The sequence below is a fragment of the Anas platyrhynchos genome, chromosome 14, assembly GCF_047663525.1.
Source record: "Anas platyrhynchos isolate ZD024472 breed Pekin duck chromosome 14, IASCAAS_PekinDuck_T2T, whole genome shotgun sequence".
NCBI classification, from domain to species: domain Eukaryota; kingdom Metazoa; phylum Chordata; class Aves; order Anseriformes; family Anatidae; genus Anas; species Anas platyrhynchos.
In genome coordinates, this window is record NC_092600.1 from 4,814,153 (window position 1) to 5,073,874 (window position 259,722).

At 43.5% G+C, this 259,722-nt stretch overlaps 4 protein-coding genes and 5 long non-coding RNA genes across 22 annotated transcripts; 2 read left to right on the top strand and 7 right to left on the bottom strand.

Moving 5' to 3' along the window:
* Positions 1 to 555: 555 nt before the first annotated feature.
* Positions 556 to 11,400, bottom strand: CLK4 (CDC like kinase 4). The gene is made up of 14 exons (XM_027468434.3): positions 11,259 to 11,400; positions 9,442 to 9,501; positions 8,659 to 8,816; positions 7,369 to 7,594; positions 6,083 to 6,173; positions 5,602 to 5,668; positions 3,832 to 3,948; positions 3,576 to 3,742; positions 3,379 to 3,473; positions 2,184 to 2,313; positions 1,775 to 1,857; positions 1,287 to 1,366; positions 994 to 1,081; positions 556 to 913 (listed from the first exon to the last, which is right to left on the bottom strand). Exons 2-14 carry the CDS (start codon positions 9,493 to 9,495, stop codon positions 776 to 778), a joined length of 1,494 nt encoding a protein of 497 aa, XP_027324235.1. The 5' UTR covers positions 9,496 to 9,501; positions 11,259 to 11,400; the 3' UTR covers positions 556 to 775.
* A 4,044-nt stretch (positions 11,401 to 15,444) lies between these two features.
* On the bottom strand, positions 15,445 to 90,037 carry RASGEF1C (RasGEF domain family member 1C). 4 transcript variants are annotated; one of them, XM_072044667.1, is made up of 15 exons: positions 89,900 to 90,009; positions 88,345 to 88,624; positions 45,942 to 46,124; positions 44,198 to 44,320; positions 41,499 to 41,636; positions 36,089 to 36,301; positions 34,952 to 35,026; positions 31,838 to 31,933; positions 30,658 to 30,760; positions 30,477 to 30,556; positions 29,913 to 30,008; positions 26,543 to 26,638; positions 24,987 to 25,110; positions 23,016 to 23,088; positions 15,445 to 22,623 (listed from the first exon to the last, which is right to left on the bottom strand). In XM_072044667.1, the coding sequence occupies exons 3-15, from the start codon at positions 46,116 to 46,118 to the stop codon at positions 22,599 to 22,601; spliced, it is 1,419 nt and encodes a 472-aa protein (XP_071900768.1). In that variant the 5' UTR covers positions 46,119 to 46,124; positions 88,345 to 88,624; positions 89,900 to 90,009; the 3' UTR covers positions 15,445 to 22,598. The 4 variants fall into 4 exon arrangements, with proteins under 4 accessions (XP_071900768.1, XP_027324234.1, XP_027324233.1 ...); XM_027468433.3 differs by lacking the exon at positions 88,345 to 88,624 and having other exon boundaries at positions 89,900 to 90,037; XM_027468432.3 differs by lacking the exons at positions 88,345 to 88,624; positions 89,900 to 90,009 and adding an exon at positions 87,801 to 88,016.
* A 183-nt stretch (positions 90,038 to 90,220) lies between these two features.
* Positions 90,221 to 94,105, top strand: LOC140003653 (uncharacterized). Its single transcript, XR_011812658.1, has 2 exons — positions 90,221 to 91,385; positions 92,125 to 94,105. It is a non-coding gene; the product is annotated as an uncharacterized lncRNA (long non-coding RNA).
* Positions 94,106 to 97,291: 3,186 nt separating this feature from the next.
* LOC119718343 (uncharacterized) lies at positions 97,292 to 136,279 on the bottom strand. The gene is made up of 2 exons (XR_011812657.1): positions 135,522 to 136,279; positions 97,292 to 98,957 (listed from the first exon to the last, which is right to left on the bottom strand). It is a non-coding gene; the product is annotated as an uncharacterized lncRNA (long non-coding RNA).
* On the bottom strand, positions 110,691 to 132,586 carry LOC119718342 (uncharacterized). 2 transcript variants are annotated; one of them, XR_005269340.2, is made up of 3 exons: positions 132,163 to 132,517; positions 118,597 to 119,271; positions 110,691 to 118,479 (listed from the first exon to the last, which is right to left on the bottom strand). It is a non-coding gene; the product is annotated as an uncharacterized lncRNA (long non-coding RNA). The 2 variants fall into 2 exon arrangements; XR_005269338.2 differs by having other exon boundaries at positions 110,691 to 119,271; positions 132,163 to 132,586.
* A 3,641-nt stretch (positions 136,280 to 139,920) lies between the features above and the next one.
* Positions 139,921 to 163,018, bottom strand: LOC106019040 (uncharacterized). The gene is made up of 3 exons (XR_003500550.3): positions 162,900 to 163,018; positions 148,175 to 148,246; positions 139,921 to 140,452 (listed from the first exon to the last, which is right to left on the bottom strand). It is a non-coding gene; the product is annotated as an uncharacterized lncRNA (long non-coding RNA).
* Positions 163,019 to 172,930: 9,912 nt separating this feature from the next.
* Positions 172,931 to 197,302, top strand: LOC106019038 (uncharacterized). 4 transcript variants are annotated; one of them, XR_011812645.1, is made up of 4 exons: positions 172,944 to 175,280; positions 176,795 to 177,523; positions 187,011 to 187,131; positions 193,954 to 197,302. It is a non-coding gene; the product is annotated as an uncharacterized lncRNA (long non-coding RNA). The 4 variants fall into 4 exon arrangements; XR_005269324.2 differs by lacking the exons at positions 187,011 to 187,131; positions 193,954 to 197,302 and having other exon boundaries at positions 172,948 to 173,483; positions 174,623 to 175,280; positions 176,795 to 178,949; XR_005269327.2 differs by lacking the exon at positions 187,011 to 187,131 and having other exon boundaries at positions 174,359 to 175,280.
* On the bottom strand, positions 178,418 to 205,934 carry MAPK9 (mitogen-activated protein kinase 9). Of its 5 annotated transcripts, none has more exons than XM_072044639.1 (12): positions 205,765 to 205,934; positions 201,669 to 201,843; positions 197,172 to 197,301; positions 196,408 to 196,466; positions 195,590 to 195,728; positions 194,251 to 194,416; positions 193,238 to 193,309; positions 188,658 to 188,840; positions 187,846 to 187,970; positions 187,334 to 187,397; positions 186,363 to 186,434; positions 178,418 to 185,574 (listed from the first exon to the last, which is right to left on the bottom strand). In XM_072044639.1, the coding sequence occupies exons 2-12, from the start codon at positions 201,788 to 201,790 to the stop codon at positions 185,558 to 185,560; spliced, it is 1,149 nt and encodes a 382-aa protein (XP_071900740.1). In that variant the 5' UTR covers positions 201,791 to 201,843; positions 205,765 to 205,934; the 3' UTR covers positions 178,418 to 185,557. The 5 variants fall into 5 exon arrangements, with proteins under 5 accessions (XP_071900740.1, XP_027323943.1, XP_027323944.1 ...); XM_027468142.3 differs by having other exon boundaries at positions 178,418 to 185,569; positions 205,765 to 205,933; XM_027468143.3 differs by lacking the exon at positions 193,238 to 193,309 and adding an exon at positions 192,931 to 193,002 and having other exon boundaries at positions 178,418 to 185,497; positions 205,765 to 205,932.
* Positions 205,935 to 207,397: 1,463 nt separating this feature from the next.
* Positions 207,398 to 234,321, bottom strand: GFPT2 (glutamine-fructose-6-phosphate transaminase 2). 3 transcript variants are annotated; one of them, XM_038186528.2, is made up of 19 exons: positions 234,294 to 234,321; positions 219,969 to 220,076; positions 219,224 to 219,322; positions 218,400 to 218,525; positions 217,780 to 217,838; positions 217,157 to 217,291; positions 215,583 to 215,644; positions 213,910 to 213,989; positions 213,471 to 213,588; positions 212,586 to 212,749; positions 212,389 to 212,484; positions 212,187 to 212,284; positions 211,768 to 211,888; positions 211,342 to 211,499; positions 211,091 to 211,205; positions 210,368 to 210,495; positions 209,504 to 209,671; positions 208,937 to 209,098; positions 207,398 to 208,287 (listed from the first exon to the last, which is right to left on the bottom strand). In XM_038186528.2, exons 1-19 carry the CDS (start codon positions 234,304 to 234,306, stop codon positions 208,243 to 208,245), a joined length of 2,055 nt encoding a protein of 684 aa, XP_038042456.1. In that variant the 5' UTR covers positions 234,307 to 234,321; the 3' UTR covers positions 207,398 to 208,242. The 3 variants fall into 3 exon arrangements, with proteins under 3 accessions (XP_038042456.1, XP_038042457.1, XP_038042455.1); XM_038186529.2 differs by lacking the exon at positions 234,294 to 234,321 and adding an exon at positions 224,787 to 224,986; XM_038186527.2 differs by lacking the exon at positions 234,294 to 234,321 and adding an exon at positions 220,690 to 220,720.
* Positions 234,322 to 259,722: the final 25,401 nt, after the last annotated feature.

Sequence of the window (259,722 nt, forward strand, 5' to 3'; positions counted from 1 at the left end):
GGCTTATCTTGTTACTACTGCAAGAGAAAGGCTTAAATGCACCACAACCATTTCTCTGCCTTTTTTCTTTTTTCCAGGGACAGTACAGTCCTTCAAAGAAAAAAAAAAAAGCTAGCATTTCTGTGATAAGTGAATTAAAACAGTACTGAAAATATGAAATGCTACTTTCCATCCTTACCTATAAATTTACCTGGAAATATTTACCACTAAGAATACCAGACGAGTTTCCAGTCTCTAACTAGACTCCTTTTAAAAGAGCAACATACGCTGTTTAAAAGGAAGTTTTGGGAAGAAGGGACCCACAAGAGGTTATCTACTTAGATTTTAAGCTCCCATCTTCAATCATGCTTCCAAATACTAGAAAAAGCTATTATATACCATATTCTTTGGTAAGCATAGCCCTTGAAATCTTGGGTCTAACATTTAAAGAAAGCTAGCCAAAAATGTTTCATACTTCAAAAACTTGGTTAGCTAGTGCACAGACTACTCATCCCAAAAGTCAAATGATTAACTAACCCTACCTAAAGGAAGAAAATTAAGTTTCAAAGAGAAAACTATTTTCAAAAATGAAAATTACTTTATTTTTCACTTTGATATCCATAATCAAGACTACAACTGTTCAACAAGATAAACATGACAGTTATACAAAACATATGTAAATATTTACAGACTTAACTGTACAAAATAATTTAAAGTTTACAAAAGTTTCATGCAACCTCTGTTGACTGACACAGTCTAGGAAATCTCCTTGGAGAAGTGTAAAAGATCTTTGAATTTATTTTTTTAATGGTTCAAAAAAAGGATGCTGCAAAGCTTCATCAAGAGTAATTCTTTTGGCTGGATCATATTCTAGCATCCTGCGAACAAGGTCAAACAGACTTTGATGATCTGTGTCTTGGCAATGCATGAATTCCTGAAATGAGAAAAAAAAAGTATTTGAGAGATCTTTCACAATTACAAATCTAATACAATAATCAAAATCCTCAGTCTTACCTTTAAAGGCTTACAGCGTCGCCTGACGTATCTACCTGCAGAGCTGTGTTCATCCCAGTCCAGTTGGTCATGGTGAAAATAGTGTTTTCTGCATGACAAGAAAAATGATTTTAAGATAGTTGAGACTATTTAATTCAGCTAAAGCTGACAATTTCTTACAACAGACTAGCAGGTAACAAGCCTGGAAGTCTTTCTTCATTTTCAGAAGCTCACAACTAACAATGGAACCTTTAAAATTCCTTTTATAATAGAAATATTATAAAGGCAACTTACTCCTTTTATATTGTACTTACCTGGATTTTTTGATCATGTGAGCTGGTAGAGGCCCTAGTATTCTTTCCATCATTGCCAAGTGTTCTTTACTATCATGTGTCTGTGTGGAAAAAAAGCAATGAGCACACTCAGATTTTTCTACGCTCCGCCACTTGATAACACCACTCATCTATTAACAATATGCTTGACAGGGCATCACCATATTATCTTTAGACACCACGCGAAGTTTTGTATGAGTATGTTTACTTTATTCCTGATTTCAGCAGCACACTCAAACTCTAGACATGTTTCATTAGCCAAGAAGCTACAGTAGGTATCTTAAATAGTCTGAGGGAGATGTCCACACCATCATATTTTCATATATGCATGCTGCCTTTACAACCTCATCTCTGCAATACTTGAAACTTGTCAGGTTATGCCTTTCAAACTAATGGATAGGTAGATATTATTAAAAGATCAAAGTCAGAAGTCTGTAACAAAAACATTTGATTTAAATTCACATACACACCTGAAAAACTGTAAACCCCAGGTAATACTCAATTAGAATACATCCAATACTCCAAACATCACAAGGCTGCGACCATCCCAGTGCTGCAAAACAGGCGAAGTTGGTTTACTTTTTAATATATTCTCAAACCCTGTCATCCACAAAGGATATCCACAGTTTTCATGCTGATGCCTATTTCCCTCCCTCCATACCTCTTCCCAAACTTTGGTTGTTAAAGAGGGAAAGGAAAGTGTTTGGACTTGTGTTCTTACAATATTTCTTTTACCCCTTACTCTCAAAAAATTTAACAGCACCATCTGTAAGAGATGACTGAATTGTTAGAACCATGAGCAACCACTCCAGTTTACAAAATAAAGACATCTGAATGAACTGTAATAAGCTGTCAGAAGGTCTGAAAGTCTCTACTGACCTAAGATAACCTCAGGAGCTCTGTAATGTCTTGTAGACACTAATGTGCTGTGATGTTCATCATCAAAAGTTGCACTTCCAAAATCAACAACTTTTATGTCTGTGTTTTTTAAAGTGCGTTCATCTCGCTTCTGTAAGAGAATGCCATTTGTTAGTATTTTTAAAAGCATGCTTAGGTAAAAGATACCACATTACCAGTCGAAATCATCTTTCAAGTTCCAGTTAACCATCATGCTAAAGATTAAACCTATGTAACAAAACACTCCTTTGCAATACATTGATTCCTTTTCAGCCCCAGCTCCAAGGAAGAAGAGCAGAGCACATAAAGCAATTTAATCTGAATACTCAAAGACAGGTGAATATCTAAAGCCCTGTCCACAGTAAGAGTTCCTTTTCTCTTTAGGTAACTAACTGAAGTTACTGTTGAGGTTAACAGTCTTGCTTTTTGCTATCCATTGGTACATTTGTATAATTCTATATAATTTTTCATTTATATAATTTTAGCTCTTGAAAGCGAATTAGTAAATAAAAACAAGCCTCATGCATAAACTAGTTGTACTGATGCCCATACTGCTTTTCTGTTTCTAGGAAGCTTCTGAACTTTGAAAAAAGAGCACCAGAATAGTTTTTTTTTTTCTTCTCATAGTACAGCCAAGTTCTCATCCTAACATTGCATGTCTTAAGTGTTTTCTTGAGGACTGATCAAGAACAGTCCTATTCTCAGCCCATGCCAATTATCAATGTCACATGTTGATCACAAAGGGAATTCATCTTGGCTACTAAGCCTGCGGAGCCAAGGGCTGCTACATGGCCTTCAGGGTAATCAAATAGAAAGCAAGACCTGACATACTTCTCAAAACTTACAGATACTTTAAAGAAAGGGATTCAAACAGCTCATTAAAGAAAAATGAAGGAAAGAAATCTTGCCAAATTTAAAGCCATTAACATAATGCTTCCTATTAATGCCAGAACTTCATTAAACAGCAAAGAATTTAGCTAATGATCAGATGAAACACTTCAGTTTGAATTGGAGCAATGTTACCAGCTTAGCAGAAATCCAACACGTCTCAAAGGACACAAGAAATCTAGGAAACAACTCTGATTATCACTTGACCTTTTTATGTGTAGAAAGACTACTTTTTAAGAAGAGCTCAGATGAAGAAGTTCAGTGCTGAGAGGAAAAACGAAAAACTTACCATTTTTGCATTGTACTTCACTATGTAATCAGACTCCACAAACAAGATATTTTCAGGCTTTAAATCGGTATGAGTTAATTTATTGTGATGTAAAACTACAAGGAAAAAAGGAAGAAAATCCATAATTAATACTCTGATTTCCTAAAGGGAAAAAGAATATAGAAACATATTTGACAAAAGTATTGAGATTTACTTACAGTTTATAGACTGGCAGATTTGATAAGCCATGTTTCTAATGTCATTAATATGAAATGGCAGAAAGCTGTTTTCCTTAATAAAATCATATGTGCTAAGTCCCAGCAGCTCAAAAACAATGCAAACATGGCCATGATGATCAAACCATTCCAGCATCTGAACACAGCGGCTTGAAAGAGAAATATATAAACACATGAAAACTCAATTTATTGAACCTTTTGCCAAGTCCTTAGCGTGCCATTCCCCTTTTACACTTACAAAGTGCTGCTTGGATCCATGGTGTTTAAGTGTTCCAATACCTGTATTTCTGAACGGGCTGCTTCCCGGTATCTACCAACATTTTTCACAATTTTAACTGCTACATGCATTCCTCTCCTTCAAAAGAAAGAAAAGTACCACAAATTGAATCAATACTGTGAAATATCTACAGTCCCGAAGCATTCTGATTTTGATACAGTGAACGCAGATAAAGGTCACAGAGAATTTTGAGTTGGATTAGGGGAATGTGACTTAAGGACATTGCAAAGAAAAAATCAGTATAAAAACGTTTCTGGTCAAGTTCATATACCCACAGCATATGCTACATAACCTACTTCTCAGTCTTATTATCTCATTTAAGGGAGAACAAGCATCAGGAATCTACCTGAAAGATGACTCAAAAACAACAAAGCTCTCATTTGAAAAACATACTACAAAAATTTATCAGATTTCTGCAACTTGAGTAACTTCTGGCTCTTTTTCAGTGCTCCTATGGAATCAGGGGAAGTAAGTAATTTATTTTAATATCTGAACATTTTGTACTAGTGAAGACAGACCTGCACTCAGTGTAACATTCAAACGCTAATGCTATTACTTAAATGAAACAGATACACATAGGCCATTCTATCCTATTCACTAATGGACAATTTTTAATTGTCTCTGTAGAGTTAGATTCTAATGACTTAAGAACGCTGTCTGCCTTTACAACATGACCTCAAGCTCCTGAACAGTCTTAATTTGTGAAATGACCGAATACACCAAAGCCTTAGGAAACAAACTACAACTGCTTCTTTATACTGAAGTGCAGATATAAAACATACGGTTGATATAACTTGAATCTGGGTTTTATTAATTGTTTAAATGTCTCAGAATACACAAGTTGTAGAAATACACCAATTTCTTCTTCTCCACTGAGGATGCCATCACACTGAAGTTACCATGCTATCAAAAAAGCATGACTCGATTACTGCGCATGCAGAGAAAGCTGAAAGGATTAAGCCTGATTATGAAGACTGAAGGAAAGAAATTTACAGCTTGAGCAGTTCCAAGCAGTTGCTTTCCACTAAGAATCAAAACTATATTCTCAGCATCTCACTGCATCATCCTCAGTCTCTTAATTCGTTTCCATACTCTCCGAACACCTGCACATCCTCTAGTTACGGCAACAGTGGTTGTAGAACCAGCCGAAAACCATAATGAAGGAACACAGTTCGTCCCTTTTTTAAAAGGGCAGATGATATCTACTTAGATAGATATATTCCTAATTCGGAGTTTATTCCATGTGCTTATACAACTTCTATAGAATATACAAAGGTTTATTTTTGAAAGGAATCCTCTCTAGGCAGATGTTTCCCAAGACAAATGTGGTCAAGGAAGTTTAACGATAAAGACAGATTCTCAAAATCTAAGAGAAAAAGTAGCCAAAAATATTTCTCTGTATACCATCTTGCATAAAGTTATAACATGCAAGGGCCTTTCACAGAGGAAAAGGAGAAACAAAAGAACATTTATAGAATTGAAAGCAATGACTGAAGAACCTTAAAAATGATCAGGGAACAATACTGTTTCCATCCAAAAAACCTTTAAAAATTTTCAACCAGAAGTCACCTGAAAAGGTAACTCAGATCAAAATAAAACCAGTTCTTTTTTTAAATATACTGCAACACTATCTGAACCACAACTTACTTTCTTTTGAAGAAAAGATTCTAGAACTTTCATTTCTGAGCTAAACAGCATTGTTTGTCACGAGATGTACTTACTGACACTTACATATCATGATCTATACACTCCACTACTTTTCCAAAAGCTCCTTCTCCTAAAGTCGCAACGATTTCATCTAAAAAGAACAAACACAAGTTAGAATTATGCAACAACTTAACCAAGAATGAATATTACTAATGTAGATTTAAAAATGTGCCATTACAAAAGCATAATTACTTTAAATCTCAGCATCTGAATGTGTTATTTATTGGACAGTTGTCATGAAAACAGTTAGCCAAAAAAACAAAAACAAAAAACTATCTCTTGTTCTAATCTCAAGATTCAAGTTCATTTACTACTTGGAACTTTTTGAACACAGTACTTAAATTCTACAGAAAAGAAGATATGCAAAAAAAAAATAAAACAAAAAAGCACAAAAAAAACAAAAAAAGAGCAATGAAGATTTCTTTAGCCCCCCTCCTCTGACATACTATTCTAAACAGATTTTTTGCTGAAAAGTTTTTAAGAAGTGTTGAAAAATGTTCTATACATCTTGCTCTTAGAACGTCTCCACTTTCACAGATCAGGTGACCCTCCTCATCATCCTCTACACTCCTGGATCTTTTCCTTCGGTGACTCTTCTGGAAACGGCACCAAGATCGTCCAGCCAATCAATATATCAGAGTGAATTCAGGGCAGAATACGCAATTCATTCAGCGGGGAGATATTCAGGCATTCAGTTACGCACCAGGCCACGAACAGTTGGCAGGAGCAATTTCAAATTCAGTCCCCAGAAATTCACAGGGCACAGTTTATGTTACAGAAGAAAAACATGGCAAGGAACAGATTTTCAGATAAATACTTAAAGTGATAAGGCAACAGAAAAAAAAACAACACAATTTTGACTCTCAAACAGTGGCTTAATTGAAGACAGATTAAGACTGCAACGTCACTATTTCTAATACTTTGCTATCAAACAGCAAAAAGCAGTTATTTATTTATATAGCTAAGCTTACAGTCAGGTGAAACGTTACTCTTTAAAACGTACAATTTTTGTCATCTAAATATTATCAGCTATCAAGTAATTTTACTTCCCTCATGTAAGGAGAGTGAAGAAAAATTACTCTCAAGCCCTTGATCTGCATTGCATAGTCTAATACAATTTGCCATTTCTATTGCAGAAATGTGATTGAAATACTTGGACCTGAAGATTTATCAGTAGGCATCACGCCAACAATGAGAAATTCACACAGCATGCCTTCAGAGAAGGCAAGCAGCAAGCTTATCCCACCTTCAGTAAGACATTAGCTGCCACTGGTCAGGCACATGACTTATCAAAATTTTCTGAAATCAGGCGTAGAATTGTGCAGCTTCTTCTGATCAATTTACCAGACATGCATGTTTCATACCCCCCGTTACATTAAAAAAGTACATTACTTCAATTATTTTTATTAATAGGATGGATGGCATCTCACAGCCTACTTGAAAAACAAGTAGTTCACTATGCTCTAAGACTGAAGTGATAACTGCACTGCAAAACAGCTCAGTTACCTGTCTTCACTTTCAAGATAACATTTTTCAGATTAATCCCCAGCGATCTAGCTGCTGGCCACCTAAATGCCCAGTGTGTAACTGGTGCTGATAATCCCCCCAATATCCTGATCCAAAACCTCAACTGAGAACATATTCATATGCTCACAATTGGATTCAATTACAAATCCTTTATTAATAAAGTATTTCCCCAAAGTACTGTGACCAGGAATTGAAGTTCTAGCACTTGCTTAAGAAGTCTATTACCACTAATTCATTAATAATAAAGTTAAAAATTACTCATACCGAATGTGATTGGTGACTGGAGCAATGATGTCTCTTATGCTTCCTTTTATGACTACTTTTCCTGCTCCGACCAGAGGATTTGCTATAGTGATGATGGTGACTCTTTTCATAGTCTCTGTGATAATGCCTGTGGTCATATACTTCACAGAAGTCATTTCTGTATTCCTCAACATATCTCCGGTCATGATGGTCTCTTTCATTTATGGCTCTATCGTCCAAATAATGACTGAAAATATATTTTAAGTGAATGTTCTCCACTTCAAAAACTTGAGGTTCCAACAAGATAAGTGATTGAGCTGAGTTACAGAGTTACACAGTATCTGTCTTTACAACAAGAAAGTTTTCTAATCAACTCCCTCCTCAAAAGAAGTGGAGCTTTTCTCATTACTTTATTGGGATCTAATGACATTGTCAGTCCAAAATACATAGCCATCCACAGGAACAATATATCATCAGTCCACAGTTTGCACAGTAATAAAGAAATTCGGCCTCAAAAAGTAGAGAGACTTCCTAAATATACCAAGCAACTCAAATACAATTTCCGAAGACACAATATCAAATGCTCTTAATACAGTAATAATCCTTCTACGGTTTCAAAGCTCAAAACATTTAAAAAAAATAAAACCTGGAGATTCTGAGGTAAGCAGCATTGATCTTAGTACTCTACCCTGAACATTAAATACTTCAGGAAGTATCTGGATCAAGGATCTTCTCTGCCCAGAAAAAAAATAAATTAAGAAAGCTGCAGAGGCAAAGAGCCCCCATATTGCTGTACACCTACCCCTTCCAGCATTTTATAAGCATGAGTATGAGCTCTTAAAAGAGTTCCATGGGATCTTCTTCTCAAGGGAAAAACAGAAAAACACATCCTTCCAGTGAAAGCAGTGTGGGAGAAAAAGCAAACCACCTCCAAATTAGTAAGAGAAATCTAACTCATACTTACCACTGCATTAAATGACTAAACAAACCTTCTCTTCCCCTCCTTCTGCTCACATTAAGTAAACAAACAGACATACTTTTCACTTGAAATTTAATATTGAATATATTCAATGCCAACACTTAACTGATGACAGAGAAACAAACTAGTAAGCATTCACTGTTTTTATTAAAGAACTTCTATTTAGTGATTCGGGTACTGTGTTAACAAAACCAACTACCTCTTCAGCTTGTCTTAAGTGAGTCAAACTTAAAAGACTCACCAGCTCTGGGCATTTAAAACCTCATATCCTGAAAGTCTGTTTATTTTAGGCACATTAAGAAATTATCACTACACGATTCAGAGTCTTGTACCTTTCCGAAACGTGATTTGGCTTATAGTGCTTGCTTTCTTGTCCACTACTGTGGGACCTTTTCCTGCGTTTACGGCTGCTGCTGTGCTTTCTTTGATCCCAGCTCCTTCTATCATCCCACTCAGGGCAATGAGATTGTTTTGAGTGCCGCATCTTCCACTAAACAAACAGAAACAAAAACACAACAAAAAAAAAACACATAAAAGACAGAAGTGTTACACTGGGATTTGTAGTTTTAAGTCAGATCTAGAAAGAACCATTTCCTCAATCCTCTTTCCTTAGTTTTGCCCATGCACTACTTTGTTTTTGGGTGAGCAGAGTTACCAACACTGTTACAAAACACAATTCAGGATTAAATAGGCCAGCTCATCTTCACTAATAGCTTCAAACATGTTATTAAAGTCTGTTTTAAATAAACTCTCAGGTGACTAAAGAGAACCATTTCCTTAAATAGCCTCCCATGGGGAGGGGCCTTAATCTTCAAATATTCTCTCTGAAAAAATCACAGATTTGGTTCTTTACATTGTACACAAATTACTACATGAAAACCAAGTATGTCCAACTAGCCTAAAACCTCTCTCACAAACCTCTTTACAAATCACTATTAAACAGAGATGTTTAATTTTCTATTTTTTTTTTAAGTTGTAGCGACAATCACACAAACATTGATAACTTAATAATATAATTGCAGTCCTATAAACCAAACCACTATTTTTGAGGTCTGTTAGCACACGAGTAAGCAGTTGTTTTACAATACAGCTGATTTGCCAAAGACAAAACCCACCAGCTCCTGTTGCTGGACGTTATATGCAGGAATTCTGTGTTCAAACAGGTACATGCACAACTGAAAAAGAAAGCAAAACACAGCTGTAGGATTAGGAACATATCAAAAGCAACCACAGTCATCCTTTAGCAGAAAAATTAAAAACAAGAAAAATCTTATATATCTGTTTCAGCGTATTCTAAAGAATTAACTACGAAAGGACAAGAAAGATTTCCATTGCATTTGTTGACAGGAAGAAAAGTAGTTTAGAAAGAAATATAGCACTAAAAAATAGTGATATATCGCTGTGCAAATTGACACAGAGCAACAATGGTTGCCTCCACACCAACTAGGGGCATGAAGAAGGGGACTTTTAGAGCAAGTGAATGCTCACGTAAATGGCAGGCTTCTTCTGAAAAAGAAGTTTTCTGACAAGTCAGCAGTTCACAAATTAATGCCTATATCAGTATGTTCTCTTTTTTTCTTTTTACAGTAATCTGTTTTAAACTCTGCAAAAATACGTGACTGGTGCAACCTTTGAATCAGTCACGATGCAAGTTGCCTAAAAATCTTTCTCATTTACCATGCATTAGTAAGAAATAAAAATACTAATGCATAAGGACCAATCATCGATCCTAAAGAAACAAGATAAAATCTGTTACTCCTGCATCTACAGGCCTGATTTTCTTATCTTCTTACCTAATTCAGCAGCCATTTTTCTCTATTTTCGACCTACACAACTCAAGTTACGAAACACACCCGATTTCAGTTATGGCACTTCCGAGGTGAGAAGTGCTCTGTGCCCCACGCCCTACTCACTAATAGGTGAATTCAGGATCTCACCTATGACCCCTCCCCAGTTTGCCAGAAAGCAGCCTGAAAGAAAGCCCTGTAATGGATAAATAAATACCTTAATAAAAGCCCCGTGAAAGAATGCTGCAGAGGGAGGTTTTGGGGTGGAAAAATAACCACAGAAACCTCGAGAAAAAGGTTTGGTTGAAGATTAACTGCTACTTAACTACACTTTAGTGCTCAGAGAATGAGCAAAATCTAGACAGAATTTGCATGTTCTTGGCTAAAGGAGCCAAGCAAATGCAAACTGGCAAGTAATTGTTAGAAAATCGATCTGTGCGAGACCCAAAACGGCCAAAACCCATTTTACCGTAGGATCCATCTTAGATTTAAAAAAAATAAAAAAAAATGCCCTTCCTCTAAATTTCTGCTGAGGCGCCTCAGTTACGTAACGCCGCCAGCCGCCTTCCCCACACGCGGCCCTGCGCAGCGCCAGGCCCGGGGCAGCTCGAGGGCCGCCCTCGCCCCCGCGCCGTGCCACAGGGCTCCCTAGGGCCCCCCCCCCCACACAAGAATAAAATAAAAATAATAAATAATAATTAAAAAAAAACGCCCAGGGAAGGCCGCAGCGGCCCTGCGGCGAGCTGCACACGCAGCACTTTTTAAAATGCAGCTGGCAGGCGGCGCAGGGCAAAGGCCTCGCTGCGCCAGCACCGAGCCCGCCGGGCCTGGGAACAGGGGGGGGGAACGGGCAGGCCCCCAGCAGCCGCCCCCTGCCCCTGCCCAGCTCCAGCCGCCACCCCCAGCCCCCTCCCGGCCGGGGGAGGTCAGGCTCGGCCCCGCCGCTCCCCCCGGGCAGGCCCCGGCCCCCTCAGCCCCCTCAGCCGCCTCAGCCGCCCGTACCCGCGCGGCCCCGGCCCCCTCAGGGCCCCGCTGCCCCCTCAGCCCCTCAGGCAGCCGCTGCGCCCCGCGGCCTCCCCCCGCTTGGAGCAGAGAGGGGCAGGAGGGAGAAGGAGCCCCCGGTGGGGAAGGAGCCCGCCGCTTACCGCTGAGCACCGAGGCGAGCGAGCCCCGCGGCCGCCCTGCGCGCCCCAACAAAATGGCGGCCGCCGCCCCGCGCCCCGCAGCTCCTTCCTCCTCCTCCTCCTCCTCCTCCTCCTCCTCCTCCTCCTCGCCCCGCCCACCTCCGGCGGCGCCGTGCGCGGTGACGTCACGCGGCCGCACAACGGCTCGGCCCCGCCCCCTGCGGCGCCCAGGGGCAGAGCGCGGGGGGCGCTGAGGGGACTGAGGGGAAGGGGGGGGGGGGCCCTGAGGGGGCCCTGGGGAAGGTCCCGGGCACGGTCCCGGCTGGGAGCTCCGAAGCAGCTCCGTCAGATGGCACTGAACAGAGGAATTGCTGCTGACACACCGCAGCACTGAGCGAGCCGTGTGTGTGCAGTGAGCCCCCAAAGCGCTTGGTACCGAAAGGGAGAGGCACCTTTGGTTTTGTGCTCCTAAAACTTCCATTAAAGTTCTCCCGCCAGCGAGTGTAAAATAAGCATTTAAACCTGCTTTTCACTACATTGAAAAACACATTTCTCTTTTTTTAAGATGAGAAAGTAACATACAGAGCGTTGATGGCCATTTGGTTTCCCTCAGTTTTTAAAAGCCCTCGTTACCTCACGGCCCTCACCGTTCCTCAGCGTGGCCTTGGTGCCCCTGGTTTGCTATTTTACCGTGTAAGTGAGCGGCCATTACTTACAAAGACAGCACCAACATCTGCAAAACATCTTCCCAACATCCACCGATACGTCCCTGCCTTAGCCATGCTCTCAGAGCACAAGCAACATGAGGGAGATGAGGAGGGACGAAGCAAAGCACACGGCGAGACAGCGGGCACATGGCAGGGGACCCGCGTGCAGGAGCACTGCACACACCGAGGGCTCTGCACCCGCTCCCTGCCCATCCCACAGCTCCCTGCCACGGGGGCGATGTCTCGGGGGTGACCAGGACAACCTCAAGGGAGTGCTACCGTGGGAAGGCTGGTGGCAAACCAGTGCCCCGTGTCGCTGGCAGGGCAGATGAGATGGGATGTGACAGAAGCACGTTGTCTGCCTTCCTTACCGCCTCTTCCAGAGTCTCACTTCTGCTGTTTTTGTCTTGCCACGTAAATACACAACAGGCACTCCTACAGGGTACCGCAGCTCAGAGACGGTTTGGGGAAGTCCCACTTATTGGGACAGAATAGGTTGTAGCTGAAGGGAGTAGCAGAAATAACCGTACCTTGAAAGGTAGGAAACACTTGGTGCTAGGGCTTTGTGGTTCTCGCCTGTTAGGAAAAATGATTTTCAGACTGAAAAGGGGGTGGAAACAACTATTGTTCAGTATGAAAATGCGGTGAATGGGAGCTGGTTAAAAGTTACCGTTTTAAGTTAAAGGTATTTGGCTGATGACTGAAGGAGGAATAAATCTGTCAGAAGCTAAGAATAATTAGCTTTTTATTATGAACCTTTCTGAAGAAGAAAAGGGGTGTATAAAGGTCATACCTTCTTCACATCAGGCATACATGAAGTAAATGAAAGAAATTTCACACTGAAGCAAAAGCCTTACAACAGATTTTATAGAAAGTATTCTTCGTGTTACAAAGCAGACTTTCAAATACTGCTCTCTTTGTGCTGAACGGAGTCAGTGCTTTCAGAAACACCTGCACAGATATTCCAAAGAAAAGCGGCCTTGAAAGCAGTCAATTTTCCTTCCTGTTCAGGAGGTGGCAGTGGAGACCCAGCAGCAGAGAGCCCTCAGGCTGCTGGAATTGAGGTGGCATCGCTGGGAAGGACGGGATCGGGAGAAGTTTCCTGGCCGTGCCCAGGTTCTGTGGTGCAAAAAAAGCACAACAAAGCACCAGCTGCTCTAGGATGGGAATGCGCTAACAGTGAAAAATCAAATGAGAGGAATTTAATCTTTATAGCAATGGGAAGGAAACCCTTTTGAGTGCATTTATAGCTACTTCTGTTGCCAACTCATGTGGTATTTACTTTGGTTTATAAGAGGTATTTCCTTTTTTAATTAGACTCCACAATGCCAAATGTATGCACAACTTGAGCGAGTGACACACAACACAAGCATGTTTTCGCTCACTCTGTACAACAGAATACATTACGTTTCAGTGTTATTGTCCTGGCGGGGGACATTTGTGCATGTATGAAAAACTACATTCAAAACATTTGCTTCCAAAATGCAATATTGTGTTGGTTGCTCTTTCCAGTTCTTTACAGCGGTAGGTGATCCATCCTCACAGCAGCCATTTGCGAGATGCGAAGCTCATCTACTTCTCTCGTTGTTTGGATACAAAATTTAATATGAGCTGACTGCCTTGCCCAAAGCCCCAGAAAGAGGCGCAATGGCAGAGCCAGAAATTCCTGGCCTTGACTACTTCCAGTGCTGGACTTGCTTTCTCTTAATTAAAGATGCACTGGTTTTGTTATCCTCCCTCTGGTTAGTGTCAGAGGCTGGCTGATTATTACTTGTGCTTTGCCTTTAGTTGTTTATGGATTTCTGCAGTTCCAGGGTTTGTTTTTTATAGTGATGGAGGGAATATCATAGAACTCGACTGGGTGGTAGCAGCTGTAGGGGCTCAGGGACAGTAATGACAGTAATGACTCTGTTTAGGAGAGTCTGAACAATGGGGATGGAAAAAGCAATCAGGAGCCTTTCTAAGATATGTTGGGAAAAAAAAAAAAAGTGTTATTCATTTCACAAAGCACTATAACTAATGATCGAGCAAGGAGGCGTCCCAGATTGTTGTGGTGTGTGTAAATTCAACAGAGAATAGGAACTGGAAAACACAAATAGGAAATGGAAAAATGCAAACATTCAGCCACAGCAAATTAAGGTCTGGGCTCGGGGACACATTTCTCTTATTAATGAGTTACTGGAGATTTTCTTGGGAAAGCAGTGGCCCAGAAACTTTGTGTGAGCACGTGCACTTGTGTTCATTCCCAAGCGCATTGTGAAAAGTCACGGCTGAACGATGGGATTGCTCCCTCTGAGCTGTGGTAAGGGGCAGGCTGGAATTGCCTGCACCGCCGGCAGCATGTTCATGGCCGTATCAACACGTTAAGGGCAATCCAAGTGCTGTGCCTTAAATGCCTGGCAGGTTGCCACTCAGGCAAGGTGTTTGTTCTGTGGTGTTTTTCCTGATTTTAGCTTCTGACTATGTGGTGTGCCTGCCCTGATGGGGTCCCCATGGGCTGAGCTGACCCGATCCAGTCCCTTTTATTGCGAGGCTCATGGACGGCTGCAGGTTCAGCTTCTCACCCTCTGCTTGTGGCAGAGCTGAGTCTTCCGAGCACTGCAATGCTTTAGCCTAACAAAGCCTAGACAGGGGGCTTCCCACTGGGAAGCCTCAGTAAGATACAGGTTACAGGACACTCAGCAGAGGACATAGTCCTTTTTGCCAAGAAGCCTGCCACCGTACGAGCAAGGTGCTGAGAACGGGGGCTGCTCATGGCACTTCTGCAGGCTCTGGAGCCCCTGGTAGTGCTTACACAGACCTGCAGCCCTCCCTCGTGTCACAGCACAGAACCAGGCTGTGCTGAATAAAAGCAACACACAGAAGCAATGTAATGCAGACACTTTTTTTTTTTTTTTTTTTTTTTTTTAAATCAAGGAAACTCCACCACTTATACCTACGCAAGAGTTTCACCTCTGAGCCTCTTTATATAAAGAATTTTTAGCTACTTGATGCATGGATGTGTCCTACTGCACATGCTTACTGAAATGGGTCCTTCACCCCATTAAAAGCTCTCAAATTACTGCAATACTAATAAATAATAGAGCATGTTTAAACATCAGCTGTACCACAGAACTTTATAGGAACAGACTAAAAATACTCAGGCTGAGGCTCAGCTTTTTGCCTCTCATTACAATACTTTGAGCCTGTAACTATTTGGGAAAATACTTTATAATGAGAAATAAGAGCAATTGTCTCTTTTCCTGGTAGTGTACAGTGCAGTGCAATCTTCTGAATGTATGAGGATGGAAAGAGAAGCAGTAGAGTAGAAATGAGGAAAAGCAGAAACTACAGGTACTTTTATTTCCACATGCATATTCATGAACTGCTGAGTTGAGTCAGGGGTATCTTTGTATTTTTGGTTTTTCAAAGCAACCAGAGTTTCTTTCCAGCCTATACTGTAATTTAGAGCTGTTGAAATCTCTACGAGAAATAAAGCTGAAAAACAAAATACACACAGCTGAGCCAATTTTTCTTTTTTATTATTCTAATTTGACACTCACATTACAAAATTTAGAAACCATAGACAGTTCAGGCAAACTGTTAAAACACAGTATAAATTAGGGGGGTTTAATATATAAATTCTATACATAGGTAAGTTAGCTTGAACATGACTGACAAAAGGATTTCAGAACAATCTTACCACAACTGTATAAAAAGGCATGGAAGTAGGATGGGCACTATAATCATGAACGCGGGTTAAGACATTTTCCACAACAGCTATAAAGCGTAACAATGACCATGCTATCCTGGCGGTGTTCATGTGGGGTACAGTATGCATATTACCATTAACATTTTGCAAGATCTATGTACAGTCACGAAATTATAACAGCCACTTTCCAGTAACTTTTACTGTTTTCTGCCTGCGCAATTAATAAAGTGGTGATATTTGTTTTGAGGACTTCTAACAAATCTACATGGGTTTAGTATTATGGAGGGTAGGGGGATTTCGATTTGACCCAAAAATGCTGATCATAACATGAAATAGCTTAATTTAAAGGAAAAGGTACAGGAAAAGCGGAGCCCCTCACTACTATTGCTCCCACAATCATTATCTACCAGTCTTTTAATCCATATTTCTTTTATTTCCTAGCTTATTCTCATTTAAAAATAAAATAATTTATTGTCCATTTTTCTAAGCACAATTGTAAAACGGAGTTATAACAGATGAAATGTAAGACTAGAATTTGGGTGTCAATATGGGGTAATTTTGGAATGCACACGCTTCCCAGGTGACTGCGGACACATCGCTCCATCTTTGAATTCCTCATTCTGAATATCAGGACAATTCTGCTTACTCATTTTTACCCTGTGTGTTTAGGTCTGTGAATAAATGTTTTGGAATAGCGTGTTCCTGGGTTATAGGTTTAAGATAACTGGTAATGTCACATTTCACAGAACTTGGTAAAAGCGAAAAAAAATACTAAAATCTGATTTCTCACCTTTATATACCAATGAATACTTGCTTAGAGTCACCAGTTCGGGAACCCAGCAGCTAATTTATTTCCCACCTGCATGGCATACTAGCAGTTTTATTTCTTTTTACAGACTGACTCCTAAGGGAAGTACTTACACGTTTGTAAGACTCGTATCTTGAAACACTTAAAATTTAATAGCTGTGTGCTTGTATCGCTCAGGAAGAGTTAGGAGGATTCTGCTGGAACTATTCCTTCCAGTTCAAGGTGAGGACATACTGTAAGTGATAACCCAGCCCGGGCTGTTTTGGAAGTACAGATCATGTCAAGTGTCTAGACTCTAGTCTCTGTTTTCTCAACTCTTCAAACTCCCTTTTTGACTCATGGGCCAAACACCAGGAAAGCGTCATATGCTCAGTTATCCCCAAAAGCCTGGAATTCTAGAAGCACAATTAAACGATGAAAGCAGTGACAGAGTACTGACCAGTTACAGTTCACTGAGGAAGTTGCATTTTCTCTGAAAGGTAGCTGGAAGTTACTGGTCAGAAGTCCATTAAATAGGTTGTGCACATATTAGAAGGAAATTTACTGTACAGATATTTAACTTACAGGACTTGTGAGCTCTGAACTCTAAGTCTTCTGGATTCACGAAGGGCTGGGAATGTTGCTGCACTGCAGTATTTGTCTGGGCTAGCACTTTTAGTGCCAGGGAAGAAGGGAGAAGGACTCCCAACGTGACAGCTCTGGCGTATGACTGCAGAGCCCCTGTATGGCAGAGAACTAGAAAAATATTGGTACGGCATTTTGCAGAAGCTGTTGATAGAGCAAAATACCACTTCTGTGGAAGGAAAGGTATCAGAGGGAGAGGTGGCATTCTAAGCCACCCTGAATTTACAGCGTTACAGTCTGAGGCTGGCCACAGTGCAAGGCAGGGGATCTAGCCAAGAGTTAACTCGTACTTTTTTCTGTAACTCAGGTTATCGCCAGAGTTTCAGTGTCTTGCACCTGTGCAGAATGTAGGAAATGCCACCCCTACAAGCTATTAACTTCTAACACACATCTTGCATAGTATAAAAATGCAGAATGTGATGCCTTCTATGTGCATTAACTTAATGTATTTGATAATTTCTGCATATCTGAAAATATGCAAAAAGAATTGTAAAATAAATAAGTACAAAACAGATTAGCTTCCAGATCTGTAGCTTCCAGATCTGTTTCATTAAAAAGGGTGACTTGCTTGCTGCCTCCCTGATCAGCTCAGGGACTGGATCTCTACAGAGCAGCTAACACTGGCTGCAGGGAAAGGGACCCACTGCAAGGCAACGTGCTTTCTTTCCAACATACCCAATGTGAAAACACAAATATGGGAGCAGCTTGCTGTGTGTATCATTTTTTCACTGGATTCTCTCCTGCTTTGGACTGCCCAGCTGCCATTGATATTAAGAGGAATAGCACATGCACAGGTGTCATTTTCCACTCTGCTGCCATGCTGTGAAATATAAAAGTTAACAACCATCAAGGTATTGCTCATAATTCTTATGTACTTATTTTACCATGCTGCTTAGATCTTAAAAATTCTGTCAACTAAATAACAGATTCTCCATTGTTTCAAGTCCTCCAGAGGAACCTCTTTTAGTTTAAAGAATTTTCTTGTAATTATTCTGTTGGACAGAGAGGGAAGTATGTTTTGCCTCAGGTGAACTTCCAAGAATTTCTTACCTTTCAAAAGCATCAGAAACCTAAGGGTGCAGGCTCAGATATGGATGTGCACGACAGCTTTGTACAGGAACATCTGATCACTGCTGCATCCACCGGTTGGTGTATGTGCTGCCAGACAGACGCCAGCTGGATCTGCACTGCTCCCTTGCCACAATTCAGTAATGCCCTGCACCAACTACCGAGGTAATTTCACTTAACAATGTTTTTTTTAAAAACAAAACAAAACAAAACAAAACAAAAAAAGCCTTTGGCCCACAGTTGAGCCTCTGAGTAGTGCCAAAGGAGCTTTTCCATGTTTCCTTGTCACTTCCTAATCCTATTCTGCAGTTACAACAAAAGAAATTATGTTGACAATCAAAGGGGTTTTAATTTCCAAAGAAAGACACTCCTGAGACAGTAGTGCTGATTTCTACCACTTTAAAAGAAAAAAAAAAAGATTTCTTAAAAGCCAGAAGGCCAAATTTTGCTCTCTGATGAGATAATTCACTGGATCAAATTCAGTCCTTGAATTTGCTGTTGAAACTACAACAATGTCAAAGCAAACTTTTGCCAAGGCTGGATTTTCACCCTGTTAAGTGCACCTGCCCATCTGAGATTTGCAGTTGGCTCAAATGAAAGGCCGAGCACTACACCAGTTGCCAATGCAATTTGATCCCTATACATAACTTTAAACAGTGTACTTGCAGGACTGCTCCAAAACCCACCAAAATCAATGGGAATTTTTCCTCTGACACATCCCCGTGCTGGGTTTGGTCTCCCTCTCTGAAGCAGTCACTGTTAGGCCAGATACCATTAACTGCATAACATTTTTAGACTGATATGCATAACCATCTTTTCTACTAAAACATTTTCTTTTTGATAACTCCAACTACAGCTTCATTAACCTGAACTCCATTCTGAACTGGATTTGCAGTGCTCATGTGCTTTAAAAAAAGGTGCATAAACTATTGCAACACAGCATGATAAAGTAACGAGGGTATCAGTAAGGGACTGGCTTGATTTTAAGGGGGTGATTATCTTATCGCTACTGACCACATCATAAAAAACCTTCAAGCTGAGAAAAGTCTCTCTACACTTGAACTGCTTTTTATTTGAAATGCCACAGTAACTTGTCTTGATGTTAGTCTAATGACTACATGCCTTACGGTGGCCTAGTGTTTGGCATTAAGTGACACCACTCTTTTTTTAAATCATGGTAAGAGCTCTCCACATGTTTCTAGCAAGGATACATAAGTATGAGATCTGTTTTTTCTCATTTTGTATTTCACATAATGCTAGTATTTTTTTCTGAAATAAATCCATTCCCCAAATTGTCATCCTTTTTTTTTTTTTTTTTTTTTTTTCCCAGTTGTATTCAGGCTTTGTAATGCCTGTTGGTGAAGCAGAGCTCTGACCACACCACCCTGCTGTCTGGAGCTGTACTCCCGAGTCAGGCCAAGTATAAGGCACGAATGCAACCGAAGCTGTAACTTAACTCTTGAAAATCAATTTAAATCAATAGGATTTTGGCCACAGAGCTATGTGAAGGCAAGCCACGATTCCTCAAGTCTATTTTGAAAGTATTGCCGTCTCATTTTAAGTTGTTGTGTACTCTCACCTCCAAGTTATCTGCAAGGTGCAGTCAGCATTTCTGGAGATCACATGCTATGGATCAATGTACCATGCACCTCTATCAAGCAGTAATTGCTTCAGTATTCACCAAGAGATGAGGATGTTTAGCACCTCTAAGAAAAAAAGTGTGTGACTACATAAAGATTTAAAGATGATCTGGTGCTTCTGAAAGCCCCACTAAGCCCTTAATACCTCCCTAAATCTGACTTCTGTGCTTCCATTTTAAGCACTGAGGTTTGAAAGTTTTGGACTATGAATTTGTTTAGCTTGCAACATCGATAAACTTTATGAGACCAAATTTTAACTCATTCTTATAAAATTGCCTGATTGCAGGAAGGTACCCCAAAATGTAAAATATTATCAAGAACAATCACATTTTGATTAATCTCCTGGGTGTTAATACCTCAGCTGTACCAGCCTCAATGGGATCATTAGAAAAGGAGTGAGCATTTGCACTTTAAGAAACAATTCTTAAGGAAGGGCCAATCCACCTGTGGGGGGTTTCAGATGACTGAAAAAACCCATTCCATCATGAAGTCACACTGTGCCTACTAAAAAGATTCAGACATCACAAAAAAAAAAAAAAGCCCATTTAGCAAACACTTATGAGCATTAGCATTGTTGCAGGTACATTTGTGGTTATTGCTCTGGATTTGTTTGGAATTAAACAGGATTTTAGTGGCATCACTCTGGAAATGGTTCTGCTTGAAGGAATGGCTGTGTGCGTACATTTCTCTGTATAGCTCTCAGCTCATGTACAAAAATTAACAAACAGCTTATCAACAGTGTCACCAGAAGCATTGCTCCCTGGCTGGAATGATGCTGTACTAATCTTACGCTTAGTTCTTCCATACACAGCTTGAGTATTGACATGACATTTTCCCCTGATACGTTGCCCCTACATGAACTCATGTGCTGATAGATAAACGAAAAGGAGAATTGGATTTCTGCCTCGAGCCCCTCCGTGCACAAATCTGGATGAAACTGTCCTGCTCACTTTGACTGCTCATCTCACAAAACTGCAAGAGTGGATTCCAGGTTGCCACGGTCCAGACTGCACAGGTTTTCACAGATCAAAACCCAACACAAGAACAGCACTGTAAACACTACCAAGCTTTAGTATGTCACGTAGAACATGTCTCAGGCCACCGTACCCCAGATCAGCTTAATTTTCTGGGTTGCCCTCAAACAATAGCTCACCAATACCCCTCACATTTCAACAATTCACTCATGCATGGGTAACTTTTGTGAGGCTTGGCAGTGAGCAGGAACAGTTCCACCTTTCTGGCTAAATGCAGAGCCAGGTTTTACGATTAGCCTCATTTTTCCAAACCCTACAGTCATTTTGGAATCACTCTAAATTGAAATAAAGCAGTTAATGATTTCAAAGCAAATGATATGTTCTGCCATTGTAGATGGAGAAAGACTGGAAAATCTGAAAGGCCAGTATCAAATCAGTAATAAAACAAAATTCAATATCACATGGCATTTAGGTTTCATCAAAGCTTTTTGAGGTCTGTTTTGGGGCAGGTGGAACAGTCCCTTCACATACAAACAAGTAGTCTACTGTTAGGGCTTAGTTTTGAATCTAATATCCATACAGTTCATTATCATTTATTGATAATATATGAGCACCATGATCATTGTACCAGTTAGAAGAGAAGCCACAGTCTCTATTATCTGTAAGGACGTGGTGGATATGGTTTAGACCCTAAAAACCAAGTAAGATAAAAATGGTTATCTGTTAATGAATGACAAATTTTGTACTTTAGTTCATTCATTCCAGTCTGAAAACCTTTGTCTTTTTAAAGCATACCATATAGTTCCCACTTCTGAGCAATTACTTCCCCCTTCCCATCCTCTTAGCATCATGTTGCAAAACAAACAGTACTGTATTAATTGGAACCTGATAGATTTTTTTCAAATGCTAATGTCGTATCTTTTCTTGTAAGTGTGATAAAGCCCTCTAATGGATGCATCTCACCATGAACAAAATTAGGGAGAACACTACATACATTAAATAGAGGTAAGTTGAGCCCAGAGTAATTTGCTTCTTCAGTTCAGCTTGGGGGAGAGGTGGTATTTAAGGAACACCGTCTACACTGTATGCCCTCCGCAGATCTGCCGAGATTCACAGTAAGAAAAACAACAGTGGTGGGAAGAGTAACTAAGCAATAGCCATACTTCAGATCATTCTCTGTAAAAATTCATAGGATGTGTCCAACTCTCCCATGCCGATGTGATTGATCTGTATGTGACATACATGTGTACGTATGAGCGAGTGATGGCATTTTCATCCACTGGAAGCTTATACCTGTTGCAGTCAGTGCTTTGTTCAACAAGGCTGGGGGACTGCTAATGTAAGATTAAGTTCTTCTTTCTTCATTCAGCAATGAACCAGATTGCTGCTGTGTCAGTTTAATTTTATAATCCTCAGAGGGTTTAAAGAGCTGCTATCTGAAGCACCTGCTTCTGAAATAGGCGTGTCTATTTTTATTTTTACATTTCCATTCTCTTTTGCAGTACCATGGTTCTCCATGCTCCTGTTTTTCTTCTGTTTTCCTTCAGAGGCAAAGGTTACAGTGATCCTGACGCAGTTTGGGCACAGCCACAAATGGTCTGTCCTTCCTTTATCTCTCTCATAGTTAGAAAAGCGTCCATGTGCACAGTTCTGTTGATTTCAGTGGATGAATCCAGTTCATCCAGCATGTTAGGCAGTCAAAAAAAAAAACAAAACCAAAAACAAAACAACAACAAAAAAACTCAAACAAAGTAAATTGTCTACATCCCAAACAGGCATCTTTGGAATCAGTAGTGCAAAATGTTTGCGGATTTCTTTTCTTTGACCTACTGCAATAATCTCTTAATCTTCAAGTCTTTCCTAAAATAGTGGATCTGCAAATTTAAAACATAAGAACAATGAAAAAATAGTAAATATAAATGTGGTGGTTTTTTTGATTGTTTTACATCACTCTCTTCAGATTCTCATTTACATCAAACCATTTACCATCACTTATAAATCTCTTACAAATAAGAGATGTAAACTGTAGGAAGATTACAGGTACAGCACTGTATAAACACACAAGTGGAAGATACCCTTTAAACGGGGGATAATATGAGATTAAGTTTAGTTTTTATCAGCACAGACCCAGCTCTGTAAATTAGTCATAAATGGAAAAGACCTCCAACAGAGGTCACGCTTTAAATGCCAGCACTTTACAGGCTTTGACTATCAGTGCAGCATTTTGGAGGTACTTCAGAATTGAGCTGATACAGTGAGTGGTTACCTTAAGGATTTCCATCTGTCTTTTTCAGTCTGGTTTTCTGGACTTTCACTTTCATAGGAAGCCAGATACAAACCTGTAAAAGGTAAAAAACGGTATTTCAACTGCAACAGGAACTCCCGCTCTTCATGGTCTATCATGTATCTGGAAATCAGTATGACACTGGAGTTTAGCTCACATTTTTACCTTTGGAAATCAGTTAATTTTGATGGAACCATAAAGGAGCCCAGAGTTAAAATATGTTAGCATGACATTCTTATAACAACACTAAAGAGTTAAATGGTCTCCAGTTTTGAATAAAGAGATCTGGGCCTATTCATCACAGTGCTGCTACCAAAGTGTTATATAAACATTTAAAAAGAGAATTGAGAGTGAAGCAAGCACACTTTTAAAATTAAGGCTTTTCCCATTACTTAACACAACTTAATCTTCCTCGATCTTTTTAAAGCTTAAGAGAACATGATATCTTAACTGGATACAAAACAGCCCCAAGATAAGAATGAGTTACAGAAACCAGAGAAGCAGCACAGTAGAAGAAAATAAACAGGTCTTTTTTTTTTTTTTTTTTGGTGGTGCATTGATGTCTCACTGTCTTCACACTTTTTTTTTTAAAGTAGGCTATGATGTGTGTTCACATGCATGTCCTCATTTCACTCTTTAGCGATGCTTTACTCTTTAATGCAGGAACCACCTCAGTATTCAGACTTGTGTTACAATTCAAGCACATTTTAATACTCAAGGGTTGGCCCACTATTCCTCCACACCATGACAAGCACAGTCCAGCTGTACCTCACATGCCAGGGTTGCATCTATCTGATACATTCTCCCATTTTTTACTCAGGGTGAATCTTTCCACCCAGCACTTCCTCCTGGCTAACAGGGGAGGCCTGCTGTGGCTTCTACAAAGGGCATCTCCTGAAGTGTAGGAACATGGCAGAGGATATGGGAGAGAAAATCTGCAAGCAATTAGTGGCTTGAGGTCACTTTTTTTCAGTCTACCAGCCCCAAAACTGTACTTTTAAACACCACTTCTGAGATACCCTTGACTTTCACTTTGTGTCCCTTCAGAGCCCAAATATGGAACAAATGCCTCATTTTACTGCATTAATTATTCAATTTTGGTAGTCATTTTTCTTAGCACTTAGGCAGGATTTTTGAGGGACTATTTTGACATTTTTAACTATGAAATAAAAGCTGTCTGGTCTGATTAACCTGGATCAGTACAGAAAACTGCCTACAGAATCGAGAAAAAATAAACCCAGTGCCAGTATGGCTTATGGGAACATAGCTATAGATGACTTCTGTGCGTGACAATGTACAAGAAGCAACTGACATGACCCAATATGAAGTGGCACAGCCCATTGTGCTGGACACCAAATTGAAAGAAACAAAGAAAAGACAGATAGGACTAAAAAGACAACCAAAGACATAATTTCAGACCAGCCTTTTCATAGCTACAGCTTAAATTAATTACTAGAAAGGATTTTTCTTAAAAATTCTTTTTTGTAGATAATATATTTCTTTGCTGTAGTGAAGGAGGTCAGTGGGACTACCACAGCCCCAAGCTGTGCTCGCTAAAGAAATGCCAGCGTTGGTTTGCAGAAGAGATTAGTCCTGGCTCCATCAATCACAGAATGAGTTTGGCTAAGGGACAGCTGACATTCACAGCAGTCCATGACATGGGTTTGTGGCCATTTTCTTGATTACAAAAATAGGACCAGCATGGCAACTTCCTAGACAGCGCCTCACAGAGAAGCTATGGACTAGAGAAAAGCAATCAGGCAGCAGCTTTACAGGGTAGATGGTTTTATCTGCAAAAGCATGTTGATAGTTTGGGGATAATACACAAGCTGTGTGACAGAAAAGCTAGGAAAGAACCGGTCAGTAAGAGAGATCTCCAGAGCACGAATCAGGTTGTTAATTAGTAGTGATGAAGAGACGTATTTTCAGTGATTAGAGATTGTATTGTCTTACCATCTTCAGTAAAAATGGGAGCAGTATGCAGGTAGTGGATTATGTTAGCGTCTTGTTCAAAGGGACATTCCACTTGTTTCCATGTTATAAATTCTCCTACTTGCTTAGCCAGTTCCAGAAATTTCTGTGAAGATAAAACCATTCCATTCAGGTACAGTACCATTATCCCACTAAGTAACCACATCCAAGCAGAAGACCAGGATCCAGGATCCCTCGTGCCAACCACAAGGACTTTGGGTAGACCTGTGCGGTGTCAAGAGTTGGACTTGATGATCCTTAAGGGTCCCTTCCAACTCAGGATATTCTATGATTCTATGATTCTATGACATGAGGAGAAAGGAGCCTTGTGTCTTTTAGATGGGTGCATTTTCACCATTTGTTTACAGGGGAAAGAGGGAGGAAAGGGTGTGCTGCATTTCTTCTTACATAAGTGAAAATGTATCCAGGAACAAAGCTGGGGTTATACTTACTTAAGAACAGAGGGCATAAACTTTGATGAAATGGGAGGGAACAGAATTATACACATCACATGAAGTGGAATGACTCCAATCCCTCACAACTCTTTAGGCCTTCCAACAGTAAATGTACATGGCAAAAATATTCTGATATAATTTAAGGGGATGCCAGGCTTTATCTTATGCATTACTCACTATCTCACAATGGGAATGGCTGAAAGAGAAATTTAATGCAACTGATCAAAGAGGTGCCGAAGAAATGATTTACAAAGAATCTGAGGGCTGGAGAACCATTTTCTCATTGACATGGGTCAGTTCTTTCAAAAGCATTTCATCTGTTCCCCCCCCCCACCAGATTACATGATCACAGCAATTGCAAGGCACAGCACAACGTAAACACCCGAGTGCCTGCACACAGCCACTAGCAACACGTTGCACCACCATAAAACCACCCTCTCTGGCATAGGATATATTAGTACCTAGTGCTGGGGCTGCGGGGGAATATCCTACTTCTGTTGATAGAAATTCTTCAGGGTAAGACTTACAGGCAGGAGATAACACGTTCTAATCCTTACATCAATAGCACGATATTTAACTCATGAACACAGTGACTCTGTACTCTATATGTAATTCTGCCTGTATTCTAATCTTTCCGTAATGACCACAGTTAGTTTGTCTTACTCTGCCAAGTCTCTTTATCGAAGTGAGACAGGGCTAAGAAGGCAGATACAATTTAGTAAAAAGTGTTTTATACTGATTTGTCAAAGCATGCGTGTAAGGCAAATACAGCTTTCCTTGTTTGCTGAAAAAGTCCTCTTCCCCTCCAAGTCATGTGTATAATCATGTACGCTGCTGACACGGCATTTCTAGCAGCCAACCCACATGAAGCAAGTCAGAATAATCTGTTTGTCATGTTTGTATAAAATATATACATTATTGCTTTTAGAAAACATTCTGAGCTTGGTTTAACCTTCAAGCAGTCATTTGAGATTGTCCCTTTTGGCACACTCAGTCTTTGTTGGTCTGCACTGAAATTGCAGGCGAGCAGTCTTACATAGTGCTGTCAGAATGGGAAAGATAAAAACAGTTTTCAGATCTTACTTCAAAGTTGACGTGTCCATTTGGAAGGCGATTAGCACATCCTTCATTCAAAAAATAAATGTCTTTGATCAATAGGCTGAAGAAGGGGATCACAATCTGTGAAAAGAAATGGCATAACTATTATCTTTCCACTTCAGTATTTTCTCTGCATGAAATGAGAACTCAGCCAGGAGAGAGGAGAAAAAAAGTATTAACTTTTCAGTGTTTTGTGCACCTATAAAGCAGCAGAGTGACAGGCAAGCAAAAGGGCAGGATGGTATAGAGACACCTTCAGTCATCAGGAGAAAGAACGCTGAAGTGAGTGTGAACTGAAAACAAAGTGCACCGAGCACAATACCATGACTAAGAAAATACTAATAACCCAGTTTATTATCTCTTGGTACATCACAGCATCATTGTCTGAACCAGCCTAAGGTAAGGAACGCAATTCAGCCTATGGTTTGTTTTCTACCAAAAACTATGATACTCACTGTCCAGGATGGCAGTGGTCGTATAAAGCCAAAAGAGACACAGAGAGCTGGAGCCAGGCACTGATCTCCGGCTAGGAATTACTGCCAGCCTCTGCCTACATACTTGTTTTCAGACAGATACAAGCTTGTTCTGCCTGCTCCACACTGCCTGGGAGCTAGGTCACCATCATTAATGGTACTGAACGTAAACTAAAAGCCTTGCTGAGAAGGAAGGTATATTAACGTGGGCTCAGTGCCATGCTAATACAGTTACAGAGCCACCAGCCAGCTCAGAGCGTGGGCAGTTTGTTCTCATCTGCATCCAAAACGCAGCAAAGACATTCCCTGGGATACCAGTTCTCCACTCATCTCCAGAGGATTTGTATCTTTTGGTCACCATTTATTTCCCCAATAAAAATATGCCACCCTGCATGTTTTGCCTTCCGAGTTTCTGTAGTAAAAACAACAGAAGTGGATAGAGTTACACTTTAACGTTGGCTTCAATCCAGGCACTTTGCTAGCATAAAATCTGGGTTAGTGCCAGAAACTCTGATTTCACTCCCTTTTGATTCCCCCCAGCGCATCAAACCCACCCACACGCCGAAGGGCAGTTGCCTCCTGCAGGAAGAAGCAAGCTGATGAGATCAGACGTGTTCTTGCTCCGCAGCATCGCATGGCAGCGACGCACGGCACGGCGCTGTACACGCTCCCAGCATTTCAAAGCCGATCAGAAACCCAGCATTAGCACTGAGCACTGGGTTTCCCAGTGGACTGCCTTATTTTGGAGATGGAACAGGTCAGCTAAAACCAGGCTTAGTTCCTGACGAGCACAGTGCTCTGAATGCTGCACGAGGCACCAGCCCTCCTTCGTTAGTGGTGCTCTTCTCACCCTGCACTCTGGCAGGTTTCCTTCTGCCTCTGTATCACATCTCCTGCTTTTGAGAGCCGCCTTCCCGTGTTTTTTTACAAGCCTGCTTCTGAACAAGTACAGGGAGTTGTAACTACACCATTTACACCCTAAGGAAAGGGCTGGATTACAACAGTCCGGACTGAGCTCAGGGGATCCTCCATGGGTATCCTGAGATCTTCTCCTACAGCCTGTGCTGCAGGCTCACGCCAGCACCCTGAGGATCACGATGGAGTGGATGATGTATTTCTCAAGCAGGTGGACTGAGGCCCGAAGTCTCCATGTGTGTTTCTGTGGTGCCCAACTGCTGAGGAGAGGGGCAGAGGGGACTGCGACCTCAAACTGTTATAAGCACAGCTCAATTAGAGGAAAAATATTTTCTTCAATGAGAGCACTTTGCTACAAGCTTACTACAAAAGAAGGTAACATCTTTGATCGAAAAAGGGATTGTGTTCTTTCAATTTTACTCAAAGTCATTAAAAGGAGTAACTAATAATCTGGTTTACAATAGGCAACACAATTCCTTAATTCCTACAGCATGAATGACACGACCTTCTCTGTCTGGCACTGTAAAATACCCAGCATGAGCAACCACCAAGTCATGTGCTTGATCATTTGAACTAATGTTATGTACACAAGAGAAATAGAATATAGGCTTCTTCTTATGTAAAATAGCTTCCTTTCAATTTAATAATCTCTCTGTCCTCCATCCTAACTTCCTAGGGGGAGAGATATGGCAGAGACTGCGAACTTCCACAGGAAATTAAATCAAACAATAAAGCAGCTGGCTTGAATATATATCATGGTTGCAGTAGAACGAAACTCCAAAGAGATCTGACTGATGGGTCCTTGCTGTGTTCTGGGAGAGTTAAAAGAATTTTCTGCTGCTCACAAATATCCACAGCCATTGTCTCCTCCTTGCATACAGAAGTGCTTTTCAGAACAACTCAGCATACTCCCTTTGCAGCTGAGTCAGCCTGCGACCAGCTGCTGATCTCATTTCACCATAAATGCTGCAAGATTCCATTAGCTTCAGCAGATTTACATCAAATTTGCAGGGACGTGAGATCAGCATCTAGCCTGGCTCCTCTAGTGAAAGAATATTCAATTCTGCCTTATGCTTGTTCACGCAGTATCCACCTTAGCCACGCTTTGTGCAGAGGTTACCCATTTATTACTATGTGCAATTGCAATGTTAAACACAAACACTCCTTCATAAAAATAAATAAGAGAACTGAATGGAGAAAGAAGAAAATGAACAAGATGCACACTGAGGCCCAAACCAGCAGGATTATGCACTAACATCTCATCAATCTGATCTTTTGCAGTATCAGTGATGTCTCAGAAAGCTATATATCTGCCACTAACACTGATGGCTCAAATCTTGCTCAGCAAGATGGCATCAACAACCAAATGAAATGAAAACTCACAAATAGAGAATTTCACCCCAAATTTCCTACAATGGCTTCAGACCAGACTTTTTTTTTTGCATGACTTGCAGTAGGTCATCTTTCTGTAATATAAATGGAGAACTAGCTTATCATCTCTGAGTGCTGTGCTTTGTTCTCTAATCATACACTTACAGTAAGGGCTTGTCTGCACAGAGAAGGTGGCTGGCACAGTTGCAACAAAGTGCAGCTCCACCTGGGCCTGCCAAGCTCATGCTCCATACCAAAACAGAAGTCATTTTAATCTGGAATACCCATTCCACCCGGTTTATCATTCTACACAATATGAATTTTTAAGAGATACAGAGATGCTCGCAATGAAGTCCTCCCTACTGCATGTCCTGCCCTTCCCAGCTCCCTGAGAGCAAGTCCACAAAAGCCCCACGATCCATTGCAGACTCCTTTCAGCTGCTGACTTAAATTTTTGGTTGAGCTTAGCAGTGTGCAAGCTTTGCACTGGTGCCCCATGGAAGAGAGGAGAGCACTTGCATCAAGTGTCTCAGTCACGCTCTCAGCAGCAATGCACACCAACCATTTGGAGGTGAATGGGATGTGGTCACACCTACCTTTTCCCTGTTGCTGTGTGCAGTGAGGGATCTGTGAGCAGCCCCCCGCAGTGCAGTTCTGTAGTTATAGAAGTTACCAGTAGGGTCCATCTGGTGCTAGATACACAAAAGACAACACATTGGTTAGAACACAACCTGCATCCTCTGAAGGCAGCTTTGCCTTTAGTTGTACCAAATCGTAAACAGAGTCTAGCCTACATCTTCAAAAATCCACATGCACACAAAACCCGTGAACCACAGATACAATGAGAGCTCTGCAGGCACAGATCATGACTGTAACTAAGATTTTTTCTATTAATAACTTTCTGAGCTTTTATTTGAAGACTAAGGACTGCAAATTTTATATATGCCAAATCCTAGTATTCTCCATACAAAAGCCAACCACCCTGCATAAACTGTTCGAATAGGTGGTTAAAAAACATGCCCTCTAATTACTGTTTATTGGAAGCCTAACTCCTAAAAAACAGTAAAGACTCTAACTACTGTTTATTGGAATGGGAAAATTCACAAAAACAAAGAATCCGAAACACAATTCAAGCAGCATGCCTTTATTTATTCATTTACCTCAAGAATGAAGAATTTGGCTGTTTTCACTTTTGACCAAGTCTTCTTTAACCTGGAAACTGGGCTCATGTTCATTCCAGCTGTGAGGGAGAAAGCGTAAAAGAAAAGCCATGGATGAGAGTCAGGCTTCGCCTTTATTTGTTACAGCCCGTGGTGACATCTGGTTAGGAGCTGTACTTACAAATGATTGCCATCAGTGAATTAAAATTCCCTATGTTAAAGCACTCTCGGGCAACATCAATGAAGAATTCAATGACTTGTGCTCGCTGTTTCTTTTTTGCAGGCTGCAAATTAAAATAAAGATTTATAATAAGCACATGCAGAATTGGAGGGCATCTCAGGTAATCATCCCACACATAGCAGGGTCCATGCTACTTAAACTACCTGCTGCTATCAGCCACTGGCCCCAATTCTATTCCAGCAACCCAGTGGATGCCGGTGACTGGCAGTGTCCAAAAATCAAAGTTTTCATTGCGATGACCCAGAAGGACTTCATGGCAGCACCCAGGCTTGCCTCAGTGTCTTAGTGATGGAGCAGGCATCCCAAACAGCCCAGAAGCAGTGCTCCCTGCTGGCCTCCCTGAAGTCAGTGGGCACATCACTGTTGACTTTCCTACGGCAGGATTTCACACCCGTCTGACACAGCACCTTTCTCCCAGAAAGGCTTTGTTTCCCTGCATTAATCTCTTTCCCCTGTTCTGGGCCTTTCAGCAAGACGGGCAGGCCTAATGGAACCTTGCATTTTAATCCACATTGCAACTGGGCTGGAATCACCCCACCTTTCAAAGAAGATCTTAAGACGACAACGCTGTCAAATCACAAGCTATGGAGGCTGTTTATCCTGTTACTATTCCCCCCTTCAAAGGGGAAAACATTAATTTCATTTTGATGGAGTCAATCTAAACAAACTAAAACCACTACCAAGTGAAAAAAAACAAAACACAGCAGTCACAGCTACAGCAATGGGCAGCAGGACAAAGCACCACGCGATGGGAATTCACATGCACAACAGAGCTTCAGGATGACAGCTAACAAATACTGCTCCGCTAGAATCTTTTCCAGCAGAAATCTCAGAGGATAATTCAAGGCATTTTTTCCTCTCTTTTTCCCTGCAGGGTTCATTATTCCACACTGTGCTCCTACTACATCAATAGAAAGCGTATCCCCAGTGTGCTGCCAGCTCTGTTTTGCAATATGCTTGTCATTTATCAGGTTGTTTCTGTGAATGCAGCACTGCTAAAACTTACTGTCAGACGCTTAGCTAGGTCATAAGAAATAAATCCCCAGGTTTCCTTATTAATGTGCTACCTTAAAGCGGTACCTCGAGCAGCAGTAAAGCACGCCACATCTGTTCCACTTACCATGCAGATTTCCGTTGCTACAAGATAGCAGAGTCTGTTGAACCATTTCACGTAGGCCTCAAGGTTACTGGTCTTCTTCTGCTCACTGAAACAAGGCTGGGGAGCAAAAAGCACAGGAAGACTTGTAATTGCATTTCAGATACCTGCCCGACTGCTAAGCTACATCCTACACAAAGCAATCACTCGACCTGATCACTCAGGCACCGAGAAGACAGCGTTAAGGGCTCCTTGGAGAAAGGCAGCGGGTGGGTGGGTGCTGTGTGGAAGCACGGGGTCCAGACCCCTGTGTCACTCCACGCAGTTCAGAGCAGTGCCTGGAAAACATCCCCGATCTGCCTGCTCACCAACGCAGCCTGCGCTGACCCTTGCTTGCTATTACCAGCCAGCAGGCAGCAACAACACCACGCAGAGAAGGTAAAACGAGCACCATTTTCCACAGCCACCCGGTTTGTGCCTTTGATTCCAGCACTTCCCTCGCTTCAGTGAACACCATCACCCACGGCTCTTTTTTAAAGTTCCCCGTAATTCAGGGAAGTGAACAAGCAGTGAGCAAAAGAAAAAACACCGCTAGTTACTTCTTTATGGGAAAAATATTTCTCTTATTCTCTCGAGTATTCAGGGTAATAGGCTGTGCAGTGCCCCAGCTCTGTCTTGCTGGCTGCTCTGGAACAGGTCACGTACATGCAAGACACACTTCTTCAATAAGAGCCATGACAAGAAGCACTTTTAGGAAGTTTTATATAAATTCCCGCAGCTAATAAGGGGCTGTGGGAGCAGATACTTGACTGAACTCCTGCAGCTACTTTGATATCAGCAGATAATTTGACTTCAGCGGAGTGTCAGGGTAGCTCACCCAGCCTGAAGATGCTGCTTGGGGTTGTAAGAATTTTAAGAACTCCTTTTCCCAGCCCTAAATTCTGAGACTGTCCATCGAGGACACACTGCTCTCTAGAGTTCACATCATTTACCTGAACATTCGTCAGCATCCACTAGAGGGTATCAGAGAATACTGAATTTTTGTTTGCCACAGATGATCATTTCCCAGAGCTGCCATAAATACATGCCACCAAGAAGAAAATCACAACGCAAAAACACAGCTCCACGAACGTCAGTGGGACTACCCATGTTATGTAAGTTAAACAAGCACCTAAAACCCCTTAAGAAATAGGCCTCAGTGTGATTTACATTACATTAAGATTCTTCCAATCAAGGTAATTCAAAGAAGGACAATATTTACCTGCAATTCTGTATGCAGGCATTTTTGGAAGCAGAAATCACAGTACCATACTAGGGGCAAATCTTAACAAGCCTGAAATTCCTACCCCCTTTATGAGTAGACTATACATACAATAAAATATATATACATATTAAAAGCATCTCAGCAGTAAACATTGGCAAGCAGCACGTGAATATCAAACAAAAAGAAAACCCAAAGCAGCTCCAGCCTATCCACAGCAGTTGCTTTTATTGCACTCTGTGGTATTTCTTGCTCCCAAGGAAAAAAAAAAAAGTATACAAAACCTAGTTTTTGTTCTGAATGTGATGTTTCCATCACAACACTGCTGTCCCGTGCCAGGTCACAAGAACGATAGCTAATGCCACAAAACTTGTGTAAAATGCATACATTTGAAGCTGAAGGAGACAGCTTTTTAAAGGTTAAGATTTATAAACGGCAACAATATTTAGCACCTCCCTAGCATCCTCCATCTGCAGCTCTCAACGTGCTTGACAAACATTCATAAATGAAACCTTTTGAAGCCTTCACACAAGAAGGCAATGCAGTGATGCATCCCTGCTTCGAGCTCTTCTTTTCTCCCTCAATGTGCACTATGTCACAGGACTGGCACTGGGCAGCACCCCAGCGTTCAGTTTTGCATTTGAAGAACATGCGTAACTGTCAAATTTGTTTAGAAAAATCTTGTCACGGTCTATTGAGATGTTTTGCTTGGATTTCCCATCCCACCGCTACTTTCAGGCTCTCCACCTCCCATTCTAATCCTACCTGTCCACCTTAGTTGATGTTTCCTTATTACTCAGTATCACTCTGTGCTGCCACCACATTAGAAATTCTAGATACAGCTACAGCCGTTGTGCACACACCTCCTTATTGCTGAACATTTCCTTCTTCTTCTTAGCATCCCTTCCCCTCTATGGCTTGACAGAATTTGACTTCATTTACTGCCACCTCCCTCCCATTCTTCCAAACTTCACTCAGATTCAGCGCCCCCGTATGATCCCTTTCATTTTTCTCTCCTTTCCCTCAATCTCCATAACCCCAGTGAGAGAAGGACAGAGCCCAAGGCTTCACTTTTTGTCTGTCTGTGCCTCCCTGCCTTCACAAGTACAAGCTATGCTGGTGCTCTTTGGGCAACACTACAAAGAGCAGTCTCCCTGTTTCTAGTGATAAATTCTGCCACTGATATATGACCTCAGTGGGAGCCTGTGCATGGGTCTGGTTCTGGGGAAGTATTTTCCACCCTCCTTCTTTCCTGGCAGCACGTGAAATCTCAGACTCCCACTCTCCAGCCAGAAAGTCTCTTCCCGTGCTGAGGCACTCACTGAAACACTGCTTCAAACCCCACTGGAATCAGCGGGAAGACTCCGACTGGCTTCCAACAACTTAGGAGGAAGCCCTGACCACGCGCTCCGTTCCCTGCAGAGCTTTGGGTTCCAAGCTATTGTGTGCAGGGAGCAGAGGCTGTTGATTCATGACGCACTGACTCACTGCTGTGGTGTCTGGGCACACGCCGTGCACATTACCTCATGTCCAGAGTCTTTACGCCTCTAACACCAGCAGCAGACACCCCCTGGTTCTGCACAGCTACAGGCCCTCTGCCCTGGCCAAAGCAGGTTAGGAGGAGAAGCCAGGGGTCAGAATTTCAGCAAGGAGGCCAGTCTCTGGCTGGGACGTATTCTCACAAGGAAGGAATGACAACGACCTGCCAGCAAGAGATCTACCACCAGGTCCCATCCTTGCAGTCAGCTCTGCCAGCTGGCCTGGCCCTGGCTGATATACGTCCCAGGCCCTGCTTTTATGGATTGGTTCAGCTCACATCAGTTCACTCAGAACAAACAGTTATTGCAGGAAATACTTCGTATGTGGACAAGTCATACCTTAGTGCCATCCAGAGGGTCTTTATGTACAAATGCCTGCACAAACTCCTCGGGTCCAATGTGACTTAGCCTTTCCTATTAGAGGGGAAAATGAGAGAGACAGAAGAAATAAGAAAGCATCCCAGTCTTCTGTTTCTCTTGGTAAAACATTCCCATTATCTGTAAGTTTTGAATGATGTTGCTGAACTGGTAGACAGCCAACTAGCACAAGACATTAAAATTCATAAGAACAATTAGAGTTATTTCAGCAGAAAGAGGAAGATGAGAATAAACATGTCTCATTACTGAGAAGCCACAGCAAAAAAGCAAAAAAAAAACAACACATTTTCAGTAGGTCACAGGTCACAAAGTATTTTAGTGGAGATATTTTGGAATTCATACAACCTAATCTTAGGACACTCAAAAACCATTAAAATCAATCAGGGAATTATTAAAACATCTGAAGATCTGCAGAGGGCAGCAATAATGTTTTATGTTCTTCCGTGAGCACCCAGGGAGGACCTGAACCTGGGAGAAAGGTGTGCAGCACAGCACTCTGGCCAAGATCTTGGTGCTGCGATTGTTGCATTTACCATCAGAAGTCTGTTGGAGAGTGAACTGCAGTCTGAGGAGGAAACAGCAGGACTTTGTGTGGAAGTGGGGAGCATTTTTGGTATTTGCACACCCTTGGATGTCTGTGCACAGAGTAACAAAGGGAAGAATGAAAAAAAAGGTATCAGGCAACTCAGATTTTTTATGTATCTGTAGGAATGGATTTGAATTGTTAACATTTCTTCCAAATTAATAAAATGGCTTATGATCAGCCATTTCAGTAACACCTTCAGGTTTTAGGGCTAAAAGCGAGTACCTTACAGAAGGGGGAACCTCTTGACCTTCCTGGGACTAAGACTTGTTTAATGAATAAGCAAGCTGAAAAGGTAAAGTGACGTGCCCCAAGATGCACAGGAACACTCTGATATACATTTGCTTCCCAAGCATCTCTTAACCTATCAAACCCTGCCTCCTGCTGCAGTGATGATACAGCACGGGATGTGCTGCAGCAGTGCGGACATTTTTTGGTTGTGTCTGGAATACTTAGCAGCTGATGGCTTAAAATAATATCTCTGCCTGCAGAAGTTGGAAACCATTCCTACGTACCAGCTCCACATGTGTCAGCTGCTGAGCCAGAGTGTAAGGGTCACTGCAGACGCTCAGGATCTCTCTCTGAATTGATGGTGGTTTACTTTTAAAGGCAACCAGCTTATCAGAGACAGCAGCACTGATCTTGACAATCCCTTCTTGCCCGTGGCTGAGGGTTGCAAGCTTCTGATTCAGGGTCTGCAAAAGCTGATTCATCTTTTTCCAGTAGGCCTGGAGAGACAGGGAGAGAAAGGAACGTAAACCACTCACAGCATTTGACCAAGGTGTGTTTTTAAGCTGAATTTTGCCTTCTGCAAAATCCTCCTAAGCCAGCAACAGGTTACCCGAATAATCGGTTGGCTTAATTACAGCTCTGTGCTCCGGGCTGCAGCAACAGACTGCAGCCTAGAGAAGAGGCGAGCAGGGCTGGTGGGCTGGGCTGGCACCAACACTCACACATTGCTGCCAACACCAGTGCTGCTGGGATCAGAGAAGTAATGCTGCAACAGGAGTTATTCCAGCTTTCTGGAGCACAGCAGCATTTGGTACCCATCCTTTATGTCAGCAACATGTTGGCTGAAAACTACCTGTAAATAGTTCCCGGTCAACTCTAACTTATTGGGACTAAGAAATGTTTTCAAATCTATTCTCTCCAGCATTTTGAGCCGAGAGCAGCAGAAGCACGCTGTTACTTGCTACCCAGCTGAAGTGGTCTGAGCACCGCATAGCTTTGAGTATTTAATATCCAAAATGTTAATTGCTACTGAAGGAAGCTCATATCGTATTCCAGGCACGGCCACGTGCTCAGCGGGATGATCATTACCAAGTTGTGCAGGTTGCTCTCAGAGCTGGAGCAGCTCTTTACAAAAAAAAAGAGTGGAGCTGCTGGCCATGGAGGATGGGCACAAAGAAATTCAATTCTTCATGACTGACATACGCAGACATTATAAAGATGAGAGAAATGGTAGATGGGCTCTGAAGACAAGGATTAATTGTAAAAGTCCTTGGGCTAAAGCTTCACATGGAGCAGAGGATATATCGTACTGAGGTGTTCCTCTGCAGGAAGAACTGCCTCATTTGCTTTCCCAGCCAGAGAAGTAGCACCAGGCAGTGGTGCGATGGGTGCTCGCTGACTTTCTGAGGGCACAGTCACTTGGGGCAGTAGTTTTCAGGCTGGCCTGTTATCAGCTGCTCCCCCAGCACAAAGCTGCACAGTGGAGACATTCTCTGGCTGCTCACGTGTGGAACACCTCCTCTCCCTTCATCCCAGCAGATTTCAGTGATGTCAAGTTGCCAGTAACATCAGTTTGTAAAATGCCAGTGTGAAACCAGAGCTGGCACACAGCCCTCTCGTGTTACATCTGTACTGTGCAGCAGATGTACACCTTGGCACCCTCCATGCAGTTTTTATTGTCACAACAGGGACTTGGCCCACGTGTGCCTTCCCGTGGAGGCCAACACACACCTGTGCCACGGCCAGGCTGCACGCAGCCCAAGTGCATGCTTGGGAAGTAGTCCTGAATCCCATGGATCAGAAACAGCCTTTGTCTTCTCCAGGCTTCTGTAGACTGCAGGTAGTCTTCAGTTTTTGGCACTGACTAGTACCAAAGTAGCAGAAACTGGAGGCAGTATTCTCCTTGCTGACACAGGATCCCACCTGCCCACTGGAAGCAGTGTCCCCATAACATGCTTACTTCTGCCCTGTTCCCATTAAGGTCTCAGGCTGGAAGCCCTCAGAACATCCCAAGTGCTTCAACTTCTGTGCAATGCTTTGTAATGTGTACACAGTTCTAGCAGGAGGTTTCACATTGCTGAGGTACCTCTCATTTCATGCAAGGAAGATGTTCTTTTGAGTCAGGCTGGAGAACAGCCAGAGAAGCAGTTTGTAGTCAGGTTATTTTGCGAACCAGAGCTGCTAAGTCCAAAACGAAGCAAGTACCTAGAAGGCAGGAGGGACTCATCTTCAAGAACATCAACACAGGTTTCATTCAGAAGCAAATCACAGAGGAGGAGTGAAAATCGAGTGAGGAAGATGTAAAATAAATAATTGAAATAGTTTTTAGAAAATAAAAAACATCTTTCACTTTTTATCTGTTCCTGATATACACCAGCTCCACGGAAAAGAGACTTCTGGTCTTCTTCATGTAAGTCCTGGCTCAAGCAGATGGTCACTCGTTTGATTTGCAAAGACCATTCTGGGCCTGAACTACTGAATGCCATCAAAACATTTCTGCAGCTTACATCCAGGTATGTTTGCCAAACTCAGAATAGCCTACCAAGGTCTATGAATAGAAGATTATTTTTAGTAGAAAATCTAGTAGTGACGTATTTTGACATTTTGTGAACATGTTTTGAAAACATGGAAATTAATCTCTGAAACCAAACTTTTCTAGAGAGTATAAAGCATTCGGCTAAAGAAAAAAAAAAAAAAAAAAAAAGCTGAAAACCAACTTTGCTTTCCAAAAGGAGTTTGGATGAGAAATCTTTGCTCAGCCATGTCTGTGCAGTATCAGTCTTCACTGTTTGGATGAAAAGCCAAAAAGCAGCAGAATTCGTTGAAAGACATGAATATTTAGCAAGTCTTTCAATACACCATCATCAAGAGATCTAGTTTCATCTAGCATCATAGGGAACACAGCACAAAAAAATTGATATAGGCAACAATAGACAAAGATTTGGGTAAGCCAACCAGATAACATAATGAAATAAGAGTTAGTGGACATAAAAAAGATTATTCATAGAAGAGAGCTCTTGAGAGACTCACCCAGAAACCTTTTCCTGTATTAGGGAAGAAATAAATAAATAAAATTAAAAACTGCTTTTGCCCTTTTAAAAGTATTTCCTGCCTCCTTTAAACTATGTTCGGTAGGTGAAAACAACATTGTTCATTACCTTCAACATGCTGATAATTACCTTGCCACCAAGTGACCCCCCTTGAACAGGAGCGGCGTGTGGGACTCTGTCAACCTATTTCACTTCATTGCCACATTAACAGTCAAAAGAAGCCTGCTACTGTTTAATATTTAAAGAAAATGTTTCATTCTTTACTGGGAAAGTTACTCTGAAGATGGCAGGCCTCAGCAGGTGGCTTAGGAGCTCAAATTTTAATTAAAATTTCCAACTCTAAATGCAAATCACAGCACTTAGTAAGAAATGCTTCTCAGCATGGACACCTTCCTAAGCACATCACGGAGCCTCTGGACGACACAAAGGACAGAAGCACACACTGCGGGGGAAAATCCTGCATTAACCTACATGGACTAGATGACCTCACAAATCTTTCAATCTTTAATTTCTCTCATCCGCCATGGGAACAACTTTTTTTTCCAAACAACTAATGGGCACCACCACTCTTTCGTGCTGCCCCTTAAAAAAAAAAGAAATTTGCATCTGCAGGATACGAGCTGTTCCTTAAATTAATTATTGATTTCGCTCAGGCATAATTACTTGCAATTATAGTTCCTAGTAGTATTTGAAAAACAATGATTTGAACCTAATCCAGTCTGAGGCCCCCCAGAGCACCCAAGAACGTCATTGCTCATCTGTGCATGCTCCAAAGCAAAGGTGCACAGCATCTGCCCAGGTTAGGCAAATAAATTACTGCTTTGTATGCAGAAGGTTGATTTGTACCATTTACTTCTCTTTACCGGGGCAGGTACTTAGCACAAAGCAGCTGCCTTTTAAAACGGTTTTCTCCACACCCGTTAAATCCCTGCTGTCTGCCCCGTTGGCTGGTTGCTTCTTTCCAGTACATGTAGACATGATGTTGGTAAGTCTGTACAGTTCAGATGCTGGTGCCTTTCTTGGCGGTTGGCAGGAGCAAGCTCATTGCTTGTTTCCCTTGAAGAAGAATTTTGACTCTCAGCTCAATGGATTTGGGTCCCTTCTGGGAGCCCTTTTTGTTTCCTTCACCTCCAGAGAAGTGTCACACAACTTCCCCTTCCCACCCCATCTCTCCCGCAGGCTGGTCCAGCCGAGCTGTGCCAGCCGAGAGCCGCCCAAAAGTGCCAGCTGTGATGCCAGCCCAGCCCAAGAGCAGCTGTTTCCATTTCTCTTGTTTCATGTGGGTAGGAGGGCTCAATTTAATTTCTGTTTTGCTGCAACTCCACTGATTTTTTCTCTTTTTCTCTCCACCCTCCCTCTCTTGCCCTAATGGGCATCGTGCCTCTTGTTACACTGAGTTGCACACATCTGTGGCCTGACCCTGGTGCTGGAGGGGGACCGAGTCCTTCCACATCCCATGGTTAACCTAGAAGTAATTAGAAACTCTCTATGCGCTATTTACTCTTATCCTTGTTATTTTCATGGACTTTGCGGTACTTTTAATGTTTCTGAATTAATTTACGGAGTTCACCCACCTGAATTTGGAAGCAGGCCTCACAGATGTGCTGTTGACTGTGTCCTGCTCTGCCACACGCAGCTCATGTAATTGAACACCAAGACCACGTAACTATATAGGCTGATTTTCTGCCCAGAGGGCAATAAACTGCTGTCTTCTGCCACTTTTATACACCCAGAGAAGCTACATGCCCATAACCATTTTTATTTTTGTTAAAGGTAGGAACTGTCCCTTGCAATCTCGCTGTATCAGCAAAACAGACAGGATTCAACAGGAGCTACATTTTGGCCCACAGATATATGGACTTTGATGGGGATCCCAGTGGCATTGTCTGCCGTTCTGTGACTGTCTGCCTTCCGTCCGGGTGCCAGCTTTACCATATCAACCAGCTCAAGCACAGGGCCTGTGAACTCCTTCACGCAGGACAGAAGTGTGCAAATTGAACCCTTGTTAGATTCACTAATGAAAAAGATGAGAAAATGCAAAGATTGTTTCAAGACAGTTACCAGATTGAAGACATGTAAGGTAAGGAATGAAAAATGGTTCTACTTTCACAACCACTCACTTAGAGATAGGAAGCCTTTCAGGCACCTTTAAGCAACTTATCATCTTTTTTTAGTTCCATACTGTCAATTGATGATGAGATGCTTGTTCCACTCCACCATCACTAAATTAAACATCCTGAAGTGCTCCCTAAGCCATTGCTTGGGCAGGATGGTCATGATATTTCACTCCTCTGCTAGGCTATAATTTGGGAGATCACACCTCTGTTGCTATTTGAATTCTAAGCACCACTTTCAGTCTATGCTATCTATCAGATCTCCCGTCTGTAAATGAGGAATATGCAGTAGATGAGTCCCATTGATTACTCTGATGTTTCCCTGTGTTACTACCAAAGGAGTACCTACACCAAGAGATGTGGCTTTCAGGGAAGCTACTACAGGTTTTAACCACTAGAGGAGAACAAAACCGTGAGAGTTCCAAGGCAGAGTTCCTAGAAAAGTGGCAAACATCAGGAGGAAAAGGAAGAACCATGTGGGAAAATGAACCGAACTCTTCCACACAGTGTCACAAGTCAGCCGTCCTCACCTCATCACATGGGGCTATCCTGTGAATCATGTCTTTCAGATGGCCGATCATCCGCTCTTCCTGAAAGTCATACGGGAATGTTTCTGTCCACTCTGTCAGCAACTGTAAGATTTTGGGTCCGAATTTTCTGATTCGTGCCTGAAATGGAAACCAGAATGATGCACAGGGATTGAAATGGGTTTATTCTTTAAAGTCCCAGCAAATACATATCTTACCGAATGTGGGGCCAGATTTTCAAAGAAGACACTTAGAGTTGCACCTGCAAAATCTGCACACATGCAAACTAATGGCATGTTGCACAAATGACACATTTTGGCATGCAAATATACCAGGACTTAGATGCATGCGCAACAACCTGGTTTACATGCAGATTTAAGTATTCTGCACATGCAATTGGCCACTTTGTAGTTGGCTGGACATTTTGTGGGTGCAACCTTTGTACCTTTTTTGAAACCAACTGGCCTTTTGGTTGATTTGAACCATGTGTTCTTCTCCTTTGAACTTACAGCCCTCTTATGCTTTCATCCTTTCCCGAAAAAATTGATTATCATGTATCTCTTGCCCAACAAAGTGGTGAGTCTTTTGCTTCTTTCCTTTCTGTGAGGATGAAAAAACTGCTTAGTGACCGGTGGCATATGTAATATGAGGAAGAACAGCCCTTAGTAACTTTACCTGGACTACTGACAACGTTGTGCTCTTCCCACATGAGCTCAAGGTCATGACAGGATAAGGACACCCACTAACAGAACACACAGCTGGTGCCCACTGCTTTGGGTGTAGATTTATCTGAGGATGCAGCAGCAGAATAGTCGGGATGATACAGAACAAGGAGGGAAATATGGGGAACAGCACAATTGGTGCCTTAGCATTATCTCAACAGACTGCCAGTGCAGCTGCTTCCAAAGCTTTCATCCTCCATTATCCAAGAACATGGGAAAAGGAAATTGCGTTAAACAACAAACTGCATTTTTATTTACAGAAAACACAGACCCAAACAAACAGCCTTCTTTTGCATCTTACGTACTGTAGCTAAAGTGTACCCTGTAATCAGGAAAAATTATACTCTAGAGCTCCCTGCTTTTCAACCAAGGTGGTTGAAACGCGTATTTCAGCTTTCCACCAACAACAGGTTTCAATGAACCACATCTCTAAAAATAACTGCTGTCAGCTAGCATTAAGCTCATGCTCAAAGACCAGCAGGTGGCTGCTAAAGGGAAAGCTTTATTGGAAACTACAAAGGTCTGGGGAGACATTTGCTCCAGCTGTATAAACTGCTATTACGAGTGGAAGGAGAGGACGTGGTACAAGTCAGAGGACATGGCTCAGGGGATGGGAGGTCACTGATGTGCAGTTTCAAAGTCAGCCCCACTCTCAGTAACACAAAATCAGCTGTCCCACCAACTGTGCATTACTACAGGAACATCCAAAATGCAGATTCACTTTAGACAGATTTGAGATCATAATAAGATCATGTTTCTCATATTTTGCAAGGTTTAATAAGCAGCAAAACTTTGGAATGCTCACATTTTTAATCCTCCTAAATTTGCATCTGGCATAGCATCAGAGAACAGAATCCATCATACCTCAGAAAAACTGTTCTGCATGCTGCACCTCACACAGGTATTTCCAACTCACATTGTATGTGCAACCTAAATGCCGGACTTCTATGCAGTCTGGCTGATTGTACCGTGCAGTGAAGGCATAGCTCCTGCTCCTCATGCAACCAGTTGCTCAGGTTTTCACAGGCCAAAAGAAGCACGCACACTCAGATGTTGGTGATTGAACACTGATGCCAAAAACATCGTGTTTCAAAGCTGGGAAAGCTAATCCTGAAAATCATGCCAGAATTTTGGGTTCTTTTTTTGGAAAATTGCAACTGGTGCGTGTTCTTCTCCTCTCCACTGCACTCAAGATTCATCTCCTGCTCCAGGTAGCGTACCGGAGAGGTCCTCCATCATGCACTGAGACTCTCAATGCGATCCAGTGGGATCCAGCTGTATCACAGTGCCTGTGGGACTGCCAGAAAATGCAAGCGTGTTGGTAAACACTGTACTGGTCTGCAGAGTCGCTAGGGCAAAACAGGAGGAGCAGTGACGCACTAACAGCTTGGATTTGCTCATTCTGTCAGCTTGTCACAGCCTCAGTACTGCTTCAGCTCGCTCCTGGTGTGCCAGACAGCGCCGCTCTGCAGCACGGCTGTGCAGACAATCTGTCAGTGCTGGCAGCGGGAGGTTAGTGGGTAGCTGCACGCTGGTACGTGGCGTTCACAGTGACAGGTAAGGCCAAAGGGAACTGTTACATACTGTACCAGAAGCACGAAATAAAAAGGTCAGATGCATTAAGTAAAAATGGGAGAGGGAGCAGTGTGCCGCCACCTGCAATTGACAGTGTGTGAGGTTTATGTCCTACCTCCTGGCATCCTGCAGGCTTCAAAGCCTTAAAGAAGTTAGGAAGGAAAGTCACCTGGGAAGGCTGAGACAGTGGGAAAGGAAAATTAGAAGATCTGAAGTGATTAGTGGCTGGAGCGCTGCTCTGGGACATGGGTACTAAGATGCCTCAGTGTCAGGATCTCAACAACAACTGTCACACTTAGGAAAAAGTTTCATTCAATCCAAAGGGAGGCAAAGCCACAAACCAGAGCCCCAGAACTCTGTCTGTTGAAAATGCCTCACATTCTTCTGATGTAACGATGGACTAACCTTGTCCAGCACGGGGTCATCCAGCCGCTGCTGCTCAATGCACTTGTGACAAACTCGGGACAAAAGCTCATGGGGTTCGATGAAGAGTCTGGAACTCAGCAGGAATGTAAAGATGTAGGCTTTCTGTGGAAGAAAGTCAAGCACACCTGCTGTAAGCCAGCCACTCAGTGGGTAATATTAGTCATAAAAGCCCTGAACTCCATGGTTTTATTCCCACTGGCACAGACAGAACAGAGCTGTGTGTCTAAAAGCCATCGATTCCTGGCCCCTACAAACAGAATTGGTTGCAGTGGGCACAGGAGGCAGCGGTAGCTCCTACCTCCACAGCATCCATGTCCAAACTTTGCTTGCCCAAACCCTGTGCAAAGGTGCAACGAAGACTGTGTGTAGGTTTCTCTACAGGAGCTGGCCCAGGTATTGGAGACAGCACCACCAGGAATGCACAGAGACCACTGGAAGCTGATCGTGTAAACTCAGGCATCCCAGTGCTGTACTGGGCTGCGAGCTCAGAAACCCCTACATGAATCACATTTGGTTACTGCCCTGAAGGTCTCACTCTGCCTCCTTCAGGGAACATTTCATTTATTCTCCCAACTCCCCAAAATACATTTCTACCAGCTAAACTACACCACATGCAGCCTCACATCTGTAAACCTGAAGGAAGCAGGCCTGTTGGATAAATCCTTGGATTATTTAAAGCATTTCTGCAGTGAAATTAAAATATACGCATGGATCCTCAGTCATTTGCTTCCCAACCCGCCCTGGTGCCTGGATTATCTTCTTTCCCCCAGACCTCGCCATGCTCCTGAGCAGCGGGTGCAGTATTTCCTATCACACATTCCTTAATGAAAATCTCACAGACTAATCTGGCCATTACCTATTTTTATTGCCTTTCTGTTCTTTTTTAATTAACATGTTTCTTTATTACTTATTTTTAGCTGATCAGAAACGGAGCTGCGGGTAATTTAAAACACGCTGTCTGCTCTGCATTGATAACTTTAGGAATTCTCTGAACTGCCCAGAAGTCAATGCTGCTCCGGTGCTTTGAAACACAAGCCTTTCCGCAGAGACGTATTAGTACTTGAAAGTCTTCCAGTAAAATTCTGTGATGAATTCCACTGAGTATGTGCAAAATCCAGTGAAGTCAATGGCTTTCAGGACCATAAACCTGCTCACAGTTCAAATCCTCACACTGCTGATGGAGAAACATTGAATATTCACTGATGGAGAGAGGATTATGGTCCGGATCCTGCTGTCCAGTGACTGCAAAGTCGCTGTGATCATAACCCCAGGTAAATTAAGAAGCCACCAGAAGCAGCGTTTCTGTTCTCACTGAGGGACTGTTTCGTACCTGCAGTGAAACCTGGATGACTTCAGCAGCTCCTGAAATTCAGCTAATTTAATGCCAGTTCGGGTTTGAAGTTTTTTGCTTCAGTCTTCATCTAAATCTCCCTGGGATGCTCTGCTATTTTTGCAGTGCTCCTACCGATAAATCACTAATTCATCATCGCCACAGCTTCTCCCCCTGCCCTGTTCTCTCACTTACAGGCAGCATCAACTTTGGGATCTACTTTTTCATGGAAACAAATGCAGAACAGTAAAACAGCATTTAAAGCAATTCATTTACATACCCAGCCTTTACATAAACCCTCTTAATTCAAAATTGAAGACATTTGCACTTTTGCATAAAGCACAGTCCCAATTCATCAAAAATAAACTGTTTATTGTACTGTGAATGGCTTACTTCAGGGTAGTAATCAGTGGTAGGTATGAGATGCTGGATTAGAGCATCCAGAGATGCTGAGGTAAGGTTTCCATCCTGGAAGATCAGTCCTCCTTGTTCATCTTCTTTTGCAGTATGTAGATGAGGGCTGAAGCTACATGGGGTAAACATACTGGTAGAAGTCAGCGTTTGGGGCATGCCTTCCTGCAACAGAGAAAAGCTCACATCAGGCAAAGACCCTTCAGGTTCACCGACACAGCTGTCTTCAGGTTGGTTTGAAAACCAGAAGCTAATAATGAGAGCTTCCTTTTCACATTCACTCTTCATTATATCATCTTTTAGAGTTGTCATTGGCAGATCACACCTGCAATGGGAAATACACAGGAAAATGTTTTGATTTACACCTTTGGATTTAGGATGAGAGGGAGAGAAAAGGGGGTGCCAGCCTGGGTTTGGCTCAGGAAGAGCCTTGTGAAATGCTCCGTGGCTCCTATGGGACAGGAGAGCCATCAGAGTGAGCAAGTGATAGCAGCAGGAGCAGAAATCAAATGCAGGAGGATGGAAAAATAGAAAGCGTTGGAGAAACAGAGAATGTGGGAGTTGATAAAGGGATTAAAGGGCAAAGAAGAGAGGAACAAGGAAGAGGAAGAAGGCAGACACCTGCACTGTTTTTGGAGCCTGAAGCTAGTCAGCCCCAGATCTATACTTAGGTACTAAGTATATGCTTCAGAAAGATCCTGAGCAGCCATCAGCTTCACTAGAGCTGCAGAGTCCTCAGCACCTTTGAAAACGAGGCCAGGCAAACTCATAGCACGTAGCCCAGTTTCAAGCTCCCTGTATGTCAGTTCTCTGGGCTGTCCGGGTTGCATTCTGGGCTCTACCTCAATTTTGTGGTTTACAATCAGCTTTAAGCGTTTCTTCTGTTCAGCAAAGTAGTTTTTTGTTTCTGAGTTGGTGCAGGGAGAGGACAGATTTTGCCCTGAGGGCTTTAAAGCATCTCCAGCTGTCTCTGAAATGCCCCCCCAAAGCTCTGCTCTCGGCTAGAGGCTGGGCTGCAGGACAGGGGCTGGGACAAGGACAGCGTGCACTCACTCCCAGGTCAGCAAATGCATCATCCAGAACAAGGTTCTTTGAACACACAAACCCCCTGTGACCTGACGATTGGCTTCAAAATTTGATTTAACTCGACAAGAGGGAGGATGGGAAAGAGATGACAAAAGGGAGGAGTCCTTGAGCCAACCTCTGCTCCCCTGAGCGGCTACAAAACATCTCCCAGGACTGCAGCTCTCCCTCCTAAGCATAACCTCTGCCTGCTGGAAGAGCAGGATCTGCACCCCATGGCCTGCAGGGCCAGCATCCACCTCCCACGCAGGGAGGCACAGGGCCACGGGCTGACACTGCCTGCTGTGACAGCTCGTCCTGCCTGCTGCTGCTCGGCCTCAGGCACTCACCGGATACACCTTATTTTCTGGCATCCTTCTCTGCCGTTTCCTTCACCCTGCTCCATCTCGTTTTCTGCCTCTTTACCATCCCACACAACTTCCAGAGCTGCCCCGTGGCTTTGGCTTACAGACCTCACGTTTCTCCCTCACGCTCACAGGGCGCGCTGGGCCTCTGGCAGCCGGCTCAGCTTCAGTCCCATGCACGGCACTTCGTAGTTACTCCTCCGAAGAGCCCTGCACACAGAAGCACCTCTCAGCCCGGCACAACCCAGCTACTCCCCCAGGCTCAGGCTGCTGTGAGCTGCCAGCTCGGAGCGATGCTGAGCAGTGAGAAGGGGAAGGCAGCGCCTGTAAGCCAGGCCGGCTGCGATGCCCCAGGAGATGCCGGGAGCTGCGCCCCAGCACAGCAGGAGATCAGGCTGTACGAGCAAAACCGGGGTGGCTTCCCCCTTCAAAGGAGGGATCGTTCCCCCAGAGCCAGTATCGGGGTTACGGCATCGTCTGGGAGGCCGGGAGCAGGGCTGGGGAACAAATCCCTGCCTCAACTGCACCCCAAAGGAGGTGGCGGGGATTTTAGTGTAAGGACCGTAACGTCTCAATGTCATCCCAGGCAGAAGGAAAGTTGAAGTATCCAGTTTTAATGATCGTGCAGATGTGCCTGTTAATAAGGCTTTGAGAGCAAGTAATTGCTGCTTTTTGTACACAGCTCAGGCGCCGTGTAGTAAATGGGAGAGACTGCCAAATCCCATTTGTTACTTCCACCACGCTCCGTGTTACATCTTGTTTCTATGGCAATAATCCCAAGAAAGATTACATGTCCATATAGATCAAGAAATAAATCTTACGGACATATAGCTGTCTAGGCGACAAAAAGAAAAAGTTAAACCAGCTGCGAACTTACAGGGCACATCCCGGCCTCGGTGTAAAACAAAACCCAAAGTAATGATTTATGCGGTGCAATCCCTCACTGTCAGCGCCACTTTTTATTATCAAATAGAAACATATCTAAACAGGATATTGCCTGAACTTTTGCATCTCATTACAAGAGAAATCTCGCTGAAATGCATCGTAATACTTTTTTAAAAGTTATCTTTTCTTTTTTGAACTGAATAAAACCAGCTGCACAAACGTTGCTGAGGCAGTGACACCTCTGGCATATATGACTTGCCTTTGTTGTAAACCTGAAGGTTTAGCTTCGTGGCTTTTGGCTCACTGTTGTCTGACACTGTTACCCTCAGAGCCGGATGAAGACCAACTCTCCAGAAACCAAAACCCCCTGCATTCCCCATTTTGGTAAGAACTAATGCTGGTATTCTGCAGACAGGCGTTTAGGACGGTGACTTTCCTGCTGGCCACACCTTGTTCCTTTTTCTGTTCATGCAGCTTCCAAAGCGGTCTTTCCCAAAGCAGAGCCAGTGTAGGCAGAGCCAGCCCCTCTCAGGAGTACAGCAAGCTGAAAGGCACCAACCACAGGCTGCAGGAGGGAAACTCCTGCTGGACTAAGAGAAAATCCTCCTGAGTGCAGCCTGCAACTGGAACAAGGAGCTGGGGAGGAGGATGTTCAGTCTCCATCCCGGGAGATTTTCAGAACTCAGACAGACGAGGCTCCAAGCACCCAGAGCAAAGTTTGCAGTTAATCCTGCTCAGAGGATTGGAGGAGCCTGGACCAGAGACCACAAAAGAGGTCTCTTCTGATCAACTTCTCTGTGATTCTGATACGTCTCTCTCAAACCAGTGCAGTCTTTCCCCATTTCTTGGCTATATTTTAACTACGGAGAGAATATCACATGAGGGAGTGAAACCTTCCTTTTTAGTATAAACCATAACAAGTAAAAAATCCAGATCATAAAATATTTGTAAAAAAAAAGTCCATGTTGGGTATAAAACCCTTTTTCTACTTTATCTGGAAATAACATCCCAGAGGCAGCCCCAGACTCCACCATATTTCAACACACTGATGAAAGCAGCTAGCCCACAGACACTTCTCACTACAAATTGTGCTGTTTACACAAAATATTTAAGGACTTGATTCATTGAGCCAAAACAAGGAGCCAATCACCAGTGCTTGGGAGAGAAGCCACCCACAAACTCCGCACCGATCTGCAGGTAAAAGTGTCTTAAAACCTTTGGGAAAGCAGCACCCACCTGGAAAAATGAGCAGGGCATGACTTGGAGAAAGGGCTGAGAGGCTGCCAGCTCTGCCTGCCTCCTGCCAGCTGGTGACCACAGCAGGGCCACAGAGGTAAATACCTGAGCAGTGTTCTGCAACTCCACTGCAAGGTAAATACCCCAGCAGCGTTCTCCAACTCCACTGCCTGGCATCGCAAACGTCCCTGTAGCAAGTGCGGTTAATGCTTGCGTGGACACAAAACGTTCAGGAAACGTTTAATGTGTTTTTCAGCAGCTTTGATGTGATAAGTGTTTTATCCTTTTATCAAAAACTTAATCATACTGTTTACTTTTGATCTTCATTTCATCTCTGCCTTCCATCTGCTCTGCTCCTCTCAAGGGGAAACAAGAGCTGGGCCCATGTGACAAACAGTGGGGCTGCAGCCTTATCTTCCCACCCACTTAACTTTCAGATTACCAAAATAAATAAAACCCTTCCCACTTCAGGGATGAAAGGCACAAGCTTTTGAAGATCTCCCACCAGAATTACAGGAGCCAGAGAGGATGGGAAGGGAAGGTGTGGAGGCTGGGGTGTCCGCCTGTGCCGTCAGGAAGGCTTTAGATCCGTTCTCTTTCCTGGCTGTGACAGCAGGGTCCTCCTTGCAAGGACACAGGACACGTGAGGCAGTGCTCAGTGAGCACAGGCAGGCACTCACCAAGGTATAGGAGACCCGAGGTCATGCATAATCTGGCAAGGCACAGACTTGAACAAACATCCCTGACCTAGAGCAAGGTGGAGTGGTTCTTATTCTCATCTGAACAAAGGTGGCAGAGGTCTTGCATCCCATCTCAGTCCTGCAGAAGTCTCTATCAAGCAAGCTTTCACCAAAAGACAAAGAGTTCAAGGAAATGAAGATGGTTCACATTGATTTTTTTTTTTGAAAAAAAGAGAAAAAAAAAGAAAAAGAAAAAAAGAAAATCTTCCAGGAGAATTCCTGGCCAGCTTTAGTAGTCAAACCTATTATCCAACCATTGCTGGTATCTCCACGTGACACTCTCTGGAAGAGCTTTGCTGAAGGATTTGCTCTGCTTCAAGAGTTGTCCCCGATGACAATTTCACAGGCAGCCTGAAGGCAGATCCCAGAGCCACACGGAGCTGTCTGTCTGCAGATGCACAGGTTGGCATGAAGACACTTTATCAATGATGGCTGAGAACGACAGACACCCAGCTTCAAAATTAGACCGGAGATGCTCTTGTAGGCTCATTATGCCAGCTTTCATGTGGTGCTAATTGTCAGGTGTAAACACCAGCATTTATGTCTCAGGTTTAGAGCTCCCAATGCCTCCTTGGTGGCAATCAGCTTAACTGTGGTGTCCCAAATACTGTGGGACTCCAGCACCACGGGAACACATCCCCTGCTGTGTCCAGCCAAGCAGAGACTAACTGTCTCCTACAGGTGCCCACATACCTACCTCTAAACAATGATGATCCCACGGTGTATTGCCAAACCAGGGCAGGGAGCAGTGGCAGCACGCCCATTAGGATCCGTGGGATCCAAAGCTCAGTGCTTCTAACAAAAGCAAGGTTCTTCACCAGCAGAAAAATCCAGAAATTCAGAGTCGTTTTAAAATGAATCTTTCCTAGGTGAGCTCTGTAGGAAAACGAGTCTTTGTCCGAGTGGGTTTGGGTAGGATTACTGTAACACAGAGCTTCGGGAACCCTTCTGCTGGATGCACCAGGAGGTGAGGGAGATACAGCTTCTGTGCAAGGGTCTCATCTGCCTCACTACCTAACTGCTGCTGTCATCCAAGCCCTACACACCGCTGGGCTCAGCAGAGACTTCAGTAACACATGCTCATTTTCCTTTACATTAATTTCAGTAATTTTCCAACTATTCATCTTTGCAGTCAAAAAAACAAACACCACCAAACTTTGGAAGATAATCACGGTAAATTAAAATTCACATTTTTTTTTCTATTTCTTTTGTAGGGAGCAAAGCAGAGGAAAGAGGAGAGAGAGAACTCTGATGTTTCAGAGAACAAAAGAAAAACCACCACAAAGTAATTGCTTCCACTTGTCAAGGCCATGGTTGTAAATATTTTTCCAGCAGGAGTACCTGGCATTAACAAACTCATAATGCATTTGATGCTGATGCAATTAGGAAGCTGGTAGCAGATGTAACTTTCTTTTCACCTTTTCAACAGTTCATAAAACATTCAATTTACAGTCCGCCAAGTTGTGTGATTGCAGAAAGCTCAACCTGTCAATCCCAATACTGCTGGAAATGGTTAAATGAGCAATATAACGAAGCTGCGCAACTTACAAACACAAAAGAATCAGATGGGAAAAGAACCAGGAGAAGGAAAAGGTGGGGAAAGAACACTTCGCTGCAATATTCTCCCAGCTCAATAGCAATGATCGCCTTTGGACATGGGCTGGCTCTCTCCCCTTTCCTATCCACTCCTTGCACCGGCTGGGGCACTTTGCTGAGATCCACATGGATGAGACTGCAAGAGCAGCAAGTGAATTTCTGGGCTTTGGCTTCTGGGTATCTAGTTGGAATTAGGTGACAATTCTATTGCCTTTGATCCCATCTGTGTCTCACCTCTTACTCATCTCCACCCCCAGTCAGCTCCCTAAGGAGTTCGCCCCCGCAGCCCTCCCGTGCAGAGCCTCCCCTGGGTGCTGTGGGTCAGGAGGAAAGCACAACCCCCCCTAAACCAGATTTAAGGGGAAAACCCAAACCAAAATGCCCTTTGCTGTATAAAGCAGCCACCAACTTGCACACTGAACAATTCTTGATGCATTTCCACCTTCCCCATGGAAAGCACTCTAGCCAAGAGCACCCCAAGATTTGGCCCAGGACTAGGGCCCGGCATCTCCAAACCAGCACCGACATCGCCCCAGGAGCGATGTGACCACACAGACCAGCCCTCAGGTCTCTGCCCTGTCCCTGCTGGCACTTGGACATGGAGCCACGCTGCTCAGGGCAGGCACAGGCCGCAGGCCAGCTCCTCTGCAGCAGCCCTCCAAAACCCAAAAGGTCCAGCACAGGCAGAGCTCGCAGCCTAACTCCATTCCCCTAAGGACACTGCAGGGCGACAGGGAAACAATTTAGCTCAAAACCTATAGAAATTACCGGGCTCTGCATCTCGTGTATTTACTCCCAAGCTAGAACAAGAGCTTTTATTCTCCGAGATAGGCACATAACTGCATCCAAAGGCAGCCAAGAGGAGTGCGTGCCCACACCTACCTGTCCATTCTCTGCCATCGTGTCAGTGAGAGCGATCACAGCTCCTTTTGTACTCGAGGTTTTACGAGAAATATCTTGCAGTCAAAATCCTACAGTGGAAAAACCACTACGCTAACCAATTACCTCCAAATGTGACGGACGTGGCTCTGAACGAAGCCCAGTTTGTAGGTAAGGAGGAGACATTAAATCAATTACCGGCACAGGGCAAGCGAGAGCAAGGTCACCTTGCTGACGGAGTATTTCTGTTTATGCTCCTGTCCGAGTATTTTGCTCGATAGTGAAAAATGAAATCCTGATTATCATGAATTTGGTAGACTGGGCTGAAGTAGAATGTAAATCAGAAATGAGGAGATTTATGGCCAATTAAATTGAACTCCAATCAAAATCTCATTCAGGCAACAGTTCCCTGGGGGCTTCAATTTGTTAGTGCCACATTTTTTTAATAACTTTCTTTTTCATGTAACATCAGCAATAATAAAAGCCCTTCAATAACAAGCGGAGCAGCGAGCCCGCTATTTATCTCAAAACGCCATCGTCGCCTGGGATCAGCAAGCACTGCCAGCACGCGCTGCCATCGCTCGGGAACAACCCCCCGGAAAACGGCCCCAACGCAAAGCTTTTTTTTTCCTCAGTCTCAGAACAATTTCTCTTTTCATTAAATTGGTTCAGGCCTGAAGTATTTCTCCTGAGTAAGAGCGAGCTGGCACCAACCCTGGCACGAGACTGAAGGCAGCTCCTGCTACCTCGGGCTGCCGGCACGGTGCAGCCGCGGTCCCGCTGCTACCTCTGCGGTGCAGGGCCCGTGGTGTATCCGTGCCCCATCCCTATCAGACTTTTAGTAGAGAACTCCCCTCAGCGGACTGCAGATGCCCTTGACAGCATTCAAATGTATGCTAAAGGCAGCAGTCTGGGTTTCTCTCGCTTTAGGCAAGGAAATCCATTTTCTGCTCTAACCTGCTGCCGCTCCCCTCACGCCTCCCCGGTTCCCGGTGAAACCCTTGGACAATGTGAAGATTATTCCGAGGCACAGGATTTTTTTTGTCCTTTAGGGAAAGGATAACTAGAACAGAAATGGAGTACGGAAAATGAGAGTGCTTAGAGTGGGAACGAGTTACTATCGGTTTTGTTAAAGGCAGGATTGTGAAATTGCCCAGAACGAAGTTCGAGCTCAGCCAGGCGTGGACAGCGAGGGAAATCCCGGAACAAAACCATGCCGGCAGCGTTCCCAGAAACCACCGACAGCAACAGGAGCCTTTGGCTCATTTCAGTCACTGCTGATGGGCCACCACTGTGACTGCCTGGAAATCGGTCAGCACTTGGTTTTCTCGCTCAGACAGAAGCGGTGAGGAGAGGAAGGTTTTTTAAGGGTAACTAATAGCTGTCAGGCTGAAGGGTCGGGTGCTTTTGTAGGGCAGTCCGGGCTGTGGCATCACCAAAATCAGACTCAGAAATGAGAAAGCCACACTGGGAGTTGTATTTAATACCTCAGCTCAGGTGTGACGTTGCCTGCAGATCTCAGCTGCTGCCTCCTCTCAGGAGCTGCTCCTCCCAAACCAAACCTGGAGGAATCGCAGAGGCTTAAAGGCAGCGTGGCAGAGTCTGGCCCCTGCAACACGGACAGCTTTGCATGAGCGAGGACGCCTCTCCCCATCTATATGGATGCTGTCTCCAAAGCGTGCTGTCAGAATTACAATAGAAAGCCCGTAAATAAAACAAAAATGCAGACTGAAGTCCTCCTCTCCTGACATCTCGGTGAGAACAGGCCCTGACAGGAATAAAAACCCTCCCACACTAAGCAAAGCGCTCCTGCTATTTATGCAGGAGGAAGAAGGAAAGCTGTATATCAAACAAATAATTACAAGAGCAGCTTTATCAGTCCCTGCTGATTACTCTCAGCTCGGTTTGATGATCCTGCCAGCGCTCCGCAGGTTGTTCAGAGAGGTGCGTGTCACAACATTTCACTCGCGGTTCTTTCATTTATTAGCACCTCCTGCTACCTGTCTCGGAGTCAAAAATCTTAGCATACATTTAGAAATCGGTCTCCTGGAGCCTGTCAGGGAGGTTTAAAAACCTATAAATCATGCTTTATATGTACACATACACCCTCAGACAGACTTCGCATGCATATATGAATGCATAATGATGTATTTTGGGCACTGCACACGCACACACACACAAATATATGCACACACAGAGACACGCACACGTTTTTATATATGCACACCCCCACCCCCGTATGTAAATACAGCAATTCCAGTGCCTCGCCTGTCACTGCTCTAGTTTGGGTAGGACATTTCATTTGATTTTTTCCTCCAAATTTGCTAAAACATTTAATGGAAGAGGGTCTGATCCTTCTCACAGAAAGATCAATGTCTTCCGAAGACCAATGTAAGCTCTGCCAGTCACCAGCATCAATTTATCACTGCTGTTAATTACGCTGTATTTGAGCAATGCTCAGTTACCTGGTTAGCACCAATGCCTCGGGGACTTGTTCCTAATGCCACACTTTGCCAGCACCCCCTAGAAGACAGATGGTCCCCCACGAGGCATCCCCCACGGTACGCACCTCTGTGCTCGTTGTGCAGGACCCAGCCAGGCAGATGGACAACCAAGCACTTGACTGAAGGTGCTCACGTGCCCCATCCTCAACTTGCCTTCAAAAGTTTCCCACAGAATCCAGGATGAGAAAACTGAGAGGTCAGAGCTGAGCCTGTCACTGATGGGAACGGCCACGCAGGCTCCCAGCATCACTTGTTCTCCCAAATAACCCCTCGGCCATGGGCTGGGGAGGCACGGAAACCCCCAAGGATGCTCACACGCAGGAATTCACCCGCCACCAGGGAACAGACGCAGAGCACAGGGGTTATGGCCAGCACCAGTCTTTACCTACAGATTTTGGTTATTTCATCCTAGCAGCCCTGGAGGACTCCAGGCTGACGAGCTGGTTCTTGTGCTGTATGGATGGCATATGGACGTGTCTCCCTAAAAGAAACGAGCTCGTGAGCCTTTGGATATCCCTTCTGGAGCACCATCTGCACCCACCGCCAGTCCCACTGCCTGCTACCACGGTGTGACCCAAGGAGCCGGGCACCCAAGCAGCATCATAGTCCCTAGCTGTCCCCTGATCTAAACACGTTCCTGCTGGAAGACGCTCAGCCCACGCAAATTCAGCCTTCATCTGGGCAGCCAAGGAGATTTTTTACTGACAGATTTTCTCTGGCTGGGTTAAGTACACAAGGAGAAAAAAAAAAAAAAAAAAAAAAAGACATAAAAGACATTGCTGATATTTAGGATAACACAGGAAGTCTGCAGCTGGGAAATGAGTCCCTCAGCTTCAGAAAGCATTTCGGCTGTAGCCCGAGCACCTCCTGCTCACCGGTGAGGGTGTTGGGCTCCCATATTGCAGGGAAGCGCCATGCTCAGCCCCAAGCACCTCTTCTCCAGTGGGCATGGGCAGGGGGAGTCAGGCGCCGAGCTGACTAATTGCTCATTAGCAGAAATCAGCTCCGCGAGACACTTCTGTGATCGCTGCTAAAAATCTGTCATTAAAAGGGAACGTGGGCATCAGTGCTTCGCTTCCCATCAAAGCACCAGCTTTGCCTCCCTCTGCTCCCCAGTAGGCAGAGGCTAGTTCTTACCCTGCAGCACAGGATTTAAGGTCTGTCCAAAATCTGCCATCGTTTTTCTCAGCGCCCATATACAAATTATAACCTTTGGGAACCAGCGAGCAGCAGGCTTTGTAGAGCTGTGCTGGGGAGCTTGGTGAAATGCACGTGTAGCGGAGGAGCTGACTTATAAGGCGGATGATTTTTTTTTTTCTTGGCATCATTCCACTGATTTTGGTAGTATAAAACCCAGGGGTGAACATAGTCCAAGACACACACAAAACGAGCTGAATTCCGAACTGCATTGACTGACCTCATAACTCTGCAGCAGTTGAAATGTGGGTTACAAAGCCAATTTCCATAAAGGCCGCGTTCAGCTAACAGTGGGAGGCTGTGCTGACTCGGGCTGTGTGAGCACGCCACCGAGCCATTTCCCACATAATCTACATTCATGCCATACTTTTCGGAAGTTCTCTAACGATGGTGCAAATCACATCGAGCAGCAGACATGTGACCCACCAAAAGCACAGAGCTTTTAAACTCATTATTCCAGTGACATAAGAAGCCACAAAACCACTTTTTTTTCTTCCCCTTGCTCTCCAAAACTGCAGAGCAGCAGCTTGTTTAGCTCATAGGCGGCCTGTGTGGCTGTGCACGTGTATCCCCCATAGCACCTGAAGCAATGCCATACAGGGGCACGGTGAAGGTCCCAAGATTTGTCTCTGGATAGGGCCCAGCATCAAAAGCTACATTCATTCACTCATTTTGCTCGTTCCTTGAGCAATAGCATGTTTTTCAAAGCAGCAACCACAATTGTTACGAAATTGCGCTATTTTAATAATATGACAAACTACCTGATACAAAATTTGAATGAACACCAGAGTTGTTACCCTTTGGCTAAATGTCTCACCCTTACTTAATCTTCTAAGACTCCAGGCCTGCACAGACAGAGACACACACAACAGGGCTTTAAACACTGTAGGGGAATTTCTGGTGAAATTATGCATGTACAGATATGCAAATATATGTAGGATTTGCAAAAGGAAGAGTCTAATGTCACCTGTAATCTCTTGAGCACATAGATTTAGACATGCAATTGAAAAAAAAACCTTTGACTTCCCACACCTGCATGGGAAATTGAATGAATCACAAGCTGAAATGAGGTCGGGCACTGCCACATAGCCGGAACCAAGTTCGAGCCATTTTATTTCTGTTCATCAGCCTCAAAACACAGTAAAACCTTCAGATTAGTGTGACTATTCAAAAAGTATGCTGTTGCTGCTTATCATGGATAAGAGGAGCCAGCCCTGCTCCCCAAACATACCCAACTGCTCATGGAAATGTTTATGGCAACAAGGTCAGATCGTGCCTTTAAAAATGCCGTCTCTGGTATTTTTAAGTTTTCTAGAAGTGCTAATAGCAAACCCAGAAACATGCCGCTTGTCCTGAAATGTTTATTCAGCTAAATAATCATTTCAATTTGAATAATTCTGAAGAAGCTGAGCCAGCAGCCTCTTTCAAACAAAGAATATTGACAGGAATGAGCAAACACAGGTTTAAGATCAGTTTAAGGCAGTAACTGGAAGAAACGTACGGCACGTGGTTAAGTGGACATAAAACAAATAGACATACGTGATAGGAGACAGCTAGGTCTTAAAGGCTATTTTAGTAGTACTTGGAATTTTAATAATAACAGAGATTCATGGTCAAGCCATCAGCAATGCATCTAAAACATGCATGGATGGATCTTCTCTGTTCCCAGTGCAAAACCCACTGCAGGGACCAAGCCCTTGGGAATACAGCACCGGTCACACTCACACAAACATTTGCTCTTGGAGGAGTTTAAGAAGGATGGACACAGGACAGAGGAAAATTTCAATGCCCAGTGCTTTGCTGGGAAGTCCTCTGCTGCTCCCACAAGGGGCACAGTGAATGCGAGTAGATTAAGGAGCTATCTGAACTCCATAAAGAAAAGAAAATGTGGAAAAGAGGGATTTAATGAAGTGCTGCATTTGATGCAATGCAGTTTGAATGTTGGTTTGTAGGCAATAGTAATTAGATGGGAAAATAAGTGAATGCCAGCCACATGAACCTCCAGTGAAGTTACTGGCAGTACAAGTGAGGAGCCGAAATGCCCTCTGCAAACAGAGATGCCCTCCCCCTGGTACACTGCAGCATTACACTTTGGACTTAGTGCACGGTTACTCTGTTCACTGGGATGGCATGAAGATCTAGGATGCTTTCCAAGCATTTCAAATCTTTTTAAAAGCTCCATTCCAGCAGTCCCTGCTGTACTTTTAGACAGCGCTAAAATTTCAGTCCGTATTTCCTTGGTGGCATACGGAAACCATTTAGGAGGGAACCGGGGAGGTAACCAGCTGGAAACCCACAATGAAGGAGAGACTCCTTGTTACCTTCCCAGGGGAGGCAGGCGAGAGTAAAAGTTAATGGAAGGATAATCAGAACTCACCAGGGATCTCAGTTTATAGGCCAGGAGCACATATAACCCGAGACTTGTTTGCATATCAAGAGACTACAGGAGAGGTGTGACAGCCAAATGCAGCTTATGGAAATATGGCTATCTGTAAAGCCGATAGCTTCTTTGCATGTGAAAACACAATCCTAACGTTCAGCTTGGCAACTGAAGGCTAAATAACATCAATATGTCTGTTTTGGGCAGCCTGAACAGTGAAATCGCTTCTTATGACATTTCTATTGCTCTCAGCAGCCACGCCTGGGGCTCGGAGCGACGAGCTGGGGGGTTTCTCCCCATACCTCAGCTGGGAAACCCTTTAGAGAAAAACAAGGAGTTCAGCCACACCTGATTTCTGATTTCCTCCCATGCTGTGTTAAGCATTTTGCTCGAGTATTTTCTTGGAAATAAAGGCAACTGAAGATCCCCACGACTCAACTTCGCTTCCCGTCTGTGCACTGAATAATCCCTCCAGCTGGTCCGCACAAGTGCCACCGCGCTCCGGCCAGATCCGTGCCCTGACCTCCCTGCCAAGCCCAGCACAAAACTCTCCTTCTCCTCCTGCTCTGGACTGCCTGGCAATGTCGCTACACGCTATTAAGCGGTATGAAAAGGAAGGATTACTGAAAGCCTTTCATTGGGCTAAGCACTCAAACACAGGATTTTATTATTAGAATCTGTTTTGTCAAAAAGCAGGATATTGGCCAAGATTATCTCAATCTGTTTTGTGATCATTTCAGTGAAATCTTCCATGTTGGCCAAGTCAAGAAATGTGTGGGAAATTAACTTATTTATCCCATTACGGTTCTTTTACTGTGCAAATGACCAATATTCTTCTTTATTGTCAGGGCATTTTTAAGTACGTGCCTGTCATGCACAAATATATAATTGCTTTCTTGTTTATAATTTTTATTAACATACTGAATATTTAGATGGCTGCCACATAATTACCTTGGGAGAAAAAAATTTCCTCTTGCACATGGTGCCAATTCACCATCACGTTACAGGACTGCAGTCTGTTTTACTGTCTTACTCATTTCCCAGTGGGAACTCAATTCAGAAATTCCCAAATCCTTCACTTTTAGAACATCCTTTTTTATGTTTCGATGGCTCTTCATTCCACTCCACTGACACACACGAGCCAGGAGAAGCTGGAGTCAGAAGGTTATTCTGGAACTCAGTCGGTTGTTATTCAGTGCCCACGCTCACAAAAGCCGCCGGGACCTCGCCATTTCCAAAGCACCCTCCCACAAGGAAAGGTTTTGTTCCAGCACCACTTCTCCATCCCCCCTAGAGTACCATGTATTTTTTTCTTTTTCTTGCATCTGCAAATCTTTGATAATTTTCACCTTCTTTAGGCAGTCCAATGACACTTTTGATTTGCAAGTAAGTTCAGGCATGAATTTTATCGGATGAGTAGTTTTGCTATCTACATGCATTTTGCTATCGCATTAGTATTGGCTTTCTTCCAGCCAGGAGACTTAGAAGAATCTTGAAGAGGTCTTTGTATTCAGACCAAGCCTTCTGCTGAGCTCTGGGCACTATCTGTAAAGTGACTCTATGAAAATGACATCATTGTGGGGCAAACTTGTTCTTCCAACAGAAAATGCATTTGGCAACGCAAGTCAAAACCGAGCTTTTTCAAATTGTCAGCATCTCGAGCTCCGTCTTGCAGCTAAACACCACGTTGTGTTCTTTCTCCTTCATGTCTCGCACATCAGCAACAAGACGAACTCGACAATCAAACCTGAGCTGGCGTTTTTTGTGATGACTCACGGAGCTGATTAAAATACAATTGCCCTACCGCATTTGTACTGGCTCAAAACGGCAGCGAATGTATCAAAGAGGTGTCTCTTAATTCCCCACCCTTTGTTCAGAAAATTAAACACACACAGAGAAGAGACAGATGCAGTAATGGAGTGTGCATTTTCCTGTCATTTGTAACCAAGCCAACCCTTAACTAATGGGGCTTGATGCAGTTGTACATTATGATTTCAGATGGGCGTCTTTACTCACGCTGAGTTATGCGCTCCGCGAGGAGCAGTAACAAAACCGTGCGCTCACGAACTGAAGCATTGAGAAATAAGGCCGGAGACAGACTCTGTAAGTTAAAATGACATTTAGTAGCATAACAGCCACATAACCTCAAGATAGAGGCTCTTAACCCATAGCAGGCTTATTTCTAATGCTGTATTTGTCACAGGTGACATGAAGTTACGTACTCCCCAGACAGCAGCGGCGCACAACAGAGAAGCCTTCAGTCTCCTTCAGTCTCTCCAAAGGCAAAAATATTTGTCCTTGTCACCCAGCACAAGACGGTAACCCCAACCCAGAGGGCTGCAATCACACCAGCACTGAGAAACCAGGGGGAGGAAAATTAAAGCAGGAAAGAGGCAGTGCCTACCTTTTGAGTTGATTTATCTCAAGGCATGCCTGTAACCCTCCTCTACGAGCCGCCGCTGCTGAGCGCTGGCAATGCCTTTAAGTCTCTAAAGCAGTCAACAAATATCGACCTCTAAAACACCAGCCTGGCTCCTCCGTACGAACCTGGGGTATGACTCAGCGTGGGAATAGGGCTTCAAAAGCAAGAATTTCAGACGGCATTCTCTTAAAAACACTTGGAAAAAAAACACAGTTCATTTCAAATCAGTCTTCCTTCTTCCTGTTGTTTTTGTTCTTAATTGCATCAGGAACGAGCCTTTTTGGGCTCCTATTTTAAAAGTTTGGGCCTAGAGGAAGTTCTGCCAAGTCCTAGCAAAGCACAATGTAATTTTAAAATTACAGCCTGACAAACTGCTGCTTAGAGAGACCGACCATCTAAATGACTGGGCAGGCCGTCCCAAATCGCTGCTTTACATGAGAAGAGAGAGGGCTGCAAGAATGCGTAGTGGTTGCTGCTCTAACTCTACGAGGGCCCCGGACTTCAAAGACATCTGAACATCACCGCATCGCTAATGCAAATCCCACGGCATTGCTCTGCACATCCTCAGGTGGCCTGAATTCAGCTGCCGTGCTGAAACGTCAGGACGGTACCGAGGCATGTCTGCTCACGCCTTGCTACAACTCCAGACTGATACCACACGGCTCCATCAAACAGAAATAAATCACGTCTCGCAGATATGATTAAATCCCTTTGTGTTATTTAAGTCTGAGCTGGACCGAGCCCTCGAGAACATTACACAGAGGTTGGGCACCCAGGGAACGGCGGCGATCACCTAACCGAGTCGGATACACTTGGCAACAACCTAGATTCCAGCTGGACGCAGGATTGAAAAAGCAGTGATGGATGATCTCTGGGTCTCAGCAGAGAAGGAGGAAACATCTATTTTCATTCCTCCAGACTGCTCTGCAGCCTTCAGCTCGTGAACGTTCAAACTCTGCCTGGCAGGGGCAAAGCAGCCCAGGGTAACGCTGAGACGTGGTTCTGCCAGAGAAATAGGAGCGATGAGGGAACTCACCTCTGCTGTCATTCCCCTGGGATCCCACGCGGCACCTCCAGGATCTCGATGCAAATGGACGTGCAGGGAGGATTTGAGAAGCTGTCAAAGGGCGGAGAAGACCCAGCACTGCTTGCTCTCCACTCCACACAGCCGTGCTGCAGGTACCCAGATAACACACGGCCCAGAGGAGGACTATGAAAGTCTGGGAAGCAGCTGGCTGAAACTGAACCCTAACTTCAGAGAAAGCTTTGGAGAAAGCTTCAGCCACAATTCAGTCACTTTTAGCCCAAAACAAGCCTGTACCCTGCAGCTGTCCTTCCTGTGTCCAGCCTGAGGGACAGTGTGTGACATGCTGGCCATGCTGCTGGCAGGCAAACGGCTTCTGGTTGCCTATTTTCACCACATAAGAGCTATCTTTTAATTTTATTGTATAGCAGCACCAGAATTCCCATGCAGCTCAAGGGGAGGGAGGGAGGACATGCTGACCACACACACCACCTGGGCTGGGCTCACGATTGCCCAGGAACAGCTGGAAGGAGAGGCAGGGAGAAGCCGAGCAGCGTTCCTCTGGCACCATTTGCAGAAAGCCAAGACCACTCTACGTACCTCTAGGCCTAAATGCTTGTACATTTTCTAATTTCTTGCAAGAATTGTGTTAATTTCACACTCTCCTTCTGTTCAGGGCTATGAGCGAGCTGTGCAACACTTAGCAACAGGTACCAGAAGAGGCAGTATCCAAAGACAAGAAGAGCAAAGTAGATGTGCACCTTCCTCAGCATTGCTTTGCTGTTAGAGGTGTTACTGTCACCATCCCAGGGCCACTTCTGTGAATAAGGAAGAATCAGTGCAATCACCGTGTGCTTCAGCTCATCCTAGGAGAGCCACTGCTAAGGCAGGCTGCGGGACAGGTGTTCATCAACCACAAAATGGAAAGTGTAAAGGAACCAAGCTAACAGACAAAGCGATCCCTGGATGGAAGCATCACTGCATTTCTTGCATGCTTAGGCTGGATCTGGACCCACATTCTTCCAGAGGCCAATTTATCCAGAGGGGAATTCACCCCTGAATTTACCCCAAATTGAAGAGCAAATTCACTTGTAAGAGTTTACAGACTTGAAAAAAATCAGACAGCTCGAGATGCTGCAGCCCCAAGCAGACACGTGTCCCCGTTTCCCAGCTTTAGCAGTCTGCAGAGCTCTGCCTGCTGCTGGCTGTAACCTAGAGCATTAAGGCTGTACAAGATTTACATTTAAAGCGTATTAGTAACACTTTTTAATGATGAGAGAGGCATTTTAGCAAACAGTAAATTCCGCAGAAGCTCTGCTTGGCAGAGTTATCAATAATCCTATTAATGACAAGGTGCAATTTACAGCAAAGTGGCAGTGGAAAGGAGATACAGTACTTATGTGAAACAAAAAGATAATACAATATTATTCCATTGACTGTGCTTTCTCTTAATTGCCTTGTTATGTACGCTCGGGGCACGCAATCTATCATGGATGAAGTTGTTTGTTCATAAAGCGGCACGCAAGAGGTTCTTAATCCAAGATCCCTCTAGCTGCATTTCAGGATTTATTTCAGAGTTGTCTTTAATTTTTCTATTTCGTGCAAGTTCATCCTAATATTAGGGAGCGCTCCTCTGAAAAGAAACTGCTGTGCTCAGTAGCGCTGCTTGTGCTTCCTTCGGGACTGCTTCTCGGGGCGTTATTCAGCAGGAGCACGGAGGCAGGCTCTGCACAGGCTGTGCATCTCCCATCGCTTGCCTCTACCCCCAGAAGGGCTGCTGGCCCTCAGGACGAACCCAACTACTGCTCATTTGTGTGTCTAACCGACCCATGTTCAACCTGCCAGGTTCAGTGCATGTATTATATTAGAACAGAGGCGTTCAGGATACCCTTTGCACAAATATGAAACAACTCCATCAACCAAAGCAAATGCCGTCATTTTAATGTAATGAGCAAACTTGACCCCTGAAGAATTTATCCATCCTACTAACACATAAAAAAAAAATACTGGAAACTTTAAGGACTGTAGAAAGACACTTTTGAGGCCTTCAAATTATTTTAAATGATTTGTTTTCGACATTAACTCATCTTCAGGTGTCTGTGTGGGAGGGCAGACAGACGGTTACCCCACTGAGGAACTTCAGGCTGTTCTTTGTACAACAGTAACCACCAGCAGGCTGAAGACAGGCTTCGGACCAGACCAAGGTCCAAATAAAGAAGAAGAGACTATGGAAATAGCGTGTAAGGGAACTGCTCACATCTAGCTTTTGTGTGGTTTTCCTTCAGCTTGGATTCCCAAGGCTCTCACAGAAGGATTCGGTCATTACGCCATGAACAGCTAAAATGCCCAAGATGCACATTTTTGTACCATATATAGTGCTGAGAACGTAAACTACGCCGGGAATGAGAATGATGAATGAATTTATTTTATTTGTAGTTTTAATTATTGGGTAAATTCCATTTACCACCTAGAACGTGAATGTGTTTTATTACAATAATAAGCCTTAGGCACGAATCCAAAAAGAGCTACCAAGCGAGGGGGAGGGGGCCTTAAATCGTGCTGGCTTGTGTTGAAAGCACTTGACATCTCTCCATTTCATTTCCTGGGTGCAACATCATAAATAAGCTCAATAAACTGTTGCTTACAGCCCTGGCCAATTTGAAACTCTACCTGATAGATTTATTTCAAGTATACTCTGTCCTCCAAAGCTGCCGGGAAACAACAACTTATCACTGCCAACCTGTTATTTCTGGACCCGACGCTGTCTGTAGCATCAGCAGAGCCATTTCCAGGGCTTGTTTGCAGAGTTGCTCAAAGTGACCAAAAGCTGATGGCTGCCTGCAGTCACGGCTGAAGAGGCAGCAGAAAAGCTGAGGGACACTTGGCTGTCCTGCCAAGCATGGAGACCACCTCCAAAGGCAGAAAAAGATTTGGATTTTTTCAATCCATGCTCCACAGTTTAGGAGAAGTAGGGAAATATTCCTTGCTTAGGATAATAACATTGGCTAATCTTTTCTTACAGCTTTACTTGGTTTCTTATAGCAACCAAGTTGACTTACGCCAGAATAATACAAAGTTGTTCAGAACTTTCTCTTGCAAAAGTCATCAGCTTGACATTACATGCCTCTGGCAGACACAGCAGGAATCAGCTGAGGGTGTTTCTCCAGGTGTGTGCTTGTTAAAATACACACGTGTTGTTGGCATCCTCTGCACAGATGACTGATGTTAAGAGGACTGGAACATCAGCTGCAGCTGCTGGACTTGCCAGCTCAAACAGCCTTAGCTTAAAAGAAGCTGCAGACAAGATGGTCACGCTCTGCTCCATTAGTTCAGGTACACGGAGATATTAGTGAAGCCAATTCAATCCTGGGATCCTACCCCTTTTGCACAGCTGATGCAAGCCAGCAGCTCACACTGCAAGAAGCACTCGCAATGCACACCTACCTTTGGGTTTTCCACCTCAGAAAGCCATTCCCCACTCCTGCTGTTACGATGCTCCAGCTTGCAAATCAAACCCTTCCTCGTTCAGCCCTCCTCAAGGCCATTTGCCACCCACCTCCCTCCACACGCTCACAGTCTCCCAGCACCATTTCCCTCTCGCACACACTCCATGCGCCACTCCGGCCTCTGATCCCAGCTGGAGCTGCTGGGCAGAGGGAGACGGGCCAGGAGATTTCTGCATTATCATGGCTCTCCATGAATGACTTCAAAGCAAAGCACAGATCCTATCTCCTGGAGATTAGCTGGAGCTGTACTGCCTGCGTAGGCAAGCTTGTTCCTGCCTTTTATCCTGTGACTTGCAGGATCCTCGTGCAGCAGAAAATTCAAGACCACATTCACCAAAGCCTCCTACACCGGGCCTGCAGGGGGTTGCTTCCAGCAGCCAGAGCCAGGGAGAGGATAACACAGCACCTACAGCCCCTCCTGTAGGAAGGAGGTCTTTACTCCAAGGTATGAAGCAACCACCAAAGCTTTTGGGTAATAGGTATTCAAATCTTGCCTTGTTTTGTGTTCCAGAATTGCTTTTACTAGTTAGTTTACTAAACACACGTAATTACAGTTCCATGAACACAAAACCCATTTCCTGCCATGCCTTTACATTCAAATAAACAGCTCAGCAGCACACAAATGCACGTCTGATGGATGGCAAGTCCCTGGGAGCTCTGGGCACCTCTTTCCATGAAGAAACTTTGCCTGCAAAGCAAAGAACAGGAGCCACAACTGTCACGAGCAGTAAACAATGCTATCTTTAAAAAGTATGTGTGGGTGCCTGTGTGCAGCTGCGAAGCCCAGGGGAAGCTCCATATGCTGCTACATTTCTACTTGGTGCTGTCAGACGGAGGCTCCTCGGGCTCTGCACAAGCTGCTAGGGATGGGGCCGGGCCAGTCCCCGCTCACAGCTCTGCAGGAACCCCAGCACGCTTCCACAGGTCTGATTTCTGGTGGTCCCTGCAGCTGTAGTGCTGCTGGTTTTGCTATGAAACTTCTCACACTTACGTTCTTTGGAGGCACTTGTGGGGTTTCACAAGTGCCTCCGTGATGGAGGGACTCTGGATCCTCACACGTCCTACCAGGAAAGCACTGGAGAGCCAGGGACAGTAAAAAGGCACGCTCTCCACAACTTCTGCAGCGGCCTCGATGCATCAGAGGGATCTCGGTGAAGGAAACAAGCTGAGCTTGACCTCCACGTCCTGCTCATGCTGGCTGGAAGAGGAACGGTAGGGCAGAGAGAACGAAATCACATGGCTGTGGCTTGCTCCCAGCAGCGTTAGCTCAGCAGACTGGCACACACCACGCTGGGCTGCTGACAGCCACCCAGCACCAAATCCAAGCTCTCTCAGCACCCCCAAGCTTGCACAAATTCCAGGTGCTTGGCACAGCCTGCCTGCAGGTTGTTCCCGTTTCCTCACATAACCTGAAACGTGAACAAGCCTCAAAGTTGCAGGGTGGCAGAGGTAAGGATGGCGCAAGTTCCCCTCCTCTGGCTGAATCCTCGCGCCGTGCCAAGCAGTGCCGCATTGTGCGCAGCACAAACTGCTCCAGCTCCCCATTAGCATTCTGGAGCACAACTTCATCCTCCTGCCTCAGAGACCAGCCCCTGCTTTACATAAATCTTTAATGAAACGCTCTGCCTCAAGCACCGATGCCTATGCACAAAAGGCAGAGTTGAAGGAAAACAAGGTTTTCGCCTCTGAAAAACAGCATTTCTGCAGATAGCACATGGAAATTACGCTTGCTACCTCTCTGGGATCCCTGCAGCACCACTAAAGAGACGGTACAGCATCAAGAAAAGCAAGGAGGTAATACTTAAAAGTAGTGTAGAGTAGTTTAACTGTGGTACATGCTAAAAGACAGCAGGACTGCCCCAGAATCCCAGCACCCACGTAGAGTTCATGCACATGCAGGAGGCTGGAAGGCTGCGTGTGCTAGGCTGATGGCACCGGGTGCTCCACAGCACCCCAAATGGGCTCCCCACTGATCAGCCTTTAAGAAGGCTGTTCTTAAAACCTCAGGATTTAAAAGCACACACACAAAGTCTATGAATTTCATATTCCCTCTGTGATTCCGAGCACTTACGGTTAATGCTGTCGAGTGTTTCAAGTCCTTCTTTGATGAATGCAAATGTTATAACCATCCATCTCCCCCCATAACAAGCAGTAAACAGAAATAATAATGGGAACTGGCTGTGCCGCTGTGATCCAGGACTAGGAACCGTGATTTTAGGATAAAACTAAGTATCAAGAAACAAGATAAAATTGCAGGGACTGGCAACGCAGTGCAATAAGGGCAATTACTGTCCTGATGCACAGCAGTGACCAGGAGATGTCATAAGGCCCACAGAGCTGAGAACGCAGACTGCAGCGCGAAGCCACCAAGCATTTAAGGCTTCATACCATAACACTTGATTGCTGTTTTCAAAGCAGTCTGCAGGAATTAAGACATGTATCCTCCATTAATCTTAATGGAAAATGTTTGTTGAAATCCCCAAGACTGCTTTGAAAAAGAAGTATTTCAACTTCACAGCCTGGGTTGGATGCCTGCGTTTTCATTTGAATATTCACATCTGCGTGTTGGCCCGAAGTCAGTAAATCATTTAAATGTGTGCTTCAACATGCACCAGCCAATACGGCTGCTCGTGTGCTCAAAATTAGGTAAACATATCGATGTCCCATCCAACAGAGATGGGGTTGCTCACGTGATTCTGTGTGTTGCTGATCTAGTGCCTGCAGTCTGCAGAGAGGCTGCCATGAGGAAGTTGCGTTTTGCCAACAAATACCACGCTGTTACCACGCTAATTCTTACCGAGACAAAGGCAATCTCGGAGACACGCTCCAAGACACAGTCACGTCTCAGAGACATCACTTGTTTGTGCACCTTGGCTTCCTCATATGTATTTTGGACTCCCAAACAGGGATTTGAACCAAATTAAAGACCTGGACCCAACTGAACAATTTTCAAATATCCTTTTAGTTCTTCTGAACTCTGTTTTCTTTCTAGTCTTTCCTAGCCTAGGCTTTCTATATTGTATTAGCAGCTATGGTGAGGATTAAAAATAAAGCAAGAAAAACCCTTCAACCCTAAAAAACAAAACCTTAAAATAACAGTGAGATGAAGTAGAACAAATCCTCCTCCCCAGCTGGATTTCAGACACACAGAATGCAGAGGGCTTTGGCAATCCAATATACTTTCAGCTTCAGCTTCCCTTACGTCTGCATGGCAGCCCAGGATGCGCAGGGACAGGAGTTAAACCCTGGAACTTGAGCTGATCGCCCAAGGATAGGCAGGGAGCTACCCCCTTGGGGCCAGGCATTTGGGGAAGGATCACCAGCAACATTTGGACATAATCTAAGGCTGGGGAAATGAGGTCTCCGAACGCATGGAAATATTTGGATCCCATCATCTGATTCTCACTTACCCCGATCAGCACAAGTCTGACAAAAAATTAATGACTTCATGCACACAGAATTTCAGCTTTTGAAAGCCAAGCAGCTATTTGCAGCTACATTTTAAAACTCCAAACCCAACACCGAACACGTAAATGCTCAGCAGTTACCATTTGCAGACCCATCCAAGGTAAGCAGGTAAGACAGCAGCTTGATGTTAAACATAATCCGGTGCGACCATGCGCAGCGTGAAGGAGAGATCCTGCTCTCCCACGCTGCCTGTTGCTTCCCTTGCAATTTAGACAGCAACTGGAAGACAAGAGGGGTGAGTCTGCTCAGTCTGCTGATCTAGCAGAAAATTAGCACAGCAAGAGGAGAAAAAACCCTCCGAGGACTCCTTTGCCCCGTATCAAAATTGAATGTTGCCCAGAGGACAAGCCCAGTCAGCCAGCTCCCGGTGGCCACACAACCTGCAAACCTAAGGCAAGGGAGAGGGAAAAGATGCACAACTGCAAAAGGGGAAAGAGACTGTCCCTTCTGGCATCCGCTCAGTTAGGGTAAAACCTTCAAGCCCCATTCTTGGTGAGCAAGTGGCATCCAGCACACGTGGGGGAGGGCACAAACTTGTGTATTTCGGGCTAGCCAACAGACAGAGGCAGGTTTGCAGAATAACACATAACCAGTGCATGCAGGGACGTGCACAAAAAAATCCCAGCACGTGGCTGGCAGCATGCGTGATGCTTTCACACAGCTGTGCCGAGGCAGACGCAAAGCAAGGGCGCCCATTTGGCCTCCGCTCCGTACAGCTGTAAGCTTGGCCCGAGTCCCGCCAAGCACAGCAGAGTGCCACTTTTCATAGCAAATCCCTCCTTCCTTCCTGAAATGCTCCACGTATCGCTGTGATTTGGAAGGAAGAACACAAGAAAGAGGCACCCAGACTCTCCTACCTAGGGCACAGGCACTGCTAGGTGTCAGAAGTACGTGGCCCGTTCCCACTGGGGGTAACGCAGGGGCTCGGTACCCGGAGTATCTTTATGCACATGCTGCATACAGAGCGGGGCTTCCTTGAACTCATTTCTGTGAATGACAAGATCATTTTCTGAAAAAGAAACTCACTCGGCTCCATCTGAGTAATTCCACTGATTGGAACCACTGGTAGATTGCTCTGTGGCTCACTGATTACGCTCAGTGTGAATAATTACGTTACGAAAATAGGCCGGCACCGACACTGCCAAGGCCAAGTCGGAGCAGCAGGGGATGCGGAGGGGCTGAGCCCACCTTTGCGAGGGCCACACGAGCACCCCGACTCCAGGAGGACAGCAGGAGGTGTCTGTGTGGCTGCAGAGAGCCCACCTCCAGGAGCCCCGAGGTTCATTTGTCCTCCCCTACGGCTACAGCATGCTCCCAAGTGGATGGGCTGCTCCATCCCAGGTCCCAGCCGCGCGTTTAGCATGCGTGACGGTGCTCCTGAGGGCAGCGCCTACGCGGAGCGGCGCTAAACATGCTGACAAAGGCAAGGGAAGTGACCTGGAAATGACAAAGTGAAGCGAGGCAAGGAGCAAAGATGAGGCAGCAGAGGAAAAAAAGTCTGCGTGGTTACATCGGTAAAGCCCACCGAGGAAAGGCGCCGGGGTTTGGCTGATACAGTCGGCGCAGTGCAGGCGCTGCTGGGTGTCTCTGGTTTGGGCAAAAGCTCTGAGGGTTGGCAGCCAGAAGATTAATCCTGTGCCTCCCAGAAGCAGTGGGGGCTACACGTGGAAGAAAAAAGGCTACTTTACTTTTTCATCACGTAGAATATTACATCAAACAGCGGAGACGTACTGTCCTGAGCACGGTAACAGCTTCCTGGCAGCAAGCACAGAGCTGCCACACAATTCTTCGCAGCTCAGACTGCAGTTCCTGAAGCTGAAGTCCTTTTTTCATAATGAGAAGTAGCAGAAAAACCACTTGATCTGGAAGGGATCACTTGTAAAATCAAAATCAGTTCTAAAACTAAAGAGCCACTTTTCACAATGAATGACGTTTTAAATACTGCAAGACAGGAGACAGTTTCCTGAAATAGGTGCCAGTTAATTAATGAGATGTGGTAAATGAGTGCATTTCCTGCACAACAAACTACAGATGTACCCTTACAAAGTACACGATGCTAAAGTGAAAGACTGCCTGCTGGGGGGATCGCACTAAAATAAGTCCTCCAGGAATACCTTCACCCAGGAACACGGGCAGCGACCAAGCAACCCTTAAACATACCAGTATCTCCTGAAGGAATCAGTACAAAGATTAAGCTCCTAAATGCCCAAGAAAACACATCAGCTGGGCCTGTTGGTTTATACAAAAGCTCAGGAGGCAGGGCTGAGTTGTCTCCTGGGAATAAGACCCTCGGGGCACGTCCATGAGCTGCAGTATCATGTCATGAACCGGCTCTGGGTCCTGTACGAGGCCACGCAGATACATCTCAGCCTCAGCACCCTGGGACCACAGCGTACTTGTATTTAATCAGTGAACTCCAGCGTGTGCTGGTTTGTCTAGAGTTACTTAAGCATTTGGGCACTGTGCTGCATTGCAGGGGGCAGGCAGGACGGCGCGAGCAGACAGCAGCTTTTCATCACCTGACACCCTAACCCCTCCGAGAGAGGTGCCACTAACAAACTGACAGAAGAGACCAGTCCTAAGACCACCATGGCTCACGATGACCCTTCCCAGATCAACCCGTAACACCCCCAAAGCCACCTCCCCCAGCCTTCTTTCAGAAACCTGCCTCCAAAACATTTTACATGTGCAAGGCTCCCAGCCCAGAGGGAACGGTGCTCGCTGAGCGATTCACCTGGTGGGCTCCTAGGTGGGAAAGTCATTTGGGAGAGACACAGCCATAATCACACACTCTGGGTGTCCAGCCCCCAGGACTATTAGTCCTTAGCAGACTCTGTGAGCTACCAACACAGAAATGCTGTTCAGGTTATTCCCTAGAATAATAAACACCAACCTTATCTGCTCAGGAACATCTCTGAGCTCTCTCGCTGCACACAGCCAGTGTCAACTCACTGGGATGCCGAACGCTTGACTTTCATTATGGCAAATTATTCACAGCAGAAGTGTCATTTTAGCAAAGTAAACCCCTTGCCATTACAAATATTTTCAAATCATGACTTCGCTTGCCTTATACCTGCGGCATCTTAGCCTACACTGCTCTGCTCTCCTTTAGACCATGCTTGGCTGTTCCCACACAAAGGAGAGTCTCCAATTTACGAGAACACAAAGCAAAATTCACAATAACCTTCCTGAGACCTTCAGAAAGAAGCATTTATATTAATTTTTTACTGCGCTTCCCATGATTTTGCCCATTCCCCCAAACAAATTCTCTTTTCCTACCAGAACGCCCAAGTATGCACGCGCTCCATCTTCAGTATAATCAATATATTGACACAGAAGTGAATGCCTTGCAGTACATCTTCTTGCTGCTTTAATACCCTGACTTTTCCCTATGGCTGTTTGAACTAAATCCATTCTAAATCTTAACTGTGTTTCTGTACCAATGATTTCCAACTCAAAGGCTTTGCATTGACAATTACACACATGCCCGCACATACCTACATACGAGTCTCTGTTAATTAAGATACTTGAATCCTTTAAGACGCTTTTCCAAATTTTACAATTTCCCCTACAACACTAGTTCGGTTACCAATTAACCCTCTGAAATATCACTTTGTCCAATGCCCTTAAAACAGTTTTCTCTTCACACAGCAGAGAGAGACAGCGCCATGGCACAGAACCATGCTTTAATCTTCCAACATGCAGATATTGAATCTGGGCTTTGTTATAACTGTGCTTTTTGCTAACCTATCCAGGGGTGAAAACATTCAGCATGACTTATTCCCAACTCCACTTACCCACGTTTATTTTGTTAGCTCAGAGCAGAGCCGCTGAGCCACAAGAATCCTCACCCTATCCTCAGTGGTCTGTTTGGTACGGCCAGTGCTGGCAGTGAACGCAGATTTTGCACATTAACAGAACAAGTAGGATAAAACAGCAACAGGAGAGCAGAATAGGTGTTATAGCAGCTGGGACACACCTTACTTCGATCTCCCAAAACGTGCACCTCTGAAATGGCAGCACCACTTCCCATTTCCAGGCCTGGTTTTGTGCCGTCAGCTGCCCCAAGGCGTGGACACGGACAGCAGACAGGGCTGGAAGCCCACAGAGGACTTGTCCTGCCCTCAGCCTGCACCAAAATAGCTGGGGAAATGAAGTGGAGGCTCAAGTCCCTGGTTGTGCCCCAGAACATCAGTTTAGACAACCTTACTTGGACGTCAATGGAGTCTTCAGGACCACATTGGTCTTCACCCACAGGCAGTAAAAGGAAGCCAGGAGTAGAAACAGTCCCTCCTGCGAGCCATGGCTGTCTGGGTGTTCTTCCTGCCAGCAAATCTTTGATTTTTCAGCTTTAGTGGTCTTTGAATTGAAGTCACCTGCAGTGTCCTGCATTTCCTAACACGCCTTTGTCCACTGGAATAAATGCACATTTCTGTGCTCTGGTCAAAAATGAGACTTTTTCCCCTGATCAAAGGAACTGCATCTTTCACGTTGCATAAATAACTACAGAAATGAAAATACTTTTCCTAGATGAGAATGAAAAAAGAAGGACAGAAACCTTCCTACGTAAACACAACAGAATAGACACTCAAGTTGCATACCAAGCATTTTATGGTGGTTTGGGAAAGAGAAGGAATATAAAATTGGAAGTTAACATTCCTCATGGAATGAGATTAGAGATATTTATTTTACGCTCTACTTGAAACATCATAGTAATTTTCATCTGCACTAATAAAAATAAATCAGAAGCTGATCTTCCATGCATTAAAATTACCATTTCATGCAACAGTCACAATGTTTCTGAGACATATGTGCCCTTTGGAACTCGTGCCACAAATAGAGCTGAATTTAAGGACTGCTGCGTGCACAAATTTATGACACCAATTCTCTCCAAAGCGGGATATTGTCATGTACAAAATGCCACGTGAGCAGCTACAGAAAAGCATCCAGCACTGAGTAAAGACCCTCAGCTTTCAGAAGAATATTAAGAACTGGGAAACTAAAAGAAATAATCACACTGCATGGCACCAACTGTTGGGTGACCAGCAGAGCCCAGTTTGGAGAACACTCATCACCCAGACAGGAATTGATGGATTCACCAGCAGTCTGCAGCCCAGCCTCTCCCAAAGACGCTCGTTTGCAGAGCAGGATTCAACTTGCTGTTAGACAGGGGAAGTTCAATATTCATTAACCAGAAGAGCCCCCACTCTGCGCTGCTGTCTGCAGTACAAATCATCTGCCTGTGGGGTTTGTCAATGCCATCGCCTGCTGCATGGTGAAGGCTGCACCTCGAGACACCACGCGATGCGTCGATATCCCAGCCCTCAGCTGGGGGGTTCAGAGCCAGAGTCCAAAGCTCGGAAGCTGCAGCCACTTTTTGAGAGATTCAGATAGAAAATGCTGGAGAGACAAAAGGTTGCACCTCAAATTTGCATACAGCAACTCCTCGCAGTAGTTCAGTCTTTGAGAAACAGCTATGTGAAAGGGGAGGATTGAACTGGGCAGCTGTCCCCTGGGACATTGACTCCAAATCCTCCCAGGCAGCTCTCCAGCAGGCTTGCAGGTGCGTCCTTTTGTATTGCAACTCAAGATGGCAATACATCTCAAAATGTGCTAAAACAAACTTGTCAGGTACATTGATTTTAAGCAGATAATACACCGAAGTCATAGGGACTTCATATAATCATAAAGAGATGCAGGCAGAAGCTGCTTCTTCCTTGCTCTTTGCTACCCACCGTCCCCATTGTCACATTGGATGGGAGATGCGCAGGGATGCAGCTCCAGGGTTAAGGCAGGCTGGGGTAACCTCACCCAGCTCTAGCAAACATTGCCAGGGGAAAATCCGAGGTTTCTTAAGAGGTCAAAGCCAACCTTTGTTAGATTCTTCTGTGTCTACCTTTCTAAGACTGAGCTCAGCACCTTGGCAACATGCAGATAACCTGAGAAGCTCACTCAAGCCATAGCTAAGTACGGTAGAGCCGCAGTACTACAAAAGCTGTCAAAAAAACCTGCTTCCAAGCCTCTGGAAGCCATACAAAAAGATCTTCATAGCAGGGACCAAGCAGATGGCTAAGCACACAGTCCCAGCAGAGGCACAGGTCATGCTGGAAGGCAAATCCAGCAACCCGCAGAGCCCCGCAGACACCTTTCAGCACCACCCGGGCTGAAGTTTGCCCCTCCAGCACTGGCAAGGCTTGGTCACAAAGGTGTTTGCTCTCCCCTGTATGCCTGAAAATGCTCCTTATAACACAGCTATGTCACAGTCCTGTCACCATGTTCCAAATAACTCATACGAATGTCTCGCATTTTTCAAGTGGTGTCATAAAACGCGGGGCTGCACATGCCACAAACACTGACATATTTCACTAATACAATCCAGCAGCAGCTTACAGAGAATATTTATGCAGCTCTTTATTATTTTTTATGAAAGGTAAACGACCCTTTTGGTGAAATGGTGACTTGCGCTGACAGCATCTTTGTTTTTAGGGGAAAAAAACAACAATGAAGGGAGGTTCGGTGAGTTTGCAAATTAACTGAGGGGTACGAATTTCTCCGGCCTTGTCATAATAAAAAAATTATCTTCAAAAGGTTTTACTGTCATTCATCTCTTAAGCTGGTCTTGCTAAACTAGTTACTTCACACAGTAATTAGCAGCAATATGAATGAGCTAGAGATGTATATAAATTAAATCTATATATTGACTAAGGGAGTCTTGAAACACAGGTTTCCATGATTTAGAAATCACCTCCCCAAGATACTTTCATATCTTAAGGTCAAATATTTCTAAATGAGGAAATGAGTGATTCTGCTCATTAGCACAGGGCTGAGGCTAAGCAGAGTCAGCTGCACACCCCGATCTGCTAAAGCATTCCCAGGCCAAGGAAGCAGTAAGACTTCAGATGTCTGTCTAATTAAGTCTTCTTAATTGCTGTTTTACTAATTGGAGTAGAGTGGTTTTGTCATGATTTTAGCTGTTGACGAACAATTAAGTAGAATGCAGCATTAATTCCTCCTTTAACTACCGAGGAAGGCCAACGCATGCTCAGACTCCAGTGAAAGAAACCAAACCTAATCAGAGCACCGTGGTTATTAGCACACGAGGTGGGAAGCCAAGAAACCAGCACCACTCCCCACCAAGCCAGCAGCAGGAGATCCCCACAGCGCTCCCAGCCCAAGCAGGTCGGATGCCACAACCTCAAGTCCTTGCACTTGCACCTTGCTCACTGACAGCGACAACCTTTGAAGGCTATGCCAAGGTGACTCTTCACCAAGTTACTTTTCTTCTTCTTTTCTTCGGTGTTTTCTGCTATTCTACTTTTTAGCATTTCAGACAAAAGCCTGTTTGCATTTCTACAGGTATTTCCCATTAGCACAGGTCTTTGCAAAAAAGATCTCTTCCGCTGCTGGTACTGGATTCAGCCCCCTGCTACTCTGCCAGGAACAAACTTTTCAATATTTTAAGCACTTACAAGAAGGACCTGCGTAAAGTCTTTGTGAATCCAATACTGCCTTTTCACAGCAGGGAGGTAAGCCAAGGTAAAAGCTGATGGTTCTTGGCTTTTCTAGAGCTGGCCCATTGGTAAAAGAGCACGTCAGCCTCACTCCCTGCTGTCACAAATACGGGGAACTTCAGGCTGACCCATGCCTTGGACCCATGGCAAGGCAGGTGCAGCATCAGCTTTCATGGTTCTGGCACTGTAGAAGCCAGGAATTATCTGAAGTAATTGGGAGAGAAATTGGGCAAACTCATTCCCCTTTTCAGCATTAAATCATCTTGGGGAAATTGGTCAAGGCCATTTGAAAGCCCCAAGCGATGCTCTCCCAAACACCTTTCCCTTGGGAGGCAGCTTAAGAGCAAGATTCGATCTGAAACAGCAGTATTCACTGCTTTCTTACAGCTTTTAGATCCCCTCCCCATCCCTCCAGGAGGCCCCTGGCTGCTCCTGCTTTCAGCCCTGATGCTCTGTCCAAATGAGATCAGTGCAAGCTCCCCAGGTACCCAGTCTACACGCAAACCGCACCTTGAGGGGAACCAACAGCAGCTTCCAAACTGTGCTCTTTATTCAGATACTTACTGAGTTTCTCAATCTTTTCCAACAGAGGACTAAGAGTTGTCTTCAAGCTACAGAGGAAGCTTGAAAGGCAGCAGATCGCCCTAAGGAAGAGCAGTCCAAGACTCAGGGGACCAGGAAGGGTTTCAGGAGCCAGCTCTGAACCCCTGTTGCCTGCTACATCACAAAGCAGCCCTTAGATGAATCCCACAATCTCCCTGTCCCTCTGTTTCCGCCTACCAGAAGTGGATAACAGCCTGTCTCTAGCAGGGAAGGACGCCTTGATAAATGTACTAATTATCACCAGACACCCCACCCAGCAAGTAAGCACAGAGGCCATTTATTTGCCTAAAAAACTTCCAGTTATGAAATCAGTGCTAGAAAATTGTGCAAATCAAGACCCTGGAACCTGATTAATTAAATCAATGGGAATTACAGAATTAATTTATAAGAAAACTCAAACGTAACATGAAATAGTTTGTATCGATCAACAGACAAAGTCCTTCCATGCGCTGAGAGCAAATCCATTTTTATTATTCTTAGCACTGCAGAAGCTGCCATCCAGCCGCTCCGCAGCACCGCCACAGCCCTCGCAGCCCAGCTGCAGCTCCACCGCTCCATTTGTCATCTCAATGCCCCATTTGTTCCTGGGAACACCGATCATCTTACACAAAGCAGTTGTCGTGCGTCTTCCCAGTCCCGACCATTTCAAGTGCTCCGCATTCCTCTCCGCACATGCTCGCGAATATCACTTGCCAGAAGAGTTTTAAACGGGCCTTGTCAAAGCATCCAAAGAGAAGGTGTTCAGGACAGAACCTCTGATTTCTTGTGCTGCCTACCCAAATGGCCTCACGCCTTATACACGAGGCTGTTCTTTTTGCAAGGTGCCACTGGGATATTTGGACGTGGCTCGTAAAGGGGAAGAGTTATGCCAGGAGGGTAGCAGAGAGAGACATGACCACCTTGAAATAAATTCAGGCGCATAACTCTGCAAAAAGGAAAGCCTGTCTACCTGTAACAGAAGCCATTAGGAAGTGATTTAAAGTAGTTTGGAAGTAGGATTTGAGTGGCTGTTTGAACACCTCCTTTAGAGCACAAACACTCATCAGGCTATTTATAGTCCCTGGGGAAAAGCTGCTGATTTCACCCCGCCAGGCACAGAGGACCAGGATCTGTTCTCACTGGGAAAAAAGAGTTTCGGCAACTCCAATGGACATGAACAAGTCACTGGATTTATCTCACTTTAACTGATTTCAAAAAACTTAAAGTAATACTCGAGCCAAGTACTCTCAATCTCTTGGAAACTCAGCCCCGTACTAGACCCGCTGCTGTGTAGATAGCAATTGCTCATTTATTGACAGCAAAATGCCGAGGATCAAGCCTTAGTATCTGCTAATATCCCTCCCGAAATTGGACTTCAATGGTCCAATCCAACTCCCATTAACCAGAAAGGATTGAGTCCTATTTTCTTTAATGGAGCTGTACATGAAGTTGTAGCAGTTGGGAAAAATATTAGGAATTTTTTTCCCCGAGCGGGCAAAAAAAAAATCAGGATCAGGGAAAAAATATATAATTTTTGGACCAAATACTTTTTACTGAGTGCATTTTATCTGATAAGAAAACTCCAAATCTAAGGCTACAACAGAATTTCAACTACACCGATGTCTTCAAATTAAAAAAATTAAAGCGTTGAGAAGTAGAAATCCACCTCTCATTCAGTTGGGCATTATTCAGAAGCAACCCTGGTGATTATTCAGAAGCAACCCTGGTGAAGCCAGGGTAGCTCCAGGAACATAAATATGAAGTGACAAGGAAATCCAGCCTACTATTCACATCACATATTTCATGCTTCTTTCTATTTCACAGTAATACACCAAGTTAAGCTGCTTATTAGATGGGCACATTCTCCTAACCGCAGCCAGATTTGTATTTTATGTCGGGCTAACCATCAGGACCGACTGCCCTTTAATCATAATACTGCTGTCATTTGTGGTTCCACTTTGGAAGATACTGGCTTTAATACACAAGCTGCACAGCTGTGAATGTTGCTGTACCCCAGAAGAGAAAAAGCACAAGAGGAACTCCAAGAGAGGGATTTTACTGTAGCCAGCCCCATTCATACAGCCCTCTCGCACATTTTCCTCAAATATTTCTGCTAGCCTACGTGATGCTGTAGCACACGTTGCCAAGTCCCACAGCACACCAATTTGTAAATAATGACCTTCCTGACATGACCTAGTAACAGCTAATAGCTATGCCATAAAGAACAAAAGGCTTTGTTGCACAAAAGGTCTTTTATGGAATGAAAAAAAGCCCAAGTGCTTTTTAAGAGCAGGATCACTACGAGCTGCGTGCTTCTCGTGTGCTCTGTGTGGATTTGAGAAACGTCTAGCACCAGTTAATGAAGTTATCCTAGAAAACACAAACAACCCCCAAAACAGCATTTCAACACGCACACCGCAGCCTGGCAGCTTATGAATGAAATGCTCCGTAGGTGTTTGTGTACATTTATAATTTACGACACCACATTAAGAAATAAGACTGAAAATGACAAGCTGACACTTACAACCCTGTACACCACGTGGTGATATCTTAGGGCTTAGCTAGCCTCCCGATCAACTTCTTGTTTGAGCCAAACGGGATCCAAAGGATCTAAATCACCTCTAGCATCTGGATAATGACCTGCAGCGTCTCTGCCTTTACAACATTTTTATTGGGGATGGTTTAAAACAATACACAACAAACAGCTGAAGTGCTGTTTAACAGAGGCACGTGCTGTGAGCAAAAGCACAGATCCCATCCCTGACGTGCAGAATTGGTGTGAGGTTCATGCTGGCAACCTCCACATGGACTGAAAGGATCAGAAACCTCTCCTCCAGGCCTTGGCACAGCAAACCATGCCCCAGTCCTCCCTTATGGCCTGAACAGAAGGGGCACGTCTCACCTTGCTCTGCTCCAGATCCTACTTCAGCACGCATCCCGAATTCGCATGAAGTCACTGCTCATCTCACAGAGCCAGATATCCCTATCTGACAGCTCACGTAGGACCAGAGAGCCAACTACTCTAAAGGACAGTAAGAAAAAAAAACTCGTCCCTAAACAGCTAGCAGCCCTGTCCTTCATTTGCAAATGCCCACGCTCAGATACTGTCCCTGACTTCTGAAGAACAGGCCACATGTCCCAAATTATTCAGCTTATTTCAAAGCATCTGCAAGGTTACAGGCTTAGCATACTTACCAATCTGTCCTAACAATATATTTTGAAGATGGCAAAATCAAGAGTGTTCTAAGCTGTGGTCTTCCAGGCTTTGCTTGCTTCCTGACTTGGTTGCATTGGACATGATAGGTGCAGTAGCCATTATTACAATGATTTAAAAACAAACAAACAAAAAAACCCAAAACAACCAAGCCTCCAACCAAAGCAATAAAAACAAAACACTTCAGCACAAAATTATTTTATTCTGTCAAATGAGGTCTTTGTGGCCATATGCCATGACCCAAAAGAATAAGTCAATAAGCAAAATTAACTACTTCATCCGTCTATCACTTTGGTCTTTTTCTCCTAATAGGTATTGGAGCTTACCCCCAACCCTTCAGAAAAAGGCACAGGATCCTACAGCGTCAGTGATGCTGGTGATATTGGGGTGTCATGTCAGAGATCCCCAAACATCTCCAGCTCAAACCCAACAGACTTGCAGCAGCTCCAGCTGTTAGATAGGATGGGAAATAGGAAGAAGCCACCCAAGTAAACAACACAATCAATTAGTGGATAGCCTACACATTTTAAGGCTTCATACTCCAAACCCAAGGGGTTCTCCTGGGTCCATTGTTTGCCACTCCATCTGAAGCCTTGGTGAATTACTTCATACTGTGTCACCCCAACAGCCACATCACCAGTGACCCGTGTAATTGTAACCTCAAACTCCTTTCTCCACATGCAGATAAAGAAGCTCGGCAGAGCTTCAGTCCCCTGAGTAAGACAACAGACTTGAATGAAGTGACAGAAGAGATCAGAAGACCTCAACAGTCATCTTTGTTTTTCCCAGACCCACTGGGTACTCACAGCATCCAGCCTGTGTTCCTGCAGAAGTGCCCTGGCAGCAGTCCAGGGACTGCCACAGAGCCCCGATGCTTTCAGAGGGCACTTTCTCCAGTCCACACGGCAGAGCAAGGGGTTGCACAGCGATGTCTGCCTGAAGTCTGCTCTTGCGCCCAATTTCTGCATCCCTGCATAATCCTCGTTCCTCTCCTGAGCTCCAGCCCACAGAAAGCATCTGGCCTTTTCTCTGCACCCATGAAGAAAGTTGCAGCTTCTCGCACTTGTGGCTTTTTCTTCTATCTGCTTTGATTTGCGGACAATAAATTCCCTGGAAGACGAGCCCCAAGCCCGGGTGACCAGACCCTGCACGCTGTACGATGTTTATACACACGCATTCACACAGACTATATGTACGTGTTCAAAATCGCTCAGGAAATGAGCCACAAAATGTGTAAATGACAGCACATTATTAATCTTTTTTTTATAGCTTAAATTAGAATCTTTGGAATTTCACAGCCAGAGACTTTTAAATAGGTCAGAAATGTGCTAATCACACTTAATGATCGCGCTCATATGCACTGCATCAGAGCTAGTAGCGAGGGAACCTGAGCAGAATGGATATGAACCACTGGTACATTCAGAAAAGCATTTAACAAACCTCAAGTGAGTTTTATGCCAAAGCCAAAACACACAGCCCGGGCGAGAAGTTGTTTTTGGTCCTGCTTGTCAGAAGCGAGCTGTGAGATTTCATGCTGATCAGAAGCGAAGCGCTGTGCCTCTGCACCTTCCTTTTGGCTGGCACTGCGGATTAGCAAGACTCCAGATTTGACCACTTACAACAGGAGAGCACTGAGTGATGAAAAGAAAGCCTTTCCCAATAAACAATATGCTTTATTAGTGCACTTGTCCACACACATTTCACCCCAGGTATGCAGAGCTGAAGCACATTCCTAGGTATCAGCATTTTGAGATCTCTTAATGAAAGCAACAGGAATACACACAGCAACCCCAACAATCATCTAGGCTCCAAACCAGGGAACACTTCACAATATTTCCAAGTTCAGACACACACTTATGTTCTCTTTACAACTAGACTTCATGTACAATACACCTGATGGCAAAATTGGGGAAAAAATGAGAATTTCAGTGAAATACACCAGAGCTGCTAATTAATCCTCTCCCGTCAAGCTACTGATACGTAACCAAAAACTTAAACCAGGAAAAAAAAAAAAAGTCAGCTATATTTTATGTCAAGCTGAGGAAACAAAGTCAATGTTTGTCTACTGTGAAAGTACAAAGTCAGCAGGGGAGACTGCTTGGAAGCTTATAAGAAAGCTACAGAGAAATGTTTTTTGGTTTCTTTTTTTCCTCCAGTCAAAATTGGCTTCTTCTGAAAAACAAAGCAAGGCAAAAGATGAAAGGCCTTCTTTTTTGAAGCCAAAGATGAAGAGTACAAAGAATATTAATGACTAACAAGTCTGTCCATAAATGCCATGAGCTTAGCTGCAGCAGGGACAAGAAGGAAGAACAGCTCTGCTGTTAAGTAATGAAGTTTCTGATCTAACCAGCAGTGCTGAAGGCTGATTGGGTCATTTAGGAAAGGAGCATTAGTTCAGAAGAACACAGATTTGCTGCGAAGGATGAAAGGTAAGAAGATGCCATTAGACACATGTGAGTGCTCAGGATGGCTGTGGCTCACTCACAACGCATGGAGCAGTAGTAAATTCCCAATTAGGGCTTGTGTCTCCCTCCTGCCTGTTTGGATGTGCAGGCACACAACATGGCTGTCCTGCAGGAAATTTAGGAATTCTTTCAGATTTGTCACTCACCTCGCATGCTATTTCCAAGGCAATTCAGTTTCAGAACGTTGTACTTTAATGAATCGCATTTCCCAAAGGAAAACTTCAAAAACACAAAGAGCTTTGCCTCTGTCATGGTTATCGAATCCCACAGGGGCCTGCCCAGCCACCGCAGCTTCCCAGGCTCCTGGCACCCCCCATGCCAGGAGGGATTTGTTGACAAAGGGCAGAGCAGCAGCGGAGGCAGGCGCCCAGCCTCTCACCTTCACGCCGCGACGTACAACAGCGCCGAGCAACATCAGCACAAAGCACATTTCTCCACGTTTGACATTCGCCCGTTCTCCTTTGAGAAATTCTTTGAACTTGGGGAAATAAAGCAAAACAAAACCACAGAGAAAAATAAAGAGCCAGGAGTGACACTAAGCAAACTTCAGATTGGGAATCTGATTCATTTGCCAGCTCACAGGCATACACACCTAGCGTGTCTATATTTATACGCGGGGACTTAGGCTCTCTGCTCTGTAGAGGCATTCTGAGTATTTTTAAATCAGCAAGAAACCAAGAATCACCACGCTTCCAGGAGATATGATGGAAAAATCCCCCCTGGTCTACGCTGTGACCGTTCAGGTTACAGAAGCCTTGAGACTGCAGCTCTCCTTACAACATCCAGCAAGACGGAGAGCCAGAACAGATAAAAAAAGTATTTGACATTCTTTCCCTTGACAGGCAATTGCTCACTCCTGCAGACAGACTGGATTTTGGATTGGAGTCTGATCCAGTAGATGATATGAGAAGTCTTTGTGTTAACTTCAGAGGCCTGTGGGATGGAAATTTGGGGAGCATTTTTATAATATGAAAGCTGGCAATGTTTAAGCAAGCACTGCCAGAGAGCTGTGCTGCTGCCCCCGTCTTACAGGGCTGGGCATTAAAAGCTGCAAGTTCAATGCCAGCTTTGTCCCTAACACCCAGCGGTCTCAGCAGATCCCCAAACTCTCAGCATCTCTGTCTGAGAAGTGGGGATAATGAAGTGTCCCAGCAGAAGCAGGAAGATTCGTTAATGCCTGCAAGCACTTTGTAGATAACGAACATCGAGACAGCAGTTAGCAGAGGGATTTTGGGCGGGCAGACATAAATCTGAAGTACTCACATTGTCTATGCTTTTAGACAAGTATAGCAGCAGATCAGTTCCCTGTATTTAGTGGTTGTGGGCTCCATCTTCTCAACATACTGAGCAGCCTGCCTTTGATCCAAAAAATGAGCCCAGGGAGAATATTCACATGTTTAATGTTAATCATATGCTTAAATTCTCTGAATTCATAAAGAGGGTAAAAGAGAAAAGCGTTCCCCAGCTCCAAAACAAACACAAATTCCCAGAAGTTATATTTAGGACATGAGTAAACATCTGACCACCAGAGAAAAGGCCTCAGCTACACACCTGCTCAGCTTCTGCAGCCCTGAAGAAACCCAGAGGTGGGATAAGCATCTGAAGTGAGTTTGCTGAGACAAATCATTTCTTAAATAACCAATGGGATGTTATTAGAAAGAAGCAAGTCGGAGCATTTAAACTACTAATCCACAGCCAAAAAGGGTCCCTGAGCAAGGAAAGGAGGGGAAAAAAGCAAACAACCAACAAATGAAGTTTACTAAGGAATTCATCACATAGATTTAAATTATGGTTATAAACCAATTTCCTATTATTGATTCCTTTATTTACTGGACAGGCACTGCCACCAGGACCCCACAAGCACCTTAAGCCTTGCAGCAGACATTGGCAGCACTTGAGCATCATCTCCTTAATGCTCTGCATTAGAGAGAACTTAAACACTATGCAAAAGGCTTTAGGACACCCTCCACTTTTCCCTTTAAAGCCTTATTCATTTTAAGCACAGCTAAGATGAGAGAGATCAGTATATCCAGAACTTCTAACTCATTTTTACCTCCTGCTAAACTCCTGGCCTAATCCCTTGGGGCTACGAGTATCCTACACCTGCTGACTGGGGTGTCCAGCAGCCCGTCCTCTTGCATCAGCCCCACCTTGGCTCCTGCAGGTGCCTCAAGTCACTCAGCAAGGACACAGCACTGCTTTGCTTTTGCAGGGGTGAATCTGGCCAGCAAGAGAAGGTACCCATGGCATCAGGTGAGCTGAGCTCCACCTGGTTGCATGGATGCACCACCAGAGAGCAAGAAGTGCTTCAGGCCACGTTCACAGCTACAGCACGGACACAGCCCTGACCCGATCGGTGTCAGGAGCACGCACAAGGAGCTGGCTTCCAGAGATGATTTTCAAAACTCTGCTCAACAAGCATATATAGCAAGAAAAGCCGCAGGCAATTAAAGGACCACTATCCAGAGCCTGATTGCTCTAACAGATCCGTAAACATTACCCAGCTTACTCACAGCAACATCACGCTTCGCCAGCGATGTGAAAAGGACAAATCACTCTCTCAGTCTAAATCACCCAAGATGCTAAATAAGGTTCTTCATTATTTCAAAGGCCTTTTTTTAAAGAATCCTTTAAGATTATTGTCCCCAAGCTTGATTAAATAACACTTAAAATCCTTTCACCTGAACATCATTACCTGAAGTTGACTTGATGCTATAATAGAAACGTTTTCATCTCAACTAATGAATTTTTGTGAAGCGCGCTGTTTTCTAAGAGACACACCACATTACCTGAACAAACCAGGGTTTGTTAACTACATTAGTCACATTTTACAAAGGGTTAACCAGGTAATTATCTCCCTTGGTTGGCTGAACTAGGACTATACAAAACACTGTGCTTCAGAGGAGACATCAGCTTGTTCCTACCTCCACCTGCCATAAACCAAAAACCACAGGGGACAGAATTACATCGCTCCGTGGGGCTGCGGGAAGTCCAAGGGAAGTTACCCCAGGAGCAGAAACACTGGGTTTGTTCCTCCTCCTCTGCAAGGCACTTTGCTGTCCTAAGGTTTGCAGGTTCTACAGAACACCACAAAATGCAGTCATTGCACCTCATCAGCATGAGCTGGCAGACCTCCCCACCAGGGAAACCTTCTGGAGAGGGCCAAATGCCCCAGGAGACACCACTGGGACTTTCTCAGCATGTTCCCTAAGAAGCCCTGTCTCTCATGATGGGGTAGGTTGCAAGGCATAACCACAAACCTGTGTACTCTCAGAGCATCTCTGACAATAAGCTAAGACCAGCAGGATATCACTGAGTGCCTCTGCTTTGTTCTGTGCCTCCAGAATCACCCAGGAGGACAACTCCAACAGACCTTCACAGCCAGGCACCTCTCCCTGGCTAGAACCTGGACTCATCCTTTCCTCTACCATTTCTTGCAATCCAGAAAGAGCATGAGAATAACAAACGAACACATGCCCATCCTCACCCTTTACCCGGTCCTTCCCCATCCTACACAGGCAGTCCTCCACCTCCCAGCCCCACCAAAGTAAGCAGGACTTGAAGAATCCCGGGAAGCAGAGGCAAGGCACATCGCATCGTTCCCGCATAGCCATGGCCAGGCAGGAGGTGCCACCGGCTGTGGTTATCCTGCAGCAGGAGCCCGACACGGGGCAGGCTCACTGGAACTGACCTTCCGTGCTGCATGGGCTCAGGAGCAGCAATTAACTTCCAGTCTCATTTCCCTCTGACCTAAGTCCAGAACGACTGCCATTAAGTAATTACCGACATGTTGTCACTCTGGATTGTTGTCTCAGACAAAGAGCCCGCGGAGCTGCTAAAACAAAAACAATCTTTTGAAGCATGAAGTACCTGCCCAGGAAATCTCAGCCGTGGAACACAAGTGAAACTGCAGCAAAGGACCACGAGGACCATCCAGCCCAAGGAATGCAATCCAGACACAAACAGCTCCTCCTCCACGCTCCTCTTTTCCCTCTCCTCGGTGTTTTATGCTGTGCCAGAGCACCGCTGAGGGGCTGGCGTGGGTCCGCACAGAGGCCACCCAAACCCCCCGAGCTATTTGGTGTCACCCAGGGACACCCCGGGTGTTTTGGCCGGCACGGACAGGGGCTGTGCAGCTGCTCCCATGCCCTGTTAATGAGGTACTACGGACACGCTCATGCTGCAAGCGCATCTTTGACATAACGTAGCATGACAATTTCTTCAGAGCCCCAGAAATGCAGAGCATACAAATAAACCTGAGCGCTGAAACCACCTCATTGTTCATAGCAATATGCACACTGCACCTGTTACGGCCAAGGGCACTGCCCGTGCCTCGGAGCTGATTATTTCAGCCTCCACCAAACCTGTCTGTCTCGGAGGGCTGTTAAATTCCAGGAGCAAACAAAACGCTGCAAAATTATTTCACGAGAAGAGATCACGAGCGGATATACAGAGAGGCATCTTTAGATCCAAGGGAAAGAAAACAATCCACAAACTGACATTTTCCCCCGAGCTTCTCTTACAGCAGAAGACTCCGTTTAAATTAAATTCGGCTGCAAGAAAAGAACTCGGAGACCGACACCGGCAAAGTCCGAGCCCGAAGCCGGGATCTGGGAGCCCAGCCAGCCCCGGGCTGGGGGCAGAAGGACCGGGGGTCGCCCCCGGAGCCCCCAGCCCCAAAACAACCGGGGAGAGGGGGGGAGCAGGGGGCAGAGCCGGGTGGGGTTTTACCTGGAGGGGGAAAGGAGGAGGAAGAGGAGGAGGAGGAGGAGTGCGGGGAGGGACCCCGGGCTGGGGGCACTCACCCAGCTACGCGCTGCCCCCGCTGCCGTCCATGGGGGCGGCGGGGGGACGGGAGCCCGCTGCGGGCCGGAGCCGCCCCGCGATCCGCCGCATCTGCCCGCCGCCGAGGAGGAGGAGAAGGAGGAGAAGCAGGAGACGGAGGAGGAGGAGGAGGAGGAGGAAGAGCGGAGCTCGCCGCGCCGCCCCGGAGCCCCAGAGCGCAGCCCGGCCGCAGAGCGCCGCCTGCCCGCAGCGCCCGGGATGCGCCCGGCGGAGGGGAGGGGGCTCGGGAGGGGGCAGGTGCAGCCGGGCTGGGGTCCCGCAGAGCCGTCAGAGCAAGGGTGAAGCTGCAGGGAGGTGTTTATCTGCTTGTTTCTGAAAGCACGTGTCCCTAGGAAGCAAAACGACCGCGCCACGGGTTGAAAGGGAGGATGCGACATCGCAGTTTTCCAAGGCAGAGGTCACCCTAAATGCTGGGGAAGGCTTTTGAAGCGCAGCCCCACCTTAGGATGGCCACAGAGGATGTCCCTGCAGGATGACAGGAGCCTCATTTGCTTCTTGTTCTACCTGTGCTCTCCGTGGGCCAGGTAAGCTGTTCTGCTTCTTCCCAGCTCCATTTCCCTTTGGAGTGATTGCCAGTGAGGACACGCTAACACAAGCCAGGTGCGCAGGCGTTTCGTGCTTGGATGTGGGGAGAATGGATCAAGCCCACAAAACCATCGCGCAGATGACGAGCAGCCAACTCAAGGTTACGATTTCCAGTCACTACAGGCCCCGGAGCGGACTGCTTTTCTGCGATGACTCAAAGCTGGAACATGGCCGGACCGTGCCTGCTGACACTCGGGCACTGTGAGGAGCATAAAGACCTCGGATAAGCAGGATTAGGGAACTCTCCTAGCAGGCTGGAAGTGGGCACCCCACATCCAAGAGCCCACGTCCTGCGTGCTCTGCTTGCAGAGCCCAGCATCTTCCATCAGCCCGGTTTTGTTCGTTTAAGTGAAGGCAATCGACTACAGTCCTTCTGAGCACAGACCCCATTACAGCCCAAGCCCACAATGCTGTCACTTTCCCACTTCATGTTTACCAGCACCACCAACGTGACACCTGCGGATTAAGAACAGTTTTGTGCCAATGCACAGGGTAGAAGGGGTAGCTCTGCCCAGAGACTGGGGCTGCATCAATTTTGTGCCATTAATTCTGACCTCAAGCCCATGCCTGCCCACACGCGGGTTTTCCCTCTGGAACAAATTGCCATCCAGATGGGCAAACTCAGCTCCAAGGGAGCAGCTCTGCAGGCCCAGCTTAAAGACAGCTAGAGACAAGTCTGAATTGCCCACACAGGCACCAGCCCTCTGCACAAGGACCTCTGCCTTTTCTTCAGCAGGAACAGCAAAAACAGCTCTTGTTTTTGCAACTCTGCTCTGCAGATGGGGGCTGTTGCACAAGGCATGCGTGGAATGGTTTGCCCTTGTTTTGCCCTTGACTTGGCACCTTTGGGTTTTTGCTCGCCCTCTAATACCTCCATGGCTGCTCAGAAGTCAGAGAAGCTTACATGATCACAGATATGTAAGAGATGTTTTGTCTTTCAGCCACTATTTTTCATATTCCTGCTTTCTGTTGAGGATCCCCAGAGAGCAAAGCCACAGGGAAGGCACAACGTCAGAGGCAGCTATGCGTATTCCCTGAGCACAGATGTGACTGCAGCGGATAGCTAAGGAGGCAGGGAGGGATGAAGAAGCTCAGCCATGGTAGAATCTTTTCCTTAGAAGGATATAAATACAGAAGAGGTGAGGGAAACACAAAATCAACACAACCTGGAACAAGCATGGCTTGAACCAGAAGGGCAGGCAGCCTGGCAGACTGACTCCATGATCTTTCACTTAAATTCTTTTCTTTAAACTTTAACTTTTTGATTTTAAAAACCCATTATAACTACAAGCTCTCAGTCAGGCTTCCTAATCTCCATCTAAAACCAACACATAAATAGCTTCAAAGTTATTACATGGAAGACATAGTTTAGTCTTTCTTACAGGACAGGCACTGGAAAACATTCACCCTGAACTGGGAATTCTTCCAGTTTATGCACTCTTGAGTGAGCATACAAGTAGACGAGCATGCTTACCTTATTGACAACATCCTTGTTTTTCTTATGCCTCTTGGACCTTTCAGCAGGAGCAGGACTGTCTTCTCTTCCTCACAGTTCTGCAGATCAGTAGCTCTCACCTGTCTCTCATTGACTCATTTTCTACTATGTGGTGTTAAGCTGTTAAGCGTATGACTTCTAAGCTTTGTCAAAAAACAGAAGGAATAGTGAATTTGTTCCACTCTGTTACATCTCCCATCCTCCAGCCATTACTAAAAGTAGGTGGTTCAGAGCTGGCTTCAACTTGTTCCTTAGATATTCCAGGGTAGTCATCTTCAGGCTTTGCCTGTTTCACTGTACCTTTTGCACCTGTGCCCCTCTGCAATTTCCATGTTGTTTTCTGAAGCTCTTCTAAAATTAAAAAAACAGGGAAGCTCACTGTAGAAGTCAGCCACTAACAGGTCAGTCACTGATTTGGGTCTTTATTTCATTCCATTTCAAGAATATATGTTTTCTTAAAAAAACAAGATAACGTAACTGTTTGATCCTGAACAAATAAGAGCAATGCCTTTTTTCCCCTGGTATAAGGCACCTGTCCAACATTTTATTAACTTTGCTAATTGCATTAAGCATCATGAAGTGCTGAACAGTCCTCAACTGCTAATTCCCAAATCACTATAGTTTAGTTGACTGTTAAATGAGAAAAATTCATAGTAGGAAAAAAAAAGAAAAGACATTTTAGATCCACAGTGGCCGAGCTGATTGTACAGTTCTGAATTCTGATCGGCTTCTAGCAGCAATCATACTTTATGGACCACTGGAAGATGATGCTAGGACTCAAATGCTATGACATGCTTCTGAGCTGTATGGGTGCAAGTGAGAATGACTGACAGATCTTACGTGTTCAGACATTTATACAAACAAGAAACATTCGTTTTCCATATGTGGATGTTTTATGCAGATTTCTGGGCAGATAATTTGTACCTGCTCTTTCATTTTGTTACCTGTAGTATTACATGTGAACATAATAATAACCTGAATTTACATACACAAATTACTGGAAGGTCTGGATCTGGCACACTGGGGAGTAGTTTCTGGCTGGAAACATTAGAGACGTGATAACTACTTAGACAACTATATGAAATGAAATAAGCACCTGTCAAGGGAAAATGCGTTGTTATGAAAACTGGAATTGGTATGTTCTCAAATAAAAATGTAATCTATGAAAAAGAGTTGATCAGAAATTCTCTCCTGCCACTCTCTTGCATTACTGCTTTTCTTGTTTCTTTCTCTTTTGCTGGGTGAAAACTTGCCACCCAGAAGCAGAGAGCTGCGGAGGCAGAAGCAGCACCACCACGCTGCAGATGTGGCAAAGCAGTAAATCACCGCTCGAGGCAGAGGGTTGACACAGGTCCTACAGTCCAGATGCTGGCTCTACCTGCAGGGATCAAGCATGTGTACACCCAAGAAGAACCCCATCCATGATGTGGGCGCAGCATACATTGGGACCGGCTGTGCGTGCGTGGTAAGTTTGACCTGAGAAATGTTGGACTTCATATTTTTGGTACTGACAGTAGCTGAGACCTGGCAGGGGTCCAGTCAGTGCTGGCCTGCCCGAGGGCCTAACCCTGCAGTCACTGATGGCTTTCAGCTGGTGAGAGCCCTGGTCCAAGCTCAGGACCTTTTGTGCTTACCAGCATAATGACATTTACCACTATCAGCACGCCAACAAACTAGCTGCTTCTTCTGTATGTGTTTTAGCTGCTTAATTCATAAAGGAGCTTTGCACATCTGCAGCGCTGAGACAAGGGGCTTGTTGAGCCCAGCAGAAGGGCTCTCAAGCCCTTGCTGTGGCTGTGGTGGAGTGCTAGCACAAACACTCCAAAGTTAGTCGCAAAATTCCCCTCGTGTTTTGCCGCTTCTGGGAAATGCCTTGAAGTGAGGTGAGCCGGCTCCTTCCAGAGAGCTGCGAAGCTGCTGGTTTTGTTTGTAGCAGGGGGCAGAGGGGCACGTTGCAACCATAGGTCAGGGAGGGCATCACTTTTGGGAAATGAGTATTGACACACTGAATCTACTATTACAGAAAAAAAAAAAAAAAAAAGAAAAGCTCAAATGCCATAGCACTTAATAGCCCTTTGTTGATGCAGATTATTTTGACAAGACCTTCAGGAAACTTACTTTCACACTGCAAGCCCGTTTTCAGGCTATTTTTGCCCTTGCTGGATTTCATCTCTTTCTCTAAGATAGATTTTTCTTCTCCACAGATGAGATCCCAGTTTCTTTCCAGACTTAGACAATGGTGCAGTTGAAGAGGGTGACAACAACATGCTTCTTCTCAAACCACCGCACAAAAGCCGTCAGTCAGGATATTTACAATAAATACAGGCTCCGAGTGTGAGGGCTCCCATTTCCTGGCAGTGTTGCTCTACATCGTGTTTTCTCTGGAAGGAATCAATTACATCAGTGGCCTCGGGAATGTATGTTGAGATGGTTTAATCAGAGCTGAAAAGCACAGTACAGAAAGGGGCTTCAGTTCTTCTGGCAGGACACAACGTACCCAATTTGGGAGCCGCTAAGGAACTTCATGGTATCAGCCACGTTAGCTCATCTCCATCCAGTGTGGAACTGGCTGGTGGCAGCACTACGGACCTGATTCAGCAGAGCACTGAAACACACTGAACTTTAATTTCTTCAATTAGACTTCAACATGTGCTCTGGGCTGAGGATATGCCACAGTGCCCACAGAAATCACAGCACTGTTCAGCAGGTAATTTGTTTTGGCCAGTGAGCTCCTCTGTAGATAAAAGTTTTGTCATGTTTCCCGTGCTCCCGGCTGCTGCTCGGCTCTCCCTGCTGACTTTATTCTTCCTTTGCTATGCAGTCTTTCAGGACACAACAATTCTTTTTCGTAACATATTTGTACTACATCGAGTACAAATAGGCTGGAGTTTCTCTAGCTCTCGTAACACCAATTATTACAACAGGAATGGATTAAGTGCAGGCTTTATTGCCCTCCTAAACAGAAGCTTATATTTAGACCCTTATCTTTCTCGTGCTCTCCTTGGTGTGTGAAATGGGGCTTTGCTCAACCCAGCTTGCTTTAGATCCCCACGGGGCAAACTGTGGGTGGAATGACATCTATTTGAAAGGAACAGCATTAAGCGAGAAGCAAAGATTAAAAGGTCTGGAAAACTTCTAAGACTTCAGCTGACATGATGAGCAACACCAAGGTTGTGGCAAGATGACAGAAGCCGCGTTCCTATGTGACTTGAGAAGCTATGGAAATGCTGGATGTTTCTGCAGCAAGCTAATCTGCTGATAAGAACTTAAAGCAGTGGTTAATTAGAGAGCAGGTTCAAGGGAAAGCTCAGCTGAGCCTACAAAGTTGTTGCTCCATTGATAGGGCAGGAGGTTTCAAAAGGAGCACCGAAAGTAGGCAGGCAACCTCCCAGAGACAGGCCAAAGCCCACTCCTCCACCAGTGTAAAATTTATCGTCAGTGGGAGCAGATTTAGGCTGATAATCATCAGAAAGTTTCGGTGAACGCCGGAGTTGGCTGCTTAATTGTGTGAGAGTTGCAAGAAAATGATAAAGGTGATCTAACTCATTATCCAGGGGCAAGTTGTAACACTACTGGACAAATATTTTGCTGAAGGGTCTTTCCTAGCTATCGGGTTTTTATCTGAATTCTATCACCTGCATTCCTACGAGGAGGAAAAAAGCCTCAAAGAGCAAACCCTCGCCAAGAGAAGAAATAGTATGTTTGACTGACAGTCTTGTTTTTTTTTTTTTTGTTTTAAGTCAGATTTTTTTAAAGGGGGTAGGGCCAAGGACCTTCCCTTACAGACGACCAAGGGTCACATCCACCACTTGTTTCAACCGACTCGGTTTCATTGACTCCTTTGCTGATTTACAGCAGCCGAATGTCTCCCAAAAATACCGACCAGACACAGAACAAGCAGCACACCCATGCTGGCTCCTGGCTCTCCCGTCGTGAGGTAAAGCATGATTCATATCCAAGCACGGGAAAAGTGGAATGCAAAAAGCAAACAGAAGACAAGGTGAAAAGTAATTACACTTCCTTAATTGCAGATTTTTCTTTAAAAAAAAAAAAGTCAGAGGGAGAAAAGCGTAACAGTAAAAATTGTTCATTAGATTCTTTCTCTTTAGAAAGCCATAAAGTGTGAAGCCAGGCTCTTTACTGAATTACCTTTTTTTGGCAGAAAAATAAATATTGTTGTAGGAATTATTGGAACATACATTCAATTAAAATCCTCAAACAGAAACACACCACTAATGTGAGAGCTATTAAGCAGGGCTGAATTATATAGATCATATTTAAACTGAAAGGAGGTAAATAATCCATTGCTCCGATGTGATTGCCATTGGCAGGAGAGGAAATAAAGCAGAATTATGATCAATGGTGCAGCCAATAATGGAAGCTGTGGCTGGCATCCCTGAAGGAGGCACCACCCAGAAGTGGTGAGTAAAGAAAGTAGTAAGGTAAATAAAGTAGTGCAGGATCTATGTCATAGACCTCAGGCCTAAAAAAAACACTCTGAATGCAGAGAGTTCAGCCCAGACAAGTGAAATTACAGGGCCCAGGGCACTGAGGAGCCTCAGCTAACCTGGCGTTATGCTTTGGTGGCATTTAATGCTGCTGTGTGACAGCAGGTGGGTGGACGCAGGTGTGCTGGCCATGGGCTGTTCTCCATTGCAGCCCAAAGTGGAAGGCGACAGTTTGCTTTAATTAGCTTTAACTGGTTCGAATTATGTAAACATTAATTTCACACTTACGGGTTGAGATAATAGATACTGTCAAAAGAAAAATTACAAGAAAAATGGGTGTGCAAGAGTAGAAAGGGCTGCTGCTCAGTGGTACAGAGGAGAAGAAAACTCCCTGCAGGATGGGCAGAGCAGTCACCTTGAACAGGTCTCCCCCCACAGGGACAAAGTATTTTCTTAGTGAAAACAGACCGCGATTCGGAGTTTTGTCACAGCAGACATTTAGGCTTGCTATCTGCAGTGTAGTCTGTGCGACTTCAGAACCAGCAGAGCAATGCTGCATGTGTCCAATATCAACAATTTATTTGCCTTTTCTATCAGAACACACTGTTCCTACGGGGGCATAATTTTACAGCTCAACTCTTGTGCTGCCTCTGAAAGCTTCTATTAAGACAGAAATCTCCCAGATAATAGAAAACTGTCTTAGGCCCCATTCTCTCGCATCTCAGCTGCTGGCTGTCTATTGAGGAGTTTATAGCAAGCTCATCTTTGCAATAATAGAGAGAGGTCTGAAAAGGCCAGCAATTTCTATCAGCATCCCTGTCCCCCTTCCTCCTCCGTTGCCTCTTTTTCCTCCCATGTTTCAGGGAATCCATCATCACTGCACATCAGCTCTGCTCGAGGGATCTTGCACCGAGTTTGGAGTGTGGGACCACTTAGGGTAACATTTTTTCCTAGAGGGATGTTTCAGAGGTTCAGACAACAGTACAGAGGCTAAACTAGGATCCCCCAACCAACCTACTCCTTCGCAGAGGCTGAAATCTGCTGGCAGCAGCTCTCCGTGCCCCCAGAGCTCCCCAGGCAGGGAACCTGCTCCTGCTTTTCCCACAGGAGGGGATCGCAGACCTTAGGCTCTTTTACAGAAAGATGAACAAATACAGGAGAAAACAGAACTGCAGACAGCTGCATTTCATTACTTTCTGGTTTGGTCATCCACAGAGCTGCACTTACAAGCGATAGTAAACATTGTTATCGCCGTGTACTGGGTGGGTGTGAAATACTTGAAGGACACTCAGCGCTGTTACTGGCTTGCTTTACGTTGCAGATTTCTCTAATAGAGCCGAATTAACTTCTCTGTACTGTATCACAGAAGGAGACCGGGTTTATTTAATATCCAAAGATGCTGTCCCAGACAGGTGGCAAGACAGCCTTCCATCAGCAGATGGAGAGAAGAAAAAAAACCCAGACCATTTCTCTAGTGTATTTGTTTTAACATCTTTCATTGCCAGCATTCAATTAGTCAGCAAGGTTAATCTTTAGCTAGAGCTCTTTGCGAGGACTGTGTTTCTTTCCTCCTCTCTGCCAAAGTTCCCCGTGCATAGAGTCTTTTTGTCCAAAAAGGCAGGAACTGACCTGGGAAAAATGCAAAGCTGTCCCCTTCTCCCCAGATGCTCCCCGAGAGCGCAGGCTGCACACCAGGCTGCGTTAGCACATCCCCACTGACCCGAGCCTTGTCCAAAACAACAACCCCAGCCAAACCACCACGGATATTTGCTCTTAAATGTCAGGCCGAGGAATCCAGCCCAGACCTGTCACTTCCTGTGCAGAAATGGCGTTTCAGCAGCCCCACGGCCCCCACCAGCCAGAACCAGCCCTCGCTGCCCTCCTGAATGGGTTTGCTGCAGCTCAGAGCTGCTGGGAGAGGCCGAGCAGAGACACTTCAGCAAAAACAACAAAACCCAGCACACCAGCAGTTGTACTTCACACACGAACTCCTTTTTCTGAAGAAAAAGTTATTTAATATCTGAAGAAAAACTCCAGATTGTGCACTTCAGATCTCCTCCCAGCAGAGCAGCCTTATCTCGCCCCAGAGCGAAGTGCAGGCGTGAGAGCGCAGGACAGCTGAGATGGGATCACTCCTTCTCCTTTTGTTATGCGGAAGTTATGGGAAACCCAAGCCAGGACAGATGATTTCTCTATGTTAGTCAGCCAAAGAGCTCGGACTCTTGCAAAACAAAACCACTACCAACAATAATTCAGGCTCTCCAAGGAACACATGAGAGAACGTAAAAGCTGGAGACCAAAAGACGAGCTGGGAGGCGGGGGAACACTTGCCTCCTCTCGGCACGTACAAAAGACTCACACCGGTCATTCCCAGCGCCGTGCCACGTCGACCCATGGTCGAGCTGGGGGCAAGCCTGTGCTGAGCATCGCAGCACAGCCCCATCCATGCAGGCTGGCACCGGTGCCATCCGAACCACACAAGCTGCCAGGCTCCTGTCGTGGGGCTTCCTCCGCCAAAATTTGGTGAAATAACACGCTCCATTGCACAGGATAGACTCATGTCATTATAACTGATACGCCTGGGGATTTATCTTCCTTGACACTTTGGATAAATAAGACATTGTTGGTTACATTCACATGGAAAATATCGAGCAGTGGGAGGTGTTAAACAGCTCTTTAGAAGAGTTTGTTATAGGTCCTCTAAGCAACAAGGGTAACTGGACTATGAAATAACCAGTCAATATAAAAGGATACAGAGAGGCCAAAATCCTAGCAATAGGTTGTATCTGTCCAGTCAAACTAGAAAACACTACCAGGGAAAATTAGATTGGAAGTCTCCTTAGTTTTGGTGCTGGATTGTATTTTTAGAGCTGAAGTGTATCCAACAGGGAACGAAGTTGTGCAAAATTTCATTAAGCGATAAAGGGGCTAGGGCTGAAGTTGGGCAGAAGCAGCAGAACAAAGCACAGACGAGGAAGATTTTAAAGGCAAAGTGTGCCAAAGGAGGAAAACAAACCACTCTGAATGGTGGGCAGGCAAACTCATTTTCCAAGTACATTATTCTGCGATTAAATGATAAATCTGGGCATTACGTTATTTATTCCTGATAACATTCAGCCCTTTTGTCTACGTTATTTAAAAAGTCCACAGCTATTTGGCAAACAGGACAGAAGGAGAAGTGTCAGCTGGTCGGGGCTCCTGCTCGGAAGATAAATAGACGAGCAGACAAAGAGTCAAGGAAAGGCTCGGGCGTTTCAGCTGCGTGGCCACGAGCCACTTCGTTGTAGCATATGGCGTACACTAACGGGTTTATTTTCCATGAGGAGGATGTATAAACTGTCTGCAACTGCTCTTCACACTTGTCACTCTAAGTCAGACGATTTTTCTGAGGCATCCTGCACAAGCAGCCCCTCGGTTGAAGTCGAACAAAGAATTTGTGGACGCCTTGCAGGTGGGCTGCGCTCGGTCCGCAGAGGGAGCGCGGTGGAGCGCACGTGGAGCGTTATCAGAGGAGCTGACAAAGGCGGACGGACACGATAATGAAATAAGAGCAATTAAACAAGGGGGGGCAGGGCCGGAGGGAGGCACTGCTGGGAAGTGGAGTTAAATTCGGGTCAGGGAGGAGAAGCAGCACGTGGCAGCACGGCCCCGCAGCTGCCCCGGCCACATGGGCAGCCCTGGGGCTCTTCCCCCCAAGCCCGGCAGCACCCGCGGGCGCCAGGGCCGGCACCTGCTGCCATCCCGGTGCTGCAGCCTGCCCCGAGGCCCGTTAGACACCGTGATTAATACGCCGAGACCAAAGTGACTGGCAAAGATAATTACACAGCGAGTCAATTGGCTGGCAAAGTTAATTATGCAGGGAGTCAAATGAGTGGCAAACCAAGTGACTGAGGCGGAATAAAGAAACATTTGGCAGTGACAAATGGCAAAACAAGTTACTCCGACAGGGGGTCAAGCGGGCTGGACACGAGACGTGTTTTCCAGCAGCAGATGCTGGCAGGATGTCAGCGAACGGCGGCCGTCGCTGCCGGCGCTGCTCCCAGGCGAGCAGCAGCAGCGCTGGCGGCACCGCTCAGACCCCGCTGGGACTCACACCCCGATCGCCCTCGGCCACTCCATCACCCCGTAACCTCGAGCCACTCGACGTCCCGCTGCCTCAGGACTGCTGCAGATGAAGCATTTCGTGTTCCCTTCGGCTGTCCGTAAAGCGGCCGTACGGAGCTGGGAGGGGAGATAAGAAACAGCCCTGAAGCAGCCGGGGTGCACCTCGTGTGCTGCTCGGTGCCACCATCGGCAATAAGCCCTGCTGCTTGCTCAGGAGCCGAAAGGAAAGTTACCCTTCTTCTTCTGCCATCAGCAGTCCAAGGGGGAAAAGTGCATGGGCGCAGAGGCCAAAATAGTCACAGACCTAAAGGGACCTGCAGGAGGCCAAGGAGAGGCAGTGATGGCAGCTCTTTGCTCTTCACAACATGTGGGCAAACTCCAAAGCGCTGAGATCCTCGAGTGGTCGATTCTGTTCCTTGCCTGCTTTTACACTGGACGCCCCACACGAACATCACAACTACGGACCACAAAAACCTACGAAATCCCTAGAAATTAAAGAAATTAAATTTGAATGATTGAAAAAAAGAACGTTTAATCCCGCTATCTGCAAGAATTCGGGGGTTGTTATTATTTCCTTAATTCTACCAGTCAGTTGGCACTGTTGGACAATGCAGGGTTCCCCAAATCTATAGGAAAAGCGCAGGCATCTATAATGCAAATTTGCACACAATTTCTCTAGTAAAAGAATATAAATTAAATGTAAACTTTTCCAAATTTCTTACAAAGATAGATTTTTTCCAAACTATACCTAGCGTTTGCCACATCGACTCTCTTCTTTACATGCAACATTCTCATATCTCACTCTTGCATTTCATTTGAAAGCAAACAAAGTTCTTTTGGGGTGATTTACACTACTATGGCCATGAGATAAAATTAAAGGAGGAAAGCAAAACAAGGAACATCGACCCCAAAACACCAGACAGTTTAAAATAAAGAAAAACAAATAACAATAGCAAAGAAACAAAGTGGTACATGGAAAATAAATCTTTTCTAGGTCATGCTTAAATTTGCATTAATGGCTTTCTTGTCAAATTATCTCAGGGGAGCTTCAGATTAGCATGCAAAAGCAGCATGATACAAACTGGAGCAGTAATACTTGTTTTATTTACCAGACCATTTTCTCCAAAGGCACTAAATACGAGTATTTTGAGGGATCTGACTTTCATCTTTTGTAAAGGAAGTGCAGTTGGGAAGAGCTCACCATAATTAGCAGCTAGTCAAATAGTACATAATTCCTCCCTGTATTTACCCAGCAGTGTGTACTTTAATCATGGCACACATTAAGCTGACCCCAACCATCTCCTTCTACAGACAGCTCAGGAGCTCATTTGTTCAGTTCCTGGATCAGCTCTTAGGAAAACAAATCTTACCAAGCACGCTTAGAAGTAAACACAGGGCATTCCCAAATCTGCATAGGAAAACATGTTTAATAAACAAGATAGTGCAGAAAAATAAATAAATAAATAAAATATTTCATCTGCCACTCTGATGTTTAAGCAAAGTGAGGCCACCTAAGGCTTGTTGCTGATGGTTTGCAGGGGCAGGGTGGGGTTTTGGCAGGATTTGGGAATTATCAGAGACCCCGGCTGAGTCCCAGCGTACGGTGAGCGAGCGACCGGCTACACCGCTGTGCCGGCAGCACGTGGGGTGCTCGCTGCAGTGGGATTTGGATCCACGCACTCTATCGGCATGAAACGAGACCTCTGACCCTCAGCTTTTCTTCTTATCACGCAGCAGTGCAGAAAGCAGGTGTTATCTCGAGGGCATTCGACGTCTCAAGGGGTGCTGGCGGGCAGAACCTGGAGGCTGTGTTTTACACTGCTGCCTCTCTGCTGGCGGGCCGTGGTACAACCCGGCAATTCAGGTTTTATTTAGCAAATCTGTTAAGGTTTGGTAGATAACCAACCCGCTGCTCACACAAAGGGAGCCAGGAGATAACAAATGTACTTCCGCACCTGAATCTAGGGGCACGTGAGCACACAGAAAGGCTGCCTAACCGGCAAAGCATTCATGTCCAGGCATCTGTGCTGTTACGGCAGTGACCTGTGCCAGGAAGCCTTTGGTCGGATGCTAAAATCTCACCCCTGCCCCAGCAATACACCAAACACAGGAACACCGCCACTGGCATCGTTTCAGGCTGAGAAAATTGCAAAAAAAACTTTGAATTAAGTCATCTTTAATACTAGCTGAGTGCTGCAAGTTCTTGGACTTCTTGCAAGTCCTCTGAAGTTTAAAGCTGGTCAAGAGTTTTTTGGAGTGGGAGTAGATAACCCAGCCCAGAGCCTGCTATGGGAAAGAGCCTCGACAGGGCAAGAGAACAGACAGAGCACCACGGCTGGCAGAAGTTATTTACACCCATTTTATGGAGACACCAATTGTTACAGAGGGCACGTGGAAAAGTCATGCCCAAAGAAAATTTAGGGCAGCCAGGTCGAGACAGAAGAAAGTGCCTAACCACTTGTTTTTAAAGAATCAGCACCTCCAGCGAGCACAGGCACCTGTTTTCATCCTGGTATTCAAAAGCTGGTTTTCAGAAAGGTGAGGCCCATATATCGACGCGGTTCGATCAGCAGTTGTACGCTGCTGTGCCACGGCTGCCTTCATTATCTGCTGCCCATCTGTACTGGTGGTACGCTTGGCTCTTGTACAGTGATGATCATGTCTGATTTAACATGCCAGGTTACATTAACAGCTCGGAAACCCAAACAGCCACACAAGTCCTGGAAAAACGGTTGGGCTGCTTTGCTGTTGTTACACATCATATTCCCCTCCTCGTTGTCACTAATTCCAGCCCCAGAAGCACTTTTGGGGGGAACCACCAGCACCCAACACCGCAGCCCGCAGAGCTCTACCAGCCCACCAGCAGCTCCAAAACGTGCGGAGCTTGTAAGGTTTCTGGGCATCCCTCCTCCTCCCACTTAGTCACACCCGTGACTTCTCTGTACAAGGAATTAGGAACGGGAAAAAAATTAGCTTTTCCTCTGGCTTCCAATTTAATAAGTGGCTTTAAAGTTCAGCGAATTCAAAGAATGTAACCTTTGGGGTTCTCATGAAGAACAATGGAAATGGTAAGGAACTCCAATGCTTCTTAGGGAAATATATCCTTAAAACTGCTTAAAAAAATTACTTTTTTGGTGAAAACTTAAACCAGAGGCAACTCAGTGTTGTCAGGCTGCAATAAGATTAAATAGCCTATTAATCAGAAATCAGATTAACAACACTTTGTTAGAGCTAATTACGTGAGGAAAGCCAGCCTGTTGTTGCGTTGCCAAAATATTGGATATGATTTTTTTTTTCTTTATTCATTGCACCATTTTAGACCAAATGTTTTGGCAGCTTAATTAGAGGCAGGTGGTGCCGTTGCCATAATTACATAGAAGTCCTCATATTTTGTCATCATGCTTAATTAGAGCCGTTGATTCAGCGTGAGAGGGAAGCATCCCAGCCAACTGAATATTCCTGCAGCCTTTATGGGAAATGCAGCGCACCTCTAGATGGGAGCTGCCTGGTTTAGATGATGCCAAGAATTTGGGACAATAATTTGGGACAAGGTTTGAGACAATACCGCCTTCTCCAGTAGAATACAGTTAAATTAAACCGAAGGCACAAATGAAACCCAAGCCTGCTGCAGTCAGTGGCAAAATTCCCATTGACTTAATTAGGACCAAAACCTAGCTTGCTTTCCTGAGCAGGGTAAGACTGATTTATTCAGGACAGACATGGGACAACTCCACAAATAGAACCGAGATCAGAACTTGGCTCATTGATCTCACAGGAGCTGGGTTGGCTGTGTCCAGGGAAAGCAGAGCTGGATGTGGCTTGTGTGCCAGCTCGGGATCACAGCGCTCAGCTGCCTCTGTTTGGGAAGAGGATAATGTGTTTTTTTCCCCACAAAGTCCTGCTATGATTTATGCTGAGGTTGTAAGGAGAGTGGTCATCTTCAGTTCAAGGTCACCAGCTGGTATGAATGGGAAATTCACATCTCCTGCCAGCTAAATGGCAGATTTTTTTTGGAGTGACAGAGCAAGCGTAGACGACAAAGTTACAGCCCGCACAGCCCAAGCAGTCAGATAACCTCGCAGCCTCAGAGGGTCCTGCTGGGTGAGGGAAATTGCACCGTGGCACCCAAAGGACAGGCACAACCTGCATCACATCCAACACCCCAGACCCAACTCCATTCATAAGTAAGGTACCTGGGCTAACAGGTCTGAACATAGAGCACATGTACAGATACCATATGTACAACACGCGTGATCTAACCGAAACAGATCAAATACATACGCATTTTTAACACCTTTGCCCTCGTTCCCATTTCTGCCATCCCATTTTTTTACATCCACGTGAATTATCTTATCTTTGTGCCCCTCAGAGTGGGCTCTGGGGGCCCTGCATAGCTGCAGTGTGTGGAGCTCCCTCTGATGTGGATACGGTGCTGCTAGCATTACAGAGCTATTAATCAAGATCAGTGCTGCAGACTGTAAGTAATAAAGGCCTTTAAGCACCACATTTCCCTTAAGCCTTCTCATTTATCCTGAAGATCTTACACTGCCTGTTCAAAGTTAGTGACAGGACTCAATTTCCCATCCATGCTTGCTGATTTCTTGCTGATCCTACAGGTTTTAGGCCATTCAATCCAGAGAGCTGTGCTGCGGGGAGCGGAGCCAAGCTAACAGCTCAACGAGCAGACCGGGAAAGTCACCTGGGGAGAACACCCAGCTCCCCACAACGCCTCGGTCTTTGGGAAACAGTTTGAAGAAATCAGCGCTGTGCTCTCTGCTTTTCTTACTCCGGAGCCCACCTCCCCCATACACATAAAGAGATCAGCTACCGACCCAAACAATATTTTCATTTCCCTATCTTGGCCGGTGTCTGGTGCTGCAAAACTGCTGGGAGCTCAGCTTCTCAGCAAGATCATCAGGGTTCTCCCAGTTCAAATGGGTAGGCTGCCATAAAGAACTGTGAATAAATTCCACCGTAATCAATAATACATTTTATCACATTTCTAATGCATACAACAATTTCAAAACCTCGTGGCTATTATTATATTTAACATCAATAACCTAGTAATAATCTTATTATAGCTGCAGTTTCAATGAAGTACTTAAAATGTCACCAAGTCTTGTAAAGTGCAATCAACCCAACAACCTGAATAAAGATACTGCAGATTATAGGATTTAGGGGGTTTTCCGTACACGTAGCTAATAAACCCTGAAATGTATCAACAAAGCCCAAAAACAAATAAAGATGATGAGGCTATAAAAGACATTATTTAAGATCTTTTCATTGCTAAAATAAAAAACAAAAATAACAGCAAGTATGTTCTGGCCTTTGTGAAAACTATGAAGTCTGAAATAAGAAAGAAGCCCCATAAAACGAGTTCCTGAGCTTTTAAGTTTACAAGAATAGAACCAGCTTCTCTGATAGCATTTACCTGAAATGACCGCGCAGCCAAAAAGGGAAGCAAGAGTCAGTCAGGAGACAAAAATTTGCATTTGTTTGTTTGTTTTGTACAGGGAGAATGGATGAGAGGATAGACTCTAGCAGTTGTTAGAATCACGGCTTGTTCTGTATTTCTACATTTCCAGGTTGGACGGGCTCCAAGCTCCAAATGAAAATACTCTGCCCTATACTACAAGGGAGCTTTAATCCGCCCCAAATTTAGCAGCAGCAGCCCCCCTCCAGTCATGGCAGTGTGCGTTTAACAAAAAACTGCTGCAGTCATTTTCCACTTTTCCAAATCCACCGCTACAGAGAATCTCCTTGTTCCATTTTTATGATTTTCCAAATGCAATGGCAGGGAACTTTTCCCCAGGGAGAACTCACCGCTCGGTCCTACAAACTGGTGGCTTCGGAAGGCAGCTGAGTAGCGGCACAAGCACCGTCAGGCCTCCAGCAGGAAGAGCGATGCCCTGGAAGGGCTCAGCCCGAGCTCCCAGACACACTGGCACGGCTCCATTCCAGCTCCTTGCTGGTTCAGGTGCTCCACGAGTACAGCCCAGGCAGCTGAACTTCCCTCTGTACAACCTGACCGCTGCCAGCAGTGGTGATGGTGAAGCGGTAAAGTGATCTTGGGAAACCCCTCGCTGAGCTGCAACAAGACTGTGACTCCTTTAATTTGTTCTGGGAGAAGGGAAACATCAGTATTTAGCACGGTCACAGCTGGATGCCACATCCCCCACCGCAGCATTTTGCTTTGTTTAATTACACAGAGTTTTTCTCTTTAATTTAAAGGTGTTTCCTGGAAGCGGAAGAACTGCAGACAACACACCAAGCATGTCTGTAGATTTCAGTATGATATTTATGATGGTCACAGCAACTTGCATTCCCATGGAAGAGTCAGAGACCAAAGTGAATGCTTTGCCCGGCTCCATGAAGCAGCCAAGTGGACCGGTAAGCTCACTGTTTCTCCATCCATCAAGGTTTGTAACATGGTACTTCAAGAAAAGCCCAGATTCACATACTCGGTACTGATTTGAAACCCATAAATTACTTGACATGAGACAGGTTCCAATAAAGAAAATAATTTTGGACTAAACCCAACTCTTTCTTTAGTTTGGGTTTTCACGGTTTAACCAAACCCATATCCTACAGCAGCCAACGCCAGCCTCGTTGGGATGAGAAGTGAAGACCCTCCATGGGATGGACGCAGGGCAGCACGCCTTCCTGGCACGTCCCTGAACCTTTAGTATGAGGGACTTGCTTCTCCCCCAAAAAAGGTTTACTACGTACAACGTGGTAAATACAGGTCAAGGGAAACTCTCACAGGAATCTAGCAGTGCATTTACACACATCTTGCCTGGCATTCACCAAAGTTGTGCCCACGGACCCAGCTCAGCCCTGCGTCTTCCTTCACTCCCTGCCCAAGCGATGCTGCAGGAGTACCTGGCCCCAGCTCTCAGCTTCAATTTTAGCAACTCCCCAAATGCTCCATGAAACGTATCCTTTTCTCTAGCCATTATAATACCTGGAGTACGTAAGGTTGGGTGGAAAGCGTTTTTATCTGAAAACCACTTAAAGCAAAGTGATCCCTGTCAGTTTTATTCACTGCAAGTTTTATAGGAAGAGCGAGTACAAGGCGCGTGGAGCTTCAGCAGCTCTTGTTTCTGCCTTGCTAGCTCAAAGAAAATTCATTGTTGCTGCCACACAGACACAACATGGGTAGGGCATGGTTGCAATATTTCTACTGGTATGGAAGAGATATTGCGTGACTTAATATATTCTTATCGCTAGTATGCATCATTTGATCACGCTCTATTGGCTTTTGTGCTGGTTGATTCACACCCCAAATAAATAACAACAGAGGGCTTAGTTCAACACACGCATTCCCTTTACGAAGGCTCTGCAGCAGTGGTGGTGATTTGTTCCTTGTTGCCCCAGTGGACAGCATGTGGGACATGGCACAGCTTCAGGGCTTTTGGGGTTTGCTGAACAAGGCTGTCACTCAGCCCCCCAGTAGATTTCCAGGCATGGTCTCCTGTCCCACAGCCACAAGGCTGAGCAAACGTGGAGTCACTTCCAACATGGACTTTAGTCCTGACTGAGAAAAGCTGTTTGTCCCATTACCAGTTCCCCAGTTCCCCTTCTTTATGCTTTGATGCCTTCAGTTGTACTTCAAAGGCTTTGACCCTGCAATCCTTAATCAAGAAAATCAAAAGGAATTTTGCTAAGTTAAATCAAAACCAGATTTACAAGATTAAAGACTGCAGAATCAGGAATTCAGGTTGAAAAGGAGAATCTCTGAAGTGTTCAATACACGGGAAAGAAATACAGTTTTCCTTATGCACCTGGGATGTGAATTTCCAATTTTGTGTCATGGAAGGAGGCACCCAGATCCCACTGAAACTCCTGGGAGCCCGACACCTAATTGCATTAGGGCACTTTAAAAATCTCAGTCATGCTTATTAATTGTCTGCGATAAAACTTAAGCGATATATTTGCCCTTCTGTTTTCCAAGGCAATAACCCAATTAATGTGTGGATAAACTAGGAGGCCAAAGGGAATTGGATTATGTCTGAGGAAAACAGAGGAGCAATTAAAGTATCACTATCACAGGACAGACTGAATTACCATAGTAATGAAAACATTCTTCCCTGGTTGGGGAAAGGAGGCTCGGTCTCCAGTTCTGCATCTAGGGCTACGAGCAGCGAGAGCTCCTTGCAATAACCCCTCAGCCGACATCACAGCCATCATTTTATGGCACGAGGTGGCTATAAAGGAAGGAAAAGACAGGGATAAAAAGAATCAGGATTCATGGACCTCTTTTTACCCCAACGCTCCACTCTCCTGCTAGCCTCAGCTGCCCTCTCACATCCACACCCAGGGGCTGCTGCTCCCCTGCTTCCAGACAGGGCTTTAATTTGGAGACCAAGTGAATGCTTTAATTAACAGAGAGCAACTTCTACCTAGAGCAAGCTCATTAAACACATGAATCCAACACTGGTCATGATTTGCCCTCAAAATTAAAATGGTGCCTCCAGGAAAACATAAGATTGTCTTACAAACCCACAGAAAACCATAACCATAAACCAAAATGCCTTGGAGTAACAGAACAGCTTTCTTTCACCCACACTGCCAAACCTACGGCAGGCTTGTAATTCCAGTCCATGGGGCTATTTGGCTTCACTGAGTATAAAAGTCAGGAGTGGAAAAAAAAGCATGGTTCCTGACAATGGTTACTGCTAGTTTATGGCTTCTCTCCACCTTTTGTCCAAGTGCCAGGGTCTAGCTTATAGCTCCGCCAGTAATATCAGTGTGCACAACGGTGGAAAATGAATTATTACTTGGTGTAACAGAAGGGCTTCTGAAATCATGATGATAATGCTTAATCATGTTCTTTGCAGACTTTGCTCCCCAGAGTCATAAGGATGCAAAACAGTGCTGGAAGCACATTAGCAAGAGAAAGAAGGGCTTCCACCTCTCTTACGACTTTGCTAAAACTCCGCATTTTGCATTGTCTTTTCTGGAGATGTGAGCTGAGTCCTCGAAATGTTGAACAAACTGATAAGTTAATGAGTTTTGCCAGTGAATAGACTTTCAAATTTAAGGCTAGGGTTGAGTTTGTTTTAATTGAGAATTTGGATAAAGCTATTTTCAGTTGTGTGCTAAGAAGTACGTGCTCACACTCCACGAGGGATTACTTGCTTTCTCAACCACGACAGTAGCAGCAGAGAATTACTTCTCCTAACGCCCAGACCAGTGTTCGCAGCACTGTAGCAACCATACAGAGACCAGCTGAGATGATGCACGAACAAGCCAGCAATATATATTTTTTGTTCCCAAGGTGAAAAATACACGTGATAGTAACAAGAAGCCAACTTTCAAGCCAGGGTACCTATGCACCCTAGTTGGGCAATCTGGCTTCTTAGTGTCCAAACTCAAGTCAACACGTTTGGCTGAACATGGGACAATTTTAGGGAAGGCATTATTCAAACTTGCCAAAGTGATCTGGAGGCACCGGTGCCACTATGTGCACTTTTAAAAATAAAAAGGACCATTTGTAGGTGAACAGCCTGTTGGAGATCTGACAGATTGTCCCTCACGTCTTTATTTCAACTCAGCTAGAATGTAAGGAAAGAAAATTTGAGGATTTTAAATATCCTTGGTGATTTAAGTAGCTTAATTCAGCCCTGAAAATATACAAGTATGATTTCCAAAGCCAACCCCACTAATCCATACCAGGCTATTGTTTAAATCCCTGGACTTCTGGATACCTGCCTACCAAGGTGCACATCAGCCAAGCAATCAGGGTTTTACAGACTTAAGAGTTTGGGGTACCTTCATTTGAGGGCTTGGGTTCAAAGCAAAAAGTCTCAGTCCCTCTCCCCTCTGCATCCCCACACTCTGTGCAGGAGCTCAGCAGCATTTGCTCCACCTGTACTGCACTTGTGCAAGTAAACTTGGAATACAAACTGGAGTACAACTGAGGTAAATTTCTCACTTACAATCCCTACTAAACCAGAACTGTGTCTGAATAATACTAAAAGTCCCAGACAAACACTCCCACTAAGTCCCTTCCACAGAAGACAAGGCATCTGCAAACAGCCTTTCCCATCTGTGTGCTGTTACGAAATGAAACCCGGGCTCTTCGGGCTCCCAAAATCTCCCAGCTGAATGACTAAGGCTGCGCTTCACAAATATTTTAGACCACTTCAGTGCTGAACTCTTAAACCTATCTTAATCCATCCTCACTAAGTGCAAGTGTCTCTAATCACACGAAATCTAATTGAACGCTCTCGATCTCCATGTCTGTCAATGATTACATGAACTAACACAGCACTCACACAGGCCTGGTTAAGCAAAAATGAGAGGTATGTTACCACCCTGCCAGAGGCAGGACAGCTCTGCTCCACAGATCGTCCTGCTGGCCCGCAATAAATCCACAAAAACTAAGACCCTTCACAGGAAGCAAATCTTCCTTGTTAACCCCGCTTCCTGGGGCAGCCAACAAGTGCTGGGGATGGAGTTACAGCACACAGCTGGGAGGTCAGCACCAAAGTCCTGCTCTCCGCCTTGCTTCAGCTCTGACATGCATCGCCCCTTGTGCTGTGCTACCTTTTCTTTCCTATTTGCCAGCAGGGTTGGACCCACAGAGAGCCTGCCCCAGTCTTAAGTGGCAAACAAACCCGCAGACATCCCAACCACGTGCACTTGAATGAGGCCTGGTAGGCAAACATTGCTACCTGTCTTTTGAGATGTCCAGCAGTGAAAGCTTGTGGTCGATGTTTGTCCCTGTCCCTGCAGTTACTGTGACCACCGCTGCAGGCTTCGTGCTCGTGCTCTGCTTTACCCCGGGGCTGTGCCCTGCAGAGCACAGCTGCTTGCTCCTAGAGGTGACACAAACTGACCCCTTACCCAAGCCAGCAAGCTCCACAACAAAGATATCACCCTTGCTTCAAAACTGGCTGCTGGCTGGCTTTGCCCTTCTTGTTTTAAGTTGATCTGATACCACAGGTTACAGCACGTGAGAAGACTGCAGGGGACGTGTGGTATTAAAAAGCAGAAGCACCAGGAGAAGCCAGCCCTAAAGATTCCCAACCAGAGCTGAGCAATGGGTAGCGAGCAAGAAATTTGAAACTGCTGGGTGTTTTTTAGCGTGCATTCAGCATGGAACTGCTGTAAATTTACCACGGGTGGGTTTCTTATCTCGCTCAGGACTCACTTGCTGCAGTGGGTTGCAATCAGCCTGGGCACATGCATGTGTGCACCAGGTCCAGGTCCAGTACAAAGACTGATGCTCATTGCAGCAGCCAAACAAATTTTCTAGCTCATTTGATTTTAAAGCATGGAGCTGGAAGATCTGAAAGCAGACTTCTTTCTCAGTTTGAAATGCTTTTAATCTTCCTCGCAAAGGAAGTTTCTTCCGATTCCTTCCTTGCTTTCTTCTCTGCCTCCCCTCAAACTGCAGCCTCTCTGCTATCCTAACAAGCTATCAGGCTCTTAACACTTCAGTGCATTCAAACATTTCTTAACAAGAGCCTAGAGAAGGACCAGGAAGAAGGAAAATGATTATTCTGAATCCATTCCCTACTCAAGCTCTTACATTTTAACTGCACTCGAGCTGAAATTCATTAGCAAATTATAGGTAAAGAACTCAGAGAAAGAGTGAAAGTAGCTTTCAGAAAAATTATTCCCTGCAGTCTGGTTATTGAATGGATAAAGGGGGAAAAAATCCACATCAATATAAACATTTGTCCTTTGAAAAGCACTTTTTTAAAGCCACTCCTCTAAACTGGTGATTTTTTTCCTTTAAATGGTTAATATTAATAATTCACCAGTACTGAACTGATTCCAGCATTTTATTTCATTTTTGAGCTGGAGCTTTGCTTTTATCTTCACAGACTTAAGTCAGTCAGCATTTAGCTGAGATCACGTTAACATAATGAGACAAAGATCGCTCTGTGGTTAAGGCCCTCCTAACGCTGAGGAGCGCTGAGTTCAGTTCAGCTTCTGCCCCGGAGCATGTGTGGGACCCCAGGGAAGTCATTTAGTCAGCTTGCTCTTGAAGGAATATTTCCTCCATCTTTTCTATTAGACAAAAAGGAGAGCTTCATAGGAAATCCGTCTTTGGTTGCAGAAAAAAAAAAAAATCCAGAAACATTTCTGGACAAAACCTACAGCCTTTTTATGAAATTTAAGCCCCACACCATTTATTCGATTCAAAATGGCATTTTGGAGAGATGAGGGCTTCCAAGCAAGCAGGAGATGGTGACCATTCAGACATGCAGAAGCTCCGTCAGGAGCCTGGGAAGTCAGGTCGTTTTCCACAAAACCACTCAGATTTGACAAGTGGAAAATTCCTGTTCAAGAAGCTCCCTCCTAGTTTTGCAGACGAGCTCCAACTATAAATTATTCAGGGTAGAGATGAGCTCTGATTACCCAAACGTATCAATATTAGAAACAGAGGATACCTGCTCTTGGTTGGTACCTCCATGCACTTAATAATAGCGTGTGCCTAACGAGGGGCAGCTTCTTAATGTGAGTTATTGAATTAGAAGGAAACTTTTGACAACAGCTGCTTTCAAATGTCTCATTTACACTGTAAAAGCTGCTGCTTCCTGTAATAATTGGGAGGGAGAGGAGGGAAACCACACGTAAGCTGATCCGTGCCCCCAGGAGCTGTGCACGCAGCTCCTGTCAGATCAAAGAGGAGCCTCGCATGGAGTCTGAGGGGAGAACTTGGCCCCTGGCACTTTACACAGAAATACGCTGGAGCTTGCCTTGTATTTAGGCAGCACCCGGCCCGTATCTTTGATGTGTGATAACAGCGAGGCAGGTAGAGCATAAGGGGAGGCCTAACAAGTTATAGCACAAGTGGGAAACGCCGTTACAAGTCCAGGATGAACGAAATAACGTTTGTGCTTTCCTGGGAGAGCCCAGCCATACCTCAGCCATGGAGCGATCCAGACAAAGGGAAAAAAGCTCGAGACCCAGCAATCTGCAGACAGTGAATAAGCTTGGAGGTAAGGTGAGTGGCTGGAGAACTCAGGAGGTGGTTGAGCTGCAGAAAAAACCCACAGAGCGTGCACACAGGGACGGCCTTCAGAACGGCAGCCCCTGGGTCCCAGCCGGAGGGACAACATGCAGACGTGTGTAGCTCCATCACTGAGCAGATTTCGTTGTACATTCAGCATCCCTGCATCACATTACACTGCCTCCCTAATGAAAGGGATGCGGTAAGCCACTTACATTTTTGAAGGCAATTTCTTTTTGAGATGGGCACAGAAAGCACGCGGGCTGAGCCAAACCATCACCACGGCTGCAGATCACATCTCAGCTTCACAGGCTGCCAGCCGTCCTGTGCAGCACATCTTCCCTCCTTATTTTCCTACATCTTTGTCCTACTCAGGAATAAGAAGAGAGCACACAATTCCCACTACCAACGTTGCAGGATAGCCCTGCAATAATTTCTATTAAGCTTTGAGGAAGGGAACCTTTCTGTCCTGTTGCATGCACTAGAAGCCCAGGGGACCTCCATGTGCTATGTTTGTACGTTTTCCACTCACAAGCTATGGCCCAGAGATTCTCAGAAACAAAATCACTGCAGAAATGAAGTCGAGGTTCCTGCTCTCCGTTTCGTATTTATTGTTCTCTAAGGAAGAAATACCCTGGCTGGGTTTTTAAAGCGAGGCTTAAATCAGCACAGAAAGGTTGCGCAGGGAAGTCGTGTTTGTGCATGCTGCGCATGATTGAATGGCAAAAATAAGCTACTACGTAGAAAGCCCAATGTCATAAGACACCTAACAGAAAGCCAAGAAAAAAAAAACAACTTGGCCTGATTTGACTGGTTTTGCTTCTGCAGGATGCCTTCAGCAACCTTTTGTTCATCTTTGACTTTACAAAGAAACAAATGCAAAAAGACTCCAAGATGTTCCTTTGAAACTTTTTTTTTTTCTGTAAAGGGAAGGAGAGAATTTAAAATCCCTCAAAAAAATTAGGCTGCTTGTGAAGATTCTTATCTCCTAAATAAATCATTTGCTGCTACTCTTAAAGATGTGACTGATTCAAGAGTCAGAAGGAACATGATGGCTGAATGCACTTGTTAACAGCAACACATCATCTGTCTTCAGCGAGTGACCAAATGTTGGTTTAACCTTCTTAATCCTACAAACACCACGAGCCGAGCTGATGATTTTAGTGATCAGTGTCACCCCTAGGAGAGGAGGGAGGCAGAAGACTTGACAAAGTGAGTGGTAAATAAGGGCACCAGATCGGCTCTGGGCTCTGGCTCAGATACTGAGAACCTCCTGGTACAACTGAAATTGTCACTTTCAGCTGATGGCAATATTTTTATATATTTTTTTAATCATGACATTGAGACAAGCTTCAGTTTCAGGCCCAGAGTCCTTCTAGAGACTGCTTCTACAAGACTATCCCACATAAGCATAAATTTAATTATATCCTTGGCCAATTAGCTTTTTAAACTTCACTTATAAACCACAGAAGAAACTTGTTTGAAAGGAAAAGAATTCTTTAAAAAAACAACGTCTGTCAGGCAGTTTTAACAAACTTCACACAAGTGCATGCCAACACTTTTCTGAGCCATATGGGGATTTCTGTTGTCAGTTAAAAATTGCGAATACCCCATGCACGAACTACTGAATAAAGCTGTTTTTATTATAGAAGTAAACAGAGAAATTTTGGACGATTCTTTGCATTTCATCATTATTACCAACTTCAGGCACTTTCACACACATTAAAGTTTGTGCTGCTCAAAAAACCATCAAGCTTTATGAGTAGAAACAGACATCGCATTTAATATGAGCTTTTCAGCTAGAACAGCTGTAGCTGTGCGGAGCTGGCGCTCTCCAAGCCAAGAGCCATCTTTTTGTTCTGTGATCACACAGCGCCTCACGCCAGACGTTTATCCTCAAACCAGTAACTCTTCTGATAGAGGTTTACCCTGTAGGATCGATCTGGCATAGGACTGAACATCCCAGCTTCCACTGAAGTTCTTGTGACTCTTGTTTCTTAGAAAAGCTGCGGATACAAGCTTGCTATCACAGAAAAATCCCAAAAGTGAGGAACCCCAGGGCTCGGTCGGCTCCCCGTCCTATTCCCATCATCAGAAAAGCATAAGAGCAAGGGCCAACACGCTGTGAGCTGAAAGCCCCGATCCAGCTGCTCTGGCCGGTGCAGCTCCTTAATATCTCTGGAATTCCCCAGGCACACTTTGCAGCGGGATGAGCCCGAGCAGCTTGTTGGTGCGCAGCCGAACGCTCAGCACACAGTGGCCTCAGCACGGACAGAGCCTTTTAATCTGCCATTAAAATCCACCCCGAGCAGCGAGCTGAAGAAACGCTGTTTTCTTTCCGCGGTTCATCATCCGTGCTTCTCTTTGCTTTCTGAAGGCAGCTCAGCTGATCTCCGGGAGGCCGAGTGCAGATGGCACCGTCAGCTGCAGAGATGGCACGTCAAGTCAAACTCCTGACAGCACCGCAGACAGCTGGCCCTACACTGACAAACTTTGCAGACACGAGAGTTTTTGCAGCTAGCGGTGGCTTTGCAGCAGAAAAGACTCCTCTGGGGCTGTGCTACCGCAGGTGTGGGGGCACAGCTCTGCTGGAGCAGACCGGGATGGAGTTAAGCAGTGCTTAAAAATCTTGGCTTGTGTTCTGCAAAATGAGGGCTCTGGGATTGTTTAGCATCCTGGTCGATCCCTGGCTCTGCCTCCCGTGTTCTTCCTCTAAGCTGTTCTAGCTGAGCCTGGAGTTGCTGGGTCTCTCCTGTGCCTCCGAGGCTGCTTCTTTTCCTACCTCTGGTCCAAGCTGCAGGACCACCCCTGGCTACCTTCCTGGGGTGGCCCTGATGTTCTGAGATGCTACCAGGACACAGAGGTTTTCAAACCAGGCCATTTCCAGGTCTCTCACCTGTATTCACTGACAGACAGATCACCACGTGTTTTACACGCCAGGGAAATACCAGGAGTGTTGTAATACGTGGTAGATCCTTCAGTGGAAAGTTAGGAGTCACTGTTTCAAATTCCTCTTGAACTATTACAATCAGCCTGATTTTTTTGCTTTTTAAAGGAATTGCACTGACAACAATCTCCCTTATTTTAAAAGATTTTTATCAAAACCTGCTAAAATGCAAATTGCTGAATCTCTGCTATTTTGGAGAATGATAGTTATGAGTTGACAAACAGTCTCCTCGCCATCTGAAAGAGCTTGTCACAACACACATACATTAACCCTCCCCCTTCCCACGGAGCACAGTAAGCTAAAATATAAAAAAAAATAAGAATTTCTTTTCTTCTTCTACAGCCCATGGAGAATTATCTTCTTTGCAGGGCTCCTTGTGATGTATTGCTGCTCAATCATGCATGCACCTTTGAAACAGCATCACAAGTTCTTCCTGACAGCAAGGAATGTGCTCCTACTCCAAGGTTACCTTTGTTCAAAATATACAATAGAAAGTAGATGCTAATGAGAAAATAAATGCACAGCACTCTTTGGAAATGGCAGTGCTGAAGCTATCACCTTGCCTGAAGCAATAAATTCCAGGCGAGCACAGATTGTATTTTTAAAATTTATCACCTCCCAGGCTAACAAGCATTGATTACGTGTTTTTCTCTGAGTAATTGCCAATATCATTAATATGTTCAAAATTATACTTAAAAAGAGAAATCACATTCTGCGCTCTTCTCCACAGAATATGCATGAAGTACAAAGACTAAAACTGGCTGCTGGAGGAGAATCCCCGCCAGCCCCCGAGCTCTGTTAGGTGGCACAAGCTCAGCACAGCAGTAGGACTGTCACTGAGGTTCGGTGCTGGGGAGAAACCCTCACTTAGCTCTCGAGTCCCCCTCGGTGGTCCCAGCAAGCAGTCCCTGTTTAGGACCTCATGAAGAACAGAGCTCAGAAGCTCTGTAAGTGCTTCCAGAGCCAAATGCAGTCCGACTCCCCCCACACTTCACCTCCAGGTTGAAGCGAGTTGTGTTTGTCTAGGGCAACCTAATTTCTATCCAGCTAGGTCAACCAAAATAGTCAGTGGGGATTCCTTTCCCACCATTTGGTACAGAAAAGCCAGAATAAGCCCCTCCTTCAGAATTTTTCCTGCAGTCCTTGACCATGAGCATTTAGCATCTATGTCAGCACGGCCTTCCACTAAAAGGCACCCAAGGGCAGGGCACAGCAACAGCTCGGCTCCCACTTGCTACCAGAAACACTGCAGAGAATTTTTTTTTTTTTTTTTGCATTTCTGGGGTGGGAAGCCCCTTATTTTCTCACCGTTTCAGTGACGTTCTCTGGCCTCTACTACACCAAGGCATATCTGTACAGGGCAACCATGTTCCTCATTCTGGCTGAGAAAGAACTGACTCTTAAAAAAAATAAAGAAGATACTTGTTAAAATACTGGATTGAGAATGTTCCTCACCTCTGCGAGAATTAATACAATACTACTTCCCAGCAAAAGGGCTTGTCCTACCTTATTTAGGAATTTCTGAAGGTGCCTCTGGGTTACTGAGACAGGCACAAAAGCAGAGGGGAAGCCTGTGTGGAAGCCCAACTCCATAGCTCTCACGTTCACTCCCTAATCAGGGGTTTCAGAATCAAAATGAGTCCTGGATTAGCGTTTGTGACACTTATCTGCGTCGTGCTTCTCACATTGCCACTGCGCATTTCAGCCAAGACGCTGAAATCCTATCTCAAAAAGGCGTCAGGAACAGAAAAACCCTGGATAAGGAAGGCTACATTTTTCCCTACACAACACTATAGATAAGATATAAGCTGCTCATTTATCGGTTGTCACCATTCTAACAACGCTAAAACACTTCATTTTCTGAATACCATCCTTAAACACGTCTTGAAAAATTAACTAGCCTAAAAAGAACAAAATAACCAGAGCCCAGTGCAGATAAGAGAAATATTGCAGAAGAGGAGCCTTAAGAAATCCAGTGAACATTAGATATCCATCATGTACATTCGAAATTTCAGATCGAGGGTAATTATTTTAATGTGGAACCTTCAATCACTGCTCACCCTACAGAGCTTCCCCACGGATTTGAGTTTGAGTAATGTAGTAATGACAGCATTACCACTTGTAATAGAAAGAATCATTACAGCATCATTACCAAGGAATTACTCGTGCAATTAGTAATAATTCCCACATTCGGAGTCAAATAAGTAACTCTTTCCCCATTAATTTAATTTTCCCTGTAAGTGATAAGAATAGTTGCTTACCCGAGCCTGTGTTTTAGTGTACCTATCTGCTTCTTTGTCTAAATAATTCCTAATGCTCTGCTTTTGAAGAGCACTGCATCTACTCAGATAATTTCACAGGAATCAAACTATATGATCTGTCAGGTTACTGGGCAGGTAAAAAAAAAAATAATCTCATGTTTGACCTGGTTCCACAATGTACTCTAAATGGAAATCACACCCTTCAGATGCATTTACACCATGGGAAGGATGATAACTGAGGACAGTGAAGAACGTTATCCTGTGTGCATCCAGTTGTCTGAAGTGGCTTCCTAACTACTAGCAGTAAGCAGCAGCTCAAACGAGTATTGCTATGCAATTCCTGGTGCTTCAGGGGTAAAAATCCCATTAAAAGGGGTGAACATTCAAGCTATCAGAAAGAGCAGCCCAAGTTCAGAGTTCAGGACCATGCAGTGCATGGGAAGGGTTTTGTTTGCTTGGTGCTCCTCCAGGGAGGCTCAGGTAGTGATGTCTTCATCCTTTGTTAGCTCCCATTTCATCAGCCCCTCCATCGCAGCCTCCCTCTATAGATGAGATTTCAAGGAAGAATGTAACTCTGTGGTTTTATATGTACTTGCATAAAGTATTTTGCATCAGAGTGAACCGTACATATCGAGACTCCGGAGTATTTTCTTTAAGACAAATCTCACTGCAGTGCAGGTGAAGGTTGAGGGGTTTTCCTGGTACTTTCAGTGATGTCAATGGCAGAGGTTAACTTCCAGAAACCTTCTGTTGTCCTCTGCTTGCTTATCCTGGGGAAAAATTTGGCAACTCAGATCAATCCTCTTGTGCTGAACTGCCCTGCATTGTGCCAGTCCCTGTCCAGCCCTATTAAGAGACTGACAGAACTGATAACACCACACTTCCCATGTACTGTAACTACACAAAACGCCTGCAGCCAGCCCCCTCTCCCTGGAGGCATCGGGGAGCTACGAAGAGCACAGCCCTCGTCTGCACTGCGTTCCTCTGGGCTGCCATGCAGGACAGCTTTTCTTCCTGGCAGACCCAAGGAAGCGCTGAGCACAGTGCTCCCTTCATGCCCCTGGCTCCTTCACACAACGCTTAAGCGGGAGCCAAAACCTTACCCTAGGTATGGGCACTGACTTTTTGAAATGCTTTTTCTAAGTCCAAAGCACGCAAAGCGGGAGAACAAAACAGCCAACCCCATGACACGGCCCATCGGATGGATGTGCCAATCTCATTTCTAATTCTCTTACATTCCCCTTCATCCCCCAGCTCAGCTCTCTGCAGAAGCCCTCCTCAGCGAGATCTTACAGCTGCTTTATAGGGAAGCCGATGAATACGTTCATTGTTCCGACACAACTCCAAGGCACACAGTTCCTCAGTACATCAGACATTCAATACACAGAGGAGAACACTGTAAAGCAGTACAAGATACAGTAAGCAGTACTTGGATTACTATGAATAATTAACTAGAAACCATTGGATAGCAGATCTCCTGATGTTCCTCACGCAGATTTTTCCCACCTCACTGCTGTTACACACCGTCTCTTCGCTTCAGCTCGCGTTCCCATAGAGCTGCAGAGGATCTCTCGAGCCAGCAAAACTCTGCCATCGTGCTCCATGTCATGCAACCCTTCAGATACTAATCAGATGCCAATTTAGGGTTACTTCAGGTGCCTCGTCTACATTATACTTATGGCAAGATCTTTCCAAATCCCCGTAGCTCTCGTACTTGGAGACCTCTTCGTGCCCAAACTAAATTTGTTCTCAGCCAGACTGAAGCGTTTCAGTGCCAAGCATAGAGCTGCCGCAGCTACTGTTGTCTAAGAGTATAAGAAAGGCAAAATCTGCAGGGAGATGTAATATCTTTCATTAGATCTCCCTATGCAGTGGGAAAGCACTGGGCAGGCTTACAGATATAGAAGCCAGCACAGGTTAACTAAGCTCTTCTTCCTGCTACCTACCCCCTGTTTTTACAGCCAGTGATCACTCCTTAGTTTTCATCTCACGAAGCTGCACCAGCCAAGCTGCTTCTCCTGTGAGAGCCTCAACCTCCTGTCCTAGGATCAGAGGAAATTTCTTGTTCTCCATAGCGAGACCACAGCACAGCGCTGCTTGCACGGCAGCCTGCTGCTTGCTCTTTCAAATGCCGCAGTACAAGGGTCTGAGAGGGAGCACCAAAAGAATTCTCTGGAAAAAGCCAAAACTTCAAGCATCCTGTGAAATGCATTTTGTTGTTGATGTTGTTCCAGTCTTCTCACAAAGGAAAGACACGACGTGTTTACCTTAATGATTTTAGTACCAGGAACAGAAGCACGTTGTCTGAGGCTGGGTGCTGTTTTCCGTTGTTTGATACTTAAAAACAACCCTGGGTGGTTTGCTTCTGCTCTTTGAGAGAATTCGAAACTAGAGATCCACTTCTTGCCTCTCTCTTTGTGCAAAACAATTTTTTCCAGCTCTAGTGTCAATGGGCAGTAGTGTTGAAGGGCATATCACAAAAAGCATTAATGTCACAAGCAGGAATTTTGTCCCCACATCACTTCTAGCGAATATGTAGATTGCTTCAGAGGAAGGGCTCCTTCTTGGATGACGCTAACTCATTGTGCTTTGTAAAGCCTGAAGCTCCGATAACTTTTTCACTATGAGTGAATGAAAAAAAAAAATTGGCATTCCTCCAAACATAGTAAAATGAAAAACATAGAAACATCACCGAGCAATTTGTTCTGGTGGAGCGCTCCAGCTCTGGGGCTTGAGCACAATCCTGCAAAGCAAAGCCCTGCAAACAAAGCCCTGTATTTACTGCACACCACCCCCTCCCAGCATCGCTGGGACCTCAGATAGTGTCACACAAGGACCTGGCTCAGCCATTAGATGCCCCAATTTTGTGTTTCTGTATGGAGCAGTCACGTTCACGAGGACACTGCCCTCAATCCTGGAACCCCGGTGGAAAGAAGATGGAAACCGTGCCGTGGATCAGGCTTCCCTCCTTAAAACCCAGGGATGGGAAGTCCGCACCCAGGGGAGTATGAAACGGGTGGCCTCCACGGCCTTCAATTTCAGCTCCAGCGCAAGGAATTGAACTTGCCTGACCCTAAGCCCGAGCTAATAAATCCCCCTACAAAGCAGCGATGCTGTTTGCAATCACAAGCAACCATCACTGCCCTGCTCCGTGATTGCGCTGTGCACACCTAGCAGCGAGGGAGGTGAGGGGGGCCAGGAAGGGCTGGCAGCCGTGCTCGTATTTGTGCTGCGAGCAGTTTGGTTACAGGGGTGATCACCATGCTCGGCACACCGAGTGCTGCACAAAGATCATACAAAGAATTTGCCATGAATTAAAAATGAACGATACTTAACTCCCCCCCCCCATTTTCCTATCCTCTCAGCAGCATGCAGCACAGCAAGGTAACTTTTCAAAGCAAAGCCTCATCAGTTCTGACACTTTATAAAACACACAGCCTGACCTGTTCAGCATTTACATAGCTCACTGATCAATTAGGATGCAGCGCTAAACAGTAGTGCTCAGGACACATATTTCCCCACCTTGGCCCTCTTTGACCTCCCCACACAGTAATGAATTTTCTTCCTGCTTGCCCTGCAGAATGGATCAACCTTAATTATCTCACAAAAGACCAGCGTTGACCTGGATTTATTAGAAAATTGAGGGGCTGTCATACCAAACTAAAAACTTCGATGTCACATCGAAATTAACTCGTAGCACTGATACACATCCCTGCAGCCAGGACTGCGTGCGAGTCAACAGCAATATCAGCCTCTGAGTCAACTCCTGCAGACTGAAACGCATGGCAGCCTCTCAGGGAATCACCTCTTAAACAGCAGTCCTGCACCACCAGTCATCTTCCATTCTGTCTGCTGGGGGGGGGGTCTTAGCATCTTCCAAAGCCAGGTCAGATGTGAGGCCTCACTAAGGGGAGGGATTTCACAAGGATGGAAATCAGCAGCCACAAAGCCAACCTGGGCAACACGACGCATCTATAACTGGGAGGATGAGAGGCAGTGGCCCACAGCGCTGCTTTAGTATCAGAAGACCTGGGCTAAAAAAAGACCTTGCACAAATCATTTGGCTCCTCTGTAACACAAAGGGGAGATCTTCCTCACCAACTGCTCTGTTAGCGGATCAAATCCTTTATTAATTAAAGCTTGTGGCTACAAATGTATTACCATGCCCAGCTTCTACCAGAAGAAGTTAGGCCTAGATGGTAAGGACCTATTAAGTATATAGGTAGGCTCCAGACAAGACGTGTTAATTAAAACCCAATCATAAATCAGCGTAATTAGAAATAGAATAAATGTGAGATGTAGCCATAATGAGAGAGCCCTTCACGAATACAGAAGAGACAAATCACGCAATGGGTGTCAGTGCAGAGCGATCACACACAAGCCTATTTCCCAATCTAAGTTACACTTGAGGTGTTTGCCAGCGTAGAAGCCTCTGCAGCATTTCCTTGTCATTTCGGTGCCACGCCTGTCCTTGTACATGCCCAGAGCAGTGGCAGCTTATAAATATAATCGCTATGGATTGATGCACGTACAACAGTTCTATTTTAAGTATTACATTTTCCGAGGTACTCACTGGGACTCAGAAATGAGCCAGAGGACAGAGGCAGCTGCACGGCAGATCTTTGGTAAAGCATAGCTTTTTGCTGGGAAAATCCACGTTTTGAGAAGTACAAAAATGAGACTATGGCTAGAGTATCAAAAGTACACAATAAACCCAGCTAATGGATCAAAGGAATTACCATTACTTCAGCACTGTTCTTCCATGCGGGTAGAGATGCCTTAATTGTGCGATGCTTTGTCTGAGAATTGATGGGAAAACCTGCTGATCTGTGTGTGAAAAGGTCCTTGCATAGGAGGTTATTCAAATCAAAGGTGCCAGTTTTATCCAAATTTCAAACTCTCAGTATTTTTCTTCTTTCAAGGAACAAACCTTGCATATTGAACCAAAGGTACTAAAAATGCACTGATGTGCCTGCCTGTGAAGGACATCTTGAACTACCCCAGCCCTCTGCTTCTGCTGAATCCAAGACACTCAGACCCCAGGAGGTCACTTTGCAAGTGACATCTGGGGATCCATGAAGGCCACACCACACAACACAGTCTCAGACCTGGGGAAAAGCCAGGCCTGCACCCTGCTTTTGTATCTCTGGTCCAGTCTAAGGACTCAAAGTGAACAATAACAAATCAACTCCACTGAATACCCAGATCTTACTATGAGCCAGCAGCCCATCCTACCAAGTGATCAACAATAATTTCCATGCCGCAGTGAATTAGCATGCAGCCGTAGGATTCAGTCACTCTGCACAATCTCCAAAACAGATTTTAAACAGCAACACTTGGAAGACTTATTTATACTGTGGCAGTATCCAAATTAGAACTGGAGTCCTACAGTAGAAGATACCATATAAATACATAAGAAATTGTTCTCTTCTGCACCTTCCTCCCCAAGGACCTGCAATTTGACCAAAGATGAAGCTTGGAAAATAGTGGAAACTATCCTAATGGGAGCTCATAGACAGGATGCAGCTTTTAAGCAGCTATGGAGTATGTATCAGAAATCCCTGCAGATCTGTGAACTATCTAATCCACCCTTTTAGACAAGGAATCAGTCTGAGTCAACCTGTATAAGATTCAAAAGCATTTTTTCAATCTCTAATTCACAGCCTTCGTCAGTGATTATTTTACAGTGGAGTAATGGAGCAAGAAAATGATGTACTTAATATACCAAGTAGCTAACTTAAAGCAGCTATCTAAATTCATGTACTGCTCAGCTTCAACTCCAATGGAAGTTGCTATTTTATTTTTGTCAGCTTCTCTGGCATGTATCAATAATAACATCCAGGGAGCGATACCCACTTCCATCAGATAAGGACATATCACGATATTATCTGCCTGCCCGGAAAAGCTGGCTAAAGTTCTGAATCCCATGGGTCATTCCAGTCTGGAGAAATAATTACTAGTGGAGCCTGACATCTTTGACACAATCCTGTTTGCTTTTAAATTATGTACAAAGCCTTGTTTCCCTTCACACACCAGGAACGAAACAGCAGGAGAGATCTCCAAGCCCCTTTTTAGCCAGCAAAAAGCTGCATTCAGCATTTTCTCAGGACTGCGCTGCCAGTGTTTTTTTCTCTGTGCTTTTTCTGTCTGCTATCTTTCTCAGATGATCTGATGCCATTCTGCCAGAACCACGCAAACCTTCACAGCAAAGCATCTCATGAAGCCTCTATACTTCCTCTGACTGGTGACTTCAGCTTATGCTTTTGCTGGATTTTTTAGCACACAAACAAGGAGATCAGCCATATCCTTTATTTTTCTGAAATGAAGAGACAGCCATTTACACCTTTACACCAACATTTACTGCAACTCAGCAGTTACTTGATTTAATGCAACTCATAAAATTACGATTTATACTTTTTAGAGTCACAATCCTGGTGGCTCTCTAGTCACTGAAGTGCTTTGGGGTGCAGGCAAGTATCAAGCACATTACTCTAATACAAAGACAAGGTCTGTCTCTGTGGCTCCAGATCTGACCCCAGCTACTACTGCAGCTTCTTCCCCTGCCTGGGAATGACCCTGAATCAGGGAGTTTAACTGCAGCCCTTTTAGCTAACAGGCCAATATTTTAGCACTGTAACTATCTGACTGAGGCTACATATATATATAATGTGTGTGTGTATTTATACACACACACACACACACACACATACAGAAAGACTCAAGACACCCAGCTGCTTGGCACCAATCTAGAAACAACTCAAAAGCAGGGCATGGCATGTGCTACACCTTTGTGTACAGCTTCCCTCTTCTCTTAAAGTAGAATACTTCAAGATTGCAACCTTGTATTTTATTTATTGTCACCATGTATTTATCACACATCTTAGTTCGATTTAAAGCCACATGCTGAGGCAGCATCCCACTGTTTCCCTGCTTGTTCACAGACTGTGGACTGCACCCTGTAAAACATGTGCACAGGCATGCAACAGCACAAAAGTCAGCCCTGCACTAGTCTGCGCTGCCCCCTTGCAAGTTTGCTCAGGACCATATATTCCCCACCATCGCCTATTGTGCTATTTGCAAATGGAAGACATTTGCATTCAGACAAGTATTTAAAAGGGCTTTGGATTTGTTACAGAAGTCATCATTGGAAAGGTGGTGTAAATCAATGTGCTAAGGGTGAGAAATATTGATTTCCCTGCAAGGTTTATTTGCAGTATGGCTGAAAGACCTAATACTAAGAGACAACAAATTGAGCCATCTCAAAGCTCAGGGGCAGTTTGAACAGGGTTACAGGGTGCACAGGGAGCACAACCAAGCAGGAACCGTGCCAACCCCATGGCCAGGGACCAGCAATGAGGGAAGCACCCCCAAAATACAGGCAGTACCAGGAATAGTGGAGGGTCAGACCCCACAATAAAAGCACCTTTTCACAGCAACACAGTGCCTACCTGCCATGTGAGAGGCTCTTCCACACACCAAAGCTGTCTATGGATGATTTTCCACCACCTTGAGCTCCAGGTGTTCTCCAGGGGCCGTTTGGTGGTCACTTGTCTCCCATAACCCTGCACGGGGCTGCTGTAGGGAGCTGGGATCAACCCCAGGGGTCAGGGCCTGGGCACAGGAGAATGTGCAGAGCCTCAATGCCAAGGAGAAACAATTCTGTTGTCACTGTTGTTTGTTAAATATATATAAAAATAAAATCTTTGTTCTTTTGTTTAGTTATATGAGATTCCAGCCACTCTGTCACTGCTGGCCCAGCCCTTCTGTGCCCATTGCGCGCCCTCATGCAGGGAGCAGTAAAGAGGACAGGGGCAGTCTGGCCAGCCCTGCTCACTGTTCAAATCTTGGTGGCAAGAAGGTGCTGAAAGCATGAGAGAGGGTGAGGGCAGCACATGGCATCTTACAGGACTGAAGGAGCCCTTTCATGGAAGGGCACATCTCTAGGCTCCCAGGAGGAGAGGAGGCCATTTGGCAGGGCGCAGGTCATGGCAGCCATTTTAGAGCCCTCAAGAGGCAATACCACTGCACTGTGCTGGGGAGAGAGGCCTTCCCTGTGCAGGAAAGCACCTTTTTCCTGTTTCTTACCCCATTTTTCTGTCACAGGAGTGCAGCTGGTATCCTTCTCCTGAAAGCTACTCCAACAGTAGATAAGGCTGACCAGAAGTTACTTCAGGCAAAGTGGGTGCAGAGATCACCTCCCTTCTGGGCAAGCTGTTCCTCCCTCAGAATTTCACCCAGTGTCCTTAGAATGCAAGAGAGATTCTCAGAGCTAAGTGCTGCTTCACAAGCATGGTGAAGCATGTACACATGTGCAGGGGGAAGACACCTGCTAGTAGGGCAGAGACATGCCAGAACCTCCAGCAAGGGCCTGGTAGCATGACTGGGAGCAACACCATCTCCTAGCCCTGTTCATGGGGCAGTCCTGTTTCTTGTGCAACCCTGCTTTTTAAAGGGGAGATGGGATCACAACGTTGTTCGCTCACTCCTGAAGGAAGGTCTCACAGAGAACATCTCAGTCAGAACAAGATGGATGTGCCATACCCTTTCAGTGGGCTGCAAAAGCAAAGAGCACCAGCTCCGAGATCAGCACAGGGGAAACACTTCAGCTGCTTCAGGCCCACAGGGGAAGCAGAAGCACTGACAGCAGCTGAAATGTGTTAAGTCTTACAAACACAGGTTTTAGTCTGTTACTTCAGGAAATTAATTTCTACTGAGTTTTGCAGTTTCTTCTCCTTCTCCATGGGCCCTGTGATGGTCATTTGTCACTGCTGCTCAGAAAAAAAGGCAATTTTCAGGAAGGCAATGAGGCATTCGACAAGGTTTCCAGTAAGTGTGGAAACATCACACATTGTCATATAATCACACTGTAAGCAGCGACGCCTCTCAGACAAGTTGTATGGTTACATCTCTAGGTAGTGATGAAAGCTTTTGTTAGGTTTAAGAAGCTCAGCAAGGATATGCTCCAGAGCAGGGAAAAATATGAATAAGCAGGAGATGATTAGATGCTCAGTCTCACAGACATCATGCAAATAAATTGGTGTGGAAATCAGAAACCCCTTAGCGTGAGTCAAGTTCTGCGGTCCTCATTCAGCCCAGCCTCCCTGCAATGGTTCACCCTTAAGCCACTTTCTGGTAACGTTACTACTTTACCAGTTTGATAAGTCTCCTCCACACACACACTGATTTACATGAGTGTATAGACAGACCTTGCCACTGACATTTGCTAGAAACTTTCCCAAGGCCTATACTGAATTAGCTTTTCTCCCCAGGCAATTCAGGCCCTGGTGTTGAAATCCTGCAGCATTTCCTCACAGAGCAACTAAGTCCTGCCCAGTGTAACCTGCAGGTGTTTATTTAGTGCAGAAATCAGGCTATAATGGAACCAGAACCCTTTTGACCTTGTCAATGAAGGGGTTACAAAGTTTTAAGTACTCCCTTTGTCAGGGGTCATTAATTTACTGGTGACCAGTCTCCTTGACAGTTAAAAAGAATAGGACTCAGAGAAAAGAAGCTTGGGAACATGCCTTCCTTGTCCTGCCAGCCTCCCTGCCTTCTGAAGTCTACAGCTTCCCATTTTGCTGGGAAAAATCTCATCTTCCATCACAAACAATGAGTAATTCATAGTCTGGATACCAGGCAGAGGTCAGTGGGAAGGTACAAAATGGTATAAGTAACAGTAGGAATGAATACATTTAACTTTTGGCTCCTGTGGAGAATTAAGCCTAAAAGGAGGTGTAGCCTACTTCAGTCAATACTTCTATATCACTGCTTGTCTTTCTAAAGATATCCTGCTCTTCACACAGAAAATACTCCAGCTCAGGTGGAGTGAGCCATTTCTGTGGTTATGCGTGAGTAATTGTAATACTTGTAGGTGCCAACCAAAGGGCAATAAAACTGGTTTAACTAGCATACCAAGGGGCCCGTGCAAGCGATGCCAGTTTTGGTTTAGTTCTGAATTTGCGATTGTCATCTCCATCACTACTTACTAAGAGATATGTATGCTTTTAATCTAGTTAGCTATCAATTTCCAATTCAGGTTCAGAATAGGTAAAATATAGGGCTTATTTCCGTATTACCTTGTGCAGTTCAAGACCCCATTTTGGAAAGACCACAAATTACAGCCATTTTTTCCTTTCACATTTACCTGTGCCTTCACATCTGCATTGCACTGTTAAAAGGTTAAGGTCTAAGGCAAAGATTGAAGTTTGTCTGTGATAAACAGTGAGGAGCTGACCTCATATATTGGAATCGCTTTCTCCAGGAGCTAAAGAGCATCTTCCCTATCCCAGCTGCATATTTCCTCAGGTTTTTGCTGTTTCAGCTAACAGTTATTTCCAGAACAGATCTGGTCCATTTTGATTCCAGTGCCCTCTGAACAAATTGGTTGAAAGATGGAAAGAAAGAAAAAAAAAAAAAAAAAAAGGGAGAGATCTATCCACAACAGAAGTAGCTGCCTCAAAGAACAAAATAGGTACACCTCCAGATTTGAGACTAGAGATCTTAAAGAGACTAGAGGCCTTAAATGAATCCAGAAGAGAACATATCAGAAGCATCTGAGGGAGAGGGAGAATGTATGTCTAACTCTAGTTAACTGGGTCTAGTTCGGTCCCCAAACATCCACTTACTCAAAAACAGCCCTGCATTCAGAGGTTCAGTTTTCATTTTGGATCCTTACAGCAAGTGAGAAACTGAAACAATGAAAGACATGAGTAGAACATGTTAGATTTGCTTCTGTTCTTCTTTATAGCAATTTTGGTCTAGCTTCATTAACTTCAGCAAAAGCTGGATAATGTTCAGAAACCCCAGTTCAGACTGGGGCAATACTTAACCATGTACTTTACCTCACAGGAGCTGATACAGCTGAAGCAGACTTCCAACTGAATACATCCTTAGCTGCAATTGCAAGGTGATAGCTTTATAGAAATCAATGGGAAGGTAATTCATCCCTCATCTCAGACATCTGTAGAAGTGGCACCTTTTTTGCCCAGGGCAATATTATGGCTTCTCTCAATTTTATCTATCCATGCGCGGTCTGAGTTAGGTTTGTCACATTTCTAGCTGTTTAGAACGTCACTTCTCACACTTAAATAGCCACAAAGCAAGACAATGTTTGTAATAATATAGAACAGTCACTTACCCCTGAGCAAGTAATTTATCTTGGACCAGAGCGCCAAAGTAATAACTGGGATTAAAGATAAAGCAGTCAAGACAAAAAAAAGGTAAATCAATCACTACATTAGGATATTGGAAGAATCATTTGCATGTACTCAGAAAGTATGATACTTTCTATTAAGCCCAGCTGTAGCAGAATCCCAAATTCATAAATATTCATCAAATAACCTTTTAGCAAAACTCAGTGACTACGATGGTGGCCAGCTACAGAATTCAATCTAATTGAAAACCTGAGAAGTAATGAAATGATTGCATGTCTGTCTCTTCATTAAATCAGTGTGCAAATTTGCATAGATTAATTTGTGTCAAATTAATAGCTCCACTCTTGGCTTTGAGCCAAGAGAACTTATGATCAATCTATAGTTTTAATTCCATTCTGCACTACCAAAGTGTCGGGTGGTTTTTGCTTTTTTAGAGACAAAAAAATTAGAGCTGAATATGATTTTCACCACTTCTGTCATTTCCCCCTATTTCTTATGTTATGATGATTAATTATAATAAAATGTGCACATGACTAAAAAGCAAAAATGAAACACACTCTCAGCCACGGAGAAACAAGATCTGGTTTGATTCTCTGCAAGTAAAGACGCATTGGAATGCCTGAATCCTCAGCTACATTAAATTCAACAGAGGGTGGTGTATGTCTGGGGCTGAACAGGCAACTTACTTGCCTGTTTTCTGAGCAGTTCCCAAGACTGGGTATTTTAGTAGAATTTTGCCTGTCATTCGCTGAGTCCCCGGCCCACCATGCTCTACCTTTCCATAGGATGCAGAATTTGCAGTACCTACATGTATGTGGCTGTTTGATCCACATGATGTGCAAAATATATTTAAACATTTAATGTTTGTTATGTTGAGATCTGTCTGGAAAATAATTATTTCAGCCTTCAATTATTTGAAGTTAGTGACAGGGACAGACAGTGCACTCATTTACATTTTCAGCTTGCCTTTTTTTTGTTGTTGTTTTTTTAATACAATCAGGCTTTAATTCAGGACATTTGATTAATCAAACTCAGACCATCTGCTGCAGTCCTGTCTCCTGCTGATCTGCATTGCCTGCAGTGACATGCTTCAGGGCTGCAGTCTCACACTGTCTCTTCCTCTGTCAGCTGTTTTATTGCTATTCTGCTCCTTTCACCCAACATACAGTGACTGAGCTTTGTTTACTATGATGACCACTTACGATAGTCAGTGCTAGACAATTACTATCAAAATACAGGACATGTGCAAAAGCCAGTTACACAACAAACATACCAGAATGAAAACAGTATGAACCCAAGATTCCCTGTTAACCAGAAGAAACTCTTCACTAAGACAATTCAAATACTTCCAGTAGCAACAAGCAATTTTAGCTTCCTCATAGTTAAAACTTCCTAGCATTAATATGGATTCTGCATTCGTGTGATTTTTTCCTTTCCTGGTCAGAGATAGAAATTCAGAGTGAGGAATCAGACAGCATGAATTTACACAGCTTAGAGATTTAAAGGCACAAGAGGCAAGCAAGGTACATAATTTCCAAATGGGATTTCAGTTTAAATGGAAGGGGAAAATATTGCAGGCTTCAAATCAGAAGTCTCAAAAAAATACATCCAGAGAGCTTCTACCCCACCAGCCATCAGTCACTGCCGTGGATAGGGCACAGCTCTGCACATCCCTGGGTTTGGGCCAGCTCTTGCTGGTTCCTGTGGAGCTCCATAAGGGGCTGAACACACTGTGGTCTCTGCAGAAATAGGACAATAGCGATCTGAATGCCTTCGATAACAAGCATCCTCTAGCTACCAAGGCTAATGCAATAAAGAGAATTTCATTTTGGCATAAGAATGACATGATGCATTGGCAAGATTTCAATTATATGAGGCCAAAGAGGCAGCTTAAAAGAGTTAGGCCTTTATTAATCAGGTAACAGTGATGCTGCATTTCAGAACAGGCTTAACACCTGCTAATTTCATTTCAGGGCTGCAGAAGCTGAGTTAGCTAACTGAGCCTGTTGCAGAACAGGCACATTCAGAGCAGCAAAGGTATTTCTTGTCTTCATGAAATGTTCTTCTCTCTTCAATACGGACACTAAGCAGGGAGTAAGGAAAAAGGATGGTACCCTTCCTCCTTGAAGCCTGCCAATTCCCTGTGCAGCTAGAGCTGTGGGGGAAGGACAATAAGAAGCATCACAGATGCTTGCAGAATGCATTGTTGCAGTAGCTAATGTTTATTAAAAGCTAAGGTTTCAGTAACTTCAGAGGACTTGAGGCAGATTCTACAACAAAAATACTGGTGTAGGCCAAATTATCTTCTTGCTTTCATTCTGTTTGGAGACAATTTTCACCCCAAGGCTAACAATGAGAAACTTGAGTCAGATTTTTATAATGGAAGTCATTTTGCATCCTCAACTACAACGTTTGCTATCATCAGAAACTATAACGCTAAAACTGTGTGATGGTTTAATAGTTGATAATACAGCATACACCTCATTTTCCATGACAAAAAGGTATAGTAATAACAAGGAGCACTGCAAATCAACCATAATATACTGAAACAGGACTTATTTCACCAGGACTGGCTCTTACTACAAACGCTTATATGGTTCATTTATACGGTACAAAAGACAATTGTGAAATGACTGGAAACGTAATATGGAGGAATGTAATTGGTCTTGCTGGAGATTGATAGATGGTCATTTATGAAAAGTAGCCATCAAAGGTTGGATTGTCTTCTCAGTTTCACCAGAGTAAAGCAGCACAGTTATGAGATCAAGGAAAACCCCAGATTTTTACTGTCCAAAGGACTCAGGCTGATCTGAAGCAAGTACTTCAACAGAGAACTTTTTTTTTTTTTGAAACTGCCACAGTCCTTGCTGGCCAGATGGAATTTAAACATTGTCGTATCTAACTTAAGTCCAAAATGTTCCCAAAGTAATAGACTGATGAAATGTCTGTGTTATTCAGTCAGTACTATTGTTCAACACATTGCTTTGTTCTTCAGAAAGTTCTGCTGTAGAGGAATCAACTGAACTTCTCATATCAGACTCATTTCTAGAATCAGAATAGGAAATGAAGAATATAAGCGAAGATCTCTCCCCCCCAACCACCATTTCATTAAGATGAGTTAAGTGACAATCCTTCATCCTTGCAAGAACCCCCAGTTAACACCTCAGTAAGACTCGGAGCCCAGGGCAGTCTGCCTGGCTGCTGCACACCTGGAGTGTGCAGATGAGACATAGGGAAGAAAGGCATTTTGATGCAGTGAGAAACTGAGCCCTTTGTTTTGTGCCTTGCAGATGCTCTACTATTAGCCAGAGGTCCTCAGCTAGGAAAGGATAATTACAGCAAGTATTCGGACACCTGAAGAACACCAGCTACTGCAGACCAGACAATGCTTCCATGCCAGGTCCCCCTCACCCACCTCCAAAAACAAAAAATTCTTATGCAATCGAAACAATTCTGGGGAAAGGTTTATTTCTTCTTTCCAGTCTTTTCAGCTCTTCAAAGCCTTGATCCTATAAGTTATCCTGTTGTTATACCAGTATAAGCCACCACAAACTCCTATGGACTGTACCAAGAGAAAGTTATCATAAGTAAAAGGAAGACCTGAATGGCTTAGAAGTCCAGATTATTGAGAAAGCAGCGACAAGACTCCCCTTTCTAATTTCAAGCATAAAACAAGTCCTTCGTAAATGTATCATGTGCCCCACTGCAGTGAGACAGCCCACAGTGGCAGGAGGATGCAGCAGATACAAGAGGTCAAGCACTTTCTGTTCCTCGGGATCAAGCATCTTTCATCCCCTGTTCAACATTTTTTATTTTCAGAGCTCTCAGTACAATAGGTGTTGAACTCTTCTGAAAATCAGTAGACACCTGTCTACCAAGAACTGCTGAGTAGCTTTATTGATTGCTCTCGAAGCGGGCAGACTTATATTTCATAAACAGCGTATCAAAGTTCAAGTATAATGACTGAGGACAAAATGCCAGTAGAAGCATGATAAAAAGTTTCCAGTAATAATTGAATTAGCTTGGCCATATATCACTGGACTTTTTTTGCATGCCCAAACAACCCACAAACAGTAATTATGGTTAGCTGTAAAGAGGACGATAAGCAATCATAACAACAAAAATATCACCCGGGTCTCATATATGTAGCAATCCACAAAGTATAGGATAACCCCAGTCCAGCTTTTCCTTTTGCAGGACACAGTTCTCCCTTCCCAGCAGACTGTCCCAGGGCACTTGCAAGGACCTTGGAGCAAACTGAAAAAACAACCTACATGATCCCCACTTCAAAAGCCATAGAAGTGAAACACTACAAATGGAAACATTCAGCATCAAATTAGCCAGGGGACTGCTGCTTACCCAGGACTTAAAAACATTCAGGTCGCAAGACAGCTTCATAAAAACGTGTTCTACAGTAATAAGGGGAGAAATCCCCCCCCAACACACACCATTATAGCTACAGCCCCTTAATTAATAGATCATTAGAGCATGGCTGAACATCCGGGGAGGTGTGAGTTGCAGGATGGAGACCAGGGAGGGGGCAGCAGGCAGCTGGCAGCGATTCATGGCTTTTCATCAGCCAAAAGGATGCTCCCCCTCCACCACCAGCTGCTGCTGGGGGAGATGGAGTGGCCCAGGTGAGAGGCTGCTTGCACCTGGAATAATTTACCAAGTTAATAGCTCTAAGAAGCAAAACATAGCCCCTCTTTAGATCTAGCAGCACAGAGAGAGGGTCTTGCTCCAAAGGCAAACCTTCTGGGGTCATTGTGTGTGTCTGGCTGTGCTGTGGAGTAATTAGAACAGCTAAAAATGAGACACGGCAGCTGACCTGCTTTCCAAAACCATCATGATCTTTGGTATTTTATTAACAGTAGTGTGCTACCCTGAGCTGCAGGACAGCACAAGCAAGGTGCAGAAATAAAACACAAAGAGCCACATACATCCCTTTAGCCTCCATAAGAACAGATGAGATGCAAACATGCACGAGTCTCCCTTCAATACTGAAGGTCTGCCTGCGAGCAGAGAATTCCTGGAAAATGAAAGCTGATCTCTCTAGGGGCAGATTTCTTTCTTTCCTTTTTCTTTCTCCAAGTGACATTTAAAGACAATGAGACCCCTTTGTATTTCAGGTACAATAGCTAAGCAATAATATTAAAGCTTTGAATTTGCACAGCACTTGCCACCAGCAGCCCTAGCACGCTTGACAAATATTTAAAGTGGGCTTTTCCAGAGCATCTGTAGGAATTAGAAGTGTAAATCACAGAATCTGTAATCTTTAGAAGAAATCACACTCTTAATGTTAACTTCCTCCTTGTGGTGTGTCTGTGCCTTTGGTGTTATCAGGGCCAGTGTTCTCAGTGCTGGTAAAAACACATGCCTAAAATTAGGAACCAGACTTGGGCACCTAAATAAATATCTAACTCAATAGAAGCGACATGATTGTGTTTTGTGGGCTTGTTTGTTTATTTCATGCTATTGTTGTGTCTCAACAGAAAATTCCTTTCCTTACATGATGATTTAAATGCTACATCTTTTCAAGCCTGAGGGGAAGCTTTATCCATCAGCCGTAAGAAGAAACATCCCTGAATAAAGTTGCCTTTTGGTTTTCAGAGCTACTCGAGGACATTTCATGCCTCTACCAGCCCGTTTGCACTAACCATCACAGCTCTCAAATTAAAATCGCTTCATCTTGCACCAGGTTTTCTCCCATACCTGACCCACTCCTTTACAAGAGAGTGCTGGTAGGGCTGTACAAGATGTGCTGTTTGGTGCCATTTCCTAAAAAAAAGTGCTGTCCTTCCCTGCTGTTCCCCGAGGGGTGACTCTGCTCCCTCTCTCCCCACCAAAATAACAGCTAAGGCCACCCTGGGGATTCCTCAGCCGCCGCTGCAGCAGCCAGGCACAGGGGAATGCTAATTTATCACTGACATCAGAGGCAGTGAGCTGCTGGTTCCCTGCAGCCCTCATTGCGATGGCCACAGGTACAATCTTTGTTAGAAAAATGATGATTCACCACGTTTCGGAGGCAGTGGCTTCAGCTGCTCGTCTGGATCAGGCCTCCACGCTGAGCTGGGAGCTCTGCTGAGAGTCAGACCTTTGCCAGGCTAATTTATATATTTTGTCAGCATGCTGGAAAGGAGCCTTTGGATATATTTTCAGCTTGTGTCAAAACACCACACGTTATTCTGATCCCAGCACTTAAATGCTAAAATGCTTTAAATCTGCTCTCATCTTTGATATTTTTAAATAAGAAGTGTTTACATATGCATTACTATGGTGACAGGAAAATAAAAATAAAGGGAAAAATTCCACCAGCGTATCAAACTCCATTTCGAGTACAAACACCATTAACATATCTAAACGAATCAATAGAGTCTGGATGTCTCGTGATACCATTTTGATCAATAACAGAATAGGTATGAAGATAAATTCCCATTACAAAATCCTTATAGATTTTCAGGTCTCTGCCCAGTTCATCAGCATCCACCAAATAATTAACCCCTACGAACATGAATCAATCTCCTTCTCCAGCATCTCCCCCCCACCATGGTCAGCCCCCAACCCTCTGGCCACTGGAAACTAGATTTTTTCACCAAAAATCACCCAAACCAGAGGTGATGGTGCTTTCTCAGCACTTGGTGCTGAGCCCATTGAGGCACCCCGACCTGCAGGCTGCCCCCACGGTGCTGGCTGCTCCCGCTGATCCTTCCTGAGGTCTTTCAGAGCTTGGATGGGAGGAGGCTCTGGCCCAGAGAAACCATTCCAGCAACCCTCATCCTCTTTCCTGAAGGACTGCTGACCTCTCTTTCACCTGAGCGCAGCTCTCAGTGCTCTGGTAGCATAAATACAAGTGCATTCATTTTATAACAGGAAACTTCTCAAAACATAAATAAATAACCTTAAGAGTTTCCCAGGCATCACAGCAAATCTTACTTTCAGGAGAGTTCTATTTTAACAGATGAGAAACCTGGAAAAAATGTAAAAAACAACAACAACAACAAAACACCACTACCACCACCACCAAAAACCACTGCTCCACAATGACAATTTTTATTGAGGATTGAAAGCAAATTGTCAACACTCACAGGCAATACTTATTAAAGTCTGGTAACAGGAACGAGAACATATCACTCGTCTCCCTCACACTGCCATTTATTACAGGGTTGCAGACTACACTTCTACTACTTGGATCCCAGCTATTGAAGTAACATCCCCCGAGGGCCATAAAAAAGTTGCCACTGTCACATATAAATCAGTTTTCATCATAAAAAATGACATGGCTTGACACGGAGGGATAATATAATAAGGTAACTACTGCGGAGGCTTCATGCTTCGATATGTTCAGAAGGATGTTTCTCTTTATCCCTGACCACAAATACTTGTTGATGGTTTCTTGTCAGATGCTTGAAAGCCTTAAAGAGCTGCTATCTGTGCCGGGGTCTGCTCCTTGGACAAACTTTTCATTAACCTTTGATCATCCTCCAGAGTTTTTTTTTACCATCTGAAGAATTTCAAGTGTGACAACATGTTCATATGTGCGTGGGGGAGAAGAGGAGGTGCAGATTTTTATAGACACACACATACATCTCGTACAAATATACACCCGAGTCCTTAACACCGAACAGGGCTGGAGAAAACACAAGTGGGCTCTTCTATTTTTAAGGCTTACAAAATCAGCTGTGAGAGGAAAAAGGATTTATTCCCCCCAGCTTACTTACCTCTCTTCCAGCCTCTTTGCTCCAGGAATAAGAACAGGAACGGTCTCTGCTGAGCTGATAACCACCAGCAAGGCTCTGCCTCTGCATGAAACCTCCATTTGCAAAAAGCTGAGGTTTCACATGCACCTGAATGGCAAACGTCTGCCCTGAATGGGCAGTTTGGAAACTCGGGGTGAGATCCCTGCTTCCCAAACAGGACAGGGACACCAGCATGCCCTGTGGTGGCAGCTGCTTGCCAAGGCCAGCCCCAACCTTGCCAGCGATGCTGTCTGAAGGCAACAACCCCAAACCCCTCCAGGAGGTTCTGCACACATGTTCACAGGGCTGCAGCTTTTTTGGCACTGCAACACCAAACACAGCTTCGTTCATTAGCTGCAATAGCTCATTAGGGCACTGCGGCTGTGGATACCCACAGTGATACATTTTACCTTCTGTTCTGCTCCTTTGCTAATGCAATTTCAAGGATTTTCTCCAAAGCAAGCACCTGTTCACAGAGGTGGCTCTATGCATTTGGGTTTCTTCCTGTGGTATTGCAGTACTCACCAACCTCTCTGTGTCATTTTTAGCAACCCTTTTCCTCCCAACAACCACCACGGCAAACACATTTTCACTGGCTGATGTGCAGGGTAAACTTGTGAGCTGGCAGCTGCACCAAAGTATCGAGGATATGGAGCAGCTGTGGCCATAACCTGCTCCTGTTTTGGCCAGGCTGGTTAATTACCTCTTTGTGTAAGAAATCACCCTGCTGCCGAAATGTCCTTTATTTGGTGCATGCTGGGAGCTGTAGTCTTTTGGGAGATTGAGATATTCACGTTTGGGAGGAGGACCCGAGACTGCAGTGCAGCATTTATGGCTCGCCCTGATTTGTATTTTAGGTGCTTCTGTTTTGTTTCCCTAAACGTGTTTCTCTGTACCAAGCATATAAATCTGTGTATGTACCTATGAGCACAGGAGTATAATGAATTTGAAGTGTCTGAAAATAAACATGGCTCTTCTGCTCACCGCAGCTCTGATGTTTCCAAGAGGATTAAATAAATAACAGCATATTGCTTAATCAAAGTAAGACACAGAATTGGTTTAGGGATGTAAGGGTGTTAATTTTGTTTGGGAAAATGCCCAAAGAGAGTGCCATTACAGATAAATAACCGGTCCTTGTCTCTCTAGCCGGCTGTTTGAGAAATGTTAAAAGGTTTCAGGTCAGGTTTTTTTCCCTGCCTGCAGTCTGTGTGCTGGGCAGTGCCCGCCAGCAGCAGCGATGCTATCAGAGCATCTCCAGCCCCCCGGAGATGTGGTTACGCAGACGCCCGTTTCAGTCCTAGGGGTCGATGCCCCTCTCTGCTGTGCTGAAGCCCACGTTTTCAGAGCACCAGGTTTAATCCGTGTGGATCAAGGCCATGGGGCAGCCCCATAGGTGTTGGGAGGGCACAGATGCTGCATGAGCGAGCAGACCCAAGGGGTCAGCACGGTGGGGATGTCTCTGGCTGGCTTTGCTGCTGGAGAAAACGCTTGAGTCGCCGCACCCAGAGTTTAGTTCTGATGGGAAAAAGGATCTGTTTTAATGATGTATTTGATATGAAAGGGCACAGTGCTCCAGTGCGTAGCTTGCAATAAGCGGAAAGCAGATATGACAGCTGAGATTTCACAGTGTTAGAAATGGGCCTTTCAGACTCTAAGAAAAGAAAAACAAACACTGAAGGACAAATTTATGGCTGGAATAATAGACTGGTGGGTTTGGGGGGACATGCTTCAAACAAGCTTCCCTTGACAGCTTCTATATTTGTCTCAGGCTGCCTGCTTTCCATGCAGCATCCCCACCCCCACAAGCCCCTCAGCTCTAGGTAGAGCTGGAGGTTTAACTAATTCCTCAAAGCACAACCAAAGTGCCTTGGGAATTATCACCATGAGCGTGTGTACACCGTGCTGCAGAGCAGGAGACAACCCAGTGCAGCTGGGGCTGGCGGAGGTGTGAGGGAGGCTTGCTGCAGGCTCGGGGTGCTCTCCGTTTGGGAACAGAACTAAAACATGCAGGAAAGCAGCCACAAAGTCTTTTTTGGTCACTGACAAAAAAATAAAAAGACAGCTTGTATGTGGGGAGGGATCATGGAAATGGGAAACCATTTTCAGAATCCAAGCTGGGTGTATCAGAACACTGTTATCTATATTTATACGTAGGGGGGAGAGGAAGACACAGAATATATGGCTGGCACTCTTCTCTGAAGCTCTCCACTGCCACTGTTCCCCCCAGATAGCACTGGCATATGCTGCGGTGCCCTGCTTTAACATTAACCCCAGAAATTAACTGATGACAGCACTTTCCAGAGCACTCAATAGTCTTTATTCCTTGGTTATGCTTCTTTCTTCACTTTATCCCATTGAGGCCTGGGGACACTGGTAGTGCTGAAAGTCACTTGACCTTCTCTGTCTTAAAAGTGATCTGTCTACATCTGGACACTCTCTTTTTTACACATTGGCCACTTTTACTTGTATAACTGATTTCATAAATACACCAGAATTTGTACAAATACGGGTTTCTTTCTCTAAGCTTTGGGTTTCTTCTCAATTGATTTTCTCTCCTGGGAATTGTAAATCTGCTTTAACTGGCCAACCCCCCACTTTCAGGTTCCTGGCTTTGCAGACACATCTCTTGATGAACTAAGCTATGAACTAAGCTATTTCTAAATTTTGTTAAATGTGCTAAAATTGAATAAAATGTCATTCCACTTCTTAAACACCAGCAAATTCTGTGAACGTTGTGGCCTTTTTAAGAAATGGAAAGTGTACTTTCCATATAACCATGCAAAGAAACTGTCATTTTCTACAGTTTCACAGAGTTGAAGGGGTAGAAAAACTACCAGGATGACTGCTGAATAAATGACTGTACAAATACAGCAGCTCAAGCATGCAACACACTCAACTTTCATTTTCTCCTGATATGTGATAGGTAGATTTCCATTTATATTCCTTTACTACCTGAACCGCCCATAAAATTTTCAAAGAATTACCCATGTTCAGTTTGTGCTTATTTCTATAAAACAGGGGCACAAGATTTTCTGAGAATATTACCATATTTCTTCCCCTGCAAGACTTGGGCATTTATTTCACTCCCATACTGCAAGATCTCCAATGGGTTCTCATTTGGAGGACTGGGGCCCAGGTATTTCAAACTATTTCTTTTGGCTAACAGATAAATCCAACAGCAACAACAAAAGAACTCTAAAAATTAAAAAAAAAAAAAAACTCCACAGTAGATGGCATCACAGAAGGTTTGCTTTCCATTCCTAGACATCTTGGGGACCCAGAACATTTCCCAAAGCCAGTGGATGCATCGTGGTTCTTCCTGTTTTCACCCTGACCACCGTAACTGTTTTTCAGTAATGCAGATGCACCATTTCTAGCAAAAGGACTTACTGCAGTACTGGCTATTTACAGCCAGGAGAATAGAGAATATATTTGGCATCTTTCTACCCTCTCTGGTTTCCACTCCAAGGAGTCTGTCTTTTTGTTAAAAAAAAAAAAAAAAAAAAAAAAAAAAAGTATCTTTTTTTCATAACTCCCTCTCCAAAAATATACTTGAGGCTTTCAGTAACATAACCAAAAGCTAATAGAAAGCGAGTGCATCAGCTAATCTGCAGTTGTGTTAGGTAAGTTTATGTATTGGCTTGCTAAATAATAAAGTAAAATAAATTAGTTCCTATCAAATGTTTCCTGAATGCATTCCAGCAGGAGCTTATTGTTATTTATTCATCTGTTGGATTGCATCTGTAAAAGCCAAAGCTCTTTCAGGAGTGTATGTGACTGGAATAGTCTAAATGGAGGAGCCAGGACTCGGGAATGAAGCCAGCAGGTCGTTAATTAAGTGGCTGTACAGCCTGCAGTCAGCATGGTGTATCATGAACACCGCCTAAAATCAGTTACTGCCTCCTTGCAGCTGCAGAGGTGTCAGCGCCGTGCTTGGGGCAGGAACCTGCAGTGGTGCACGAGGAGAGGCAGATGCACACCCATCGCTCTGGAGCTGCAGCACAAGGTGTCAGCTTTCTGCTTCTCCCTCGGCATGGCTTTATTCTCCTGGGAGGTGTACGATGTTCTTTGCATCCGATACGGTGCCAAGTCTGCATTTCCAGCCATATCTATCTGCCTCTGTTTGAACAGCCCCCATTGCAGGAATAGTTGAGATGGAGCTGTGGCAGAGGATAACAGAGCAGCTGTGCTTTAAAAGAGAAACCATTTCAGATCCTCCAGGTCTTATTTCACGATGTTCAAAAAGCCTCACGTAATGTAGTCAAGAGAAATGTGCCTGGCTAGCACAACGGGCTTTTTCTGTGTCGCTGCTCTTGTAACCCTTCTGATTGCACTTTTAAAGTGTGGCTCATAACATTTCATAACAATGGCAATAGAAGCGTGTATTTAAATTACACTTTAATTTAAATTAGAAATATGTACAGTTACTTAGCCAATTTCTGTTTGAAAATGATGGAGTAGAAAATTCACAGGAGATCAGCAGCTGCTCAAACAAATGAAAAGGATTTTCTTCTTTTATTTACCCTGGAACAATAAGCATGGATGCAGCATCTGGTCCTCCACGAAGTCTTTGCTTCTTACACAACTTCCAGCTGGAATGACCAAGAGTCAACGCGATTGACTGACCTTCCTCAAGGTCTCCGGTGATGCCACCCAAAACAGAACAGAGCATCCTAGCTGGATGCCTTTCATGCTAATCCCTGAATCAATACATTTCCAAGATCATTTCTGGGCTTTCATGTGCTGCCAAAAGATCATGCTCCAGCGGTCCTCTCCTCCTCTGCGTTGTTTATCCTTTGGAGTACTCTAGATCGTAAACCATTTTAACCACCATTGCATATTGTGCTCCCCTTGTCTAATAACCAAGAATGTGGGAAAACTTCTTCATATCTTCCTCAATAGGGAATACCAAGCTGTAAAGTAGAAAAAGACAGAAGCTAAAATCATTTTGAGCCCTCCACGTGGAGGCAGCCTGCTTGGAGGATGCTGCCCCGGCCTTGCCTCCTGCGGCATTCCTGTCAGGAGCAACGAGGCCGCTCTCGTTGCCTAACTCACAGGCACCCGGATGACAACTTCCCATAGCTGAAATATTTATTTTTTTAAAGAAAACAGCAATGTGCTAAGACTTCAATGTCTTCACAGGAAAGGAGCGTGACGCAAACCTCCATCCGTTCCCAGAATGGGCAAAGAAGGCCCAAACCTGCCCCGTCCCGTCCAGGTGCTGGCTCTCGGCAAAAGCCCGTGGGAGGTAAAATCCCATCGTCTCCCGAGACATGGTGGAAAACAAGCTGCCTGTTATTGTGAGCGAGAACAAAGCGCGGGAGAGCAGCAGGCACCTTTGTCTTCTCATTAACACCGATGGCTAAAGCTCTTTGGGGAAGGGACTTTCCCACTGTGTGTTTGCACAGAGGGAGCTGATCCGATGAGGGCAGCTGAATGCTGTGGTATAAATAATGAATTACACAATAAACGCTACAAGACTGGTTCAGTTGAGGAAGAAAAATAAACACAGCAAACAAAGAAATTCCTCATATTAGTTAGAAATCCCACGGCAAGAGATTCTTGCCAACTTCCTCCAAGAGCCCAGACTGCAAACATTATTCCATAAGTATAAAAAGCACTTCTACTCACCAAACTTTGCTGTGTCTCACATCCACCCAAAGGGCAGAACGAGCGTACATTTCCTTTTCTATCTGTATTCTCAGTTTCTAATATAAGCGTGACCTTTTAAAGAACCATTTTTGCATATTCTTTCCCAGTGGCAGAGTTACTACTTGATCTCTCCCCTAGCAAGAAAAAAAATTAACAAAATATTTATTTCAGCAGTGTTGTATCTTAGCCAGCCAGGGAACCTTGCGATGTGCAGGGAAAACATTTATGTAATAAACCATGATAAGGGCCGTGAATACCGGTGCTGCAGAGCTCTGGGCTCAGAGCCACTCTTGTGGCTGCGTTCAGATGTTGCTATTGATCTAATCTGCAGCGAGATGATCACAGGAGACACTCCTTACATTATTTATCTTGGATTTGGGGTTGGACGGGGATTTTTTTGTTGTTTGTTTTCTCCTTTATTCATTTCTGTTATTATTAATATTACACGCTGTTAACAAATTCCGCAGACAAACGACTCTCACCTCTCGTGACACATTATTAATCACAAGCGATGAAGGATTCTGCATTCCTCACCGCTTGAGCTGTGTGACCAACCCCAGCTTGTGACCTACCCGCAGCCTAACGCAGGGCTTGGCAACCACAGCATGCAGGTGAGGAGGGCACACAACGTGCGGGGTGGGCAGAGACACAGGCTGGGCATCCCAATGCCCACACAGCTCTGAGGGGAGCAGGAGCCAGCGGACCCACCTTCTGCAGGTACATAGCACAGCCAGAGCCAAGGAAGAGAAGAGAGATGCCAGCTCTCCAAAAGATTGATATCTGACAGGGAAAACCCAACGCGCAGCTAAAACCGATCTGACATCCTGATGCTCTGCTTTGCACAGAGATGTCAGTCTGCGCCTGGGTTCACTTCGCTCCCAAATTCCTCTTGCTGGACCTGTTACTTGGGTCTGGCATTCCTGCTCCCCCTGCCCCCCACTCTGATTTACACAGTTCAAGGCCCTAATAAGCAAGATTTTTTTAGACCTGTACAGCATTGAGCTTAAAGTGATGCAGGACGTAATGGTCAGCCAGCAACACAAGCTGTATGGATGGTACATGGGGTTCTCTGCCTTTGGTGCTTTCTTTTTTCATTCTGATTTCCTCCTTTTTCCAACCCCAGGGTTGCTCAGCACAAAATACCTGTTTGCTCTTCATCTGTGGAAGGCTCTAACACATACCTGCATGCCATATGACCTCCCTTGCACACACGTACATCAAAAACGTCAAACTCATCTCCAAGGGTTGTCAGAAATAGTTATCATTGCAGCCTGAGCTCTTGAGATTGCGAATGGCAATGCTGAACCATGCAAACAGGAGATGTCATCCTGTCACCATGAATGACAGATGATTATGGCTCTTTCTAGATGCCTGTAATTAACATGGCTTTCTAGCTTTGACATGAGCATCCAGAAGCCCAGTAGATGGGGAAATCATTTGGAAGCTTCGGCTTTCCTTTCCTCTCCTGCTTCTTCACCCTACAGGTCTTCAAATAAACTGAAGAAATCACCAGTGGGTCACTAAAATCACTACAAAGCTTCTTAGAAGGGCAGCTGCAATTCAGAGCACCAAATAACTGCGTGGATAAATATCACAGCTGAGGCTGAACCCAGGCATTGGACATGCACAGTTCTTCCCCTTTGGTGTTCAAACATGAATAATGCGGGGAGCGGTGCCTGGGAGTCACACTGTTATCTTGAAAATCAGGATTGACTGCTACCAATCTCTTTCTTTGGCCTATGCCTCCTAATATCCTCTGCCATTTCTGTCCTCTATCACCCTTTTGCATCTATCTGTTAACATTTTTGCTCCTGACCTATGACAGCAGGCTTTGTCAGGGCAATACAATTTAATATGTGGTGGATGCACGATGTCGGCAGCGGGCTTAGGTATCTGAAGAGCCTGGTGAAGAATAATAACTCCCTGCTACGTATCCTGGATTGCTGTTTAACTACATGACGCTGAACATCAATCAAAGAAGGATTAGATGCTCCTGGTAATAGATAAACAGCAAAATGAACAAGATCATCTAAGCTCTTCAAACAAAATCATGTATTTTTAGCCTATGGAAATCCAAACCAGGGCTCAGCCAGAGAACAGGAAAAAGCAAAACAAAGATTATTGAAAGCTTATGTTTAAACAGTTTCAGCCCAAATATTTACTGATGGCACGGAAAAAAAAAAAAAAAAGAAATGATCGTATGTTTTGCAAGGAAGAGCTGGACCCTTTAATTGCATAGGAAGCCAGGCTCGGAGAATGAAAAGAATAAATAAACAAACCCCCTGCAGAATTCACTGCAAAGCCTGTACGTTTGTTTACATTCCCATTTCTCTTTAACCTACATTCCCCCTGACAAAGGCGTTGTTTTGGGTAATAATCCTTTTCATATGGGCCATATCTACAAGAAACTATTTGCAATTCATTTAAAATATGGATTTTGGAATCTACTGTAAATCCCTTTTGCTAAGATAAAAAAGCACGGAGAAGAAATAACATGCTGTTTAATCTTTGGGCTCATCAAGTCCTGGAAGATTATTTTGACAGTTAATTTGATGTATTTAACTGAGCTTCCAGTCTGTGCTGCTCGAAGAAAGCCATCATTTATGACTTGCTGTTGTGTAGGAACATCCCAGATAGCTGCAGTGTCTTTTGAAGAAATATTTTCAAGGGGAAAGAGCATATATTAATGTTTCCCTGCTGTTTGAGCTCAATACTTCCCAAGTCCTCACCGCATCCTGAATATCTTTTCCTTGGCTGCTCCTCAGCCAGTGGACGGGCAGAGGGAAAGCAAAGGGTGTCTGCAAAGCACGTGGGGGCTCCCAGCTGTGTCCTTTGCAGTCCGTAGTGTAGAAATGGCTTCATTACTGCACACCCCTCAGAGGCTGATGCATCCCCAGAGATTGGGGCACAGAAATGTGTGGTCATGGGGTGCTTGTGGAGGACTGGAAGGTCACCACATGTGCAGTGGCATCAGCCTCCCCCAAAGCCACCCTCCTTGCCTTGAGGGCAGATTTTCTAAGGTGAATATTGCAGTGCAAGGCACCGGTGCTCACTGCTGGAGCTGGCGGAGGCTTCCAGGCACCGAGCGTTCCTGCAGCGGCTCGGCAAGCCAAAAATACAAGGGATGCTGTTGTGCCTTATGTACAAACAACAAAAAGTAGGTCAGATCCCACAAATGCAAACAGACAGGGGGAAGGCGCTTGCGGTTCTTTACGCTCATCTTTGGGAACAGCTTCGTAACGAGGACCAAAAGCCCTTGAAGGGCAGCACCCAGGCAGCAGGGCTGCTTGGCGTGGTTCCCTGCTGGATGCTCACAGCCGGACACGGCTTGTGACCAGCTCAGCACCCGTGCACGTAGAGGCTGCTCTGGGGAGGGACACCCTGCCACACTGCTGTGATAGACTCCAACAATAAATGCCACAGGGCTGCGGGAGCTGGGGTCAGATCCTTCGCCTGGTGTAGCAGAGCTGTCGCTGTCGGGCGATGCTCTCTGCAGGGAGGACTCTGCCGGCTGAGCAGCCCTCTTCAGGAGGAACACCAGGCATTTCTGAGTATGCATAAGCAAGGCAGGCTCATTACCATTTCTAAAATCCAGCTGATGAAGCCTCTCTTGGTTCTGTCACCTCTGGCTTGAGGACTGATGAAAACAGGGAATTTCCGTGTGGTTTAACATGTTTTTTGGGCTGTGCTTGGCACAGCTGTCGGGAGGGGATGGGGCAGCAACAGTCCAGCCCAGCACATGGGAGCCCCGGTGACCCCCTCATACTGCAGGGGGAGCCTCACCCAGTTGCCATTTATACCACAAGAATTGCTGTTTGGGACAAACCTGCCCCACAGCCTCTGGCTACAGGTGTTAAGCGTGGCCAAGATTAATCTACAACACGGTTCTTCCATCTCTAAACCTCCAGCCCGAGTGGTTTTGGTGCCAGACTTGCACCTCCTATCCCCAAATCCCAGCAAAGCTTGAAGCACACCCAGCTGCAGTTTGCAGGAACAGCTGCAGACGTGGAGGCTCCCAGGAGCGCGCTTCACACGTGCAGGCTTTTCTCCAAACCCTGCAGTGTCAGACAGCTGGCACGGGAAAATGCAGCATCTACTGAGCCTGGCTGCAGATTGCCTCGCTGTGAATATCCACATTCATCAGCATGGCTGCAAACCAGGAGCAAAAAGAGAAGCTGAAATTTCTAGAAGGAAGCAGGGAGCTCCAGGGTCTGATTTTGGATGATGCATCAGTGAGGTTTAGTTGCCCTGCCTGAGCTGTGCCCACACACCACAAACACTTTCCTGCTTTTTAGGGCTGTGGAAGGGACATCCCACCACCGTGCCTGTGCACTACAGAGTCTGGGAACACAAAGCCCCTGTATTTCCTCAAATAATTGTGGGAGTCACCTGGAAATCCACCCAATGAGGTTTTGCAGGTGGTGTGCATGGACAAACCCTTTGGCTTTATAGGGTCAGGGGCCCTATATAGGGTCCTTTGAGTTTCTGATTGAGGACTACTCAACATACCACCAAAAAGGCAACTGCAGGACTTTCACTCAGCATCTGGTCCAGGTTTATTTTGTTTTTGCATCGCTGGGCTGTAAGGCAGGCTGTGAAACCAGCTGGCTACATGTCACCTGCTGTAAATTATATCTTCCCCACCAGCATCAGCCAAGCCACTCAAGGTATTTCTAATCAGAGATTGAGTATATTCTTACCATAATTGAAGTATACAGTATTAAAAAATAACTGCATTTTTTTCATTATTTTTTATGACTTAACTACAATTGCCAAGTGCCTGCGTGCACTATTATAGGACTGCATTAGCAAATGGGAGTTCATTTGCTGCAGTTGACTCACTCTGGGCCTGACCTAAGCCCACTAAAATGCCTTTTTGCTGTCCTGAGATTATTTTGGATGAGGCTCTGGCGATACTAAGCACACTCGGAACAAGGAGGTGTCGCCTAGCTGAGGAAAAGCCCATCCTAGCGAGCACACAGATGAGCTGAAGTCATGCCTGGTACTGCTCTAACAATGCCCGAAGGAAAGTGCCAGGACAGGATGGGACCTTTTCAGCTTTGACCTTCACTGTGCGTGTCCTTGGGAAGCACCAAATTAGTTAATCACAGGAGCAGCAAGAAAAATTTCTCATTATAAATATTCACAGGATCGCATGCCATCCAGCAAATCCTGTCTAAATGAAGGAAAATAAATTAGGAGAGGATGCTGGCCCGCTGATTAAAACTTAACCCCCGCTCCCTGTGATGGGCTGACATTTGCCAGCTCCTCAGAAGCTGCAGTCACACAGACAGCCCCTCCGGCTGCCGGTGACATTAAAGGATGAAGCTCCTCGCTTTTAGCAGCAGCAGGTATGATGGCATCGATGCTCCCGGCTGTTAGCTGCACAGGGAGCAGCCCCATCCCCGGGATGAGCTCTGGTATCCTCCACCACTTCAGGAGGCAGGAGCACAAAGTGCCTTGCTCCCCTTTGGTACGTGCCTGTGAGCTTTTCTTCCTAAAAGCAAACCTGTTGGCAATTGTATAGCTAGATCCCCCTTTGCTTCAAAGAGAGAAAATAATAATAAAACATGGGGGAAAGAAATGCCCCTTGCAATGCTTACCGATCCCTGATTAATTTTTCATTTACAATTATTTTCTGTGCAGCACTGGAGAGTTCAGGTGGTAACATTAAAAATTCCCTGTGCCCTCAGCTTTCCCTAATTAAAATTGACAACCCTCATTTTGAACCACAAACATAATTACCCGGTCCTCCTCACCGACTTGATAGCTGAGATTGTTTGTTGATAATTTATGAGCACCGAGGAAGATGAATAACAAAGCCGAGGCTCTCAGAAACCTCTCAGCTCCTGCCTTTGAAGTTCCAAATGTGCCAGCGCAGAGCAACCTGCGCAGAGGCTGCACAGAGGTGTCCCTTCCCAAGGCACTCCTGGTCCTGCTCTGAGTGGTCGAGATTGGGAGCAATTGGTCAGAATTGCTTTTCTGAAGGGTTTGCAGAAATATTAAGGCATCTACTCAACCCCAGCTGCTCTGCGGTATGAAAGCCACCCTGGGGATGCCCAGCTTGCTTTATGGCCCTGTGCAACACATGCCAAGTGACTCTGCCCAAGGACAGCTTGAAAAATAGTTTCCCCATACCAGAACATCAAACAAACTAGATTTTCCCTAGGTTTTCCCACATTTCCTTATAATCTAAAAAAAAAAGTGTAACTCTAGAAAATCCTATGCATATTTCTGAGTAATCCCAGTATTTGTTTGGTTTCTCACAATAATGCCACACTGAATTTCTGGTGACACCCACAGCCAATACGTGGAGGAAAGCACCCATCGCACAGGTCACCCAGGCTGGGTTCAGGCCAAATCCTGGGTTCCTACATGGGGATGTGGCTACGGCCATGGCCTGAGCAATGTGGCTGTCGCTGCTGGAACTGCAGGCAGGAAACCAGGTTAAGAGGCCAGCCCGTGTGAGCAGCACCCATGTGTCAGCCAAACTACTGCATACATCAGGTGAAGGGAGGGGAAGCAGTAAAAAGATGCATTTAAATGACTGCTTGCTGTTGGGTTTAGTTAGGGAAAGCTTTTCCTGGCCCTGTTCTCAGAGGGGGATTTCACAGGTGCAAAATTTAAATGCTACTTAGATCAGAGTGGGAAAGCCCTTCCACCAAGAAAAATTGCCCCCCATGTTTAAAGACAGCGAGAACATGGGGTTGTTTTGTCTATCAGTGCTTGCACAGCCTGACCCACTGCCAGGAACGTGGAGGCTGGAGAGAAGAGAAAGACGGGGAAGAGACTGAAGCACAGAGGCAGGATTATTAGAAATTCATGTAGGAATGAAACAGCATGCTGAGAGCTAGGCAACATCACTGAGCAACACAGAGTGCAAACAGACAGAGCAAAGCTATGCTATTCCCTTTAAGGTCAAAGCTTTCTATAAATTCACAGCAAAAGCAACTCAAGTGCACTCTGTTCTCCCCTTGACTTACCCAGACCAAAGGCTGGTGTGTATCCGCATCTTTAAAGAAGCCATAACTCTCTACATGGCCATGCACATCTATCTGCAAAGGGCAAAAGAATCCAATGTGAATGATTTTGTTCCTTCTGCTGCATGAAAATTTTCCACGCACAAATCACTGAATGCGTACCTGCTCATTGCTCCTCTGAACTGCAAATAGCATGCGGAGTGCCACTGCTATAAAAGAGCATTGCCACTTTACTGGCAATTCTCCCTGCTAAATTGTAGGAATTAATAAATGTATGCCTATCCAGGAAATTAAGAGTCCCCTCCCCAGAGCTGGCCTAGGATGATCACCACGATGTTAGATTGGATTCAGCACAGATCCAAAGTACCAACATTTTTTATTCAAGCTGCATCCAAAGCTGCACGCACACAGACCCCAAATTTGGGGTTTTTATAATGAAACGAACTTAAGACGGCAGATTTATGGGGGAAAATCAAAGTGGCTCATTCTGGAAGCGTTAAAATAGTGTTTTGACTTTTAGAAGAAATTTTTATATGAGCAGCTTGGTGAAGCCAAGAGGAATTCATGAAACATTTGGATTTTGGCAAATTACTGGAAATGCTTCAGCATAAAACACAGCCCAGCTCCGCCTCCAGCTGGTACAGGGGGTTCCCTTTTTCTTCAGGTTGTTCCCAACCTGTTTCCCTTCCCCTGTTTTCCCTGGCATTACTGTTATTTCATCAATAACCTCCATGAAAAACGACAAACCACTGAAGAACAATTAATATCTATCCATTTCCTCTGGCATTAACAAAACGCTTCATTTACAAGCCAGCTCTGCGTGCCGTAACCCAGACACGTGCCACAATCACACCCATTTGTCACCAACCCAACACTCAGAGCGCGTGGGGACAGCACCAGTCCCCAAGGGCCAAATCCTGAGCCACAATGGGAACCTCTGCCCCCCAGAAAGAGAATTAGGGGAGCTCAGCATCAGAAGGTGCAAAGTTTCAAGGTGGGCATGAAGGGGATCTAGGGGTGTCAGAAATGAGGGCTTTTATTAGGGATCACAGGGATGTGTTCTATTAAAGAGTACACAACCTGTGCTTGTGTGCACAGCTGCTGGCACCAGCCCTTATCACAGGTTTGCCATCAGCACAAAATTGGCTTTTAAGAACTTCTCATTAAGAGCAACAAGGGTCAGGATTTCCCCAGTCAACACAAGGAAATTATGCATCTTGGCTCTTACCATGTGCATGAGCAGAGCTAGTTCCTGGGATCATGCTGCTACTCAAATGCATATTAATGGTTTTTTGAAAAAAAAAAATATTTTTTTTTAAAGCAGAGTGAGGAAAGCGGACATCTGGGTTGCCAAAATTCCCACCAAGGTGTCTCCTCACCCACACTGCGATGGGGCAGGACGTCACCACTGCTCCCACACATCACAAACCAAGTCGTGCTGTGCCACAGCACCCACTCTGCCCCCCGAGAAGAGACCCCCTCCCCGGGCACTGTTACCAGTCAGCAGAGCTTGAAATAAATATTCTAAGTTTAATCACTGGCACAGTTGTCAGAAATTTATTTTTAATTTGCCCTGTTCAGCATCTTAATTATGCAGGATCCAAGTTACTGCTAGGCCCAGTACTAAGATTTCGCAAGGGTGTCTTACAGAGAGCAAGGCCGCTGCCACTGAGGCAGGAGTGAGGCCTCAGCATCTGCTGCTTATGGGTGGAAATGAGTGGGTTTGTGCTAATTAAGTGTGCTTTTTATTTTGTTGTGGATGCTCAGCCGTTGGTGATTTTAGGTTACATTTCAATCCCCACTTTAATATAAGACAAAAATGCACTTTTTAGTTTTGATCTAGAGCACAACTCTTATCATTCAAGCAGGACAGACACGGGGAATTTGGGGCAGACCCATCGCCTGCTCTGCCCCTTCCCACCCAGGCTGTTCCCACCCATCTCCTTCCTGGCCAAACCCGTTCCTGAGCACCACGTTCCCCTGAGGGCTCCTTGGGCAACCTCCTCCTGACTCACCCTGCGTAGGAGGGCCCCCAGCAGCAGCAACCACCCGTGTCTGGGCGAAGCTTCGGTGACACCTGGAAAATTCCCCTGTGACTGGGGCAGCTGAGCTGGGAAGGCCACACCAGGCCCTCCATGGGCCACACCGTGGTGTTTGCACAGCCACCACAGATACAGAGCTGAGTGTTTGAACCCAGCTTGGTCTCACTGCTAATCATCAATGCCCAATCCCTCTGTTTCTAACCATCCTATTCCTGTTCCTGGGTAACAGAGTTTGAGGCCTCCAGCCCACCTCAGACCTCAGCTTAGGAAGCCATCAATGAACCAGGCCTTTTTGCCCAAAGCAAGGCCCTCAACCCCAAAAATCTTGTTTAAAGCCTCAAGTTTGTTGAAGCGGTGTCTCCTGAGGAAGCCAACATCAGTGAAAGCCCCCCAGGCGCCCCCTCAATGAGGTTTGTGTTGTGTTGAAAACCCCACAGCACAGTGATGTTCACCCTCCGAGGGAGAAGTGCAAAAAGCTGGCACTTGGGCTGTTTGAGAGCAAACTGCTGCTGTAAAAAGCTGATAGGAAGCTTAAAGGAAAAAGAGCTAAAGCCCTAAAATCACCAATCGTGTCTCCCCAGAACCCCATACCATGGGCTACCAGTCTGCCAGAACTGGCACATGAGCACATCCCAAACTGGGGATTTTACAAGTCAGCAACAAATAAAAGTTGCTATAGCTTCTATAACCCCAGACATCCAGGATCTGTGCAGGTGTTTTTCACTAACACAGCAAATGGCCCCACACTCCTGCCCAGGGCAGGAGATACCCAGGAGATGTGTCAGGGCCAGCCCGGTGCTGGGCACCGAGCTCCTGAGCACAGCAGGTTGGGGATCGGAGCAGCTGGGACCTGTCGCTTTGATGCACAGGGCTTTGCTTTGTGGCCACAGGCCTCTTATTCAATAAGTATATAAAATCTAAGATGGTTTCCTTTACCTGATGGGATTTCTTGGGCTACAATTAGCATCACAGGCTTTTAAAATGCAGGAGTGAATTTACAGATGTAGCTGTCAGGTAGAAAGGGAAAAAACCCATCCCTTAAATCACCGGCAGCTTTGGCTTTTCCATACTGATACACAACCACAGCAGGCACCGCACTTGTAGTGCTGTTGTCTGCATCCTCAGAACAACTAAAATGGGATAATATACATAATACAAATAAAACTGAACACAACAATCTTCATGGTTATAGCTTCCTGTAAGATCTACGTGGGTTAGACTTTCTGTATAATTAAATCTATAGATTGCCTTCAAATGCTTACCTTGCAGTTCCCTGAGCTCTGATGAGAAGTGCACTGTTTGCAGCGACAAGATTTATTGCATCTAGCACTCTATATTATAGCTGCTCTGCTAACCACAGTAAACAAGATATGAAAAGCAATCACACAGATAATGCCATGGAGGAACAAGCACCAGCTCTGCCTTTAACCCTTTCACCTGCCTTCCTGCTGGAAACACCAGGCAGCGGTTCTGCTGCACCATCCAACCCCAGTGTGCTACGGATATTATGGCAGAAACAAAAGAGACAGGGTCTGGGTTTCTCTCCCCTTGTTTCTAAAGCACCAGTATTGTCAGGAGAGTGGGTTTATCTCTGTTGCTATTGAGGGCACAGCCCATGGATAGAAGAAAACTAAGCAAGCAGAGCCCAGCAACTGCCATGGCCAAGGCTAGTTAGCACGAGTGAAAAAAACAGGACTGTGACTGTCCCCAAGAGAAAAGAGCTTTGTGGCACTCCAGCCCACACTCAAAGCCTGGTCACCACTGGATTTCAGCCCCCTTCCCAGGGCTGCAGTGGGTCCCGGGAAGGGCTGGGACATCCCAGTGTCACTTTAGGCTCAGCCCCACTTCCAGCAGGATGCTGCCAGCCCAGGATGCAGTGGTTTCATTAGCAGTGGTTTGCATCACAGAAGCTCAGATTTGACCCTGGAGACTTAGAAACATTATTTAAAGGGCAAATTTCCATATGAAGGTCGAGTGGAGATGCGTAAGCTTAATCAAGTCACCGCTCGCTAGCGGAATAAGTCCCTTGCTGCCCACACACCGGAGAATATTCTCTCAGCCCCTCCTTTAAATCTTCACCAGGTCCAGAAAAACACCCCAGAGACAAGAATAGCAAAGATTAAAAAAACACAAACAGATTTCTTTTTTGCCATTGCCATTCAAGTAATGTAAACAATGAGCACATATTCCTTGCACCTAATCAAATAAATAAAGCTCTGCTAAATATTAGCACAGGAGGAAGCAAGCAGTCACTTGTTTTCTGCCTTACACACGTAAGCCATTGACCATTTCAACCCAGAGGAATAAAAAAATGCTCCACAGGCAGGAATTCACTGCTCTATTACAGTATTTTCTGCCCCAAAACCCAGTTAACTCTTTACAAACATGATGAAAACTCCAGAGGTGTTTCATTGCTCTTTTTTTTTTTTTTTTTTTTTTATAGGGACAACTAGTTTCCTTTCTTTCCTGTCCACTTTTTCCATCTGTAAGTCTGCCTCTAGCCGGACAGAAGCTGACAGAGTCCTTGCCCACACAGAAGTTCACCAGAATAAGCCCCCTTCGGTGGTGCTGAGATTGGGCAATGGAGAGGGAGCAGCAGGGCCTGGGGTTTAAGTACAGATCAAACTGTTCTATCAAGGGCAGAAAGATTTAAATATGTTGGAAATAAATTTAAAAATAGACCAGGGTCTGCAGTCCAAACAGAGTGTATATTTAGTAGTTGTGAACGGGAAAGATCTGAACATTACTGGAAAACATTCAAAAGGCATCTAAGAAAGATTAAAAGATTTCCAAGCAGGGAGTTTTAGGGCAGGTTGCTATGGATGCTGGAGAACAGCGTTAACCTCTGACCCTCAAAACAAGATACGTTCCCCAAAAGCCATTTTTCCAGGAATGGTAAGGGGAATGTTAGTTCTGGAAACCTGTGAGAAAGGAGTACATTGGTGCACAGCAGTCCTGAAGCACGCAGGACCTTCAGCCCCAGTGGCAAACAACCCTGGGAAGGACCAGGAGAAGCAGCCTAACCCCTCCCTCAGCCTGTCAGTCAAGGTTTGTCAAGAAGCATTTTCTCCATCCAGGCTGTTCTTAAACATTTCTTGGTCTCGAGGCTGTCCCATCCTCCTCCCCAAGGCAATCCAGTGCCTGGCCTCACCCCTTATGACCCATACGTGCCCTGCTTGCTGCAGGTAACTGCTGTTCCCTGCCCTACACACCAGATATATATAATATATATATCCATATACTTATATCCAAAACTTCTGTGGGATTGGGTCTTTCAGCATGATAGAGACAGCAGGAGACTAATCTTCTGTGAAAATGACACTAATAAGGCTGATGATTTCCTTGCTAGTTTTCCCCTTGTTTTGTCTCTTAAGGAAATAAACCTTTGTGGCATCTGCTGCTTTTACAGCTCATCAGTCTGGTACATCTGATGGAGACAAGATGCATAATAGAGGGCAAAAGGCACAGCCAGCCTCCAAGAGCCTACCAAAAGCTGTCAGTGCCCAAACTTCTGCCTTTACAAACATGGTTCCCTGTGACATAAGTCAGGCCCATTGATTTTTGACCCAGCTGAGAAGCAGCCCAAGACTTGCACACAAAAATGAGTACTCTGATATTGAAAGATTAATGACAAGGAGTTGAGCACAGGCTATGCATCGCTTCAGGCAGCTCAGGGACAGCAAGCACATGTTTCATCTCAGGCAGCACTTGGGTGCTGGTATCACTCACCGCAGAGGAGTTTGAGCTGTTCACCCACCCCTGCCCCCATGGCAGAAGGCTCCAAGCTTGGATCACCGACAAAATTCAGTTGCAGCATAGACTTCTTGCCATCACACACAGAAAATTAAAATCTCATGATATCCTGCTTGAGGAGAATGCCCAAATTTGTCTACAGGAAAATGGCCCTCTATTTATTTGCTTCTATGGCAAACAAACTCATGAATGGATAACCTGAGTTACTACAAGTATTCTGTAAAGCAGCTGATGCCTGTGACTAGACAGAGGCAGAATAAAATTTGTTTTTATAGTCAAAGCAGTGAAAAATCGGCCCCTGTAAGAAACAGGGAAGAAAAACTAATGTTTGCATGGGAAGTGCACGTGCCTGTTTGACCAGAGCACTCCCACAAGTGTCCTTCCAGGACACAAAAGCAATGATCGCTCTTACGAGGTACAGAAGTTTGATCTCTTCATAATATAACAGAAGAATTTCAGAGATTCCTGCCTTATTGATTTTGCCTAATGGAACAAGCTCATTTCCTAGGGGCACTACATATTCCAGTCTGCAATACAAAGGGCAGGAGAAATCCTCCACTCCCATTCTAGCAGGCTGTCAGCATTTAATTAATCCAGGGGCTGCAGGGCAGATTCTTAGTGCAACCAAAAAGCTCAAGACAAAACATCAATTTATGCTCTGAGTGCCCCTGTGCATTGCCGTGCTCCGGGAGTGTTTAACTGGAGGCTCCATGGCTGGACTGCTGGTAGCGGCCGAACAGCTGTCAGGTTCCTCTCCCCCAAGGCCCCTGCCAGTTACTCTCCATCCTTTAGAACATCGAATGCTTTCAGTAGGAGGTTCTCCGATGCAGATTTTCCACCTCCAGATAGATAGCTTCCTTTATATTTGGAAGTATAATGAAAGCACCTGGCACTTCCTTAACTGCAAGCACACAGAGCACAAGGGACCTGGGCAGGATCTTTGGGAGCATCCCGTAACACTCCAGTGGGTCACTCCTGCTTGTCACTACCTCCTCTAAATGACACCAAGTATGTATACGCATTGTCCCTGATCCCAAATGCAACCTGCACACATGGTGGCGTGCAGAGTAGCATACTTTTTTTTTTCCCACTCCCCACATTTTCTCCATGATACTACAGACCTACTGGCTCACCTACTAAAAGACTTTTTTTTTTTTTTTAGCAGCTTTGTAGATAAAATTTAGAACTCAAACCTTTAAATTACTCTGGTTTTGTTTTCAGTTATAAGTCTTGCTCCCTGTCAGTGCTACAAGCTGCCCCGCTTTGCCTTTGTGGTCTCTCCTTTTCTCTTCCCACCCCCACAAATACCTCCTGTCCATGTGGATGTCATTGGTGAACATCACCTGCCTTGATTCACTGCAGGTTCACAAAAAAAAAAAAAAGTATAAGCTGTAACAGCTTATGCGTGCTTGGGCAAAGCTACCACCCCTGTATGCCTTCAGAGACCCACACAGAAGATCAGGTGCACTGTCCAGTAATTTAAGGCCCCTGGAAGCTCCCTCCCATATGTACAGGGCTCAAAGCAAGTAGTGTTGGCCAGCAGAAGTGGATGAGCAGAAACCTTGCCAGGGATACCAGGTCACCCAAGTCTCCTGTTGCTGTTTCTCAGAGCACTTGGGAATGCAGATAACAGGCAGACACCTTTGGGGAGGTACTAACAAAAAGGGAAAAAAAAAACAAAAAAAAACACACACCTTACCACAATACAACTTTGTTTTTAATCTTTCAGGCTTGGCAGGGAACATGTAATTCAGGGCCATGTCCGGGAAACAAGTGATTTTACAGCCTGGCGTGGCACACTCCCCATGTAGATGAGAAGCCTTTTTCTGGCACCAGGTGCAGACCAGAACTTGACACTGGTAGTGATTCACTGTGAAAATGGGTGTTGATTGACTTGGCTTCTTCCAAACACAATGCTACCCAGAGATTAAAAGCTACACAGCAAGGACATTTGAGACAGACGAATTTTGGTGAGCATTTCTCAGCTGCCAAAGCAAGTAGTTACCTTTAGGGGTTTTCAAGCGTTTTGCCCCTTTCTTATTCTTTCAGAATCAGGAGGCTAGGGGTTGTTAAAAAAAAAAATAAAATAAAAAATAAGTGTAGCAACAAAACTTTTCCTACACAGCTGAAGAAAGCTCAGAGCAGGGCTGTTTCTGTATCTGCAAGCTCAAGTCTCCCTTGACTGGAAGTTTGCAGCGATCACAGCATATTCCCAACAGTGCCTTCACGCTTCTTTAGCGCGGGGTGCAGCGATGCAGAATGAGGGACCTACATACAAGAAAGGACAGAAAGATGACATGTAGGGACAGTGTGTCAATGAGATTCCTTTGGTTCAAGGCTAGGGTTTCTGTTCCTTCCCATTCCAGGAAGAGCTCAATGGGACTTAGGGCTTTATTGTGCTACAACATTAACCAAAATTGTGATTCATGTACAGTAAAAGAAAACATGCCAAGGCCACCCACTGTCCTGTTCCTCCACAGGGGTTTAAGGATGGCTGAAGAACCCCTTCAGCCATTCCTTCAAGTTGTACTTCCTTGAGCAGAGACAGAACCAGACAGCCTGTAGCAGTGCCTGAGAAGCCGCCAAGGTCTCAGGCACCATGGGAGCATGAGCCATGAGGAACCAGATCTTTGTCTCCCGGCCGTTGGCTTGGGACAGGCTGCTTTGCTTTCTGCTCTGCACAAAGGCAGCAAGCAGCAGCATGCTTCAGAGAAGTGGGTGGACAGCTGGGATACCTCTGAGCAGACAGTAATGCCCAGCAGGGCTTCCACCCTCCCAGCTAAAATGCCATGAGACAGCAAGGAGTTCCCTGTGCGCCCTTAAAACCAGCTCCCCCTGTACAGCCTGATAAAGGTTTTATCCATCACCAGCACTAGTGGAATAAATACTGGCTAAAGCATGGCTTGGGTGCCTGATCTTTAGCTCTTACATTGAAATTGGATGCAGCAAGTGGGGAAGTGCGTAGGAAGGTGCCCTACCCCTTAGCGAATTCTTTGCCATCCATCTCCTTCCCACGTGTTACATCCCCAAGACATCAGCGGCGTGCAGATAACCGGGTGCTGGACCGCCGCCAGCCCTGCACAAGTAAGGGCACATCCAGGCCCAAGATGTTTTCTGGCATCAGCATCCAGCTTTCTTTCTAACTAAAGATGCTTAAAGGGCATTATAATAGCTGCCTGAATATCTGAGACACTCCCATTACTGTCTGATTTCCTCGTGCAATAACGCATGGTCAGATTCACACAAGGCTTGCAAAGGATCAAATCTGCTCTTTTCAGAGACAGCTGGGAATACCCCTGGAAAAATGTGAAAAACACAGCATGTGTTGGGAGCAATGTCTCTCCCTCATTATTCCATGTAAATACAAGCAATCTGACCCTCCAAAAAGACTTTGCATTTCTCAGAAAGTGACCATCTGTCAGGCAGCAAGGGGCGCTCATTATTTAAATTAAGGATCCATTCCCTGCTGCCATTTTCACTCACATCTCATTATAGCAGAGTTTCTCTAACACCCCGTTCCCCTAGCAGGAAGACCTGAGATCACAACTCCCCCACACACATTTACCAGCAGCTATTGCCCATAAAGACCCAGCTAAAGGATGCCAAAATATGTTGGCCAGTAGAGCCCTGGACTTGCCATCCAAAAGAGTTATACAAACCAGGAAATACACAAAGACTCCCTTATATTGTAATTGTGTAATGATGATTTTGGGGTATCTTATGAGATTTAAGCTCTCTAGAGGGGAGTGGATACACGTGGTGGGACCATGCAGAGGTCCATCTGCAGGCTGGGGCTGGCAGGAGCTGCCCTCACACGCTCTATGGGTGCTCTGTGCCTCCTGCTACCCCTCCCAATCTTCCCCAATAACCCATGCTGTGCTAGGGGAAAGGCAGCAAGGCCAGTCAGGTATTGGTAGTAGTCATCTGTGAATCACAGCAACACCTTGTGTGCAGCTGCAGAAAGAGGGACAGAGGAAACCCAGCACAGCTCCACTCCCACGGGCAGCTCTACAGCTTTCACCAGCCCATGCTGCTGGAGAGACAGCTCTGGGATAGTTTTTCTTGATAGTTCTTGTTAAATCAAGAAGCATGTCTGCCCACCCCAATCAGACCAAGAGGATCATACCAACAAACCTCCAGCCTGACACAATTTGCTAAGTATGGCTTGTTATGGGGCAGCACAGCTCAGGAAGTGTTACTGAGAAGCCAGAGTCCCTACAGACCTGTCCCCTCACAGCTCTGCCTTGGGCAGTCTCCTCCTGGACAGTATGGAAGAGCCTTATTTCTTGTGGATGGGTGGGTGAACAAATGAAGGACCACATCATATCCAAACACTTCAGTGATGTAAATAAGCAAGGCTGGTCTGAGAAGTACCCAGCTCCCGCTCGGTTGGTGGAGGTCCAGCTTTTCACAGGCTGTTGTCTCTATCACAAAATACCCAGCGCACCAGAGATGGAAATGCCTGACTTCCCTGCGGCGTGAAAGACAGCAGGGGGAAGCTTGTGCCAGCCGCGATTAGAGAGCACTGGGCTCTGGGTTGACAATTGCACATCGTCTCGAGGTACCACACGAATTACAAACCCTTTGCTAGAGGCAAGCTGCGTGGCCAGGCACCGGAAAGGATTGTGAAGAAGTCATGCTCAGCTGGGAAGAGCCTTGGGAGTGCAAACTATTTATTAAATCAAAAGAGACAAACAGCTTTTAATATATCATGTTATGAAGTGAATCAATTCTTATCATTTTTAATAAGGCAAATTTAAAACATTGTCAGAAGAGCAGGAAGGGATCTATTCAAAGCAACTGTAGGCTCTCCACAAGCAATCCCAGCCTGTGTTTATTATGGGTATTACCACATTTCTGCAAGATGCAAAAATAAGAATCAACAAAGCACAGCCTGCTGTATCAAATTGCTTTGTACTCTAAAAAAGAGCCAAAAGGGAGGGGGAGCTTCAGGAATGCTGAAATGACATCAGCTCTTCTCTTGATCAAAATCAGGACCGAACAAGTAGAAGTATGTGATCTCAAGTGCTCGATGCCAAGTGACCCCATACCAGGAAATTCTGAGAGCTGTATTATAGATTGAGCCTGACATTTATCAAGCAGCAGCAAAGAAACACATAGTGAATGTATGGGGGTTGGCTGGAGCTGGCAATAGGTGGCCGTGAAGAAGCTTGGTCAAATGCTAGGATAACTGTGCAGCTTGAGAACATGTGAATAAATCCCATTAGGCGTGACTAATCAAAGACTTGGAGGGGAATGGTCTGATAATGCCTGTTGTCTGCCTTCTTGGCATGGCTTCTTTATGCCACTGAATGTTTTGGACTGAGGTTTTCAGAGGAATTGAAGCTCCGCATGCCAGTCATCTGTGTTTGGTGTCCAGCCACAAGAACACCCTCTGCTTGAGCTCACTCCTGCTGTTACCAGCCACGCTCTGGGGAAATAAAAAACAAGCAAGCAAACAAGATCTCTGGTACAAATTTAGGAGAGCTGGACAAAAATTAATCAGAGCTCATCTCTGGAACACTCTTCAAAAGATATTAGCTGAAAGCAAGTCGAAGGCTATCATCCAAGAACAGCAATGGAAAAACATCCCAGAGACACCAGTTACAGCAATCACTGCAACGGTTAAGGAAGTATGAATAGGAGAATATGGTGCTTTGTGCCTTCCCCCTCCAAGTCCTTATTTCTATCACAAGATGCTTTGCCACAGTGCACGCCCCTACGAACAGGTTGTACAAGGTTAAAAAAAAAAAAAAAAAAAAGAGCCCCCTGCCTCACACACAAACAAGGAATTAGTTTTTCTTGATGGCCAGTTTGCCCACACAGGTGAAATCACAGCACGAAACCCCACTGAAAATCAACACTCTATTGCACAAACAGGAACATAACCCTAGAAAAATGATGCACCATTTTGCACTGGAAGAGCCTCAGCTGAATTATTTTGTCTAGTTGTGCATCACACAACAGGTCCAGAGGAAAACAAGAACAGCCTAGGAAACTAGTAGAAAGCAAGACTGAATGAAATGGGACTTTTTGGCTTAAAAAGAAGAGCAATAGTGATGAACTTCAAATGCATAGCTGGCTTCCCTGCGAGGAGGGAAGGTAGGACCTGCTTTCCATGCCTTTGAAAGATCAAATTGGAAAAAATGAGCTTGAACCAGATCAGGGAGGGCACAGAATACACATGCCTCTGTATGACCCATTATAGCTTTCTCCTGCTCCTTCTTGGGGTTCATATTTATGGAAGCAACGCTTCACGTCACACAGCCAGAGAAGCACCTTCACTATCAAATTGATGGTTAAATGAGAATTCAAAGGAACGCTTAAAAATTTCATCAATGCCACTTGGACATATGCCTTCAGGCTGTTTATCTTTAAATGAGATGTCACATGTAATTTAGTGGCGAGATTAAGTATTTTTTTTCACTTTTAGTTGCATTGCTGTGGGCAGCCCTGTATCAGTGCACACCTTCATTCTTTATTAGGTAAGATAAATGAAAATGGCACCATTTTTCTGAATTAAAGTCCAAATATCTGACATGTCAATACTGTCTAATGGAACAAAGCACTACAGATTCCTAGAGCAGGTGTTTAATTTGCATGTTATTACTGACAAGCAAGATTAATGCTTTACTAAGTACTTATGCTGCAATAATGAGAGAAGCAGAGGGGGGTGATACTCAAAATGAGTAACAAGGACAAAATACTGTAAATTCCTTTTACTCCTCAAGTTGTTTTGTCTTTAGAAAAGAAGTCTCACAGCTCTGGTGGTGAGGCTTTTCTGGGGATTTATTTGCAGAAAAAGCAGTCTGGGTCACACCACCCAGAAATCCTACAGGTTTTCCCTACAACCAAAACTGTGGAATGGTGGTGATGTTCTTGAAGGAAACAGGGATGTTACCTACTGCTCCACTTCCCCAACCGCTCCTTCATCCAGGAACCCTTGTGCAGGGAGACAAAGCTTACACCTCACCCCTGAGGCATTCTGCCCCCCCCAGGACATTTCTTTCTACACCACAAACTGGCTCTCAGACTGCTTCCTACATATGCATATAACAGCAGAACATAACAAGAATCCAAACTGCTTCTGGAGTAATAAAAGAAAAGCTGAAGTGTAATTAAACTACAGCTCTGGGCCATTTGTTTTACAGGAAATCTTCTGCTCTGCAGAGACTTGCTGCAAAAACGTGGCAGGATCAACCCTGCTCTCAGCATCACCACATGAACCTGGAGCCTCTGCCCCTGCTTCAGGAGAGCTCCTCTGTACACATCCTGGTCCCATCATTTTGACAAGAACAGCAGGAAATATACTCAATTTCAATTTGAAAAACTGTATGAGCTCATACATGCTGGGTATCCAGCTCCTGTTCTCCACTGCTGATCAAATTAGAGAGGACTTGTTCTTCACTGGATATAAGAAAAGCCAGAGGACTGCACTTGTATCAAGAATCTGCCATTTCACAGCAACCAAAGCCAAACTAAGAGCTTTCCCCCTCCACAACTGCTCCCACTTGCTCTGCATACTTGCCCAGCTTCATCTCACTGCAGCACAGACCAAAACCAGCAGGCCAGGCCCTTTCCCTGGCACACAGCAGCGATGCTCTGCTGCCTTTGGTTAGCATGAGCACCACAAGGCCAGCAGCAGCAATAGCCCAGCGCCAGTGGGGCAATAGCATTGGATTGTCACAGACCCAGTGCCTTTAGGTTTTGATTTCTAAAAATGTTTAGGTGTAAACTCACCATGAGAAAGGCAATGACTGCTCCACAAGGCCACATCTGTGCTTGGACATTTTGGCAGCAATTTGGGGTCTTGTTTTTTCCCTGGCACCTGTAAGGATGGTGTTGGTGATGTGCCCAGGAGAGGGATCTTGCCTTTAAAAGCACACCACAGCACACCTTCCAGACCTTCATTACCTGATCTCCCATTCATTTTCCATGAAAGGACTTTTACTGTTTTGCAGACAACAAAATAAAGGCTACCATTCACTGGCTGTCAGGTTAATGATTCAGAACAGGTCTGTGTGCATTGAAGAACGCATGAGTTAGGGAGTAAAACCAGTATTAATTGCTGCACTATAGAGCAACACCCTCATTCATCAGTCCCCCGCCCACAGCAGAGCAATGCTTTGGCCTCACTGGAAACCAGCGGAGCCCAGCCCAGCAGGTCAGCACACACCAGGTCTGTGGGGGCTCCTGGGGGTACATGGGCTGTACCCTGCCTCATGGATCAGGCAGGAGGGAGCAAAAATTGATGGAGCGATCAACCTCAGCTAGAGGGAGAGGCTTGGAGTCACCACCTGCAACAAAACCCTTCCAAAGCTATGGAAAGCCTCTGGTTCTCCCTTTGAAGGAAGCATTTGGCCATTTCCATATTTTTCCATGCCTAATGTTTCCACAAAAAAACAACCCACAGCTCCTTGGTGTTTTAAGGACATTCAGGTTTAGGGAGGGTCCCCAGCAACCAGCCAGGCTGCAGCCCCCTCAGAGCAAAGGCCGACAGCCTCTTTGTGCTGTGGGATGCTGCAGCTCTCCTCATGGACACAAGAAGAAAATGTGCTTATTGGGGATGGCTACTGCTGCCTGGGGACATCATGGCAGGGGCAAGAAGTAGCTGCAGGCACCACCATGGTGCAGGACATATCCACAGGCCTGGCACTCAAGCAAGCACTGCTGCGCTGCGAGGTGGTGCAGGGTACACCAGGGCCCAGCCCCATCCTCCCCCAGCAGCAAGAAGGGACACACAGGGCACAGCCCCACCACACAGCCACTGCTTTGGGCTGCATCCCCACAGCCCAGGCGGTGAGACACACAAGGCACCAGCTGTCTATAAGCCTGGCTCTAGATTTCCCCACTTCAAGTGAGGTATTTAAGCATGCCAAGCTCTCCTGAAGTTTCTTACATTAAATAGCATGGATTTAAGAAACAATTCTCACCTGGTGTCTCCGTGGGTCCAACACCAGGGCACCACTGACCCTTCCCAACTTGCCATTGAGCCACAGAACTTTGGTCCCCATCACACAACACCACCACACCCCAGCCTCACCCAGAGATGGTGCCCCCAGCTTGAGGTCTGCCCCTCATTTATACCCCCCCAGGTCATTAGCAGAGGCTTCACCTGTCCTCAACTCCTCACCACAGGGGCTCCAGCAGTATCCCCCAGCTGTATCAGGCTTGTCAGTCCTTCTGGGCAGCTCACAAGAAATGGGGCTTGGGGAATTATTGGCCCCAAAGTGATTCCCGCAGCTGAGAGCATCACCTGGCTGGGGTGCTGGGAGGATTCAGCATCACGGCTTCCCCAGCATGAAAGGAAAGCTCAGTCCTGAGGGGTTGTCTCTGATTAGAAGCACCTTACCCATCTTTTAATAAAGCACTTGCTTTATTAAAAGCCAACTATTTTTTCTCTTTCCATGGAGGAAGCTGTGTTAATAAGCAGCTCACTCAGCTGCTCGTCCTGCAGCATCCGGTGCACTGCAGCCTGCAGGCTGGCAGGAACTGTTGCATGAAATAAAGTAAAAAATTGTAATTAAATAAAGTAAAAGCCTTACCCGTTGTGCTGCCGTGCTCCCGCTGCATTGCATATCATAAAAGAAATTAGGAAAAAAAATTAATTACTATTGATTTAAGTAAATGTGCTCGCATTATCAGGTGGCAGCAACAAATGGCCAGCCACACCGAAGCCACTTCTCAGAAGCTGCGTAAGCGGCTGCCTGCGATCCAGGCCTCGGTGGGACCTCAGCAGAATCGCTGAGATGAATGGAAACGTTTCATTGTTTTAGCCCAAATGAAAACAGAGCTCATTAACATGATCAAAAACCTTGGTGTCTGCACCTCTGCACTGCTTGCTGGTGCTGCTGTGGTTTGAAGTCCTGACGTGAAAGGGGCTCCTGGCACGTCAAGCGTGGCACAGGTGACAATTTGGCATCACCTGGGGGCAGACCAAGGCCGGTGAGCCAGCAGGCTGATCTCCATGGATGATGGAGGAGACCAAACTCGAGGCACCAAGGCAGGTGCTTTGCTCCACTGCCGAGCCACAGAAATTGAAGAAAATCCCCAACATGATGAATTGGGCATGATGTTGTGGCCACAAGTGCCATCGAGGCCTGGTTTGAGAGAGGTGCCGCTTTCATACTCAAACCTTCAACAAAGCTGACCAGCCTTGGTGCAAGTTTGCTGCAGATCAAGCAATAGGAGATATTTGGGGACTGATGGTTTGAGGACTTGCCTGAAGCAGCCACTCACAGCTGGGCAGATGTCACAGCCCAGCAGCACTCTGGGATGGTTTCAGCCCAAAATCTGGCCAGGTTCAAGGTTCAAGCACAGCAGCTCTGTGCTCCTGGGGCCTTCCAGCTTGGGATCACAAAACAAAATGGACAATTAGTGATGTGGCCTGGAGAATTTTCTCTTTAAGAGTGAAAAGCAAGCCAGAAATATTGAAAGCACTGTTGAGAATCCCTGATTTTTATGCCTGCAATTTAAAACAAGACTAAAGTAGAGAGACAGACTTTTATAAGTGGCTTCCTCTTAAACTGGCAATGTGTAACCCGGCTTTTGCCTGAGGCACATCTTTGCCTCTTCCCCCCAGGCAATAACTGATTACCACAGAAATCCAGAAACAGCCATAGCAGCTTTAGGAAGTCCTTCTAAATGCTATGGCCACAGTCAACACTCATGTTTTCATCTCAGGCTCAGGCTTCAACTTCTGGCCAATGAGTTTGATATGTGGCTGCCCTGCGTCCTTATTTCAGCGGTGTTGCAAAAATATGAGCCATGCATCTTTAAATAGCCTGGTAAGAGCCTGATCCGGGCACAATTTATGTCGCCCAAGCGTTGGAGCTCCTTCCAGACAGAGCGTGGTTTCTTCTCGGTGCACGCTCACAGCGCTGCTGATGTACAGCCATGGGGTCCCCACGGAGCCCGAGCGTCGGGGTGCTGGCAGCTGCAGGAGGCACTGGGGTGCCGTGGGTCATTTGCACTGATTTATTGTCCTAGAGGAGGAAAAGTAGCACAGCAATTAATTGCAGAGCTTTAGCTGTGGGTTTGTTCTGATTTTATTTATTAGTAATTACAGACTGAGGAAAAATGAAGGATAGCGCGTTGCCACTATCTAAATAACTCCTTTGCCCACTGCTGCTCCTGCACTGATGTGCAGGCCTGTCTGCACTCTCCGAGTAAACTCTTTAAAGATTTAATCAAACAAATTAATCCCCTAACTCGCCTGTTCCCTCGTAGCTGTCATTCAGGACAGCTTATTTTCCCATTTCCAAGAGCCCGATTTCTGCCGAGCGCAATTTTAAATTGAAAAACTCCTTTAAAAACAGCCAGATAAAAGATTTGTTCCCCAAACCAGTTTATAGCCTGGCATTTGCCGTGTATGAAATTGAGATCCATTTCAATCCCACAGCACCGAGCGCTGCTGCTCAGGGTGTGCTGAAGCCGCCGGGGCCCTGCTCCCTTCCCTGCGCCATCTGCCCTGACCTTGGGGACGCCATTTGAACACTCCATGCTGTGCAGTCATCTGTAAAATTAGTCTATTGCTATTTGCCCACCTCCAAAGAGATACAGTGAAGGTCACTGTTCGTGAAACACTTGGAGACTTTCAGGGGAAAACACTTTGTGTCACATCCACTGGTTTCTGACCAGCACCGAGGCCCTGGTCCTGCAGATCCTTGTCACCCACAGGAGAGACCCCGCTGAGCTGGGGCGAGGCTGCTGCTGGAGCTGAGGTGCAGCAACACAATGCTGCTTCCTGGAAACTAAACTGTATCATCTTGGCAAACAGCTCTGTCTTTTTAGTCATCATTTGACTTATTTTGCACTAGAAATAGCAAAATAAATGGCCCAGTAACTGCCAAAACTCTCCACGATGTTCGTCTTGTAAATGAGAATGAAACTGAAAAATGTTTTCTTGGTTCTGCCGGCCATTTCCTCTGGAAACAAACTGCCCTACGAACTGCAACAGCCCTGCTTGGATCGGTAGGGAAGGCAGCCCTTAAAATGTGGTGTCCCCAGCAACCATGGAGCCGTGTCATACCTCTGCCTTTGTACCCAGAAGTTTGGGGTTACCTCTGCAAAGAGGTGCCAATAAGCAGAAACTTAAAAAAAGGTGTAAATAGAAAACTTGGCTTTCAGAAAAGCCTGCATTATTTGCAGGGTAAAAATTACCCCCACAGACCTCCTTTGTTATTCAGCATCTTTCAGGCCCTTAATTCCAGTTGCCCCAGAAGTGATGCTGGAGGATGCAGCACCCCCAGGTCCCAGCTCTGCCCAGTGGCACTGGGAGCTGCTGCGCCACAGCCCAGGGCATTGAAACATTTGGGGGAAAAGGGAAAAACTGGGATAAAATGGAGATGAAACCAGTGCAGGACCACGAACGGGCACCCCAGCATGACACCGATTCCCCCCACCCCGCATAGACATCGCTGTGTCATTAACCTGAGCTTGGCTTTGAACCAGGGCTGTAAGGGTTTATACAAGTAGTAGCTAAAAGGCATTTAATAGAACACTGCAGCCAATAAGCAATGAATTATTTAGAATATTTTACTAAGAATAATTGCTGTTTTTAAAGTGATTTTTCCCCCATCCTCCCTGGGGCCTGTAAATGGTATCACAGTAGTAATAATGAGTAAGAAGAAAAAAAAACTAAAATACAGAGCCACCCAATAGTGGCTGCCTGGGATCAACTAAATCATGATGCAAAGGAGAAACTAAGCATCTCAAATGTGGTTTCAGCCTGTGTTTATTAATTAAAGCAAATACACAACCGCAGACAACAAAGCAAGCGCATTGCCAAGAGTCAGACTCACAGCTCGGCTAGCCCAGGCAGGATGGAGCACACTCTCACGCTTCTAATATTTATTATAACTCCCCCAAAATGCTAAAGAGCTGTTCCCCATGCCCTGGGGGGAGCCAGCACCCAGTGCTGCTATGCCATGTGCAGAGCAGCACCCACAGAAGTTGCAGCTCATGCCCTAGTCAGAGATGCCACGGCCCAGCAGAAGGCTGTTTGGATTTTTTTTTCTTTTCTTTTTTGTCAGGGGGCATCACGGGGACAGCAAGGCTTCTGCCTGGAGGCCTGATGCTGGTCATTTAGCCTGGAGAAATGAAGTGAAGGGCGATGCTCAGCCCCCCCAGCCTGGTCCTGCCCCAGCCCAGGGATGCTGTGCCTGCCCTGAGCCCCTCTCCTGCAAACTCAGCAGCAGCTGCTTGCACACACAGCAAAATGGGTTTATTTATGTGGCATTCCAGGCTGGGAGCACTGCTGGGAGGGGTACGAGGGATCGGGGATCAGAGAGAAGCTGCCCAAAGATTTGAGAGGGGTTACACTGAGCAGGGATGCTCCTGGCATTTTTTTATTTTTTATTTTTTTTGCAAATTCACCCCTTCCAAACTCCGGGCTGAGAAACCTCTCTCTTCCTTCACAGGTGGGGAGGATGTGCTTCCCTCAGGACACAGAGTCCCACAGAGAAAGGTAAAACAAATTCACCTCCAAAAACTTGGTTCAGAAGCTCTGAGGCCTTTTCTAGTTGCCAGTCCCTGAATTACAAATGTTTCCTCTAATTAACAGTGCCCCGCTCCTCCGGTGTCTACTAATGACAAGCTCTGGCCAAAAGACCTCGAGCAAGATGCTCTCTATTGATCCCTGCATTGATTTTTTATCTTTTCCCCTGTTGTTATCGTACATGCAAATGGATGGTAATGACTCAACATTACGAGCGCTCTCTCCAAGTGATGTTTGGGAAAGGCAATTTGGTGCGAGGCCTCACGAGGCTGTGCCCCCTCCGTGCCCCCGCTGAGCCCTCTGCTCCCAGCCTCACGCACGGTTCCATTTTTTTCTGCCCAAAACCGTGCCGAAGTGCAGGACCAAACTGAGCACCCTGTGGGGCTCTAATTAGATGGATTAAGAGCAAATATTTATTCCTTCCACTGGGTTTACTGGTGTCAGAGCTCACTTTGCCCGGATGAAATAACATGCTGGGTGACACAGCGAGGCAGCACAGGAGCACGACCAGAGCTGGGAAGGGAGGTCCTCTCAGGAAGGGGTTTCCTTAAGAAATCAATTAAGAGCCAGTGGTGCATGGGGATGGACAGACAGAGCAATCAAAGTTAACGGTGAGGGAAATTCGAAGGCAGTTGCATAAAACCCATCAGTTTCGATTCACAGCAGATTCTGGGTGCAGTATTAGTGGCAAAATGCAGGTAAAGCCTAAATGTTCTGGTAGAGCACGGAAAATTGCAGAGGGCTGGAGAAAAATAATCTCCTTTCTTCACTCTTTCTTTTGTGTCTTTCCCTGGGACTGGAGGATTTTGCAGTTCTCCCAGGATGCTGGCAAAGCAGTGCTGCACTAAGCCAGCCTCTCAGCTTGCATCCTGCGCCATGCAGACAAGGCAGCGGCACACAAGTCGCACACATTCCCAACACAGTCGTGTTGACATGAACCAGAAGAAAAAGAAAAAAAAAAAATAGAAACACCAAATAGATTTTGTTTGAATGTGGTTTAAAAAAAATCCCTTTAACAGATGACCTCGGAGCTTGTGGTAAGGCAGCAAACCCACGAGAGTTCATTCCTCTCCATGCCGTTCAGCTCTGGACAGTTCAGCCAGAAAACCAACAACTGAGGATTTTGTTGGGAAATTCCTGACATTTTCTCCTCTTTGATGGGCCAGAGGACATCACAAGAACAGCTTTTCCCATGGTGTTTTGGTATTTCTTGGCTGGGAACCATCTCGGTGCAGGAAGGTTGCTGAGCCTCTCCCTGTCACCTCCTCAGACAACGAGGGACAGAGCCCACTTTGGTCCCTGGATTGGAAAGCAAGTAACAAGACTTGCTAAACAGCAAGGGATTGGGTTTGGGGCCGACTTTCATAATGCTTTAGAGTGCTGCCTCCCTGCAATGCAGCTGGCTGCTTGGCCAAAACGAAGCAACCAGGGTCCTGCCCCAGGAGAATTCCCCCTTACAAAGGCTCTGAGGTTCTGAGCAGAGGATTTCCCTGCCCACCTCCAACCACGCTCCTCCTGGTCCTCACCTCCCACCACTATTTGATGCGAGGCTGCTGGAGCCAGCAGTATTTCCCCTCCCGGTCACAGCCCTGTGCACCAGCCGTGGTATTTCGGGAGCACCTGACCCCAAATCTGCCAGGCTAGGAATGAGGTTGCTGCTTACAGTTGCTGTTAATGAGGTTAATTACGTTAAATGAGGGTCAGTGTGACATGCTTGAAGTTGTGATTCATGGAAGAGGTCACCTCTCATGTCCAAATACAAATATTAGAGGAGGAAAAAAAAGAAGAAGTGGGATGGAGGAAACAGGGAGCCCTTGAGGTCTGTACCTGCTGATGGAGCAAAGCTCCCTTTTCCTAGCTCCGCTTGAGAAACATAGAGCTGAAGATGCCAAATGTGCATCACGTTAATCTGATGACTCTCCAAGATGTCTAGACTGCTGTCGGAACTGATACGAAGCTGGCATTATCCAAGCTCATTGAGCCCTTCTTGCCTTTTTTTTTTTTTTTAATAATAAGATTCTTTTCATATTATGCACTGCTGGAAAGTCCCGTTTGCATGCAGACAGCTGCTGTGTTTATAGACACCATCCAAAATGCAGCTAAACACGACAGCTCGCTTTAAGTGGAGCAGCAGACATTCGTTAAACTGATTTCCAGAGGGATTGCGGGAGCTCTAAACTTTTTTTTTTTTTTTTTCTGTTTTAAAGACAAAGCCTTGTCCTTGTGCAAAGACACAAGTCCCACATGGAAACATGCCTCGGGAAGAACCTGGGAGCAAAAAAGAATAAAAAAAAAAATATCCTTAAAGCCTAATAACAGCCTGAAAAATCAGCATCTCCTGTTGATGTTAACCCAAAGTCCAAATGCTGAGCTGAACACGCTGGTCCCGGTGAATGGCCGAGGGGTCATCCTCCAAGCACGAAGAGGTCAGCTTGGCTTCAGCACTGTGCAGACCAAATATCTCAGCTCCTTCCTTTCACATCCGCAGAGCTAAAATTATAAATAAGTGGGGAATTGCATCAGAACTGTCTATAAGTGAAAACAAAATCCTGAACAGCAATTTGGGAGGGTTTCTTTCAGTCAGTTTTTCCCCATTATATCACAATGGGAGTTATTGTACAGAGGAAAGTGAAGGATGAGGGCATTAATTTGAACATGCATTTCAAATGAAAGCCCATTTCCGCCCCCAAATGGAAACCCCACACCTAGAGCAAGCAGGTAAGCGATGCTTAAGTCACCAAATGCAGCATTTCAAGTTCTGACACCCAAATTTGCTTCTGTGTTTGTCCCACTCCTTTCTATCAGCAACCCCTTGTCCTATTATAAGCCTGCACCTTGTGCCAAGCACATTTTAGCTCAAAGCATCAAGAAAGAGCAGGGGGCTGGGGCTCATGAGCTCTTTTCCTCACGAGCCTTTCCCAAATCGCTCATGGAAGCACAGGGACAGTGCTGGCCCATGTGGGGAGCCGGGTGCAGCCTCCCCCAGCCCCACTTTCTGGTCTGTGGGATCCCTTGGAGCAGGGATTTTGCCCCCTCCCTCCAAAAATAACCTCACCCAAAGGGCACGCTGCGTGGCACAGCCAAGCACACAGTGCCCTCTCCTGTCGGGAGCTGCTGTGTTTTGTACGGACCCCTCACCCGTCTTTTTGTCCTTAAATTGTGAAAATTATTTCCCGGATTGCTTTCACAAAATGCTGGTCACAAAAGGCGACTGAGCTTGACAAAATTGCGGTTTTTTTCCTCGCCAGGTTTCAGGTTCCTGCACCAATCCAGACCCAATCGTGACATCTAGTGGGTAAGAGGCTGAATGCTTTCCTTGGGTCAAAAAATAAATCAATCATTTTTACTTTCCCACCCATTCCTGCGCCCTGGCAGCAGGACCCCCTTGGATTTGGGGGTGTCAGCCATGGGGAAGGGATTGCAGCCGCCCGTAAAGCCCAGCTGCTGGGGACGGTGGTACCGTGGGGACAGTGGCACCGCAGGCAGCTGCAGCCCTGCATGACTGAAAATACCCAAATGCAGTAAGAGGACTCCAGCCTTGTTTTTCACACAGCTTCCAGCTGGCCCAAAGGCAAGCACGTTCACTTTCGGTGATGCTATCTCCTGCAGACCTCCTTATTTATGCATGAAAAACAAGTGGGGCAATTTGCAATATTTCTGACAAGCCCCAAAGCTTGAAAAGCTCAGCAGTGCACGCCTTTTCCACCACTAGTGGGACAGGGCAACACCTTTGCAAAGAACAAGGATCACAAAAAGGCAAACAAAGTATTAAAGTTTAATTAGCTTTTAAAACCAATTTATGAACGCTTACATTTTATTATTTTGTTTCTGTTTCTCTTTACAAAAAGATTGATATCAAGCAATACAGGAGTGCTGCCAAATTTGGAAAACTGAGACACCTGAAGCAGGGCAGTCAGTAAGCACCTGGAGCTTCTCCGAGCCAAGGCTGATTTGTGCTGTGCCTCTTTTTTTGCAGGTGCAGAGAAAAGCTTTTCTATTATTTCCAATTACACATCTTATTCAGCACAGTAAGTAGTTTGTACAGAGTTAAAGAGACCAAATGGGATTTGGGAAGAAAAAAAAAAAAAAAAACAGACACAGGAAACTTGTTTTCCTCTTACAGTTGATGAATTAAAAATAAAAGTAGAGATGAGATTACAGGATTCAAAATTCTACAGTCATTGAAATCCAAGCTGAAAAATAACTGCAAGAGCAAAACATCCAATTCATTAATGGAAAACTAAGATAGCATGAAAGTCAATTTTAGATGCAAAACATGCTGACTACAAGTAGCTCCATTTAATGAGAAAATCAATTAGTGCATTTTTGTTGAGTTCCAGTTTCCAAACATAGCTCAAGACAAATCGTTATGCAAGAACCCAGTCCAGAACTGCTTCTTCCATTACATCACAGAGCAGGTGTGGAAGTTCAGTCTGAATAAATGCGTACAAGCAAACAGCTCATATACATATATGGGGCTAATCTAGCTGTGAAGCAACTATAAAATATTTCAAGTTCACCATAGGTGTTTAACTGCCAACACATAATAATTACCAACCAAACAGAATTATTATCCCAAAGAATGTCTAAATGCCTAAAATGCTTAAACTTCAGATCTGTCCACCCATCCCGATATCACACACAGAGCTCCAACTCCATCCTGCTGAAGACAGCAGCTCTCCTGGCTGCTGGCACGTCCTTGGGATGTCTTCTCCAGCCCAGCACGAGGGGCCTGTTGAGATTGAGAAGCCTCAGGAGCACAGTCCTGGTTTTTACTTTTTCCAACCATTCCAGTGCATGCTCGTGTCCAGCAAATTGAGGAAAGGAGAAAGTGCTGATAAACATGGCTTGCAAACGCAGAGTGCAATTATCATCAGGAAAGGAAGCTACGGGCTTTTATCTGGGCAGTAACCCCAAAGCACATTCCCCAGGCAATCTGACATCCTTTTTGGAGCAGTTGCAGGTCATCTGTCCGCAGCACAAAGGATGCCCTGCAAAAGGCGAGCTGGGGTATGCCATTCTTTCTCTGTCTCTCAGGGCCCGGCCGCGATGCACAGAACAGGCGGCTGGCGCCGCACCAGGACCGAGGGAGGCTGCATCCCACAGCTCGCCTGGAGGAACTATTTCAGGCATGTCACATTTTAACCACACATGGCAGCATCTCTGCACTCTGCATAGAGGTCATCCCGGAGAATCACAAGCTCCATCCGAAGCCGGTCCAAAATAAGAAATGATTTTTCAAAACATCCCAGCTCCATGCAAGCTGAAAGCCTGGAACAGAGTCCTTCCTCTGCCTCTGGGCAAAAAGTACACAGTGTTTGTCACTGATGACCCTTAATTCATAAGGAAAGTAATACCAGACACGGGGAAGGTGCAAGGAGAGCAAGGTGTGTGAATAAATGTAAATCCAGAGGTGGAGGGAAAAATCAACATTATGTGCTGCGTTGCCAGACTGATGGTACAGTCAGGAGAGGAGCCACAGAGTACACGACACCGCAGCTGTTACACCCTGACGGGCTCCATGTCCTGCCCCTGCAGCTCAGCAGCTCCCTGCAAAGGGGTTTTTATGGGACTGCCTTCAGGACCAGACACAGAAAACAGTTTCAAGGTTGAAGAAAATGTTTCTGTGGCAGGACCCTCTGCCGTGCCTTCACCCCACCCTCAATGCAGGCTCTATGCAGCTGCCCTCACAGCAGCTTTCTGCCCTGGGGTCTTTCACTGTGCCCCCCCAGTGTGACCAGGGCAGCTCACACGCAGACAGCAGGACTTGGCCCAGGAGCAATTTCTTTTCCTCCCAGCTGCCCTGCTCTCCTGCCAGCACTGACCTCCAGGAGCAAGCAGGGAAGCCGCATCCTCCTCACCCCCTGGTTGTTCTTTGATCAGCCCTGACATTCCTCACACCGCTCTGAAACTCTGTCAGTGCTGGAAGTGAGCTGGCAAGAGGAGTGACGGAAGAGGACTTGGTCTGTGCGTCCATCGTTATCTTTTCACTGCACGTCAGCTCCGAGATAACAGCAGGGTGAGTAAATTAGCAAAAACGCAAAACTAGAAAGCTCTATCGTAGGAGTGCCAGCTAATGCAAGTGTCTGGATCGGTGCTAAGATGCCTAAGGAAGGTGCAGCAGAGGAGCAATCCTTGGGGCAAGCTCCCACTAGTCCCCTGCATCTCTCTACATCTTCTTACTGCAGAGATTTCAGAAAAGTGCCTGAATGAGCTCCCAGCTCTTCAGCAAGGAACATACCGCAGCCTTGTGATTAACGATTTTGCCAGGCATGACTGACCATTTAATTCTGCATTTTTCCCCTCTAAGACTGAGAATTTTGACTGGATGCAGCCACACCTACCCCTCTGAGCTGGTGCTGTGCTCCCCTCTGATGGGCAAGTTTGTGAATGACATTTGATTTACCTTTGGCAATGATGCAGGAAAGGGGGGGCTCTTAAGAGGAGAATTTAGGAAGTGTAGTTAATCTGACAGTTTCCTGTTACTATCAGAAAACTGATGTAAAGGTGATCGTCTGTACAAGATCACAGTCTGGCATTTCTTACACCACTTACTTCTTACACCAAGAGACTGAAAAGGTGAGGATCAGGGAGAGGAAATAACTTCCCAAATTATTTGATTGAGTGCCTTAAAAACAAGAGACCCTTTCAGCTTGCTTGCAGATTTGGTCTTCCTTCAGTTATAGCCAGGATATTTCTGTACTGGACCCATTCTCCTGTGAGAAGAGGCAGCAAACCCAAACACCCCGCATTTATTCCTATCCAGTAGTTTTTGTAAGAGGAACTGAAGCAGGGCCGAGGAGAACCCCTCTGCCCCTTCCCCTCAAGGCTCTTGCCCTCGAAACACCATGGGGTGAGGCCCAGGCCTGCCTCACTCGCACGGCCGCCGCCATTTGCCTTCCTCACAGGGCCGGCAAGGGCCCAGTGACCTCCGACGTCCATGAGATCACAGAATCACAGAATTTCTAGGTTGGAAGAGACCTCAAGATCATCGAGTCCAACCTCTGACCTAAAAGATGTTCCTCAGAGCTGAGGGGCCAGGGAAAGAGCAGCCAACAGCTGGGGTTTGTCTCTTTTCTGACCCCTGGGCAGGGGAGCACAGAGTCCCGTGCTTGCAATGTGAAAAATATATTTTCAAATTTTTTTCTTTGACTACAGAAATAATCTCCCAGCCCAGGAATGAAAGAACTCCAATGGTGGGCAGCTCTGCAATGGGCCACCCGCAGATGTCAGTCAAATAACACTGAAAATAGAGAGGGTCAGACAGAAGGAGCAGATCCTGGGGCTGAGAAGCAGCCGGGCATGGCCACTCAAGCCCACAGTGTACAAAAAGCAAAACTGGAGCCTGAAACGAGATCCAGGCTCCAGCGAAATGGACTATTTCCAAGTATTTGAAAAGCTTCAGACAGCTGTGGGAAGGAAGAAAACTCTCACAGGCTGTGACAAGGCAGAGCAAGAGAGGCACGAAAACAAGTTCCCCCATGAAACAGAAAAGGCATTGAGGCTCTGGCAGCCCACAGGGGACGGATGGTGCCGGCTGGGCAGGCGCTCGCTGCTCAGCAATGTTTGAGGAAAATCCTCCTTCAAGGTACCTGACAGGGCCAAGCCACCCAGAAGACCCCCAAGAAACGAACACAGCCACAGGAGGTGTTTTGGAGGCTCAGGAAAACACAGGACCCATCCCAGGGGACACCAGCGACAGCCATCCTCCTACCAGCGAGCCACCAGCAAGCCCCAGCTCCCCACAGCAGCGCCTGGCCTGCCTGAGGATGCTGATGTCCAGGCAGAAGGCAGAATATGAATCCAGAGTTGCAAGGTAAAGGCTTTAAAAACTGTGAGGCTTCGGGGAGGGCATCGCTTCATACTGCATGCTACTGCTGCAGGGGCTCTGGGCACTGCTGCAGTACCACCAGCAGCAGTGTCCGCAGCCAACGTTACCGGACAGGGTTAGCAACAGCCTGGTAATTTCAGTCCACTTCTGTGTGAGGTGCTTGAGAAGTGTCAGAGCATATATAAGGTTTTCAGCATGACTGTGCAGAGCTCTTGAAAAGCATCTCCTATATTGTGTATTTTTCCCTTTAGCCTTAATCCAATATTAAATGTTTCTAAGAAAAACGCGCTGGGTTCTCAGCAGCGGTGGTAAGTAGTAGGTCATTATTCTTTACACATTTTAAGCCATGAATTTAAATTTCTGAGGAGAGTATTCATAAGTCTTTTCCAGCTTCCTAAGATGAGAAATTGAATAGAGATTTAGCCAGAGCTTGTTACCAAAATAACAACATGGCAGCATTTCCAGGCTCCACTCTCCAATTGGTACTGTTTTTTCTGTCATGTAGGTAAAGGGAATGAACATTTTAAATACAGTACCATCAGCTATAAATTACAGGTATAAATCATGCAAAATGACTATTTGATTAAAACATAATATGCTTCAACATGCATTTTTTCAACAGACAGCACGGAAGTTGTTTAATTTTCTATTACACTTTGCCTTGAACACTGAAAGAGAAAAAAATCCATTAAATCTTTAATTTCCTAAGGAGGTAGTCACCAATTTCTTCTTAATAAACAAACTGTTCCTAGGTTGTTCGCTTTTCTTAATTATCATTAAACTCCTCATTAAATTCTGGTTAAATTTTCCCTTGCAGTTCAAGTTGGTATCCTCAGTGTTTCCTAAAATAAATTGCACTGCCATTTACATTTAGACTACTGTAGTACTCCATAAGGAAATGATTTAAAAAAGCATCTCCCCCAAAATACTGCTTTGGCCATATGGTTATTTGTATTTACTCTAGATTGGGGTAAGTAAGGTTAATTGCCCTGTTTGTTTGTTTTTAATATTTAACACCATGAACTGGAAAAGCAAGCCCCAGTATCAAGTGCTGAACAGCAAATTCTGACAGAAAACAGACCCCAGTGTTGAAGAGATGACACCAAGAGCCACACCAGACTAAACATGCACACTGTGCCACCGCTGCCTCCTCACACCTCTTCCACCAAAATCCCAGTGCACAACCCAGGAGTTTAAGTAGGTGCACAGGGCCGAAGCTCCTTCTAATGCTGGGTAAGGACATAATTTAACACCAGATTCCCCTTACAGAAGAAAATCTGCCAGGGAGAGCAATTTTGGTGCATTACCTCCTGAAAAAAAAAAAAAAAAAAATCAGTGTAAGAATGCTGTCCCTTCCTACACAGGTTAACAAGGGACATGTAACAGCCCGCTTAGGGGCTGCTAATATTTGTATTTATAGGAACATTTGTTTAAAAAATTAAAAGCTACAGCTTCATTAAGGGGAAAAAAACAATTTATCATGTCTGTCTTTCAAACAGCCTGGAGCAGCGGAACAGAGAGCTGCAGTCGGAGATTAAGGACATGCATTGGAAACTGGGACAGCAGCGCAAGCAGCACAGCCTTGTGGAGATGAAAATGCGAAATGCAGAGAGAGCAAAGGAAGATGCAGAGAGAAGAAACGAAATGCTTCAAAGAGAAATGGAAGAGTTTTTTGAAACCTTTGGAGAAATTAACAAATGGAAATAAATCGGTTTGAACTTGAGCTCTCTCTGTAGGAGAGAGAAAAGCCATATTCTGATCTCAGAAATTAAGAATCTCAGCAGTAAAAACTGGGCTGTCAATTACAAAGCAAGCAGTGTTACAAACTCATCCTTAACTCCAGGAACTCTCTGCAGTGCCCTGCTAACACCAAGGATGCTCTCTTTTACCCCTGGAAAAATCTTTCAGACATGCTTTGCACTACCCATTCCCAAACCAGCCTACACAGCACAATGGGAAAGCTCCCTGGTATTTTCAGGCTCACTCGTACTAACGCACCAAGTGGCTGACTTTTTAATTTCAGGATATTGTGCTTGTTGGGAGTGTTTTACTAGCCAGCCTAGAAGTCACATAGGTATTAAATGGGCTTCAGGGGCGTTTATACCTGCATCCTTAAGTCAGATGATTTCTTTGGAGACAAACACAGAGAAATAATAAGACCAAACATCTCCTTATAGACCATGCCAGCACTGCCATGTGGCCCTGTGGCTGGAATCTGGAGCTTCAGGGTAAGTCCTGTCCTCTCCCTAAAGGTATTTCCTTTCATGGAGGAAGAGGTATCTCGGATAGCCAAGAGTCTCCCTGCCAGACTCCCATAAGTATGCCTGTCTTAAGAATGTTACTAGTAGACTCCTTCACTCATCTTTGCAGAGCTACCTCTATACACACCATAAACACATTAACTATTTTAATACTAGAGTTTTAATACTGTTGTTTTTGTTGTTTTAATACTGTAGTTTTAGTAACTATTTTAATACTTCCCCAGTTACATCAGACAGCTTTACAAAGTGACTAAGAAACCTTATCAGTGTCTTCACAAGAATACTTACCTCTTCAAGAAAATACAATGAAATGATTTATTGTTTTCAAATTTAGCTGTACATCTGCATTATTCAGTCAGGACAAGATGAAACAACATTGTTAGAGAATTAGGTGAAAAGCAAATTATTTCAAAGTCCATATATATATACAAATAAACACACCCCATACGGCCAGTAGCTTATCTGCATCTTACAAGAAAGTCTGAAAAAACAATTATGATACTGGTTAAACACAAGGATGTGAATACAAATCTGTCAGTATCACCCAGAAAGCTTCTGCAATTTTGAAGAACAAATTCCAAAATACACTTCTTACTTGGCAGTAAAACCAAGTGCTGTTAACATGTCCAAATGTTCCAGGTGATCAGGAGAAAGCAGCTCCAGAAAGTGTTTTAAGCTGATATTAATTTACTTTTCATACTCATACTTACTTTTTGGTTAACCGAAAACTGAAGTGTAATGAAACATTATGTTTTATAAAACTAAGAACATATTCTTTCAATTAGATAAAACATTCCACTTCAACACAAGAAGAAGCAAGAAACAACACATAGCTATAGTAAATAAAACAAACTACTCAAATTGTTTAAGTATACATATTTATTTGTAATTTTACAGTGGCTTTAGTATTGTTTTATGATACGTTTTTTGGAGAAAAAGCATCAGAACAAGGCTTTAACTAGCACTTCAGAACTAGTTATTGACAGCTTTCCTTATGAAATTCTAGTTTCCTTAAAAAAAAATCAATCCAAAAAAATAAGGAAGCGTGACTGCTGTCCATGAAACAAAAAATACTGTCTAGTCATCCTGAAAACAAAGTCCAGCATCAGACAAAATAGCCACTGCATTGAAGGGAACATGTTCCTATTGCACAAGCATAAAGAATGAGATATGACAATCAAAGCCTAATTTCATACGCAGAAGAGGCCACATGTATCTATATAATTAGACTTCAAAGCACATCTTTCTTCTGAAATTATATACCATATCTAATATTAAGGCCATAAAATCAGAACATTATAACAAGTGATAGGGCTTGATGCTACTTTTTGTGACATTTGGTAAACAGAAGGTGGAAAAGAGGGCCAAAACAAGACAAACAAAGCATTTCAAAGGGAGATAAAGGCATTTCAAAAAAGTTCTTGAACTGAAGTTGGGTGGGAGGGTGGTTATTTTAAGTAATCGGGAAAAATTGGATTTAAATACAAATAACTCAAGGAGCCCATTATACTCTTTAATAGCATGTGTTCTGGAGCAAACTACATAATATATTCTCTGGATTTAACATTTGCATTTGTACAAAACAGTTCATTAATTCCATTTGATATTCTCTCTTTAAAATAGATGAAAATTCTTATAATCTTTATAAGTTATCTTAATGACCAGATAAGGCTTCGCTGTACTGGGTTAACTAAACACAAGTATCTCTGATTTGCCCTTACTTAGGTATCCTAATTAAACTAAACTAAAACCACCTGTGGGACCCAGCATGTCATGCAATTTAAAGAAAGGGATTGTAGTTATGCATTGCTAACTCTCTAATCATGTTCATTTTATTAGTGTATAAAACACTTGAAAGCAATAGCTCCAAAGAAGCATAACTGGAATTTTACACACTTTACTTTTGGAAAAATTGGGAATCTGACGAACCTAAAAATGTATATTAGTCATTTTATAAAGTTTGGTTTGCCACAATTTAAGAAAATATAGGTATCAAAAACAGACAAATACATTGCTAACCATCTGTTACATTTTCTTTTAAAAAATTAGCACCAATTTAAGCATCTGAATTCATAGAAAAGCTAGTGACACACATGGTTTTTCAAAAAAGTTTTTTCCCAGTAGAAGACAATACAATAGCACATGTTCATGGATATTAAACTAGCTTTGCTATCATTAACAAATATGACTACTGTTTCAGGTAGTGGACATAAAATGTGGTTCTTACGTGACTGCTTTCTTCTCTGCTTTCGTTATCCTAAGAAACCATGGAGTGCTGAACTCCAGCCTGGAAAACGAGCTCATGTATGCCATAGGAGGCATCAAGCTTTTAGACCAGTATTTTAGAGACACTGTCTTCCTATGTATCCTCATAGTATCTGTAACGGTGGAGTCCCCATGTAAACAGATGTTCTGGCCTCACCACAGCACATACATCTAGCTTAGGATGAATAGCCTAATGTTAATAAAAGCTAGCTGATCTTGCTACATGACAGACTTTTGCATTTCTTTATATCATAGATGCCTAGGTAGTCACATTGCTATTCAAGTCACCCTACAGGTATTTAAGTAGGGGATGCTTCTCAAATCATCTCGTACTATGTGTTAAATTTCAGCCCTAAAAAAATCTCAAAGTTCACATCTCTCAAAAAAGGTTTATATTTAAAGGAAAATGCTGTTCAAATCTATCAGATCAAAAGACTGAAACCAAATTTGAATACATCTGATTTTTTGTCATTCCTTTTAACACTATATACTGGTTGTATTCAGAAGAATCCTAAAGTGCTTCAAACCCAGCAATTAATAAAGTTGATTTCTGTTGTGCAAAACTGCAAGCACCTTTTCAAAAAATAAGCAGCAACATCAAGGAATAAGAACTGAAATATTTAAATGTATTTTCTTTTTTTAATTCTTGGACCAAAATAATTTGTCGTATTTTCAGCAACAAATTGCAGAAGACTATTTTATTATTTTAATTTTATACTGGACTTCTTATACATATATTTCTTTGAAATAGCGGACCCAGGTAAATTTATATCAACAAAGCAAGTCTACAAGATTGAAATCCAACAAATAAAATTTTAGCTACAAAAATAGTCATTTAATAAAACACAAACAGAAGTGATGATCTTCTCTTCACCTTCCTCCAACACTAATATGAGAAAAGATGGCTTACTTAAAACATTAGTTTAGCTCCAGACGTTTTAGCATGCAGTGGGCAAAAAATAAAACTGATTTTATAAGTTGTGTAATAAGCTTTTAGAACATCACTAATTACTCACGTAATAGACAATCTAAGATATATGGAAAATAATGAGGCAGAATACATTTTTTGTCATACTTCATGTTGAAAAAAATCAAAGACACTGTGGAAAAGCAAAGAAGTTACTAGATTCATTTATAGGAACTTAAGTCCAAATTCTGCATCTGGGTGCAGGTGTCCCTGGATCAAAAACAGTTTTGAGCAGGAATTACACAATACACATCCCAGGAAAGAATTTGGTTCCCAGTATACAGTATCACTAAGTTTAGCATCAAGCCCTGATAGAATCCATATGACATATGTAGAATATACAGACAAAGGCTGGTCAGCATTTACCCCTCACCAAACTAAGTACTTCCATTTCAAGACTCACAATTCAAATGAAACGCTCTACACAAACTGTATTGCTGCAAGACTGAACCTGTATTCAAAAACAGCATTATGCTCAGTAAAGATTTGTCTGCACTTCAGCAACTGAACTTCCAGCGCACACCAAACGGGAGGATTGCACTTCTGCCAAAAAAGGCTCATTTACCCAGTTCTTGGAGGCTCAGTGTGTCAGTTTTTTGAATGTCTGAATCCTATTTCATTTGTAAAATTATAATTTTAAGCCAAATACAAGCTAAAAAGGAAACCAATTCAGCATTATGATTTAGAAATTGAGGTCTTTCCTTCAGGAAAGAAAAATAAAACATATGGAATTACTTCCCCCAACACACACTTAGTTTTGAATAAACGTATGTGCACTCTGTTAGGACTCCAAAAGACAAAAAAATAATAGTCCTTTAGTCCCTAACAGTCTTAACAACCAACCAGTTAATTCTGAGTTAAGGTTCAGTTTAATTTTCATTATTTTGACAAGGAAATGCAAACCCTTACCAGAAACAAGATAAAGCTTCACAGGCTGTTTGCAAACACTAGTTTCCAGTCAGACTCGTTTGTTTAGTAAAATCTGTGCAGACAAAACCTTGATTTTGCCATTCGTTACTCATGTTTTTGTCATTTTCCATTACATAAAATGAAGCTTGTCATATCACACTGTTTCCTCAAAGCACACTTACAGGCTGCTTATCCAGATTTCAAAAAGCCAGGTTTCTTTAAGGGTGGTGTTTTTTTTGTTTGGTTGTTGTTTTTTTGTGTTTTTGTTTTTTTTCCCCGATTGGATTTTTTTTTTTTTGAGGAAAAACGATATGAGCACAGAACATTTTAAAACATACTCCATTTCTGCAATGCCATTCAGCTACTCAGTGTTCATATATCTAACAATGTTTCTGGTAAATAATCTGATTGATAGCCATAAATCCCTCTTTTTTGTTGTTTTTCAGGTGAGCAGTTAAGATTACAGATTGCATCTATGTTGACTGCCACTTCTTATTAGTCATATTTTATAAATTGTTTATGCATACTGCAGTAGTGTTAACACAAAGTCTCTCATACAGAAAAGTAACATTCATGTTTACAAAACTGAGCAGGTTTCTAATATATATGTATACACACTCACATATTCTTAGTCTTTAAATACATATAAATATTTATAAAAGCCAAAGTGCAAAAAAATGGTCAATTGTATCACTTTACATACATGATTTTAGTATTAGGAATAGAAGTGATTATATTGCACACCAAACTTTCTCAACTTTTAAACCCCTGTCAAGATACATGTGCATTTTACTTTCCATCAATGATGAGGTTCTCACAGCATCGACAACCATTTCACAGATGTGGCACTGAACTTAATCTGTAGTCAGGAATACAACTAATATGTATAAAGTCTGCATGCAGTGCGTTTATAGTCTGTATGTGCACACTGAAACAGCATGGGAGCTTTAGCATGCATCTATCCTGCATGCGTTTTGCTGAATATAATCTGTTTATCTGCCTTCTCTAAGAACTGGACATTTATTCAGGTTATTAGCAGTTTGCTTTTAAGTTATGCAAGAATCAAAATCCACAATATTCACACCTTTCATTTCATGCATGTTTTGAAGGCAGTAACATTTTGGTAAAATTTAGAAGCTTCAAAGTATGGCATAGCAAGAAGCCATTAAAAACATACAGTATGAAATGGCTTTTCCTACAAACAATAGGATTTACAAGGAAGCTCAATCTCAGGGCTTATTTTGTTCAAAGATTACATATTTGATGTAACAGTATATACTAGAAGGTCAGATACCAGTTCAAATCCTGGGGATAGGGCAGTTCTGTGTTAAAAAAAAAACAAACAAACACACACACAACATTAAAAGACGATTTGAATCACAGAGTAATTTGGGTTGGGAGAGACCTGGAGGCCATCTGGTCCAACCAGCCCAGCGCTGAGCAGCCCAAGTCCGATATGAAAAACTCAACTTTGAGCATATCCAAAAGACATGAAAAGTATTTGTTGCATTAAATCTTCTGAAGCAATAAATGTTAAAATGATGAATGTAAAGTACAGTGCAACTTCACTTGAAAAAGCTAAAAATAAATCTTGAAAAATGAAATCCAGTAAATGACTTCCATAGTGAATAAAGAATATAAAAATATTCTTATATGGAAGGAAGGGGGGGAGGATTAAAAGTAATCCAAAATCACTAATGTTACTTCTGAAAAGGTGTCTTTAATAATTTTAACTGGCACAAATAACAAGGATTAAAAAGAAAAAAAAAAAAAGCAACCTGTACTGTATTGCTATCTGGTAAAAGGTATTTTAGATTTATTTTTTTCCAGTAACAAAAACGATAAAAATGTACCATCAGTATCCAAAGAAACTAAGGTATCCATAGGTTTAAAACAAAACAACAACAACAAAAAGCCCTCAGTATCCTACAATTCAATAAAACTGATTTATTTATTTTTTTAATAAAAAGTTCATAATTCCAGACGAAAATTCTGAAGTTAACATCTTAAGTACTTCATTGAATTTTCCTTTTCTGGGACAGTGAAGGTTTTGCTACACCGAATTAAGCTATTTAAAAACACATGGATACAATTTAACAAAAGCAATTTTGGCATAAAGTTACTGCTTTTTCAAATCTTAAGGTCAGAAAGAAGGGACACTTGTCTTTTACAAGAATGTACTAGACATGTCAGTAACGCAGTGGCTAGCTGCACAAGTGTATTTTGTAAGTGCTTTTTTTAAATTCAAGTCAGCAGTATCTGAATCAACAGCTAAATACAATGCCTTTAGGAAAGTGGTGTTTTACCTCATCTTGGACATCCATTACTATTATAGTTACATAGTTTAATCATACACACATGCACACATAAGATCCTTTAGCAAAATTTTACACACCTGTGCACTCTAAAGTGAATGTGCACAAATTCACAAGTGTGTAGCATCTGGTAATTTAAGCCCTACTCTACTGCAAACATTTTCTAAGAATTCAACATACTGTGCAGGCAGTGTTTGTATTATACAATTCTGAAAACTGCATTGACAAGCTTCTATTGAAACAGCAAATAAGCTCCTCTCCTCTGACACTGTATTTAGAAAATATATATGTATTAAATATATTAATTTTCCCTCTCCAGTAGGAAATTGAGAGGTTTTCCTAATTTGGGAATAGAGCTAAATTCAATTAAGTAAATACTTTAACTTAATTGTCAAATGACTTAAAGCTACTACATTTGTTTCCTTAATTACTCTCTAGATAGCATGGACCCATTAAAAAATGGAAAACATTTATGCAGCTCTTTTTCAGGCCACTTAGGCTGCAAGTCTCTCCAATTCACCTGTCCTTTTTATCAGTTTGCACTGAATGAAAAGCACACATATAATTTCCTTTTTTGTTTGTTTTTGTTAAAGGACTACTATTGCAAGACAGAATGTACAGAACAATTTAGCACTCTCCCCTCTTTTAACAGGCACAACTTCACAGAGAAGTCACTCATCCTTAAGATTGAACTAAGCCACTGTGTGTCTTCCATCCACTTCAGTTTAAATAACTGAAAAGAACGTCAGAGACATATTCATTGGTGAAATATGAAGGGATGGCTACATTCTTTAAACTTCACAATTTTCTCTTCTACAAGAAGATAGACAGAATTATTAGGAAGTGGATAGAAAGGGCTCAATAAAAAGTGCTATATGTAAAAATAACTGCCCTTTAAATATAGTACTGAGTGTTCAATATGTGAATTAACACTTACACACAACACTCCAGTAGTTAAATAAAGCAAACTGCCAAAGTCACATGTTCAAACAAACTTCATAGACACTATACATTCAAAAAACCTACTAATGAGCAATACTGTACTAAAATGTAAACAACCACTGATGTCACAAAAGCCTGCCAGTTGGTACTGAAGATTCATGAACTCATTTAAGAGAAGTTATTGGTTAAAAGTCTATTATAACTGCTCACCTGAAATAGGCTGAAACAAAAGAAAAGCCTATTATAGTGTCTAAATTTATTTTTTGTTGTTGTTCCTTAGACATTGATTTAAGTTCTACAACATTAAGCAGGCAGTTTCATAACAACTGAGTAAAAATAAAAACAGGCATTACTTTAGTAGAACATGCAGAACATGGAGTTTTTCTAGTTTTGTTCCATTAACTTACAAGCAATTCAGGCCCAATGGAAGCGAGAGTTCTTTTTCCAAAGTTAAGTCTGCAATCCTGGCTGATCATCGGCATCCTTCAAGGGGTCCTGTCAAGGCATCGAGGCTGCTGTCTGTATCTGAAGCCAATGTTTGCTCTGTTGACATGGATGAAATGTCATTGATAGATGATGACTGGGAAGGACTGGTGTTGCTATTCACTGCTGCATCTGTGCTAAGTAAACCAAACATAATAAAATCTGAGGCAAGACAATATTGCAAGTACAAATAACCCCACTTCTAGGCTCTGAGCATCATTTTGAGCATCATTTTCCCTAGCGAAATTCTTAGAAAATAACAAATCAATAAACAGTAGAAAAGCAAGTACTAAGTTTCCTAACATGCAAAACCTGGAGTGAACATCAGGAGAATTGATTATTTTTCTCCTTCTCTAGGAGGAAAAAAAAAAAAAAAAAAAAAAAAAAAGAGACAACATAAGATTTTGTTCCCTAGTGGCACAAATACCAAGAAATCTAGGTATAGTTAATAGGAGATAGTACAACTCCAATTACTGAACCAAGAGAACAGCAGCAAACATCAAGGCTTCAATTGCAGACAAACACTTTGTACTATTAGCTGTTTTAAAGTAAGGAGCTCTGAAGATGTTTAACCCTGCATGAAATGTATGCATTCACACAGAGACAAAGAATAACCACTCAGCATAAAAGGTATCTGTGCAACAGTTGATGTAACATGGCATCGATTATTTCTTTTGATGCCTAAGACTTGTGTGGAGAAGGCAGTTCAGTGTGTTGAACGCCCATGGACTTACACTTTCCTACAACTTATTTCATAAAAATTAAATACTACAGCACATGGGTCTCCAAAGGCCGATCAGAATCCTTGTCTTTAGGAACAGAATTTTTGCCTACCTGGAGTAAGTAGGATTTTTTCACTCCTCTAGTCCACCAGATGAGCCCTACACAACATAGTTATAGAAGAGCTACTGAAACAATGACTAACCTGAGGGCTGATCTTTTACCACACCATTCTTGCTCCTTTCTTCCCAATCCATTACTTCTTTGTATATTAACTCTGATAAGAGGAAGGTGGAAGGAATGAGGGAAGAGAGAGAAAAAACATTGTAAGGTCAGAGGCTTTATATATAATTTATAAATGAGTAAAGGTACAATTAAATAGTTACGGGTCAGTCTGAGTACAACTGTAAGGGCCTTTTATTTTTTTTTAAGGGCCTATTAACATAATTAGAGAATCCTACATGTTTTATGTATCACAGAAAGACACTAAGCATGCGCCAAAATCAACATTTTACAAACACAATAGCTAAGTCATCCCACCTCAAAATATTACATCGATACCTACAATGCACTACAATTAATTGCAAATAAATGCATAAATCAAATTTGTATTTAAAATATCATGCAGATAAACCTCCGTGGAAATTTTATTTTGACATCAACAAATGTCTGCTCTTGAAGAACATGACATGTTCTTGGTGTCCCATCAGGTATGCCAAGTTACACCTTCACTTAACAGTGTGCATATCCATAGGCGTAATGAAACCAGGAGCAACAACATTTAAATACATTAAGACTCTTCTAATTCTGAGTAATAACTAAATCGATTCCATTTGATTTGTTTTTTTTTCAGAGCATTTTCTATCAAGAAAAAAAAAATAACTGGGATTACCAACACCTAACAACAAAATATTCAAGGGAAAGGAAGAAGAAAATGAAAACTGACATTTTAGTGAACAGACTGAATGTTACCTGTATGTGTACATACATGCATATATATATTCATTCCAAAAATAGTACATTTTTCCATTTATTTCTTTTCATACTGGCGTAAGTAGTACTGCGTATTTTGAGTAGTGAGTTCCATTTACACAATCCAACAAACATGTACTGTGAGCTGTCATTAATAACCTAAGTTATTACAGTACATTTCATCGGTCATGCTCACTTGTTTACCTTTCCATTCTTCAATTGCATGTTCTCTTTCTTCCAATTGTGCATCATAGATTTGGGGTGGAGGCTACAAAGAAAAGGAAGCGTGTAATTTACCTATTACATATGGCCGACACAATCAATTATAGTAAGAAAAACTAAAAGTGATCTTCTTAGCCATCTCAAAATTACTTTCATTTTGTGTCTCCAGAATTTAGGTCCTACTCCCACTGAAATGCTGTTCAAAAGCATCAATTAGAAATTAAACTTTTCACAAGGCTTGATGGGGCCTCTGAGAAAGCCCACTATTCAAAATGCACTAGCTTGCCACCATATAGGCAACTCTTTCCATAAAGGGAACTATTACATCAATTCCACTCCAGGTGGTTCTTCAAGTGGTTTGTTGATCTGAATGCTTTACATGCAACTTTGACTAGTTAAAATATGAGTTCAAAGTATGTTCTTGACTCAAACTACAGATATTCTTTAAAATTATTAAACTGATATCTTAAAATTTATTTGCAATGCAAACTTACAGCTTCTGCTTCAGCTGGGTCATACCAGACAGTAATATAAGGATGACGTAAGGCTTCATCTACAGAAATTCTCTTGTCTGGATCTACTACAAGCATTTTTGATAATAAATCTCTAGCTTGGCTGGCTAGAAAGTAAAAAATGAAAAAAACAGAGATAAAAGAGCTGTAGATTTTTAACACATGACAAAATGCGTACTGGGAACAGAAAACACAGATTTCTTAATCATCTAAGCCTTTCAACATGTTCCATTTGTTGGCGACATGAGAATACTTAACTTTTAATCCTGTGGGGTTAAATAGGTCTCACTGAGCACTGCCCATATATATATATATATATATATATATTTTTTTTTTTTTTTTTTTTTTTTTTGTACTAAAGCTCCACATTTTGCTAAATACACAAACATTAACCTGCACTACCAGAACAGGCTCAGAGATGCAAGCTTTCCCATACTGGTACAGATTTCTTTCAAAATGAGGTCACAATCCTCTAGCATAAATATTATTTTACTGTAATCCAAAGCATAAGCCCTGCATCTGACAACCAAACTCAGTTTTGAACAGTCATGTTGGTGCATGGGTCACAGTTTTTTGCCATTAACTACTGAATTTAAAATACATTTGTAAATGCACAGTAAGTTGCTATTCATTGTTGCAGAGTCACTATATTGACTTTTTTTATGAATGATCATTGTAATGCAATAAAATACACTACAAGATAATATTTCATATATACATATATATGTATTTATTACATACGTTGCAGACATTTTGAATTAAATTCTTGAAAAGGAGAAAAAAGTTTGCCTTACTTTTTAACTTGTCACGATCAGATTCTGATGGAAATATCCAGTCTGGGAAGAGCTCTTCAAATTTAATACCAGGATATTTGGGCCTGTTTTCTACATAATTCCTCACTGTAGGCTGTAGTTTCTTCATGAAGTCCGCTGACGGCGTTCCTAATTGTTCAATAACTTTATTCCACTGATCAATATCTGCACCATATCTTTAGGAAAATCAGCTGAAGAATTTGAAGTCTGCACTACACAGAAATACCACTTACAGAAATCTGAAAAGTTGAAAACTTGAACAAATGACAAAAAATAAGAACTTCATTCTAAGATCAATTAACATTCTGAACTGCCATGCAAAAAACTACATTGACAAAAATGTAAAATTTAGGGCTTTGTAAGACAGAGTAGAAGTGCTGCATAATGTATTATTCTTAAATATCTTTTGCTAATTAATAGCTATTGGCCAGTTTTGAAAACAGTAATGTCAAAAAGAAGCTTCGTTTGGTAATTATATCCATAACAAAACAACTACAGGGACAGAAAAGAAAAGCTACTGTTGAATCTTCCAAAGTACACAATATTATCACATGGAAGATTTTTGAAAGTAAGGAAGTATATGTTTTTAAAAAAACAAAAGCACAAATACATCACATTCTTCAAAGTAAGGAATTTTGTGCCTATGTCATGAGGAAATTAGGTTTTACATTATGGGAGTTTCTTTCTATTTGTTTTCGTTCATTTGGTTGCTTTTTATTTTCAACTTTGGAAGTTTGAAAGGGTTCTAAAAAGTGAATCCAGATTTCTGTATATTTTTATATAATTAAACCAAAAGAACCTCCTAATCAAAGACTACTGTTTTTAAATGCAGATTCTAAACATTTCTTAGGAATTGGATTTACATACTACCAATTGAAAATGTGCCTCAAATTACTCTTGGACTGCGCCTTCTTTCATCTCAAGGTGTTTTCCCTAGACTTGGTGAAATATACATATATTACAGATACACTGGAACCTTCTCTGAGCAAGCTTAGCTAGTCAGGACAACAAAGCTCTTTCACACCGAGAAGACATACTGTGTTAATTCTGTACAAGTATGTAAAAGACTTAAGTATCGGCGATACTAATACAGTAAGTTTACTCAGACCTATACTTTACATATTTCTGATCAAAAGAATGTGCAATTCCAACAGAGTCTAACCATCAACCTTTATATATAAATTCATAACCTATCATTTCAACCTATCCATCCTCATACATATTTTCTAACAAAATATATTTGCTGCATGTAGACTTAAAGAATTTATAAAACACTGAAGCTCTTTTCATTTCAGTTAGTGCACCAGAAATACAACTAGAAATATATGCATAGTAACTGCTTCATGCTAAAACTTTAGATGCAAAGATTGAAAATTATATTTGCTTATTGTATACATTCCAATAGAAAAACAATATAATAAAAATTCAAGTCGGTACTAACTCTCATGCTAAAACAAAGCACATACAATGCAATTTTAGACATACACCAGGAAATTTTGTTTTGAGTTGGAAAACTAATTTCTGCAAGAACTCCACCAATCCATCTTCAAGAAGCTTTTTTTCTGACTAACAGTAGCCTGGCTAGCCAGCTACCCAAATTAAAGTCCACTCTGTTGTGGTTTCAGGGTGAGGGGATGAACAATGATGACTAAATATCCTACTTCAGTAATAAAAACCTGGAGAGAAAAGAAAAAAGATTTCCCCAACATAGAGTTGGGCATCAAATAAGCTATGCCCATTGTTAGAAACCCATCAGGGAGAAAACCTTAATTTCACTGTAAAACGTACAGAGCATCCCTTGCAGTCTACAGACAGAATTCCCTTCCTAGTCAAGTAAGTGACCTCAACGTCAATAGTAAACCAGTCCATACCAAGTGTGCCTGCCTACTTTGTCTGTCTGGAAGAAGAGAAGTTGGAAACAGAGTCCTTATTACAATTATAATAAAGCACAATTTTCCCCCAATAAATCATGACTATGACCTCATGCTTTTTCCATCAGTCAGGCAGTTGCTTTCACCACCTGGGTAGCAAGAGCATTAAAAACATTCTCTGGTGCTGCTATGCTTTCCATTATTTCATCTTCAGTATCTATGTTGCATAGTTTTTCTACATTTTTCATCTCCAACGCAATAGCAACCGCCAGCCACTCGGGCCAGTTTATGCTCTCAGCACCCGTCAGGAGCAGGCTCAGCCCATCCATTGCTCTGACAACGTGGAGCATCTCAGCCCAACCAGGGCAATGCTGCAATTCCCTGAGAAACCCCTGTCGGGATTTCTCAAACTACTTTTTACGTTTTCTCAAAGTACTTACGATTTTTTTCTCAAAGTTTTTATGATTTCTCAAAGTACTTTTTACAAACTACTGGATCTAAGAGCAGGTTCTCCTGAATATAGTCAAGGGCACATCATTAGGGAAGGTACTGAAACTGGCCCTGCTCTAAATGCCCCAATACTATGACATTTCAAAACTTAAGTCAAAAAATGTTTTATAAAAGGGAAAATTTCACGGCCATGCACACTAGCATCCCCCATAAACCACACAGTCAAAACAGTCTTGCAGCTGCAGCTAAATGAAAATGACAATCTGAAACTTTTCCAGACTGGTAACTGCATAAGTCAACAACACGAATAGTTGTCAGTATTTCACATTAAAGGGAACTGAAAGTCTTACCAGAAAAAAAAAAAAAAAAAAAACCTCTAAGCTCAGCTATGCATTCTGGTAAGATATAAGGGGAGACTCCTTGAAATATAGACTGGTGGAGCTTCAGAGAACCACAGATGATAATTCGCATATTCAAGAATATGGACAAAATTTCCTTCATTTATCATGAATGAACCGAAATAGCCCATGCTGACATGCAGGTGAAAGACATACAACATACATGAAGAATTGTGTTAGGTTGGTCTGAAGGCTTTGAAAGGTAAAACAATAAATATAGAAAGAAAGAAAGGTGGAAAACAGACTTATTTAACAATTAATCATTTATGCTACTAAATAATGCATGATCAACTGCTGAAGATTAGTGTCATGAAAATTAGTATTCAAATTTAATCTACCCCTCTGTAAGGTACAGAGGTATCTATAAAAAGATTATGTGAACGAATATTTGATATTCAAAGTGGCAGACCCAACATTTACTTGCTGACAAGAAAAAAATATACCTTCTTCAAAATGTTGGACCTCAAGTAGCTAGGGCTTCTTAAGGCATACAGCCACACATGGCAATTGTGGTTTAATTGCACCTTCTGCTTTCTATATATTTACTGATAAACTTGGAACGTCTAGTCCTGCAACACTACTACTTCACAAGATGATTCATTATAAAGGAGAAGAGAATTGGTTTCACTCCATTTTTTTTTAATTGGAACTTGATAAGGAGTCAAGCATTTTAAATTTTGTTTCTAGGGAAATACTTTGAAATGCATCAAATTCTTCAAGGAACAGGCATTCAATTAAATGATTATTTTTGTTCACTTAACACAGCATAGGGGCTTGTCTCTGATCCACTGTTCTTGAGATTTCTAAACTAAGGCATATACAAAAATATATGGTTTTAATACAGAAAAATTTCCTGTAATTCCTATCATATAAGGAAGCACAATTATGTGAAGACAAATTTGGATCAAAAATACTGGAGAGGGAGATGGGAATCATAAGAAAAAGTAAGCCTGAAATAAAGTTTTCATAAAATGAAAACAAAAATTCCAAAAGAAAAATAATTGTTCCTTTTGTATTAAATAATATTTTTTCTTAATATCTCATGCAGTGTGCTTGCAATTAGCACTTGCTGGACAGCAGTGTCCTAATGAGCAAGAAAAAAAATCTGACAAACTCAAAAACTCATACATTAAAAAAAAGTTCACTGTTCAACAAAATAGGAAGCAAAAATGCATGCATAGTAAGAAGTAAATTTGTAGGCTTTTGCTTATAACACTTATCTACAAAGAACAATAGTAAGAAAATATACTTACTGGTGTTTATTTTTTAATCTAACAGTATCCTTTTAAAGCTAGAAAAGCTGAAGCTCTTAATGTAAATCCTATGGATTCAATCAATACAAATTACAGTAAATAGTCTACTACAAAAATAAAATGGGAAGGCTTAACGATTTGGCTAATGACACTAATTTCATATATTACAGTAGATCTATTAAAACATTATGGAAAACACTATTTATGCTTTTATACTTATACAGATCAAAATGTGTTTCTGTTGGAAGTGGAATGGGGTTCAAGGATGACTAGGGAAGGATACGATCAGTGCCTTGGAAAATCACACAACCTTTCACCAATTCTCCCATGATGCACCCAACTGACCAGATATCAACTGAAAGTAAAAATGAGATGATCAAATTATGAAGTCTCATGAACAAAAGTGAGGAAAAAAACAAAAACATCTAGCATCTACAATAAAACACAACAATGTGGAAAAACAAACTCTTAACATGAATTTTCAATCATTTCAACACCGACTAACTTAACTGTTGCTAAATTGTGGTTTTAGCATTTTGTAAAAATATAAATACTGTTTACATTTCTGAAACAACCATGAAGAAGGATACAATCTCTTCCTGGGAACAGGACCTTATGGAGGACCATTTCTGCCATAATGCACCCAACAGACCAGATATCCACTATCATATGTTAGGTGCAACAAGGACAAAAGATTAAAGATTTTTTAAATACGATGATTATTTATTTGTAACTTCACACTGCACATTTATAGTCCTGCAATTATTTTCCTGTCCTATCGAGAACTGCCTCTACTAATGTTCTCGTCCACATGAGTATTTGCTGTAGTACAAGCTGCCACACGCATCAATGTAAACTCTTAAGTGGCTCAGCAAGATCCTGTGAGTCCCTTGTATTAGGCAGCCAAAGTTACAGAAAGTACGATACCCCCAAGCCCCAGTGACAAAGCAAAAAGATGTACTAAGATAAAAGACCAGAGGAGGCAGCATATTACTCCACAGCTAGTAAAAATCAGCAAGTAAAACACTAGTACACAAGTTTGTTGGCTGGATGTTCAAGGCATTAAAAATAGTTAACTATAGCATAACACCCAGCCTTTTTAAGTGCTTTGCAGGTTTAAGGGAATATAAGACATTGTTTCTCCTAGGAATCTGAAATAGATTTTAATAATCACAGACATAAAAGGGGCAGACTGTAAAAAGATGCTTCACAATAAAAATCACACTGATATAAGGGTTTATTATTTATACAATGATCATTATTTTAAAGTATCATCCAGCATAAATGTCTCACTTTTTTTTTTTAGGGTAAAGAAAATGACACCAGGACAACAGATGAGAAGGTAAAACAACAGCAGGGGAACAGGAACAGTATACATTAGAGATAAACATGCAGTAGAAAACTATTACCTTCTCCAAAATAACCAGTGTATATTTTTGTTGTTATTGTCATGTTATGTCATAAGCACACTTTGTTTAAAAACAGACATGGCAGAGGAAAAACAGCTCTGCCCTGATCTTTTAAAGCTGTTATGTTCTGAGACAGATATGATTTAGACAAAAGATTGTTAAAGAGATTTTAAAGTGTTGCTCCAATAACTTACCATTTTCTTTATAGCCCATTCCAAGGATAACCTCTGGTGCTCTATAATACCGTGTTACTACATATGGAGTCATCATAAAATTAGTACACGCTGTTCTTGCCAGTCCAAAATCAAGGATTTTGAGCGTACAATCTGATTTTACTACTATGTTGCTGGGTTTCAAATCCTAACAAGAAATTATTTCAGTTAAGGAAGGCTCAATATACTGGATAATACATTACTCCCCACTCCCAAAGTCCTTATATACCCCCAGTTCACCTCACATAACAACTTTACATTCGTGTTCTGGTATTTCTGCTGGTTTATATATACACAGACCAGAGAGAAGTGAAATGCTGCACAGCTCAGTGCTCAAAAGTCAGGGAAATACCGAATCAACATCATCTGCAGACTTTTAATCTACACAGTTGTGCAGTGACAACATAGTCAGTTACCTTACATTCTGTAATGCACAATGTGTACATTTATCTACTTCCTTTAACACATCGAGTGGACCTATTTTGGGTATGAATAATAGTTGCATAGAAAAGGAGATTGTATGAATCTGTCAGATGTCTGTAGTAGAAAGTGGCACGACACAATACATTAATAAGTGCATTTGTTAATGACAGATAAGCCACCTGCATTATTTTGGTTAGCAAATTTCACTGTTAAAATTATGATGTAGAGAAAATACAAAGTTATCCAGTGAGCAGAGAGAAAAATAACATATTTAAAGATATCTGCCTCATGGGAAAAAGCATTATTGCACCCAAAGGAATATACAGCACAGGAAAAACTAAAGCACTTTTTTATTCACAGATTATCAGAAGTCACTGAATTACACATGCACATTTAATTCTGCTCAAATGTTTGACTTGGTTTCAGTCACATGAACTATGCTTTCAGGTACAAAATATTCTTTTCTCAAGGGAGATGATGGGGACATGCAAATAGATCAAGTGTGAACATTTTAGGAAGGCAACAAGTTTCTGCAGAACAGTATTGAACCAGCTGGCTTGGAGTTTCTAATCTTCTACTCAGACTTTTCTCTTGAAATAACAGAATAATTATTTACAGTTGTTGGCAGTGAAATTTGTTGTCCTCTCATCTTGCTATAATGCTGGGCCATGTGAAGGATATCACATTTCAATATTCATCTATTAATAACAGAGGTGGGAGTCACACAGATTATTTCAAAGTTCTATTTGGTCACAGACTCTTAAGTCATCTCTAGGTATATTCCTTTGAGCTATCCCTGTTCTGTTCCTCTCCTAGACTGGATTCTTTTCCAAATCAAATCTCCAGTTCTTAAGAATATGTGTTCATAGAGTATCGTTAACGATCTAATACTACCTACTCTGTGGATGATACCAGCTGAGTGAAGATGTTTGATACCACATAGCATCTGGTAAAGAAGATAGGACATTCTTTCATGATCCAATTCCATATGAATAACTTGGCACAAATTGGCATCCATCAGCTCCATAACCAAGTATCTAAAGCATAAGAAAGAAAACATTGAGAAACCCTGAGTCAAAAAGTTAACAAATTTAAAATGCATTTCGTATGCATTACCATAATTTCAAAATTATAGTGTTATCTACTCAAATAGTCTAACTATTAAAAGTGAAAAAAATATTCAGTAGTCCATCACAAGAAATTAGAATTTAGCTAGTTTTAGAAATGGCAGTCAGAATAATAATTCTGAGTTTTCTAAATTGATACAGCATGAAAAACTCAGACTGACTGAAATTCATGAAGAAATTGCAGATGCTGCAATGCATCAGGACTTGATGTTTCCTTTCACTGTAATTACACCCCACACACCCCCAAAAAAATATTGTAAGGACTAATAAGGAACGATTAATTTTCAAGTTAAAATATCATCTGCTTACCCACTCAAAGACACACATACCCTTTTACCCAAGCCCATTCACTAACCACAACAGCATATGCACTGAAATGACCTACACTTCCATCTTATGTGTGTAGTAAAACATCTTACTTTTTTCTTTCTTTCAGAAATATCCAGAAAGACTAACTAAAGCCTGGATTTAGTCTTTTAGCTACCCTCTGTATTCAAAGTATAAAGTCTGTAAGATAGTAGAAATATAGCTCTATGGCTTATGCTACTATTTGTCAGGAAAATTAAAACAAAAAAAATCTAGTACTTACACATCCTGAAATTCTTCTAGTGATTTCTGTGGTGTAAATACATTTAATAAACTAATTATCTATAAAGGAAAAACATTAGAAGAAGCTTCAGCTTTAACTCAAGTAAAAACCCATTCATTGCAGAAATTATTATTCAAAATCAAAGGCACACTGGTAATATACACAATTTAAACATTACTTGGTTTCACTTAATTCACTTACACTGAAAAATTGCTGTTTCAAAAACAGTTCAGATCTGCAGCACATATGCTGAAGGAACTGAGACGGCAGAAATGTTTTTCTTTTTGAAGTTACATGACACCTAACTCCCTCTCCAGTGCCTAGACAGCACCCTTTTTTTAAGCTACATCACTGCACCCTCCAAACCTACCGGTTAAATACTGTATTTAATACAAATCTTGCCTAAGCTCAGAAAACATAACTACAGTGCAGTTACAAGAGCCAAACCATCTGCCAGACAGGCTTTGTTCGCTTAACAGGACTTAAAAGAGCAAACACACTACAGCAATGTCATCTTTACAAAGTCTACACTGAAGGTAAATCCACAACAGCACTGCAACAAGAACCTCCTGCTCTTGGCACTTCATCCTTTTAACAACCAAACAGCTTGCCCAAGACCTCAACCACACATCATGTAAATTCTATTACCCACACCAAAGCCTTCCAATTTCACCATTTTTCTGGTATTTTGGTTATCGATAACAAGAGAGCTTTTAAGACAAATTACTCTAAGATGAAAGAGGGAAATATAAAGCCAAACTTACATTTTTGTGGTTGACACATTTTAAAAGAACAAGCTCTCTGTAAGCTCTTTTTGCATGGGTTTGATTCTGAAAAGGACGACTCAACTTCTTTACAGCAACATTTATTCCAAGGACTGTATCAAACGCAGCACTAGAAGTTTTCAAAAAGACAAACAACTTAAGCTGAAGTCTGTTTTGGGGAGAGGTGGGGGAAAAGGGCAGATAGGAACAAGGAAATAAATCAAGATTTGCAAAAATTAGTATCAACTAAGCAGCTTCATCTAATTTACATTTACAAAATGTACATTCCTTAAAAACAGAATTAGGTTAAATAAAGGCACTAACATTCTTACAAGAAGTCTTCTGTGCCCCCCCTCCCAATAAGACAGTATATGCTGACTCAATAGATGGAAAAATATGTTAAGCTTATTTTAAATTAATAAGTATTTCAGTTGCCTAATCTGTATACTTAGGCCTTTTTTTGGGACAGCACTGCTGACAGTCATTTAACATTTGCAAGAGGAATTTCCCTAAAGGACAGTCACAGCACCTGATCTGTTCCACAGGTGTCAATGCACTCCTCCTGCATCTGAATAAATTACAATTCATAGCAATTTTAATGCTTAGCAGAAAATTACACTCATCATCTGGTTTCACACAAAATAAAAATCAATAGAATGGTGAAATATGGAAAGCTCCCAGATCCCAGGGAGCAATACAACGATTTAAAAATGAAAATGGCCATTCATCTGGCATTATTTTTCAGTTGTCCTTGTTCGTTCCCTCTGCAATTTGAGATACAGATGCAAACTTGCTTTAACAGCTGTAAGAATCTAAGGCTAAATTATCTGAAGTCTGAATATCCTCATTATTAACACAGAGACTATTTAGCAAATTATCTGCAAATGCATACCATAAAAAACACAGATGTTCCAGTCTCCTACCTCTGTAGCTTTATACAAAGATTTCCGTATTACTTCCATTTAATATTACTTTGCCAGGGTAGGAAAGAAACATACATTTTCCCAGAACATTTCTTTGCAAATTCCTTCCCTGTCTCATCAAGACATGTACAACACCAGGCTTAAAAGGACCACCAGATTATAGTACTCTTACAAAAGAACAGCTCATCTGTGATAGCAATACTCAAATCATACAAAGTTTACCAGCATCAAGCCACTACTTTCCCTAATGGAAAAAGCAATACACCACTAAGCAGGGTTTGCTTGCAAAACGATGTTTTCTTGTCCCAGATTTGAATCAATGCACCACTTTCATTAAAGGCTTGCTAGCATTTATTTCAACATAGTTCTGCGAAATACACAGGTCATTATTCAGTGACGTATGATCACTCTCAAATTTAAAGCCTTTATGCCTATGTGAAACAAAACACAAAATGGGAGGCCAGGCAGTTGCACAAACTATTTTCCTCCCAGATATGAAGCACTGATGCTTCAATATTATTCACTTCACCTAGAAGGCATAATACGTAAAAAGTTTCACATACATTGATGACTAACAGTGCCTGGGAATTACTACAAAGCTAATAATCAACAGGATCTATATGAAAAAAAGCTGTCCAAGCCAATCACAGCTAGCTAGGTGACTGCAGCAGAGGGGCATACGAGCAATTTTAGGCAAAGTATCCCTCTGCCACCTGACAAATTTGGTATGTGTCACGACTCATCCTCAGCACACATAAAAAAAAAAAAGTCACCTGTACCTTTCATTTTGCTTATTTATCTACATGAAAGTGTCTGACACTGCATCTCAAAAAAGAATCTGCAGCTGCATCTGCTACCTTCATATCCAAAATTAAAAACAGACTGGTAGGGAAAAGAAAAAAAAAAAACAGTAAAAAATGTTTGAGCATGAAGTAATTACCAAGAAAAATATAACATCTTTTACCACCAAAAGCATACTTCTAAATATCACAATTCTATGTAAGCATAAAAATTGTGGTGAACTGTAGTAAGGTCTTCCCTGCACTTGTAATAGATTTGCATCTTGAGCAAATGTTTAATATTATGCGACATTGTTACTCCTACGTGATGAAATTATAAACAAAATATTATGACCTAAACTACAGCAAGAAATTATACTTCAGATGTGTAGGCAAAGGACTTTCTCTTTGAACTGCAATATGCTACTACCATGGATTCCTGCTCTGCCAGTTCCACTTCACTAACTTCCCTACTGCCTAAATACAAGTTTGCATGCAGCAACAAACTTCTCCCCACAATTTCTTAAAGTGCAACTGTAAAGAAAGTTATCAACAGTCCAAGCTCAAATGAGTCTACGAATATGATAGTGGTTTTGCTGCACTGAAGGACAAAAGAAATTTATTGGGACAGAAAAATCAGATTTACTAGAAAAATGTAGGAAATCAAGGGCAAGACAGGAAAAAAATGATGACAGGAAGTCAAAGAAAAATTTCAAGCAATTTTGTGCAAGCGGTTACTCAGTGGCAAATAGATTGTAAGGTTTCAAATATGTAAATGGTCCAGGAGAAAAGTGTGAAAAGTCACATACAGAAGTGAACTTCGTACAGAAACACCCTCTAGATAGCAATCAAGTTCCCTTTTCATTTATATAGAGCTCTCATTTTGTATTTCCTTTATCACTGTTCTTCGTATTTTTAACTAGTTAGTTTTTTCTTAATATAAGATGTAGAAAAATAAGCAGCAACAATACCAATGAAGATTCCTATTAATATTTGGAAGAAAAACAACAGCAGAATTCAGACCTCTCACTACTGAAGTAATATACCTGGTTTTAAGAACTCCTCACCAAAAAAATACTACACACAAAACCCCAGAAATATTTTTCGTAACGTTTGTGTTAAGCACAGGATGATTTTTAAAAAAATAAAGTATCATACATGTGTATCACACGAATGCCACTGACATTTTTCCAGCCAAAAATGACAGCACAGAAGTCATCTTATGGTGACATTTCTACATTATAAATCCATGTATTTTGCATATCTCCTTTGTGCATTTTAAGGACTTTTATGGAGAAATTACGATTTTGCACCTTCTTCAACTTGGACTCAGTTTTGAGATGTTTCACATGAAGATAAGAATTTATGCAATGTTTTACCCTGTTGTTCCAAAATATCAAGTATTCTCAAAACAAGTCAATAAATCAGATCATCCCTTCCTCCACCCAAGATGTTGACCTTAACACAACCCCAACTTTGTTTTGCAGCAGACGCCTAGCTTAAGTCATATAGTTTATGCACTGCTTCCAATGAACGAAGAAGCAATTACCACCACCCTGAATTCTTTTATGTAATCTAGAATACATAAATACACTTAATGTTATGCTGGTTCTGTATTCTTTATATCCTATACTAACTCTTACCAAACACTAACATGAAGATCTAGCATGCCTACCCGTTCATCACTCAGCCCACTAAAGAAGAATGAAACAAGGTGGTCTCATCTTGCTTACTTTTCATCTATTTAAGCAGGGCAATAAGAACAGCAAAGTCACTTTATTTTTAAATAAAGTTATGTTCACACAAAAACTAAAAGGCTAAGAAGACACGGGCAGGTACGGTATAAGGAGTTGCTGACATTATGAGTCATCACACTTATTCTGCAGAATTCATAGACAAACAAAAACCACAGGCTGGATTTAAAGCACGAACAACCCACCACGCTGTTCTGATCAAGTCTAATATTAGAGTTCCTAAACCTATCTGCTTACTCCCGTGTGTACGGAATTGTAAAACCGCATCGATAAACATTTCCCTTGTTACCAAGTCAGTTTTGCCCAACGAAATAAGGGCTGGCAGTAAGCAGTGCAGAATGGATTGCTGCAGTCTAAAAAACATTTGAAAGTGTTTACCTTTAGCTGGCCCAGAGGTGTGGTGCCATACAAGAGACTAAGGTTCAGGATCAGACTAACGACTCTCTCGTCCTGGGCCAGTGGAGGCTGGACACAGAGCTGAGGTGACACACCAAGGAAGTGACGGCCAGCCCAACCCCTCACACAGCATCCCTTCCTGGTTAATCCATGGAGTGACAATGACACTGACTTGCCTCGTCCTGCCAGTTAATGGCAAGGCACTGCATGGATGGCTCCTAGAAATGGACAGGAGTGATCGGGAATAAAAGGGGGGGAAGAAAGGGGGCCATGATGAAGAAACGAGTAAAACCCAGAATCTCTCACCATCTGTCATTCCTTACACTGTAATATCATGACTACATGGGGAATGTGAGAACTAGAAACAAAAGTAAAGTGGTTAATGAGAAGGAAATTTGTTGACCCTCTTAATTTATGCAGTTACATAAATATTACTTTTCCACTAAAGCCAAAATAAAAAAGCTAGTTTTGCACATGAACTACTGCGGGCAGGTATTTTAGTATCTATTTAGTCCATCATAACCCTGTAGCAAGAGACAGAAATTAACATCAACATCTGACATCCTGGCACCTCTATCAGGAATACAATCAAATTTTGTTATGTATTTAGAGCTTTTTATGTTTTAATAAATTATTTTTACTCACCAAACAATGCCCTGTGCCCCTGATCCTATGGGCTTCAATTGCTGATAACGTTTTAGTACAGTGAACGTTGAATCTGCAACTTGAACACTGTAAAATTGACTATCACATTTACTGTCACTCATGGTGTAGTGTCATGTAGTTTTCTCTCTCAAGGACCTGGTACAGGTTTCAAGATCTTGAAGAAAAAAAAAGAAAACAGATGTTCAATCTCTGACTAATTCAAGGCAAACAAGTTGGAAAATATATTTTAATACAATTAAATTTTTCAGTAGCATACTCTTTAATAAGCATTCTTTCAACCTCACTTATTACTACTGCTAATGAAAAATTCCTGCAGACAAGACAACAAATAATTATAACCTTCACAGCTGTAAGCAAACGCGTGTTTCTATTCCAATCCCCAACACAAAAGGCAGACAAGTAAACAACTTCAAAAACAAACAGGAATGCCCTAATCCAACAGCTTTTTCTCTACAATGTGAAGGAAACTCCGTAGCTCAGAGCTACGGCTATCTCAACCCACTCTCCTCCTCCTTTTATCTTAAATGCATACCGACATCCCATGCTATTTGTTAGTGTGCTTAAAGCCCTACAAGGATCCAAGAGTTCCCTTTAAAGAATGGAAAAGCAAACTGTATGAAAGAGAAATACCATCCAGGCAGTGACACTCTGCAGCTGGCCTCTCCCAAGCAGTTCTAATCGGCCTCCTGCTCAAAGCTGCAACTGGACTTTTACAAAGACACAGACTGAAGTGCAGAGGGCAGTACGGAGCAAGATCTGAGAGGAAAAAATGTCACATTGACTGGGTTGGTTACCCAGAAAAAGAGGAGAGGAGGAAAGGCATGAGAGACTGAAGAAAGAAGGAATGAAATAATATATTCTCCACGGACACAATGGATGTGATGATTAGCAATGAGCTATAAAGATGTTGATTAGACAGTTTAAAAGAGGGGAGAGGAAGAGAAGACGACCAAACAAAAGCCAGTTTGTAAAAACAGGAGCAGCGAAGCACTCTAGAAGATTCCCTAAGGAAGTGATGGACTCTCCTTCACTGGAGGTTTCTGTGCCACACTAACAGCTGTCAGGAACAAATTAGATGTACGTAATTACATCCAAGAGCAAGGTTAGGCACTAAACCTCTTTAGCTCTAAAGCACTGCAGTAATGAGCGTAGACCTCCCATTTTCCCGGGCATCCATCCCTCCTCCAAACCTTACAAGCCCTCAATTACCTCAGTGATTACCGTAGAGGTCCCTAAGAAATTCCCCCATTTTTAATTTCACATTCAACGTGATAGATCGTGTCATTACAGCCCAGACTAAATCGCAGTCAAGTGTTCCTTGAAACAGGAAATGAAAGCCGATCACCTTCCCTCTCAGCAGCTGCCCTCACCGCCAGGCCGTACAACATCCTTGTTAGCTACAGAACAAGCAGTTGTTCTCTCTTTGCTGGCCTACAGAATATTTGTGAGCCAATGCAAAACAGAAAAGCCTCAAGAGCAACCCAGAATCCCCCCCCAGAAGGTCACACAGCCACACAAAAGGCTTTCAGTCGTTCAAGAATTAGCATTTGGATGTCTCCCTTCCTTGGCACAAACAGGAAGGAGCAGCATCTTCTCCATGGCCGGGATCAGCAGACGAACACCAGGAAATGTGCAAGGAAAATAGGCAGAAGAGCAGCAAAACCTACCAGAGACTGGGGTTAACCTGGTAATGGCTCGTCTTAAGGCATTCTCAAGTATCTAGAGTCCCATTTAGCTTCTAGCATCCTGGAATCTAGGTAGCATTTTAAAAAGCAGGTACCCAATTTGGTCATCGCTGGCAGCAATTTAGGCAGTAAATTTACCTGAGACATCCTCTCAGAAGTTTAAGGAAAAAAAAAGCAAGGGAGAAAGGATCAGCAAAAGGAAAACGTAAGCAACCAGTTTTCTGCCTCTGCCACAGCAGCAGTAGGGAACAGTAATACATCTCCTACACAGGGCCAGTCAGATGATGTTCCACCATGAGCTCACACTTAGATAAGACCAAAACCCTGCCTTACACAGTGCTCTCAACCTTTCCTGCTACACCCTAGGAACAAACCCACTCTTCCTTCCAGCCTTTTTTATTACTCCAAAGCTCTACACTCTGCAGCACTCAATTTTTTGATTAATGGCCCCTGAGCAGTCCTGATATTTTCAGTAAAACTCCAACGCTGCAAGAAAGACACAGCTGGAAAGTGAAGACCCAGCTCTGCAAAAGACTTATAGAAGAGGGGGAAAAAAAATATATAAAACCTGATTAAGCTGTAGTCAAGTTAAAGACTTGTTAGTTATGTGAGAACCATGCTGTGCCTCTTCAAAGGATAATGAAGATCACTGCTTCTCTGTAGCAGTGATAACAAAGAAGTGGGAAAAGGAAGTTATCCCAAACTGGAGAACCCAAACTTTAGGAAATCTTGTCTGTCCAAAGCCATCTTTTGGAAACTATCTAAAGACCAGGATGAGCTCTTTAGACAAGACCAAGAGCAGGTCTCGTGCACTGGCACTGCAACGAACAAGCATCACAGATTCTGACATCCTTTGGAATTCAGTGTGCAGAGAGCCCAGCCTCTCCATAACACCTGGAGAAAAGCAGCAGGCAGCGCCCTAGTTTGCACCTGGGCTGCAAGCTGCTTGGAAGCATCAGCACATCCATTATTTCAGACACACATGAACATAAAACTAGGTGGCGTGGGACTGTAGGTGTTCACAGGACTTATGGCTTAGAGTCTATTCTGAGGGGGGTCAGGCCCCTTGAATAAGAACAGATTTCCCACTGCTCAAAGGAAAAGTGTATCTGGCAAGTGAGTTTCATAATCCTGAGCTGTTACTCTCCAACCTGAAATAATTCGATGCACCACTCCACCTAGCAGTGTACGCAACATATTCCATGCTTCTGATATACAAGAATCTCATCTCCATTTTGGAAATTTATGTTTTCATTTATGGTTCCCTAGCTACAGCTGCACCAAACAGGACCAGTGCCAAATGTGAAAGTCGTTCATTCACAGGATGGTCAGCAAATGTACTTCTACGTATTGACAATGGCGTGTCACCGAGTCACAAAGTTTCTGGGTATCTTTTTATTTTAGACCATGTACGAGGTGCATAAAGTGGGTGTGGATTTTTGTGCTTGTCTTAGTAGCTTGCTTGTACGGTTGGAGAAACTTAAGAAGCATGAAGTTGATCTTACTGCATGTGGTGAGTTCACAGTGCTCACAGAAGTGGTTTTCAACCTGAGCTCATGGAAGATGAAACAACCAAAAATAGGGAAACAAAAAAAACACCCAACCTACCTCCAACAGATTTATGAATTGTATGAAATATTCAGGGGTTGAAAGCAACTGCACCATGGTGCGTATGTATATACACCGCCTGTATTAAAGTCACACTCTCTACAAGTCATTTATTAAAATGGCAACTTATTATTAACCAGATCCATCCTCTGGACATTTTCCAAGCCAAAAGCTTCTGAAACAAACAGGTTCTAACAGCGGGGCACGCATTCCCCGTGTTATTTTGGATACAGAGGTGTTATTACAATGAAGCATACGAACGTCAAGAAACTGAACTTGGGTTTTAAGCTTCAAGCCAAATCGTGCTGCACACGGCAAGAATATAGAATGAACATGCTACCTATATATGAAAAGAGAAGATATTCTGTGCTGTTTCCATATCTCCCCCATTCCCTCGTTACCTTTACCAATTAACCAGCAGCGCTGGGTCCCCAATCCTTGCAGCAGGATATCAACAGGTGCAGGTCCCAGACACAGCCCCTGCCGCGGTACCTCCCGTGCAGCTCCTGGCAGCCCTGTGGCAGCCCAGCACCGCCGGTGAGCGCAGCCCAGCGGCACCGGGGTCGGTCACAGCGGGTTTGGGGCACCCCCGGGCTCTGCCCGCACCCCAACGCACCCGCCCTGAGGAGGCTGAGCCGGGGGCAGCTCCTCGCCTCCCCCCCTCCCTGAGGCCCTGCCCGGGCCCGCGCCCTCTCCCCACTGTGTGGCCGGGGCTCCGCTCGCCTCAGGGCTGGGCTCGCTCCGACCCCGCCGCCCCCTCCTCCTCGCGGCTCTTCCCTCACCGTGTCGTCCCTCAGAGGGCTCCAGCGGGACGAGACAGGCCGGGCCGCGGCGGCAGCCCCCGCCGCCACAGCCGCCGCCTCCTCCTCCCTCTCCTCCTCCGCGGCCGCCGCCTCCGCCTCGCAGGGCCGCCCCAGCCACAATGGCCTCCCGCTGCTCCGCGCAGGCCGCGCCAGGCCTGCGCGCGCTGACGGACGCCGCCTCCGGCCAATCGCATCGCTCCGCCGGCCGCGCTCAGCCAATCGAGCCCCGGGGGCGGGACCTCTCCGCGCTCTCCCTCAGAGGGCGGGGAAGGCCCGCAGCGGGGACGGGGAGGCTGCGGCCAATCGCGACGCGGCGCCCGCCCTCCGCCGTGACGTCATCGCCGCACGTCAGGCTCTCACGCCGCTCGTGACGTCGCTGCCCCGCCGCGGGCAGCAGGGAGGGAGGGGGGCGTGTGGCGGTGACGTCACGCGCCGGCAGCACCTCACGGCCCGGCCCTGAGGGCGTCAAAATTAATGAAAATAAATACAGCCGCCCCTTACGGCAATAGATAAATAAACCCCTTAATTGTTTAATATTAAATAAGTGGAGCAAAGGCTGTTAGGAGCTAGTGTAGCACCTTCCAGCTCTGAACCTGCATAAACACACAAACAGCACTGGGCATGACATGCATGGGCTTGCTTCTAATATAAAAATAAATTCACTCATCAAAGATGTAACACAGGCAGACAGGAAAGATTTCAATTCCTGACTGTTCCAAAATACACAAACAGGTGAAGCTCTCTCATAATTTGATACCCACCTTATTTATTTGAGGTTTATAATGCTTCTTAGGGCTAGCTAGTTCACAACTAAAATCCAGGCCATTGTGAAAAAAGTAAGATCTGAAATCATTAATACACTCCTTCATATAAAGAAGCATTTCTTTTTCTTGATTAGTCCTAGCTTGAATTTGTAAATAGTACTCTCTTATTTACCAGTATAGGGGTTTTTATTTTTTTGTATCCCTGTGACTGTAGATTAGATACTATATTACATACAAGTTTATGGCAAGTTTTTATTGGCCTAGGAGACAACATTATGTCCGCAAACAAAACACGTAAAAATACAGACACAGCTTCCCTTTCCAACTACAGATATCTTCCCGCGTTCATCTACCTCAAAAGAAGGTAAAATACAAAGGCTTACTCCATTCTGTGATTCTATGCTCATGTAAGGAAGTGAATCCAACTCACTGTGTGCAATCAGTAGCTGGTGTGAACTTCAGTAGGAGCTACAGAGACTGTGCTGCTGTACTGCTACGGGACTCAAAACACTGGCGAGAAGTCACCAAGTGCAGTGCTCCTGTACTCAAGTGGTTTGTAACAGTGGGGCAAGCTACCTAAACCTGGTAGAGTCTTTTGAACTACAGCTGCTCGAGAAAGAAAAGTGTATCCACCTTTTGCATAAGTACCTGTGGCTAACATGAGACCTGTGTCACACAGAAAGGATGAAAGAACTCTGATACCGGGACTGGAGGAAAATCTCTCCTGCTGATACCAGAGTACTGCAGTGTTGTATTTTTACTCAGACCTGAGATAAGGAGTCATTAAGGGATAAAGAAAAAACAAAACAAGCCACCACCAACAACAAAAAAATCAGAAACAAGAAGAATCTATATAATCTTTTCTTTAATTGCATTTTAATTTCATTGTACATACTTCAAACAGAAGTATCATTTGATGAAAGACATCTAGTTTCCTTATTTTGTTGCACTGTACATGTTAGGCAAGTAAGAGCTGGGGCAGAATACAAAACAAGATGTTGTTCTGGCTTTTCAAATAATTAGTTGAAAGAAACAGGAATTTAAAACATAGCTGGGAATTTACAGCCACAGAACAGCTTTACAAAGACTGGTTAAATACAAAACAGTCACAAGGGCAGGGAAGCAGAAGCTGGGTGGGAAGAGGGACAACAAATTTCCAGTTTGAGGCTGAAGCAGGAAAAACACACTAAAAACTGTACACAAGTAAGTGTGTCAAGATGCTCAGTATTTACATTCTGAGCATTACCAATGCTACAGATAAGCAACATACTAAAAAAAATAACTTAAAAAAGCTATACAATTGTACTTATAAATACTTTATCTTTAAAACTAGTTAAGTAGTGTAGGCTAAAAAAATGTTCACAGTTACTCTGAAGAGAGCTGTATATATATATTGCACAGTAGAAAAGTTCATTCAGTATACCATGTGTAAACAATTATTTTTATCTTCTCCTTTGGCAATTTCAGGACTTAAAGGAATATTTGCTGTGAGCAAAAGCACTTGGGTAACAAGGCACATTGAAAGCTTTTAAAGCTGCAAGATAAATCCTTCTGACACTTGCCACTTAGCACTGTCATTCTCTTTCAAAAAAAAAAGTGTACCTATCAATTCAGAACAACGCATTTCTACAAGTATAACTCAGAGGTCTGGTGACAAAAAAAAAAAAAAAAAAAGATCAGGTGTTCTTTGCCGTTATTCTACAGTAACAGATTTGGCCAAGTTTCTTGGAAAATCCACCTAGAATGAAAAGACAGACTTTCAGTATATGACAGAACCAAAAAGTGGCATTCTGAACTTGACAGTTCATTCAGTATGCTGGTGTTTTTGTTTGATTTGCTTTAAAGTTTTCCTAAGGAGATTTGCTTTATTCTAGAACCATTAACACACACAAGAGATCATAGATCTGTAGACCACAACTCCCTGTTGAACTCATTCTTGTTTCCAAAACCCTCCTAACAAACATACTGTTTTATGGCACAGGGCATCTTTGCACAGGGGTCATCATTATCAAACTGACACACCTAGCCAGAGTCAACAAACTGCTGTACAAAGCAGTGAACTGTCTTAAATTAAGGTGCAATACCATGTTATAAATTTAGTATTCTGAAAAAGTATTATCTGCATTCTTAACTAATCAAGCTAAGCAAACGATCTTTACATGTTTTAGAAGGATACCATTAAAAAAAATAAAAGGAGGCTGAAGAACTGGCACTCTTCAGCCACACATCTATTACTACCACACCTCTCCTGTCATAGTCACTACTGGAGCCTGTAACTACCATAGCTCTTTGTTAGAAATGCCATATAAACATGTATCTCACTTTAGATTGGTAGGAGGAAATTCATAACTGCTCTGACTGGAGGGATAAACGTAGAAAGCACTTACATCATATCCTCTGAGAACAGCCAGGTGGAATGAAAGCAACTGGAGAGGAATAACACTCAAGACTCCTTGAAGGCAGTCAACTGTATGAGGCAGCTCAATGGTCTTGTAGGCAAATTTTGAGCTTTCTGTGTCTTCTTTAGAACACAGAATGATTGGACGACCCTGAAAATAGTTTTACAGTGTTAAGTGAAGAGCTGACTTAGACCTCCTTTGCAATATTAGTTCACAACATGCCTGCAGTATGTTTGAAAATGCTGAAGTTGCTAATAAAGGTAATGCCAGTCTTGCATAACGGCTTTCATCACCCACTGTTGTGTGAGAATTGAATGTTTTCACCTCTTAACATTATACCCTTAGCTTCAAAACTGAAATACATCCGCATGCAATCAGTTGTCACTACTAGTGTTAACCTTCAATGACAAACTTCAGTGAGTGTGTAAGACCTTATTTACAACTTTTAATTAGAAAAAAGAAAAATCAATACATCTTGCTTCTGAAGCGCAGTCAGCAGAAATACAGTGTGCACAGTTTCTTACTCTATGACATTACATGAGTTAAACAACTTACCTGTCGGGCAGTGACCTGTTGCAGAGCATTCTGGCATTTGGTGAAGCAAGGATCCTTCATTATCACCATGATAACCGGCATTTGTTTATCTATTAGGGCTAGTGGTCCATGTTTCAGCTCACCAGCCAGGATACCTTCAGAGTGCATATATGTAATTTCTTTTATTTTCTTAAATAATAAAAAAAAAAAGCCAAAAAGTTACAAGATGACAAATAAAAGCTGCAAGAAGCAAAATATCAAAGCTGTACATCTGCCAATTAAATACAGACATACACTATCAAGTTACCGTTTTCAAAAAACCAGCCAAATGCTAGAACAGACAAGCTTATATGCTGAGATTTCTAGCAGGATGCTAGTGGAAATTGAATTTCCTGATGCACATGCATTTTCAGTTAAAGAAATGGAGTAATGAACAAGAACTTTTAAGAACACAATTTTGCCTAATGCCATCTAGCTTAAGCATTTCAAACTTCTGATAGACAAATATACATCCATTCTATCATGACACTTGAAATATAATTTAGCAGTTTCCTGCATGAGCATCTTACCTGAACATCATCAGCACATTGTGTCTTGTGAGAATATTTTCAAACAGGTCAGCATTTTAAATGCTATTAATTTTTCTGTATATAATTATACTAATTAAGCATTGAAATTATTATGTGAAAGAACCAAGAAATTGATAATGAACCCAGGTTCACCTTATGTATGCGTTCAGTCCAAAAGGACTAAACATTCAACAGTACAGAAAGCAGTTTTACTGCAGTAGAATTAAGTTTTAAAGAAACCTGAGAAATAAACTATTCTGCAGAAGCCAAAAAAACTCATTTTAAGTAGAATGCAGTGATTTTGAGAGGTTCCTACCAGAGCTCCTTCCAGACAAGTGGCATAATTATATCCACGACCCATCACCAGCAGTGATCTTTGTTTGTACAGTTCAAGAGCCAAATCATGAATCTTCTCATCCAAGGACAAGACTTCCTTAATCATCTCTATTGGATCACACAAAAAAGACATATAAAAAACTCCATCAATTGGAAAAAATATTACTGCTTGGTTTGCTTGCAATATGATACTCTAATGATCTATTGTAACAAATATGCTTAACATAATTCAACTGTTAACTACATATCTGTGCAACTTTGACTGCAGTTTAAATAAACTTTGTCTGGCCCTATTTACAGCAACAAATTTAACATTTAGTGTCTGTGCACCCCATTCTAAAGGAAGTTCTGAACATACATTTTAAAGTCAACTTGAATTAGTTTTGTCTTTATCTATGCCATTTTAAAAGTGAAAGGCTTTACTAATTTTAAATTATCAACTTAAGAGATCAAGGAATATTTCTTAGACAAAACTACCCTATTGAAATTCTGATCTTTCTGCCAGGTTACTTGAAAGAGTATTTGTAAAACTGGCAATAGGTGTAGAACCTAATAGTCTGTTTTTCATATATCATCTACCTTTCAGGAAGAAGCAAAGAGTGAGACTTAAACAAGAAAAACATTTTTAAAGAATTTGAGTAATATTTTACTGCCCATTAAACAAAATCCCCTATCCCTCCTCATACCCAAAATATCAATATACCTGGCAACGATTTTAGTCCACTAATGATTTCTTGTCTCCTTTTCTGCAAGGAAATTCTGTCTTCAGACATCATTAGGCCAAACATTACAAGAGACACAAATTGGCTGGTATAAGCCTGCAGACAAAATAAAACATTTAGCAGCTAAGTCTGCAGAGTGTTAGCACAATCTCAATTTGAAGTGCTACAATTAAAATTTATATTGGATTACACAATGGTGAAGTATGGAAGTCAAACACTGAACAACAATTACCTTTGTGCTTGCCACACCTATTTCAGGTCCTGCATTGATATGTACACCACAGTCAGTCTCCCTGGATATCGAGCTTCCAACTGTGTTTGTGATGCCAACTGTTAGAGCACGACGTTCTTTACAATACCTCAAGGCCATAAGCGTATCTGCAGTTTCACCTGGAAAGCATTTACAAACATTTACATCTTAAGATTGACAGAGTAGCAACGATTCCAGAGAAGCATAAAATACTACAGATGTTATTCTGTGTTCTAAATAATTGCATCTACACACACACAATGCAAAATACAGCTGAAAACAAAGTGTTTCAGCACTTGCTCATTGTCTATGTATTTGAATCAAGACTGAAAGAAACTTCATTCAATAAATATTTTTTTCCATTTCTCTTTAGCACTCAGTGGAAGATAAACAGCATAAGCAGCTCACCTGACTGACTTATAAAAAAGCACACGTCATCTCTGAACACAGGTGTGTTTCTATCCAGGAAGTCACTAGCAAGTTCCACCATCACTGGTAGTTCAGTTAATTCTTCCAGTACTTGTCGAGTCTGTATTCAAGCAGCACACAAAATTTGTTAATACTGCCACCCATAAAAGTCTTAACATCTTAGATAATTAGAGCCCACCAGTGATTTAAACACTGAGACTAAAAAAGTTAATTTCTAGCATGGTAGGTAACAGCATAGGAGCTTTAATAAAGAACGTGGCACAAGGAAAACTAAACAAATGAGTACAACCCCTCAATGAAAGGCAAAGTTTGTACCACAAACAGAAAAGCAGATGAAGAGATGTCTAAAAGCCCCAAAACTAAAATTCTATATGCATTTCTGCTAAAGCTGAACATACAGCTACTGCAGCATGGTAACTGGTCCCACAGCCAATAATGATCAGTCTTCGGCATCTTCTGATTTCTTTCAAGTGGTCCTTCAGGCCCCCCAGAAGAACTGTAATAAAACAAAAACAAAAATCCGTGATGTTATTTCATTTTCTAATTAGTACGTTTAAAATTTGTAGGCTTAGTGCAACTTGAATGCCTGTTCTGACTTACCTGTGCTGCTCTCAAAATTCACCCTGCCTCTCATAGTGTTGACAACTGATTCCGGTTGTTCAAAGATTTCCTTCTGCATGAATGCACTGAAGTTACCTATACAGAACAACATTGCACGGTCATGCTTATGCACATGGTTTGCCGTTTGACGTCTGTTACAAAGAGAACTTTACTCTTTTACTGTTGTTTCAACCCACCCTTCATGATTTGCTGCAATTCCATCTGCAAGGTTTGGATGGCCCTGGAAGGATCATCACTAGCTGAACGCTCGAGACGGTGAATTGAAAGCTTCCCATCAGTTACTGCTGCAATGTCATCATCTTCTAAGAAAATTACTCTGTTGGTATGTTCAATGATAGCACTATAGAAAACACAGAAGCAAGACAATCCTGACATTTTAGTTAGAGCTGATAGCAGCATTCCTCACTGAAATTAAATTATGTCCTATCATACTTCCAGACTCACTTCTCTCTTCCTTTTGGACAGAACTACAAATAGAGCCATCTTAAAGGAAATGGCTCCATCTGCTGCTCCTCCTGCACTCTCACAGGAACCTGGAGCAGGAGTCTCAGGAGCCACAGCATCTCACATCAGCCAATTGGTGCTGATCTGATCTTATTTGTCATGATCTCTAGAAGATCCCTGAGGTCACGAACATGCTCCTGCTACAAGTATGTATCCAATGCCCACACTCCTGCTATGTTTGGAACCACACCACTATTTCTTCCTCTGATATCCTAGATAGATGGATTAAAATGCCAAAACCCAGATTAACCTATAGTCTGCCCAAATGGTTGGCTGATAGCGGCTATTTGTACCCACCTTCCCTTCCTGCACTGTATGTTTTCCATAGAAGGCAAAGAGGTTAGTAATTAGCAGATATCATACCAGATACTGTAAACAATTCAAATACTGATGTCAGGATTCCACATTTTTAAACTGTGGGCTTTATGAAGTAACCTGGATAAGAAGCTATCCCATCAGAACACAACTGTGCAGCAGCATGACAGCGTAAGATTTCCAGAACCACCTCGCTTCTAAGCAAAAACAATGCTTTGAGAGAAGGCCAAGTACTTTAGTACCTTGCATCTGAAGCAAAGAAAAATTCTACTGCCTTATCCCCAACAGCATGAAGGCAGGTAGAGCTGTCCAGTCTTTTCATTCGTGAATTGCACATGTTCTTCACATTCTCAATGTTGCCTGTTAAATTAAAGAAGCGAGACACTTTAAATGGAAAACCAGACCTGTTAAAATTAGTCATTACAGACTATACAGGTTAAAGGTATCACTGTTGCAAAGTTACACAAATGCTTAAAGGATCTTTGGGGAGAGAAGGGACAGGGCACTTTTACATGAACTACACATTCAGTAGTGTAAAAGTAGAATACCCTCAGCTAAGAAGCTATTTGGGGCAGCAGCTGGTAGTTTTATAGTACAGAGATTAAATTAATCTTGTTTCTAATCAAAAAGTAACAATAACTTTAGCTTTTAAAAATAATGTAATTGGTTTTATCAACTTACATGTTCTATATAGAACAGGAATCTGTTCAGTGGAGAGCTTGTACTTGCTTCTAACCCCAATGAGCAAAGGACTCCCTCTCCTACAAAGAGAAAACACTGAAGTTTATACAGAGAAGTCAAAGAGCATCTGTGAAGTTGAAAGACAACATCCCATTCAGCTTCCTAAATGGAATGATCCTTCTCAACTCTGATCCTAAAAACATTATATGACAGGAATTATATAAACTTGACTTGTTTCTATAAGACTCTCCAAATTTTATTATATGGATAAGTGCCATATGCTTATGTGAATCTTTCCCAATGACCTACCACCAGGTAGAGGAAAACATCTATGAACTAGTTGTTTTTCTTCCAGTAATAAGGAAACAGCTTAGCACAGGCACCATTTTGAATACCATTAAAAAAAAAAAAAACCTCACTCTGACTCTAAATTGAGGCAATTAGCCCTATCACTCTTTACTATTAAAATGCTGTTCCACCCTTTAATGTTTTAAACTCAGAACTGTCAACCTCACAGATCTCTAAAACAGTGGAATAAAGGCAACTTTTTAATTATATGGGTCATGTGCCACATAAAGAGCTTATTAAAAATAAATAAATCTCATGGGAATAAAAGAGTAATACATTCCCTCAACACCTCAGATTACAAGTTTAGCTCTTCTTAATCCCTTCACTCCTAAACACCCAAACCTGAACCACACATTGAATAGTTCAGTTCAGATGTTCTCCAGTTAGAATGATGGTACAGCTGGCTTTTTTGCAACGTTAATAGAGTCCCATTTTAGACCACAGAAGCAATGGGCTTTTAGGCTACAGTATAAAACAGGCTTTATTCCCACTATTACTTCACTTGCTACTTTAGTGTCTTTACATTTCCTGTGAGTTTTTTCCAAATATAAATAGAACTAGAACTGACAAAGCTCATAAACGCTATAAAAACTATAGAATGTTATTTGTATAACTTATCAGTATGATGGGATTTCAGCCAACCTGAACATACCCTCAGTATTTATTCATAGTGAAAGGTGGGTGGTTGGACTTGATGGTCTTAAAGGTATTTTCCAGCCTAAATGATGCTGCAATTCTGTGAAAAACTGTACCAAACCCTTTCCCTCCCCTTTTTGATAAAGTAGAAATGTTACCAGACTCTCAATACAACTTTAGAAATAGAAGATATAGTGAGCATCTCCACTGACACACTATAACATAAAAGGACAGACTACAGGAATGAATTTGTCAGTGGTAAATTCTTCCAAGAATGTCATTTGGATGACTAAAAGCGTATTTGTGTGAATAGAGAATACATCATCTGGTTACTTTTCACTGTTGTGTTTACATCCTCAAAGTCTGTATCTAATTTAGTAAACAACAGCAAGTTAAAGATGACAGAATCAACAAAGACCTCTGCAAATTCAGTGTACAGTCAGTACAGCTCAAATTAAGTTATGTTTAACAGCCAGTTGCAGAGAGGCTCAGCAGAACTTCTGTGCTTCAGAAGGATTCTACTGACATAGCTATCTACCTTCTGAGATTTAGTTAATCACAAACTTCTATATTTTTTTAAATAAGATACTGATGTTAAAGATGTTTACTGACATTTAAAGAGACATGAGCTTTTCTTTTATATATACCCAAAATGGCATATAATATATTTAAAATGGACTTTTACTAACCTGGTAGCAACAGCTTCACCTGGGTAATGGATACTCTTGAAAACCAATGCAAAAGCACCTTCCTAGACACCATGGAGACAGAAGAGAAAAAAATAAGTCCTAAACAACTTATCTCAATTAGTTGTGCCTCATATAACTGGGGCCCCCTCTTCCTGAGAAGGCTCCAAAGGAAAGCTCTGCACTACTATCAGGAATCTCTTCCTGAAAGGCAGATTGCACCTTTAAAAGGAATTGGTTGTGAAGCAGAACAAGCTAACATACATACACAGTGCAACAGCTGAAAGATCAGGAAGCAAGCACTTAGGCAAGACACTTACCCTCTTTTTATAAATAAGAACAATACCTTCCCAAGTAGGGGTTAAGAAAAATCTCAGATGTATACTCAAATGAAAATTGTATAGATGTATAATAATGAAAATTGTGTTACAAATTTACTTTTAGTAGGAATATGCACATAGGTTTGCCTCCTTGTGCATTTTAAGCTAAGATTTTGAAATTACTACTTCTAGTTTAAGCAACAAAATCTTCTTAGTGCGTTTACCCAAACAAAACAACGCACACAATTCAAAAACCCCAAATCCACAGTGCACAAACAAGAGCAGGAACATACAATAAAAAAGTTGTATTCACACAAAACTCACAAGTATTCCAGAAGCAGAAACAAAAGCCCTCCCACCTTGCAAACAGAAAAGAGATGTTAATATTCACTCCCCTTACAGAGACTCTGGTCTGAGACTACTCTGCACTTGTTCTGTGGCCAGCTGAAGCCATCCTTCCCCTCAACTAGGCTGGTGCACCACTATTCCCCCCTGACCCACAAAGGCCTTCCTTTACTTCATGTGTATTCCAGCTCTGCTCAAGGGAGAATACTACAGAGCTGCCTTAGAGAGGAGAAAGGGGAGGTGAAAAGAGTGTAAGAAACTGCAGGAAGGGGAGGAAAAACATCTGCCTGGATACTGGGGAAGGAAACAAAGCAAGCTTTCTCCAAGTTTGCAATGCATCTGTCAAAGATCTAAGTGTTCACATACTAAGTAACAGTAGATTCCCACTTCACAGTTTGGGAACCAGCTAAGCCACGAATCAGTACAGCTTGTTAGATCTATTTCCAAACATGGGAGTCAAAGCATATTATGAGACAAACTTGAATCACAGCACTGTTTTAACATGATCAGAATAGCCTTTGAGGGCACACTGCCCTTTATGAGAGATACCAAGCCCCAGAGGCTCCTACAATATATTTATCTTTTAAACTAAGCTGCTTCATTCAAAACATCTGATAACTTTGTTCTTAAAAGAACAAACAAACAAAAAACACACACACCAAAACTACCCACCAACTTCTAATGCAATTTAAAATTTTGCATTGAAAAGCTTTTGAATTTTCAAAAATTTTAATCTAATTTCTTGGTCTGTTGAGCATGGTTTAGAAGCCAAAAACTGTTATCTGCAGCACTTTCTAAGGAACCCTGCAGAGAATCCAAAGGCAAAAATGCAGAATCCTAAGGAACCACATAGTTAGCTTATACTTTAGTACTCGGGGAAAAAAAAAAAAAAAAAAGTAACTTCCCACTTACCAACTGTTGAATAACTCTTTCTACCAAGGCTGAAAAACTGGTGTCTTCACTCTCTCTGTTGTCATACATGTATTTGATCAATTTGGGGATCGTTTCTGTATCTGTTTCAGATTCAAATTCGTAGCCTTTGCTCTCCTAAGAATATTAAATAGGAAAGTAAGAGGTGTTTTCATCCTCAGGCAAGAAACACTTCGTCTGTCTCCCACCAGAAACTGCACAGTAAAACAGACTGCTTGGAGTGCTACATTGGACAGGTACATTTATATATATATATGGATATTTAATATACATATCACTAAAAAGTATAAAGACTTCTCCTGTCATAGGACAAGTGTTTCAGAAACACCTTAGTAAGACTTGCTTAGCATCTTCAAGCAATGAGGGACAGGAGGAAGCCCACTCCACATACAGTGCTACTCTACTCAAAGTACTTTGCATTTAGGATTACAAGAACATATTGCTCTTTGCCAACTCCTGAGTATCTTTCTTAAGCAGATTCCTTTACACTATTTTACAGCTGACATAAGAAATTTGAATTCAGGTTCTAACAGTCCTGAAAGACCTAACATCACACAGTGGAGTATTTAGTTTCTAGTTTAAAAATTAAGTTGCCACAGACTCACCAAAAACTTTCTCAGGTCCTTGTAATTTGTGATGATCCCATTATGGATAACAACAAATTCTAAAAGGAAAAAATAGACATACATAAGTAACATATTAAAATCAAGGTATCTAACCAGAACACAGAATTAGAGAAAATGGCTTATAAGTACACTAAGAACCCCCGATACAGCTTTCAGACCTACAGTTTATCATAACATTCACAACAGAAAGCAGAAGATTGGGAGTTTTGAAAGCATACAAAGGTAGAATACACCTAGTAGAACTGCACCAAGACAGCACTCAAGAGAGATACGAAATGAAATCTCCTCTTCCCAGCCCAGACAATATTGACGCATTTAGATTCATGGAATCTCAATTTTTTTGTAAAAAAAAATGTAGTCCTTTGACTAATTTGCATCCATTTTCAGAGAACAGACCTCATGAGTCTTTTACAGTGCTATGCTAGCCTCAGAAGAGGCTGTTTTATTTTGTCTCTAACCTAAGCAGAATGGTAACAGCTTAGCCCTAGTATACAATATAGATAACCTCTCTTCTTACTTGCATTTGGGTATATGTTGTACTATGGGAATTCAACTGTTTCAAATTCATACCATTCCAAAGCACTGTGGAAAATACATACCATTTCCTTTATCTGATCTCTGAGGGTGACTGTTTATTGCACTTGGTACTCCATGGGTCGCCCAGCGAGTATGAGCAATTCCAAAATGTGTTTCAAAATCTGCTTTTGAATCTAAGCCATCTTGTTCTATGGACAAGAAATTAAATATATTTTATATATATATATATATATATATATTTAAAGTTGAGTGAATCTCCCTCTCACACTCACACACATGCACAAAATTATTAAAACTCTAAGAGAATTCTTGCAGCAAAAATCTAAAAGTTATCTTCTGGCTTCCTTTAAAACCATTTGCTTACTTGACATTACACTTCAGACAGTTCAAGTGACTGCGATTAAAACTTCGTTTGCCAAGACTCAAGCATTCTCAGCCAATACCAACAACTAGGCCAACAGACCACATTACTACAAATTATAATATAAACTTATTAAAACACAACTTCAGTTCTTCACAGATGGAAGCACTGCATAAAGCAGATTGTGATGACAGCCAGCTGCTTAAGTGCTCATAAATTCTGTCAAGAGTCCATGTTCTGACATTTCAGCTACCAAACACAGAAATCATCTGAGTAAATCACCAATGGAGCCCAGGTCTTGAATACAAACAAGCAAATGAGGGGGGAAGTAGACCAATAATTTCACAGCACCATACCTGAAGACCAAGCTTGCTTTTTAAGTGCAGAACTGGGGAGCATAAATTGTTTAACTGCAGTTATTTCCGCAATAAAACCATAACTGTAAATTTCATGGTCTTTCTGCTGAGATGCAGATATCAGCTGACTGGGTAGCCAAAGTAAAGGGGTGTTTTTTAAGACACTTACTGTACAACTCTTCTTCTAGGGCCTTTACTTTTCCTCTTTTCTTGACCAGTTTGATGAACCTTTCTTTATCTTCATTATTATTTCCATCAATTGCCACTCCTGCAATACAGGACCCAATCACAAGTGTTAATTAAAGCATGAAATACGTCAGCTAAAAATGGCTGAGAAAATACAGACAAGCATATACAACTGTTATTTGAAAATTATCCTTCAAAGAGATGTACTTGAAATCTGTCACTAGACCTGTGTATGTTTAAATCACATTATTCAATTTCAAATCACTATTCAAATCAAACCAGATAAGTGATTATCCACTGCATAAATGAAAAAATACAAGACAGTTATCTCAAATTTTGCTTGAGGACACACTGATGTATTTTGTCTGGTGGAATCAGCAAGCTCAAAATATAAGTTCAAGCATCCTCATCTTTTCACTAGGACTTACATACTCACACAAAACTACATACTCGCACAAACTACATGACCCTGCAATGGAAGACTTCTTCCTCACACCCTGTTTACTTTGCTTGTATGTACTAAACTTCAATCACCACCTGATTACAGAGCTGCACACCCAATTTCAAGTCCTGAAGAAAGCTGAAAGAAGATCCAAGAATCAAGGTAATTAGTACTGATCATTCAAAGTGAAGGATAAAAAATAAAACTTCAAGATGAAGAAGCTGAAAGTCACAAAAGTAACATAAGTAGCTATTGGTTGTTAAAATTAATTTGTTAATTGAGATACCTGCAGAGTCATATCCTCTGTATTCCAGTCTCTGTAATCCTTTTATCAGGGTTTCAAATATTTCCTTTCGAGTCCGAGGTACTCTGTAGTTCAGATAAGCAAAAATTCCTGTTTAAAGAGAAAAAGGGAAGGGGGGAAAAAAGAAGCGACATTTTGTTAGTTTGTATCCCTTCAAACTCAATTTAAAACTCTTTACTTATTAGCATCACAGAGAGGTCTGAGAAGGATGCCACCTCCCATTTAGTACAAATCTCGCTAATGGGTTTTTAAGTTGAAAGAGCTCAAATACAATAAATGAATCAGGACCATCATGTTGATCAAGCAAACACAAGCTTTCCTGGCTGGTTTCAGTCGTCTCATATTACCCACCAAGAGTTAAACAGTTGAGAGAGCTTTAAAAAAAATCTACTTTTAATGAAAACCACAGCTGAAAATGGAAACATTATGATCTATTTCATATCCCAATCTAAAACTAGACATTTAAAGAAGGAATATATTCACCAGTTCTAACACAAGGAGACTTTTGTAATCAAAGTCACGGCCCCAAATACCCATGGGTAGGTACTAGGCACAACATCTATTTTTGAAAGGCTCCAGCCTAATCTGGCATACAACAGCCACTTCAGCAGGAACAGAATACAGAAGCCAATATAAAGAAAGGGCAGAAGTCAAAAGGATAGGACAACAAAGGAAAGAAACAGAAGACACAGAACAGGCTCACCCAAAAAAACAAGCATTCACCCTTTGCGCTGCCTCAACACAATACTGCCTGCCAAACCCAAGGCAGAGACATAAGATCCCTTTGCTTGCCCCACATTTCTCAGGTCAGATTTTACAGAGGCATCACAGGAAAGGCACGAACTTGCTCCTCGCCTACTTGGCAAACAGAAAGCCTGAAAGAGTCTGCAAGTCTGATCTCTCTTCTCTTCAATAAGCTAGTCATCAACCAAGAAGTGGCTTTTTGAGTTTTTGGCCTGTTTCCCCTCCCTTCACACACTTTTTTTTTTTTGAAGGCAAGAGTACACAAGCATTTTTCTGAAATGGAGTTTGGGGGATGATGTTGTATCTTTAGAAAAGGTTTAATAAAAAATGGTCACCTTCAAGGAAAAGCACAATCATTTCTTTCTTCTGCCTACTACGCTTCCTTGGGACTTGTGCATCTATAAGGACGAATTATGCCCTGTTATTAACCCCTGTAAATCTGTATCCCAGTAAACCAGACAAGTCTAACTGCACTGTTTCAAGGATTTCTCCAAGCAACAAGTGAGGGCTGGAAACTAAGTTCGCAAAAGGCAGACTTGAAGAGCTCAACAGATAAGCAGTTCAGACAAGCATTTTAAATAGAAAAAGCCTTTGTTTGAAATTCAACACCCTTTTCCCCCTCAATTAGAGCTTTGGAACTGTAAATGGTTGTAGTGAAGAAGCTGTTACAACGATACACCAGTAAATCGTGCTTATAAATATTGCCTTGAATTTGGTACTCCCCGGTTTTAAGCCATTAATGCTGCTGATCTGACAGTGAGCCTAAGAGACTATTCCACTGGTCTCTGGATTTATCTTGGAAGGATTAAAGGCTGGTAAATGCTTTTCTGCTAAGGAAGTGAGATTTACGAGGAGCTTCGCCTAATTATTTCTGGAGTGTCCAACATTAATGGAGATATTAAGACAATAGTTCCATTTAAAGAGGTACTTGGGAATTCGAACAGCTAAATACTGTTCTTCATCGACGCTTTGAAAAATAATGCCTCCAGTTATATAAAGCCACCTTAGACTGAGAGCTTGTTGATCATTTTTCCAGACAGACATTTACCGTTCTCTGGCACTAACCACGAACCTCAAGAGCAGCATTCTTCAATACAAATTTCTCAACATCATTCCAAAACATTGCTACACACCTCATTTCAGACCCAGCTATACTTTCTAGGCCAGATTTCACAATGTATTTAAGATGCATCAGGCTCATGTGTTCCATGTGGCATCTCTGACTACACCGAGCTCCAGGAAAAACCTTCCTTCGGGACTGTCCTCACAATACTACCAGTGTGCTGGAATTGTTAAAAGGATCCTTGTTTCTAGGGAACTGTATCTGTGCTTCCACACACGTGAATTAGGAGACTCAGAAGTCACCAGCGGCTGTTACAATGAAAGCAATAGCTGGAGCCTGACTTCTTAAGAAATGCATTACAAACTCTTCCAGTTAAAGGAAATAAATCTTGCTCTCAGCACCTTTTCTCCAGTACCGCTGTGTTTCATGATTTTCCTGCTTGCGTATTTTTTTCCCTACTCAGTCATCATTTTGCCTAGATTTAAAGCACATTGCTCAACTCACAGAAACAACATTTGATAAAAGTGTCCTGTAGCTTCCTTCCTTCTGGAAGCTAATCAGTGCAACTGAATCTTAGCTGAATCATATTCATGATAACAGAGGTTTGTGATGTATGTAAGTTCCCTTATAACTGCCTCCCCAGGCTATTAGATGCCATTTCCAGAGCTTGCTTCTCCCCTCCCCAGTAAAGGCTCAAATACTCATTTGGCTCACCTTTAGAATCAGACACTTAAAGCAGGGTTGTTAAAACACTGGTACAGACAGCTTTAATGCAGCACAGACACTGCCAGCAAGGCTCTCCCCTGACATGCATATCAAGACTTCAAAGTTTCCCCTTCCCCTTTCAGTATGGCAAGCTGAGTGTCACAAAGAGGGAGGGAAAAAGTTCACTGAGTATTTTTGTGAGAAAATTCTACAAGAATACATGCAATTGCAAGATTTCACCAAAATCAAGAAGGGGGCAGCCTATACTTGAAGTTTGAGTAAAATTAATTTATTTTTTAAATAAAAGGGTGCTTCTGTCGGAGTAAGCACACTGTTGATGCCAGAAACTTACTTCTGAGAAACTCCCAGACACAACCTCATCTGCTGATAAAATGTTTCTTTTAAAATAGATAATCCAGTTTTAAGAATAAAAATAAGAATACTTCACCCATTTGTTTAAACTCTGCATAGTTTTGCTGTACTATCTTTGTATACGCCAGTGTGATAACAGCTTTGTTGCCTAAAGAGCATGCGTATGTCAGTACCTAATGACCTATGTATTTTCAAAACAGTGAAAAGCAGTTGTAGATCTTCATGTGCTACCTGAAGTCAGAGAAAACATGGGACACACTTCTTTGAAACCTGGAAAGACATTTTTAAAAGTTTAAAACTGCTAATTGCAACATCAGAAACTCCTGTACTTCCTACATCATGGCAGGGGTCGCTGGAACTAGATGATCTTTAAACGACCCTTAAAATGCAAACTATTTTAAGATTGTATATTCAGCATAGCAAGGGAGATATGGGATCACTTTCTTGTTAAGAAACACCACATCAAATTGGCTCAGATTTCACAGAGTTTGGGAAACAGACCAGCGATTCCCAAATACTTTTTTTTCCCCCCCTCAGTAACATTTTAGTCCTAACTTTCTCGTAACATTTACCTTTTTTCTGTTGCTGAAGGTGGCGGATCTCCAACCACTGACAGGCACAAACCAACACTGTGCTTTATGAATTACTGCCCTCTGCCATTTCACACTGAGTCAGTAACTCCACCCCAAGCTGCCTGTTTCACCAAACTCATTCACCAGCGTTGACACCCTGGTTTCCCAATCAATATACAGCTCACATGTGCCAAACTTTTGATATTGTCATTACGTATCTCACTGTTTAGCACTTGCAACCGGTACCTTTGGTTTGCCTAGGCACTGGGCCAAGCCTCTCACCTGAGGGGGTTTTGTGTGGAAGGCACTGGGTTTTTTTGGTGGTAGCGACAGGAGTCACGTAGGCACTCAAACAGAACCATCTCCTGTTCCCATTCAAGTGAAAGAGGCTTGCTAGACAGCCTGCTCTTTTTGAGGTTACAATCAAAGAGGATGTGGAGGCAGGGAAGAGATAACTAGCTTGGGACGTGCATTTTTGGGAGCAGTAACTCAACTCTTTTTTCAGTCGGGATCTCACAAAGAAGGTTTTGTCTGTGACTGCTAAAAAGTACATGGGGAGATTTTTCTTCTTTCAGCCAAAATATCTTCAGAGGAAGTTTCCGTGAAGGAACAGGTAAAGTTTTACTACAATTTCACGGAATATATTGCATTAGCAGCCTTTGAATCCCTGCTTTTTCACCTCGACCAAAGCATCTCTCCAACAACCGCACACGTGATGCGGCCGTTATCTCCGCTATCTCATCTTTACGAGATAAGGGAAGGCTAATAAACTCATCCGCGAGGAACTAAGCTCCTTCACAGCCTTTGTTTGAAAACCACAAACTCTCCCTGCCACCGCCGTCAGTCACGGCGGAGCCGCAGCCCCGGGGCTGGCCAGGGCAGAGGCACCGCGCCCAGGGCTCCGCACCAGCCCCGGCGGCGATGAACCGAGGGGAGGCACCGGGGGCGAAAGCAACAACGTGGCCGGGCCCCCCCGGGAATAGGCAAGGAGCCTTTGCTGACCCAGAGATCACAGGACACAGGCTGGGCAGCGAGCAGGCTGCCTGCCCTCTGAGGAGCGAGGAAGCGCCACCTTTACCTGCCGTTACCGCTCAGCCCCTTCCCCACACACACACACAAAATGGACGCAGAGGGGCCAGCTCCCGAACAAAGCCTCCGCTGCCTCACACCCCGCGGCTCCGGCACGGCACAAAGCAGCTCTTATCCCGACAGAAATCGCGACCTGCCCTCGGGGACAACGCGCTTTGCCCGAGCGACCCCCACCACCGCCACGGCTGGGGAGAAGCCGCCGGATCCGTTCCGCACGAAGGACGGGGGCTGCCCGGGGCCGGCCCCGTCACTCACCGCACATGGTGGCTGCTCTCGACCCGTCCCGCTACCAGCAAAGGCGGCCTCGCTGGGGGACTGCCGCCGCCCCGCTTCTTATAGCCCTGCCGGGCCGGCCCCTGCCTCCCTGCTCAATGGGCGGGGAGCGGGCGCTGGGGCCGCTCCGCCCGGGGCCCCCCAGCGGGTGGGTGCACGGCGAGGGCAGAGCCCGGCCGCGGCCCTTCGCGTCCTGCCCCCAGCACGGCCCCGCCCGGTTCCCTCCTGCAGGGGGCCCGGGGGGGCTCGGCCGGGCCGCTGAGGGCTGGGGGAGCCCCGGGGTGGACGCACGGAGGAGGCCGGGCAGCAGCGCTGCGGTCCCTCCTGTCAGCGCAAGGGGCCGGGGAGCTCCTCTCGCGGCTTGGCAGTGGGGGGTGTCCCCCATAATCGAGTGTTTTCGGTTAAAAACACACCCACTGACCAGCACATGCAGGCGTGAAAGCACCTAGGTTAGTGCCCAGCCGGGCAAGGGCCAAAGGCCAGGGTTATCAGCCTCCATCAGCCACTGAGGATTCCCAGCAGCAGTTGACCAAACTCCCAGCCACTCTGCACAGTCCTTTTGCGGTCACTTTCCTCCCTTTACTTTGTGAGAAAAACCCTACAGACTGGCTACAACAGCCTCCATCCGCTTCTGTCCTGGGCTGTGCACTCCTTTGGGATGGATGTGGGGAGGGAGTGAAAGGCCCACAGGGCCAGACCGGCCAGCACTGCTCACAGGCACCTCAGTGCAGACGTGACCCACGCAGCAGGCTCGAGCTTCGCCTTCTTCTGGAGAAACTTGTGACCTCTTATCTCAGGAAGCCTCTTCCGAGCAAAGGAATGGGAGCGATGACTGACAGAGAGAGTGCCTCAAAGCGTGTTGCTGGGGAAACCACAGCACTTTTGCTCGCAAAAGTAGCTCAAGCAGCTGTCGAAACAAACATGACTTTTTAAACTACACAGCTTTGTGATGTTTCAGTCTGATCGTAATAACAAAAGGAAAAGGGAAAGTAACACAGAAATACTTCACAGAGATAACCCTAGCTACGCCTTACATAGTTACTGAAACTCAAGTGCAAGGCATCCTATTTAAAATAGAAAGTAAGAGCTCATCTTATCTTGTAACCTCTGTAGTAGTTCATTTTTACTTAAATGAGTGATTCCTTCAAACTGTTACTTTTGTTGTTGATGCTAAGGTTGAATGAAGAATAAAAGATTGAACCTCAACATTTCAACTCACAAAAAAGCAGGTACTTTTCTTAAAGTAGCACAGGAGCTTACAAAGGAAATCACTCATTTTTAAGGCGAGATTTAAAACATCTTGAAGTCATAAAAATAAAAGAAAAACAGTCTATTGTTGGAAATTGATTTAAATTCATTTATGAGAAAGAATACATGCATTTTTACTGCCTATACAGGATGGCTATGCACACCATACTCAGTACAAACCAGTTTTGTTTTCTTCTCCTCACTCCCCCAGAATAAAACCAAACGGGCCCATGATTTGTCACTCTGGTAGTCCCAGCTCTGTCACCAACTTGCTGCGTGACATAAGGCAAGTCATTTTGACACTCCATTCCAGTTTATCTTGTCTGTTTGGATTCACTTCCTCCTCCTCTTGCATTTTCTCCCAAACCCAGCCCAAATTGAGTGGGAAGTTCATAATCTCATTTATTTGTGTTAAATTATCTTATTTGTATTAAATTATATACAATAAATATAATATATTTTTTACTCTCTATACAACATGAATTTTAGTAACTTGTTAGCTTTTGATGATTATTTTTTTTAAACAATCATACCAAAATAATGATCTTATCTAAGATAACCAGCACAAAGGCAAGGAAACACCCAAATACAGATGTGCAATAGTTGAAGATTTCACTACTTTCAGCTGGGCCCCCTCCCAGTCTTCACAATGTTACCTACCTCCTTCATAACACCAGCCCATTATCGCCAGCCCATCTGCTCCTCAGCCTCTAGTGTATTATTTTAAACTACCCTTCGTCTCAGTTTGTTGGTGTTTACAGCCTGGTGTGTCAGCAAGCTAGGAAGGGGCAGACCTCTCTCCTGCTGGTACTGGAGATAACTAGCCAGCAGCACAGACAGTGGGAAAGAAGCGCCTTTTTTTTTTTTTTTTAAAAAAAAATCACCACGATTAGTAATTGCCAAAGATTACAAACCAGAGCCCAAAATTTCACTCATGCAAAACATTTCATCTCTGTGTGATATTCCCATGAACAAAGCCAAACAAAAAAGAGATTCAACCGAGCATATAAATTGCATTAATTAGCGATTAATGCATCACTTTGATAACTTATCAGTCAACACTTCCCAGACTCATCTAATGCTTTTCCATGATTTTCTTGGAAGTGTATTAGAGAATACACGGGAGGAAATGTGACAAATATTTGGAAAATTTTAGGAGAAGCGGTTATGCAATAGAACAGGCTGCAAAGCTGGTTTATGGCCCTTTCACTGGTGACAGAACTAGACTTGACACTGCCCTATGAAGCATCACTGAAGTGAGTGATCTGGATATGATGCAGAGGACAGTGGGTGAGCAAATGGAAGTCCTTTACAACCTCTGTGGCTGTAGCTGGGTTATAAAACTCTTTAACTACCCTTTTTAGACTGCTGGTTGAATGGTGACTGATTTCTGAGAACTAATAATCTGTAGCTAGATTCATAATGAAATACACAGCAAAAGTTCTTATATCAATGATGATAATTCAGTGGAAAAAAAGAAAAAGAAACGAGAAGAGGAACACTGATGAGGGTCCCTTTAAATCTTGCTTCAAAATGTAAAAAATAAGAACAAAAGCAGCCATTGTACATTGCAGGTCATCATCTTCCTCAGCTACACTCTTGCACCTTCTGCATTTTTTATATATTATTTTCAATAAAAATATTTAAAACATTGAAAAAAGTTGAGCAATCCCATTGCTGCCACTTCAGTTTCAGTAATGTGCAATGGAGCTATTTCCTACCACAGCCTTCAGGAATATTTGGGCTGCCAGCTCAATCTGGATTTCCCTCTGATAAAAGAGTGACTGCTATTTAACCTAGAGTCATTACTTTTAAGCTGAGATCCACGAATAGAAGGGAAAAAAAGGGAAAGAGGCTGACTTTGCTGGCACTTGCAGAAAGCTGGGCACTATGCCACGTACAGCCCGTGTGCTTCAGGACAGGACACAGCTGAGTACGAAGGGATAGCCACCCTCCGCCTCCACCTCAGCTCCACAGCAAGTTTTGAAGATAATCAGCAAGTGCCTTTGAAGTGAGAACAGCAACACCTTTCTTCTGCTGAGAAGTTCAAAGGAAAGGAAAAGATGTTTGTTATATTGACGTTCTCTCAGCAGAGGTGTCAACTAGCAATTCACCTGGGACTTGTGTAGGAATAGGGACTTGGTATTTTCAGTTTAAGAGTCCATAATAGTGATTAACAGCTTTGGTGCTCTTTGAGAACAGGACAGAAATGATCAGCATCCATCGCTGACAAACAGCTGGCTTTGAAACAGTAGAAATTGTGTGTTAGGAAGAGCTATGTGTAAATGCAAATCAACATCCTACCTATGACTGAGAATTAAGTAATCAGGATTCAACTCAGTGACAGCTTTTCACCAGAATTGCCATGATGAGCATATGCAATGTAAAGCCAACCAGGCTAATTAACTACATTTTCAATGCTTTAAAAATATAAGGGCACATTTAATAATAATTCATTTAAAGCATTATGTTTTTAAAAGCATTAAGCATTTTCCTGAGCTTTGATGTAAACTACTCACAACAGGAGCTGCAAATAATTTAAGAGGAAATGACAGGGAGATAAAAAGTGTTTGGAAAAATCTATAGATTTTTCAAGCAAGCTAGCTTTTGGTACAGGATTAATTTTCTCAGCCCATTGTGTGGTCTTTAGGTCAAGAGTAAGAAATGCTGGCAGAGCATTACAGATACCCAGAAATTTGGGGTTGGGGGTTATAAGGATATCAGGACTATCCACTCAGTATTTTTCATAAATACAGGATTCCCACAGATTATGTGGGATTGGAGGGAGCAGAGCTAGCTTTTCTCAATAGCTGGCGGAACCATGCCAATGTTAGAAATCAGCAAGCTTAAATCCCAAAGATTAAAAAAGGCATTAGAAGTAATCCTTAACTCTATCCAGTATACACCAATTTATGGCTCGGGGCTTCACTTAAAGTGTTTGAACAAGGAATCAGAAAGGTACCACAGTCACTGCACAGGGCTGGTACAGCTAAGTCACACCATCAGACCAGTCACAGCATCACCTCCTGCTTCTCCACTGGAGGAAAGCCTCAGGCTCCTCACCTAACTCCTGCAGAGCCCTCCTTGCAGCAGCCACGCTGCAACAACACAGCACTTCCCAGCTAGCACAGGCTCACTCGACACCACAGAGCAGGGTGAAGTGTAACTTCTGCGCCGCTCTGGTTAATTTTTGCTTCTAAACACATGAACCTGGCTTGCTACTTTGGTAACAATAATTTCATTCCATTCTTCTCCCGATTTGTTTTTTCAGCTTTAATACTTCAAGGATTTAAACTGGCCTTTGAAAGGAACACCTTTGAAGCTAGAAAATAGTTTTGCTGCTGGCTGCCCTCTGGTTTGCCCTTTAGACAGTTCTCTGGCAAGAAGCTTCTGATTTTGCAAATCAAAACCTGCTGTTCTCCAGAACACATACCAACACTCTCCTCAAAGCAAGGCAAGGGGAGGCTAACTAGAAGTCCAGTTTTCTCCACCCTCTCACCCCCCAACATTGCTTCTTCCACCACTGCCTGGCAGAAAACTGCTATAGGAGCAGCTGGAAGGAGCTGGAGGGGAGCAAGGTGCTGGGGGCATTAATTGCTTTTGCAAAGCTCCAAATACCAAGTTGCGAGGATGTCTTGCACCTTCCTGAAACATCTGATACAGATTACAGTCAGAGATGAGACAGAGGCTGGAAATCCATATGTCCCCATTGGATTTCAGTATAAGAAAGTGATCTTGAGAAGTGAAGGGTTAAATAAGGAAATTTCTTCTGAAACCTGGGTGCATAAAGCTGGTTGCCTCCACCCAGGCACCAAACCTCTCAAACTTAAACTCCGAGAAACTGTAGTTTTCATTGATCCTCCCGCATCCTGACCATCTCCCTACCAAGAAGTCTCATTTCCTTAGACTGCCCATCAGTGCCCCCTCTATGCCTCTGTTTTTAGAGTTGTAGAGCTTTCAGATCTGCCCTGATCTACCAGTTGTCAAAATTAGGTTTCAGCACATTTGTATTGGTTTTCATTGCACACAGGAGACTGAGAGAAACTTTTCTATTGCCATTCACGTACACAAACAGCTCAAGCCTTGTGCAGTTCCTCTGTACCAGGGATCAGGAAGCACCAGAAGTAATGCAGAACATCAAGTTGTTCACCGCACACATAGCATTGGTACAGGACACAGTGAGAGAGACTGCTGAAGAGAAATTACAGGTTGATAAATTAATAGAAACAGATCGCTCTACAACAAGCACGCAGGATGTTAACCTTAAATTAGCACAAAACAGAGGCAAAGTTTTGCAGTGACACAGCAGCTCCCCTGTAGCTTCATCTGGAGCACGTCCCACACCAAGCTACCACCCCTTGGCCAGGCCCATGCTTATCCATAAATCTGTCCCTTGCCGACTTCTACAGCAAATTACACAGCTAACCAACTGTTACGATGAAGTTATGAGTTACACTGATTTACTGCCAGGAAAAAACAAAACAAAACACTATTTTCTCTTCATTCCCTGTAACTCCCTTAATGAAAAAAAAAAAAATCTCCTCTAAGCAGAGGATCTTCATGTTACAGTAAAATTAAAAGTTTCCTTTTGGGTTCACTCAGACTCCTGCTATTCCTAATAGCTCCAACTCCTAAACTGATTTAGAGTTTTGTGTTTAGGGTATACCACAAGATGCACAAAAGGATGGCATCCCTGGGGGGTGTTTGTGAAGTAGAACTGCAAAGTTGCCTCTGGCAATCAAAGCTGCCTGCGGCATTGCGGTCGGGCTATGAATATTTTGGTGTGAACATACTAGATGAGGTAAGCTGTAGGTTTCCCGAAAGCAGAAAATTCAGTTTTGAAGCAAACTATTGCCCTCAATTCACCCCATCACTGTATTTAGGTAAGGAGGAGATAAGGTGATGCTTTTTCTCTCCCAGGAGACTTTTTTTCCCCCCAGAACATTTTTTTGATTGTAAAAGAAGTATTGCCACTTAACTGTGCTTCTTTGACTTACGTGTTGAAACCAAGCACAAACATTATAAAAACACTTCCTCCTGCTTCTACAATTCAAAGAGGAAAAAAATATTAAGGCACTACATCCTGGCCAAAATTTGGAGAAGAATTTGTGGGGGAGCGTAGAGGAATGGGGGTAGGCAGTTGCCAGAAAATCAAAGAGGAATGGATATTTATGTTATCCGTATTTTACTTGCTTCTTAAAAGGAAATATTTTTAGTCTAAAAATATTATCTCCAGTTATAACATTTAACTTCAGGTCAAACCCAAAACCTTTTTTTTTTAAGCTGTACATTTTGTCGGCAAATTCACTTTTCAATTCAATTGACCCAAAGTGGCTGACCAACTCGAAACCTAAAGAGCTGAGGCCCGTGTTTGTACAGCTGCGTGCACCGGGCTCTCCTCCACCCCCTGCAGATGTCCCTGCAGGACACCACCTCTACACCAAGGCTGTTACCACTGGGTCCTGCAGCAGGCACGCAGGACGGTCACAAGTCTCCTTGGCTTTACAGGCTATGGAAGTCCTGCCCATGCTTTCGAGGGAAATGGTGTTAAAGTCTTCAAGCCACAGAGGTGTTTAAACCGGTGCTTGTACAGTTCCACACAGCATTGCCATAGCCTAAGGCAGCAACTGAATGCACTACATTCAGCTTGGGTTGAGAGCTTGGCTTCAGTCATGTTGTTATAAGATAGTTTATTAAACCAAATTTAGTCAACCACAGATAGGTGTCGAATTAAAGATTTGAAGTGGCCAACACTTAACCAGAACATGTATTTATAAATCTTCATTTTTCATGCCAGGTGAATTACTTCTAAGCAACCTAAATGAATGCAGTTTTAACTTAGTTCTACTAAAAGCATCATACACTCACGAGGAATTTTCCATTAAGAAATAATTCTATTTTATATCATCTGTCTTCTGAATTAATTGACAACAAAAAAGCACTAAAATAAGGCAGAAAAGACTGTTTCAGCCTGTCACCTGCAACTGGAGTTGGAATGAGAATTTCAGTGCTGGGATCCGAAGGTAATGCTCTTTAGGAAGACTGTCAGTTCACATGGAAGCAAGCCTGAAACCCCTGGTGCTAAGGACCAGAAATTTGCTGCTTCATTTTGCAGTGATTTCCATAAAGCATCACTTGATTATTTTTTTTTTTTTTTAAATGAGTCATCCTAAGGAAATCCCAGCTAAGAATCTTTGCCTTTTCCAAGAAGTGGAGGATTATCATCTGCCATAACTACACAGTCTGGTTTACTGAAAAATAATCCATTCATTTTTTTTTTCCCTAAGTCACATTGTTTACTGGCTGTCTTGGAGCAAGGAGCATAGATGTGAAGTGGTAACAAACCACAGCACCTTCTGTATGTTACCGACTAGCAATGGCTAACACTGAGGCATTACTCCTTAGCTTCAGTCCAGCTGGCAAGTCATTGCCTTGTCCAGATGAGTGCATAGCTTCCTTATGACCAGACTTCTGCTTCAAGGGTGCTATGACATAGCAACTGCTTCCCCCACGTCTGCATAGGAGGATAAAACCTAACATCCTGGAAATCCAGGATGACTGAGAAGCAGGAAACATTTTTTTTCCCCTCAAGCAACACTCCCCCAATTCCAAAGAAGTTTACCCAACCCTTTTAAAGTCCCAGGCAATGTCGCTCTGCTAGCCACTATTTACATAAGGCTTAAAGGCTTGCCCAGACTGTAGGTGCCTCTAAAAGCACCGCACCATTCACAAGCCACGCAGCTTCTGGAAGCTCACATTGAAACACCCCCTGCAGCAGAACCACAGCGCATGCTGAAAGATTTTAGTAGGAGAGGTTTCGTGTGCACAGTTTTTCCTCTCTACCTTCTCTTTACTTATTGAAGAGAAGGCTCTCCAACTCGTTGCTTGTTACTATTTTGCTTGTCAAAGCTGCTGGCCCCAGACCAAAGCCCAGCTTCTCCAGCAGCTCAGGATCGGGGGAGTGTAACAGGATAGGAGAGGACCTTCGGGAACAGGAATATTTGTTGTTGAAGAGTGCTGGGAAATAACACGATGAGAGGAAAGGTGGCTCCTGGGGCAGGCTCGGGGCACAGATCTCAAGGAAAACATCAGCAGAGGTCTAGAAACAGGTTACCAGGAGTTGGGATGATGCTGTTGCCTCCCCAGATAGGGGAACTGGAGCAGTACATCTAGTGAGCTTTGCTCCTGTCTCAAGTCAGGGTCTCACCAGTTAACATTCCCTGTGCAGTTTTTATTTCTGTACAGGATTCCTGTGTGCTTTTTGGTAGGAGAAAGAGATCCTTGTAAGGAATGCTACACAGTCCAAACTCCTCAAGGAGTAAATTAACGTCATTTCTTCTGTCTCCTCCCCTTCCCTTCAAAAGGTTAACACAAAACCAGTCTTTACTATCAAGTACCTTGTTGGTGTGCTACAAATAAACCTGGATTCCAGAGAAGCTCTTAAAAGATCATCTTTTCAGTATTTTTTTTTCCTCAGAGATAAAGCAAACGAGGTAAAAGAAACTCTTAAGTGTTTGATTTTTCTGTCCAGTCATTTTTTTTATTTTTTTTATTTTTTGTGAAAGAGGGCAAAGAAACTCTTTCATGCTGCTTGCTATGAATTTTCAGCTCTGTTTGCTTTGAGTTCTTGTAGCTAAGCCAAGGAATTAAAAAAAAGTCTGAAAATTTCCACTAATGAATTCCAGACTTCTGGACTGCAAAGCCATCTGCTTTCTCCCAAGCCGTGTTGTCAACAACTGAGCACAGCTGTATGAAGGACAACAAAATATTATAGTTACTCGTGTTTCTACACCCTTAAGTTTGCAAGTTTACTGAAGTAAAAAGCAGTAGTAGAAACCAAACCAGCAGGTTTTGTGCAGTGTTTTATAGCTACACTTACCTCTGCAAAAGCTGGAAGTATTATTGCGATCCCACTGGGCAGACATGTCATGTGGTCCATCTTCACTGTTTTTTGCATTAATGCTGCAAGCTGATGGACAAATACTTTTGCCCATCCCTGCAGCTATCAGTGACACCCATCTACAAGTCTGCCGACCACTGTGACAGTGCAGTGTAAGGGTAATAGCTTGGTTTGCTCCCCTGAATGTGCTGCTGATGCCCTGCAGTACCCTCTGCAACAGCCATCATCCCCCAGCACACCCACTTAATACAAAGAACTCAGAGCACTAGCACTAAATTTGTTCCTATTTTGAAAGAATAGTATAGGATCTTTAGTGAGTTTGAGAAAATTCTATGCCTTACCTGCAGACAGCATATCTGGGTGCCTGCTCACACACTGGGTTGTTGTTCCAAGGCAGGGGCATCATCACTGAGATGCAACAGCAAAGGCACAAGCCTGAACCCCTCTGCTCTCAGTATCCTACAGCTGCCACAAACCCCACCAGGCAGCTCATTCTTGTCGAGCATAGCATTTATGCCTCCGTAAGGTGAGTTCTAAGTAAACTTTCTTTGGACATGTAGCCAAAGTGCTTGCTTCTTACATTCAGCCCAGCAAACTCAGCTCATTCCCATTGCCTATCTGTCTCATCCCATTCCATGGGGCAGCTCTGTCCTGAGGCAAATGATGTTTTGCCTGAGTTAGTTCTTCTATCTTTGGGAACTCTATCCCAAAGTTCAACTTCTTTATGAAATCCTAGATGCCTTTAGACTTTTTCAAGAAATATAAGCTAAATAAGCAGTAGAGCTCATATAGCAATTTCAGTGTACTAATAAGGGGGATAAAGAGAGCAGACACCACAGAAGGCTTCCTGCTTGCTCCTCTTAAATTTCAAGTTTTCTCGAGTCATTTCTTCTAATCTTTCTTTTTTATAAGGCACTGAGGGAGGAGAGGCTTTGAGATAGACATTTAGAAGCTAAAATCGCATACTTAACACAGAGCCAGCCAGATATTTCAAGCTAGAAATAACGAGCAGCGTATAAATAGCTTGTACTTCAATTGTTAAACCTACCTGAATATATTTATGACTAGGTAGGTAGGCTGGGGAAAAGCTCAATTCGGAACAGAGCACATCTTTTCTCCTATAGACAGAGCTCCTATAAATTTCCATGAACAGTAATAAATACAGAATTTATTTTACAGACTAACGAGATCCAACCCCCAATCCTGTTCTTCCTCTCCCTACTCCATTAACAGTGTAAACCACAGCTTATTCATTGCCTTAAGCCTCACAGATCCCTATTTGGCTGCTAATACCAAACCAAATCAAGTTTCCTCCTGATCCTTCAAATTTCTATGTATATATAAAAATATATATATACACCTAAAAACACTTCTCCACAGGCAAAACCAGCTAGATACAGTTCACAAGTCATTAAGACTACAACCCTTAAATATAGCTAACTTTTTCCCACTAATGAGTTCAGCCACAGAGCAGAGCAATTTGCCTCATCCCCACTGACTGAGAGCAGCTGAGTTAATTTACAGATGCAAACTGCAAGCTTCTCAAGAAAAACAAAAACCAAAACACACACACACACACACACACACACACAGCTGCTTTGGGAACCTCAGTTCCATTTTCCGTACAGATGGCTTAAATATTTAGGATGAGATCTGAGCTTTCAGAAGCAGCATTTGTGAATGTTGCATCAATCAGGTTCTTCTGAAAACTCACTTTTCTGTAAACTGGCTCAAAATTGAACAGCCATCATGGAGATGCTGGAGAGAAGTGGTGGGTTGTGCTGCTTGATGCTGCAACCAGCACCTGGTTTTGCCCAGTGGTCATGCAGGGCCTGGCCCCCAGGATTATCCTATCTGTTGACCCCGAGGGAAAACAGTTGAGAATGAAGCTGGAGCCTGGTTCATTCTTGGTCGCACTGGTTTTTGCTGCTTCTTATCAGCACCTGGCCAGGTGGTCACTTACTTCACCCAAGCCTGACCAGCAACCTCAGGGAGACCCTTTCCTCTGATAATTTGTGTCCAGTACATGTCTGTCTATTTTCCTTAGATAGATAATCACTTGTGAAGAAAATTCCTAAAAAATCAAGTCTTTCTTGCTAGGAGTTTCAAAGCACAGAAGTATAATGCTGGAGCAGTTTGCATGCTTTGCAGTTTGGGACTAGAGCTGTCTCCTATGGGCTGTGAGCTCAGATCTGTGCACATGGTCTTTAATGTGCAGACATGTATGTAGGAGGGATTATTCACAGCACCTAGAATTCAACATTTGTATTTAGTTTTAACAAGGCAAAGAATCTGCAGAGGAGATGAATAGAATATTCTTATTTCTGCTCATGGGGTAAAGGACTTGCTAAAGGCCTCAACAAAAGCAACAGCAGCTGTGTGATGCTGAGCATGGAAGTGCCTCTGTGGCATCCTGCAGTATTGCCGTCCCAACCACACGCTCATCTCTCACCTCTCAACCTACAGATGATAACAAAAGGCACCAAAATATTTCACTTTTCCATACAAGAGGTTTCCCAGATGATCCAGATAGGTAAGGACCTGTCCTTTATGAATTTAGCTTCTGAAGACTTCAGTTCTTACCTTGCAATTTTTACTCCATTGTTGTGTTACTCAGCACTTGAGAGATCATATCCAAGAGGACATCAGATGCTTCTATTGCAGCCAACAAAAATAAAGGCAAAAAAAAACCAGTATCCCTCTCCTCTTCATTTTTTCTGACAGCCCTGTGCTATGCATTGTCAGTGAAACAGTACAAAAATGCAGTGAAAACTTCCCTTGTCAAAGGGAAGAACTAAAAAGTTTCCTGAGTAAGCCATATAGAGTTCTCTTTCCTCTTTTATTAAAAGATCACCCCTAATAAATAGCTTTTGTTTCTTGCTTTAGTGACAACTTAGAAGACATTTCAGCAATGACTGTCCTTTAATGGAGCTGAGCTCAATTAACCGGGCAAAAAATTAAATGGCATGTCTGCAAAATTAACAGGAAATACATCTTTTTCTGGCATGCAAAAATACAATTCCTTTCTACTAAATTTGGCTTAGATTTAACAAAACATGTTACACAGATGGAGATTCTTTCAAAAACAAATTAGCCATCCTAAACTAACCAAGCTTTAATGGTGCTGCTAGGACAAAGAGATACAAAATAAACTACCCAGCAATATTAGTTATGTTTTTCCTCTTCTGTCAATGTATTACTTGCCAGTCGGTTGTGTTTTCTCTGGACATAATTGTCAGAGTAATAATTGTTAGACTACTAATAGTATAAGGCAAAATTCAACCTGTGAGTTTTTGAAAATGTCCGTTTTCACTATTTGCTGTACAATATCTGGGGCAAATGGATTCTGTGCAGTGCCTTTTGAATAAATTTCCAAGTGTTAGAATGCAGAAAGAGTGAATTAGAATACGTTCTTTTCCTATGTGAATTGTCTGATGAAATATTGTCTATACCACTTGGAGGAGTCCTAAACTTCTCCAAAAATCAATGCTCAGCCATTCCAGTACTCAGTTGATAAATGGTCTTACGCAAGCTAACAGCGACTGAGTGAATTCATCTTTTCTGTTTGATAAGATTTTGTTGTGTTCATCCAGCTCTAGCCTCATGTGTATGGAAATGGTTAGGTTCCTCTGAGCTTTCCTTACTTTGATTCGGGAAAAGAATGAAGCTGGTCTTTTGATCATGTACTACTCAAAATGAATCTAAACCCACAGAACATTTTGCCAGATCTTTTGTGGTGAAGCAGTATCCTCACTATTTGCAACAAGTATTTCTGCTTCCTTCCACAAAGTGAGACATCAGAAGAACACCACAGGGAGAGGAAGCTAACAAAAGGAAGGTGTCTTCAGTGAAAATCATTTCCCTCTTCAGACTGTATTTAGATATCTTAAAGGTTTCCAAGAAAATGACCTAGCACATGCATTATATTCCCCAGCACCCCAGCTGTTAGCAGCTGGATGCAGTGTTTCAGCAGTCACTCTTGAAGGAAATATAACAGCAATTTTCAATAATGGACAGCAAGCTTCCATGGATGTAGACTAGGAGCCCAGTTTTGCAACATAACCCACCCCCCCCAGGCTTTCCTTTGAAGCACAAACCCACAGATGTTACTAGCCAAGATGCTGAAGCTCCCAGTCTGTAAAGTGTTCAGAAGAGGCTCTCAGCAGCCAATTTCCTGACCTTCAGAAAGTGCTATGAAAGCAGAACACTGAAACACCTATCAAGTCTGCTTTCTATGTAAAGGCATCTCCAAGGTGAACCCAGGAACTGAGCTTGTGGCACTTTCCTTTATCTCTAGAGCACCACTTAGACCAGGGGAAAGGGCTCAGGGGGTTATGGTGAGCGTGGCGTTTAGCAGATCCTACTTCAGTCTCATGTTCCACCACTGCTTTTTTTTTTTTTTTTTTTTTTTTACATAGATTTAGGTAAGTCACTTCGATCCAAGTAATTAAAAATACGTGGGTACCACTTTGTTTGGTATTGTAATGCCTCGTGCCTAGGCAACTTGGGAATTTAAGTCCTGAGCCTCTAGAAGCAGTCTGGCTACACAAGAGTGATTAAGGAAAGAAGGATGGCCTTGGGGAATTGGGAAATAAACCCCACTGAATCATCAGAATTGCCCACAAATGACCTGATGGGAAAGATGTTCGGACAATAAAGCAGCTGCCCCACATATCTGCCTGGCCTGGTAGAAGGAAGAGGCAGCTCCCTCCACCAGAGTAGCCATGAACCCTCTCCCAGATGGCTGCATGTACCATAATTCATCCCAAAACAGCTGAAACCATCGCGTGCTCATGCCCTCCTTTGTGTCCCCTGCATGCCTCCAGCTCTTCCTTGTGTGCATGCTCTGTGTCATCCCTGCCCACTGTAGGAGAATAGATTTAACTTTCTGGTCTCTGCCAGTGACCATTTCTCTGGCATGTTCTGCGTGAGCTGGAAGAGCTCAGATAACAAAGGTCTGCCTGCATGCAATGTGCTGGGCTTTACTCGACTCTTTCTAAAAGTTACTTGAGATCTAAGGCCAGGCTGAATTAATCCATTCCTCACAAAATATTAGATTTATGTCCCTAAACTCTTTTTGAAGTCTTTTATTGAAATCTAGGCCACAAAACACTTCACATGACTATGCCAGTAATGTCTGTAAGTGTTCACTCTAGTGAAAGGACTGAAAAAAAAAAATGCAATTCCTTCCTAGCTACTCACTCTGCTGTCTGCCTCTCCCCTTGTGCGCAGAAACACAGTCAAGTGATGAGATCATGTGCGTTTTAGTGACAAATACATCTGAGCTAATGCAGGAAGACGTTGTAGACAAGATGGATATGACCCACTGAAGCAGTAGCATCAGATCTTGCACCATTGGGAACTACATCTCATAATTTTCTACAATAAATAGAAGCTCCAGAGTGGAGTCAGCTCAGCAAGAAGTATCAAAAAACCTACATACAGAAAGCCCAAACCATCTCCTAGCTAGTCAGTTTACATCACAGTTGGCATGGTTGAACTGATGGGTAGGGTGATCTGCCAGCTGGAAAGATAGGTGTGCAGATATAAATGACCTGTAAAAAATGTCAGAAATAGGCCATCTTCCATGTGAATTTTCTTGAAAATTACTTGTAGGGGTGTTGCTGAACTGCCTGTAGATCCTCAGGGATCCAGCTGATTACTTGGAGAGGAAGAACTGCCTGGTGGCATCTTCCTGCCTGTGAGAGGGAATGACTTGACTGGCTTTGTGTTGTGTACAACCATACTTCAGGGATCCTGGCTCATCTTCTTAGTCCTTCTTTTACAATAAAAAGCTATAAATCTGTCTAAATGGACCAGCAGTAACTGTAGCTGGGCTGGACTAGCAGCATACATTTGGCATTCAGATTTCTATATAGGGAAGGGCCTGCAAGGAAGGGCATTGTATAGCACAATTTGGGAAAGAGTTAAAGCTGAATGTTATGTTATATCCTTAGTGCTTCCAATAAAGACAAACAGTAGACAATAGATAAGAGTTTGCATGATCTCAGTAGAGAATGACGAGAAGTTTTAGGATTCTGTAACAGAAATGGATCCCAGAACACAGCGAGAGAGGGGTGATTTGAAGTGTCACCTTGTTTAGATATCCAGTCAGAATCCCTATCCAGAGGAAAACACCTCTGTAATATCTGGTCTTTTTTTATGACTCCAGCAAATCTCTAAGTTCATCACTGTCTTTGCAGAAAAAGGTCCTTAAGGTAATAATGCAAAACATCTATTTAAACAAGATAGAAACAGCTCTAGACCCGAAAAGCTTCTTGTACAGACACCAGGTTCGCAGCCATCTTACCAGACACCTTGCTGACTGCTGCAGTGCTTATGTACACAGAGCTAGATTTTAGGGGTGGGAGAGCTTGTGTTATGGCAGCTCAGTGGCCTTCATTTGCAATGCAAAATCTGTCAGAATTGTTTTTTTTTAATCTGATACTGCAGATTACACAGCAGTTTTTACCCTCATAAAAAGAACTTTCTTCTTGATCTTTCAACTGAGCCGGTCTTAAACTTTCCCAGCAGGGCACACTGATGAAAACAGGATGTGATAGTAAGTTCTGCTTTCTGTACAAATCCAGACTTGCACATTAGCTAAACCATATTTGCTGCAGGGGAAGAATTGTTGATATTTTTTTTTCCTTTCCCATCTGTTTTGTCTTTTCTCCAGGGCATCCATTCTAACATCTAATCCTAACACTCCGAGCAACAACACCAGTGCACGCCTGACGCCACCAGTGAGGTAGGGAACTTATCGGGAACATCGGCAGCAGCCAGAACTTTAGCCTCTGAGCAAAGTTACTCAGTGGCCATCTGAAGATCTACACCGAAGGTTTTCTTTTTCAACTTCCACCAAAGGGTATTTGTTTTTATCCGCTCCTTTTCTTTCCTCGGTAGCAGCAGAGATGTTTTGAATAAAGCGAGGGGGATACTTCTGATTGTTTGGACTCAGTTCAAGAAGGACAGATTTATATGTTTACCCTGGAAATGACTTATTGAATCATACTTGAGAGCAGAGCCAGGGAGCCCCTTTGCCTCCACCCCCCAGCCAGTCCTCAGGGCTCTGCCACAAGTGGTTTTAATTATAAGCAGGAGCCGCCGCAGTGTTTTCTCCTTTACTACAGTATTTTTCATTATGCAGGCTGGAGAAAGACTAGGAAAATCAGCCTCTGTTAAGGAAGGAGTTGATTAAAATTATTGGGGAAAAAAATCAATTTTAAACTCTTAAATGTGTAGTCGTGTTAAAGACATGATGGTGGGGGGTGAGCAGAGACTTAGCTGTGTCTACAGGGCAGCAACTTGATATAACAAGGATTAATTGACTATGGACCTCGAAAAGCAGTTTGGATCCTTGGTGTGCCTCTGCCCTAGGTTCTCTCCTGCCATTCAGGTGTATTTATTTGGTGTGATTATTTGGTGGCAATCCTACCCAGGAATGCTTCTGCTTGCCAGCTCAGTACCTTGGTGCTGCCCGACCCTGGGCCAGCCGAGTGTAAGCAAGAAACTGCTTCTAGAGGGATGAAGATGCTGAGAAAAGTCCCCTTCAGATTCAGCTTTCCTTGGGCTTTATTTTTTCATGCCTTCAGTACCAGAGGGTTAATCAAATCCAAGGTACTTCTCTTGTTTTTGTCGTGTCACTATAAAGCACTTGGGAAGAATACCAGAATGCAAATGCTCGCTCTGTTGCCTGGAGGGAGAGAAGACAGAGCTCCCATGGGTGAAGAAATAATTGCTACTTTTTGGTGACAAAAATATTCATCCCACTAACTTGCCGAGCGACAGTGCTTTCGCAAGGCGTTCTTGCCAGCTGTATTCATCTCGTATTTGCTCTGCCATCAGGGATTAGAGCCCAACTGCCTCCTCAGCAAACCAGCCTGGTGGTTATATCTCCTGCTAAAAAAGCCGTGACACCAGCAGGGAGATCAGCCCTGTGCACATCGGGGCTGCTCACCTAATTCCTACCTGTGAACGGCCTCCAGGCAAAGGAGGCTGCTTGCTGCAGAACCCAGGGGCCCATGGGTTGCTGTCAGCATCTCTGCACTGACTTTTGCCCCTCAGAATTGTCCTAATAAATCCCCCAAATTGTATCACCACTTGGAGGAATTTCTACCTCTACAGGCCTTCAGTCCCTATCAGTCTGACAGGCTGATATATACTGAATTACGGGTGGTTTTGCACATTTGTTTGTGCCTTTCTTCAGCTTTCTCCTTTTCTTTTTCATCTCTCAGTCCTGCAGTTTGAGTTAATTTAAATGAAGCTTTACTGAGTGATATCCTGTTTTATATTATATTTGAACTTTATTGGGATGAGGAGAGAGATGATGAAGCTGAAAAGTGAAATTCTGAGGTTTCCACGGGAATTCCTGGTCCAGGGTTCACGCACCCCTCCCAGAGCAGTCAGTCAGGAGATCATCTCTGATGCATGAGACATGGAACAGTCACCTTTCCACAAAAAGAAACCCTCCTAAATTCATATATTTTCTCTTCTGATATTTTCTTTTCAGATGTGGCTTTGGATGAGAAAACCCAAGTCTGTTTTTTTTTTTTTTGTTGTTTGTTTGTTTGTTTGTTTTAAGAAAACTCAACAATTAGCAGATACAATCACTTAGGATATTGAGCAAGGAACCATTTACCCAACTGGAACCACTTGAATTGTTCTCCAGTTGTACCTAGAGCATCCCTGTCATGTTAAGTGGAACTTTCTGGGGCAGAAAAGACCAACTGGCATGTTTCTCACAGAAACAGCATTGCAGAAGCTCTTGTAGAGGTATTTTCAGTCTAACAGCAAAGCTTGGAGCAGCGTGACATTTCTCAAGCAGTGTGACATTTCTTGAGTTGGGTGGGATGAATGATGTTTTATTAATCACTGCTTTTGGCATTACATCACTGTCTATGAAATTGAAAAACAGAGTATGCTGTGTAGTTCCAGTAGGTTTTACCATCAAATTGCGCAAGTCATCGGTGGTAGGGGAGTGGAATAGGCCATCCTCATGGGTTAGTCCAGTGCATTTTTTTGTGCTACCTAATGTTTTTTTCATCTGAAAGTGGCTGTGCCTAAATCACACTGAAAATTACGCAACCGCAGAATTGTGTCATTGACTTCATCTTTACCAACAGTGTTGCTGAATACGTAGTCTGTCCCAGCAAAAGATTTGTGTTTTTCATGTGTTAGAATCAGGCATAGTACTGCTAGAATGAGGCCTGTTAAAAAGCCAGTGACTTTTTAAATAAAGAACACTATGGTGCTTTTTCTTGTTGTTGTTTAAAAAAAAAAACTTGCAGCGTTTGTGAGTGTAATATACCTAGCAACACTCAGCCACTCTTCCATTGTTATGAGGTAAAACTGGCCATTTTCAAACATGACCTTTGCCCATTCTTGGATATGGCACAAATACAGTAAAATTAATACCAAAAGAATGGATGAATTTTTTGAGGGATCCAAGCTATGAACCACCGGGTGCCCGGATCCAGCTGGCTGCCCTCTGCAGCAGGGGGTCTTCATACATGTGGGCTATTGTGGAAGGAGCAATTCTGTATACAAAACAAGACAGGATCCTGCAGCAGATGCTGGAAATTTCTTGCCAACCCTTAGCCCGGAGAGGCCATCTGAGCACTTGGAGTTTGAGCCAGTTCTTGTTCCTGTTGAAGTTAATAGATTTTGGCATCATTCTCAATGGGCAGCGTAATCAATCTTCCAGGGGGGTTTCTCCCACATGTGTGATTAAGTTTGTGTACAAGCTCCTGAGTCAGTTTTCATCGGCCATTTCTTTAATTAAGTTTGTATTTTTCAGACATGCAAAATAAACATTGATTTCCTTTGTTAAATGGAGAGCAATAAAGTGGGGTTGCATACTTTTATTATTAGGAAATAGTATAATGCTCAAAATTTAAAAGCATGCAGTTTAGTATGCTGTACATCTAAGCCTGGGATGAAAACATCCCGTTACTGATATCAGAAAAGACTTTGCACAATAGTATTCATTTACATATGTATTTACATGCATACATGAAGCAAGATGTGGCTAGCCCATAAAAATGTAGAGAATGATACATCGGGCAAAACAATATATAAAATGATAATCTTCTCCATCTACAATGTTCAGCTACATCTGTGTTGGATCAGAGTTTGGCTGCTGAGGATGAACTTTCAGAATATGTTGTTCCCATTTTTGTTTCTTTAGGGAATTGGGGAGCTTTTCCTCTGAATTTTCATGAGTTCTTCATTTCACATTGCAAAGAGCTGGGCAATTACAGAGTTATGATGTGGTAGATACTTAGGCAGGAGAAAATGCTAAATGGCTTCTTCTTTTTCACATATTTGTAAACTTTATGCACTCACAAGGACTTGAGCACAAAGCTGCTAAGTATATAACCAGTAGATGGCAGGGACGCAGGTTCCCTCCCATCTCTGAAGTAGAAGTCAAGATGTTAGAGCCCGATATGTCACTGGAGTTGCCAAAATCGTTGTTAGTGAGTGAATAGTTCCAAACCTGAGACTGCAATATCCAAACGTAGGCAATCTGAAACTTTGCTGTCAAACCAGGAAGAGAGCTGGTCAGTCCCTGCAGCTTTTAGCAGAAGTGTCTATCGAGAGGCAGGGGCTGAAGTAACAAAAGAAAATGTAAAGCCAAGAGTACAAATAGCTGGCTGCATTTTGAGGTTTTAAGAACAAAGGTTCAGAATGCATTGTCTCTTCTATAATGCTTCATAATGAATTATGCTAAGTCCAGTTCTTATCCCACTTTGAAGAGCTATCATTTTACACTATACAGTGTCAGAGAGCTCATTCTCAGGCGTTTATTTTCCACTGCCATGACATTATGGCCAAAAGATGACAATGTAAAATCAAGATTTTCAAAGAGAGATCCTGTAATTGGGAGACAATTTCTGTTTGTTCAAGGGTCCGCTTCTTTTCTAGTCACATATTTGCATGGAAGTTCATGTGACCTAATAACCCCTATCCCTGCCTGAGTCTGCAGCAGGCAATGCTCCCAGTGGCCAAAACAAAAGCCATCTTTTTGTTTTGTTTTGTTTTAATTCCAGACCCAGCTCCTTTTCTACACCAGAATGATACGGTTGCTTTGATAGCTGGATTTTAGTAACTGGGACCGTATTTAGGACACCTCACTTTGTATGGTGTCATCAGCCTGCAGTAAGCCTACAGATAGTGATGCTGGACATGACAGTGTCAGCGTGGAAGTGGTTTAATCAGTAAAGGCTTTCATCATCATGCTGTGGGATTCCTGATCATGCAGCCTAACCTGTCCTTTTGTCCCTCTTAGTTTTAATTCTCTTGTTGCTGTGGGAGGTCTTGCTGGGATGTTCTTGATTTGGGGATTGATGCTTTGCATCATGTGCCTTCTACAGCAGATTTGCTCTGTTGTGGTAAGCAGTGAGACATTATAGTAGTTCACATTTGTTTAGGTTTGTGAATTTTTTTGCTGGTAACTACTTACACATCTCCTTTTGTAGCAGCTGTTTTTCTGTGACTTGCATCTGTGTCATGTTTTTGAGGCCAGGAGATAACAGATTTGTTGCTGAATGTAGACATAATGTACGTTGTCAAGATTCATATGCAGTGAAAATCTGTACCCCTTCAAAATGCACCAGGGTTTATTTGTTTTCTCAGATTAAACTTCCCTAACTGATCACTTGCTGGCTGGAGTCTGGCACAAATTCTGTGGCAGAATTGAGGGAACTGATAGCTTAAAAATGTTTGAATCACAAAGTCACTGGGGGGCATTTTATTCCTATAACTTGTGCCCTTGGAAGGCAATGCAGTAAAAAATATATACATATATAATGGACTGCTATTCAGTTTCTTATGACAACATTCAGTCTATCCTTGTAAACTGCAGCAGAATTTTACCCACAAAAAAACATGGGTTTGGACATATTCATATGGCAAAGCCACAAAACAGCCAGCCAAATGCAGAGCTCACTTCAGAGCTGCTTTGTCCTGCATCTCTGAAAGAGTGAAATTCAGTCCTGAAACCTGGGCAGTCCCTTCTGGTCATTAGTTATTAGGTGATATATGTTTTTTTTATGCTCTTGTATACACAAAAACAGTGCACAAGAGGACATGTGAGCAAACCTTGGCTTGTATCTACAAAAAAAAAAAAAAAAAAAAAAAAAGAGCTGTTTGGGTTTCCTGTGCTGTTCACCCTTCCCCGGTCTGGCACATTCTCCTCCAGGGGACTTGCTGCTGCTTTAGAGGATATCCAAAGTGACAGGCACAGAAAGCATCATGCATGAGAGACAGAAGACAATCCCATGTAACCTATATTATTTGACCCACTATAAGCTCAGATATGCAGGTTAGAAAAACTGAGCTGAGCTCTGAAAGTCCTGCATTGAGTACAATGTGGTGAGGCTGCTTCTGTTCCAACTCCTTGGCTCAACACAATCCATATGATGGACAGGCAGACCATGTCCATCCCCACTGCTAATCATACATGGACAGAGCCTCCTGCTTCTTATTTTAGTGTTCTGAAACAAGAGTGTTCACGTTTTTCATTGCAGAAGCCTCCCTTGCTCTCCACCAGCTGGCACCAAACCCCTCAGCTTGTGAGAGAGGGAAAGGAAAGGTGACCAGAAACTATGAGAAAGGCAGAAACCACAGACCTTTGGGGAAGGTCTCCTTCTGTAACATTAGTTTCATTTACCCTGTCAAGACCGAAGTCTTCCAAGCATTATGTATCAAAAGGAAAGCTAAAAGGAAAAATAATATATATATATATATTTTTTCTTGTCTCAAAGGCAACAGGATTGAAATTTTTTTGTGTGTTTTTGTTTGTTTGTTTGTTTTGTTTTTGTTTTGTTGTTGTTGTTGCATTTTACAACCCGAGGCATTTTCATTTTGCTCCAAACTTAATTTCCTGGTATTTTATGTATTTCCTGGAAGATTACCTTATTCAGCATGGCATTGCTGCATTTCACGCATGGAATAACCATTCTAGCACCTGAGTATGCCTGACGTCTCATTCTATATCAGATGTACAAAACCAGAATAAATCCCAACTATAAGTTATCTAAGGTAACACCAGTTATGCTAACAAAATCTTTCCTTGATATGTGATTTTCTAAAGAACAGGAATGTGGTAGAACTTGGCTACCAGGACTTCAATGAAGTATTTGGTTAGGTACCAAGGTATCACCTGGAAAGTCAAATAAATTGGAGGAAACTGAGATTAACAAGGAACTATTGACTCAGTAAATTCCCCCGGTGAACAAACAAACAAACAAAAAGAATATTGTGTTGAAAAGGGAAATGCCAAAGCAGCAGCAGGAAAGGGGAATGCTGACTGCCCACGTCACCTGGGGAGTTCCTCAGAAACAAATTTTGAGAACTGACACCTTCAGTCTACACAAGTGACAACGGGAACTGATGTCTTTATATAAATACTTTGCGAAAACAACGCTTGTGAGAGAGAAGAGCTACTTAAGAATCATTTTGGCACAGGAATCAGGGGCTTTCTAAGCTTTCTAACAATCTGAGCGGTGTGGTTCTGGAACAGCCTCCAACAAGTGAAAACCCCAGCTAAGTGCACCACACATTGCGGCATTACCCAGAAGGGCGCTGTGCCATAGGATAAATGATTTATTCCCAGATTTATGCCACTGTAAACCCTCGGAGCTACCTAAAAGGGGGCATACAGCTGTCTATCATGGAGACGATGGAGATGGTAGACATGGGGATCTGGAGGGGCTCCTTGCGGCCTCCTCTCTGGTCCTACCCCTGCTAGGTGAGTGTGTAAAGAGGTGAAACGTGGCTGCATGCTTCCTTGGCCATGTGGAGATAGGGCCAGCCCTCTCCCAGGCCTGCTTGTGGTGGTGCTGCGTTCCTGGGAGCGGTGGGTGCTTTTGGAAGGGGTGGGAGCTTTCCCTGCAAAGCCCAGCTCTCCAGCTCCCACGCCTGGGTCAAAATTTGACCCTTAAGACTGCTGAGCGTGACATCAGCTAGTGGAGATTAGAGCTGTTTGATTTGGGGTTTGGGAAGGGTTTGTTTGCCCTGTGCTTGAAAAATCCCACAAGCATGGAGGGAAAAAATGCACCGATGCAGTCTGAAGCTCTGTTGGCTTCCAGCTCGGCTCAGCTCGGGATGACTGTGGCACAATGGATTCCAGATGCTGAATTTCCGGCAGCAGCTGACACACACACACACACACACACACACACACACACACACACACACACACACTTCCCCAGCTCCGAGGACTCAGACATAATCCCAGACTAGTACAGACATCCGAGACTGACACCACGAGAAAGAGAGACATTACCAGCTCCAGAGCTCATTCCCCCACAGACCTGACTAGCTCACAGCCTGGCAGACGTTTTGGGTATTTTTACGTGTGTCCTGGCAGTGTGACGTCCCCTGCCTATGGCAGCTACGAGGCAGCCCAGCACGTTGTGCCAGCAGCAGCACTCGCAGGACTTGCAGCAATCTCATCTCAGCCCCACACGAGCGCAGTCCTCCGGAGGTGCAGCACAGCGATAGCAGTGCCTGGTTAACCTGTTGCTGGCTGTAGGCAGAGAATTAATGACCTGATTCCAATTATAAATATCCCAGAGAGGGCTAATGATGATTAATCTGCTGTTACAGAGTTATTCTTTTATGACTTGTTATTTATTGCTGGTATGACTATACTCGCTTGTGACACCTGTTCCTCGTGATAACATCTATCACTTATTAAATCTCTGTAAGTAATTTAGTAGTGTAACCGCCACGTATAAATGGTACTCGTGTCATGTTTTAATAGGATAAATGACACTAGTAATCAATTGGCAACACACAGACAGAATGGAGAGCATTAAAAACCCCAGATATGTTTTGCATCTTGCATTTTGTCAGGCTGCTGCCCAGTATCCTTAGTAAGAAACAATTAAACTCTGGCATGTTAAGGGAGACTGTCTCCAATCCTCCTGTGCAACACAAAATCAGAGCCTCTGCTGCAGACTGTAGACTCCAGGAATACCCCCAGGCAAAGGCTCGAGCTGGGAATCAGCACAAAGTCAGGGGAAAGCTAATTTTATTGAGAATTTTTAATATGAAGATATAAACTTGCAATAAAATGTTAGCAACTGCTTTAGGCTGGGATTTTCCAGAAACACAAGGGGCAATAGGTCCCCAAATCCCACTGAACTGGTACCCAGCTCTTACAGGCTCCTCTGAACAGCCCGACCTTCGCTCTGACTCATTACCCATTCCACTGCTATTATTTCTTCATAAGATTTTGTTTAAGTTATTGTGCTCTTAATTTCCTGTTTCACAATCTTTTAGTGATGCCAGCAAAATATATTAATGCAGCTTTCTGGATTTGCATTTAGACATTCAAAGGATTAAAATTAATCACAGCTTCTCATTGGCTCAAGGCGATCAAAGGTTCAGTATAGAGGGCTCAGATTAATATTTCTCCAGACTGCCATTTGCCAAAGCCCAAGTAAAAGAACTGGATCTTTCCCAGCCATGTAAACACCGGGGCAAATCCAAGTCTAACACAAACAGGTGAAGCTCCATGAATCTCACTGAAGACACGCTAGGTGCAGAGTTGTTTGGCTCGCTCCTAGGCAAGGAAGTGAACTGACAAAACTACGGCTGTATTCACCGTGAGTAACGAACACCCGCAGTTCAGGTCTCTGACTAAGGGCTGCTTCACCAGCATGGTCATTATTTCATTATTTCTTTTTTCTTTCTTTCTTTTTATTTTTTTCAGTAAGAAACCATTTCTCCCAGTGGAGGTATAAAAGCAGATTAAGTGGGAGTAAAACTTGGCATGAGCGAAAGATCTGTCAGCAGACACATGGGGTTTGTAGGAAAGGCTTGGAGACGCTCTGACATCAGGATTTGCTTCTAACTTGAGTGTGCCTCCAGAGCCTCTGTTTTGTGAGATTTCTCTGCAGAGTGCCCAGGAGTGGGAAAGAAAAAGAAATTTAAACCAAAAAAAAAAAAAAAAAGAGTTGTGAAGCATCTGGACTGGCTGCCAGGAAGTGTCTAATTGCAGAGTAATCCAAGTGTCTCCAGTGAACCACACAAACCAAAGGTGACTTGCCCAGATCACCCAGTGGGCCCAGGGCCAAGCTGGAGCGAGGATCCCAGCCTCGTAAGCCCCACCAGCCAAGCGTATCACGAGCTAAAAGATTTCTATAGACAAGATTGGTTTATCTAGAGTTCTTCAAAGAGATTTTGCCCCTAATTTATGCCTGGTCCATCCTCACCACTTTAAGTAACAATGGAATCTGGCCCTTTTATTCTCATTTCCATTGCAGATTAGCAAACATCTTAGAAAAGAGTCTGGTGTCAAGATGTTTCTTCGGGTTGGCGGTTTGGTCAGATGGGAATAAGAGAACTTAATTCCCTAGGGGAGGATGTGTGTAGTCCTAATTCTTTCTTCCAACCATGTGTCCGGCCAGACAAATCCACAAACATGCAAGATGGTAACAACTCCAGCCAACAGAATTTTTCTAATTATCTTTCTGTGCACAAAATCCAGTGTTTCTGCACCTCAGACCCCATCCAAAGTGCATTTAAGTGGATGGAAAGGCTCCCACTGGTGCAGCAGCCATGGGTCAGAGCCCCGGGACAAGAGGCAGAGCAGTGGCTCCATTTACTTTAGAAATTCCATCCGTGAGCAAAACACTTGTTGGAGAAATCCCATCCCTCAACATGAAACATTTCTCAGTGCTCTGGTCTCTTGTTCCAAACTGTGCTCCAGCCAGTGGCATTTTGGTACATAAATAATTATCCTTTGGACTGCTGAGGCATTGCTCTCCCTGCCAGTTTTCTCCTACCCCCTTCCTTCGTGTCCAGCACTGGTCTACAGACCTTTTGTGAGCCTCAGGTGTGAAAAACAGGCCAGTTCCAAGGGCTGAAGTGGAAACTGGAAAACAAACCAAGCTAAATAAAATATTCAAGGCAGGCATTTTGTGTGTATGTAGCAACAAGTGCTGCTATCCAGAAAGATTGAAGTTTCTCCCAGACTCCAGATGATGAACAACTTTGCTGATGATGGGAGTCATTTGGCCGTTCTCTGCTGTACCCACCACTGAAAAATGGGGATCAAGCAAAAAAGAACCATTTGTTTTGCAAGACAGTCAACATTTATAACCTCTATTTCTTAGTGATGGTGCATCTCCTTTTCTCCCTTTGGGGAAGTACCCAGGGAGATGGTGACTGCAGAGGTCCTGAAGAGGTGGAAGAGCTCTTTTCATCAGATGCAATTTGAGAAAACTGGCATTGTTGGAAGCTACAAGTCCAAAGGGAATTTACACCTGTCAAGCTTTTACCATGCAGCATCCACTATAGACAGTCCAAGCAGCTCAGGGTAAGTCAGCTCTTGTCCTAGAAACAGTTGGCTGCAGGGGAGAAGAGAGGAGGGGAAGGAGAGAGGGAAGGGAGGAGGGGGATGTGGAGGCCATGATTCTGTCAAGGGGTGGGGGAATGCATCCTGCACCAGCTGATGAGGCAGCAAAGCTTAAACTCCTCCTGCCCACTGCAGTAAATCAGTGGCTGTGTTACCAACAAGCTCCATGTAGCCTAATTTATGCTGCTTAGACACCACGATGACTATGCTGATCTCTGCAGGCTGCAGGTGTAGGGTCAAACCAGAGCCCTGTCTGCATTTCAGGTAGCTGCAGCCCAAGCAGTTGGCAGGGGAACTGCTCCAGGTTGTGCTTTCCTTCCGCAGAGCAAGGGGGAGGAAGGCAGGTAGTGGGGTGGCAGGCGTGGGGAGGCTGCTGGACCTGTGGGTGGAGAGGAAAGGGTGGTGTAGGGGTGGCAGAAGGAGGCTGATATCAGCCCTTGCTTGCAGAAAGCTGTGACAGTTGGAAGTGAACAGAAAGCAAAAGCTGACTCCAGCAAAGTTAATGGTAATACTTCCCGTGACTACACTACATTTCATAAAAATTTCACTGCGTTTCATAAAGATTTCACTTCCATGGCTTACATTCACGGTTATTAAAAAGCCAGGTGTACTGTTTGTTTTGAATAAAATGTGGTGGATATTTAAATTGATACAATTTGTTGCATTTATAGTATTAATAAAGCTAAAGCCTATAAAAAGGAGGCATTTTGGCAAAATAAAATCCTTCTGAAAGTTTGGTTAACACAGGGCAGATGTTTCTTCTCCTACTGACAGTCAGCAGTTCATAATAATGGAATTTGCTCCCTTTTTAATTAAAAAGGCTGGTGTTCCTTGAAAGGTGAATAAGAATAGATGTTTGGCAAAGGATCTTAAGATGTATTTTGAAAGAGGTCTGTTTTATTTCCACACTCACAGCTGCTCATAAGTCTAAATCTCTGAACTGACTGTTGCTTTTGCAACTAAATGCAACATATCCCCTTATCTTCTTGCTGTGGAAATCGCTGAATTCTCTGTTACGCAACTTCACTTGCTCACGGATGGGCGAATATGGGTAATATGGGCTGCTTTGGGTTGGATTCGTTTCACTTGCTGGAAAGCAACTGGAAACAATTTCCCATTAGAGTGCTACACTCTGTCATTTTATATCAGGCAGAACCATGCAGCTCTCCCTTTGAAACGTCACACAGCAAATGAAACCAGTGAGCCCTGAAGATTAAATATTACACATGAGCTTACGCAGCATTTCGGTTCCGTATGGGACATGTTCTCCTGTCTTTATAAAGGGGGTGTAGCCAGCAGGGTGTGGGTAAGAAAATGTGCATTGCTGTAAGGCAATATGGGTAAAATTCAATGTCAGCAAGGGGGAAAGAGCCCCGTGATCCAGCCTGGCTCTGGGCACGTTCTCTGCATTTGGCACACCTTGTAGCCCACGTTTTCATGCTTTGGGCAGGTCAGTAAGACTGAAAGTCTATTCACTGTACCCAGCTAATCTGCCTCCTAGGAAAGGAGTCAAGAGAGGTAATTTCTCAATGTGTGTGGTCACATTTCTCATGCACTGGAGCAGAAGGAGCATCTCAGAAGCTTGTAAAAAGCACCCGAGCTTGGCTAGTACAGGGGGAGAGCAGAGAGCAGCAAGAAGTGCCAGGGGAGATGCAGGAGAAAATTGGTCTCCCAGGACGCTGTGAAGAGGTTTCAAAGCTAACCAGTAAGAAAAACAAGCGGGAACCAGTCGTTGACACACAGGACAGGGGCCAAAGGACATGCAGGAGGGACAGGCACTTGGCCAGGGACTGAGTCTGAACTATTGGTTGGATAAAGGGAAGAGATCCAGAGCTGGCGGGCCTCCCATCGAACTTTCTTGGAGAGCAAAACCTCTCCAGAAATCCTGACCTCTCCCCGTGCTCCTGTGTCCACACAGAGGCTGGGGCACGCTGGTGTCTTCCCCTGGTCAGAAAGGGTTTTCCTTAGCATCCAACACTGGATCACAGCAGCTTTTATTTGTTTTGGTAGACTCAGGGTTGGCTAGAAAGTGGTATTATGTTTAATTAAAAAATAAATAAAAATGGAGCTTTTAAAATTTTCTTTCTGCTTACAAATGAAATTGAAACTGCTTAAGAAAATTAGTTCATCCCCAACCCACCCTAATAAATCTTCTAGCAATCTTAAATCAAGGATTTTTGTCTGTTTGCTTGATTTTTTATTTATTTTTAACAAAAAGCATAATCGAGAAATTTCCAGTCTTTTTTCTTTTATAGTGACAGAGGGGAGAAGAAACAGAGTGGGTGTTTTCAAACTCTTTAAACCACCTCTAAAGACTGCAAAGGGCTGGAAGTTACCATATTTCCTCAGTAAGAGTCAGCTTTCAACCCAGCCGGAACCAGCTGTGACCGTAGTTACAGACAACAGATTGTGCTAGAAATGCCAGTGACAGATGGCCCTCATATATAAATGTATTTATACACACCAACCCTTACATTCATCCACCTTCGCAAAATATTTTGTGACCCTCAGATGAACGCTGATGTTTTAAGATCAAAATATTATTGTTGCTTCATTGTGCCAGGAAAACAGCTTTCCATCTTGAGAACTTTATTAGCTAATGCAGAGCAAAAATAATTTAACTGCTTACTAGAAATGTGGAAATTTATTACATTCAATTTCATCAAATTCCTAGAGAAAATATATATATATATATTTGGGTATATTAACAGCTTTTAAATAAGACTGCCAGCTACAATCAGCTGAGCTCTGGGATGGGGGCTTGGCTCACCAGCGAACCAGCCCAAGCCTAATTGCCAACGTGACTTTTATTCATCGCTTTTTTTCCAGGTACAGCTGTCATCCAGGACAATGATAAACCCCAACACCTTATAATTTTCTCAGCAAAAACAGCCTGGAACAATGCATCTGAAATTAAAGGGTACCAAGAAGATAGAAAATGTAGTGGATGTACTTTCAATACCTCTGCCTATTGTTCTTCCAGGATAAAATTCTCTCTTCTCAACAATTTGTGAGAGCAAATCTGACAACTCCCCCAACATCTCGACACCCAGCATGTCAGCAGTTGCTTTGGCTGGGATGCACGGAGCAGACACTGAACCCTGCTTCCCCCAGGCTTATCACTGGAGCCAGACTAGCTCTCCAAAAAGTGTTTTATTTACACTTCAATCCTCAACCGCACATCAGAAAGCCCCTCACGAGCTCTGGGACATTCCAGCAACTGCAGTCCATCAAAGATAAGAAATTTTGTGGATGAGCTGCTGGGCTGGAAGTCTGGAGGCGCTGGTAGGCCTCTAGCCGCAGCCGCAGGCCTGCTAGGCCATGCGGGTGAGCCACGGCTCTTCCCCTTGTGCTTTCATCTGCTCCGAGCATGAAACCTTCAGGAAACAGCATCTACCAACATCTACTGTGATCATGTGGGGCTTTTAGGCACCACTGAAATATCAGCAAGAATAAATTGGCTCAGACACAGCAGCGCTCCCCTCCTCTGCCAGCTCCAAAACACCCCTGGAGCCGCCTTGAGCCCCGCTGGAGCCGGCTGAGGCTGAGAGGTGCTGCAGCTGTGCCAGGAAGGCCAACAAATTCTGGAGTTTGTTCAAACAAAAGCTTAGCTTCCTTTGGCTTCTGTGGTTTCTTATGGCTGCCTGGAAATGGTGTGTGGGGGGGTATGTATATGTGTGTGTGTTCATGTCCATGAAAACATGTAAGAAAATAGCCATCTAACATGTTTGTGTTGGGCAGAAGTGGTATTTAGTGTATGTATTCTTCCTCGAGGAGCTGCTCTACTGCTGCTTGCAGAGAGCAAGTGAGTGAGGCCGAGGAATTTCAGAAATACCTCTGTTTCTGAAAGAGGAAATGAATTAGGATATGAAGTGAAAGCTGAAGACAGGATTAAGGTAGATGGAAATAAAGGTTTGGCATGCTGAGTCAAGTGCCTTATTCCTAAAACCTTCTCCTATATTTTTCAAACAAAATTAATGAGAATCTTTCCAGACGTAATTCTCTTCAGACCTGTATTTATTTCTCCCATGATTTGTAGTGTTCCTCATGGCAGGCCTTGTTAGGTTGAGAAATGTGAAGGCAATGGGATATATGTGCGTTAAAAGCACTAAACTTCAAACTGTTACAGGACTTTTCTTGTAGAAGAACCTCAGAACATCTGTTCATTTTATCATGTCCAATTGCCATGGAGATGAGAACACCCTGTGTTATTCACAGGAAGATGACATAGCTATTCTTCTGCAAAACAGAAATTACTTTTTAAGTATTTCCAATCATAAATCAGGAAAACACCCAAAAATCCAGATTCCACCCAGGGCCCAAAATACCACACCCTATTCTGTCAATGTAAAATAAATGCCTGTGATAACCTTAAGCATGACTTGGACTTGGACTGAAAACGTCAGTGGGGCAGCTTGCCGTCAGCCCTCCACTGCTCTGAGCAATGGAAGGATTCACATGGGCAACCAGTTTGCAGAAGCAATGCTCATGCTGGCAGAAAACACTTCATTGCCTCAACATCAGCTATCAACAGCTCACCGCGGATACACCAGCCACAAAAACATGACTCTTCTTGGACAACCTGGCTGGGAAATGCATGTTAAGGAACAAGATGATTGTGATTGCTTTCCAAGCAGAAAGCTGCTAATGGAACAAAATACACGTGGTTATATGCACCATTCTCTAGACTCTGTCTTACATTAAGTCTTGCAAGTCTGCCACTGACTGATTGTTTAGCAATAACATCATGTTTAATAGCAGAAGGCCTGGAACTTTAGCCCTAAGGTGCTGTCAGGGAGCAACCTCAGGACATGCCTGCCCATGCACTGTAGTCCTGTGGAATAAACTTGAAAACCCTGCTGACACGTCCTCTGACTTCTCCCCTGGACTTCTTATAGGAGCAAGGCAGGTGAAAGAGGAAAAATGAGACACCATCAGCAAGCGACAATTAAGCCTTCAGATCATGAACTGCTTGTCCCGTTGGGAATGTAGCTCCTTCAAAATGCAAAGAATAATGACTAGTGATTGCAAGGTCCTCTGCAGAAACCTCATTCTTTCTGGTTTCCTTTTACAGCCTACTCTCCATTATCTCAGCATGAGTTATGTCCTCCTATTTGCATTATCTAAATAAATTGTCATCAAACTTAGTGACTTAGCATGTCACTGAGTTCCTAGACTGCACTGACTGAGGTATGACCAATGCTGGCTGCACACACAGCAGCATCTCAAGCAGCACTGGTGCCCTGCTCAGAAGTGGCTCTGTGAGGTTTTGTGGGGAATGTGCTGCTGCTGGGTCCCCTGATCTATTCGGATAATTAGAACTTAGCTGCATTGGGAATTAACTCAGTGCTTCCAGCACTTGCAACGTTACAAGGACAATTTCCAGGCACAAACTTTTCCTTTATAAAACATAATTTTAGTCTCATAATCCCAGCTTGATATTTCACCCTCCAGCTATTTCCCACATTTTATGATTAAAGTAGGCTTTCAATTAACTTGTTTTATGGATCAGATGCCACAGGCAGATACAAATACAATCATAAGAAGTGGATGGTTGCTCTGAGGCTGGAGAAAAATCCTGCACTTCATCGCTGGTTTAAATCCAGCCAACGTGATGGACACTTTCACTGATGACTCTTGAGGAGATGATGTTTGATTTTCTGTGCATCCACCAATTTGCACATCTTCCATGGGCAGTGGCACTGCTGAATTCTGCAGCACTATCAGACACAAAACAGACCATCCCATAGACAAGTGGCACCTTTAATGGTAGAAGAATACAAGCATGAATGATTGTTCATTCTTAAAGATATATTTTTAAATAAATACAAATTTCTTTCTTTTTGTGTTTTAGGTTATTTTTCTGCAGGATCTTAGCAAGCACTGACCTTCATGTGCTGTGCTCCCTATTTGTAGGGAAGTAACTGTCCTACACCTTCACACCACTGGAAAAGCAATTGTTAAAAGCCAAAATGACTGGCTAATGTTATCAGAATAAAACCACGCGCTGCAGGAATTCCTACTGATATGAAATGAAGTTGACCTATCTGCAATTTCCACTGGGGGAATTGCAGTGAGATCCAGTGGGGTTTGCAAAGCATGAGCTCTTCTTCTGGCAGACTTGGCCAGGGGCATTGCCAATTGCTCTCATTAGGGCCCTCAGTTGCTATGTAGAAGAATTGCAAAATCTATGAGATAACTTGTCTATTCTTCTGGGGGGGAGGGATAAGGAAATGGTTAGAAGACTTCCAACCTGCAATTTAATTATTTCTGATGAAGTTCAATTGGTTCACAAGTCTTTATGGTTATACAGACTATTGATAAGTGCTCTGGAAGACATAGTTGTAAATCCCTGTATTCCCTTTTGCAATCTACATATGCAAAATTTGTATAAGGGCTGTACTTCACTGGAAAAAAATAGGGAATCAGTAATGTAAGAGGGTTTGAAACCCATCCATCTGTGCCTTGACTGCAGGTTACCACTCCAATGCAAAGGAGCACACGGATTTTAACCCCTCTCTGCAGCTCTGCCATGTAAACCAGCATGAAAAGAGGTCTGCACTCGGGTGAGAGATCTGTGCCTGTGGATAAGGGAGCATTAAAATCAACACCCAAGGGGATTCTGAGGGCAGAGAAATACCCTAATTACCCCACAACTACCTCCACACACAGGGTTTCAAGCTCTCTGTAACAAGTTCAGCCTTCCTCCTTGTAAATTTCTGGCAGAGACGGCAGGAGAGCACCATGTAATTTGCATCTAAGACAAATGCATGGGAGATTTTGATGCCTTAGCGTTGCTTTGCAAGGCTCCCAAGAAATGGCAGAGAAGGAAGGCAGGCCCCTAGCCCTTGCCCAGCCCCGCACTGCCCCAGTCAGGCTGCTCTTGGCCCAGGAGCCGGCCACGGGGGGGGCATCCCCAGTGCCACCCACTCGTGCCCCCAGCACCAGGCAGGGATGGATCTTCGTGAGGCTCTGCCAAACGCAGGCGACAGAGGCTTCCTGGCAGCCTCTAGTGGCACTGCTGGTTCCCTGCAGAGCTCTGCCTGGCTTAGCCCTGGGTTTAACCCAGCAAAATTTGACTTTTTCAGCTTTTAATTTTGTGCATGGAGACAGGTTTGGAGCTTCCACATTCCCACCCTGTTTTCCCCTGAAATTTGATGTCTCATACACACCAGGTAGGGCAGGGGCAGCCGCCAGCAACTCCCTTATATTTATCGTTGTGTGCACGTACACTTTGCTCATGAACACCATATTCAGGCCCAGTACTCAGTTAAGATCAAATCAGGATCTCAGTGTGCTAAGGCGTGTGTTTTTCTGGAAAGCTTTAAATTTATAAATGATGAGGGCCTGGAGGATGGATAGCTTGCAACATCATAATGGTTTTAAAGCATCTAATATTTATCTTTTTTTTTTTTTTTCCCCTCCCAAATTAAAACCAAGCCTCCTTTGGCTTTTCACTAGACAAACATTAACTAGTCAACTAAGTGGCAATGCGCTAAAGTAGAAATCAAAATGGGACCTGTGGGTAAGAAGTCCTGGTCTTCTGAGTGAAGTCAGGGCTGGTGATCCAGATACAAAAGTGACAGGAGCAGGGGAAGGAGCTGCCACATCACAGGAAGGGCCCTGGACCACTTTCAGCATGGGATGGGTGCAGTGGCAGAACAGACACAAGGGGATGCTACAAAAGAGGGTGGTGCTGCTGTACCTGCTGCCACGGGGGCAGGCATGCACACAAATCCAAACACTTCCAAATATTTATTAAGATCCCAAGGAAAGACTGTTGGTTGAAAAGAAGGCATTTACTCCTGAAACGTCTTTCTTTTAAATGAGACAGAAACCAACAAAGACTTTAGGAATTAGTGCTAAGTAAGAAAACACTTGTAATAGGGTAATAAAAGCCAGCCAGCTTCCCTACAAAGGCGGCAGTGATAACAGAGTTGCTTTTCCTTTCCATTTCTTCTAAATTGCAGAACAACTGTAGAAAATCGGGAGATCTGTGCAATGCTCCTCTTGGCAGCTGGCAGGTTCAAGCTGAACTTTTCAAGGAGCACAGCGTGGGGATGCTCTGCAGTGCCCCACTGCGAGTACAGCCGAACCGCAGCACACGCCAGCCTTCTTCATGCTGACGGTGTTTACTGGAAATGAAACTCCGGTATCTTCAGGATACTGCATGAAACGAAACACTGGGCATTCACCCTGTGCCACTCTGCAAAAGCCACGTGCAACATGGTTTCTAAAATGCAAGCAGTGCAAATAGAGTTACGCTATTTCTTCCTAAATTGCTTATTCTCTGCTTCAGCTGCTCAGCTGTCTTCCACAGATGAGCATCCAGGATACTTTCTCGTAGATGCTTGGAAGCGAGGAGTAGTCCCCTGGACTTATTATAGCTATTTCAGGGC

What these genes read in the sequence shown, in the direction of transcription:
- CLK4 (XM_027468434.3), bottom strand. Translation starts at nt 9,495, where the DNA reads ATGTACCTGTTTGAACACAGAATTCCTGCATATAACGTCCAGCAACAG. An exon ending in ACGTCCAGCAACAGGAGCTG is followed by an intron (nt 8,817 to 9,441) that starts GTGGGTTTTGTC and finishes CTGTTTGTTTAG; the next exon opens with TGGAAGATGCGGCACTCAAA. An exon ending in TGAAGTACAATGCAAAAATG is followed by an intron (nt 2,314 to 3,378) that starts GTAAGTTTTTCG and finishes ATTCTCTTACAG; the next exon opens with AAGCGAGATGAACGCACTTT.
- GFPT2 (XM_038186527.2), bottom strand. An exon ending in GAATTTTGAGAGCAGCACAG is followed by an intron (nt 212,285 to 212,388) that starts GTAAGTCAGAAC and finishes GTTTTATTACAG; the next exon opens with TTCTTCTGGGGGGCCTGAAG. An exon ending in GTTACCATGCTGCAGTAGCT is followed by an intron (nt 211,889 to 212,186) that starts GTATGTTCAGCT and finishes GCTTGAATACAG; the next exon opens with ACTCGACAAGTACTGGAAGA.
- RASGEF1C (XM_072044666.1), bottom strand. Translation starts at nt 86,928, where the DNA reads ATGGTCCTCGTGGTCCTTTGCTGCAGTTTCACTTGTGTTCCACGGCTG. An exon ending in ATGACCCCGTGCTGGACAAG is followed by an intron (nt 41,637 to 44,197) that starts GTTAGTCCATCG and finishes TTTCCATTTCAG; the next exon opens with GCACGAATCAGAAAATTCGG. An exon ending in TTCACTGATGGCAATCATTT is followed by an intron (nt 30,557 to 30,657) that starts GTAAGTACAGCT and finishes TCTCCCTCACAG; the next exon opens with CTGGAATGAACATGAGCCCA.
- MAPK9 (XM_027468142.3), bottom strand. Translation starts at nt 201,790, where the DNA reads ATGAGTGACAGTAAATGTGATAGTCAATTTTACAGTGTTCAAGTTGCA. An exon ending in GGGGCACAGGGCATTGTTTG is followed by an intron (nt 197,302 to 201,668) that starts GTGAGTAAAAAT and finishes GAAAACTTCTAG; the next exon opens with TGCTGCGTTTGATACAGTCC. An exon ending in ACCCAGCTGAAGCAGAAGCT is followed by an intron (nt 187,398 to 187,845) that starts GTAAGTTTGCAT and finishes TTTTCTTTGTAG; the next exon opens with CCTCCACCCCAAATCTATGA.